The sequence below is a fragment of the Natator depressus genome, chromosome 15 (assembly GCF_965152275.1).
Source record: "Natator depressus isolate rNatDep1 chromosome 15, rNatDep2.hap1, whole genome shotgun sequence".
NCBI lineage: Eukaryota > Metazoa > Chordata > Testudines > Cheloniidae > Natator > Natator depressus.
Genome location: NC_134248.1, coordinates 14414920 through 14703277, shown reverse-complemented (window position 1 = coordinate 14703277; position 288358 = coordinate 14414920). Strand labels below are relative to the sequence as shown.

The 288358-nt window shown below is 42.5% G+C and overlaps 4 protein-coding genes across 9 annotated transcripts; 3 read left to right on the top strand and 1 right to left on the bottom strand.

Moving 5' to 3' along the window:
- Nucleotides 1–97522: 97522 nt before the first annotated feature.
- PI4KA (phosphatidylinositol 4-kinase alpha) lies at nucleotides 97523–193414 on the bottom strand. 3 transcript variants are annotated; one of them, XM_074973112.1, is made up of 55 exons: nucleotides 193192–193414; nucleotides 184512–184628; nucleotides 182393–182486; nucleotides 180629–180717; nucleotides 180011–180083; nucleotides 179349–179608; nucleotides 178556–178622; nucleotides 176294–176442; nucleotides 175524–175589; nucleotides 173220–173316; nucleotides 172618–172809; nucleotides 171300–171400; nucleotides 170011–170140; nucleotides 168232–168364; nucleotides 166496–166591; nucleotides 165510–165693; nucleotides 164862–164965; nucleotides 161901–162069; nucleotides 156469–156519; nucleotides 140898–141006; nucleotides 140067–140203; nucleotides 139027–139160; nucleotides 136630–136712; nucleotides 134813–134883; nucleotides 134573–134697; nucleotides 133733–133814; nucleotides 132800–132883; nucleotides 132343–132432; nucleotides 130983–131102; nucleotides 128857–128949; nucleotides 128233–128389; nucleotides 127796–127923; nucleotides 126577–126735; nucleotides 126164–126315; nucleotides 124133–124240; nucleotides 123251–123378; nucleotides 123046–123165; nucleotides 122317–122396; nucleotides 121963–122156; nucleotides 121139–121229; nucleotides 120276–120443; nucleotides 119649–119702; nucleotides 118554–118674; nucleotides 118138–118267; nucleotides 109568–109638; nucleotides 108698–108770; nucleotides 108250–108320; nucleotides 107500–107609; nucleotides 106712–106816; nucleotides 106158–106283; nucleotides 105740–105860; nucleotides 104428–104587; nucleotides 101793–101882; nucleotides 100330–100413; nucleotides 97523–98181 (listed from the first exon to the last, which is right to left on the bottom strand). In XM_074973112.1, exons 1-55 carry the CDS (start codon nucleotides 193330–193332, stop codon nucleotides 98130–98132), a joined length of 6294 nt encoding a protein of 2097 aa, XP_074829213.1. In that variant the 5' UTR covers nucleotides 193333–193414; the 3' UTR covers nucleotides 97523–98129. The 3 variants fall into 3 exon arrangements, with proteins under 3 accessions (XP_074829213.1, XP_074829214.1, XP_074829216.1); XM_074973113.1 differs by having other exon boundaries at nucleotides 168232–168361; XM_074973115.1 differs by lacking the exon at nucleotides 193192–193414 and adding an exon at nucleotides 184762–184883.
- SERPIND1 (serpin family D member 1) lies at nucleotides 142030–153922 on the top strand. Its single transcript, XM_074972496.1, has 5 exons — nucleotides 142030–142125; nucleotides 144996–145864; nucleotides 148920–149193; nucleotides 151074–151218; nucleotides 152046–153922. The coding sequence occupies exons 2-5, from the start codon at nucleotides 145012–145014 to the stop codon at nucleotides 152235–152237; spliced, it is 1464 nt and encodes a 487-aa protein (XP_074828597.1). The 5' UTR covers nucleotides 142030–142125; nucleotides 144996–145011; the 3' UTR covers nucleotides 152238–153922.
- Nucleotides 193415–193653: 239 nt separating the features above from the next.
- Nucleotides 193654–217125, top strand: SNAP29 (synaptosome associated protein 29). Of its 3 annotated transcripts, none has more exons than XM_074973192.1 (7): nucleotides 193654–193787; nucleotides 195001–195394; nucleotides 199665–199861; nucleotides 201863–201948; nucleotides 205801–205905; nucleotides 207858–208043; nucleotides 216961–217125. In XM_074973192.1, exons 2-6 carry the CDS (start codon nucleotides 195140–195142, stop codon nucleotides 208013–208015), a joined length of 801 nt encoding a protein of 266 aa, XP_074829293.1. In that variant the 5' UTR covers nucleotides 193654–193787; nucleotides 195001–195139; the 3' UTR covers nucleotides 208016–208043; nucleotides 216961–217125. The 3 variants fall into 3 exon arrangements, with proteins under 3 accessions (XP_074829293.1, XP_074829295.1, XP_074829294.1); XM_074973194.1 differs by lacking the exon at nucleotides 216961–217125 and adding an exon at nucleotides 209038–212254; XM_074973193.1 differs by lacking the exon at nucleotides 193654–193787 and adding an exon at nucleotides 194085–194219.
- An 11012-nt stretch (nucleotides 217126–228137) lies between these two features.
- On the top strand, nucleotides 228138–286330 carry LOC141999497 (clathrin heavy chain 2). 2 transcript variants are annotated; one of them, XM_074973006.1, is made up of 33 exons: nucleotides 228138–228359; nucleotides 244281–244488; nucleotides 249630–249898; nucleotides 250290–250451; nucleotides 251880–251993; nucleotides 254449–254622; nucleotides 256061–256258; nucleotides 256730–256930; nucleotides 257069–257221; nucleotides 257972–258094; nucleotides 258912–259049; nucleotides 259419–259583; nucleotides 260602–260782; nucleotides 261226–261389; nucleotides 262919–263044; nucleotides 263534–263676; nucleotides 265411–265645; nucleotides 267689–267811; nucleotides 269093–269238; nucleotides 269757–269940; nucleotides 270462–270654; nucleotides 271259–271416; nucleotides 271585–271749; nucleotides 272299–272406; nucleotides 272812–272979; nucleotides 273067–273216; nucleotides 273664–273795; nucleotides 274249–274359; nucleotides 275172–275342; nucleotides 279955–280176; nucleotides 281734–281754; nucleotides 283803–283878; nucleotides 285502–286330. In XM_074973006.1, the coding sequence occupies exons 1-33, from the start codon at nucleotides 228318–228320 to the stop codon at nucleotides 285615–285617; spliced, it is 5040 nt and encodes a 1679-aa protein (XP_074829107.1). In that variant the 5' UTR covers nucleotides 228138–228317; the 3' UTR covers nucleotides 285618–286330. The 2 variants fall into 2 exon arrangements, with proteins under 2 accessions (XP_074829107.1, XP_074829108.1); XM_074973007.1 differs by lacking the exon at nucleotides 281734–281754 and having other exon boundaries at nucleotides 228140–228359.
- Nucleotides 286331–288358: the final 2028 nt, after the last annotated feature.

The following is a 288358-nucleotide window of genomic DNA, read 5'->3' as shown; positions in this document are numbered from 1 at the left end:
CCTGGAAAACAGGATTTATATAGGAAAAATTGCTTGCAAGTCTACTGATGGTGCCTCTTCCAAACTTCATGTACATGTTATTTATATATACACAAAGTGGGTGTTCTGGATGCACCAGAGGGTCAGAGCCCCCTCTGCCACTAACATTTGAAATATGTACTGTAAATCATTGGGAAGTCTAATATTTGACCCCAGCATAATAGCCCCATATTTTACCCCAATATAAGGAGTATTAATGATTTCTATACAGTTATAATACAAGCAAACAAATATACAATTTTCCTGTTTTATGTACACTATCAAGAATTCATGTACAAAAAACTAATTTAAAAGAACAAATTATTTTCTAGAATGACTTATTTACACTGAATATTCCACACCCATTCACGAGACAAGAAGCTTCATGAATGTGTAAATGTAATGTTCATTGCACCTTGCAGAGTTCGTTGAATATATTTTAACATTTCCCCATATGCCTCTGGAAGTGTCTGAATTTATGCCACAATTGAACTGGGCACCAAATTCTTCTCAGAAACCCTGGCTCAGGAGAGCAAGGCATGCTTACAGAAATTAATCTGAACAATCAGCTGACAGTTCAGCTAGAGAACCTGGCATCAAGTGCTACTTTTTCTTGTTCCGGGAAGGACGAGTTTAAAAAAAAAAAAAAAAAAAAAAGTCCACTCCAGAAAATCCCTAAAATCCCAGCCCTTGACGTCCTCTTCTAGATGGAATGTGCTAGTTAATGGGTCCTGCTCAATATCATCACAACACAGGTAGTAAGGTTAAGTGTGTTTACCCATTTTACTGATGTGGGAAAATCTGATGGTCAGGGCTACAGGGTATAACTGTCAGAGCTGGGATTAGACCTCAGATGTTCCTGGTTTGTAGTATAGAGCTGGGCAATTCTCTTCTTCACACACACACACACACACACACACCCCCGCCGCCCAGTGAATAGTGTGTGGTTTTTAAAAAAAAAAAAAAAAATTGGGAATGAATTCAATTTGGGTGAAATGTGGCAAATAGTTTCAGCCAATAAAACCTCTGAAAACAAATTTTGAAAATGTCAAAACAAATAATTTTAAAAGTGTCAATTTGAACCATGCTGATAAACAAAATTTTTGAAAGTTATCAGCATGGTTCAAATTGACACTTTTGAAATTATTTGTTTTGACATTTTCAAAATTTTTGTTTTCAGAGGTTTTATTAGCTGAAACTATTTGCTAGATTTGGCCCAAATTAACTTTTTTCCCATTTTTGTTTCTGCAAGAAAACCCCCAAAATTTAGTTTCAGTTGGAAACTAACTCCATTTTGGGGGACTTTTCAGTTCGGCCACCAAACTGAAAAAAATCAGTTATTCATTCAGCTACAGTTCCTAGCCGTCACAATGTTTGTACAGATACACACATTGACGTGAGTGATGTGCTACTGTATGCACCAGGCTCTGTATGTGTGTCAATATATGCATGGGTTTGCACACACCATTTCATGGCTATATGTCAGTATATCCATGCACGCTGCTGCACTGTGGTAAACACAGCATATTTCCTGTGTATCGGTACATCTGCAGATCAGGGTGTCGGGGCACAGTCACTACTTGTGCAATGCTGTGATGAGCTAGTGAGCCATATGAAAATGCACCCATTTGACATTACATTGAGTGATGCAGCTGAATCACCTGTGCTGTCTCTAAGCCCTGGTCTACACTAGGACTTTAGGTCGAATTTAGTAGCATTAAATCGATGTAAACCTGCACCCGTCCACACGATGAAGCCCTTTATTTCGACTTAAAGGGCTCTTAAAATCGATTTCCTTACTCCACCCCTGACAAGTGGATTAGCGCTTAAATCGGCCTTGCCAGATCGAATTTGGGGTACTGTGGACACAATTCGACAGTATTGGCCTCCGGGAGCTATCCCAGAGTGCTCCATTTTGACCGCTCTGGACAGCACTCTCAACTCAGATGCACTGGCCAGGTAGACAGGAAAAGAACCGCGAACTTCTGAATCTCATTTCCTGTTTGGCCAGCGTGGCAAGCTGCAGGTGACCATGCAGAGCTCATCAGCAGAGGTGACCATGATGGAGTCTCAGAATCGCAAAAGAGCTCCAGCATGGACCAAACGGGAGGTACGGGATCTGATCGCTGTATGGGGAGAGGAATCCGTGCTATCAGAACTCCGTTCCAGTTTTCGAAATGCCAAAACCTTTGTCAAGATCTCCCAGGGCATGAAGGACAGAGGCCATAACAGGGACCCGAAGCAGTGCCGCGTGAAACTGAAGGAGCTGAGGCAAGCCTACCAGAAAACCAGAGAGGCGAACGGCCGCTCCAGGTCAGAGCCCCAAACATGCCGCTTCTATGATGAGCTGCATGCCATTTTAGGGGGTTCAGCCACCACTACCCCAGCCGTGTTGTTTGACTCCTTCAATGGAGATGGAGGCAATACGGAAGCAGGTTTTGGGGACGAAGAAGATGATGATGATGACGAGGTTGTAGATAGCTCACAGCAAGCAAGCGGAGAAACCGGTTTTCCCGACAGCCAGGAACTGTTTCTCACCCTGGACCTGGAGCCAGTACCCCCTGAACCCACCCAAGGCTGCCTCCTGGACCCAGCAGGCGGAGAAGGGACCTCCGGTGAGTGTACCTTTTAAAATACTATACATGGTTTAAAAGCAAGCATGTGAAAGGATTACTCTGCCCTGGCATTCGCGGCTCTCCTGGATATACTCCCAAAGCCTTTGCAAAAGGTTTCTGGGGAGGGCAGACTTATTGCGTCCTTCATGGTAGGACACTTTACCACTCCAGGCCAGTAACACGTACTCGGGAATCATTGTACAACAAAGCATTGCAGTGTATGTTTGCTGGCATTCAAGCAACATCCGTTCGTGTGTTATCCTCAGGAGAGTGAGATATAATCCATGGTCACCTGGTTGAAATAGGGTGCTTTTCTTCAGGGGACACTCAGAGGAGCCCATTCCTGCTGGGCTGTTTGCCTGCGGCTGAACAGAAATGTTCCCCGCTGTTAGCCACAGGGAGGGGGGAGGGTTGAGGGGGTAGCCACGCGGTGGGGGGAGGCAAAATGCGACCTTGTAACGAAAGCACATGTGCTATGTATGTAATGTTAACAGCAAGGTTTACCCTGAAAGAGTGTAGCCAGTGTTTTATAAAATGTCTTTTTAAATACCGCTGTCCCTTTTCTTTTCTCCACCAGCTGCATGTGTTTCAATGATCACAGGATCTTCTCCTTCCCAGAGGCTAGTGAAGATTAGAAAGAAAAAAAAACGCACTCGAGATGAAATGTTCTCCGAGCTCATGCTGTCCTCCCACACTGACAGAGCACAGACGAATGCGTGGAGGCAAATAATGTCAGACTGCAGGAAAGCACAAAATGACCAGGAGGAGAGGTGGCGGGCTGAAGAGAGTAAGTGGCGGGCTGAAGAGAGGGCTGAAGCTCGAATGTGGCGGCAGCGTGATGAGAGGAGGCAGGATTCAATGCTGAGGCTGCTGGAGGACCAAACCAGTATGCTCCAGTGTATGGTTGAGCTGCAGCAAAGGCAGCTGGAGCACAGACTGCCACTACAGCCCCTGTGTAACCAACCGCCCTCCTCCCCAAGTTCCATAGCCTCCACACCCAGACGCCCAAGAACGCGGTGGGGGGGCCACCGGCCAACCAGCCACTCCACCACAGAGGATTGCCCCAAAAAAAGAAGGCTGTCATTCAATAAATTTTAAAGTTGTAAACTTTTAAAGTGCTGTGTGGCATTTTCCTTCCCTCCTCCACCACCCCTCCTGGGCTACCTTGGTAGTCATCCCCCTATTTGTGTGATGAATGAATAAAGAATGCATGAATGTGAAGCAACAATGACTTTATTGCCTCTGCAAGAGGTGATCAAAGGGAGGAGGGGAGGGTGGTTAGCTTACAAGGAAGTAGAGTGAACCAAGGGGCGGGGGGTTTCATCAAGGAGAAACAAACAGAACTTTCACACCGTAGCCTGGCCAGTCATGAAACTGGTTTTCAAAGCCTCTCTGATGCGTACCGCACCCTCCTGTGCTCTTCTAACCGCCCTGGTGTCTGGCTGCGCGTAACCAGCAGCCAGGCGATTTGCCTCAACCTCCCACCCCGCCATAAACGTCTCCCCCTTACTCTCACAGATATTGTGGAGCACACAGCAAGCAGTAATAACAGTGGGAATATTGGTTTCGCTGAGGTCTAAGCGAGTCAGTAAACTGCGCCAGCGTGCCTTTAAACGTCCAAATGCACATTCTACCACCATTCTGCACTTGCTCAGCCTGTAGTTGAACAGCTCCTGACTGCTGTCCAGGCTGCCTGTGTACGGCTTCATGAGCCATGGCATTAAGGGGTAGGCTGGGTCCCCAAGGATACATATAGGCATTTCAACATCACCAACAGTTATTTTCTGGTCTGGGAATAAAGTCCCTTCTTGAAGCTTTTGAAACAGACCAGAGTTCCTGAAGATGCGAGCGTCATGTACCTTTCCCGGCCATCCCACGTTGATGTTGGTGAAACGTCCCTTGTGATCCACCAGAGCTTGCAGCACTATTGAAAAGTACCCCTTGCGGTTTATGTACTCGCCGGCTTGGTGCTTCGGTGCCAAGATAGGGATATGGGTTCCATCTATGGCCCCACCACAGTTAGGGAATCCCATTGCAGCAAAGCCATCCACTATGACCTGCACATTTCCCAGGGTCACTACCCTTGATATCAGCAGATCTTTGATTGCGTGGGCTACTTGCATCACAGCAGCCCCCACAGTAGATTTGCCCACTCCAAATTGATTCCCAACTGACCGGTAGCTGTCTGGCGTTGCAAGCTTCCACAGGGCTATCGCCACTCGCTTCTCAACTGTGAGGGCTGCTCTCATCTTGGTATTCATGCGCTTCAGGGCAGGGGAAAGCAAGTCACAAAGTTCCATGAAAGTGCCCTTACGCATGCGAAAGTTTCGCAGCCACTGGGAATCGTCCCAGACCTGCAACGCTATGCGGTCCCACCAGTCTGTACTTGTTTCCCGAGCCCAGAATCGGCGTTCCACAGCATGAACCTGCCCCATTAGCACCATTATGCATGCATTGGCAGGGCCCATGCTTTCAGAGAAATCTGTCTCCATATCCTGATCACTCACGTGACCGCGCTGACGTCGCCTCCTCGCCCGGTAGCGCTTTGCCAGGTTCTGGTGCTGCATATACTGCTGGATAATGCGTGTGGTGTTTAATGTGCTCCTAATTGCCAAAGTGAGCTGAGCGGACTCCATGCTTGCCTTGGTATGGCGTCCGCACAGAAAAAAGGCGCGGAATGATTGTCTGCTGTTGCTCTGACGGAGGGAGGGGCGACTGACGACACGGCTTACAGGGTTGGCTTCAGGGGGCTAAAATCCACAAAGGGGGTGGCTTTACATCAAGGAGTAGTTCAGGCAGGACTTCACGGAGGGTTCCAATAAGAAATGGTGCACCTAAGTTATTGTTCTTATTGGAACAAGGAGGTTAGCCTGGCCTCTGATTGATACATGGCTAGATCTACCTCGCTGCACCTTCTCTGTGCGTGACTGCAGTGTGACCTAGAGGAATGAGTCCCCTAGACAGGGGAGAAGGCAAATGAGTACAAAACAAATCTGGTCTATTTCTTGTTTTGATCCACTCCATCTATCTTTTACATCTTTGGCTGGCAGCAGACGGTGCAGAAGGACTGCATGCCATCCACATCTCATGGCTGCTCGGCAGAAGACGGTGCAATAGGACTGTAGCAATCCATATTGCCTGCCTGCTCACCATAAGACGGTTCAATAGGACTGACTGCCGGACTAAAAAAAATGACCTGGTCAAGTCACTAAAAATTTAGTCCCTGCGCCCATGTCTGCCCAGGCGCTCCTGATCGACCTCACACAGGCGACCAGGAACACCTCGGACATGACGAGGACGGCTACCAGTCATACTGTACCGTCTGCTGCCAGAAGGCAATGGGTTGCTGCTACTGTGTAGCAATGCCGTACCGCGTCTGCCAGCACCCAGGAGACATACGGTGACGGTTACCTGAGCGGGCTCCATGCTTGCGGTGGTATGGTGTCCGCACAGGTAACTCAGGAAAAAAGGCGCGAAACGATTGTCTGCCCTTGCCTTCACGGAGGGAGGGAGGGAATGGGGGCCGGACAATATGTACCCAGAACCACCCGCGACAATGTTTTAGCCCAATCAGAGTGCTCCATTGTGACTGCTCTGGACAGCACTCTCAACTCAGATGCACGATTGTTTGCCGTTGCTCTGACGCAGGGAGGGGCGACTGAGGACACGGCTTACAGGGTTGACTTCACGGAGGGTTCCAATAAGAAATGGTGCACCTAAGTTATTGTTCTTATTGGAACAAGGAGGTTAGCCTGGCCTCTGATTGATACATGGCTAGATCTACCTCGCTGCACCTTCTCTGTGAGTGACTGCAGTGTGACCTAGAGGAATGAGTCCCCTAGACAGGGGAGGAGGCAAATGAGTACAAAACAAATCTGGTCTATTTCTTGTTTTGATCCACTCCATCTATCTTTTACATCTTTGGCTGGCAGCAGATGGTGCAGAAGGACATATTGCCTGCCTGCTCACCATAAGACGGTTCAATAGGACTGACTGCCGGACTAAAGAGAATGACCTGGTCAAGTCACTAAAAATTTAGTCCCTGCGCCCATGTCTGCCCAGGCGCTCCTGATCGACCTCACACAGGCGACCAGGAGTACCTCGGACATGACAAGGATGGCTACCAGTCATATTGTACCGTCTGCTGCCACAAGGCAATGGGTTGCTGCTACTGTGTAGCAATGCCATGCCACGTCTGCCAGCACCCAGGAGACATACAGTGACGGTTACCTGAGCGGGCTCCATGCTTGCGGTGGTATGGCATCCGCACAGGTAACTCAGGAAAAAAGGCGCGAAACAATTGTCTGCCCTTGCTTTCACGGAGGGAGGGAGGGAAGGGGGGACTGACGATATGTACCCAGAACCACCCGCGACAATGTTTCAGCCCCATCAGGCATTGGGATCTCAACCCAGAATTCCAATGGGCAGCGGAGACTGCGGGAACTGTGGGATAGCTACCCACAGTGCAACGCTCCGGAAGTCGACTCTAGCCTCGGTACTGTGGAAGCACTCCGCCGAGTTAATGCACTTAATGCACTTCTGTGGGGGGACACACACTCGAATATATAAAACCGATTTCTAAAAAACCGACTTCTATAAATTCGACCTTATTCCGTAGTGTAGACATACCCTCAGGAACTAGCCCTTGCACTCTCCTTCTCCGCACAAAGCAAAATATGGAGTAACAAAATTCAGTGCTGACATCACCACATCCAATATATTAATTGTTATCACTTGACCCTCTGGCCCAGACTTGTTCAAGGCAGCTTTATTTTTTTATTACCATCTCAATGCACTGTGTGACAGAACTTGAGTGTATCCTAATTTAATTTTAATTAGTGCCGACTTTTGCTTTCCTCACTAATGAAACAATGCTCATTATGAAGTGTAATTGAAGACCCCTAGAGGGAGGGGCGCCTTGAGACCTCATTGTGTTGGTACCCGGCATCCTGCCCAATAAAATTCCCCTCTGAACGAAAGCAGTTTTATCATTAATTCATACTGCAGGGGAGCTAGCTAGTTGCCAGCTACTGAGCTCATACTGCTCCTAGGAAAAGCCTGAAGCTTTTTCTCCTCAGAAACAACTCCAATTTCTAATGACTAAAATATATTAAGTCCTTCTCTCTCCTTGTTTAAGAGCATCTTTGAACATGGCCTGTTCTGAAAATACATCCATTCATTAAAAGCAAACAACATTTATGAACATTTTTACTCTTAAATTGAGATTGAGTAAAACAAATATTGAGCGTTTGTTTGTTTTTAAATATTTATTGAGCGTTTGTTTTTTTTTTGTTGCTGTTTACAGCTGTTCCCAGATGAACTGAGAAGATCTGTGGAGAAGGCAAACTTACAACAGACACGTGAACCAGTGGTCAGTCAGGCCAGGTATTCAACAGGCCATCTTTGTAGGCAAATATTCAGTGAGACTTTTCAAAGCTGCGTCGGAGATCTGGATGTCCAAATCCTCCAACCAGTTTGGAAAATCAACACCATACCTGACATGTCTAGGCATAGTAATTGCAGGCACAAGTTTAGCACCAGGATTGCATGTGCTCTTTTATAGGCAGATCTTCAGCTTTAAAAAAAAAAAATTAATTAAAATAAAAACTGGTCCTGGAGATGGTTTCTCTAGGATGACTCCTTGGTGGCCTGTGTGAGATGAGTTGCAGGTATCAGTCCAGTTTCTGACAAGTGTTCATCTCACAGGTACAGCCTCACAACTGGCATCGTTAGCAGTTGTTGCAGTGAATTGAGAGGCAGAGTGGTCATGGAAGCCACTAGAAGCACTGCCATCAGCTCAGGGAAAAGTGTGCAATAGTAAAATTGCAGTTTGTACAGTACAGCTATAGCAATATGTAAGTGTGGAATACTTGCTAATACCACAGTTTTAAGAAACTGCTATGATATAGTAACTCATTTTTAGTATAATGACATTTATGATTATTAGATTAAAAAATGGATCAAATTCTGCTGTCCTTGGAGAGGACATCGGCAAAATTGCCATTGAAATGACTTTTGTCTGAATAATGTCTGAGTCAGGACTGGAGGTTTTGACCCATAGATTTTTAAATACAGTACATAATTTTGCATTTGTTATCCTTTAGTAAACTTATACGTTTACATTAACTTGTGTGACCAGGACCCCCAGTGCCAACTTGCAGAAGGCACAGGGGATGCATAAGGTTTCACATGGTCAGATATATGCATAACAGTTCACCAAAGGGTGACATGTGAGGTCTCTACTGAGAGCCAGTGGCCCACTGGTGGTCATAATCACTGCAAAATTTGTGTACATATAATATTTAAGGAGTTATGTATCTAAACTAAAAATTATCTGAAGATGTTGGAGTTAAGGCAGGTCACCAGGAAGTGACAAGCCTCAAATGTTCCTTTCAGGCAGGAGGTAACAAACACCTATCTCCCTGTCTGGTCGTTTGTGTATCGTATGCCTCACACTGTATCACTATTTGCATATGGAGTCCAGGGCAGAATAAATGATTGTGAAATCTGCTAAAGATGAAATAAACAAGGTACACCCCTACTACTTGAATAAAGACAAAGGATTTTTATGGTATACATGGTATATTTTGGGTGCAAGGAAACATCCAGGATCCTTCACTGAGGAGGCAAATGGACAGCATGCTTGTCTTGGGAAAGCAGGGTCAACAGCCAATGTGGCTGTAAAGCGCTGCAAGGATTTTGAGCGATCATTACTTGACAAAACTTGAGAGTATCTTGTTAATAAAGTCTAGGCTCTAGAACGTGTTATGATTTTTATTTTATGTGTAACCATTTGTTTCTAATACTTCTCCTTGCTACTACTGGAATCTCTGTTCTATTAAAGGTTTCAGAGTAACAGCCGTGTTAGTCTGTATTCGCAAAAAGAAAAGGAGTACTTGTGGCACCTTAGAGACTAACCAATTTATTTGAGCATAAGCTTTCGTGAGCTACAGCTCACTTCATCGGATGCATACTGTGGAAAGTGTAGAAGATCTTTTTATACACACAAAGCATGAAAAAATACCTCCCCACACCCCACTCTCCTGCTGGTAATAGCTTATGTAAAGTGATCACTCTCCTTACAATGTGTATGATAATCAAGTTGGGCCATTTCCAGCACAAATCCTAGTTTTCTCTCCCTCCCCCTCCCCCCCACAAACCCACTCTCCTGTTGGTAATAGCTTATCTATTAGCTTATCTATCTAAACCCCTCCAACGCATTATTAAGGATCTACAGCCTATCCTGAAGGATGACCCAACACTCTCACAAATCTTGGGAGACAGGCCAGTCCTTGCCTACAGACAGCCCCCCAACCTGAAGCAAATACTCACCAGCAACCACATATCACAAGCCACACAACAGAACCACTAACCCAGGAACCTATCCTTGCAACAAAGCCCGTTGCCAACTGTGCCCACGTACCTATTCAGGGGACACCATCACAGGGCCTAATAACATCAGCCACACTATCAGAGGCTTCTTCACCTGCACATCCACCAATGTGATATATGCCATCATGTGCCAGCAATGCCCCTCTGCCATGTACATTGGTCAAACTGGACAGTCTCTACGTAAAAGAATAAATGGACACAAATCAGATGTCAAGAATTATAACATTCATAAACCAGTCGGAGAACACTTCAACCTCTCTGGTCACGCGATTACAGACATGAAAGTTGTGATATTACAACAAAAAAACTTCAAATCCAGACTCCAGCGAGAGACTGCTGAATTGGAATTCATTTGCAAATTGGATACAATTAACTTAGGCTTGAATAGAGACTGGGAGTGGCTAAGTCATTATGCAAGGTAACCTATTTCCCCTTGTTTTTTCCTCCCCCCCCCCCCCCCGACGTTCTTGTTAAACCCTGGATTTGTGCTGGAAATGGCCCACCTTGATTATCATACACATTGTAAGGAGAGTGGTCACTTTAGATAAGCTATTACCAACAGGAGAGTGGGTTTGTGAGTGCGGGGGGGGGGGGGGGAGAGAAAACCTGGATTTGTGCTGGAAATGGCCAACTTGATTATCATACACATTGTAAGGAGAGTGATCACTTTAGATAAGCTATTACCAACAGGAGAGTGGGGTGGGGGGAGGTATTTTTTCATGCTTTGTGTGTATAAAAAGATCATCTACACTTTCCACAGTATGCATCCAATGAAGTGAGCTGTAGCTCACGAAAGCTTATGCGCAAATAAATTGGTTAGTCTCTAAGGTGCCACAAGTACTCCTTTTCTTTTTGCGAATACAGACTAACACGGCTGTTACTCTGAAACCTGTCAAATTTAATTAATGCATTTTGTTTAATGAGCATCATCAGCATGGAACCATGTCCTCTAGAATGGTGGCCAAGCATGAAGGGGCATACGAATGTTAAGCATATCTGGCATGTAAATACCTTGCAATACGGGCTACAAAAGTCCCATGCAAACACCTGTTCTCACTTTCTGGTGATATTGTAAATAAGAAGTGGGCAGCATTATCGCCCGTAAATGTAAACAAACTTGTTTGTGTTAACAATTGGCTGAACAAGAAATAGGAGTGAGTGGACTTGTAGGCCGTAAAGTTTTATATTGTTTTGTTTTTGAGAACGGTTATGTAACAAAAAAAATTTCTAAATTGCACTTTCATGATAAAGAGATCACACTACCGTACTGGTATTAGGTGAACTGAAAAATTGAAAATTGTTTATCATTTTTATACTGCAAATATTTATAATCAAGTAAACAAAGTGAGCACTGTACACTGTATTCTGGGTTGTAACTGAAATTAATATATATGAAAATGTAGACAAAAATCCAAAAATATTTAATAAATTTCAATTCCTATTCTATTGTTTGAGTATGATTAAAACTGCGATTAATCACAATGTTTTGAGTTAATTGTGTGAGTTAACTGCGATTAATGGACAGCCCTAATGCTATCCTATAAAGTGACAGCAGGGCCTGCCAGGCCTGGAGGGGAGTTCTTGTGTTGTCCATGACCAGAATGCCTGCTGATGCACTGACTCTGGCTCTCACGTTGGCCCATCTTGTGTTACCTGCTCTGGCTCGTGCCAACAAATTCACTAAAAATCATAATGGTCCTTATCTCCAGAATTATTTAAAGAGATTTCCCAAGGACCAGCAGTAGCATGGCCGATGCCTTCCTGAGTGTGGGCCATGCTGGTGTTTTGTGGCTGGGAACAGCTTCACCCCATGTGCCCAAAATAAATATCAGAGGAGTAAATGCCCCAGCCCAGGTTTTTTCCCCTTGTGATTTTGGTGCTTGTGAACATAAGCAACTACGTGATCAAATCCTGATGCCATTGATTATAGACCAAAGATCCAGAAGTTCTTCATACTTGTCATTCTAAGGGAAGTTTAAACAGAAATTACTTGCTTTTAATTTAAAATTAATTCTCCGCAGCTCCTAGCAATGTGTGGGAAACCATCTGCATTGAGGCTAGAGGAAAGCATGTTTTAAAGGCACAAGTTTAATAAGACTAATAAAGTGACTTGTACCATTCTTCCCTCTCTGTCTAGTTCATAGAATATCAGGGTTGGAAGGGACCTCAGGAGGTCATCTAGTCCAATCCCCAACTAAATCATCCCAGCCAGGGCTTTGTCAAGCCTGATCTTAAAAACCTCAAAGGAAGGAGATTCCACCACCTCCCTAGGTAACGCATTCCAGTGTTTCACCACCCTCCTAGTGAAAAAGTTTTTTCCTAATATCCAACCTAAACCTCCCCCACTGCAACTTGAGACCATTACTCCTTGTTCTGTCATCTGCTACCACTGAGAACAGTCTAGATCCATCCTCTTTGGAACCCCCTTTCAGGTAGTTGAAAGCAGCTATCAAATCCCCCCTCATTCTTCTCTTCTGTAGACTAAACAATCCCAGTTCCTTCAGCCTCTCCTCATAAGTCATGTGTTCCAGTCCCCTCATCATTTTTGTTGCCCTCCGCTGGACTCTTTCCAATCTTTCCACATCCTTCTTGTAGTGTGGCGCCCAAAACTGGACACAGTACTCCAGATGAGGCCTCACCAATGTCGAATAGAGGGGAAAAATCATGTCCCTCGATCTGCTGGCGATGCCCCTACTTATACATCCCAAAATGCCATTGGCCTTCTTGGCAACAAGGACACACTGTTGACTCATATCCAGCTTCTCGTCCACTATAACCCCTAGGTCCTTTTCTGCAGAACTGCTGCCAAGCCATTCGGTCCCTAGTCTGTAGTGGTGCATGGGATTCTTCCGTCCTAAGTGCAGGACTCTGCACTTGTCCTTGCTGAACCTCATCAGATTTCTTTTGGCCCAATCCAATAATTTGTCTAGGGCCCTCTGTATCCTATCCCTACCCTCCAGCATATCTACCTCTCCTCCCAGTTTAGTGTCATCTGCGAACTTGCTGAGGATGCAATCCACACCATCCTCCAGATCATTTATGAAGATATTGAACAAAACCGGCCCGAGGACCAACCCTTGGGGCACTCCACTTGATACCGGCTGCCAACTAGACATGGAGCCATTGAGCACTACCCGTTGAGCCCGACAATCTAGCCAACTTTCTATCCACCTTATAGTCCTGAGGCTTGCGAGGCTGAGTTGACCCTCAAGCTAAGCTTTCACCTTTGGTGCAGAGATGCACCATAAGGCTAGCTCTGCTAAGATTATAATGTGTGTTTTAGTCATATCATTGCTCATGGTAATACAAAGTACATGATACAAAACCTAGATTGGTGGATAAAAGCAAGATAGCTAGGGCCATGTATAGCCCTCAACCTTCTCACCAAGCTCCCCTTGCCCTCATTCTGCTACAGAACAAGAGTTGTATGTGACCCTTCGTGAGTAAAAATACTCTGTTGTTGGAGTCCCGCTCTTCCTACATGTGTCCAGGAAATGCTGATGAGACCTAAATCTGCAGCTTTAGAGAAAATGTATTCTAAATGGTGCCAAGAGATGCCACCTCAGGCTGTTTCTGTGCATACCTGTGGTACAGAGTGAGCTTTTCTAGTGTGGTACAATACAGCTAACTGGTGGAATGCTGAGAGTGATGTAGTCTTGGCTAATTGGAGCACTCCTGGGAGGATGTGAATTGTGCAGTTTCCATAATGAGTAGAGAGAAAAGAAAGTTTACAGCTCCTAATGTAATAATGTCAGGACAAGATTAATAGCAGAACTGCTGTGTCTGTCTATTAAATGCTTCATAATGAAAGGCACTGAGTTTCATTAATGATATTTTGCTGCTGATTGGTGCTGAGAGAGTCAGTAGGGCATAACTCCCTCCCTGAGCCTCTTCAAACTTTTTCCATCTCCAAAGCCCAAACATATAACATACATATGAACACACACATTGTAAGGTGCAATTCAGTTATGTTCAGCTCCTGAACCAGTGTGGAAATGAAATCATAGGAACCTGTGGCTAGTCCATGGATATCTCCCTCTTCCCTTTCTGGTTTATAGCAAGTCAGTTCAGAGAAGTTAACAGAGAATCGGTGAGACTTGGGCCTATGCAGACATGCTGGATTTGATAAATATGCTAATTTTTTCATGTCTAGAGACCTGGGAACAGAATCTGGACCTATTTGCAATGAAAATAAGTTTGGTCTCAGTCCACTCCTAGTGAATGTGTCTGTCCACATAATTTAAACAATTCAGCCCTTGCGGCAGTTGTTGTACAGGAATGGACTAGCAGGCAGTACTGCAGCTGTGAATTGAGGACTGTCCCATATAGATTGACCAGACGTCCCGATAATTAGTTGTTTGTCCCGCGTCCCGCCCGATGTACAGTCAGGACACCGTTTGTCCCGATATTTTGCTTTAGCGGCACTCCGGCGTTTTTTTGTTTGGTTTGGGTTTTTTTGCTTGGGGCAGCAAAAAAATCTAGAGCTGGCCCCAGTGGGTGGGGTGAGCCTGTGGCTGCCCCCCATGTGTCCTGATATTTTGTTCTTGTCATCTGGTCACCCTTCTCCCATATGCAGGACTGTGTTGGGAAAACTTGACTGTAACTAGTGTTATAGGACCGAAACCTGAAGCTGATGGTTTTGCCACCAATTTCAATGGCATCAGGATTTGATCCCAAAGTTAACTGCAATTAATGGACAGCCCTAATGCTATCCTATAAAGTGACAGCAGGGCCTGCCAGGCCTGGAGGGGAGTTCTTGTGTTGTCCATGACCAGAATGTAATAGCCTGCTGATGCACCGACTCTGGCTCTCACATTGGCCCATCTTGTGTTAACTGCTCTGGCTCACTGACAGCCAGTGAGAAGAGCCAGGAGGAAAATTAGTACACCAGATTGGGACTCAGAAGGTCTCCGTTCAGTTCCCAATTCTGCCACAGACTTCCTGTGTGACCCTGAACATGTCACTTAGGTTCTCATTTCCTCAGCTTTAGAATGAGGAATAGAATAAGCTCTTCCCACATAGGCTGGGTTTTTTTGCTAAGGTACTCACAGCATCTAGCAAAATGAGATCCTGATCTCAGCTGCAGCCTAGCAGAGCTATAGTAATACACAAACAACAAAGGATGCAGAACACGGGCTTGTGGTGCCAGTGACACCCTTGTTTTGAATTTGGGCAGCCTGTATCATACCCTGCATTTACAGGAGCATGGTACATGCAGGCTAGTTGACACTCCCTTGTTTGGGTTGTGGATCAGGGTTTACTTCAGTAACTGACCAGTTTCTGAACCATTTCTTCCTCACTAGTGGGGGATTAGGTGCTAAAGTTTAACCTGGCACATTCTGTGGATAACTGGAGGAGATGCTATCCTCTATGGAATAACTAAATCATGCCCTGTCAGAGGATGAACACAGTTCCCTGAAAAAACTCCATTATAGTTCTTGTTCTCTCTCTGTGGGCTGAGCTGCTAGTGGCCATTACGACCATAGTGGCTCTAGTTGCTTCTGCAAAATTTAAGATTTCGTTTCTTTAAATTAACTTTCTAGCGCTAATGGCTATGGAGAAAACTAACCTAGTGCGAACTAGATACCAAGTCTGCAGACAGATACACACACCTCTGCAATTCCTCCCATTCATTTCAAAGGGATGTTAACTAGATAGCCAGTTCATGTCATGAATGTTAACAATTTCACTGCCAAACATTTTAGTGGAAACATCCAGCTATTCTGGGATTGTGGGCAGAGCCTGAGTAGAATACCACACTGTTTGTACCGGTATTCTATGAAATATAGCATAGAATAAGTAGTCTACCTTGGAGCAGCCATCTTTAGCACATATGCTCTGTAGCAAGACAGCACATAAAATGAAGAGTTTGCCGCTGGCCCACAGCTGATGCATTCTTAGGTATATGGGTGCCTTTAAGTTCCAGACCTGACACCATTTTCTATGGGCCACACTCTCTTCCCCAAAGTTTGGGAGGTATCTGGATCTGAGGTTTTGGCTTAGCCCCACCTCTGATATGGATATACGGTGACACACACAGACAATGGGCTATATCTTGCTACACAGAGTTTTCTAAGGTCTCACTGCTCTTCTTCTAAATGAAACATGAACTATGCATATGTGCACTAGCAAAAGGGCACGTTCCACTGTGCCCAGAGTGAGCCATTATGATATTAGGCTGAGGTTACAGGCACTATGGAGCAGCCAACTGATGTGTGAATCCATTATGGTTGTTACCAATTCAAGTGAACTACTTTTTAGCACTGTCACAATGGACCAAGCGAAGAATTCAGCTCTGGTAAACTGCCTGCATGTGATTCTCTCTGCATCTGGAGCAACAGAATAATAACCCACACAGATAAATAGCAGGCTAATCTGCTTTAGGTATTACTACATTTTCCATGTTGAGCTATCAAAGACAGGTAGAGTGCAAGGGGGCTGGGAGGGCTCTCTCTAATCTTCTGAGCACGGTGCTCATTTCTAGCACTGAGCCACAACTAGGGTCATTGTACAAGTTGGTGCTATAAATTGAAATTGTTTCAACTGAACTCTCTGCACCACAGCCACCAACTTCTGCTGGCGTCAGTGGGTGCTTGACCCCCCCCACCCTACCCCCATCCCAACCCCTTCCCCAAATCCCCACCCCAGCCCCACCTCTTCCCCGCCTCCTCCCCTAAGCACGCCGCATTCCCACTCCTTCCCCGTCCCTCCTGGAGCCTGTTATGCCGCAAAACAGCTGTTTTGCGTCGGCAAGCACTGGGAGGAGAAGCGGGGACACAGCGCGCTCAGGGGAGAAGACGGAGGTGAGGTGGGGCGGGCGGGAGGGGAGCATGGCTGCCAGTGGGTGCAGAGCATCCACCAATTTTTCCCCGTGGGTGCTCCAGCCATGTCTCCAGCCCCGGAGCACCCACGGAGTTGGCGCCTATGCTTGGCACCTATTTTCTCCCCTCCAGATGCTGTTCTAGAAGTCAAGCTGGCTTACGCAGCATCAGCTATTTGGTATGTAGTAGCTATAAGCTGCATCTCATTTTTCCCTCTGCGCACTGCACCTTTCAATTTCTGAAAATACTAACTTTTGGCAACACCACAAGCCATTTTGTTCTCAAAGTTACTGCCCTTAAGAGTAGGTACTGTACCTTTAAGAGCAGAGGACATGATAGGGAGAAAGAGTTGGAAGCAGCCCCAAAGTCAGCTTCACCAGATACACAGCTAGTGCACATGGCTCTCCTTTATCAGAATTATATAACTCTGTTTTTTAGGACAAAGTCTTACTTCTAAGAGTCCAGACTGTGCTTCCTTTTTAGGAATACGTAAGACAACACATGGTACCAGAGTAAGGTAGAAGTGAGGACTGGGAAAAGAGGACGGTAGCAAAGGAATCTAGCACAGTGGTCCTCAAACTGTTGGTCGGGACCCCAAAGAGGGTCGTGGTCCTGTTTTAATGGGGTCGCCAGGGCTGAAGCCAAAGTCTGAGCCCCACTGCCCAGGGCTTAAGCCCTTGAACTTTGGCTTTGTGGTGGGGCTTGGGCTCTCCTGCCCGGGATTGTGTAGTAATTTTTGTTGTCAAAAGGGGGTCGCAGGACAATGAAGTTTGAGAAACACTGACTAGCAGATGGAGCAACTAAAAGCCCCCAAGGAGCTGAAAATCTCTGATGACACACCAGACTCCTGGAAGACATTCAAACAGAGTGTGTATGTGTATGTATATATATATATATATATATATATTCTGCTATCTTCTTAAACATTACAGGACTTGAGGCAGTTGACATCTATAATAGCATGCAACTAAGTCAGGCAGAGAGAGCAAGTTATGACACAATTTTGCAGAAATTTGAAGAGTAATGCATACTTTAAAAGAGTGAAACATTGGGAAGGTACAAGTTTCACCTTAGAATACAACAGGAAGGAGAGTTCTTTGAAGAATTCCTAATAGAACTGAAGCTAATGAGCCAAACCTTCAACTATGGACAGTTAACAGATTCAGTTATATGGGATCAAATTGGAGTTGGAATCAAAGATCCAGTAGTTTTTCACGCAGCTTTGGAAGATATGGAATTTGCTTTGGATAAAGCAATAAGACTGTGGCAGGCTGCAGAAATCACTCTTAACAAAATAAAAAGAATAGAACGAAAACAGGACACTGCCACTCTGGATAGAGGGCCAAGAGAGAAAAAAAACTGGTAAGCAGCCAGTAAGTAATATAGAACAAAAATCACAGAGAAGCATGGGGGAAAAAAAAACAAAAACAAAGCACAAGATTTTGCAAGGGCCAGCTTCAAGGACTTCACAAGATGCGGACATGAACCCTGACCTCAGCAATTCCTAGCTTTTGGTAAGTGCTGCAACATTTGTAAGAAATACAGCCATTTGGCCAAAGGCTGCAACTGGGATCAACAACTGCAGAAGAGGAAGCAAAGCCTGCATGCTGATTCAGTAATCCAGGAAGAGAGCACAGACAGCAGCACAGAAGAGGAGTTCTCTTTGGGAGCTGTAGCTCAAGGGGAAGGAACTGATGAATGGACAATTTCTTTAGAGACTAATGGAACTCTTAGAACGTACAAACTGGACATTGGTGCTCAGGGAAATGTTGTTTCAGATATTAGAATTGAAAGGCTGATGCAAAAAAAATAGGGAACACGGTGAGCAAACAGGTTAAATTGAAAGCTTATAAGGAACTCATTCCTACCAGAGGTAGATGTGTCTTAGAAATGAAGGTAAAAGATCAAATAGATAAACAGTTAGAAGGAATGAAGCACCTATATTGGTCTTAAAAATATGCCACGCCCTTGGGCTGATACAAAGAGTGCTCAAGTAGAGGAGGTAACAGACGCATTGTCCAGAGCATTTGATAAAACTGTAGTAGAAATAGAGTGCATGTCAGACTGATGATAAAAAAAAAAAAAAAAAGAACTGTCCAGCCTCAGAAAGGAAGTGGAATGAATTTGCTGAGGCGACAGCTAATGATGAGACTTTACCAAGAGTAATTAAGGCTATTGCCACAGGACATTACATACCAAGTCCATATTTCCATTTCAAAGCAGAACTGTCTGTCATTGATGGGATATTGTTTAGAGGAAACAGAATAGAAGTGCCTCAGATGTTACAAGTGGACATGCTTACAAGAATACATGAAGAACAGCTGGGCATGGAGAAATGTAAATAGAGTCAGAGATACAGTTCTGGCCACAATGAACAAAGAGAGAGAAAACTGATAAAATGTGTGAAACCTGTCAAAAATACCAAAAAATTGAGAAAAGAGCCTATGCTGATAAACAGTGAACTATTAAGGGCATGATCTAAAGTTGGTATGGATTTATTTATATATGCAGGTAAAGACTATGTTTTGATTTTGGATTATGATTCTCTCAATCCAGAGGTTGTTTTATTAGAAAAATACTACATCCAAACATGTAACAATGCACATGGAAATCCATATTTTCCAACCATGGAATCCCTGAAATTATCATGGTCTGGTAACTGTCTGTAGTTTGATGGACATGATTTTTAAAAAAATTGTTAGAGAATGTGAAGTTAAACATGTGTCCTCAATCCAACGGTTTTGTAGAGAATAATGTAAAAATTGTTCAACAACTTTTGAAAAAAGCCAGTGACTCAGGTACAGATATATATTTTGCTATACTGAATTATAGGGCATGCTATACTGAATCATGGACTGTCACCTACAGAGATATTGTTTAGCAGGAAGTTGAGAACAAAGCACACTAACTTAATAGTGACCTTAAAAAAAGAACAGGAGTACTTGTGGCACCTTAGAGACTAACAAATTTATTAGAACATAAGCTTTTGTGGGCTACAGCCCACTTCATCGGATGCAGAGAATGGAACATATAGTAAGAAGATAGATATAGACACACACACACACACACAGAAGGTGGAAGTTGCCATACAAACTGTAAGAGACTAATTAATTAAGATGAGCTATATCAGCAGGAGAAAAAAACTTGTAGTGATAATCAAGATGGCCCATTTGACCTTAGTGGCACTACAGACTTAGATGTGTATAAATGACATGACAGGTGTAAACACTAAAGTGCATTATGGCAGAGGGCCCAGTGTGTTAGAGCCTTTGTGGATTCATGATGGTACTTGCTGGGCTCAGAGGGCAGTAGTGACTCATGAGGTCGCTGCACAATCTCATGAAGTACGGACTCCTGCAGGACATGTGTTTTGAAGGAGCAGGAGACATCTGCAGCATCTTCTTGAAGAAGAGAGGGATAAGGAGGCAGATACTTCCCTGGCAGCTACAGGATAAAGCACTAAGGAAACCACTGAGGATCCTTCAGATCAGCAAGTGGAGCACTCTCCCGGTTCAGCGAGTGCAAGGACTGAAGGGATGCCTCGTAGATCTAACAGACCACACAGAGCCCCTGAAAGGCTAATTGAACATTGCTAACAAAGTTGGTTATGTTACAGTGTTTGTAGAGAAACAGTTGGTATGTAAGGTAAATTATTTAGAACTGATTTGCTGGAAAGGGGAGATATTAGGAGTAGGTAAAGTCTCAAAGCTTCATAACCACCAGCTAAATGACTCCTTTCCCTCTTTAAATGGGCTCATTCTCTAGAGCTGCTATTCCTGTAGTGTCTTCCCAGGGCTGCTCTTGCAAAACAGCGGGGTAGCCGTGTTAATGCCACCGGACTCCTTGTTGTTCTTGCAAAACAAGCACCCTGATGACTACCTAAAAGGGGATCATCTGTATCTCCACAAGAATTATCAGAAAGAAAAAAATCCGTGACCAGGATGCGTCATACATGGATGAGTGACAAAGTCAGAAAAATGCTGGAGGAGGAGATGAATTGAAACCTGCTTGCCCTGTGTGGCGCCGTGTTCACAGAGGTGTCTGGTCTCCTGCACGCACACAGCAACGTAGTACCTGAGGGTTAACGTGGCCTTGGGAAACCCAAGTCAATTTGTCCACCACTGATTGGAGAGCTACTAGAAGGATGCTTAGACAGGATCATTTGAGGCGTATCTGTGGATGAGGAGAGCAATCCATCATTCTCTCTCCCCCTCATCTCTCTGCTCCTCCTTTTCTCTTCTGCCTTCATGCACACATCTATCTGGTAGTGGGGGTGGCAAGCTCCACAGTTATGGCAATTTAAACTGCAAGTGGGCTGGCACACAACTGTCCAATGAGCGTAAATTCCAAGAATAAAATCAAATTATTTTAAGAAAGCAAACAGTCCATAGCAAAGTAAGCAGAAAGCTCTGCCACTGACATATCATTATAAGACTGTGATGCAAACCAAAGTGCCTGCATACAGCTTACATCAACAGGGACATTTAATAGCATATTCTGTGCATAGAAAGCTTTTAAGGCAGCAGCTGACAGCAGCTGGGAGAGACTGAACTGTCAGCTCCAGAGTAATAAATGTGAGCACTCAAAAAAACAAACTCCAAGTACAAAATCTTTATTCTCTTTTCTCATCATCTTTTCCCCCCACCCCCTTCCTCCTGCTTCTTAGGATCCCAGGCAAAAAACTAAATGGCCATTCTGCGTCCTGATCAACATGATGTCCAAGAGTTTAACGAGGTTAAAACTTGACACACCACATCATAGGAAAAGTGTATGCTCATGTGCATTGCCCTAAGGTGCTCTCCAGCAGTGCACACCCTCCAAGTAGCAGGCAGGAAGTAGCTATTGGGTACAAGAGAGGAGGTGGGGGCCACAGAGAAAGTGATCTGTCCTGTATGTGTGCTATATAAAAAAGTACATTGTGCAGCAGTGCTAGGAGAGTATCTGACAGCAGCAACAAAAGCTTTAACTCATATATTTGAAAGTAGGACCCATTTGCAGAAACTGCATTAGGGAAATCACGTGACCTGCCCACCATCACCCCAGAGTTGTGTGGCAGGTCTGGGAACAGGATCTCCTGAGTCCCCATCCTTACGCCATAAAAGCATCCTTTCTCTAAAACTTAGAAACACTGATTGAATTTAAACATGCCAGTGTAGGGCTGAAAGGCTAGAGCAAAAGGGATTTTCCCAAAGACCTCCAAACAAGTTCACAAACAAAATGTAACATACCCCTCAGAATACAGCAGTTTGCTAAGCCCCTTAAGAGTCTGATATGCCTGCCTTTGGCTGCTCATCTGCCAACCACAGCCAACTCTTGAGCAGAGTTTCTGTGCTCTCCCCTTCCCTGTGCTGCAGAGGTTCAAGGCGCCAACACTGCTCCAAAGGGGTCTCTGTCAGGATCTCGGGTGGCAAGACTACAGAATGCACACTTGACTGCACAGGCAAGGGCAGCTGTTTCTAGCTCTCTTCTTCAGGGACTGCTGGAAGTGTTCAGGTGGTGGATGACAAGCACCCCGCCCCAGTCCCAAACAGCTGATAGATGACCGAGTGCTGGGGGAGGGACGAGAGCAGCTGTTTAGAGCCAGGTGCCCAAATGACACTTGCATATCTCCAAGGGCTCACCATTTCACTGAGCATTATTAGCCTTTTTCAATAACAGATGTAAGTTCATTTTACAGGGTACTTTCCCTTTGCATTCTCAAGGTATGCTCCCTGTAACATGACTCTCTCCTTATCAGGAGTCCATCATTCCTAGGATTCATAGGTTTGTTTTGTGGCAGGAATCCATGGTTGTATTCTACACATTTTCCACATTCTTTTGAGACAATTGAAACCCCAAAGCCTTCCCCCTTTCCTGACACACCTTTCTGCTTTGATGCACAGCACTAGTCAGAGTGGTTAAGCACTGGAATAAATTGCCTAGGGAGGTTGGAGAATCTCCATCATTCGGGATTTTTAAGAGCAGTTTGGACAAACACCTGTCAGGGATGGTCTAAAAGAGAATACTTAGTCCTGCCTTGAGTGCAGGGGACTGGACTAGATGACCTCTCGAGGTCCATTCCAGTTCTATGAATCCCTCTGAAGGCTACTGGGCAGCTGGTTTCTCTAGGATTTTATTCCCATAGCAGCATTGCTCGCAGGCTTTATGCTATTTCCCCAATGCCCTTTCTTTTTTGTGTTACCCCCCCCCCCATTGTTGTTTTAGAGCAAAAGAGGACTATCTGATAGGCCCTCACTAGCCCAGTCCCTATTCCAAATGCCTCCACCTCATCTCCCCTCTCCTTTCTAAACAGTTCTGCTCCTTTTGTAACTTGAATGTTTTTAATCTAGCCTCACATGTCGTATCCTGTATGTTGAATATTTTTGATTGCCCTTTTGTGCAGTATACCAGCTAGGGATGTGCTATTAATTCTCATGTAATGGCATGTCGGTAGTCTCCATATTGTCATCTGTGCCCCCTTTTGCCTTTTTGATCACTGCTGTCACTACACATTGTAAAGATGAATAAAGTCAGTTTTTACAGCATCACTTGTACTGGCTTTTGCACAAGCACAGGCCTAGTGACAGCTGTCGAGATGCTGTAAAGCCAGAGGTGCTGCACTGATAGGCTCTTGTACCTTTCACATAGCACTCCTTATTTCTTGAGATCAAAATGGCTGCCCACTGTTAACTTTCTTTATATTTAGATATGGGCCCAAGCCAGAAGTTCAGAGCCAAAGTTTCTCAAAGACTCGGGGTACGCAGGCTTTGGTTCTGGCTCATCCCTACTTTCTATGAACAACAAGGGAATGGCCCAAAAGATTTAAGCCTCCTCTTTCTATGAAATCATGATCATGCTGGCAGTGGAGAGACAGCTGTTCATAACTGCTAAACTGACTTAATATGCCTTTTAAAGCAAGGAATAAAGAGAGAAACATACCCAGACTTTTAAAGACACACATCCCACAAACACATGTACAATGTGCCCAATACACCAACTTAACACAATACAGTGGAGTCGGGATTCTAAAGTCAGCGCGTAAGGCGAAAATTGAGTATAGTCAAAAAGAGAGAGAGAGCCGGAAGAATGAAAGAATAAAAAAGGGAGAAGGACGACTTCAACGTCATTATGCGCAAACCGGAGTGCCGCAGGGTGGCCAGGAGCATTGTCTACGATCAGCAACACTTTAAAGTCAAGTCATTTCTCTCCGAGGTACCGCTTGACCTCCAGAATGAAACACTTGGGGAACCAAACCAGAAATAATGCAGCCGTCACCCAAGACTTTTTATTGGATTGCCAGAACACAGGCAGGAGATCTTTGTTCTTGCCTTTTAGGGCACGGGGATTTGCAGCCCTGTAGAGCAAGCCCGGCTTTATTAAATGCCCAGCCTCACTGCCACAAAACAACATAGTCACATGGTCTTTAGCTGCTTTGAAGCCAGGGGCTTGTCTTTCTGATTTCGAAGTGTAAGTGCAGTTGGGCATTTTTTTCCAGAAGAGCCCAGTCTCGTCAGCAATAAAAACTTGTTCCGGAAGATAGCCCTTTTCTTCTACGATTTTCTTTAATTGTTCGGGGCAGGCTTTTGCTGCCTCTTCATTGGCAGATGCAGCTTCACCAGTAGTCTGCACGTTTTTGAGGTTGAAACGGTTCTAAACCTGTTAAGCCAACCTTGGCTGGCTTTGAATTCCTTCTCATCAGAAGGCTGTTCCTCTTCGGCGGGAGGTTTGAACAGCGCGTAGCGGCTAAGAGCCTTTTCTCGCAATGTGTTCCCATTGATAGGCACACGTTTACAGTTCATGTCTTCCAGCCATAAGTTTAATGCCTTTTCAGTCTTCACTAAAGTCTTATCACGCACCTGGCTCGTCACCTTAGCAGTTATTGGAGCACTTGACGGCTTGACGAATTTCTTTCTCTCGAATCTTGATGGCACAGATGCTCGATTCGTTGCAGCCATATTTATGTGCCACGCTGGAGACCGACATACCGTCTCTCAGTAAGTCCAACACAGCCAGTTTTTCCTCCAGCGTTGGAACAGATTGCTGTTTCTTTGGTTGAGCACCAGATGAAGTAGTTGGCTTGCGTTTAGGGGCCATGTTGTAAGAAAAATACGTATCTTTAAACACTAGAATCACACTCAGCGCAGTGAGATGCTCACTGGATCGGCAGGCAGCGGTCGATCCAGCAGGGGTCGATTTATCGCATCTAGACACGATAAATTGACCACCAAGTGCTCTCCCGTTGACTCCTGTACAGTACTCCACCGCCGCAAGTTATTGTTATTTTTCTTTTTTTTGGCCGAGCGCGTACAGTTGCATTCGCATAAGTTAAATGCACGTATGATGAGACTTCACTGTATGCAGACACCCAGCACAGAGTTACATTCAGTGCACACACACATTTACTCTAACCTTGGCCCACTTTCAAACTGAAGGAAGATTTAAAGTTTCTAATTTTTTCCTTCCCTTGATGAAGGATTTTTCACTTCCTCAACCCCCCTGGGAGGCGCAGTCGCAGCAGCAGCAGCAGCCGTGCATTGTAAATCTTTGAAACTAATAATTATTAAACCCATAAATCTATTTAATGCACAGAACCCCAAACACGCTGAGTGGATAATGTGCTTAAAAAAAAAAAAAGATGATGTTATCAAACTGCTGAAGTGCAGAGCACACCCGCTGCATAGCGCTGGTGGGGAAAGCGGGCAGCACATTCTCTTGCCCCTCCTGCTAGAAGCCTGGCTGCAACGGGCGCTGTGAATCAACTCCACACACCACAGAGATGGGGTGAATATGCAGGAATGAGAGGGCAGTGGTACCGCCAGCAGCTCAAAGCAGGGGTCTGTCTTTTACTGTAGATGGATGAACTCAAACAGTTGGAATGTTAACAATTGCAACACCACGCACGCAGCCTTGCCAAAGCAACTCCTCTATGACCTGCAAGAAGCTCCTGCACTGTAGAAGCTGGGCTTGTACATAACTGTCTTAAGGATCTTCAGAAAAAGGACCTGCAACACCTGCTGCTATTCCAGTCCTGAGGAGTTGCTTTGGAGAGAACCTTAGCAACACTTAGTATGCTAGTCCTGATCCCCAATTCCAGCTCTGCCAATGAACCTTGTTTGACCTGCAATTCCATTCTGGGGCTCCTAAATAGCTCTAGCAACGCACTTCGATCCTTGCTAGCCATGAGCTCGTTATTACAGTTCTAGGCTCTTCCAATGCACCTTACTCTTGCTGTTCCTGTCCTGGACTTTTCCTAAGCAGAGGCTTCCAATCACGACAAACTATATTCTGTTTTTTATGACGTGGACAAGCATTCACCAGGGAGAAACTGGGCTGAAACCACCACACTCGTTTCACTTATGATTTAATCCAGATTTGAACCAGGGACTCCAAGGGTGAGTGGCAAGTGCATTCACCCAGTGGCACCTCTCACCCATGAGCATGCTTTTTCCCCCTCTTTCCCAGGAGAGGAAGCCCATGAAAATACATCCGAGTTCATTTCCCAAATCTCTGCTGCCTCTTGTCAGCTTTCTGACTGAGGAACTGCTGCAGACTGTCAGGAAATCAATACGTAACAAAAGGACAGTGCCAGTTTTCTTAGCATGAAGCTAGAATTATATTTCAGTAAGGAGGCTGATTTGCTAGAGATTTTGTGTGTGTGTGTGTGTGTGTGTGTGTGTGTGTCTTTCTCTCTATATATCTCAGGAGAGTTGAGTAACTTTTTATTTGAATTCAGATAACTCCTTGGGCCATGATGCCAGTAACTTGACTGGGAATTGCATATGTCCAGTGGTGGGAGAACTGGACCCCTTGATTTCTCTTACTGGCCACAGCTCTTATGACTCTTCTCCTCCTCCTCTGTCCTAAGTTCCAGCGAGTCACTCCACAGAGAGGGAAGGAGGATAGTTTTGTGGTTAAGGCACTGGATTGGGACTCATGGGACCAGGGTTTGAGTCCTGGCTCTGTTATAGGCTGCCTACATGACCTCTGTGTTTTAAATCTGGACCAGTGGATTTAGGTGCTCATCTCATGATAAGTGAGACAGACACATAAGGGTCTCTCACAGAAGAGCAATCTCCTCTCAGCCACACAGTACCCAATGCACTCTCCTCCCTGAATCTGTGAGTTGTTAAGCATTCTGCATGCCCACACAAAAGTGACAGAAAGACGAGGGCGCTGCCTCCTGGCAAAGGAATGGAATAAGTGCTGAATTTGGGGTTATGACCACCGGTTGCAGGATATAATTGCAGGGTCTGGCCCCACAGCACTCTTTTCCTGCAGATTAACAACTACAACGCTTCATGCCAGCAGAGAGTTTCCATGCTGGGCACAGCCCAACATTCTGGCTTCCTGCAGAGACAACAGAGGAAGAGGACAGGCATCATTCAGCAGCCGCAAGAGAATTAAAATCCCACTCAGCATTGACTTGAAGCAAAGCGAAAGGGTAATGAGCCTTTGCAGGTTGCATCTTCCATTACGTTTCTCTCTCCTATGGCCTGTCGCTCCCGCGAGCCCACTGATTTTGCACATTAATACCTACAGTAGCCTTTTGCAGGAGGATGTGGTGGGAGCATTTGCAACTCATTTGTCTTAGCTAACACTTATCTGGCCTCGCTTAGGGAGGTCCACCTTTAAGCAAAGGAGTTTCCCTTATGGAGCCTGATGTGAAGCAGCAGTTTTAGATTGAAAGAGGAGCTATTCACTTGGAGGGCAGCACTTCTGTAGACCTCTTTTTCCACACGCCCCCCTCCGCTCCCCCGCCCCCATACAAAGGAAAAACAGCCCAGACCACCTGCCCGTTCCAATGGGAGCTTTGCCATTGACGTCAATGGGAGCAGGGTGGGGCTGCATGACCCAAGCTTGGAGAAGGGGAGGGAAATGGAGAATGGGAGAGCTTGCACTGCCAGTTGGAGCGTTTTCCCTGTGCCTGGGTCCGTACTCAAGCTAACCTATGCCCCCATGTCTGCACTGCTATTTTTAGCGGCGTTAACAAAAGTAAAGCTAGCGTGGGTATGTCTAGCTGTGCTGCAATCACACCTCAGACTGCAACAGACACATACCCACTGTCACCTTTCTATCACACCTTTGTGGTGCCGTGTATGTCAAGACTAGCCTGAACACACCCACATCAGGTTATATTGGGTTTTTGAAGCTGGGAGTCAAGTACGGTGGCACAGGGCATTCCCTCTCAACTGTGCGTTTCAAATCAGGTAGGGAAAGTTTCCTGCTGCTTACTCCTCTCCTGGCATCATAGAAATGTAGGGCTGGAAGGGATCTTGAGAGGGCATCTAGTCCAGGCCCCTCTGCTGAGGCATAACCAAGTATTCCTAGACCATCCCTGACAGATGTTTGTCTAACCTGTTCTTAAAAACCTCTAAATGACAGATTTCACAAACTCCCTTGGTAGCCTATTCCAATGCTTAACTATCCCAATAATTAGTTTTTCCTAATATCTAAACTAAATATCCCTTGCTGCAGATTAAGCCAATTACATCTGGTCCTACCTCCAGTGGACTTGGAGAACAATTGATCACTGCCCTTTTAACAACAGCAGTCTTCAAATATGTTAAAGGCTATAATAAGCTCCCCCCTCAGTCTTCTTTTCTCAAAACGAAACATTCCCAGTTTTTTAAACCTTTCCTCATAGGTCAGGTTTTCTAAAGCTTTTATTATTTTTGTTGCTTTCCTCTGTCCACATCTTTCTTAGAGTATGGCACCCAGACCTGAACAGAGTATTCTAGCTGAGGCCTCACCAGTGCCAAGCAGAATGGAACAATTACCTCCTGTATCTCACACAGAACTCTCCTAGTAATACACTCCAGAATTATATTAGCCTTTTTTGCAACTGCATCACATTGTTGACTCATGTGTAATTTGTGATCCAGTATAAGACTCAGATCCTTTTCAGCAGTACATTTGATTTATCTTTCCCAAGTATAGTACTTGGCACTTGTCTTTATTGAATTTAAACATGTTGATTTCTCCAATTTGTCAAGGTCATTTTTAATTATAACCTTATCCTCCAAAAGTGCTTGCAACTCCTCCCAGTTTGGCATCATCTGCAAATTTTATAAGCATACTCTCCACTTCATTATCCAAATCATTAATGAAAATATTAACTAGTACCAAACCAAGGACAGACCCCCAGCAAGACCAATAGATACATTCCCCCCAGTTTGATAGTGAACCATTGATAATTACTCTTACAGTCTTTCCAACCAGTTTTGTACCTCCCTTACAGTAATCTCCCTAGATTGCTTATGAGAATGTCATGTGGGACTGTATCGAAAGCCTCAGTAAAATCAAGAGATATCACATCATCTGCTTCCCTGGTAACCCTGTCCAAGAAGGCTATTGGGTTGGTTATTTGTCCTTGACTAATCCTTGTTGGCTACTTTGGATAACCCAATAATCCTGTAGGTGCTTACAAATTGATTGTTTAATCATCTGTTCAAGTATCTTTCCAGGTATCAAAGTTAGGCTTACTGGTCTCTAATTCCCCGGGGTCCTCTTTGATCCCCCTTTTAAAGACTTGTACTATGTTTGTCGGTCTCCGGCCCTCTGGGACGTCCCCCATGACTTGTCAAAGATAACCGCTAATTTTTCCAAGACTGTTTCAGGTAGTTACTTAAGTACCCTAGGGTGCAAACTGAATACATCTAATTTATTTAAATATTTCTAACTTGTTCTTTCCTTGCTTTGGCTTGCGTTCATTTTCCTTTTTTGTTCATATTACTTGTGTTAAGTATCTGGTCACAATTTTCCTTTTTAGTGAAGACTGAAGCAAAGCAGGCATTAAACACCTCAGCCTTCTTGATCCTGTCTATTATAGTTCTCCTTCCCCATTAAGTAGAGAGCCTCCACTTCATTTTTCTCTTACACCTAATGTATTTCTAGAACCTTTTCTTATTACCCTTTATGTCCCTTGCTAGGTGTAACTCATTTTGTGCCTTTAGTCTTTCTGATTTTGTCTCTACATGCTTTGCTATTCTTCTGCAGTCCTCCTTAGCAATTGGTCCAGATTTCCACTTTTTGTGGAATTCGTTTTTGATTTTCAGGTCACTAAAGAGCTCCTGATGGAACCATATTGGCTTTTACTACTTTTCCCTATCTTTCCTTCATATCAGGATAGTTTGCTGTTGCACCTTTAATATAGTCTCCTTGAGAAACTGCCAGCTCTCCTGAACTCCTTTATCCTTTGCATTTTCTTCCCATGGGACCTTAAAGTGTGTTAAAGTCTGCTTTTTTGAAGTCCATTGTCCTTATTCTGCTGGTCTCATTTCTTCCTTTCCTTAGAATCATTAAATCTATCATTTCATCATCACTGTCACCCAAATTGCCTCTCACCTTCAGATTCACAAACTTGTCCTGCATGTTAGTCAGAATCAAGTCTAAAATGGTTGTCTCCATGGTCACTTCCTCCACTTTCTGAAACAAAAAGTCGTCCCCAATACATTGTACAAACTTGTTGGACATTTTGTGTTTTGCCATATTACCTTTCCAAAAGATGTCTGGGTAGCGGTCCCCCATTACCACCAGATCTTGTGTTTTAGATACCTCTGTTATTTGTTCTAGAAAGCCTCATCCACCTCTTTGTCCTAATTTTGTGATATATAGTAGACCCCAACCATAACATCATCTCTGTTTAGCCCTTTTATCTACACCCCGAGACTTTCAACTGCTCTGCCTCTCACCTCCTTCTGAACCATAGTAGGCATGTATATACTCAACGTATAAAGCAACCTCTTCTCTCTTCTTCTCCTGCCTCTCCTTCCTGAACAAGCTATACCTCTCTCTACCAATATTCTAGTCATGAGATTTATACTGTGACGCCAATTAAGTCATAATTTACTTATGGACTAATACTTCCAGTTCTTCCTGCTTATTCCCCACACTCCTTGCATTTGTGTATAGACATTTAAGGCCTGATCTACACCTGAAACTTAGATCGACCTAGCTACGTTGCTCAGGAGCGTGAAAAATTCACACCACTGAGAGACATAGTTAAGCCCAACTAAGCCAGCACAGACACCTCATTACTGCCTCTTGGAGAAGTGGTTTTACTATAGGGATGAAAAAACCACTTCTGTCACTGTAACAAGTGTCTGCACGGTGGCACTACTGCGGCACAGCTGCACCTCTGCAGCTGTGCTATTGTAGCATCTGTACCATAGACATACCCTAAGATGTTGAGCAGATTCCCCCACTGTTTTCCCTCTTGCTGCCCTTATCATCCTACTGTAATTTTCCATTTGGAGATGAAAATGACCATCTCCAGGGCAACCGACTGGGTTACCAAAGAGAGAGGATTGCAATTCCAGCACAGGAACAGATACATTCAGTTCTGGATGCAGAGCCAGACTTAGCATCTAGAGCCCATCTCTTGTCTTTGGGAATGAAAAGACAGAGGAAATAACAGAGGAAAGAGATGTCAATAATATAAGCACGACTGGCTCCTGCTAGAAAGTTTCACAAAAGGCTTCGGCAGATCTTGAAGTAGACTGCACCAGAGTATCCCATTCAAATTTGGGAAATGAAAACTCAAAAGTTTGGGGAAATGTTTTAAACTTTAGTTTTAAAAAAAATGCTCAAGTCTGTCTGTCCCCCTCCCCCTTCCTCTCTCCTTCCCTCCTCACTGCAACAGAATACGACCCAATTAAGTTAAAAAGTTTCATATATTTTTTACTACTCACACTGAAGAAGTTCTAGGTGGCTCTGAACCAACTTTACTGACACTCCCATCTTTAATGGAAACATGCTGACTGCAACTGGCTCCACTTTGAACTGGCAGATCAAATGCTTTGAGTGACAGGTTGAGAAAATGTAACTGAATCATCTCCATATTTTGTTGGAGGATGTTTTTTTTCCCTGAGAAAATATGAAAGTGAAATGTGGTGGACAGGTCCAAGGAGACTGAATTTAATCTTCTTTTGAAGTTGTTGGTAGATGGCAAGAATAAATGTGAAATGGATTTTTGGACAGCTCTCCTTTCATTCTGCCAAGCTCATGGAATTTGCTGAAACAAGACCGCCAGCTGTTTTGCTTGTATTATTTTTGCAGAAGGATCCAATACATTCCTTTCCCCTCTAAAAGCTATGGACTCCATTCCACACTAAAGGATGGGCCTGAACCAAAACTCCAGATCTAAATATGCCTGCACTTTGGATATGTTGAAAATCTGAGTTCAAATTTTGCAGATGGCCCTGGCCTTTATAAATGAACCAAACCAAAACTGATTCAGACACTGCAATCTTTAGGATGTTCCAAATTCAGGTTCTGGTCAGATTAGTAGCTTAAACCCATCTATATGAAGAGCCTCATGTCTAATGATGGGCAAGGTAAGAAAGATGTCTGATTATAAGAAAACATCTTTGCCCAAAATTGAAATAAAAACTTTTTGGAGTTTCAAAAGAGTCTAGACAACTCTTCCCTTCCCACTTATTTTTCATTTTTGTGCCCATCTATATTTCCTGGTTCAGGTCAAGACTGGATGAGAAAGCAAGTTAGGCCTAATGGTACTTTCTGCCCACTCTTGCAGACCCAAGGGTGCTGGATATGTACCTGAACCTGGATTCTTGTGCTAATTTAAAATCAAGCATTTGAACCTTTGACGGTCACCCATCTCTACTTGTATCCTGCCATGGGTGATAGATAGGGTGGGCAAAGAAGAATAAAATGCAGGGGATGGGAAAATACAAGAGAAAAAGGGACCTGGACAGAAAGGAAGCAGAGAAAAGATTAGAAGACAGGACACACAGTCTGGTTACCATTCTCACATTGCTGGAGAGAGAGAATCACTGAACAGGCTCTATGCTGTATATAACTTCAAGTGCAGAGTTTGGAGACAGTGATGTAAAAAAACACATGAGAAAATGATAATCATGTTCCTGGTGCACAAGTCTTTTAATTTGAAATGAAATTTAACTTGTACTCAAGATCTGGGCACAACTATCAACACAAGAGGTGATACTCAGAGATTAAACAGTTGGTAGAGTAAGTTCAGAGAATTTCAAAAGACGATCCATCCTGTAAGCCCACAGATCATATAAGGTACTTGGACAAGCAAGTCAGTAAAGGTCACCAGTTTGATCAAAAGTGCTGCACTTCACATCTTTAATGCAGGGGTCAAGGTTAGCCTGGTGAGTAAGACACAGCATTGGAACCCAGGTAATCTGGGTTTAGTTTCCATCTCTGCCACAACCTTCCTGTGTGACCTTGAGCAAGTCACTTAATCTCTGTTTCTCTATCAGTTACATGGGCATAATACTTCCCTGCCTGACAAGGGGGTGTTGAGAAGCTTAATTCATTAACACTTTGGAAAGTGCATTGAGATCCTCAGACAAAAGGCTGCCATAGAAATGCAAAGTAAGCACTTTTACTTGATGCCTTGCTATGCTGCCACTGAGTGGCAACATGGTACAAGCAGCAACTGAGTAAATATGGCTGAGTAACATTTTCAGACACTTTGTGAGACCTGTGGTCTGCTTGCAGGCATCTGATTGCTTGAAAGCACCTTGAATTTGAGTTAATGCTGCTCTTCAGGAAATCCCTTTCTCCACCTGCGGCTGCTGCACATTCCAGTGAGCGCACAGAGCCAGGAATGCAAGAGAACCACTGTTATTTACTATTCATACATAAGTCATTGTTATTACCTCAGATTCTGTCCCCTCCGTGCAGCCTAGTCAGTAAAACTTCCCCTGCTGTGTCACATATGCATTAAATATCCATCCCTGTGATCCACGCATGATTGATCTCCCCATACCGCATTACAGTCATGATTAACCTTCTCCTGCTACGTCACATATTCAATACACCCCCTTTACTTCCTTCACTCAGACAAAATGAATCTCCTTAGTATTGTCAATAATAATTTTCTTTATATCCTGCATAACAACATGAGGCAACCTGACAGAGCACTCAGGCAATAATTCAATCTTAGCTTCCCACCGACGTTCATTAAACTGAATATAACTTTGCTGGAGCTGCCACTAAATTATACTCTCATATCCTTGTGGGGATTGTATATTATTCCCCAGGGAATGGTTGCAATGCCACTGAAGATGAAATAATTTGTTTTTAAAACCCAAGGATTGTATCCTATAGCGCATTATTCCTTCATCTCACTACTCATTTTGCGTATTAGTAATTAGCAGAAGTTCCCCTCCCCCGACCATATAGTTTTGTGGCTGATAACACTGTTCTGTGGGAGATAAGGTGCAATACATTTTTAGACCAGGAGGAAGCTGGCTGACAGCCTGTAACTGAAGTGAACAAGGTGAGGTCTTCATTAGAGGCAGGCAAGCCCAGGAAATTCAGGTTTGGGTGTTAACCACAAAGCTCAACAAGGGGCGGGGGGGGAGGGGGGATCAAACCTCCACATTTCTTCGCTGTGCTCTGGGACAAGTCTCCCCATTCCTGCCTCTTGAGAACAGGACTCTTTGGGGCCAGCAAACCAGCTGGATGGTGTGTTTGTGTTGTATGATCCCCATGCAAATGCCATAGCATTTGCCATAGTTCCTGTCAACCTGAGCTCCGAATGTCTGGTTTTGGAATAGGCTCGGATTTTACCCAGCCCTAGTTATAACACGAGACTCCTCAGAGTCTCCGGGCAGGTTTCTGGATGTGACTTTGGCAGCTTTTAGGCAGGACTGCTACATGAGAAATAAGAGTTTGCCACACTTTGTGGAATCTGGGAAGAATATTAGAGACCTGTAGAATCGATCTTTAAAGCGACCAAATGAATCAAAATAAGATCAATATAGGGTCTGATCCTGCCTGGAGCTGACCCTATATTGATTCATTTGGTCGCTTTAAAGATGGCCTGTAGGGGAGTGACCCCCCTATATATAGCTCAGCTCTGCCCCACTATACATTGACAGTTCCCCAAACTATGCACTTTCAGCAAGATGGCTGCCACCCAGCGGGCAGCCGAGAAGAATCATCCCTAAGAACAGTGTCAGACCCAGTTCACAGAAAGCTTCCCACCTCCCAGGCTTTGGGAAACCTCCCCTGAGCAGAAAGAGGATGCTCAGGAAAAAAAAATTCTGTTCTAGCCTGTGAAGTCCATGTCTGCCTCTGCTAGGGGCTGAGCAGCAGCCAGCCAGCCAGGCTCCTGCCTCCTCTGGTTTTCATGGGCTGTTTGTTCCTGTGATGCTTGAGGACTGATCCCAACCCCCTCCCCTCCCCATCATTCTCCTGCTCTTTACACACTGCCCGTTGTTAAACTTTATCCTGCTGGATACCATGTGTTTGATATTAATTACAAGTCCGAGCCCCATGAAAGTGATTGAAATTTAATGAGATGCAGGGATGGAACCACTGAGCCAATGGCATTCATTAAGGGTTGCCATGGAGACCTGTTTGCCAGGCTTGACCCACATTAAGTGCCACTGGTCACCTCCCAAATAAATAAGCAGAGCCAAATCCTGAAAGAGGCTGAACACCAGAAACTCTCCTTGGCTTCACTGGGCATGGCTGATGCTCAGCAGTGTTCCGGTTTCAGCCTGTGGGCCTTTCAAGGCATTGGGATCTAACAGGAAGCAGGACAAGCTTGAAATGGCTCCTAAAGCTAGGGAGAGATGCACCTTCTGAAAGGCAGCCAGCAAAATCCTCTCCCTTCCCTTAAATCCCTTTGGGGTGAGGGTGGTGGCCCCATGCTGTGGAAGATCACCTTCTCCCGCGCTCTCATTCAGAGCACATTTGGTGCCCTGTTTCTGGAATGCTGCCTGTCTTCTGGGCTAGTCCAGCTGGGACTGTGGGGCCAGAGGAGAACAGGGATGGGGGAAGGGGTTTATAGCCTAGCACAGACCAAGCTGAGCAGTGTGCACAGAGACAGGAAGCTGCAGTCAGACCCCAGGGTGGCCTTGTGGTTAAGGCATCGGTTGGAGGCCTGGGCCCAGTGCCTGGCTCTGCACAGACTCTGGGTGACCCTAGTTTCTCTGTGCCTCGGTTCCTCATATGTAAAATGGGATGTTAATATTCCTTTCCCCCACCCTCGCCTATTGAGATGGGCAGGGACTCTCTTCCACTATGCCTTTGTCCAGTGCCTAGCACAGCGGGACCCCAATCTCAGTTTGATCTATGTGCTCTCTTAATATAAATAATAAGACTAGGACGAGTCATGGGAGGCTGTCCCCAGAGCTAGGAGCCAGCTCTTCCTACCAGGGCAATCCTGTCCACATGTTTCCAGACATCAACAGTCTGTAAGGGTGTCCTGTACAGGACACCTCCCAATATTAACTTGCCTGAGGTCATTCTGCAAGTCAGTGGCAAAGCTGTGATAGAACCCAGAACTCCTCCTGGCTTAGTCAAACCATCAGGCCACATTCTTCAAATATACCAAAAAAAACCAAAACAAAAAAAACCCACCTTTATGTTCCTAATGTTGGAAAAAATCTTCCAAGAAAATGAAGTTTTAAGACTGATTTTTAGGACAATAATGAAAAGAGAATGGTTGGGAGGAGCAGGGAGGGGAGAAATCATAATTTATAAGACAAGCTAACCCAAGGCTACACGAATTATCACCATGAAACACAACTCAAAAAATGGAGAGCGACATCAGCAAATGTATCTATGTTCATCCGGTTCCTCTAACCTATCCGCAGCCCTGGAGAAAGATCCCCATTGCCACAAATGGATGAAGTCTTATCCTTAAAGCCTACTAGCGTTCAGATAATTTGATGACATGAAAACTCAGAGCACATAGAAAAAAAATGGGGGGGGGGGAATGTCAACTGGATAAAGGTGTGATCTCTGTGAAAAGGGCCATGTTAGAGCTGGGTGAGCCATTTACATGGCCAAAATAAATACGATCCACTTAGGGCTACATTGTCTCACCCTCTGAAGTCCATGTATGGGTGTTTAAACCTTAGAAAAGGGACCACGTTATTAGTACTTGCATTTTATTTAATTTGGCCAACTGCAAGTCCAGCCTTGATCAACATGCTCCATTTTTGCAAAGATCACATCTTTATGTTGTTGATTTCCCGGCACCCTCCATTTCCAATATTTTTGTACTTCTCAAATGCTTTTTGATCAGATATTGCTCCTCTTTGTTTTCTTTAGAAAGAGAAAGTGTTGAGAAGGAAAAGAGAATCTGAACCTGCTGCCTCCTACACCAAAATCAGCAAACCTTATCCTTCTGGCCCAGGCTGTCTAGGGTCTTTGGTTAAAATGAAAGCGCAAGAATTTCCTATGTGTTTAATTAGACCCTGCAGGGAGCCTGGTACAGCCCAGCAAATATAATAGCAACGTATTGAAACTGGCAAAGGAAAACTAAACATTTTGTGGAAGGGCCCAGAGTTCAAACCGTCTTCTGTATGGATGCACAATTTCATGGAAATCAGCCCTCAGCAAGCAAGGTCTTGTTCCCACAGACAGCCTGAAACCAAAGCCTTGGATCCAGCCACCCCCCAAACTTTGAGGGAGTTCAGGTCTAGGTCTAATAGTTCTACATAACTAGCATACTGAAGTGTGTAATAACAATTGTGTGTAATAATAATAATAGGAGTAATGTGGAGTTCTTCCCTCTTCAAAGCACTTTACAAATACCATGAGCAGAGTATCTGAGCTCCTTTCTTGCTGTTAGGACAGCCTTGATATTACTGGTGGGGAAACTGAGTCAGAGGGGACAGATTCCATCCCCTGCATTTGCTTTTATATGCCATTCTGGCAGATACAGAAGCCAATAATGCACTGCAATTGGCTGGGAAAGTATAGCACAGCTCCACTTCCTTCAGCACAATCCCTTGGATAGGCCCCAGATGGCCTAGCGATGCATGTGGGTGAGTGCAACACCAATGAGGACACGCTCACTCTGGTACGGCTGTGCAGTGCGGCTGCTCACACCCAGGCTAAGCTAACCCCAGCGCTTAGCCCCAGACTGAGTCAATCATCCAGACTCACTCTGCAATGAAGACATGCCCTAGAAGTAAGGTAATCTGTGCAGGGACTGTGTGTAAAATGACACACAAACATGCAGACCTTTGCCCAGGTCAGGTGACCAGATAGCAAGTGTGAAAAATCAGGACACTTTTTTTGGGGTGGGGGGAGGGAGGATATAGTTGCATGTATAAGACAAAGCCCCTAATATCAAGATGCCTGGTCACCCTAGGGCCCAGGGAGCAAGCTGTCCACAAAGTTCTGCAGAGGTGAGTCACTTCCTCTGCAGGCGGTAGGTTAAGCATGGGCCTATGAGCAGCATGAGCCAAAATCTGGGTCCTAGTCAGTAACACTTAAGTGCCTTAGCTGCGCTCCAGCCATTGAAACAAAGCGAAGCACAGTTAAACGCACACTCTGTTCATAGCAAACTGGCTCTTCCTTGGGATTCATTCATTTATACACTTGGCCATGTTTTACGGAAGAGCAGATCTCCCTCTTTCTCCATTTACTCCATCATCACCTTTTCAGCATGCTGGAATTCTAACCTTTGAGTTAGTTAGTTTCCTCACCATACACCATAGTATCCAGTGTAAAAAGTTGCCCAGCACTTCTGTAGATGTTTCGTTTGGCCTGAGCTCCGCTGCTGATGGAGGGCAAAATTCTGATCCAAGCGACACTGATGCAGCCTCATTGAAGTCAAAGGGAGCTTTGCGGCTAGTAAAGTAGGGATTTAATCTCAGTAAAGTGCTTTGAGCTCTCTGGATGAGAAGTCCTGCAGAAGCCCCAGCTATTTTAATTACTGTGATTAGCACTGAGAGCCCGCAGACTGTGAGAAGGATTTGAACTAGATATCTGAGCCCATCATACAACCCTCTACCCCCATCTCCTCCAGTGCAGGTACATTTGGACATGCTAAATTCAGCATGGCAAGGGAAAACGCTCTCTTTTCCCATGGGCGCATGAGTGCCTGAAAGCCAAAAGTATCCCAAATCTCTGTGGGTGAATGTGCCAGTTGGCTTTTAACCGCAGTAACAGGTTCTTGCGGTCTCCGCTATATCAGGCATTGACCTAGGAGGAGGAAGCAGAGACAAAGACACTGAAAAAGTCTGAGGGAGAAAAGCAGCATACAATGAGCCACCTCAGGCTGCTGAACAGCCCTTTGGGGGCCATCTGGTCCCAAGAGCAGCCCCAGCCACCACTCCCGTTTCTGGCAGAGGGGCTGGCCTCATCCCCTGGCTGCTGGGAAGGGGAGAGTGCCATCTGGGCCTGTGGATCAGAGAGGAGATACACCAAATAGGGCAGGCAGATGAGAGAGAGAGAAAGATGGGCAGGCAGAGAAAAAACAAACACCCTCCCCAGTAAATCTGGAGGGCTCCTCCTTCCCAGTTCCCCTGGCCTAGCCTCCAGAGGCATTCCCCTTCACCACATCTCAGCTGTGTTAGTTTACAGCTCCCCCCAGCACTTCCCTGCTGCAGCTGCCTGCAGAGGGGCAGGAATTCAGCTCAAGCTAACTAGAACAGAAGCACCAAGAAGAAAAACCCAGCCGCAGAGCCCCCTCCCCCCCAATTCATCACTGTCAGGCTGTAGTAATTAAGTATTTGCATCCCTGATTCCATGCACACAGCCATTCCCCACCCCCTCCCCTCTGTGAATTAACAGCCCACCTTTATTTACATTTCAACATGCCTGCCAGATACTTGTTTGTGAGTAGAGGCCGCAGAGGAAGGGGTGATGGTTTCTACTCCTGGTATGCTATAGAAAGTTCTCCCCCAAGGCTGCCAGCAGTGTTTTCTCCCCCCACAGCCTCCCTTCCCTGCCCCCTGCAGTGTAGCTGGGTGTTGTTATTGTGGGTTAGTTCTGTTTGTTTGCATTATTAACACTTTCATCTCCTTCCTCTGCGAGCTCTAGTGGAGGCGTCTCCATTTAGTATGCAGGCCGGGTTGGCCAGTTGCCATAGCAATGCATTGGAGTCTTCATAATGCCACATGAAGCAAGATCAAGACGACTGGATTGTAATAAAGCAAAAAAAATGCATCCCTCCCAGCCCACCCCCCACCCCTACTTCCCAAGAGCGTAGCTTTCGATGGACTTGTATTAAAGATGGAGCACAACCTCAGCCCGACAGGCTGCCACAAACACTAACTACCCAGAAAACAATCATTATTCATTCCCAAGCAGGGCAGTGTGTACACACGCTGCCTCTGCACCCAAACCACTAGGCGGATGTTTATACCTAGTGTGCAATTCCTCTCTGTCCATAATACTTACCCAGCGCCCATTTATAGACACGGCTTGCCCCTCCTCCCCCACCCATTTATATATTGGGCTCCCTCCCTACCTGTATGCCCCTTCCCCAAAACACCTGTTGCACAATCCCCACTTCCCCTACACCAAGTACCAGGTGCACATTTATATACGTTGCTTCCCTCAACCCCAAAGGAGCAAGTGACTAAACAGAAATTTCAGAGGCTGGCAAGAGTTCTCATTAGCTGAAGGCTGGACCCTTCTCCTCCCTTTATTTCCCAATGGCCATCTACTTTGTTGCATTGTCTGAGGCCAAGGATGAAAATGGCATAGAGAGTACACTTATAAAGTTTGCGGACAATACCAACCTGGCAGGGGTTGCATGTGCTTTGGAAGATGGAATTAAAATTCAGAATGATCGGGACAAACTGGAGAAATGGTCGGAAGTAAACAGGATGAAATTCAATAAAGACAAATGCAAAGTACTCCACTTAGGAAGGAACAATCCGTTGCACGAATACAAAATGGGAATTGACTGCCTAGGAAGGAGTACTGTTGCAAAAAAAGTAAACATCATTCTGGGATGTATTAGCAGGAGAGTTGTAAGCAGGACACAAGAAGTAATTCTTCCACTCTACTCCATGCTGATTAGGCCTCAACCGGAGTATTGTGTTCAGTTCTGGGCACCACGTTTCAGGAAAGGATGTGGACAAATTGGAGAAAGTCCAGAGAAGAGCAACAAAAATGATTAATGGTCTAGAAAACATCTTATGAGGCAAGATTGAACAAACCCAGTTTTTTCAATCTGGAGAAGAGAAGACTGAGAGGGGACATGATAACAGCTTTTAAATACATAAGAGGTTGTTACAATGAGGAGGGAGAAAAATTATTCTCCTTAATCTCTGAGGATAGGACAAGAAGCAATGGGCTTAAACTGCAGCAAGGGTGGTTTAGGCTGGACATTAGGAAAACATTCTTAACTGTCAGGGTGGTTAAGCACTGGAACACATTGCCCAGGGAGGTTGTGGAATCTCCATCATTGGAGATTTTTAAGAGCAGGTTAGACAAACACCTGTCAGGGATGGTCTAGACCTAAGTTACCTGTTAGCTGTGCAGGTGCTCAGGGAACCTGCCCCGGGGACCTGCCATGGCCAGGTGAGGGGTGCCCCTCTCCTGCCTCAACATACCCTGGTCCGGACCCAGCCGTGGCCTGGAACCAACAGCAGCGAGGCCCAGACCCAGCCATGGCGCCCCTCCCCCAGCCCAAACCTAGCCCTGGCCCGGACCTGCCAGGGGAGGGGCATCTATCCTGTAGCCCCAGCCCTGGAGTTACCATGGCTGGGAGAGGTCCCTCTCCCCCCGAGCCCAGGTGCTCCTGCCCCCACCCCAGAGCCCACACTCCCAGTACCCAACTCTCTGCTCCAGCCCTGAGCCCCTCATCCCCGACCCTACCCCAGAGCCCACACCCCCAGCCGGAGCCCTCAACCCCCTGCACCCCAACACTCTGCCCCAGTCCTGAGCCCCCTCCCACACTCCAAACTCCTCGGCCCCACCCTCACCACATGAATTTTGTTATGTGCACCAATATGAAGGTGATTTTTCACCTCCATATTGGTGCACATAACAAAATTCATTCCGCACATGGGTGGGAAAAAATTAGAGAGAACACTGGTCTAGATAATACTTCATCCTGCCATGAGTGGAGAGGACTGGACTAGACGAGCTCTCAAGGTCCCTTCCAGTCCTACGATTCTATGGCCCACAAGTGTAAACCAAAGAAACCACCATGCCTGGTGAGGGGACAGAGATGAATGAACCTCTACCACAAAGGAGCTGCGTGGCTGAGCAGCCCGGCCACCAAGCACCACACCATCCTAGAGGATTTCACTTCCAAAGCAGGGACCAGAAGCGCATGGGCTGAGGGGACAACCAGGCTGATATTAGACCAATCCACCTGCAGACTAAGCGTAAGGGTCCCGTTGGTGCAATAATGAGAATGTCAGCAATGCAGTCTGTGCACATGCCAAGATATATTTGGCGAACAGGCGAGACTCGTTTGCTGTGAGCTGACAGGTGGTGAAAGCTAAGGGTGGGCAGAAACCCTAGCCAGCCCATGCTGTATGGATGACACTGCTTCTATTCTATTGTTCATCTTTAGTTAGGGGTGCAAAGTTGGGACTCAGGAGTGCCAAAGAAAGATTAGGAAGAACTCCACTGTAATATCCTAACAAGGTCTGAGACACTCTTAATGTGCGTCATAGGAGAGGGTCACCTCTTTACCTCCCGCCCCCCACTAACTCCTCCAGAGACAGGAGTGGCTTTCGTCCCCTGAGCTAAGAGCAGCCAGCTGTTACTACTACAAACCTTCTGTTCTTGCAGGGGAAAAAATTTAGCAAGCATAAGGTGTGATGTGAATATTTCCTAAAAAGCTCTTTACTGAGATACAAGTTCTTCCCCTTTTTTGCTCCCCTCCTCCCCATTGCACCAGATCTCAATGAGAGATGCACATGCATTGGTACTCACTGACATTTCTGGAGGTTGCAATCATGTTGTGCTTTCCTGCCAGAAGAATACCCTTCAGATAAACTGAGCACTAGGATTGTAAGAGCCCCTTTATTCATTTTAAAATTATATTCCCAGGCATAAAAGTACTTTGTTAAACTGGAGCAAAGGCTGCAAATATCAGTGATTCACTGAAGAGGAAATAAACCTGAACTGAGATTTGTAGTTTTTTCAATATAAAGCAAAATTTCAAAAATAAAAAAGCCCAAACATTAGAGTGTATGGAAATATGCAGTTACCATCTCCTAATAACCTTAACTCTGCCTATCCCCCATTGACAGTACACCCTAGGTACTTGTCACACCTTCCTTGTCATCTGATGAATGATTTTTGATAACAGAAGTTTAAGAAGTCCACAGCCTACAGCTTCAGATATGTTCAATCCCTCTAGTTTCTCAGGGCCCAGTTCTCCGCTCACTCATATCATTGTAAATCAGGAGCAACTCTGCTGTCAGTGAAGTTACACCAGCGAGAGGAGAATCAAGCCAAAACTGCTTTGAGAACAGGACCTGACTGCTTTGCCAGGAGGTGGCTCCCAGCCCTGCTCCATCTAGGAGAATTTTCATCTATTTCTTCTCTTCCTTCCTCCCCAGTTTTCTCCAGGTTTAGACATGTACATTTTCCTGCAAAAATGTTAAAGGAGCAAATAATTGTTTTATTCACATTGTCTAATCAGTCTGCACAAATGAATAGATGGAGGGGAGAGCCCCAATGGCTGGCATGTTGCTAAAGGGGAGATTTAAATTTATCAGAAGCTCCTTACTCAGTTGTAAGCCCTGCTCAGCATATTAAACTGGTGTCTTACTACATCTTCCAGTGCAAGAAATATTCATTTCCCACATCATAAAGACCCATCCATGAATAATAATATTAATAATTAAGCACCTGACTCGAGGGCTATACTTTGAGCATCATAACACTCTAATCACTTGCTTATCCCAGGATAGTTACACTCCTCCAGCTTATTTCTATGCTGTGCCTTACTGGTTAACTATTTAAGGGAAACAGTTTATTTATCGTATCCTGTCAGGAATCCTAAAGGGACCAAGGTTTTGAGACTCCAATCTGACCATTCTCAAACAGGTGGAGAGAGTACTCCAGACTCGAAGTGCCCCCTTTAAAACATAATACGCTACTTGTGCATCCTTGAGAAAGCAGGAGAAAGGAATCCACTCACTGTTTTGTTGGTAGGGGAGCACAAAACCAGTACTTTGCACTCCCTGCCTGGGGTTTGGTGGCAGCATTGTATTCTTACAGATTGTGGTGGCAAGGTTCTGCTGACATCAGTCAAGCTTTCTGGCAAGGCAGGGCAGTGTATATGTGGAAGTTACTCATGTTGTGACTAAACAGAAAGAGCCACGTTAATTTCAGTCTACATTCAAAACAGGAGGCTGGGTTGCTAAGGCAGGGGGGAAATGGGCAAAGGAAAAACCCACACCAGACAATCTCTGCCACGTGGAAATAGAAATAGGTAAGATCACCATCCCCACCTGCCACTGCTCACAGGATCACCTGAAAGGAACATTTGTAAAGAGATTGTGTCCAAATGTTACACCACTTCCTTTCCTAAAAGTTATGGCCCCAGTGCGGCCACCCTTCCTGCACCAGCTGTTCCATAGATTTTAGTTAGACTGGTATGGCTCCATACGAATAAGGGTGGCAAAATCCAGCCCTGCTATGCATAACTGTTGCATATGTTCCTCTAATACAGAATTATTTATCAGCCATTCTGCAGCAAGGACTGCAACAGCATTAAAATCCTAGCTACTCAGGAATCCAACCTCCCTATGCCCCACAACCTCCCTGAGAATTGCAGCCCTACACACACAAACACACACCCCTGCTAGGTAAGCTTTGGCTGTTTCTAGATTTCCTACTGTGTGTTGTTCCACAGAGACTCTCTTAAAATGTATCAGGCAGCACATATAAATGAGCCTTGGGAAAAAGAGCTCCATTGAAAGCAGGCAGATGAAAAAGAAGTCAGGAAAGCCACGAATAATAGGAAAGCCACAACACAGAGGACAGAGCAAAATGAGTAAAATCTGGTGTTTCAAGAGCAGACTTTATCTAAAATTTAGTGTCAGCAAAGAGGATTTAAGAAAACAACATAAAAGTAGCAGGACAGAGGAGGCCTAGGTGATGGGGAAAAAGGCGGGTGGATCTGGAAAGATCTGCACTGTTTCTTCGAAGAAGGAAAGTTTCTGCCTTAGCTGCACCCCTCGGAGGAACTGTATTTGTAATTGTTCCATGAGTGCATCCCAAAAGTAACACAGACACTGGCTTACATGGAGGAACTCAATCTGAATATTGGTGGTAAGGGCCTGCTTGGTTTGTCTGTCTAAACATTATATCAAAGGAGCTTTTTCTTGCTGATGATGGCAACCTCACCCCCCACCCCGAAACTTGAACTAGTGGCGGAGGAAGGGACACCTACCCCAAGACAGACTCTAACCCTATGCTCTTACCGCTTGCTGCACTTCAGCAAAAGTTCATCTGTTTAATACAAATGGTGACAAACAGCCCGGTCTTGCAAGCCTTACTGACATAAATAAGCTCCTGTAAGGACTGCTAACCTGGGTAAGAGCTTGCAGGACTGGACACCAGTCCTGGATGGTGTGTTTGGAATAATTATACTTTGAAGTCTGGCAATGGTGTAGGAAAATACCCTGCTTTTTATTAAGAGCTGAATTGAACTAAGTAAGCAGGAGAGACAGTTTCTGTTCAGATCAGTTGGACAAAAACTCTTCCCACCAGACTTCAACAAGATTATCAATAGACAAGTATTATTACATCATGAGCATTTGCTCTGATTAGATTTCAGTGCCTTGAGGGACCAACACACGCATAGTAACATCTCAGGCTGTATTAACCCTGTTTGTAGATGTCACACATACATTAGATTTTTAAGGAAAGAAACTTACATACAATGCCCCAGTAAAACATGAGTTACGCTGCATCAAATAGGAACCCTACAAATGTTTGAATGTTAACTCTAAGTGCTTGTCTATACTAGAAACTTGTATTGTTTTAATTATACCAATATACAACCCTCCCCAAGTGTGGACAGACATCAGTTTAAAGGAGCATTATATAGGTACAGCTATTCCTGTACAGGAAGAGGAGAACTATACTGTTATTAGTCACCTTTATGCCAATATAACTGTGTCCACACTAAGGACTTGTGTCCATAGGCGCTGACTCCGTGGGTGTCCAGGGCTGGAGCATCCATGGAAAAAAATTAGCAGGTGCTTAGCACCCACTGGCAGCTAGCTTCCCCCTCCCCCCTAGTACCTCCCACCCACCAGCGACCCTGCCAATCAACTCCTCCTCCTCCCTCCAAGCACCTCCTGCCCACCGCAATCAGCTGTTCTGCAGCATGCAGGAGGTGCTGAGAGGGAGGAGGAAGAGTGGGGACGGGGCATGCTCAGGGGAGGGGGCGGAACTGGGCGGGAAGAGGTGGGGACTTGGGAGAAGAGGTGGGGTGGGGCAGGGCCTGGGTCGGAGCGGTGGCGGGAAGAGGCGGGATGGGGTGGGGAGCTTGGGGGAAGGACCTGGGGCGGAGCAGGGGTTGAGCTCCCCCCGGACCCAGAGGAAGCCGGCGCCTACACTTGTGTGAATAAGTTGAATAAGCCACCCCTCTGAGTGATGTAAGTTACACCGACCTAACCTCCAGTGTGGACAGCACTATGTCAGCAGGAGAGCTTCTCTCCCACTGACATAGCTACCACCTCTCAGGGAGGCAGTTTTATTTTGCCGATGGGAAAGCTCTCTCCCGTCAGCAATGAGCATCTTCACCAGATGCTAGTGTTTTTAGTGTAGACCAGCCCTACGGCTTTTACAAGTGTTAAAAAAGAGAAAACAACAACCCTCAAAACAACAACAGCCCCACCCCTAACTGACACTTTATACCACTTTAAGGTGTATGTAAGTATAAACCAGACCTAAGTCAAATTATTTAAAAAAATAAATACCCACTGACAATCACCATTTTAACAGCTCATGTGTTCATTACTCAAGCTTATCTGATGCATGGTTTATGCAAACATATTTTAGCATCTGGAATAATTGCAATCTCTTTGTTATGACTATTGAAATTCATTATCCATGCTGTGTGACTGGTCACCTAAATCACAGTGTACTGTTACTGCTCCCTGACTGGATGACACTCAAAACCAAAACCAGCCTTCAAAACGGCTGCTAAACCCTTCTACCGTGAACACTTTTACAGACACTCACGTAAACGTGGGTCAGCAGCACTCGCTCTTTCCCCCCTGGCCCACAATAGCTGTGAACAGAACTGTGCATGTAGCAGTATTTGGGGAAAGCAAATGGGGATCTGATATACCAGGGTGATGAGTGAAGTATAAATACCTTAATTTTAACATTAGATTATACAGACAATGAAGAGGCTGTATGTGCCGCTGAACATCCATTTGTCAGTATTTGCCCATCTCTATCTGGGATATGGTGGGCCCCTGATCTCTAATGATCTCAGGCTTCTTGTGGCTTTCAGGCCAGACACAAAGAGGATGGCACCTTTATAAACTGATCATCATACAAGCAAGTCTGTCATATTCCATCCAGGAGAAGGCAGACCTGAACATACACATGAGGCCAATGCATTATAGCTTGGATAGCCCAGGGACTAGAAACCTAGAGTGATACTGGAGAGGTATATCCACTGCTTTACTTACAGTCATCTCACAGTGACCCTGGACACACACCCTGCTCATCTGTGTGGCTTTCACCTTATATAAGAGTGAAAGCTCTTTGGGGTAGGGACCACCTCTTTGCCATGTGCGCGTAGTGTCTACAGTGGGGCAGGAGTCTCCAGGTGCTACAGCAATACCTATAATGAGTCTGGAGCAAAGTAACGGCACACAAATCCATCTACTTCTACAGAAGATTTATCAGCCTCCCTAACACACTGCAACGCCCATCTTTTTTGTGGGCATTTGGACCAGAGGTAAATTGATGGGTTGAGGGCTTAAAGGACTAATGGGTTTGGAACTGGCGCTGTGCCATTATTATGGGATAGTCGAGGAAGAAAATGACTTGAACTGTAATTTAAATGTTCGTATTGAATGCCGTGGTTTAAAGAATGTGATGTGTGATGCCACAAGTAGGCACTAGAAATTTTAACAGGAATAAGCACAAGCAGCTGGGGCATAGCTCATTGATACATATCTCTGGACTTCCAAACTGTGTCAGTCTTATTCTTTTAACTTTATTCTCATTTTAATGTCTTTTAGAACTACAACAGCCTATCATTCAACACAGGCAAAGCTACCTCATTCTGTTCCCTCCAGGGTTGGTCCGACTTTCAAATGGGACTCAAAATGCATTTTTGTGGAACTCCATATTTATTATCTGCAAGTAACTTGAGGTCAAGTTGTGCTCAGTTCGAATATAAAGAGATGTTTTTTTCAGTCAGTGAGGCAAACTCAATCCTGGGCTCCAAGAGTTATGCTAGGTTCTTTCCTTGTTATGGATCCTCTCCAGCAATAAAGATTCTACAGACCAAGTTACGTCACTAATGCCATTTCAATGAGAACACGCAGGTCTAACTGAATGGAACTTGGTAAACCAATAAAAAAAATAAGGGGTCTCTTGTGCCAGGAACTACAACCACCATGTCATTACAAAAAGGCAGTCCCTGCCCTGAAGAGTTTACAATCTCAGTTAATGACAAGATACAACAGGTGGATGGAACAAAGGAGGAGGAAAGAGAGAAGACAGCGTACGGAATAATAAGCAGCAACCTCAGTTTCCAATACCCCATCTGAATGCAGACGGGGAGTAGAAGAGACCATTTCCACACAGCCCCTTTTCACAGTAGAACCTACTCTTTATTTGTATTTATGGTACAGTAATACTAAAAGGCTCCAGCTAAGACAAGGGCAAGACTATGTTAGATACTGTACAAACATATCATGCCGTTCCTGCGCCAGAGAGCTTGCAATCTAAACAGACAAGACAGGGAGGGAAAATGGGAACAAGAGAGTTGAAGTAACTTGCACAAGGTCACGCAATGGGTCAGTGGCAGAACTGAGAACAGAACCCAAGCCTTGAGTCCCAGCCCAGTGCTCTACCCACTAGACTATGCGGCCTCTCAATCACTCTTTAACTCCTATTTGCCCCAGGAGGTATCCCAGATTTAGTGACTATCCCTCACCACTCTCTGTCCTGTATTTCCTTGTGTAATCCTATACTGTCTCAGAGTATGTCTTTAGTATATGGGAAGGGAGTAGTTATTTGCTTCCTGCGATGCAGTGTTAGACAAACAATTAACACTACCCTGAATCACTTTTTGATACCTGGTTATCTCTGTAAGCAGCAAGTTCCACGGAAGAGCCTGAAGCTGATGTGACCCTAAAATCCAAAGAGCAAGACACCACGAGGCTCAAAGAGAGCATGTGTCCTGGAAGGGTCAGATAAATAGTGCCCAGTAGCCAGTCAAATAGACTCCAGCATCTACATTATTTATGGAGATCATTAGTAAGTCAGTGGCTGTTAGGCATTTCCCCATCAGGCTTTCCCAGTTCTATGTATACTGCATATGATCTCAAATAGGCACTGGAGTGGTGGGGCTGAGGATTGGGAAGACGCATTGTAGTCGGGGGAGGGGAAGGGGAGGAGAGACACCGTGCATGCAGGAAACGTGAAAAAGCACCTGCCCACAGATGTGCTTGATTATAGCCAGTGTCAAGAGTCCCTCATTGTCATGATCTCTAAATTCTTCTGTGCATTAAGCCCTAATGAATTTAGGTCCCTGCTATCTCTTGTGCCTTTATACTCTGCTGCAGGGGAGCTGATCTGAGAGCGATCCCTAGATTTGCACAGTGCCTGAGAAAGCAGAGTAGCACTGTACCATACTCTGACCTGACAGGGCAACAAAGCCAGCTTCCATCTGACCACAGGGGGCAAGAGTTCCAGAGCGGGGGGCCCTCCCCACTCTGCAGATGGAGAAACCAGAGGGGCCAGGAGAGGTTCCGTGATTTACTCAAAGCAGCACAGCCAGCCAGGATTAGAAGTAGGGAGTTTGCTGGCTCCCAGCAGTCCTGCACTCAGCCCCCAGACCACACTGCCCCACCCCCACAACCCTCCCAACTGTGATGCCAGCATCAAAGCCGTCGTTCGGGCAAGGAGAGAGTTAAAGGTGGGAGGATTTGGATCTAAGATGCTTTCGCACTTGGCTCCCCAGAGGTAGCGACACAGAGACCCCTAGCTGCTGCTTTCCAGAGCTAATCTGTGCCTGGCATGTCTGCGCTTTAAGTGACAGCAAATGCACAGCGACATGGTCCCTGTAAAGTAACTGCGAGGACTGGAGCGGCTGCCCCAATGCACTGCAACTTTTGCAACAAGGCAGGGGAGAGCCCTGAAAACAAGGGAGTTTAGCAGAGACACCTGGGCCTGCCTAGAGCCTCTCAAGGAGAGCTGCCCAATGCCTTGTCCATAACCGCTCCTGGCATACTGCTGTTTAAAGGCAGGCAGGCAGCCAGCCAGGCAGCCTGGGGCTGGGAGTACATTGCTACATGGCAGCAGTGCCGGTGCTACCCCATGGGGGACCCTAAGTCGGGGTACTGCCTTTGAAATGAAAAAACCAACACAGCCACCCTCCCCACACAAGCCCGCCACAACCCCAACCCCCACCCCCAACCACAAGGCAACTCTGCAATCCCTCCCTTCGACAGCCACTTATACTATCTAGAGAGATAACACATATAGGTAAGATTGATACCATTGCAGGCCCCCTCATGCGAGTGACTCAAGCCCTCTCTCACATGCACATGTGTGTGGTGCGCTTGCATGTTGGTGGGCAGACAACTGCTGTATTTTCAACTGTTTTGATCGGTTATCACTTAAACTGCGGAAGTGGGAACACTGCAGTCTTTTTAGCTGGACACAAACGTTTAACATTAGATATCCCAGTGCGTTGTGACAATAATGCAAATCTTGAGTGAAAAAACCCACCGCAGATTAAGTTACTTCTCCGGCAACTCCATACAAAAATCAGCCTAGCCGTTCAAACACCGGCCAGGTGGTAACCCTCGCCCTAAGCAGGAATATTTTTGTGTCCGCACCCCTTCCCCCATACATACTAATAATTGAGCTTCTCCAGGCCCTAAATCATTGCTTCTCCGCTTCTGCCTAGTGCCGGCTCTGCATGGCAGGCAGCTTCCCTAAAGTGGCTGGATTTGCAGGAATTTCCCACCCTCAGCGTGGTCCAGCTTGACTCTTTCCAGCCCCTGTCTGCCCCAGCCTGGCACTTCACGGGTTAAGAGGAGACAAAGCTATGAGAGACTCCCCAGTGGCTGCGGTGCACTCACGTGGGGCCGAGAGCCCCATGTTGTTGCCTGTTCTCTGACCCCAGGCATGTAAACACAGCCGCATTCTCGCAAGGCGCTGAATGCCCCTGATTATGGAGCAGTTCTGGGCCCGCTGCCAGCCGGGAAGACCCTGGCGAACGCTTCCCTTGGCAGGCTGCCCAGCCCTGCACCGACATGCAGGCAGGCAGGCAGGCTGCAAGACAGAAGCACCCGCAACCCCGCGTGGGGTTTTCCCCCCCAGCTCCCTTTCCAGTTCCTGCTAGCAGCAGGAGCAGAAACAGATGCACGAGCAGCCCTGGCTTTTGCACCATGACAAAGGAGAGCAGAAGGCAGAGCTGCACGGAAAAGCACAGAGCCCCTGGCCTAGAGTGTCATACCCACTAGGTCATTCCAGCAATGCTGGAACAATTTTTATACTGCGGGTGCTGAGAGCCACTGAACCAAATTGTAAACCCTGTACATAATGGAATCCACTTCAAGTTCCAACGCCAATGCATTCCTGTGTGATCCCGAGGCATCGCTGAGAAAGCTGCTGCTGCTCCTGGGCAAAATAAATTTAAGAACAAAATTTACTTTAAGGAATAACCATCAAAATCAGCAACCTGCCATACACATTTGCAAAAGGCTGGTTCTGTCCTGCCCTTCAGGACTATTTTGTCTTTTTAGCAGTTGTGAATTTAAGGAAAGTAGTATCCTTCAAATAGCCCCCTCGTGTTTATAAACAGGTTAGGCAGTGAGCGCCACTGGGACATTCCCTCACGTGTCGCAAACCAATATAACCCGCATTACACGTTGCAGAATGCAGCACTGCACAGCTGTAGCAGGAGGGCTTGAATCTGCTCCCAGTGAAGTCAACTGGCGCTTTCTCAGGGACCTCGGTGGAAATGAGATCAAGTATATCCATGTATGTTTTATGCGCAGTATACTGCTCCATGCTACAGCACATCAATATTGTATAACCAGCACCGTACACATCATACAGTCTTTTCACAACATTCTGCAGAATGCATCACACTCCTGGTATACACAACAGTATAGACTAACTGCAATGCATTCTCATAGCAGTAATATATTGCACTGGGCTACAGCATCTCAATATAATCTGCATCTCATAGGCCATGATTGAGATTTTCAAACCAGGGTAGGAGATTTAAACACTTCTTCCATATCTCAGCGCCATATTGCAGAATTCAGCCTCCTGCTATACAAATCCACCTACTGTAATTACAAATAGATTCTTTGCAATATCATGCTCTATATATAACAAAAAAGAACAAGGTCAAATACTCCCCTCAGTCACAATAGTGGAAATCTAGAGTAACTCAACTGAAATCAGTTGGATTACTTCAGCTTTACAATGGTGTAACAACTGACCAGTCAGGCCCATAATCTGTGTACTGGTGCTGTCTCCATGCAGCGTCCTGCAGCATATTGCAATCTGCTCATCTACAGATCAGTATAATCTACACTATGCTGTGCTGTGTTACAGCACATTAATATAACTATCCAGACTAAAGTATGGTGACAGTAGTTAGTAATTATGTAGCAGACTCTATGCACCGTGCTATAAAGCAATATAAAATGCATCTGTATGGTATCTGTAGATTCTCTCCACAGTATACTGCAGGAGCTAGCAATGATCTACGGTCGCTGTACAAATCAGTATAATCACTAGTTTCAACACATTTCCTTGCAATATACTCCCTGCTCTGTGTTGCTGCAAGCAATAACAGCACCCACCTCCAAATACACAATGGGCCTGATTCTACCATCACCTTCACAGGTGAGAGACTCACTGGGAGAGATTGTCCTCTCACTTGCACCAGTTTTACATCAGAGCAACTCCACAGGCACCACTGGGGCAAATTCTGGATTTACACCAGTGTCAGAGAGAGCAAAATCACACCCACTGACATCAGTGGAAGTTGAATTAACAGAACAGAAGTTGGTCACCCCCCATTCTGTCTGTCTGTCTCTCTGTGTCATGATATGAATTTTCTGCAGCATAGTCTGCTGGGGTTTCCAAAAAATTTTTCAAAGGTACATAGACCTTGTCGACACAGGAAAGGTTTTCCAGAATAATTTTAGGGATTTTTTCTTTGTTTTGATAAACTACCCTGTGTACACCCACAAAAGTTCTTTTCTCAAATTATCTGGCGTCTTATCCTGCACGAATCAATCTGCTTTGGAGGTGAAATAATTCTGTTCTGGAAAGAGTTTTTTCAGTGTAAGGTTTGTGTGGACACTTTTGGATTAGCTATTCTACTCTGGCAGTCCTCCCACTGCTGCCCCACACTACGTTGCTTCACATTGGGGTTGGCTTATCTGTTTACCTATGTTGCCTTCTAGTGCTCTAAGCTCATCTTGACCGGATGTCACCTCCTCATTTAAATGCTGGCATGCAGCCAGGTGTGTCATTTGAAATTCCAGCTGGTGGCGAATTCACACCCATTATAACAGCTACGCCCTGTCCTTCCATGAGGACTCATCATGAGGTCCCCCGCTTCATGCCTCTCCCCAGAGGGGAAAATGTGCAAGTCTATTTAAAAAAACAGTCGATACACACATCTGGCAGAACAAATGAAGAAGGGGGTACTTCCAGCACAAAGACCAGTGCTGCTTCAAAGCAAAAGAGCGGCACAGAACTATGAGAAAGCAAGGGACAAGAACAGGACCTCTGCTAATGCTCCCACTACATGCCCATATTACAAAGAGCAGGAGTGGATTTTTGCAAGGGAGGACACCACCAAACCGGAGCACGAGGTTCTGGCCAGTTTGGACCTGACTGTGGAAGGCAACCCAGCGACCACAGACTGCCCAACCAGGAGCGGGTTCCCTCAGACTACCAATATTCCTTCAGCACAGCCAACCCTGAGCCGGAGATTCAGGCACTAGAAATGCCCTCCGAAACCCAGGCAGAGAGCCACTCTGAAGCTGTGCTCTTAGGAAGCATCCTGGCCCAGCTTTTTAAAGCTATGTAGGCGCTGCAGAGCTCAGCGTCGCAATGCCTCACTGATTTAGGAGTCTAAAGCTCGTTTTCAAAAGGGATTTAGGCACTTAGGGGAATGAGATTTAGACTCCTAAATCAGTTAGGCATTGCAACACTGAGCTCAGCAACGTCTAAGTAGCTTTAAAAAGCTGGGCCAACGTGCTCGTAGAAAAATGACTTACCGGTCGGCGCACCCCCAGGTGGCTGAGCATGGCATTGCAGGTCCTTCCACCTTAGGGGCTTCCTTCTGACAGCAGTTCAGGCCCTGTGGTGGTCTGGTTTTTCCATGGGCTTGAGGTCACTTACAATCTCCCCGCTTCCAGGGTATCAACATCCCACATAAAGCAGCATCCAACCCATACTGCTCATGCATTCCACATCTTCCACCCCTCCTGGACTCCTCAGCAAGCCTCACTCTTCTTTCAGAGTAGCAGGTTCCCAGGTTTCTTCCCAGCGTCCCCAACAGGGCTCAATCCCAAACGAAACCAAAATACAGCTGAAGCCACTTCTGCCCATCTGGGCTTGAGTTTGTAGTCCCTCTGGGTTTTCCCAAAGCTCCCAGAACACCAACCCACAGGGCTACCTCCCTGGGGCCTTGCTCCGGTTTCAGGGCCGACCACAGGGCTGGCCCCACTCTGTGGTTCTTTTCGCAGGGAAAGGGCATTTTAGACCCCTTGTTTTCTCCTAGGTCTCCACCCTGCTGGTCTCCACTCCTTGCTCTATAGAGCAGCCCCACCCGACAGCAGGGTCTGATAAGGAGTTGAGTCTGACACCTCTCCAGGTACAAACAACATGGGCTAATTGAGCTCACAGGCTCCCATTAACTCCTTGTCAACCAATGTGAGGTTTATAGACCCCATCACAGTGCAGTATTACACACCACTGTATAGAGAATTATACAACTTTGTTCTAGGTGCCATCAGGACATCGCCATGAAGCCTCTCTCCACCTGCATGGTCCCCCACATCCTTAGGGTGCTCAAAATGGCACCCAGGCCAGAGACTTTAAACTCTGAAGGGTTTAATTCCCAGAAGTATCCAAGCTCCCTTCTAGTTCCCCAAATGTCAGGCCCTTCCCATTCACCCCCCAGGACAAGGAAAACAGTTTCCAAATCCGCCCCCTACACATTTTTGTGAGCCCATCACCCTAAACACATGAGCACACTGCACTTTAGGCATCTTCTGCCACAGTTCCAGAGGTTTCAGTTTGTGCTGTTATGCTGAATCAATGAAGGTTTTTATTATGGAAAACTCCGCTGAAAAACATCTCTGAGGTTCAGCTGCCCCCTTCCACCACCAATTCCTAACACAACAACACATTTCATTAATTTTCTTGGTTCTGATAAGTTCATTTTCCATCACTACACCCTGACTTTAGAGGAGAACAATGTACCCCTGGCCTGACCTTGTTTCCCTGACCAGTTAGGACACCCTGCAGAGACACCCTCTCTAGCTGTTCATATTGACCGGAAAGCCTCTCCACCTCCACCCCCCAAGCCATTGGAGAGGATCCATCCCTTGGTGCAATACACAGCAAGCACCTATCACACAAGGCAGACATGGTTCACAAGCATCCAGCATTGTCGTACAGCTCTTCCACATTCTCAGCGCACGCTCTGCTGTCATTCTGCAGCTACTCAGGGTATAGTTAAACAGCTCCTTTCTCCAGTCCAAGTGTCCAGTAAAAGGCTTCACAAGCAAGTGAAGCAGAGAGTAATCTAGGTCTCCCAGAATGATAGGAGGAATCACACCACCATTAATGTCCATAGTGTCCTGGGAGCAAAACTTCCCTTTTGTCATCGCAGTAAACAGGGCTGAGTTTCTAAAGAACCTGGTAGCATGGACCTTTCCAGACCACCCCCCTCTAATATACATGAACACACTGTGGTAACTGACCAGACCATGCAACACCATGGAGAAATACCCCTTTCTGTTGATGAATGATGCGGCCTGGGGCAAAGAATAGATATTTGGCCCACTCCCGGCCACAGGACAGTTCTCAAACTCCAACTGTGCAAATCCATCAATAACTGCATGCAGGCTGCCAAGCTTTATGACCTGTACAGCAGCACCATCTCAATAGCCGCGCATATCTCCACGAGAAAAGCCCTGCCAGCTGACCTACCAACACCAAATTGGCTAGCTACTGTCTCGTAGCCATCGGGGATGGCAAGCTTCTCGAAGGTGATAGCCCCACACACCTCCCTGCGGAGGGGACCTCTGCTGTTGGTGTTCCACCGCTGCAGCTCCAAGGTGAGCGCTGCACAGATTGCTAGGAAAGTAGCGGTCATTATCTTGAAGTTTTCCTCTCGCTGCTGGTCACCCCAGGTCTGCGTCACAACCTTTCCCACCAGTAACTACTAGTTGGCCGAGCCCAGAAGTGGCACTCCGTTGAGTGAAGCTGCTCCAGGAAAATGTCCTGCAGAAGTAACTGCTCGATTTCATCATTCATTTCCACAGAATTGCCATGTCTGTCTCCCAACCCATCCAAAGCTGCATGACCATCAGTACACAGTGCATCATCCTGTTCCTATTGTATGAATGACCGTCAGAATCATGGTGCTCAGAAGTCTTCTCTCCATGTTGCCTGACAGAAATTCAAATTCGTCTCTCACTAGCAAAAAAACCCAAAACCAATAGATAAATTATGGGATGATAGGAAAGGAATAATGAGAGTTTGTTTAGTTTGACCCCAAAGCCCAGAATTCCAGTAGGTTCCAGTAAGCATCCCACAATGCACAACGAGAAAAAAAAAATCTGAGAATGCATAGAGCCTAACATAGGAATATTGGACTATGGAATATCTGCTCGGCATGCTGTGCCATTATTTTCAAAAAGTGCAGAGCTGTGTGGACACAATGATTCACAAGGGAAGTAGCTCAAGCAGGTATAAGCAGAGCTGTGTGGATGCACACTTTCCCTATAGTTAATCTGCTTTAGTTATAGTGGAAAAAGTACATTCCAAAAAAATCTTTCCTGTGTAGACAAGGACTTGGGCTCACTGTTCAGTGGACAAAATAGAAGAAACAAATGTGAATCAAAGACACAGAAAAGAAATGCTATACACGTTTGAATAAAGATGTTAAGAACATAAGAATGACCATGCTCGCTCAGGCCCGTGGTCCATCTATCCCAGTAGCCTTTCTTCAGACAGTGACTGATGCCAGATGCCTCAGAGGGAATGAGCAGAACATGTCAATTATTGAGAGATCTGTCCCCCGTCGTCAAGTCCCAGCTTCTGGCAGTCAGAGGCTTAGGGACATCTAGAGCAGGGGGTTGCATCCCTGAACATCTTGGCTAAGTTTTTCATTAGGTGGGGTTTTGATTGCACCCAAGTAGGCCAACGACATGTGCCCAAACAGACCATATTCTAAAGCTAGCTTTTAAGTCATGGTTCAAATGACACGCGCTACCAGAACTTGGTGCTAAAATCACCTTGAATGTCTCACACTTGGACAAAGGTTATCCTTTGTGTATTAGTCTAGCCAAAATGACCCTGCTTTCCGGTATTTTTTAAATGAACTGTAAGATGTTAGATGGATTAATTTTACAGAGGTAGGTGGGCAAAACTAAGACAATGGTCTGTTTCCATCCTAGAACATGACTAGATTAAAAGTTTATAAATCACTGGAACGTTTCCTCTATTGGAATGAGCAGACAGTGCCATTTTGTAAAGGAAAAGCGGCTGGGCTCAGCAACTCTGACATAGTTTCTGTACGCATCATGTAGAATGCTGGCTAGCATGTGTATGCACCGCTGCCCTCCCTGTTTTAGATGGAAGGACAGATCTGATCAAATGCATGTGATTATAATGCCCTCTTGTGCCACACAGACCACACAAGATACAAGTTCTAATACTACTGGGCCAAATTCATTCCCAGTGTAACTCCATTCACTCCAGCTGAGTCATATCAAGGGTGAATTACCCCATTTGAGTTGAAGGAGATCCTCATTTAGCACCAGTGAAGCCGGAGCTTTGGGAGCAGAAAAGCCTGCATTCCATCAGCAATGCCACATGTGTGTGATTTAGCTGGCGGGCATGTTTTTCTTTGTAGCTGCACACTCATTAGACTCCAATTCTGGGAGAAGTAAATCACTGAGGCGCTTATACATTTATTAGGAAGCATGAAAAATTAACTGTAAACTCAGACAAGAGTTCAGAAAAATCACTGCCATTTAAAATACAATTAACAACCTCCTCCTCCCCTCCCCCAAATTTAACAAAATTGAACAGTCCAGTCAGTGTATAGTAAGAATAACTCTGTTAATAGCAGGTTTCAGAGTAGCAGCCGTGTTAGTCTGTATTCGCAAAAAGAAAAGGAGTACTTGTGGCACCTTAGAGACTAACAAATAAATTTGTTAGTCTCTAAGGTGCCACAAGTACTCCTTTTCTTTCTGTTAATAGCAAAAACAACAAGGAGTCCGGCACCTTAAAGACTAACAGATTTATTTGGGCATAAGCTTTCGTGGGTAAAGCCCCCCCTTCTTCAGATGCATCATCTGTTAATAGCAGCACCTTCTGTTCTAAATCGCTGTGGGTTAGGAGCTAGCCCCTGCTGATTTCAATGGGGTTGCACCACGTAAGTGAGAGCACACTCTGACCCACTGAGTCAGTCATGGGCTGGAATGACATAAATGTCAATCATTAGCACAAGACCTGGTACCATCGGAGACATTTTCTCTGAGGTTCCAAGAGCAGATCTGATGATGCCCACAAGCTATGGGGTATTTGTGTTTCCCTTTCTCTGTGTTAAAATTCCTCTAGTATAGGTGTGAGAAACACCACAGCAGCCAAACTGTGGAATAACCTGCCCACAGGGGAAGTTCCTTCCTAACCCTGTCAGTTAGAGGTTAGTTTATGCCCTGAAGCATGAGGGGTTATAGCCTTTGTGGTTTCTTTTTTAGCCTTTTCAGTGCAACTGTGGATGTTCTCATTATCCATATTAAGATATACACTTATGGGAGTTAGGCACCAAATTGACGTTCACTGGGAGTTAGGAGCCTCGCCGCCTACTGTGTCTTTGAAAATTCCACACCTCACCCTAGTTCTTTTTTTAATCCTACTAAGCTCCTGGCCTCAGTGAGAACTTGTGTCAGTGAGTTCCACAGGCTAATTAAGCAGAATTAAACAAACAATTTCCTTTAACCAGCTTACACATGCTCCCTTTCAATTTCATTGAATGTTCCCTTCCTCTTATGTTAAGAATAAGAAGAGTGCCTGGTTGACCTTCTCCATATTGTTCATTACTTTCTATACCTCTAGCATGTCCTTTTATTATTATTCTCCTCTCTAAACTAAACACGTACAGTCTTTTTACTCTATCTTCACATGGAAGCCCTCCTGTATGTCTAATAATTTTTATCACCTGTCTCTGAATCCCTTCTATTTTTGCAGTATCTTTCTCAAGACAGGATGATCCAAAATGAACACACTACTCGAGGTGAGGGCATATCATTCATCCATTCGTACAGTATCATCACATTATGTAAAGAAATGTATAGATTTTGACCCAAAGCAGTGCTGCCTGCCCAGGACTGCTGATAGGGACTCAATCAATAGAGGGTGGACTTCCCCATTCAGCTCAGTAGGATGTTAATACTGCACCTTAATGATGACAACATGAATGTCAGCCTTTTGAACTTGTTCTCATAGTGATCATTTGTAAAAGCATCAAGTTATTTTGCTATCATGGGCAGAGCTGAAGTACCACCACTTTTGTTTTTCCAGGCTGAGCCCTGACTTCAGTTACATCAGGGATTAATTTGGCCCATGACCCTGGAGAAATTCTATTTCACTTCCACTAGCCTGTGACGCAGAGGGACATTGGTGCTAACTGGCAGAGGGTTCACTGTTCTTTACAAGCAACTCCTGTCTCAGACTTGACAAACTCACTACGCCTAATACACCACTTTCAAGGTATTTATCCCTAAAGTATAGCATGTGAGGTCTCTACTGAAAGCTTGTAACTTATTGATACCCATAATCATTGACAGATGTATGTATGGATAATATTTAAGGAATAATGTAACTATATTGAAAGTTATGCCCTTATGGTCTTGGAGTAAAGAGAGTCACCATGGAATAATGTGTTTTGGTGATGGCCCATTCAAGCTGAAGGGAGTTGTCATCCTGCCCTGGCTAGCCAATTATGTAATCTATTGCTCAACTGTCTACCATTGGACCAACCCGGAAAAAATCAATGGAAAACCATCACAGACAAACTATAAACATCAAAAGCACATAGTAGTAGAAAGGACAACACGACAGTGAGGGGTGCATCCTGTCTGTGAATAAAGACAAAACACTGATTCAGTATAGCACAGGGTGGAGAAAGACACTCTGGATCCATTCACTGAGGAGGTACCTTTATCAGCAGGGGTGCTTCATGGAAGACTGTGTCCAGGCTCCTTGGGACCAGCAAATGCTGCAAAAGACTGAATTTTGGAGTGAGAATCTACTCTATTAGATAGGATGGGCAACTATTAATAAGTGTAGGCCCTAGTTCGCATTTTATGAGTTTGTTTTATAGGTAACCATGTGTTTCCATCACACACACATTTGTTTCTGTTTGCATCTCTGTTCTTTCTTAAATAAATTTCCTTTTGTTTTACTATCATGGAACTCAAGTGCTGTGTGAGATACAGGAGCAGTACTCTAGGGTAAAACTGGTAAACTGGGTTACGTTGTTCCTTTGGGAGCGAAGGATCTGGGATTTCTGTGGTATCCAGTGATCAGGGACTGGGTACCACAGGGGGACACTTTAAAGAGATTCAGGGACTGAGGTGCATCCATCGTCAACCTGCAAGGCAAAGGCATGGCTGGAGTAGCCTAGAGGAGAGTGCTTCAGTGGCTTACAGGCTGTGTTATGTTAGGGAGCTAACACCCAGCTGGCACAGGCAAGACTCCTTCACACTGGAGGCAGGTCGCAGCAAGGTGACACACAACTCTGGGTGCCCCAAGAAGCACCATATAGCCCCATGTTCTATGAATACATCTGACTTTTTTTTTTCTTTTTTTTCTGGACAGGATTGTTTGAACATGTAAAGATGAAAGCCTCAATAATACGTAATTAGACATACTTTTTAAAAATTAAAAAATGTAACATTTAAACTCCTTACCGCCTATAATTATATGATAAAACAGAGCGCAAATAACAATTACATTTAATGTCCTCAATAAATTCAACCTCTTTGCTTTTGCTGAGCTGTGTAAGGGCCTGCCCTTTCAGGCCCTGATTCAGCAAAGTACTTAGCATACGTGTAATTTTAGACATGTGAGTAGAGATGGTTGAAAAATACCAGTTGTTTTTTGAAAGAAATTTTGAATGTTTTTGTTTTTTGTTTTTGGGGTTTTTTTCATAAATTTTCTCTGAAAATATTTTGATTTTTGAACAAAAATAAACAAAAATAAAACTGAAAAAAACCTGTTTTTTCAAAAATTGAAAATTCTACCCCCAAATCATTTTTGTTTTCCTTTTCTCATTAAAAAAACCAGAAAAGTTCAACCAAATTCAAATTCAGTACAGAAGTAATTATTTCAATTAAAAAAATATTGTAACCATCTCTTCATGGCTTAATCTACAGCAAGAGAGATTTAGGTTAGATATGAGGGAAATCTTTCCAACACTAAGGATAGTTAAGATCTGGACTAGTCTTCCAAGGGAGGTTGTGGAATTCCCATCACTTGAGGTTTTTAAGAAGAGATTGGACAAACATCTATCAGAGATGGTCTAGGGGTATACCTGGTCCTGCCTCAGTACAGGGCGCGGACTTGATGGCCTCCCAAGGTCCCTTCTAGACCAACATTTCCATGATTCTATGTGAGTTCTTCCATTGAATCCAATAGGAAAACCCACATGTTTAAAAAGTTACAGACATGTTTAAATACTTTGCTGAATTGGGGGCTAAATCGGTAGCTAAGTCCCTGATATTGTATGTGTTGGCAGTCTCAGCTGAAACATGCCACGGGTACCTGATTAATGGTAACTATGCAGACCTGGCCCCAGCTACTGCCCACCTCCAATTCCTTTGTGCTTGACCTCACCCACATTGCAGCTTGGGGGTTTGCACCGTGCAGTGGTGAGTCCTGCAAGCTACTATTGCATGTTAGATGTCATGCAGATGAATAGGCGACAAGGCAGGGGCAGCACACCAAGCCCCAGCACAACTCTGAATAATTTACATGTGCCTGGAATGATGGGCAAAACAGCCCTTGCCTAATAGTTAAGTAATATCTTAAAGAGGAGATAATAATGATGAGAAGTGCAAGAGGAAACAGACAGCATGACCTGCCTCCCCTGCCATCAGCATTGGGATTCTCTCTCCATTAGGGGCACAGAAAACAATGTGCCCTGCATTTATCTAGTGATCACACTGTAGTCATTTAAGCCAGGTTTACTATAGATTTCTCTGCCACCCCCTGTCCCAGGATTCACAGCTACAGAGCTGTTTGGATTCGGTGCAACCCCAAGCAGCAAAATAGGTTTAAATGACTCCCTCCCTAAAACAAGGGCAGGAATACAGAAAATTTATACAAAATTAATCCAGGCTGGTGACAACCTGAAGATGGCGAGGGAGTGGAGAAGGGGAGACGTTTATTCATTTTCATGACAATAGCCATGGAGAAAGAGACGCTATCCTGGCTCTCCCTGGGGACTTGAATTGAATTCCCAGGGCTGCCAATCAGATCAGGATTTTAACAGCATTTATTCATCAGGGAGACAGTCTGGAGCCAGCATGTCAGCATCTGGATGCTGGCCTGAGTTTGCACCAACAGAGCAGCCAGGAGTCACAAATTTGCCCATTTTGCCAGCTCCCATACAATGTGGGATCTTGCATGCGCGCACACATACATACAGACAAAAGAAAAGGAGTACTTGTGGCACCTTAGAGACTAACCAGTTTATTTGAGCATGAGCTTTCGTGAGCTACAGCTCACTTCATCGGATGCATAGCATATGTTTCCGATCTCAGTTACGCCAGTGTAAATCCAGAGTAACTACATGAAGTCAGTGTACACCCATGGCTTTTGGGTATATGGATCCAGAGTACTGTTGTAGGCCTATCTCTCACAAGGCAGGACTTAGATTCTACCTCACTATAGGTGCAGTTTGATCAAGTTCATCAGAAGCGGATCCCACTGTAACTCTTGTAGGTACTGTTCTGTGGGAAGGAAATCCCAGTGTAAACACAGGAATAGGCTCAAGACTATTCTATCATCAGATTCCAGAGACAACCTGATCCTAAAGGGTCCGATTTCTGAAGTTCAACCCATTGACACAGACCATTAAACTGAGGTTCATGTGATTTTGAGCCATTGCTACCAAAGTAAATTCTAATTACAGGCTGCAGATAAATGGATCCAACCAGAGCGTACAGACTCACAGAGACAACCTGTGCCTGCCGATAGAGTGTGAGTGTGTGTGTGTGTGTGTGTGTGTGTGTGTGTCTGGTGGCAGTGTGGGGGTGAGGTTCGGGGGGGGGGCAGAGTGAAGGCAGCCAGCTTCAGCAGTGTTACTGAGCATGCTCAGTACAAGCAGCAAATCTGGGGCAGAGGACATGACTCCCTCATGCCCCCCCAATATGTTGCTTCTGCAGACTCATAGGGCCAAATCCTGCTCTCAGATACATGTGCGGCTCCCATTGACTTCAATGGGAGTTCCATGTACACACCTAGGAGCAAAATTTAGCCCACAGATATTAGAGGTGGCAAAATCCATCATCTCCAATAGGCTAGAGGGCCCTTCCCCTAAATAAACTAACTCCAGGATATTTATCACTATGAACAAAGTTTAAGTAGCTTCTACAGAAGCCTATGGGACCACAATCTGCCATGACAGTCTTTCCCTCACTGGCAGCTAGATTTTTCCCTGACTGCAGTTTCATTGTTTCCATTGTTATTAAGCGCTCACCCTGAGAGAGCCTGGTAGAAAGGATGCCAACCAGCCCGGTGTTTTTTCCTGGAATGTTTATGACAGTAGCAATTTTAGATGTTGGGTGTATGCAGGATGGAGCATGGCCAAGGAACTGGAATGAATTATTCAGATTTATACTATGGGGACCTTGCCAGTGGTGTCAGCAGCCAGGAACAGAAGATTCCTGATTTCACTGGCAGCTATAGATCCTGTGGGAAAGGGGAAATTCAGACCACAGACTCTGGCATTAGCTTCAGATTATAAAACATTTATTCTGATAGAATGAAGCAAAATCCCAGGAGACAAATGTCAGTCTAGAACTAAAAAAATCTGTATTCTTGAGCTCCAGAATACAGTGATCTACATGGGCATGCATGGGTCTGCAAAGGGATTTCTGGTATCTGATGTCCTATTCCAGGATATTTTCACTGAACAAGGGAATGTCACGCAGCAAAGAAGGGTTTAGCTCATGTGAGTCTGCTCATGGGTAGTTAGGAAGAGTCCATCTGCATGGGTCCAACTGCAGAGGCAGGGCAATAGAATTAGCAATGTCACAGAATGATGAATTTTAACCCTCTTCTTTTAGTACACTAGTCATTTTCTTGTATTAAGCTGGAATGATTTTGATGCCATGTACAAACAGGTACATGGTATCCACTGGAAGTTCCTGAGCCTTGCTTTCAAAAAAGATTGCTCTACACAGAAAGTAAAATAAGGTTCCTGAGAAAAGCATCCTGGGTAAGGATATACCAACAATTGTCAGAAAGGCAGAGCATACTTTAGGAGAACCAACAGTCTGATCCAACCTGAGAATTCTGTATTGTCATTTTTCGCCCATTTAAGGTCCTATTTTCACTTCAGTTTCCATAGCAACCTCTTGTCCTAAATCTGCAGCACTTACAGCCTTTTAGTGTCATGGGTTCTTTCTTTACAGCTCTAATTACACCCTCATCCACAAGGGGAAATGGCTGGGATGCCATTCCCACCACAGAAACATGCAGGAAGTGCTGCTCTGTAGACAGAGGGGATATAAAACCAAATCATAAACCTTCAGACTTCATCCTTTTTCGACAATTCCCCTATGTCACAGCTGCATGTTTAATGGTTGGGTTTTTGAACATGGGCCATGGCAGACGTGTGCATGTAGCTTTAAGAGGGGAAAAAAGTTTAGGGTTTGGGTTAAGTTTTTTCTCTCTCTGTCTTTTTACGGTCTATTCCAAATACAGAAGACTAAAGAAACTGGAAAAGTACTTAAAATGAACGACTCTGATGCCAAGTGGATATTTGATCCATACTAGTGCTGTCGAGGCATGATGTCCTGCGTGCCCTAGAAAGCACAGCTCTGGGGATGAAACTCATACACTCTGTATTCACTGAACCCACCCTACAGGTCTGTGTACATTTTCTTTTCAGCATTGGAAGGGTTAAGGTTCCCACCTATGCATTTCATTTAAATTCAATAAGACTCTTTCAGTTTGTTAATATGAAACACATAGGGACCTTTGTCTTCCTACCCGCCTGTAAAATGCTTGTTGCGCTTTGCAGATTATTAATAATAATATATTTCTGGCACTGTCATGCCTTGCTATAGTTCTTCAAAGCAATGACATTAAAAACATTGTGGCAAACAGCCCTGTGGCAAAGAGGCAAAGGAACAGTGATTGAACAACAACTTCATAAACGTTTTATAGAACCATTTGCTGAAACGTCTGAGGAAGTGTGTCAGGGTTAGTGCAGATAATTAGAAGCCAGCACTCCTGGGGTCTATTTCTGGCCCTGCTACTGACTTGCTGTGTGAACTTGGGCAAGTTGCTTAAAAATTAAATTTAAAAAAATGAAAATGGAGATCAATAAAATAAAATTGGACTGTGCCCTTCTTTGCTTTCTTTATGATGGATAAAGAAGATTGAAAGTTTTGCTGAAATTTTCCTTTTTTTTTTTATTAAACTGCTTGTCTGGAGACAAAAATTGTTCTTGTAACTATAGAGAAATAGTTAAAGCGGTACAACGTCCCTAGTATTCATGCAGTTTTATTAGTAAAAAGGTGCTTTAAACTGGTATAGCTATTCCCTTAGGGGAAGGGGAGTAAGTTATACTAGGAAAAGTACCTTAATACTGGTATAACTGCATCCACATTAGGGGCTGTATGGGGTTAACTATATTGGTACAGAGTCACACCCCTAAACTGACAGTTATACCAGTACAAAAAACTGGGTGTAGATCAGGTCTTAGAAGTATCAGGACTATCAAGTCTTGTCTTTCTGGTTTTTGCTGAAGGACTCCCTGAAGAACCAGAAATTTGGAGTGGGAACTTTCTCGACCCAGAAGGGTGAGGCTGTTGAATCTTTCCTCTCAAGCCTTCGCCAGGAGTTTAATACTCAGGTGTTAACAAAATCAAAGCTTTTTAAGTGCCTGACTAAAAAGTTCCTGCATTCGGGGCCTGATTCTTCTCATTTACTTCAGCATAAGTGAGTAGCAGCATCGTGGAAGGCAACAGAGTTACAATGTGAAACTGGTGTGAGTGAATGGACGATTTTTGGATCTACTCTTCTGGTTTTAGAATCACATTTTCCAGGTTTACCATGTTATTTTTCCCCTTCCCTCTGTTGCTAGGTGAAACATCCACACAAGCAGCAACTGGGAGGACTGACTAAAGCCTTGATCCTGCAAAGGCTTATGTACCTGAGTACCTTAACTCCTATGAGATTCCCATTAGGTTCAATGGGACTACCTACCCACATAAGTCTTTTCATAGCTGAGCTCCTGCTGACCGATTATACAGGGAAAACACTGAAACTGACTACACAAAGCATTGTCACATGCTGAAAGTACACTGAAGAAGAAGAAGATGATAGGGGAAATATATTTTTTTCCTCTTTAGTATGAGTGTTCTTAGGTAAAAATTTTACAGACAAAAGGATGATAAAGTTGATGGTTCACGTTAACTTAAAAAAAAAATTATCCCCCTTCTTATGCAAAGTCATCTTGGTATATCCTGATTCTGTGAAGTAATCTCCAGAGCATAAATTACTGTGCAGACATAGAATTTGTTTCAAGATCTTTCGGCCAGGTCCATGTTACTTATCCTGCACAAAGGGTACCTAGTAAAATTAGAATGGGAGGCCCACAAACCCAGAGCTTGTCCAGTCGATACCTTATCTAGCAGCAGTTTGAACCAGGTGGGCAAAAGTTTAGTCTGGCATAAGTCTGGGAGATGCCTTGACCCTTGGCTGAAGAAATGGCATTTTGCCTTCTAAATCTTTTTATACTTAGGAGCTGCTCCAACTATTAGAGTGTCTGGTTAATCCTGTGATCTGGCTCTGTGGGGCCTTACAAGAAGGGTCTGGAAAGAAAAGAAGAACCAGGGCCCATATAAGTCTGGGGTAATATTGCATTGCACTTGCAGTGCTGCTCCACAGCTCAGCAGTGACCAGGAAGAGCCCTCACCCACCAAATGCACATAATACAGAATTTTAATTAAAATGATTAAGAGAAACAATAAGCAAATGGGAAAAAAAGCTAATGCATTGGTAGAAAATGCCTTATGGGTGCAGGAATTACTGTCAGTGAGCCTAAAAAGATCAAAGTTATGAGATTTCCTGAAGGTTTTGACCAAGATTTCCAAAAATGATTAGTGATTTTGGGTGCCTCAATATTTAGATGTCCATCTTAGTCTTTGACAACCAGCCCCCAAATCCAAATTAATGTTAATATTGTGGCACTAGTAATGAAGAAGGTAACTTTTATTTAGATTATAAAATCTTTGGGGCAGGGACTGCCTTTTCATTCTATGTGTATACAGTGTCTAGCACAATGGGGCCCCAATCCCCAGTTGGTGCTTCTAGGCGCTAACTAATTGTGCTACAAATAGGAAACAACAATGGCAACAACTTAAAAATTATAACATCCTAGCCCCACACTTGATCCTCAGAGCAAATCTGGCAAAGGCATCACCATGAATATTCACTTGGATTTTAGGAGACATTCTGTTATGAACTGGGTGAAACCTTGTTATAGGTTGAATTAAAGCTTCATTGAGATTGAGTATGAATGCACCCTTCAATTAATGTAACTCTCAGGATGAGTTAATGAGAACATCCCTCCCCCCCACTGAAGACAAAAGAGGATTGTGAACCCGCCCAGGAGTTTGGACTGCATGGGCAAAGGGCTTTTGCTGAGTATTGTTTGGGGGGTGGGGTAGGGTGTAAGCAGAACACACAGAAATGGAGAACACGCAGAAACAGAGAACAGACAAGGGCAGATAGAGCAGCAGAGGCAAAAAATAAATTAAATAAATAAAAGGGCAAGAAATCCCAGACTAGCCTGTGAGCACTGTGTTACCCTGGAAAAAACTAGGGAGAGAGCTTTTGGGTCTGGCATGGCGTTGGCTAAAGAGACTTGGGGCTACAAGCCAAGAAACTGCTCCTCTTGGTTTTTGGTTCCTTCTGCATTTGAGAAGCAAAACTTTGTACATTCCCTGTAAATAAACAAGATAGCATCAAAGAAAATACCAGGCTCCATCAATTTCTAGTTCCAACTGGAACAACATTTTGACTCCAAAATTTGACTAGCTGCTTGGGTCAAAAAGTGGCAACAATTCTCTTTGGCCTTGCTTGTGGCCCTTGCAAGTTCACTTTCTGCAAACATTCAAATGATTGAGGTCTACTAGTATGATCTGTTGTGGAAAGCACATCTCAAAGCCATCTGCATGAGTATTCAAAGAAACGAAATACTACATTAACACACCAGAATGGTCTTTGTGTGCTCATCCTGTCAGTGAACACCACCACCATCATATGACTTGCCTAGCCAATCATAACCAATCAACACAGCTTGAATAGCAATTATTGGCTATAAGGAATTTCTCACAATCAATCCAGAATGTTAAAAAATATTGCATGGAAACCAGCTACTTTTGAATAATGAATAGAGTCAAGGAGAACACAATCAGCTCCCAGATAGTTTCCTGCTCATGGAGTTATCACTTGTCACGAGCTGTCCGGTAAATTAGCTCTTGTGAATTTTTCCACTTGACTCTATAACATTGCTAGAACCGCTGCCCAATGCTTTCCATCACCAATGGGCTGCCATGATTTACAGTCATTTTTCTGACCATAACTGGGCTTTCGCGTCCAACAGAAGAATGGAGCCATAGCTCTTTGTCCTCGAGACCCGTGTACATCTGGCTGCTGGTCTCTACTGACCTTACCCTCATCAACCTGTCACCCACCCCAAGTGCCTGCAAATGTTTCCCAGCTGCATGAGAGAGTGCAGTTATGACTTTCAGTTTTGCTGCTAATGTCCCTTGGAAGGTTTCCCTTGAAGGAAAATAGTTCAGACCTGCTCCACCTAAATGCTCGTGTGAAGGATGGGGCATAATTTATGTCCCTCTTTCACAGCCCTGCCCTTCCACATGAAATGAGAGGAACTCCCACATATGATGAGCAGGATGTGGGATCCAAATCACTGTTTGGGCATGGACAGTTTCTACAAAGTGAAAATATTTCCAGTGTACACCTTGGGACGATGAGATGAGCGATCCCCAAACTGCTTGTTTCCATATGCACTGGAGTGCATGCCAAGGTACAAGCATCCCATACTGTAAACTGCACTTCAATATCATCAGACCAGGGACATGATGTTGGCTTGCAATCATTCTGGAGTAATGCAGCAATGAATTAATTATCTTGATAGTGAGGAAATCGAGAGTGCCACAGCCAATAATAGCTGGGAGATGGTACTTCACAAACAATCAAACTATTATAGAGCATGGATATTAGTCCCATCACCTCTAATATCACTGTAGAAATTTATCCATCCAATATAAACCTAATTTTAAAGTCACTGACACAGACTCTCAGGGCATGCCTACACTAGAAACGCTACAGCGGGACAGCTGCAGCTTTGCCACTGTACAGCTGTAGTGTAGACATTTACTGCAGCAATGGAAGGGTTTGCTATGGTAAATCCACCTCTCCAAGAGGCGGTATCTAGGTCGACAGAAGAAATCTTCTGTTTGCCTAGTGATGTCTACACTGGGGCTTAGGTTGGCTTAATTACATTGCATAGAGTGTGAAATTTTTCACAGTCCTGAGCGATGTAGTTAAGCCGACCTAACTTTGTAGTGTAGACCAGCCCTCAGTTAAACTAGGTCACATGCAGAGCTAGGAACAGAACCCAAAACTTGGGATTTGCAGCATGATGTTCCAAGCACAACACCATATTCCGCCCATTGGGTGAACCTCTGGGTCCAGAGAGAAACGTGCATTACAAAGAGGTGCAAACAGATACTTTATTGGGAATTTATTGGACACTGAACCACCCAGGATTGTCCTCTAGCAGAAATTGGATCCCCTGCTGGCTGGGCCACTGGTCAGATCCTGTAAGGATTTGTTGTTCCAAAACAGTTTGATCAGTTCCCATGAAACTTGTACCACACTAGGGACTAAGAGAAAAATGCAGGGAGGGGAAATGAAAGGAAGGAATGAGAAGGCAAAACAGACAAGGGATGAGAAAGCAACAGGATGGAGGAGATGGAATGGCAAGTAGGTGTCCTCCCTTGTTCCTCATTGCCAAGGGCAACCCTCTTACCATCCTCAGGGGCTGGTGAGCAGCCTGTTCCTCACCATGCCAGTGATGGCAGATTAATTCCAGAATCCTGGAGAGAGATGCTCTTCTCTGCACCACTGGGAGCCTTGGGCCTCATGTGGCTTCACCTCCCATTCATTTCCCACATCCACAAAGCCCCGATAATCCCATCTATTTACCCCCACTCACAAAGACATTGCTTCTCTTGACCAGCGCTGAACTTGCTTTAGAGCTTTGTTTGCTACATCAGCAAACACAAACCTTCAAAGAAACAGCCAGCAAATAAGTGCCTTCAGGGTTGGGGGAATGGTTTATGCCCAGTGCAAATCTAAACCAGAGAGAAGTCCCCATATAACAGCATCCCATATAACTGAGTCCTGTGCATGAGAATTCTCTACAGAACCAGAATTAAAGAACCAAGGAAAAGAAGCAGGGGTTAAAAAAAAAAAAAAAAGCAGGGGCAGGAGTGCCCTGACTTTTCAAACACAACAAAAGCCATTGATATTCAAGGTCCGTTGAAGAAGCCCAGAGCTCACAAAGATATTCTTAATGCAGCCTTCACAACCCCAAAAAGAGTTCACTGCACACTAACACTGCTCTCTACCTGAGGGAGCAAGATAGAATAGATCTAATGGACAATTCAAAAGCCATAATCCAATAATCCACAGTTAAATCAAAACACCTCTTTGTCCCTAACAATATACAGTGTTAATGTATATAATAATGTATATGCGGTATCCTGGGGAGGCAGAAAGAGTATTTTTAAAAAAAAATCTTTCCAGCTGACCATCTCGGTATTTGTAAAACACCCATCCCTGCGGTCACTTCACAACCACACAAGAGATTTCTGATCTGACGCCTTATCTTTCGGCTGCCTCCATGCTCCAGTGTGTGGATCCAGTTACACAAGGTGAGAACAATGTTCTAGGACTAAAGAGGGAGACAAAAAAGTTTGTTCAAAGGTAACTGAGTGCTCCCCTCCCTGTTGGCCTGACTGCTGAAGGCATCCTGCATGGATGACTTTGAAGTGCTAGAATACTTTAGTTTAGTCTTTAGGTCAGGATTAGGATTGCAGGCAGAACTAAAACTCACAGGCCATTAGAGAAGCAAAAGTATTTAATAGAGAAGTGCTGGGCTGATGATAGCTGCACCCCATCCTCTTTATCCACACAGTGTACTATGTCATCCTAATGACATCAGTCCCAGGAGTACTTCCTCAAGACGGTATCTGAGCTAGCAATTAGAGATGAACCCCACCAGAACTCCAGATCTGACTCTGCACACACAGCCTCTGGGAAAGCTCTGATCCAAATCCGAACTTGAAAGTTTAGTCCTTCTGTAATGGGACAAACTGGATCCCTGCATCTGAACACCCCTGTATTCAGGGAAAATGCAGCCCCTACTTTTGTGGTTTGGGCCCTAGAAATGTCACAGGCTCAGCTTGTGCCAACAACAATTTCTAGCCCAGTGCATCTATGTTCATAATATGTGCAAAACGAAGGCACTTGCACATTGTGCGGGGATGGTTAAGGAAGCCCAGGGAAAATCTGGCTTTTAGCGACCTTTGGTTGGGGGAGTTTGGTTCTGTGCACTCACTGCAATATAAAGAGGAGGAATGGCTGCTGTGGAAACAGTCAAAGAGGTAACATAATGCCCAACCCCCCATGTAGAATAAAGCCAGATGGGATCAATGACTCCTTTAAATTCCCTGCCTTATGCAACATGAAATGTCTTTCTGTTGATGCAAAACACCAAGCAACTTGCTCTAGTTATTCAAGAAAATCCATATCCTTGATATGTAACATAGATAGATAGATATACACATTGTGACAGGGTTGGGCCAGATGGCTATAGGAGAGTAATAGAAGGCAGATATATTAGCCCCAGGTTAAGTAGGTCCCTTTTCCCTGGGTAAGGTAACAGGGAAGGTTCCAAAACAATCAGGAACCTTCTGGAGACAATTAAGACAGGCTGATTAGAACACCTGCAGCCAATCAAGAAGCTGCTAGAATCAATTAAGGCAGGCTAATCTGGGTTTTAAAAAAGGAGCTCACTTCAGTTTGTGGTGTGCGTGTGAGGAGCTGGGAGCAAGAGGCACTAGGAGCTGAGAGTGAGAACGTGGATTGTTGGAGGACTGAGGTGTACAAGCATTATCAGACACCAGGAGGAAGGTCCTATGGTGAGGATAAAGAAGGTGTTGGGAGGAGGCCATGGGGGAAGTAGCCCAGGGAGTTGTAGCTGTTGCACAGCTGTTCCAGGAGGCACTCTAGACAGCTGTATTCCACAGGCCCTGGGCTGGAAGCCGGAGTAGAGGGCAGGCCCGGGTTCCCCCCAAATCCTCCCAACTCCTGGTCAGACACAGGAGAAGTCGACTTGGACTGTGAATTCAGAAAAACGGCCAAGCTGAGGGCTGCCGTGAATCTCCAAGGTGAGCAAATCCGCCAATAAGCACAAGACCCACCACGGTAGCGCAGGAACTTTGTCACAACACGTACAGCTGAGCAGCATACATGTGCACAATGTTTACCTTGATTGTAAAGCATGCTTCCAAAATGGGGAAACAGCACAAATAGGAAGGAAATTATGAATTGCTGTACATGATTTTTTACATTGTGTTATCAGTCATTTATGTAGCAAGAGTCTCACAGGAGTTAGTTCATGATAAATTCATGAGCTGGGTGCTTTTGATCGCAAACAACTCCTCTAGTGTCTTGCTGCTTCCAGTTCACTATTCAGCTTCCAGAGCGGATTTTCTACCCCGCACGGTAAACTGATGCTGTAGATAATAATGACTATTCAGCATCAGCTGCCCTTTCTGACATGCCACATTCAGGAAGTGAATTGAAATCTGGAAAAAAAAAATCAGAATTTGGGAAGATTAAAAAGGGATCCTCTGTTGATAGGAATTATGGAACTGGGATTTAAAACTTCCTCTGTTGTGTGGAAGGGGGCTTCTCAGCCAGTTGACTCCAAACCAAGAGGTTCCGCGGTAGAAACATGCAACTGAATTGTCCCAGTGTTACAAATAGCTCAGTGAAAGCATTGTGCTTACTGCTTGCTTGGGTAAGATGGTGGTTTAGATTCAAATCCTAGAGGCTGTGAACTTTAGAGAAGACGGAATGGGAGGAAGAAAACAGAGCACGTGGCTTTAAGTGGTATAATGGGTTAGTGGAAGGTTTAAGTCACAAATGACATAAGTTGAGCAAGCTTTATGTAACTTCCTTGTGGCTGTTTGTCACACCAGAGCTTCAGGGAGGCGTACAGCCCATATCCAGGAGAAACTTAAGGCTGGAATATTAGGGGATGTAGCCAGGACTGAGTCATGTGCAGAACTAGCATGGGGACAACAGGGATGCTGCGGGCGAGGTATAAGATACAGCCACGGACCTGCTCCATGGCTGGAACTGCTGGGAAGCTGCAGATCGGAATGGATGTGCTTTGACAAAGCTGGACATGTGGGCCCAAGACTAAACAAAAAGGGGTGCTGCATCTCTGTACTGAGGTGTCGCAGGGGAGCAGTGGTGAGGGGCAAGCTGGAGACAGTTCTTGCTGCATGCCCTGCCTGACCCTTGCCCATGGCATTTAGCCCCCTTATGTTTAAATAAAGGACTACTCCCCTCTCCCTGCCCCACCCATCCAAGCTGTGTCCAAGGCTCACTCCTTCCTTCCCTATATCTCTATGACCCCGCCTTTCCCTTCTATCCCCGCAGCTAAAACTCTTGTCCCAGACCCTCATTATGTCCTCTGATTACCACAACTTACTGCTCTTCAGCCTCCCAACACCCACATCTCCCTTTTGTGGTCTATACAAAACTCTGCTGCCAAGATAACACAACACAAACACACACTTTGAATGGCTCCATACTGGCACCTCCTCCCCCACTGCACCAAGTTCCTGTCACTATCTTCTACATAACTGCACTCTGTTCATCCAGTCTTGCCTCCTTCTCCTCTGTCGCTGACCTCAGTCTCAGCTGTCTGTCAGCTCTTCTCACGTGTATCTCTCTTGCCACAGTGCCCGCATGCCCTTCCCATCCTCATCTGCAAGGCTGCTGCTCTCTCCACATTCAAGTCCCACCTCCCAAAGACCAACTGCTGTGCAATATCTATGGGAAACCAGGTGGCCGACAATAGCAAGTGCAAGGGGCGATTGTGATTAGAGACACACTGTTGAAACACAACATAACCATTGTGACCGCACTACCAGCTCCTGTGATTTTTATCATGAGCCTTGCAATATTTAGGGGTTTTCATAGAGCCCCATCTTCTGGAGGCATGGGATTAAGTGAAAATTTCAGCTTTCTTTAAAAACAAATTTTTAAAAAATCAAGAAATGAAGTTTCTATCCCCCATGTTTGGGGAGAAAAGCGTGTAAATGTGGCCTGAGCGCAACCTAAAGGGCTCAGAGACAAAACAGCCGCTAAAAAGAACCCAAAATTTGTTATTGATTTTTTAAAAAAGCTGCGTTTTAAATCAATCTCATGATTTTTGAATACGTGGTGTTGGTAACACTGTTGTGGTGACCTAACCCGATTGCCTCCTCAACCTCTCTGGGTCTGTGTTGTACCATTTCCCCCTACCCACCGTCTCTCTGTCTTTAGTCTGCTTGCTCCTGAGGGTAGCAACATACCCAGTGCCTTGTGGCCACTACTGGAAACGAACAACAACCATGAGAGGAAGATGAGATCAGCTCTAATGCCAGGGACTGGCTGCGTATGAATCATTGTTGCATGGGCGGCAGAGCCCCGGCTGTCAGCCTGGGCTGGCTACTGCCATAGACAGAGACCCCCCCGCAAGGAACGGGCTCGCAGCTGGTGCAGCACCCTACTGGCCATCAGGTAATGAGGGAGAGGAGATGGGGCTGTAGCAGCACCGGGGGGGGGGGGGTAAGAGGGGGTCCTGCACTTCCCCTTTCACTCCCGACAGGACCTCAGACCTGGGGAAAGGGAGGGAAAACAACCCTCCCTCAGCGATGTGGAATCTTCAGGCATTTCCAGAAATGGGCTTGGGGGAGGGGAAGAACGTGCCCGCTCCTCAGGAAGGAGGGAGACGTGGGAGGAGGTAAAGGAGACTCACCAGCCGGGAGGGAAGGGGGGCGCAGCAAGCGCTACAAAATGGCCACCTCAGGAGTGCAGCTGCTTGGCTCTGCCATATTTAAAGAAGCAGCCCCAGAAAGGCATGCTGGGAAAAAATGAAGGTTCTATAAGAGGGCAACCCTATGGTGGCGGTCATAGAGGAAGAGGCTCTTTCTGGGGATTGTAGACCAATGTAATATCCCAAGGTGGGCAGTTTCCCAAGCTGATTCCCCCACCTCTCATTTCAAATAGGTGGCAGGGGAGGAAAGGAAGGTCTTGCAGCTAACGCATGGGACTGAGCCAGGAGATCTGAGCCTGGCTCTGCTGCGTGACACGTAAACCTCCGTGTCTGCTTCCCCAGCCATGGGCTGTGATCATGATCGTTCCTGGCCTCACAGAGATGCAGAGAGATTTAAATAACTAGGGTCAGATTTTCATGTGCTCAGCCCTTACATTGGAGACCGGCACTGAGTGCCTGGGGTTCTTTTGAAAATCTAACCCTTAGAGTTTGTAAAGTGCTTTGCAATCCTTGGCTTCTCCAGCTGCTATAGAATGGCAGAATAACCTCAATTTCCTGTGCACATCTCTAAGCAACAGGACTATGTTATATAGGGGTGTGTAAGTAGACTGTATACGGGGAGACATCCAATGTGACTCCTTACTCTGGGTCCCCCTGTGCTCCTTGTCTGCCTACTAGACTACAAACTCTGCAGCACAGGGGCTGCCTTGATCCTTGCACAGCACCTAGCACTTAGAAAATAAGCAGAGGAGTGAGTGTTAAAGAGAGCATAGCGTGTTTGCCATGCACACTTACATGCCCTACCCCCACTGCAGTCATCAAGGAACTCCCTGCTGGAACTGCTTAATGCAGGTTAATGTGGCTTTTGGTTGGAGAATGCAGGGATCTCTGCAGCGCTGTCAGTATACCTCCTGCCAAGAAGGGAGAGGAGATAAAAGGCAAACTAAGGTGCAGGAAATGGAATGAGAAATTAAGTTCTGCTTCATCTAGAGTGACCAGATGTCCCGATTTTATAGGGACAGTCCAGATATTTGGGACCTTTTCTTACATAGATGCCTATTACCCCCCACCCTCTGTCCCGATTTTTTACACTTGCTATCTGGTCACCCTAGTTTCATCCCTCCCCCTGTCTGGGAAGCAAAATAAAAATAAACCACAGGGCAACAAGGACACTCCCTGTACTACAAACTCTCAGCAAATTAGGCTCCTTAGGCCCATGCCCCTCTCAATCCCTCCCCTTAGCCCTGGTAAGCAGGGAACAAGATGTCCTGAACCATCCCATGGAGGCTGAATGCTGTAGGAGGGAGTAACAAAGCCTGGGAAGGCTCCTCCAGTGCACAGAGGATGTAGTCACAGGTGATAATGAAGAGAGGAAGTGTTTCCTGTCAATTATACCAAGAGAGGCCTTTCATAGGGTCTCTTCAGATTCACTTCACTGCTGTGCTAGGGTGTCTCTGGAGCTTACAAACAGCAGCGTGGTCTGAAAGACTAAGCACCAGGCTGAGAATCAAGAGGCTGTCAGCTTGAATATGACATCTACCACTAACTTGCTGTCTGACCTTGGATGAAAACGTAATCACTCAGCATCAGTTTTGCCCATCTGCAAAATGGATATAATAATGCTTACTCATCCACATCTCAGAGTGTTTGGGTTAACTCATTAGAGCAATAAGTATATTATTATTCTCTATGGAAGCGGCAAATGACAAACCATTATGTGATCAGAAGGGTGAGATGAGCATGACCTCAGAGACACAGAAATATAGATTTCTATGCAGCTTTGCAAGATAAAGGCAAGAGTAAATATCCCAACTCACTGGGGCAAGTTCATCAGTGTTCACCAGAAGTAAAGATTTCTAGGGAGAAAACATCAGGCTTACCTCCAGGATTTGTTACACACATGCAAAGTTCACAAACCAGCCATGAGTCAGGACGAGAAACAGAAGGTCATGCAGAAATTTTGTACTATTTTTACAAAATGCATTAAATTTTGCAACATGCTTAATTGTCAAAGCAGAATTTTGACTGAGGGGAAAGAATTTCAATTAGCTGCAAAAACTGCAGACATATGTGCACTCATGTTCAGTTTTGCATAGTTCTAATTCCTGTGGACCTGTAAAGACGCTTTTAAAATTCCTACACCCATTTGAACTTGTTCCAGTACCTGACATCTTACAGTTAAGTGTCCAACTCAGTGGTTCTCAATTTATTCACCATTGTGGGCCATATATGCAGCTCTCTATGTGTTACATGGGCCACACAATATATATAATACCTGTATGGCCCTGAGGCTGTCACTTGGGCCACAGCTGTGTGTTGATTGGGCTGCAAGCACGCTGTGGGTTGAGAACCACTGGTTTAACTCTATTGTCTTTGTAAGCTTCTTGGGACAGGGAATGCCTTCCAAATGCTTGCACAGTCCGTAACACACTGTCAGAATTTTTATAAAGGAACTCAAACCAACTTCCACTGAAGTCAGTGGAATAAGTGACTCCCATTAACTTAAATGGGAGTTAGATCAGGCTCTCAATTCTCAACTCCGTCTCTCCCTCCCTATCCTTATCATGGCTACAAGTTCTATACGGAGAGGAAAAAGGGCATGTGACTCATATACACCTAAAGCCAGAGAAGGGAGGAGATGAAGCTGTCTGCATTCATCCATCCAGGATCCCATTGTAATGGACATGCCTTAACCCCACAAAAGCTGTGACCTTTGGTTAAATACGGGTGGTTGCTTCCAGAGATATTTCAGTTCAGGTGTATCTTCTGTTGAACCAAGGAGTCTGGGAAAACTGAATCTTTCTGGAGGGCATATTTCCGTGATGGTCCTCTCTTGCTCCAGCAGACATAGAAAAGCATCTGATTATCTCTTGTCAGGGCACAGTTTAGCAGCCTGGAATCTTTCACACTCAGATTCAGATTTTTAGTAACCATCTGGCCTGCTTGTAGAATTAGGGCTGCCAAGTTCCACTTCCATTTATAGAACACCTCATTGTGGACCCAGGTCTGAGGAGTTGAGAGCTGTCAACTCATCTTCCATTGACCCTCAGCCCAATTCAGCAGCTTGCAGGATAAAGCCCTGTGTACCTAAGTAGTGCTGCTTTTAAGGATGGAAGATTCATTCCCCTCCTGAGCCTCCAACCCATTCCCAGGCATAACAGAGGAGCAGCCTTCACTGATGGCTTCATGTAGATCCTGTGTTATTTCTCATTGGATTTGTATTTTGTAAATACATTTGCTGCGTCAAGGCTATCAGATTTATTAACTCCACAGTCTAGTGCTTTCCCAGAGTCAGGAATGCCAGGTGACCAGCAGACTTGCTGAAACAATAAACCAGTCACATTAATACAGTTATCCTATGCTAATTTATTTCCACAACACTTGTGTAGGAGCTTTTACAAAAAAACACCGATGAGGTTCATCACTCTTGAAAGTTTAACACTGCAAAAGTCCCGGATGCCAATGTTTTGTTTTAGTATTTAAGTGTTTTAAAACTAAACAGTGGAGTATTTACCTTGGATCATCACTGAGTTTTGACATCTTGAGTGGAATATATTTTCATGGGACTTGACTTAAGTGTTTAAAATAAGGCTAGAGTTTATTTGGAAACTGAAAAGCTATATTTACCACACACATCACCCCCCCCCCCAAAAAAAAAAAAAAAAAAAACCCCAACCAGCAGCCTTCCTGCCCTAGTCAGGGGTTGGATTATTTCACTGAAGGTCTGTATGGGGCTATGCCTCCAAACCACTTGGAAAGTGTAGGTAGTGCAGGAATGCTGATGCCCTCTCATTAAGTATTTTTGCCCGGAAAGTGCATTACACCCAAGCCCCATGATCTGCACTGGATACAATTGATATCTTTCTCCCTGCATGATACCATGATAGTTGTGATTATTCGAGTGACTTGAACTAACAGTCTCTTGATTTAAATAGGGAGGGGAGGTTCCAGGGTGTTCTTTCCCTTTGGTTTGCCAGAGTCTGAATTCAGTGACTGACCTTTAGGGCATGTTGTAAGACTTGCCTGTTATTCTGGGATTTTGCTACAGGAATGAGTTACTGGGAGGTGGGATGAAGTTTTTTCTGGATTTGGGAAATTTTTTAGGTGATATGTCTTTTGTAAAGATTTTCATGATTGCTTGTGGTCTTCATTTTTGCAATTTGCCAGCCCTAGAGAATTCAGGGGGGCATTTGGACCAATGTGTGGAAGGAAATACCAAGAAGTAATGTTAGTAGATTTTTTACCTGTGCGAACCTTGCCCCAAATCAGGTGACATGTGAAATGAGTGTCATGGTCATAGGACGATAGGAATTGCAATAGTGGATCAGATCCAAGATCCATCAATGTCTTGTCTCAGGCCATGGTCAGAAACCATGCAGGAGGCAGTTATGCAATAATTCCTAACCTAACCCCCTTTCGATAGAGACTGTCTTATGCCATGTAGCTTGAGGCTTTATATCCCTTCCAAAACTCTTGGTTTTTCAAAAATATTTCCTGTTGTAGTTGGATAGTCTCGTTATCTATAACAATATCTAATCCTTCTTTTGAATCCTGCTCAGCTCTTGGCCTCAATCATATCCTGTGAGAATGAGTTCCACAGGTGAATTGTGCATTGTATGAAAAGAATTTATCTGTTTAGAATTTGCCACCTTTCAGTGGCCCATTTTTCTTTAATTATGAGATGGGGGAATAGTAGTTCCTGATCTATGTTTTCTAGACCATTCATTATTTTGTATCCTTTTATGACGGTCCCTCTTCTTATTAGTCTCCACTTTAAGGTAAATGGTCCCAATCATTTCAGTCCCTCTACATGTGAATTTTTTTTTCCATGTTCCTATCATTCTTGTTCCTGGTCTCTATCAGTTTCAGGCCATACAGCTCCTAGCAGTAAGGCAGTGACTGCAATTATAGTGCATTATGCATCCCCTGATGAAAGACTGAGCCATCTGGACTCTTCCCAAACCAGCACCAGAGATGTTTATCATACAAAGCCTGTGCAAAGTTTCCTATTATCTCAGAAGCCACTTCCTGTGTTATATGCTCTCTCACTGAGAATCCCTGCTCTCCCTCTCTCTCCCTTAGAGCTACAAGCTATAATTGGTACAGTTATGAAATCCTTGAGCAGAGAGGGTGGGGGTACAACACGATGAGGGCCAAACCCAAGGCACTGCCCCTGCAATACCTCTGGAACAGAGGGGAAGGGAGCCAAATAAAGAAGCCACAAGCACCCTCAAGGGCTCTGCTCAGCTTTGTTTGCTCCAGAATTAATAGGCCATGGAGGTCTCTGTGAATGTTAAGTGTAGCTCCTCCTGCTCCTCCTCTCTTGCCCTTCCCTGTCTCAATCACAACACAGAGCAGGAGGGAGAAAGGGAAAGACATCTCTCCGGTTCACAGACGGCTAAGCCAGCTTTACCCAATGTCTGGAAGCAGACAGGCCCCTCCACTGGCACTGTGGACTGTACACTTCAATGATGCTGTCTTGCGTTAAGCTCAGACTCACAGCTACCACAAACTTATTGGCAATCCCTGATAGAAAAACAACGTTGTTGCAAAGCCAGCAGCCGTTGCAAACATGGATTTCAGTCACATGGTGACTGACTTTTAGTAAGAGGCCTGGTTTAGTATTTCTAGGGCTTCTTTGAACAGACTGTCCCTTACCCAGAGAGTCCTGGAGGTAGCCCCAACAGTGCTGCCTAGTAGGGTGAAATGTCATTTCAGCAAGCCCAGTTGGAGCTGTTCCACCAGTTGTCACGTCATGTCATGAATCTGACTACTTTCTGCTTGGTTGGGGATGGAACCATGCATGAGAACTGACACATCAGCACACTAGTGCCTTCAGCCACTTCACTCTCTGCCTTAGGTAGTTCTAAGCCCCCGACAGTTGTGGTAGGAAACTAAACTAGGCAAACCCATTTGGGCTGCTAGAGATCCAAACAATGAGCCATTACCCTGTTCACTGCCATCCTTTTACTCTGCCAGTGTCATGACAACGCATACCAGTATATGGTACCTATGTGCACCAAGCAAGCCTCTAGCAGACACGAGAAAGATACAGACTCCGGAAAGCTGCCCTAAGGTAGTTGTGGTCTGATTATCACTGTAATCTTATGGCTACTCTGGAACATCCCTCCAAGCCATCTGTACCTAACCATAACTTGAGCCACATGTGGAATAGGAACCTGGCACTCAAGGATCCACAACAGTAGTAAATCTGCCATTGAGACAAAGAGGGCACTGTTTCCTTCAGTTAAATCAGGATTTGGCATAGTATCCGCCTAACCATCTATGTGCCTCTTTCATTTCTGTGAATGTAGTGTCATAGAGCTTCCATCTTCAAGAGGAGGGTTCCCTGCTGGTGGCAAGTGCTCCAGAGAGGCTGTTTGAGAATAAAACACCACCCCTTTGCAATAGCGTACTGCCTTTCGTCCAGGGAACGGAGACCAGGCTGGAAGACAAGAGAGATGGATTCTGTTGCCAGCTCTGGCACTGACTTGCTGTGTGACCTAGGGCCAGTTTCTGAAACCCTCTGTGTCCAGTTTCCCAGCTGTAAAATGGGGATAAAGTTACTAACCTACCCTTGTTCACAAAGCACTTTATTAGGGACAAAAAACACCATGTCAGTGCTAAGTGTTAATTACTGTTATTTCATATGGGAGAACTGGACATACAGTAACACCCACAATGCCCTGTAAGATGCTGGTGGGGACAGATTATCACCCTCCTTTTACAGACAGGGAAACAAAGAGACTTGCCCACAGTACCTTAGCAAATCCATGGCAGAGCCGGGTCAGAACCCACTTCTCCTGAATCCGAGTGCCCTGCTGCAGCCTCTAGCCCACAGCCACCTATTCCAGCAGGGGCTCTGAAGCAGCAGGGGACGTCTGCACTTCACTGAAGGCTCAGCAGAAGGCTGAGGGCCTCTTTGAAAAGAGTCCTTAACTAGTGATCAACTAAGGTGGGTTACCTGCGCTGGTCCCTGGGACACAGGTGGAATGGGGTATTGCTGGAGGGGATGCACTAGGCTAGAGTGGGTTCTTAGTTGGAGAAACACTGGAATCACGTATGAGGAGAAGCCCCTGCATACGTTATTCCTCTTCACTTGATCTTTCTCCTTCCCTATCTACCTTCCATTCCTCTTTCCGGCCAGCATTCCTGCATGCCTGTTCGTTGGCTGTGCGCCTGCTGAATTATTTACCAGCCTTGTTGAATTGAGAAGTGGCAAAGGCAGGCGTGTGAATCCCACCTGAGACTGTGCCAGCACGAAGGAGCAGAGAGGGGGTGGGTGAGGGAAGGGTTTGCTACACAGGGCTTAATTAAATGCACAAACCCCTTCCAGGCAAAGCCTTGTGGAGGGATCGCTCCTCTGTCACCATGGAATCGGGGCAGAGGCAAGCCAAGTGCTCAGCTGAAGTGTCAGCTGAGCATCAGAGCACTCGCTCTCTGCTGCTGTTATTCTGAGCCCAGCGCAGGCCCCACAGCTGGGAGATGCCTTCATCTCTCACAAGTGTCAGGTCGACAAACTGGGGCATGGCAGGGCTGTCACACTGCAACTTCCCTCCGCTTTGTCAGCTCCTCGCCCGTTCCTAGTTTTCAGTTGTTGTTTTGCTGTGCGGGGTTAATGAGGATGTTGTACATTTTTAGAGATTGAATTGGCCTCATGTTAATTGTTGCATCTCCCAGTGTGCCTCAGTTAGCACGAGCGTGTAAAAGGACAGGGGCTCCAATGTCACCCAGCAAGAGGGGGTGCAGAGAGTACTTGCTAAAAGGAAATCTTTATCCACACGCTCATTGAGCAAGAACTTTGGAAATATTCATAACCATTAGAAGTTCAAACACTGACCATAGTAATAAACTTAAGCCCTTACATGTCACCTTCCATCCATGCTCTTTACAAAAGGGGGTAACTATCACTATCCCCAATATTACAGATGGGGAAACTGAGGTACGGAGCAGCAATGTGATTTGCCCAAGTTCACACAGTTACGTGAGTCAGGAAGAGGACCCTTTGTCTCCTGACTCCCCCTCTGGTGTCTAACTCACAAGAGCACCCTGTTGATTGGCTATCTTTCCAAGCCAAAATTTATGACAGCAGTATCCGAGCATCACCGTCACAGTTGAGTATATTAATGTAGCTGGTTTAAAGGCCACAGATCTACCTAAGATTCTGCCACCAGGTCACCCTCATCGGGCATCCTGCACATTGTGAAAATGGGCACACAATTCACAAGAGTCATAAAAACTAGATGGCTTTGTGACGGGTTAGATTCAGATTTTAGATAAACAGGGCACATTTTGGGCCACTTTCTGAACTTGCGTCCCTTTTTCCTGCTGTGAACGATATGGCACACACAGGTAGTAAATCGTGCATTATTTATTTTTTGCACAGCACTGTAACTGTCCACAAGACTTTACAACAGGTGGGACACCCTATGCAACAAAAACAAAACCTCACCCACATCTCTGCTCCCAAGAACTTACATTCAAAAGTCACAGACAAGTACAGAACAGATAGCAACTAGAGAGCTGTGTGGGGACTTGGGGAAGGAACAGCCCTTCCTGTTCTTGTGGGCTCTGATTCAATGTCCCCTGAAACTCCTATTGACTTTAGTGGGCACTGAATCAAGGCTGAGAGCAAGAGATTACACTGAAAGCACAGAGCACTTTGCCACTCATCAGCAGGCTGGCTCGTTAGCTATAGGGGATTGCTGAAACGAACTGGTTCTGTCGTCTGCTGCTGTTAGCCCTCTGCCTCATGCTGAGGTAGACGCATGGGTAGCAAGATGTGGGGGAAGCTCAGAATGCAGTCATTTTGGAAATGCCTATATCAAACAGCATACATGAAGCTGGCTCCTTATTATGTTGGTTTGGGGAGGAGGGCTGTTGTTGGGGACACAGTGGGAGAAAAGGGAGCGCAAGACTATCTTGGGGAATCCTTATCAGTACAGCCCTGCCAGGAAGCCAAGCCAGCAGCTAGTGTTTGCAAATCTCTTGGAAGCTGGAATCCGCCCTGCAAACACTAAGGATGGTCATGGCTCACTTTCCTAACAGTCCTCTTAGCATGTCACATGTTTCTATCAAGAGAATCCTAGAAGTTATGCTGGAAGAGGAAGTGAAATAACAGAGACGTGAGCTGTATGTACAGAGTGGCTGTGAGAACAGGCCACGCTCCAGGAATGAGAAAGGGCAAACAGTACAACAGCTAAAAACATTTACCCAGCTAGAAAAGAGGAAGACAGAGCAACAAGCAGCAGCCAGCTACCAAATGGGCATTTTTGGGTTGCAACTGCTTGCCTTTGCCAAATTTAAAGGGCCAGAACCCAGAAAGGCATGCTGGGGGGAAAAATTCCTACAGTGGGGAGAGCTGGTAGGAACCAGATAGTTACAAAGCACAGTGCTCCTGGGGAAGGTGCTGCTCCTGCATTGTATGAACCACCTTTGTGCCACAGTGGTGTGGTCAGTTAGAGATGGTGCTCTCAGCTATGGTTGGTTGACAAAGAGGGGCTGGCTGATTTCTTAGTGGATCACAGAACTAGTTCATCAAGTGTGGCAGCAGTAACGAAGACTGGATGCTTCACAGGAAGACGACCTCTCATAATGCACTTGGCAAAGCTGCATGGATGCAATGTTCTTCCTTCCTATCCCTTGCTACTTGCTATTCCATGTTTACTGTAAAGACCAGAGAAGGCTGCTAGGTTCAGCAGATAATCTTGTCAGTATAAATTCTAAACCAGCCTCAATATATGGCACATCATCCAGCTACAAGCCTCTCTGCACTGACTCTAAAGCCTTCTAATGTATGAGCTTGGGTTGCTGGCAAGGATCCTCGAGAACGAGGTGGCTTTGCTCTCATGGCAGGAGCATCTTTCTCAGGAACGGGAGCATGGCTATCTGCCAGCAGGAAGCTAGATCTCTCCATGGATAGGACGTCCCTCAATCTTACAGACCCATTTGGGTGCTCGAGATACATGAGAGTTTTCTGAGACTGCAGCTCTTACTCTAGAAGGCTGCAAAGAGCCAGGGCCGACTTTAGAATGGGTGCATCATCGGTGGAGTCAGACCTGCTCACTGCCTGTCTGAGGTTGCTCCCAGTGTTTTCCTGAGGACAGGAGGTAGTGAATTTGATCTCTGGTCAGTGAGGGGAGGGTCTGTCCAGTTTCACTTCCCTCTAAAGTATCCCTGTAAGGCAATTTGATGATGTACATCCATACTCAATTAGACAACCCATTCATATAGGGTGGATACCTCTTTATCTTCTTACAGATTCTGCAGAATATGTTTGACACTCTGCTGGCCTCTTCTTCTAATTGGTAAGGGCCCCATTCTGTGACCTATATTTGTGTGCTTTGCTGTCTAGTAGTCTAATTGAAATTAATGGAACTATTCACAGAAGAAACTACTACTCAGTGTGAGCAGAGGGGCAGAATAGGCCCTAAGTCCGTTACTTTTTCTTTCCAAAGGGAACAAAACTCCCCCTTAATCTGAGGAGCTGTGGCAAAGAGAAGATATTCGTAGAAGGAGTGTTAGAAAATTGATTAACAGTAAAATGGGGCCCAAAACTGCACATTTGGATCAGGGGGTTGGGTTCAAGACTAGGGTCACCTTTTGTTAATAGGAGAGTCACATGGCACCTCATTGCTGCATTTCACAGTAGGGTTGTACAAACCCTTTCCTGGTTTTTTGCTCCTGGCTTCATATTCCCTGAATCTCAACATGAGATTTTGTTTCAACCGCATGCAGGCCCTGCAAGCAAACCACAGCCACAATCAGCCTTGTTTCAAGTCCAGTGTTCACATGGCTTCCACCCCAAATCATAAATCCCACCCTGTCACCTGGAATTTAGCCCAAACATGGCCAAACCTCAGCCTGCGTTCATGGGAAACTTGACCTAGGTTCACTGAAAGGTTTGTAAATCCAGCCGCCGTTCTGGGTTTGTAACAAAACCCCAAACTAGGCAAAACCTTGTTGGTTTTAGGGTGCTTTACAAAGCTTTAATATGGATCTAGTTAATAGGCCCATGGTGTCACCTAGTGGTGACAGACCGCACTGGCTTGTGTAAGCACACATGCCACATGTATGCTGCCCCCTACACACCCTGCATAAATCGTGACTGGGCTATAATTGCACTTTTAGTCAATAAATCTCTCCAGCGGTGCATGAATTATTCGAGAGATGGCACAGCTTTCCAGTCCCCGTGAAAATCATTCAGTGCTCACTAATAAAGTCAGGGCAGACTCTGCTTTCCCTGTCATTTTCATGAAATTAGCATACACGGTCTCCTGGGGAAAGAGCTAACTACAGTAGCTTTGAAGGAAAGCAGCCGGCATCAAACTCAATCTGAAATCCGTTTTAAAGGGTCAACATCAGCTTTAAAGTCACAACTTGTCTGAACGTTTGTATTTACTTCTATTGTTACAAGTGACACCTAAAAGCCCTATAACAGAGATATTAGAGGAAAAATGGATCTTTCTGTTTGCACTCTGTACTTCGATGACTTCCGCGGTGCAGTCAAACAGATACGCCAATTTTCAAAGGTAGTTGCTGATTTTTGGAGGACTTTGGACCTGATTTGAATAAGCACTGAAAGTCACAGTTCCAATTTACTTCAACTTTGTTGAATTTACTTCAGCTCTTCTGAAAATCAAGGTGCCCCAGGTTGGGCATTTCTGAAAACATTGGCCTTAGTCACTTTCCCCTGTGGTTGGTATGGGTCTCCCACACAGCAACAGGGGAAAGAAAAATGCAGTGAAAGACAGAAAAACATGATTGGAAAACCACCACATTGCCAGAGGGGCTGGGAACCAGGGGGAGAACCTGCAAGGTCAGCTTGGTATTTGAATCTGACTAGGATTTCAGGGTCCTGGTGTCCCTTTAAGGTGTCATCATGGAGCTATCTTAGGTGTTTCTTTTCTGATTCTAACAAATTTATTTGGGCATAAGCTTTCGTGGGCTATAACCCACTTCATCAGATGCATGGAGTGAAAAATTCAGTAGGCAGGTATAAATATACAGCCCATGAAAAGATGGGAGTTGCCTTATCAAGTGGGTAGGAGAGCACTTCAATCTCTCTGGACACTCAATAACAGACTTAAGGGTGCCCATTCTTCAACAAAACACCTTCAGAAACAGACTTCAATGAGAAACTGCAGAACTGGAATTAATTTGCGAACTTGATCCCATTAAATTAGGCCTGAATAAAGACTGGGGGTGACTGGGTCACTACAAAAAGTAATTTTCCCTCTGTTGATATTCACCTCTTCTTGTCAACTGTTGGGAATGGGCCACATGCACCCTAACTGAATTGGCCTCGTTAGCACTGACCCCCCACTTGGCAAGGCAACTCCCATCCTTTCATGGGCTGTATATTTATACCTGCCTACTGAATTTTTCACTCCATGTATCTGATGAAGTGGGTTATAGCTCACGAAAGCTTATGCCCAAATAAATTTGTTAGTCTCCAAGGTGCCACAAGGACTCCTCGTTGTTTTTGCTGATACAGACTAACACAGCTAACCCTCTGAAACTTTTCTGATTCAGTCTTCCCATCTGGGGCTTAACCTTCCCTTCTAATCCAGTCTGATTCTCTTCACAGTCATATCTGCCTGCCAAGGGGCAGACTACCCTTTGCATGCTCCCACACACTTTCTGCAATGAACCTCTCTCCCTGTAGCTCTTAGCTGTCTAGCTAGACACAACTGGCAGGTTACGATAGTACTTGCCTCCCCTTTATCAATCATTGTCACAGTGTAGGTGTAGGGCTTGATGATGAAAACAGAGACAGGCCGAAGGCACAAAATTCTGATTTAGATTCAAACTTGCCCAAAGGTTTTGGGGGTGGGCATGCAGGGGTGGGAATAGGGTCTGCCTAACCCCAAGGTTGTTGTTGGGGCCCATCCCTAGATGAAGGTATTAAGCATGATAATAGCACTGATCAGGTGTCATGTTCATGTCAGGCAATTCCAAACATCTGATCTCAACCATATTATATAAAATTGGAGAGGAGAGACTTAACCCCTTCATGCCTGGATTTGAAGTAGTTCTGTGCCTTTAATATACTCTTTATAACATGGGGAAATCTCCCTGCATTGAGTCTGAGAGCTCTTCAGAGCTGGGTTCATTCAAAGGGTTTCCATCTCTCCTGTGACCCATAGAGTTGTTTTCTCCCCCATCCTATAGCCTTTGCTCTATTTACGACAGGGTGTTCTGGATTTCATAAGCCGGTCTCATCCCTTCCACAGCAGGGTCACCACACAGGGTATAGCATTGAGAAGATGCCCTCTCAGTTGATAATGGTAGCAGTATTACAGGGAGCAGGATTAAAGAAAGCAAATGCCACCTTACATTTATAGAGCACATTTCATCCCAAGGCACTTACAAAATACATATGTATAGTACCATTGAAATCCAGCCACCTTTGTGGTGGACGGCAATTGCTAGATAGACAACCAGCACCCAGCACAAGTGAGGGGGAGATTTTGGCCACAATATCCAAGACATTGGCCACTGTCGAAAGACAGGATGCTGGGCTAGATGGACCTTTGGTCTGACCCAGTATGGCCATTCTTATATTCTTAAATTCAACCCCTGCTCTTTGTAAATGTGCTTTAGACTCTTTATTATTCACACAGGGCATACAGGACCCATGTTTTTAAAGGTCTCCTCTGAGAAAACACAAGAGTCAGCTGCATGGATTTAGCTTGGAAGGTCAACAAGCCCATCTGACCATGCCAGGATGGGACCTCTGTGATGTGAGAGTGTCCAGTGATGCCAAACCTGGGGGACAGCTTAGGGGTCTAAGCACCACCAGCTTGATGCCCTGTCTGGCAGGTGTGTCGCGCTGAAGGGTGCAGGCTCCCCCACTGGTCCCAGTAAAGCCAGAGATTCTGTTCCCCCCTTAACAGCCTTCCTTCACATCCATTATAGTTTGTTGTGGAGTGTCCTCTACTGGCAGCTTTGTGTCGCTGCTATGAGGTTACAATCAACAAGGCTGAGGAAATTGGCTAGATCCATATAAAGCCAGGCAGCAGTTAACGGACAAGCAATGCTTTCAAAGGTCGGCCCTGTGCTAGTAGTCTGTGCTGCTAGGTAGGAGACCCAAATTCAATTCTCCAAACCCTTGTAGCTCTGGGGAGCTTAGTCACCTGTTGCGGGATGATTGGTCTCCGTCTCCTCTCTTCAAATCCCTGGAGGAACAGTAGCCTGATGTATGGCCTACTAAGCCTCTCCCAGTTCCTCTCACTTCTCCTGTTGGAATTCTAGACAGAAGGGTCATCCCTGCGCAAAGGCACTTCCATAATGGCTGCAGGAGCCAGGTTTACCCTTATTTGCAGCCAGGCTGGGAATCCTGCCAGGCTGAGTCACAGGTGGTACAGTGGGAGCCTTCTTCAAGCAGCAGATCAAATGAGCAATTTGATCTGACTGTCACCTCCACTCCCCCGGCAACTCCTCAGCACGTTTGTTTCCTCGTGCCCCTTTTTGGCCTGGTAGGAGATGGGCATCCAGTTGCTATTTCCCTGAGGCCGCTGCACTTCCTCTCATGTGGGGTTTGTTTTCTTCCCTCTCCTGACTTTGTGCTGTGGAGGAGCCATAAACAGTAACCCCTATTCCTCAGAGGGGAGTGGACATTCATCCTGTCCCTGCACACTGGGCAGAGAGTCAGGAATCCCTTGCAGAGTACTCAGACAGCTGGACACAGTTTCCACCTGTGTGGTGGTATATCAGAAAACACAGGAACCTTCCATAGTCTTTCAACCACTAACCTGCCATCAGACAGGCAAGCATTATCCTCATTTAACACATAGGCAAAACGAGGCCAAATGGTTAAGTGACTTGCCTGAGAGATTGGCACAGAAAGCCAGTGTTAATTAAAACTAGGATCAGAACTCAGGAGTTCAGGACTCCTGAAGCCTCTGCTCAGAGCACAAGCTGTTCTTGTAAATTTGTTACTTAATTAAAATAATAAAAATACTTCTAAGAGAACACCCATAAATACCATCATGTATTTAGATTACTGGTTAATTTAAACCTGGCTGCCATGCATGCACAGCGCAGCCATGGGCTGGAAACAGCTTTATAATGTGTGTAGGATTCACTTTCACTTGGGCATTGTGGAGCAGTTGGATTTTTGTTCAGAATAGTACCACCGCCTAATTCCTATTCATGACTCATCACCTGGAAACACAGAGGCTCTGAAGATGCCTGATTTGAAAGTTGTTAATGAAATACCATCCAACTGAGCCCTGGCTAGAGAAAGCGGGCTACTCCGTAGCAAAGCGCTGGAACTCCCATTTCATACCTGTCCTTGCTTGTCTGTCAAGTCGAAGGCATGAGATTTTGCTTTGGAGTCTTCTCAGCCCATTGCTCCTTCCCTGCTGCCTTGCCATGCATTTGTCTTGGGAGCTGCCTGCCGCGTTGCCAATTCTTGCAATTTTATAACAAGTCGGTTGTTTTTCTTAAAGCCTCAGCTTCTGGAATCTGGGGACTGTATGAGAACCTCCGCTTTCATTTAAAAAAAAAAAAAACACAACCAAAAAAACTCCACGTTTCTAACCCACCAAAATGTGGAGTAAGTATGACCTAAAGGCTCAGAATGCAGATAAAGTGAATAAAAAGAACCCAAATGTATTCTTTATTTTTAAAAAAATCTCATACATTTTAAAGCCATCTCATGATTTTGGGGCCTGACTCACAATTTTTGAAAGCTTGAAGTTGGCAGTACTGGAACTGCAGCTCTAAAATGGGGGAGAGATTCAAATGAATGGAATGTAGGATGCTTTTTGGATATCCTTCAAGGAGCGTGTTTCCTGGATGGACCTAGCCTGTCTGGCAGCATGAAAGAGGTTTACCGCACCACGGGCATGAGGATTCAGATAAAAAGCACATTGGGATGGCTCTGACAGTATTGGAATGACAAAGGTGATAGGCCCCTGACCAAAGTGCAGTAGCTGCTATAGGGCATTGTTCACAACAGTCACCACAGGACTACAAGTTATAGCGATGCAAAGCTCTTCACCTCACCATGAAAATGCAGCATTCAGGGGAAAGTGACTGGAGCCACTAGAATGGAGTGCCAGTACAGCAAGCAAAATAGTGCTGGGGTGGGGCCCTTTGACACCTTGGAAACACAGGTTGTCTGCTATACACAGACATTAAAGATCTTAGGGCCCTTTGAACAACTGGGGTTTGCCCCAGGGCCTTTGGCCATGAGCTTCCCCTCCACACTCTTTTGTACTGGTCCGTTACCACTCTACTCTAGCAGTGGTGTTATGCGCACTCAGTTTGAGGCTAGCTTGGAATGAAATGCAGTGTGGGGCAGATTCTGAGCTCCAGCATACCAGTGTATGTACAGATATGTGGAGATAGTGCAGCCTGAGATCAGAATCTGGGGCTGCATCTTTTCCTTTACAGGTCAAACCTCATCATTATGAATGATTCCAAGCTCAGCCTGCAGTTAGGAGCATCCTTTTATTACACTTGTTTTGACCCACTTTGACAATGGTGATTTTATAAGGGGGTGTGTGTGGGTGTGTTGGGGAGGGGGGGAGTAAAAATGCGTGTGTAAATCTGTGGTGAAACACCTTCCCCACACACACAGCAGCACCAATTTACTAGGGATATAATCCAAACCACGCTGCCAGCAACACAGCCAGAATTTCCTCTGAACACTTTATGAAGTGGAATCCAGCTCCTCAGCTTCTTCGATGATCCATGGATCCTTATTCTCCTAGCAGATCAACCTCAGCTGGCTCCAGGCATTTTCTGGACAAGCTGCAGCATGTGCTGATTATCCGCAGGGGGTACTCCGACACCGCATACCAGCCACAACATTACACAGCCAGATTGCTCTGTTTTAGTCTCTCTCTCTCTCTCTCACACACACGCATTTGAAGAGTGCCCATCAAGTTACCAGCAGCATGAAACCCTGGGTCCAGCAGATGCAAATGAGTGGCTATAAATTTTGTTCCTTTCTCCTGCACTGCAAACACAGACTGAACTGCAGCTGACTCTGACCCTGAAACTCAGGTCTCACTGGGACCTAGAATTCCTGAGGGTGGGGGAGGGGCATCTTTGCCTGGATGGAACAGATATATAATTTTAATACCTCTATCCCAACACAACTGAAGCACTAGAACATAGGCACTTTTGAAAATTTTACCCACAAATTCAACTAAGTCTCTTTTTCAAAACTGATTTAGGCACTTAGGAGACGAAGTCACTGGGGCTTCACCACCTTAGTCCCTTTTGAAAACAGGATTTAAGCACTTTTCAGAATTTTACCCACATAGTCCCTTAGGCTGCTACATCCTGCTGGGGCAGGTAGATGCACTCAGAAACTATCCCACCTGACTACTGATTCAATGCCTCGAAAGTGTCTGGAATATTCTTAGGCATCTCCCCATTTTCCTCTCCTTCTCTCCTCAACCTAGCAGAATCTGAAAGTGAAGGTACAGAATGTGACAGAGTTAGAAAGATTTGGCACTAGTGTGCTGATTTGCATGTTCAAATGCAAACTAGTTAATCCTCTCCACTTCTTGGAGGGGATTCAGTTTGGAGCAATTCTCTCCATTTCACATCTCATTGCTGTCAGTTTAAGCCAGAGAAATGACCAAAGACACTGCTATGGGCAGTCACCCTTTCAGAGGGATGCACACTTGACTTATGAAAATGAGATCTGCAGCTGGAATGCACTGGGGCTTGGAAAATGGGGGTGGGGAGAAAAGAAAAAACACTCCTGCAACTTCCTATTAAAGAAGAGGAGTTCATTGTGTTCACCAGATTTCATGCCAGCAAATAAAACTACATCGGAGTGACCCTAAACACAGGTCCTTTTCTGTTTTAAATATAGTGCAAATATGAGTGAACTGAATGAAGACAACAGATGTCCTTGAGAATGCATTGTGTTCCAACAGATTTTATTTTTCTGTCTGCATTTGACCAAAAAACAACACAAAAGGAGCCTGCCAGATTTCAAGGCAGACTGATCAATCATTTACTTGCTAGTGTTACCAAAACTGGTAAAATTAATTGCTCATTTTCCTTCTGAGCAGCACCACTGAATGCTCTACTTGCATTCTCACATCTTTGGGTTCAACTACGTGATTGGAAGTGACCTTTTAAGCTAATCCACCTTCTACATGGCAGGACTGTATTCATTATTCCTGACTGAATTCCCAGCAGTTGTTTGTTGTGTCTAGCTTTAAATCTCTCTAATAATAATTCCACTAGTTTAGGATAGCTTCTTCTATTGTCTAATTGTCTTCAGTCAGGGCTTTTTCTTCTTCATTAGCCTAAACTTTCCTTGCTTTCTTTTAAAACAGTTGCTTCTCCCTCTTTGTATCCTTGCTTGAGGCATTTTTATTTAGGCTTTCAGTTTACACAGTGCATTTCTTAATCATCCAAGGTGCAGGAGAGGAACATGCACACACATAAGCAATAAAAATAAAACCAAAATTAACTCTCGCAGAACTCCCTGATCCCCTAAAAAAAGGAAATCCAAGTCTTTCCCTTGTCAATCCAGCTCCTCAGAAAAAGCCTGAGCAAACAGATTTTGCTGCAAAGGTCAATCAACTCCTACTCAACCATGGGAAACAAACTGTAGAGGCTAGGGATGTCAGTGGGAATGCCCTGCCTCAGCTCCAGGGTATGCTAATCTAAGGCCTGTCACAGCCCAACTGAATTTACTGTTGAGCTAAGCCAGGTAGAAGTGTGTGTTTTAAAATATCCATCCCACGAAGCCCTTTGCAGATTCAAGCCAGTACCTTAAATTGCAGTGTATATAGCACAGGCTTAGTGTTCTCTCCACAACAGACACCACGAAGTAGCCTCATTTTGCATGAACTACAGCTTCCACATGGTCTTCAACAGCAGCTCCACAGGGAGCGTGTTGCAGTAATTCCCACTAGGTAGCGAACGCACAGGACACTGGGTCAAAGTCTTCATTTCCAACAGCAGCAGCAAGCGTCCTAGCCAAGTGGAGATGGAGGCAAATGATAAAGTCTGGACAACAATTGCTATCTGGGGTATCCTGAAGAACCAGGATCCCCAAAGTGAGTGAGTGTGAATGCTGCCAAAAGATCAGATACCTCCTCCTTTCTGCCTAGCTGGAAAGACCGTAGCGTCTGCCTTGGCTCCCATCCAAGCTTTGATTCTGGCCAGGCACCAGGAAAGCCAAGCAACCACCCCAGGCGGATCAGAGCAATGGTGATGGGACAGCTGGCATGTCAACAGAGCTTTACTCAACACCAGCTAAATTAGTACTGCCCATGTCACACCCAAGTCCAACATCTGACTGAAGGAGATCTTAGGACCCTTAGTAGCAGGGGAGGGTTGTGGGGGGCGGGGGTGGTCAAGGGGCCTGGGCCCTGCTGCCAGGGACAGGGACAGAGACAGAGCAAGCCAGGGCCCCCCTCCACCTCCAGCATGCTTGGCCCCTGTCCCCAGCAGCCAAGCCCAGACAGGGAGCGAGTCCTGTCCGACTGCCAGGGACAGCAGCCAAACAAGCAGGGGAAATGCACAGGGAAAGGACTGAGCCCCCCTTCCTCCGACCCCACAGGTAATGTGGGGCGGGGAGAGCAGGGAGGGTTGGATAGGGGGTGGGGGGGCCCTAGAGGGGGTGGTCAGGGGGTGAGGAGCAGGGGAGATTGGATAGGGGACGGGGATCCCGGGGGGATGGCCAGGGGGCAGAGAGCAGGGGTGTTTGGATAGGATGCAGGCATCCCAGGGGGCAGTCAGAAGTGGGGAGCAGGGAGGATTGGATGGGGGTGGGAGTTCCGTGGGGCTGGAATGGAGGCAGGGCCATGCCACACCTCGCTGTTTTGGGAGGCATAGCCTCCCCCAGCCTTTCCTACCTGGCCCTCCATATAATTTCTGTACCTGATGTGGCCCTCGGGCCAAAAAGTTTGCCCACCCCTGCCCTAATACGTCTCCTTTGTGTGAGACCCACTGGTGGTTGTATGTCACCATAGAGTGTAACCACTTCCCTTGGATCCTTCCTGACATAGCAGAAAGTGAAGACTCCCCAAGGGAAAGTAAGCCAAAATGCTTGAAAGAGACAATGCCTCAAAAAGATAGTTTAGAAAAAGTATAAAGATGAACAGCACTTGAATAAAGTACCCCTGCAAACTCTGAGGAGAGATGTATGGGGAAGTGAGTGCAAATCCTAAAATATGATGGCCAAATTCTGAGCCCTACTCCAGTGGTGCAAAGTGGCCATAAAAAAAGCAAATCTGGTCCCCTGAAGACTCATGGGTTACTGTGGCATCATCTATACCATTCACAGTGAAGCGAGCAGCAGGTTGCTTCTATCCCACAGCAACCTCTGGCTGCCGGAATGAGGCTGTGGGTAGTAACACATAAATGAGAGCAGCATTCAATTTGAACCAGGGTCTGGATCAGGAGAGCGTACAGGTGGCTGAAAGCCAATTGTGGCCTTCTGGATGAGATGTGCTTGGCAGGACTAGAGGATCCGGCTCAGTATCTTCAGTGAAGTAGGATGACAGGTAAATAAGTATCTCTTCTCGATAAGTATCATCTGTGCAGGTTTCTCACTGCTGCAAAGCTGGTCGTTCAAGGAATCTCAGACAAAAAAGGAAAATAAAACCACAGCTAGGGGAAAGAACAAGACCCATGCCAAAATGTGAACATGCTTTTTTGTTTTTAAACAAGGGAAAGATAAGAGGTCCACAAAACCCCATGGGTAAAAACATGGCTGCAGCCACGAGACACAATAGATGTAGCATGGTTTCAGCTTTCACCTGTTGGCCCCTGCATACTCTTTCTGCCAGACTAGCGATGACCTGCACCCTACCTCGAGGTTTTAATTGAGTTACATGTAGCTGGGCTCCTGTGTACCCTAGTTGTCTGTTGGGTCACTGGGTATATTACCACAAACCCTGGTAATGCCAACACCCTGGTAAGGAGGCCGATTGATCTTCTGACACCCTGCAGAGCAGTGTCCTTGATCACCCAATCATTCACCTAGGGAACGGAGGATCACAAGCACTGCTAGTTTCTGAGGGTAGGTCTTAACTACCACTCAGACCTGACTTGGAAGCAGGAAGGGACGCAGGTTGATCAGCTACTCAAGGCAGGACTGACTCTGAGCAAGCTGAGATGGGAGCTGTTTTGCTGAACTCAAACGGGAGGTAAAGAAAGGACCTACTGGAAGTTTCCAAGGTCACAGTTAAGTTCCGTGGTGGCCATAGGGGGAAAAAGTGGTGATTGGCGAACGTAGATACTGTCAGAATGAGGACTTGCTGCTGCAGCTGCACAGTCTCCGGGCAGTTCATGAGAGCCACTTGATTGACCACTCCACTTGACTGGTTGAGGAAGTCAGCAAACCTGTTCTTAGGTCCAACAGCAACAACTGATCTCTGGCAGCTCAATGCTTTTTCCCACAGCTACAATCTCGCCAGTGCCTGCCTGTTCCTAATCTTGCTTCAGGACTGATCCAGCCTTGTTCACAGCCATGCTACCGTCCTGTCCCTCCCGCTCCACTCCTGACTCCGGTTGTGACCTTTGGCTCTGACTTTTGGTACCGGACTCTGGCTCTGACCTTCAGCATTGTTCCTGGCCTGACTGCCTCTTCTCTATTAAGCCTGACCACCCACATCCTGGATGGATCATTTGATGATTACCTGTTCTGTTCATTCCCTCTGAAGCACCTGGCATTGGCCACTGTCGGAAGACAGGATACTGGGCTAGATGGACCTTTGGTCTGACCCATTATGGCCATTCTTGTGTCCTGGTTCATGACACATACTACTGCTGCCCTCGGGGACCAAAAATCCTTAAGCATGTCAGGAGCTCTGCTTATGTCAATCTACAGAGTTGAATCCAGGTGCAAGAAACCTGCACAGAAAATACCTTTACAGAAATAATAATCTACCATTTAAAAGTGAATATGCCCAAGGCTGAAGAAGGGTTGAGACTCCTCTTATAGATAGGTGGGGGAAAACCCACAATGAACATGAACACTAGTCACTGCGTAAACTTGCAAAATGATGTGCTGGACCAAACCCAAGCAGCTTACAACCCTTGGGTGAAAGAAGAGTATATTTCAAAGGATTTGTAATACAGGCACAATAAAGTCTAAGATCTTTATTACATTTTATAGATTAAATATATCTTCAGTAGAGTTTTGGTTTTTTTTACACACACAAAAGGGAAAAAAAATACATTCTTCATGTACATATGAAATACTGACCATGTAGCAGGGACCATAGACAGTGCAAAGTCTTAACACAGATGCAGAGACATCACCACCTTGGACGATTATCATTACTTTTCTACAGTATAATTAGAGCAAATCAACACTTCTTCATCGCTCCAACTTCCAACCCTTCACTTTTAGGGGATTCTACTGGATGGTGTGTTAAGGGTTTTTAAACTCACTATAAAATCCTTGCATTGCACAAAAACTCCTGTACGTCCCAGCTTTACCTCTGAGAATTTACACATTCATAACCAGAGGAGGATGTTCATTTATGATTGCAGCCAACTCCAAGAAAACCACAGAAAAAAAATATACATCCCAGTGGAGAGAGGAACTAATTGGATTTGTTGATTGTTGCAGGGTCCAGTAAAATGTGTACATGCACACGAGAGACTGGAGACAGTGAAGCGTGATTGAACAGTTCCTATTACTAGTCTGGAGAAAAGGCATTGGGATGTGACGAGTATCATTTTCCCCAGACTAATCTTCCTTGTCTCTCAGTATGGGATATCATTCTGGTAGTACTGGATCATGTCATATGTCCTACTCCTACAAAACAATAGAAGAATCATGGGTGAATGAGGGGCTATAGAAATGCATCAGCAGATCAACTGCAAAAATGAAATCTCAAAGAAATGAAGATGCACAGATGATAACCTGTAATCAAACTTAAACCTCCACTTTGAAGGCACTGTGAAAGCAGCGTCATGATGAGTAACGCATCAGTCTGCTCCAGTTTAAACTAGCAGAGCTCATTTGGCCCTGACGCCAGTCAGCTGAGAGTACATAGAGAAATCATTCAATAATTTCATGATTAAATCAGCAGGTCCTTTGTTAAAAAATAAATTCATACTACTTCCCTCTCCAGTTCTTAATCCTGAGCTGAATTCCATTAAGTGGAAACTATGCTACAGTACTATATTACAGTTGGGCACGTTAGTGACTATAAGGCTAACCTGAGAGATGCTTTGTCACTGACACTAGGACTGGTGCAGCAACATGAAAAGAGAGACTGACTTATAACTTAGTAAGAGTTACATCCTCACTAACTGGACTGGCTAAGCATGGCTCTGACTAACCTTCCACTATTGCTAGGCTAAAGAGAATAACTTCTTTGCACTTTATTAAGGCAAGAAAAAGGGGGCAAAGTCTGCAGTTGTTTTACTATTTTATGCAATAGCAGGAAACAAACTTTCAGTGCTTAGACTTGCAAGAGGCACCTTAGGCAGATTAGATCGAATCAACTCTTCTGTTTAGGGGACAGAAATACATAATTCACTTAAGTAGTATTCAGAGTACTGCACAAGGGCAGGGTCACATAAAAATCCAAGTAACCTAAAATAGAACAGGAACAACAATGGAAATAGAAGTAACCGGAGTGGCAGTAGTGGAAATATTAACAAGCAAACCTAAATATTACTTTTATGTCTGTGACACACATGAAACTGACATGATCTTGTATCTTATGCCATCGTAGAAGGAGCTGAGGCGGCCAAGGGTGAGTAAATGACAATGTCAGCTTTTACAATAGGAGCTAAACCTAATATTTAAAATATATGTTTTGCATTTAATTTCATTTTCTGTTCAAATCTTTCATAGGACACTGTAAAACTATTTATGTATCAGGAGGCATGAACACAGTTACCACTGGGTAATTAGCTAACAAGGTTTTTTTGGGCTTATTGTGAAGCCAATGCGGTGCTTTATTCTATTCAGTACACTAAATACCACATCCCAAGAGAACAAAGCCCACCCAGACTGGCTTGGGCGAGCCAAGCTGCCAAACTGCTGTCTTTGCTCCCCAAGGTGCTGTTCTCTTTCTGAACCATTGTGCATTATGCAATGTCATGTCAAGTAGTCGGATGACTAATGCATCAATGTGATACACAGGTATGAAGAGAAGTTTGATTGGAAAGAGAGGAACGGTCGTCACAGAGAAGGGTAGGTTATACTTTTCTCCACAAATAATAATTTAGCACTTATTTAGTGCTTTACATCTTCAAACTGCTGTGCCGACAGCAGGTTCTACTCTCCCTCTTCTGCAGAGATTAAGTGACTGGGCAACGCAACACAGCAAATCGGTTGCAAAAATTATTTTAAATCCCAGCATTCTTGTCCCTAAGCCTCATGCTCAGTCCAGTAGGCTGTACATGCAGCTTCCTCTGCATATATATTCCCAGCTTTCTAAAAGGCAACGAGCACGAAGGTCACAATCTCTCTTCATTCAGAAAAGTAGGCAAGAGATCCCTGTTGCCAGCCAATACCATTCTTTGGCAACGTTATCCCTACATAAATCAGAAAGGATTCCCAACCCTCAAACAGCATAGCACAATTAGCTAGGTGCAATATTAGGGGTGGGGTGCTGGGCTGCTTTGGGAAGCCATCAGGCATAAGTCACTGCGGGAGGCAAAATGCTGAACTTGATTAGGCCGTTATCTACGATGGCACGGAAAATCCCATGTTCTTTAGAACAGGCAACGGAAACCGCTGCCTCAGCTTAGCAATACTCTACTCCCACAAAAGGGAATATATGGTAAGGTATAGTATGGTCACAAGCTAGGGCCGCTATCTTGCATTACCGTGACGTCAACAACTACCGAGCTTTATGCCACCTATGGCACAAGATCTTTAACCCCCTCAAAAGGCTAACCAAGTCTAGGGAAGAGACCGGGAGAAGACAGACAGAAGATGCCAGACCTGTTACTGAGGAAGCAGCTCTGAATGATCTTAATGATGAAGTTTGCTGCCTCCCGCTCCGTCATGTTGGGGCTGAACCTATGCCTGTATGGGGGGGGGAAAAAGCACACACATTAGCTGTGCTCCTCTGGTTCTTACAGTGGAAAAAAACGAAGAGTTGCATAATATTTCTGTACAGCTTTTCTCCTGTAGTAATTATTAGCACCCAGTGTATTCCACAGACAGTGACACTTGAAGAATCACCTGAGTATTGGTACTCACAAGAGAAGAGATCAATACTGTAAAACTGTGGCTGGATTTCCAGCAAGAACTCTAGGAAGAGGAGAGACCTAATCAAACACCCTTTCTCTTGCAGCTCCTGCCCTTCAAATATCTATACTTTGGAGATAGTGTAAGTTGGGGCTTAGACGGTCTCCTCCCCACCACACGGAATGAATGAATGACTGTAGGAAATGGTGACTACAGAGCTAACGCAAGAGTCAGAAGGTTGTGGGTTTGATTTAAGTGCCACACCAGGAGCTGGACGTACACCAAACTACTGATGTTGCAATGCAGTATTAGGGGAGTGCTGTACTGTAAGAACGACCAAGGAACGATCCTTGGTACTAATCCTCGGGTTGGCTCTCACTTTGGCTGGTAACCTTCCCACTTTGCAATTAGGATGCAGGTTAAATCATTCAGTGCCTGTCCTGGTGAATGTTAAAGATCTCAATGGCATTTGAGAAGAGTGCAGAGGATCATCTTAGATCCTGGACAACATCCCTCTTCTTCAAACAGGTTCTCTCCTCTATGGTTATGCGTTTGTCAATGCTGAGCAGTGGAGGAGTTGACTTTCTAATTTCCCCAGGAGTGCTCAACCCCGGCTCCACCCCAGGCCCCGCCACCACTCCACACCTTCCCCCAGGGACCCACCCCTGCCTCTTTCTGCCCCCTCCCCCGAGCACATCCATTCTTGCTCCACCTATTCCTGCCCCTGCTCCTTCCCCAACCCCCCTGGCCTCCTGCACACAGCTGATCACCAGTGGGCAGGAGGTGCTGGGGGGAGGGGAGTAGCTGATCGCTGGGGCCTGCCAGTGGGCAGGAAGCACTGCGGTGAGGGTGGGGGAGGAGCTGATTGGCAGGGCCACCGATGGGTGCTGAGCTCACACTATTTTTTTCCCCGTGGGTGCTCCAGCCCGGAGCACCCACAGAGTCGGAACCTATGCTGAGCAGTTAAAAACTACTCTATTTACCTGCACAGTCACAGCACTAGTTGAATTTAACTCAGTTTGCGCACAGTGCTTTGAAATCCCTATTGTATGAGAGACGCTATAAAACAATCAAATTCTCCTTCAAAACATTTATTAGGCCATATTTGGCTAGGGTCAAACTACACCTGCTGCTACGTTAAGACAAACAGTAGAGGCAATGCTCCTATGGTGAAAAAATAAGGAAAAGGGTTAACAGATATCTGCATGACTTACTTCAATAACTTGATTGTCTGCCCTCGGAAACAGGGGAGCCCTGTATCCAACATCAAGGTAACCAGAGAGACTACAGCATCCATGTAGGGTCTAGAGAGAGAGAGAAAGAGAGATGGCAAAAGGCAATTAGAGTTCTCAAACTTTTCCTGCCTTTGCTGGGTACAGAGCATAAACTGAGGAATTCAGCTGGGGACTGGATCACACCTTTTATTGTAATTTAATCTACACAGTTTAATCCTCTTATGTTTGCTGATGGAGCTGTACTGCTGTTCACAGTCTGTCGCCCTAATTAAATTACTGCGACAAAGGCAATTTCGCTCCCCTGTGTTTGGCAGCCAGATAAGCAGAATGGTGTGAGATGGATAACAACCTTGGGGAGAATGGTACTAAACAGTATTTGGGCAAAGTAACATTCTTTTGGCAATAGTAAAAATGTAATCAGCTGGATCCAACAGCATGCTGCTCTTAAGCAAACAGCATGGGAAATCCATTAGCGCGGTACTATTTCCTAATGTCTCCATGTAGCCCTCTACGACTATACCATTACTTACCCCCCACCATTAGGTTTGCCAATTTTGGTTGGAGGTATTCCTGGAGGTTTCATCATATGACATAATCTTTAATTAAAGATGAAGCTTTAATTCCTGGAGACTCCAGGACAATCCTGGGGGGTTGGCAACCCTACCCACCATCCACGATGTGAATACTCCCAACATTCAGATGATATTTTTGCCTCCATTTCAGTGCCTTCCCAGGCCTGCCAAAATTAACACACTGAACTCTGCTGACATGACGAGTGCTCCCAGACAGACACAGGTTGGGCTACTAACTGAGGAAGCTTTGATTTTTTTAAGTTAGCATCAATAATACTTAGCACTTATAGAGTACATCTTCACTGCATAGTTAACTTAGGCTATTTTACTTGGGTGTTGCCCCTAACCCGCCTCCTGTCCACACATGAAACACTCTCACCCAAGTGGGGTGGTGCTTTCAAACCAGGCTACCTGGCTAACCTGGGACGACAGACTAATCCTCGGGTTGGCTTTCACTTTGGCTGGTAACCTTCCCACTTTGCAATTAGGACGCAGGTTAAATCACTCAAGTGCTGTTGATCCTCCAGTGCCTTCCCTCAATTCCCCCAATGTGCCTAGAAGGCAGGCAAGTTTGTCACAATTAAATGAATAAGAATTGGCTCCACTTAGTGCAGCACAGAAAACAACAGCATATGCCATCAGAAGTCCTAGCGACACCCATGAGTGAGTGCAGCAGCTCAGGCTTGGGGTAGGCTAGCCAGGTGCCAATCACCTGAGAAAACTCTGCATTGAAGACATATCCACAGAGGGCTTCCCACTGAAGCATCTCAAACACGTTCTGCTAAAGGTGGGAAATATCAGCCACATTTTAGACAGAAAAAATCTGACAGAGAGAGAGATTAAAGGGTAAATCTTCATCAGAGTGGCCTCAACCTGTCTGAAAATATACCTTTAATGATTTACCCAAAAGATACACAGTGAGGGCTGGTCTATACTAAAGCTGTAAGTCGACCTAAGTTATGCTACTTCAGTTACCTACGTTACATAACTCAAGTCGACGTAACTTAGGAGACGCTCTCCCGCCGACTTCACCTCCCCGGAAGGCGAGTACAGACATCGATGGGAGAGTGCTCTGTCATTGATTTAGCTTGTCTTCACCAGACCCACTAAATCGACACCACTGCATCGATCGCAACAGTGCCGATTTAGCTGTAAGTATAGACAAGCTCTGAGACAGTGGCAGAAGGGGGAACAGAATATAGTTCTCTTAACCGCCAGTGCCTAATGCCCTATTCAGTAAGCAAGACTGCCTCCCTAGTCCAAGTTAGATGGTGCTGGACTCGTGCTAGCACCAAAGTAAAGATTTAAGAAATCTTCATTGTGACTGGCTGGCTGCAAGTTGGATTGCTGGGCTCAAACTGCTTACGTGGTTTACAATGGAAGTTCTGGCCCCATCTGATAAGCATCATATCAGCTGGAGCTCAATGTGGTTGTCCTATTAGTGCTGATGGCAGAGGTTCTAGAGGAATTCAAAAGTTTTCTCCATACCCCAGATTATTAACACCATACACACGAAGTACAGCGAAGCAAGGAAAGGGCTAAACTTAAAGATCAACATGGAAGGAATTCCCCCATGTGACGTACAAGTATGAAATGAACAAGAATCAGAATATGAAGTCAATGCAAACTTTGTAAGAAGCCACCTTGCCTCACACTCTGGCATTGTTAGAGAAGAGGAATGCATGTTGGGATAGGCTCAGGCCCATGATAGAGTACTCTTCCCTTCCCAGATTTTAGATCATATGCATTGTCTGCTGAATACAGGCTGATGCCTTTTGGTAAGGGCAGAGTTTTCACAGTTCTTCATAGTTCAAAGCAAGGTCTCAGATTCTAGAGTCATGTTTATTATCTAAGGGAAGTTCTCACTATTTTGGGGAGCAATGATTTCATTTGCACAGGACACGGCCTTCAGATAAGCATGAGATTCAAATGCACTAAGTAGTAAAGAAAGCTAATTGCTGATTATCCACTAAATATCAGTTATTAGATGTGGAAGCACCCCTGGCTGTGAACAAACGAGGAGAGATGCAAAGCCTTCTCACCTGACTGCTAGGTACCCCCTGACACACATCTCCATGAACCACTTGAAAGGGGTGGCCTCCATTTTTCCTCCCATTATCATCACCATCTCATCGGTCAGCTTGATGTCTGGTTCCCAGCCCAGATTTCCACCAGGTGAGCTTTCAAACATGAAACCAAAATCTGCACACACACACACAAACATATAATAAACCAGTGAATGTACTGTACTGGTTAATAGGGCACTGATTGCTGTAGAAACTAAATGCTCAATTACATCCAAAGAGAGACCAGGAATCCATGTGGAGACTTGAGAGTAAATGGAGTCAGCCTATCGTGGCTCACCCCCTAAAGAAGGGCCAGCTGTCTTCTGTTCAGCCTGGAGTTTCTCTGTGGTTTCAAGCCTTATGTGACAATAGCCTAGCTAGTGGTGACAGATCGTGTCCCTTTCATTACCCATATTTGACCAGAGACTGTGACCTCTCCCATGCAGACCTCAGACCACTTCCATCCCTCCAGGCTAGACTATGTAATGCACACCTCTAAGGGCTACCTTCAAGACCCCCCAGAATCTCTAATTAGTGCAAAATTCCCCTCAGTATCCCACCTCTCCCGGAAATACTCTTTGTCCTTCCTGGTACTGTCCCCAAAGTATGGCACAAAAATCCATGGTTTCTCTGCCCATGAGGATACCAGTCATAGAGCTGTTCCAATCTGGCTCCCCTACCAGTGCGGGTAACAGCTGAAAGGGATAACAGAGGTGGGCCCAAGACCTCACATTATGACTACATATTGTATGCACTCCTATTGCCCTCCTCTGAAGTGTGTTTGCAGATGAACTTGGAGTGCACGAATACAAAAGTAAAGATGAAACTTAATGTGAGGTGTTTCACAACTCACTACATAAGTAAGCTTCTCACTGACGCATTAGTGGATTTCCATAAACGCAAATTCTGTGCAGAGGTTACATAGCCCTGGTTACGTAAACTTACCAGCTAAAGCACAAAATCTAAAATGCACCCATACAGTGATGAAAGAAATCAAATGATACTTCACTAGCATATCTAAAATTAAAAAAACAAACAAGTACTTGCTTAAGGCAGGTAGAAATTTGCAAGTCTGGATTACAAAGCAGCACACTATCACACATACTGTACGGAAATGCACACTTCTTTCACACATCAGGAAATCTTCCCATCCTTTTGGAAATCTTGAAATCACTGAACAGAGAATTACTTCAGAGGAGGAGAACTGGCTTTTTAATTTTTTTAAACAATATCTTGCAGCAGAATGAAACGGCAGAGACATACAGAAGGCCAAGGGGACACAACTGACCAATATGAATGATGTGCCCCTTTTTGTCCAGCATGATGTTGCCATTGTGTCTGTCTTTAATCTGGAGCAGAAACAGCAGGAGGCTATAGGCAGCCATACTGCGGATGAAATTATATCGAGCCTGCATAAATGAGAAATTAGAGCAAATTCAGAAGAGGAGGGCTAGTGTGCTACACCATCCCAAGAGCAGATATAATCTGATAAAGAATTTCTTCCATTCATGTTTACACTATTTTAAATGAATGACATTCTCCAGTCCTGCAACAGCTTCTGTGCATAGCCTGCTCACAGGATTATCTGCATCTGACACCAGGTACCGTATTATGGTAATAATTATACAATACAGTGTCATGGTATTTCTTATAGCCAGAATGCTTCTCAAGTCAATATTTTGCTGTTTGACCAGTTGGTATGTTACCTTTTGGAAAGCAAGGGTTGACTCGTCTCCATATTGCCTTGTAAAGTAATCATACATTCCGAAGTCTGTCTGCCTGCCCAGCTGGTCACGGGAGGTGCAGTCAGGAATGCATTCAATAACACCACACTGAAGGGGAAGACAGACAAGACTGCAAAGCACGTTCCCAACATACATTTTTCATAGCTGATGGCAGCTATACAGATCTCATGGGACATATGGGTAAAAATGTCTAGAACACTGAATATACATTTCCCATTTATTCATTAAAAAGAATGTCCCAAACTTTCCACCTTTCCTATAACTAACTGAAGAGGAGATTCATGACTGCTTCCCAGAGGTACTTCTCTCTGGCGCTTTCTGCTGCTCAGACAACATATTCTCAAGGGAGAGGGGGTAGGAGTGTCACAGGTGGCAAGTGCCCAGTCAGAAGCTTAGGGGAAGGTGATCTGGGGATAAAAATTCCCTGCTCTAGAGGAATATGGGCTGACAGAGAGATGCCCCTTTCAACAGTGCTTAATTCTGTTCACAGTCTGAATAGTTTATCATCCACTTACCCCTGGGGCTGTGGCCACCACTCTATAGGGGAACACAAACAGGTCCAGGCCTACCAGCTGAAATATATTCTTGAAGAGATCAATGATTTGTAAAGCTAACATGTCCTGTTTAACAACAAAAGGGGGCATAAGTATTAGAGAGGTCATGCAACAAGATCCAACTGGTTATGAAAGTGGTCTGAAGAACAACAGAGCAAACAAACACCCCACAGAAAGTTAGCAGATGTGTACGTAGTGTTGCACTCACTATATCTATAGAGGAAAAACAGATGGAAAATGTAGTTTGGGTGGGCAGGAAGTCAATGTACACAGATGTCATTCAGATAAGGTGTTAACACTGAAGACTTATCTGCTTGCCTCTGACGGATATGAAAATCCTTGGCATTCCTTGAGGAGAGGAGTAGGAGTAACTCCAACATCGTAGCCAATATTCCCCTTCTCAGTTAAAAAGAAACCGGTTTGAATCCATAACACACATCACTTTGGAAGCCACTGCTGAACTACCATTAGCTACACTTTTTTTTAAAATAAAGTTTGCTGTTTGGAGCGTGAGGCTTTAACAGGTATTTTTGGCACTGAGTAAAGCTGTGTCTTGAACGTATGAGATTTTCTTTCCACCACTTTTCCAGGAGTGGGTAATGTAGTTCTCCCCTTTCACTATGTCTCTGTAATAAGCTAAACATTGTCCCGAGGAGCTCCAGAGAGAAGGGTACTCCAGTGTGATTTTTACTCCCCTTTAAAACACAACCGCTGTCAATCAATTTTCAATTACTATAGAAGCTTTTTACCTGTCTGCAGTCATCGCCCACTTTAAAGATAGCTGCTTGCCAACAGATTTTCTTACGGTCAACCCCTTCTTCTCCACTTTCGTCTATGGAGTCAGAGCGACAACGCAGACCTGCAAATAGAGCAAAAAGCAAAACTTGAACATGGAGCTTAATTAGCAGCCTTGAATCACAATAAATGACAGTACTGGAAACTTAACCCTTCACTTGTCTACAGGAGATTTTCTGCATTGCAGGGTGAATTGCACTGAGTAACACTGAATTCCTGAAGACATTATGTTTCCTGCAGTTCAGGTGGCATTTATACATACAAATTAGATTCCAAAATAGCCCTCATGGTCTGCCGGAAAAGTACATGTACAAATCAAGCCCAGGAGCTAAAAATCCTTCTGAAACTTATGATTTAAAAAAAGCATTGCACAGCCATGTTAACCTGAGTTTCCTTGTTTTCTAAACTACCCAAATATACCTAATTTACATGCTGGATTTAAAGTCATTGGCAAAATTTCTTTAGTACAGAAATATCTGCTCTGTTTTTACAAGATCTGATTTGCCTCTTAAAACTCAAACAACAAGCTTATTTCCCCCCCCACACAATTTACAGAATTCAATTTCTGGGTTCAATTATCATGCCTTACATTAAAATTTGAACCCAGTTTTACTGGAATGATACCATCCACCAAAAGCATGAAACTGCAATGAGTCACTGACTGTTAATTAGTAGTATAAATGATTAAGAACTATATTACTGACCTTCTTTTTCAAGTTCACTGACTCCACACCATTTAACCTTGAACTTGGCCAAGTATGGTGCTTTTGCAGCACTGAAAGTACAAACACACACATAAGGAAGTTGAGTTTGATGTTTCCAACCAACAAAACGTCCTAGAAAAGACCTAAATATTGTAACTAAGATTATCTGAGGTACAAAACAACATGTTGCCGCCTCTGCACAGGAAAGAGACAAGATAGACGAGGCAATATCTTTTATTGGACCAACTTCTGTTGGTGGTAGGTGCAAGCACGAGCTACACCTGTGACACACTGCTTCCTTTCCCAGACCAGAGGAAGAGCTCCATGTAGCATGAAAGCTTGTACCTTCCACTAGCAAAAAAGTTGGTCCAATAAAAGATATTACCTCACGTACCTCGTCTCTTTCATATCTTGGGACCAACAAGGCTACAACAACACTGCAAATTACCTCTGCATAGGAGTTCCAGACTTGTAGTCAATATCCAAAACAATCGCTTCAGGATTGCTGGGCAAGTAACAGCCTACAACAAAAGGGGAGAAGAGAACTTGATAGACATGAAGTGAATTCACCAGCTAGCGTGACAGAGTGAAGTTCTAGAAGTTTGATAATACATTGATTCATGTAATTTTAAAATCTATATTGAAGTTAGAAATGGATACATTACGGTCTACCACCATAAGATAGTCTATAGGCTGTAGCCTGTAGTCTGTAAAGGACACAGGATACCTTTTAGATTGGTCATTAATTGCCAGAGAAAACAGATTACAGAAAGGCACAGATAAAACTTATCCCTCAAAAATCCTGAATAAGTTTTAAAGGTCAGATTCAGAGGGGGAAAAAAAAGGGTCTTGGAGCAGTAGAGACTTTCAAAATATGGGATAGGGACAGAGGACACGGAGATGGAAGGGCAGTTAGATGGTTGTGTCTCATCCCTGAAAAATTATTTCTTCACATGCATAGCCTGCCCGCCCATCATCTACCAAAAACATGTGACACAAAGCAAAAGGTTTTCTTAACCTTGCTCTTCAATTGTACTGCTCCCTTCATGCTCTTTGGGGCAGGGATCTTCATATCTGGATTGTGACATGCCATGCACACTGTTGGTACTATACAAATATTTGTGCTACCATGTTCATGCTTAGCTTGACAAGGAACAACAACAGAACAAGTCACTTCTTAGCCCCAGGCAGCAAAAATATTAAAAAAGAGGCAGAGAAGAGCCCATTTGTTATGAAATTCCCATGAATCACTCCTACAAAATACAGTATTCATGCTAAATGCAAAAGGAACGTACAATATGATTAGACCACTTCTTACCAGGCTGTACTTTCACCTCAGACAGAGCGCTCAAACAAGCTTTCTTTCTTTCATCTCCTTTAGGGAATGGCCTGGGAAGAAAGACAATTTATTTTACTTACTGAAGTCTGCCGTTATTCTAGGAAGAAACGTTTTGTTTGTTTAAATGTGAAACAAACAAACAATCTCTTACTACACTGCTGCAGCTTTATACACATTAATTCAGTATCGAGTCTGAACCTTTTTAAAGCCTTTTCCTTTTTAAAAACTCTTTTCTTACCTCTGTGCAGAACAGTGGATAGGAAAGGTAGTCACATACTGTATAGTAGCTGGCAACAAGCCTTAGTAGTCTATTTCCCTTCTCTCCCCAGTTGAAAGGCCACCTGGACTATAATTTTATTTTCTAAGTTTGTGTGGGCGGGCGAAGCTAGCACCCTAGCAATCTGATGGCAAATGCACTGCATGTTTGCCAAGCATAAGATATAAAACAGATCCTTAAATGGCTGAGCTACATGCCCACAACACATGATCACAGGAGGAACAGCTTCTTATATGCGCAGGCTCCAAGTCCTTTCAGAACTGCCCAGGAAATCCTTGGATTCAAAGCCCTCTCAAAGGCCTGCAGCCCTTCTCAGTGCTCGTAGTTTATACAGTACCAAACTGTGTGCAATTATAAATGGCCTTTCCCTGGCAGTCATAGAAAAGCTCTATAGAACAACTTAACGTGATTAATGTGAAGCTGCCCAGACAAAACAGGAAATCTGCCTGTATGCCAAATAATACATACACTCTAAACCAAGATTCTTGAATTCTCAATCCAGGCTCCCATTCAGCACAAGGGAAAGCAAGTACTTTGCAACACTTAACAGCGACTCTGGTTGATCAAACAATGAATTTATAAGCTTCAGAGTTCTGTTCAGCCACGGATGATCACAGCTGTGATTTGAGGCAAGAAGAGTAATAAGGCTTAACATGGGGAAAACTGGAGGAGATGCACAATCTCTGATAAGACTGCTGATTTCACCCTCCCCATGAAAAACATTTCATCCCCTTCTGCAGAACCTTGGCTCAGACAGTGTTGCACATCTAAGATGACAAAACATTTCTGAACATCCCAGGAGTTTCCACAATCCATCCACATAAGCCATAGGGTAAACTTTTAAGTATTGCAACTGGGGAAAGGTGAAGGATGTGAAAATATTACATATGTCCTACCGTGCAGGAATTGTGGTTGTATGGGGAAAGAGGGGGAGGGAAAGTTTTGGGTTAGAGGTATTATAGATTATAGAGGTTATAGGTATTATATAATGGTAAAGATTAAATTCTGGCATTTTTTTTAAAAAACATGGTCAAAGTTCAATTTTTTTTTTCAGAGCAAGATAAGGAGAATGATTCTTTATAGAAACAACTCCTGTAAGTAGATAAATTACTATGATTATTCATAGGAATTCCACATAGCAAATGGCTAAACAGTTTGAGTTACAACATATAGTACAAAAGGTGATATGACCTTAAAATTGTCTCCTGTTTTAACAGCAAAATGCCAAAAACATAGAAAAGGTTGGTACCAACAGAACTGAAGCCAAGGTTTTGGAATATTCCATTGTTCACTGTAATTATTTTTTGCTTAATGTGTGAAATCTCAATCTGAACAGCAGGAGACTGAAAACTTTGATTAATGAAAGATTTTTTTTCTTGGTTTGGATGTTACATAGAGGATTAAGATAAATAGCAGAAGTTCTGATGTTTCTTTCCTTGCTCAAGGAACTAATGAAGACCTGGTCTATACACAGTTTTTGTAGCAATTTAAGTATTTTGGTTGTGCCGGTGGTGGGGGGCTGGAATGATTTTATACTGATAGATATAGGTGAAGCATCCCCTAGCGTGGATGTGATTACTGTATATGGATATAAAAAAAAGTTTCTTACCTGTAAAGTAAATGTTGTTCTTAGAGCTGTGTTATGCAGATGTATGTTCCTCTGAAGGTATATGTGCACCCGATGCACAAGAGTAAATCGAATGCAGAAGTGATTGCCACCTAGAAACACGGTCCTCATAGACAGTAAAGATAATGAGGCTGTCACCATAAGTCCAAAGGAGGATCCTATCTGTTTGGAGAGGACTAGTCTGAGATCCCATATAGGTCCAGGATCAGACACAGGAGGGTAAGTGTTGAGTAAACCTTTCAAGTATCAGGAAACCAGAGGGTGAGAGAAAATGGAAAACCCTGGTGGATGTAATGTAGATATGGAAGCCAGGAGAACTCTCACAGAACTAATCGAAAGGCCTGATGATATCAGGTGCAACAGATAGTCCAGCATGTCTAACCTCTGGGTGATGGAGCAGTAAGTGTTGAGATTGTGCCCAAATTAAAAATCTCTTCCTCTTTGCTGTGTATGTGGCTGTAGTGGAATATTTTCTGCTGTTCACCAAGATGGTCTGAATGTCTTGGAAGCATGATTTCTCATTAGAATTTAACCAGAGATCATCCATGTTGTGAAGTGGAGAGACTGGAGGTTGGGATGAAGAGACCTGTCCTGGTTCTGAGAGAGGAGATCCTCGACTAGAGGAAAAATTATCAGTGACCAGATGGAGAGGTGATGTAGATCCAGGGCCATGCCAGTGGCAGGAGGATTAATGTTGATTTGTCTCTTTTCAGCTTCCTGAGTATCCCTGGAAAGAGAGGAACCAGGAGGAAAGCATATTGAAATTGACTGGACCGAGGGAGAAGGAAAGCATCTGTGATGGAGCCCAGGCTGTGGCCCGCCGTGGGGCAAAATCTCCTCCATCTGTTGTTCAGGTTGGTGGCGAACAAGTCTATTACTGCGTACTCACGGGGAGAAAATCTAGAGGAGAATGTCCTTTCTGACTGACCACTTGTGTTGGGCTATGAAATCCCTGATGAGGGAATCCCCAGTTGTTTCTCTCACTCCTAGAAGGAGAACAGCTTCAGGGAGACGCAGTTTCTTATACACAGGTTCCATAGGAGGATGGCATCCTGGCATAGCTGAGATGATCTTGCACCTTTCTGCTTGTTCAGATAAAACATGGCGGTGTTGTGCACAAAAAACTTCGATCACCTGGGTCTTGATGGTGGACAAACATCTCACAGGCTTGATGAACAGCTCTGAGTTCCAGTACATTTAAATGGAAAGAAACTTCCTGGGGTGACCAAAGAGCTTGTGCCTGAAGCTGACTGAGATGGGTCTCCCAGTCTTTGGTAGATCCATTCATTACCAGAGTCATAATTGGTTCTGGGGACAGAGATGAAACTCCTTTGCATACATTCTGTGGATCTAACCACCAATTCAGAGTCTGAAGCACTTGAGCAGGTACACAAATCCACGTGTTCAGAGGGTGACTAGAAGGACGATACACTGAATGGAGCCAGGACTGCAGACAGCGAAGGTGAAGTCTGACATGTGAAGTTTCCTCAGTACATGATGTCATGTGGCCCAGGAGCTGTAGGCAGGCACATGCGGATGATGTTGGGGCTTTCAAGAAAGGCTACAGAGCGAAACCTTTCCCCTAAGAAGGTTAGCCAGGGGGTTCATGGCATCAAGGTCTGCACCCATGAAGGTTATACACTGTGTTGATTGTAATTGTAATTTGTCTTTTTTTTTTCTTTTCAGGCCCAGATGAAAGAACACCTGTCTGATGACAGGGATGCTGTTTTGGACCTGGTCACTAAACGTTCCACAAACTAGCCAATCATCCAGGTAAGGAAATTTCTGAATGGTTAAACAGCACTGGTAAGCCGCTACCACCACTGTTGCACAAGAGTCTCTCAGGGTGCGCACAGCATGGTCCGTTTTGTTGGGAGATGGTTTAAGATCCTTTGAGGAGTAAATCTTCTGTTGCATTTTGCAACTCCTTTGGAATGCCAGAAGACTGCAGCCAGGAAGAGCGCCTAATGGAAATCACAGTGGCCACTGACCATGAATTCGTATCAGCAACGTCAACAGCTGCTTGAAGGAATGTTCAGACCGTGAAGTGGCCTCAAACTAAAGCCTCAAACTGCCCCTTATAGTCCTCTGGCAACTTGTCAGCAAACTTAGAAATTGCTGTATTTAGATAATGTATTTAGATAAAAGCCTGATAGTTAGCCACCTGTTTTTGGAAGAGCAATGATGGAATAGGCCTTTCGACCCTATAAATCCAGTCTCTTGAATTCCTGGTCTTCGGGAGTGACTTTAGGATGGGACTGATGAGACTACTCATTAGCAGCCATGACCACAAGGAACTGGGAACTGGGTCGGTTAAAAAAAATAATCAAAATCTTGTTGAGGGATTTGATATCATCTGTCCACTCCCTTGGCCACAGATGGTATACAGCAGGCCTTCTCAACATGTTTCTTTCTGAGGCCCCCCCTCCCCAATATGACATAAAAACTCCAGGGCCCAGCACAGGGGGAGGGGGTGCTCAGGGCTTCAGTGGGACACCAGGGCTTCTCCCCCCTCCGGGATGCCAGGGCTCTGAGCTTTCTGCCCTGGGCCCCAGCCAGTCTAATGCTGGCCCTGCTTTGTGGACCCCCTGTTGAGAATGGCTGGTGTAGAGGTTAGGGTCTGTCACAAGGGTTTTCATTGGCTCCAGCAAGGCTTCATTGATGGGCAAGGCAACCCTTCCCGGGGCAGGAGTCTGTAAAATACCACAGAGTGCGCGAGGGTTTTCCTTACACAAGTACCACCTGCACTACTACGGAAGTAACTACCCTCCTCCCGAGTCCTGGAAGATCTTACAGTCCTCTGGCAGGGAGCCGCTGACTCTGAAATAGCTTCTTCATCTGGAGAGGATGATGAAATATGGAGGGAGAACATCCAGAGGTTCCTCTATTATTTCTCCTTCCTCTATAGGGTCTAGTACAGTGGGCAGAGGGATGGTAGCAATATTCTGGGGAGAGGTTTCCTGCACGGGGGAAGTCTCCTCCTCCCCCAGTGCGGAGTCCAAAGAATAAGTGTAGATTTCTTCAGAATAGGGAGGAGCGGTCCCCATTGGGGTTCGAAGTGGTCTGGGTATGGGTGGCACCTGGGGATCCAACAAAACGTAGGGTTGAGGTGCCTGGAATGCCAACAAAATGATCGGGGCTGGTATAATCGGTCGAAGAGACTGTGCTGTCTTCGGAGGAGTCAGGTGTTCTGAATGAACCACTGTACTGATGATGCTAAGTGCACTGGCAGTGCTGAGGGTGTCAGCAATACTGATAGGTTTCAGAGTAGAAGCCGCGTTATACTGATGAAACCAAGTGGACCACCAGTGCCTAAGATACCTTAAGCGGAGCAGATTGTAGTAAAGGAGGGTCCAGTAGGGGGAGACAGAGAACATCCCTTGCCGACAAGGCGGCCAGCGGACCAGGGGATACCGAACCAAGTAAGTGTTTGTCCGGCAGTGCTGAGATAGACAGGATACGTTGGAATTTTGAAAAGGAACACAGTAAGGGTGAAGAAACCAGTCTTAACAGCCCCAGAGGGGCAAGAGTCAATGGTGCCACCTCAGACAGAGCCGGTGGTTGTCTAGATTTGTGGTGGCTTGAACCAGTACCAGAGGACTTACTGGAAGTCTTTTCAGGAGAAGACCTAGATTTTGAGCGCTTATAAGAGGCTAATGGTGAGGGCAAAGGGTGACGTTTCTAACCAGACTTGCACGTCAAATCATGGGCAGCTGGAAGGACGCTCCCCATGGACTCTGAATCTGCTACTTGGCAGTCGGGGCTTGGTTCTGACGCTGGGTGCATCACCTCCTTCATAAAGTGAACTTTGAGGTAGAAAGCCCTCTTTTTCTTTTTTTTTTGTGCTGGTGGGGAAGGAGGTACAAATGGGGCATTCGTCTCTCACAAGGCCCTCACCAAGGCAAATCAGGCCACTCTTGTGCCTATCCATAACGGGGAAAACAGCCCTGCACATTGCACGCTGCTTGAAACCTGGGGATATTTTTGTAATAAAGTCCATTAGGTACCTATACCAAACACTATAACTGAACTACTGAATGCATCCGATGAAGTGAGCTGTAGCTCACGAAAGCTTATGCTCAAATAAATTTGTTAGTCTCTAAGGTGCCACAAGTATTCCTTTTCTGCGGATTTGCGGATACAGACTAACATGGCTGCTACTCTGAAATATGTACACTATAGGAATTTTGAAACACTTGCTAACTGAAGCAAATGTTATAGGGAGCCCCAACTCTCACAACAGATGGTGAAAAGGAACTGAGAGGGAGGAAGTGAATACACCCCTTTTATGTCCTCCTCCGAGAGGATGAGGAAAGCAGGGGCTTATGCACCACCTGCTGGCAAAAGTCTCTGACTCAAGTGCACTGGGCGTAGATACACCCACAGTGGAAGGCATGTGTGTGCAATCACTTGAAGGAGAAAAAAGGTCTTTTATTGGCATCGCTTACTCTATAAATGTACTAGAATAAGATATATCCAGCATAAGGACCTTCTTACCAGAATAACTGCATCTGCACTCGGGGATTGTAGTGCTTTATCTATATTGCTGTCTAAACCAAGATAGTTAAAGTGATACAAAACCTGTGTGTTGACAGGTTGTAAGCTATGTAAATAGCAAAATAGCATCAAAGGCCTGAATTAAACAAGTTCAGGCTTGTCTATTCAGGGAAATTTACCAGTATAATTATACCCCTTATAGTTCAACCACTATAACTCCCCTTATGGGCATTTATTCCAGAATAAGAGCACCTTTTTCTGGTTTAGTTTAGACCACTTTCAAAGTGACACACAGGCAAAATGTCTGTGTAATTACATTCCTAATTTGTTCACACAGTTACCACAACTGGAGGTGAAAACTGGATAATTGAAAACAATTATAAACTAGCATGGAAATTTCCCAATTTTTGCACATGCAGTCATAGCAAATGTCTGTGGACATTAGGCATGAAATTGCACACTTAAAATGATGTAGAAGTCAAGCACCTGAAAGGCATTCTTTATGGTATTCAGCTAGGTGGTACAGTGGGTTACTGCACAAGCTTTTCATTTCTGGAGACCAGAGTATAGCACTTAGGACATTCAAATCATTCGAGGTCACATCTTCATTCACATTTGTGCCCTTTACAACCCCCCTCCCCCCACGTGATCCATAACATTATCTGAACTCTTTGCTTAAGAGGTGCCTGGAATGGAGTAGAAGATGGAAGTGCCTGCAAAATGCCTACCTGGTTAAAGCCAGTGCTATTAAGCTATTTACTCATAACTTTAAAACAATAAAAATGAGTGGGACATTCACTCAGGCACCAAAGCTTTCAGGAGCTAAGACAGAAATGGCCCCTTTAAGCCATCCCAATGTATCCAACCTTTCAACACACACAAAAAAGTCTAATGTCTGGTGACTCCTGCGACAGCTGTACCACTTGGCCTGAACTTCCTGTATTAACAAATGTTAATGTTGATTAACAATTAGCAACGTTTTAAAAAAGTAAAACCAATTCATTTACAGGGAAGATACTCTGCATTACTTTTGCTATTTTCTATGTCAGAGAATGTTTTAAAATGTTTAACAAAAGCGCACGCTTAGGTTACGAGCTTGCGTGCTAAGCCACTGCCATCCTCTGGCAAACTTTAAAAAAAAGTTACGTTAGGTACTTTCGCTGCACTTCCTTCCTATTGTTACTATTGGTTTCCAGAACCTCTGAACAGAAGCTTCACGTTCATTAAGTGATAACAAAATCCAGTGTGAGACATCACAATCTATCTCCATTAAAGCTGGTCTGCTGCTCCAGAAACAACGAATTATAACAGCACTTTATGAGTAAGACAGAACACGGCTACGTATTCAGGATAAAGCTTCTATTTACAGTACACACAGAAATGCCTTTGTGAAAACAGACATTTTCATGGAGATTGTAGTAAAATATAACGTGTATCATTTGCTGGAGCACATCTGTGGTTCTTTAAATCCAAAACAAAATGTTTCCAGCAAGTTGTAATTTGCAGAAAATAATGGAAAACCCTGACATACCTACATACTTCAGTGCTGCTTTTCCTGCGTGAAGCGACTTTCCTGCTAACTTTCCAGAAGAATGCCTCTAACCTCTCCAAATGCCCATTTTAATGAGGCAGGTGACACTAACTAGGCCTGTGGGACTGGTTCTACTGGTGCAAAAGCATCGGTTGTTTTACCATTTTCATTCCTGCCTAGCTGCACTTTCCTATGCAATGTCATTCCACCAACACTGAACTCCCAGTGCTTGCTTGCAAAACAAAGATAAATCAGATTAATTTAAAACCAAAGTTCAATCTATCACCATTTCTTTATGGCCCAAACTGCAATGCATATTTCAGATGGTGGGGTCGGTAAAACTCTCACTGCTCACTTATAGTTTACCCAGGTCTGACTAGATACTAATCTATAGAAATATAAAGCAAAACAAGCTTTTGTATCTCACTAGCACAGATCCATAATCTGTTGGGAAAATGTATTTAGCTTTTGATACACCAGTATTTTTTTTTTTTTAATCTTTCTGGGAATTCATGGTCTCAGATCCCATGCAAAGCAAAACTTCCTATTCAGGACAACAGTTATTTGCAGAATAGGGAGCTATACAACAGCTCATTCTCCCGAACTCCCACACTTACTTGATGATGGCTGAAACATTGGTGATTTTATTAAAGAAATCAAATTCCCGTTGGTAGAACTCCTTGGCTGGCCCAGATAATGAACTGGTCATCTCTTCTACTAGCTGCTCCAGCAGTTCCCCGATGTCAGCTGCATATATAATCAAAAGAAGCAAGCCTGAATAAAATCTTAGGCACCTACCCAGAAAGACACAACTTATAAAAGGGAAAAAGAGAGATTTTCCTTTGAATCACAAACAAAAGCATGCATGGACCTACTTCATGGAATTCCACAAGGAAAAACCCCTCAACAAAATGGGTCTTATCTGCACAAATAGAAGGTTCATAACTCCCGAGGAAAAAAAGATGAGGGGATTCAATCTGTGAAATAAGGAATAGGAGAGATTAGGCTAATGGGCCAAGCATGCAGTACTCACGATCTTTCTGGTGTCCCTCTTCATCCAGGAAGATATTCGTTTTCATGTTCCAGATAAACTGGTGAGCCAAAAGCTGGGATTTGGCAGCCGCCCACAGGATGTATTCCCTGACATAGCCCATCTGTAACAGTACAAATTCACCATCACCCAGAAGACTAGTGCCACAACTTAATCCCATCAGCACCAGTGGCTAACCTTCACATCTGAATATATTTAAAGACTGGAAAGAGAAGACAATGGCGATGTCTTTGAGTGCTTTTCTAGGAACATGAAAGGTGGCACCATGATCTCGCGGACAGGGCACTGCACTAGGAGTCAGGAGGCCTAGATTCTACTCTTGGCTCTGTCACTGACCTGTTTTTTTGGAAGAGTCACTTCAGTCTCTGTGCCTGTTTCCCTTCCTCCGTTCAGGAGAGGGGTTAACTCAGTCCCTTCTAAAGTGCTTTCTGTGGCTTGAGTCTTATGACTTCAGTGGGCAAGACTTCCTGATACGATGCATTAATGCAAAGCACAGCACAATCAATGACAATAGGACATCTGGACCCACTGGCACTAAACTTGGAGAACAACTACACATGGTCACCGAAACTACTGGTTTAAGGACATTGCATGGACCAAACTATGAACAGTTTGTGGGTGGATGGGAATGCTTGCCTTCCTGGGTCTACCATGGAGCTCCGACATGAACAGGATACGACCTGGTATCGATATAGTGCATCTGTGTACATATCACTTTGCAACGGAACAGAAGACTGCATTTTTTAAACCTCTAGCTCCTCTCTGTTGTTCGTAATAGCTATTGCCAACTACATGCAGGGGTACAGAAAGCTTGCTCATGCAGACTCCACAGATTCTATGATGGGTTAGCGATACAAAAGAGCCTCACATCTATTGAGGGCTACTTATAAGTTTAATATACATAAGTTATAAGTTTAATATACATAATAATTATAAGTTTAATATACATGAGCTAAGCAGATTAAACAGGTGCCTCTGAAACAAACACACCTGTCTCTTAATTCAGAGCTAATAAAACATCTTTTGAAAACATTCCGAACAAAATGTCTGGACCATGCAGTATTTATACGCTCTCACCTTATCGTAGCGAAGGGCTTGCACAATCTGTGGAATGTAGAATAAAATGGCATCCTAGAAAAAAGAGAAATCAGTTAGTTTTTTGCCAGCGTCAAAGAAAAAGTGTTTTTTTAAAAATGCATTGGCATCAGGAATTTCATTCTTCATTCAACTGAAAGTGCATGCCCATTTCCATCTGCCCACACAGCTCCGGCAGAAATGCTATTAACAGGGCTGATGAACACTCAGTATTTTACAGACCCTTGTAACTACTCTGACAAGTATTCAAAAACCCCAGCTTTACACAGTTCCAGAAACACCTTTCACTGAAAGAAAGCAGTTTTACTCATAGGAGCAGTTTGAGACACACAGAGTCTTTAAAGAAACAGACCAAGTACTCCAGCACAGAACAATGACTGACAGCAAACACATTGCAAAACAACTGAACCAAGATTATATAGGACAATCAATGCTGATTTCCAAATGCAGCTTCATCTACTTTATCTTCCCAATATAATGAGTCAATTTAACAAATTTCTTTTATTTCTTCACACAAATGAAATTAAGACATGTGGGCATAAAAACCCAAAGTCCTAACTGAGCATGAGTGTGTTCTCTCCAGATCTCTCCTGGAACATAGTCTCTTACCGGAGGGAAGGACCGCAGGACTTTAACTCCATACTGAGCTGTTAGAGGATGAGGTGGGTACATGCTTGAAAAATAGGAAAGGCCAGTAGGTGGATCTGTTGGTGCCCAGCACAGAACATGGCTGAGCTCAGGTGCATCTGCATCAATTGTGTGCCATGTAACCAGGTACTGTAAGCAGAACAAGGAGCAGTATGAATTTACATAGGTATCATTGATACATTGATACACAGGCCCAAAATAATTTCTGGTGCAACGCACACTAGGGATAAATTTGGCTCGCAGTGTATAATTATAAACCCATAACCTAGCCTGCTACAATAGAGAAAAAAAGTGATGCATGAATCTACTTGTGCAAATTAAATGTTCTACATCTTTAGATGCTGTATTAAACAGTATAAGGCATTTAATTTTCAGGCACAAACATGGTACCATTTAACCACTAACTGGTCTCAGGCTGAAAATCACTAGGTGCAGTAATTTACACGACCTGAACTCCAGTTCAATATAACAAAAGCACCGATACAGCTGTCTAATCAAATCTCCACCGCCGCACTGTAGCTGGTCCATTGGCTATATCACTTATGAATGAATTTTAGTGTATTGTGGGGAGTTTCATACACATTGGGGAACATACTTTGTAACAAGATCTGAGCACAACTCAGCACCCACATAACCTTGTTTCTGTAACCCTCATCTGCACATCCTATTTCCCTACCTATGGCTGCAGCTCTCACTTCCTGAATCATATTCACAATTACAATGTGAGTTTTTCAGAGTAAGGACTGTGCGTTTCTGTATGTCTGTGCAGATCTTAGCAGAATTTGGGCACTGTTGTAATATAAATTACTCTTAAAATTAATTACCTTTATTGCTTCAGGTACATCACTAACAGCTCCTGGGTCCAGCCGAACCAGGCGGGTCACTTCTGTTCCAATAGCTTCAGTGTTTTTAAATCTAAGTGTAACCAGGAATGTGTATGTGTTAGTAGATCAAAGTGAGCTTCAATTCTCACTTCTATTTATGTGAAGAGAACAGTTAGAAACAGGAACACACATGCTTTAACAGAAATACCCCACATAAAATCCATGTACAATAAGAGACAAACATGCTGGCAAAACTTACAAGTTGGTCGGAAACATCTAACCTCATTCTGCTAGTGCTTCTCTTCACACCACTAGTTGGCTCAGCCAGTTACAAACTTCCTGGATGAAGAATTCTCTGTGGAACTATGGAAGCCTGTCTCCACAGCTTTGCTTATATTGCAAGAGGCAAAGTACTTCCTTTTCCTTCAGGGGCTAAGCAAGCTACTTCTGTTGTCTTACTTGTTTTAAGGCTCAAACCAATTTAAGGCTAGAACACTCTTTTCAAAGAGGTTTCTAATACAGTTTTAACTCTATGCCCACTGGCCAGTGAAACAGTTTGAAGTTGGTTTAGTTGGAATGGTCTTCAAACATTACATCTGGGCTTTATGGTAAAAGAATTGAACTCAGGCTCCATTAAAGCCTCCTAATTACTACTGAAATGGGTTACAATCTTCAGTAGATTAATTCTTATTGTTTAATGGTCTCAGCCAGCAGTGTAGGGATGCAAGAGGGGTAAGGAGATGGTAAATGTGAATGCTTGCCTTGAGTATTTACTATGCAGCAGAGGGAATTATATTGGTTCTTTGTTTTGAGTTGCATCTCACCTGGTAGGCAGTTGCACAGCAAGATGAGGGGAAATGTTCCAAGCCAAATTCACATTATCCTTCCACTGTTTCTCAGTTAGAGTGATGTACTTAGATCTCCAATTTGCCACGGTGTTCTCTGCAGTTTGATCCAACTCCAGTTCAGGGGAGGAGAGCGGGTTGTACCAGGTGATCAAACGCTCAATCTCAGTAGCCTGAGGACAACACGAAAACAAATTGCTTTCTGGACGTAGATAAAACATTCCAGGTTTTTCTCAAATGCTAGTCTAGTCTAGTCTATTTGTACTGCAACAACTACAAAATGTTAGAAATCCACTTCACATCCATGCTCTTGTGAAACAAAGGATGACCTACCAGCAACGAGAGCAGCAGTGTCCTCCGTTTCATGTAGTACTTGTGTAGCTGGGTACCTCTGTTAGTCTTCTTAGACATCCCTTGAGAAGAAGGAGAAAATGCAATCAGTTGCTTTTCTACAAATACATTAAATGCAGCTTTCAAATTGTCCCCTTACTGGCAGTCTCAGCAGACAGGAGGAGGACTGAAATGGCATGGAATGCTCCTAAGACGAGACTGAGTACACTGGCAGGGTGATGGGAGGAAGCAGTCCTTGTTCTATGAATATGCCAAGTACTTAAGTCTACAGGACTATCAATCTGGCACCTTCACCAGCATTACATTCACTTTAATAACTTATAAAAATAATTACCTGCAGCCTGCAACTGTACAAACGTACATTCAGGCACCTCACAAGCTCATGTCCACTTTGCTGTCCAAGAGCTCTGGCACACGGATGAAGAATAAGCAATTTCCTCTCAGGAATTTAAGCTACCATAGCCCCTGGTCTTACATTATCTGCATTATACAACTAAATGGTCTGGAGGAAAAAAAATTTGCTAGTTTCAAAACCTTGCTCTTTTCTCTGAGTGAGGCACATCTTTCCTCAGCCTTTTGCAATAACAGTCAAGTGTAACATCAGTAAAACCTGAGCCAAAATGTTAACGGCAAATATTGGCCTTAAATGACATTGAATGGAAGTGTATTTTATCGTCAGACAAGTAGCTAGTGACAATTAAAGAAAGAGACCTGATTTTTTGGAGATAGTTGACATGCCACTGGACAATGGGTAAGTATTTATCCATCCCTGTGTGGCCTGCTGCCGAGATCCAATGGTGATATCCAGGTTACTCCGGGTGTCTTGATTATCTAAAATAAAACAAAATGTTTAGAGGCAGAACCAAATAATCAAAGAAACAAAAAGGGTTTTTGAGACTGCACATAAGGAACTCACCAGGAGGCACCAGCTGGCTGGCTGTTAAATACTTCTTATCGGAGAACATGGCAGTCCAAAACTTGATCAATATGCTGATATCCTCACGTAGCCTCTTCTCCCCTTGTGTGGGGAATTTTGGGGGATAACTTAAAAATATATATGTAAATAATTATAATGCAAGATACTAAAAGAAGCTTTATGTTTTTATTTCAGACCAGGGGCAATGAGTGAGCACAATATAAGTCTCATTGTGTTTTATCCTTACACCTTGAATCTATTGCACTGGGATGTGCAGCCTTCCTATCAACTTCTGAAGAGTGAAAAAGCAGCCTCTTGGTGTCTATGAATAATGTAGAATTAAAAACTTTGATATACTTCTCGACATCCTAACACTGTCACATGCTGCTATCACTTATATTACTTTAGATTGCACCCAGGCCAGATACTAAAAGGGAACATTTGCCCACATATTGTGTAGGGGTACATTTTCAAATCGGAGTATAAATTTCAGCCACACACTCTCAATGGCTTTCACAGGAATTTCATGTCTAAAATCCTTTGAAACACTTAAAAAAATTTATCCCAGTAGGGTCTGTAATCTTCATAACCAAATAGATTAAAAGAAATTTGGATTTTCCCTAGTAACAAGGTACAAAGCACATCAAACCATTAATTCCTTTTTGACTTCTTGAGTATATATAATGAACAGCATAGAAGCACAGGTGAAATGGAAAGTGGCTTTTTTATATTAATAGATAAACAGAGAAAAGAATTAAGTCAAATATCAGAATAAAAACAGCTCCTATTGTGAAGTATTCTTGGCGGTTTAAAAAAAAAAAAAGATCCAAAAAACCCCTCACACTTTTCTTGAGGAATTGGTGAAAAGAAAATAAATAGTACCTGAAGTAATCAAAGGCAGTAGAATAAATCTTCTCTCTCAAGACATTGCGAATGGTTGCATTTGGAACGACATCAGCATGCAGCAGAAACAACCCGAGTGTCAACAACCTAAAGTTCAATATATACAGAGCATGTGAAGAGAACCCTTGCACTCTAAATTGCTAAGAACATAAGAACGGCCATACTGGGTCAGACCAAAGGTCCATCTAGCCCAGTATCCTGTCTTCCAACAGTGGCCAATGCCAGGTGCCCCACAGGGAATGAACAGAACAGGCAAGCACAAAGTGATCCATTCCTTATTGCCCATTCCCAGCTTCTGGCAAACAGAGGCTAGGGACACCATCCCTGGCCATCCTGGCTAATAGCCATTGATGGACCTATCCTCCATGAACTTATCTAGTTCTTTTTTAACTCTCTTGTAGTCTTGGCCTTCACAACATCCTCTGGCAAGGAGTTCCACAGGGTGACTGTGCGTTGTGTGAAAAAATACTTCCTTTTGTTTGTTTTAAATATGCTGCCTATTAATTTCATTTGGTGACCCCTAGTTCTTGTGTTATGAGGAGGAGTAAAAAACAGTTCCTTATTTACTTTCTCCACACCAATCATGATTTTATAGACCTCTCTCATATCTCCCCTTAATCATCTCCTTGCCAAGCTGAAAAGTCCCAGTCTTATTAATCTCTCTTCATATGGCAGCCATTCCATACCCCTATTATTTTTGTTGCCCTTTTCTGAACCTTTTTCAATTCCAATATATCTTTTTTGAGATGGGGCAACCATAGGGTGACCAGATAGCAACTGTGAAGAAACAGGACGGGGGTAGAGGGTAATAGGCGCCTATATAAGAAAAAGTCCCCAAAAAACAGGACTGTCCCTTTAAAAATGGGACATCTGGTCACCCTAGGCAACCACATCTGCATGTTGTATTCAAGATGTGGGCGTCTCATGGATTGATATAGAGGCAATATGATATTTTCGGTCTTATTATTTATCCCTTTCTTAATGATTCCCAACATTCTGTTCGCTTTTTTAACTGCCGCTGTACATGGAGTGGATGTCGGACCATACTAATAACCATGGCTCTGCCCAAGCCAAACACGAACAGATTTTTTTAAGCAAAAGATGGACTATGTCAGGACACAAAGTAAAATAAAACTACATATCATGGGCTGAACAGAAATCTGGTGTATGTGCGTGCAACTCAATTCTCTTCAGAGTTGAGTTGCTTCTACCAGGTCTAGGGATAGTTAGAGCCAAATTCAGACATTACATATTTATCTGTAGAGTACTTCAGAGCAATGCAAATTTGAACTAAAAGAGGGGAAAAAATCCTTATTTTTAAAAAAGCAGAAAACAAAATCCTGAAACATTTTTACTCTGTAATGTTTGCCTAGTATCGCACTTCCTGGCCAAGGCATGTGACATACATATTACATAAAGGCTGCCAATTTGTTTTGCTGGAATGAAGGCAGCACTAGTCAAAGATAGTGCTTTATTACGTTATCGTTCTATTCTCTCATAATTGGAATGTGGTAGTAGGTTTTCATATTTCACTGGCATTGATGCAGGATGAATTATCTAAAGAGATGGGGGCCAGATCTCTCTCATTCAGACGCTCTGGGCAAACTGCATTTCCTTCACCATCAACCTGAAACTACGGCTGGAAAACAATGGGACATGAAAGTCTTCAAGCTAGTAATCCAGAAAAATGGATACAATGGTTCTACTAGATGATCTCTGGGGTGATGTATGAATTACACCAGAGACTGATGCAAAACTGGTATTTGTGGTAAAAAAAAAAAACTTTCAGAAGTGCCTAGAATGACTTAAGACGCTAAGTCACATTGACTTTTAATGGATTTAGCCTCCTACGTGCTTGAGTCACTTTTGAAAATGGGACTTAGATTACTATGTCATTCTTGGCACTTCTGAAAGTTCTATCCTTTGAGATGAAGAACAATTCCTATACTCAGCACTTAGCTCTTTGTCCTCCTACCCCACGCTCCTTCTAAGAGAACAAATATCACTCACTTGAAACGGGGTCCAATAGCTGCCACGTGTCGGTTCAAACTGCTCTTTGCCCCTCCAATATTCAGAGACAGGGATCGCTGCAGCAGGCTGGAGAAGATCTCGACCTGATCAGAACTACAGTACTTGGCTATTTCAAATCTCTGCACCAGAAACTGAGGAAACAAAAAAAAAAAACAAAGGAAAATGTAGCTCAACAAAACCAGAACCTTGCATTTCTCCCATTCTTATGCACCTCTGCAAACATGAAAACATCACCCTACACTAAGCACAAAAGTACTACAACCATGAACAGTGCTAGTTGTCCAAAAACAGAAGTCCAAAGGCACAGAGCAGCTCAGTCTTGGCGCCTGTTGCCTGCATCCTCCCATCCCATCATTATCTTAAGTGTAACAATGCGGAAAGGGGGTACTTGCATCTATCCAGATGTAATGTGGTGTGACCTCTGGAGGGCAAGGCCTTGGCTGACTCTCTTCTGAAGCAGCTAATGGATCTGCTTCTTTCTGCTCAGCGGAAAACAGGCCAAATTTCTGCTCCACTGTCATTTGCCAGGCTCCTGCCATTTCTCGCATGAACTGTGAAAATAAAGATTAGTGTTTGTTGCTCCAAGTGCGTTAACTTGTTTGCAGGACCTAACCTCCTCCTTTATATTAGCATGGAGCACACTAGTTCTGAATACCCCACAATATCTGAAACTTTGAAACTCATTAGAAAGGTCTGGGGCTAATCATCACCGTGACTAAGCCTACTTCTCCGTTTCAGCATAACTCCCTGCACATATTGGGAACTTCTCCTTAAATTACCTGAGAGAAAGTGCTGGTTTTCCGTCATTGTAGCCATTTCGACATGCAGTGGTTTCAGCCACTATACCGCAGCAGTTACCACATCATTACTGCTAGATTTACTCACATTTCAGGAAGTACAGCTGTTTAGCCCATTACAGGACAATAATAGTTCTAACACACATAGCTCGTCATTCAGGGTATTAATGCCAGAAACTAAATGGCATTGCTAGCCAAATTCCTTTCACTCCTCAGAAGAGGTGTTCTGGCAAAGCAGGAAAAAGAAAAATTCAGGCCTGGTATGTACAAAAGTTGTACCAGTTTGTACAACCGTTTTGCACTGATTTAGCAGACACTTTTATTTCAGTTTAAACCAGATTTACTTAAGCTAAACTGAAATCAGATACTTTCAAACCAAAATAAGAGTGTTCATAGTGGGGTTTGCAACAGTTTAATTACATTGGTTTAAAAACCTAATTAAATTAAACTGGTGCGACTTCTGTGTGCAGATATGACGTGAGCCTGAAGGTATATATCTCGAGTCCATAATTAATGCTATATAAGGGAAAATTGCCAGCACATAATGTATTCTGAAAGTGATAAAGCTTCTCAACTGAACTGGCTGAAAGTACAGCAGGCGATGTGTAAATAAAATCCACGTCCAGCAATACAGCCAGAGAGTGAGATTATCCACATGATAACATCAACTCATTAGCACACTGGGAAATCTTGACTCAAGAGATCAACAGTTGTTTTTAACATGCCTATTTTGCATGGATTTATTCTAAATGAGATTTCACTCCTCTCTTTTTTTCTTGAAGAAAAACCTGAAACATTGACTGAAGCTCCCTACCGGTACTTCTATTCCATTCTTAGCAGCAAGTAGCCACTCCCAGCAAGCAATTGCTGTTTCCATGCCATGTTCAGTGAACATTCGCAGGGGGCCCCAGCACAAGTGATGCAGGAGCTGAGGGTCACAGTCTGAAAAAACAAACAAACAAACAAACAAACAAACAAACATTCATACAGATTTCTTTAACAGAGAAAATAGGAAAAAGTTTTCAAGTCAGCAGGAAATTGGTCTGCACAATTTGTGACAATCAACTCCAAACAAATAACGTCTAGCTGTGACTTCAAGAGGTTTTCCCTGAATTAAGTTTACTGGATATAACACCATTCTGCTTCAGTTTATACTCACTGGATTTGTGTATAAAGCATCTATAATTGTAATTTAGTGCTAAGAGCATCAGCACTCAGAAGTACAAAACAAAGTTCCATTTGTTTTATTACCTTTGCTACTTATTAGCATTGCAGTCAACATAAACATGGCCTGGGTGTAGACTTGAGGCTGGCCTGGTTCTAGTGCATCATTTAGTTGCTTGATCATCAGTTTATTCAGGTCAGATACCCGACCTGTAGCATTTGAGAAATGAATCATTCCAGCCACCTGTAAAACATATTTCTTTGGTCAGTGGCGATGAGAAAAATCTCTACATGGCTGACTTTTTTTTTTTTTTTTTTTTTTAAACTGTTTGGCACATGCTGGAGTCTGGGAGTATTCACAACTCAGCATGGAGATCCAATGCAGGCCTCGTGATGGTTTCTTGATACTACATTTTGCTAACATTACTGAGTAAACACAAAGAAGAACAAGGGTTTTATTTGCAACTGAAACATCAAAAAATCTTTACAAGACCAGAAGCGAAATGATCTCCTCAATGAACTGGGTGTATTACACCCTAAAACTAGAAAAGATAATGTTCATTACAGTCCTTGTTTAGATGTACAGGATGATGCCTCTTTGCTATTATAGCTGCATTCTACTTAATCCTCCATTTGAAAGCAAGTACAAGTGAGAAAAGCAACATGGCCAACTGGGGAACTCCATGAGTTCAGGAAAAATTCTATAGTTACCTCTCCTGCGTAGCGATTGCGCAAGTTAAGAGAAGACATAAAGTTGGAGTAATCTTTCTTCACACAGGCTGGTCTTTCAGTTAGCTGGGTTGCCTATAAACAACAGTTGTAATGGTTATCAATTGTTAATATACAAATATTGTGTTATCCATATACACTGTCTGGACTTTTAAACAGATCATCCATTCAGTATCAAAAACTGAGAACACTAACAGCTGGATTACCACCATGGCTACCAGAACAGTATCAAAGAGCATACAGGTTGATCTCCCTAATACTGCGTCATGCTGGTGTTAATGAGGAAATAAAGGAATCGGTTGTGACAAAGCTCCTTCCCCAACACCTGCAGCCACGCAGGGCTTCGCTGGATCAGGAGTTCAGGTATAGGTAGTGCCCTACCAAATTCAGAGCTATGAAAATGCGTCATGGAACGTGAAATCTGGTCTCCCGCCACATGAAATCTGGACTTTTGTATGCTTTTACCCTGTACTATACAGATTTCATACCATGCCACCCTTACTTCTGCGCTGCTACCTTCAGAACTGTGTGGCCGGAGAGTGGTGGCTGCTGACTGAGGGCCCAGCTCTGCATGCAGCAGCTCTACCTTCAGAGCTGGGCTCCCGGCCAGCAGCCGCCGCTCTCCAGCTGCCCTGCTCTGAAGGCAGTGCTACCACCAACAGCAGTGTAGAAATAAGGGTAGCAATACCGTGCCCCCCCAACCTTGTGACACCCCCCCAACTCCTTTTGGGGTCAGGACCCCTACAATTACAACACTGTGAAATTTCAGATTTAAATAGCTAAAATCATGACATTTACGATTTTTAAAATCCTATGACCGTGAAATTGACCAAAATGGACCTGAATTTGGCAGGGCCCTAGGTATAGGGAAGAGCAGCCTCCATGAGGCTGTGACTCCTATTCTAATGAATAGCGTCAAAGAGGGGGAAAGGGGCAAGGAGCATGCAGAACCATGGCTGAGCCCTCCTCATGTGCCAGCTTGCAGAGCTGTCTAGGTGCAAAGGAAGGAGCATTCTGCCTCTGACAATAGACTTTCATGCACTCACCATCCCCCTACCCCTTTGCATAACATAAGGGCTCCTGAGAAATATGACTCTGAGTCACTACTCTGTTTGGGATCTCCTGGGGTAGCACATCTATGCCCCAAACTCAGGACAAGTCTTGATACAGCCAAAATTTCAGCACTACTTGTATTGCAATTTCAAAACAAATAAGCAAAAATACAATTACTTCTCTATATTCCCCTTCTCAAAAGGGCCAAAATTCCTATGGATTACAAATCAGTGTGGATTAGCTAGGTGCAATCAGGCAAGAATCATCTAATTTCTATTTTAAAATCACCACCCTGATATTGAGTCTCAACAGAAAATCCACATGGCTCAGCAAGAACACTGAAAATCCAGCATTCAGCTAATAACAGTCTTCTGCAGTCCTGCCTAGGGCTTGCTCAGTTCACTGGCAGATAGATAAACTTGTCACAACTATTTGTACTACATACTTCGGATGTCATGCTTGTGTAATAACCATGGTTTTGCTTACAGCAGCGAACCGAGGTCCAAAGTAATAAAACAAGAGATGAGGAAAAGACAGTCTGCCTTTCTGATTAACAATGAAAGGGTTTTATTTTCATTTTGATGTGCAGGGCCTTAGTCACTCAGATGATCATTAAAGGAAGACTTTCATCTATTGATTTGAGAAAGTATATTGTCAGAGTGTAAACATCTAATGCAGCTTAACAGTACACATGAAGTAGTGTAATGTAACAAAGTCCACATACGTACATGCACACGGGCCTTTTCAGACTCTACAAATAGTTATATAAATGGAAATGCGCTATCACTTAAAAATGACATATGTAATACTAAACCCTTGCTAAAAGTACATCAAAGACTTTAATATACAGTTTTGTGCTTAAAGACACAAGATTTACAGTTTAACTTGTAGTATCTCTTACCTCCCAACCATTCAAAGGAGGAAGAACGTGCTTAAAAGACACATTCCTCTTCATTTCAAAACAAGGGATGCTCCAGAATGGACACCTGGTATGTTATTTATGATATGCATGACTTACAGCATATAGGATTACTTTGTTGATGCCCGATACTCACCCCCAGGGTGGTGTTTTGTCTGTTGTAGCCTGCAAAGTGGAGAATGCTTTCTGTAGCCATAGCCAGCCCGGTGTGCTGAGACAAGCCTGACACCCAATTCTGATGTTTGTTTAGGTACTCCTAAGAGACAAGGAATCAGATTCTTTCAAAGAGCACTGTAATTTTCAAGAGCAGCTAGCTCATTTCAAGTATTACACACATTAAACTACCAAAAGATTTATTATACACACATCTGACAATCTATTTAATTAGGTTGAGTCCTTGTTTTCCTTTCTAAATATTGCTCCCTCAGCACTAGGAAAGCAGGACTTTTGTTCCTAAGAGTTCCTAAGACGTTAGGCCCTTTTGAAACTCTCATCCTAGAAGCCTAAAATAAAAAGGGATTTTTCTCTCTTTTGTACAGAGGATGAAGCAAACCTAATAGAAATCTAAAGTTTGAAGCAAAGATCGTGATTTTGAAAACCAAGCACAAATGTTCTGCAAAAAGAGGCATTTTAGACTCCATGTAAGATGAAGTGAGATGGAAACACTAACAGTCTTGTTCTGCTAGAATGAAGATTGAAAAACTAGTGTCCACTCTTCTTTTACAGGCGGGAATACAAATGTAACACATAGATCTGAAGTACTATAGACTATTCTTGAGCCTCTCCAGAAAGTGCTGAGGGAGGAAGAGAGGTAACAGAAAGCAGGTTACTCTAGAAACTCTAACCTGCACTAAAGATTAACCCCCACCTCCCAGGACAGGGTTAACAGACATGTTATCCTGCTCCCATGCTACCATGACTCAGCAAAAGGTATTAGCAGCAGGATAAAGTCCTTACTTGCTAAGTCACAAAATTCAGTAGTTTACCATGGTCTTTTAAGTTAGCAAAGGTTCTACTGTATTTGAAAGAGAATTAAAAGTCTGAGAAAACCTCTCTCTAATAGCAAAGCAGCAAAGATGTTGCATTCTGATCACCTGCTGAGAATTTAAAAATGTATGAATTTTTATGCACATTAATCAGAATGTATCACTCGCATAACACTGAATCAGAGAGTAATTAAACCTCCGCAACAGTCTGCATTCTTAACATAGAATCAAAGCGGAACAGAATGGCTGAAGTACTGAACATTAATTTGAACAACTTAGCAAAGATATTGTTTGAAGACTACTTCAAAAACAAAATTAAATTGCTACTGATTTTAGTGATGCTTCCATTATTGTGGGGGGAAGGGAAAAATAAGGAATCAGAATAGCCAAAAAGTTACAAAATAAGTATAAATGCATTTAGTCGAATGATATACTGTGATTTCAAGGTAGGTGAACTTTGTACATTTCTGAGGATCACAAATTATTTCTTCACAAATTCAAGTTAATTACCTGAAGGTGGGACTTTGTGACAGAAGGAGCCCATTTCATTGCTTCTTGAAGAATCATCCCACACCGGGCAGCAAAGTCCTTCACTATACTCTAGGAAAAGTGCATTGATACACCAGTCAGCCAGCCAATAATCCACAAACAGCATTGTGCTTAGCGGCATAGTAAGCAACATTAAGGGCACCAGCCAGAGACAGCTCAAGAGACTTTTAATGGCATTAGGATATTGCAGCCTATTTACAAAAAAGTGTGTTCTGGGAGGCAGAGAACTGTTATGCTTTAGTAAGGTGCAATTCTGAAACAGGGAAATTCAGAATGAACTTCAAAATGTCTGGTAGCTAAATTACAGCTCATGAGCCTTACCTTAGAAGGCACCTTCAAAACAACACTGTTCAGAGTAGCTGACTGAGACAAGTCAATTAAACTACTTTTGACCACCTCATCAAGAGACACCACTTACCTCTCTTGATTCATATGTATCAGGGACAGTAATTCTATACGGGGTGTCTGGAATGTCATAGTATGGTTGGTCCTTGTGAATATCCTAAAATAAAGTATGTTAAAGTCTCAAAAAGAAGCAATTCACCCATGTCTGATTGACTTGTTCATTACAGGCTAAACTTTTTGCTTTGTTAAGTCAGTTTGCTAATGACACTATCCATCCCACAAAGCAGACTCTTGCATTTTGGTTTTGTTTTCAACATGACCATAACTATAAACTATCTTATGGTTTAAAACGAAACATGAGAAAATAAATAAAATAGTACTTCTATAGCACTTTTCTTTCTTCAAAACACTTTACATACAATAATGCATTAATCCTAAATTAAAATAATCAAACTGCACACTTCTTACCTCGCATAGGGATTCTGAGTTTTAACTGATTAATGATGTTTGTAACATAATTTATGATCTTTGGATTTAAGGTGATTTCAGAAATGTAAGTTACTATGAAAGGTTTCAGAGTAACAGCCGTGTTAGTCTGTATTTGCAAAAAGAAAAGGAGTACTTGTGGCACCTTAGAGACTAACCAATTTATTTGAGCATAAGCTCAAATAAATTGGTTAGTCTCTAAGGTGCCACAAATACTCCTTTTCTTTTTACTATGAAAGGTGTCTTTTCTTGGATATTATCAAGCAACTTAAAACTCCAAATAAGCAGATCTTCAGGCAAAATCGTTATCAATGTGAAATGAATAATTTAACTCAAAGAAAAAAAGGCGGGGGGGTAACACTACACCACTTAGCCACTTCATTGCTGAATGATGCATAAGGTATGTTTTGCAAACATGCACCTTCAGTTGTATCTGGTATCTCTGTTCCACTGTTATGAAAACTTTGGTCAATATACATGCACTTTCTATCAGCAATAAAAGGGTTAATAAAGTACTCACCGCACTGAGAGAGAGTGACAGCGTCTGGAGGATATCTAACATGGTCTTGAGCACAGTTCCACTCCACAGTAAATGAGGGAACCTAAAATAAAACAAGTTCACACTGAATAGACAGGTGAAAAAAATTATGCGTTCACCAAAAGGCGCAGAAGATACACACAGAGCAATGTCTCTATGTGTAAACCTATACCAAACATAAGGCATTAAGTTGATCATGGCTCACAACAGATTGGAGTTGTCAAAAGCTCTCTTTGAAGTCAGACTCAGAGGGGAGATTTCCAAGGGCACAGAGGCAATCGGGTACACAACTCCCATTGAAAAATCAAGGCAATAACGTCAGGCTACATGACTTCAGCTCCGTATCACCCATGTGTGCCAAGGAGGAAAGGAAAGGGAACTAAAGAGCAGATTACCATTTTAACCTACATTTTGTTTTGTTCTTGATTTTCAGTATTTTCTGTCCACACACATACTAAATGCACTACACATTACTGGCCAGCAGAGGGCACTGAAAGCTTAGTTGAATTACACACAGCATGATAAAGCAGAATATAGTTTTGCATTTATTTAACATTCTGCGATGTGGATCATCTTGTGTGGATACTAGGAAGAGGACTGCAATAGTAACTAAGCAAGGATTTCAGAACCAGGATAACATTTTAGTAGCCCTCTAGGCCTTTTTTAATCATCAGAAATTTTCATTGCTATGTACAAAATGACTGTTTGACAGAACTGGCAGTCACGAAATCTAAATGAATGCCCTATACAAATGCATTCTTCTTCTTGATAACCAAGTAGGCAGTGTGAAAAAGGTAATATAGCAGGGATGTCTATACTCACTTATCTACAAGACCAGATAAGTATTTGTCTGCAACCCTCCTGATCCTCTTGTGAATGTGGTTAAAATTCACTAGGAGAAAGTGAGCATGTCGCTCCAGCTCCTCTTCATTCTCTTTAGTTTTAGCCTAGATATTCCAAAGAGAGGCATGACACTTTTGTGTTTTAAAAAAGACTTTCACAAAATAAACACACACACACACACACACTTTACACTGCAGTTCTCCTTCCCACTTAGCTTACTTTATCAGCCATCATTGTAAGGAAAGCTTCAAACACCTTATCTGCAACAGCTATCACACACTGCATCATCCCTGGAGAAGAATCAAGAAAAATTTTGTGCTCTGTTATAAGAATTAAATTTTCCTTGGATACTGCACCATTAACAGTTAAACATGTTTATTTGTACTCAGCCAACACTGAATCAAGCTGCTTTACAGTTCTAAATAATGTTCATTCCAGCAAGAGCAAGTTTTTTTTTTAAAGTTGAAAATAAGCCACCACCAGTTGAAAACAGCATTTAGCAGTATCCTCCTCCTCTTATATGCCATAGCTCTGCAAAATAGTCACTTTGTTTATCAATAGAATATCTCAAATTAAAACATGAATAGTTTAGCTATTTGGTAAGAGTGGTTTCTACAGGTTATACTGTAGTTTAATAGGGGGCATTTATACTCAAGGGACTCTTCCTACATATTTACTACCTTACACTTGCTGCAGTTCTATATAATCCAGATGAAATGACAAGAGATAAACATGTACATTTCTCAGTGGCGGCTGGGGAGGAAGTGTAATTGCAACCACGTTTGCATACTAAGTTAGAGCTATTAATAACCCAACAACAAAGAGTGTTGATGGGACCAACTATCAACTTCAGGAGTTTCAGAAAAAAGCACTTGGGCAGGAGTTGCTACAAAACCTCACTCTGAATACAAATCTTTGGCAATGGTTTTGATTCAATGGACTACCCAAAATATGTTGAGAAGCAGAAAGTAGTTCCATAAATTGCAATCAAACCTCTTTATGCATATAATGACAAGTGACCATAATGCTGTTTCATCAGTGAAATTTTAATGGAGAAGACTGTCCTGTCTGATTTAGTCCTCTTCCCCTCACGGTTTTCAGCTAGTATCAGCTGATGGATATTTATTTGCTTAAAGTTTACGCTGACACAATTTATAGGAAATTTGACTGAAACACTGAGTATACCTACTCCATACGGCTATTTTTACTAGGACTATGTCATTGGGTATGCACACACTGCACTGACTCAAGTCAAAACTTTTAATAATGACCAGACTACTCTAAACATAAAGGTGACTTGCAATTCTCTAAGGCTATGTCTATACTGGCAACTGAATGACAAAATGTGTGTCTTTTGTCGGTGTTAACACCACCCTGCCAACAACACAAACGCGGCTCATTGGGGGGGGGGGGGGGGGGGCATTTTTTTGTCGGCAGGAGACCCGACAAACAGCAGCTGTGCTGCACAACTTTTAGCGGCTCGGCTGTAGAGACACAGCTGTAGTGACACAGCCATATCGCTAAAAGCTGTGTAGTGTAGACATAGCCTAACACGCCTCCTGAAACAGGCGCACACTGTGCAACAACCCTACCCTGGAGCAAAGCAGCTAGACCACTTTTTTTCCATTTCACATCTGGCCTTATTACAGGTTAAGAGACAGGAGGCTAGCGCAACAGAAAGTATGTAACAGAGTGTTTTGCCCCCAAAGGGAGTAAGCGTTAGTAAGAAATGAGAGCACAAGCAGATATTGCCTACAGGTTATGTTGTAAGAGAAATAAGCAGTTAGCAGTCAGCTGTGATCTAAAGAGTTCATTTGCAATGGCTTTCTGGCCACCAAGCCAAAATGTACGGTCCACTTCTGATAAAGTCAAAGACTATCTCTGACATGCACAATTCAAAATACTTCATACTTTAAAGCATATCCATGTAATGCAGGTTCACTTAAAATTGACCCAATTCCATTAATTTTGTTCTAAAAGATAGTAGCCAGACAAATTTTACTTTCTCAGGTAGCATATAGCTGAGGTAATCTTACCAGATTTGTCTTTTTGAATAGCTTTATCCTCAAAATAGCAAAACATCACTTGGAAGCGGTCTTGGTCTGTTGAACGCAATACCCTAGGAGGATAATAATTTAACACAATCAGACAAAACTAAACATGGAAACCATGCCTCATCCCTATAGTGCAGCGATTCTCAAACTTTAAAAAGAAAAGGAGTACTTGTGGCACCTTAGAGACTGACAAATTTATTTGAGCATAAGCTTTCGTGAGCTACAGCTCACTTCATCGGATGCATTCAGTGGAAAATACAGTGGTGAGATTTATATACATAGAGAACATGAAACAATGGGTGTTACCATACACACTGTAACGAGAGTGATCACTTAAGGTGAGCTATTACCAGCAGGAGAGCCGGGGGGGGGGGGGGGGGTTTAGAGACAACGGGACACCTTTTGTAGTGATAATCAAGGTGGGCCATTTCCAGAAGTTGACAACTTGATTATCACTACAAAAGGTCTCACCCCCCACCACCCAACCCCCGCTCTCCTGCTGGTAATGGCTCACCTTAAGTGATCACTCTCATTACAGTGTGTATGGTAACACCCATTGTTTCATGTTCTCTATGTATATAAATCTCCCCACTGTATTTTCCACTGAATGCATCCGATGAAGTGAGCTGCAGCTCACGAAAGCTTATGCTCAAATAAATTTGTCAGTCTCTAAGGTGCCACAAGTACTCCTTTTCTTTTTGCGAATACAGACTAACATGGCTGCTACTCTGAAACCTCTCAAACTTTAGCAACCCAAGGACCCTCATTTTGATTTAAAATTTTTCAGGGACCCCCACGCCTCTCCACTCCCCTGCTCCCTTCCCCGAGTCCCCACCCCACCCTTTCTCCGAGGCCCCGTCCCCTCTCTGTCCATTCCCCCGCCTTTCACTGCTCGCTCTCCCCCACCCTCACTCACTTTCACCAGGCTTGGGCAGGGAGTTTGGGTGCGGGAGGGGGTGCAGCCTCTGGAGGGATTTTGGGTGCAGGCTCTGGGCTGGGGCAGGGGGTTGGGGTGTGGGAGGGGGTTCAGGGTTCAGACTCTGGGAGGGAAAGAGTTTGGGTGCACATCCCTCTGGCAACAGCTTCTAGGCAGGGGAGCCAGGGGGTCTCCACGCTGCCCCTGCCTGCAGACACCGCCCCCACAGCTCCCACTGGATGCAGTTCCTGGTCAATGGGAGCTGTAGAGTTAGCACTCAGGGTAGGGGCAGCACACAGAGACCCCCGCCCCCACCCATGGCCACAGGGATATGTCAGCCGCTTCCAGGAGCCAGGGCAGGTAGGAAGTCTGCCTTAGCCCCGCTGAGCTGCTGGACTTTTAGCGTTCAGGAAGCGCTGGGAGGGAGCGGGAGGAATTGATCAGCGGGGCCCGCGGACACCCTGGAATACCCTTGGGGACCCCAGTTTGAGAAACACTGCTATAGTACATACCCACACATCAAGAAACTAAATTACAATAAGATTTAACACCTGAGCCTTTGGGTCTATTTTCAATTAACAAGGGTTTGGGGGAAGCATTTTTTGCTACTAGGCAAACAATTCACATTGCTGTTGGAAGTGGGAAAACTTGCACAAAGTTCACCAATTTGGTGAGTTGTTTCTGGTGTATTTCTACAAACAAACAAACAGAGACCCCACTCTTCTTTACATGCTGCATTTGCTCAATATGGCAATGCCTACCAGTATTTAAAAAACTGCACTTACAGTATGTCTGAAAGACTTTTGTGAATAAAAATATTTGTCCTTATTGTTTAATGCCAAACAGGCATACAGCTTAGCGGTTGTTCCCACCTTCTCCAGTAAGAGCCCTCTTTAGCTCTCACCCACAGTCATTCTTTGATAGCAGTCATTAGGAATTTTGTATCCATTTAATGTACTGACTTGCCAGTGTCCATTCCTGTGTATTTTTATTTGCAATGCCGAAATGCACCAGTCAAGAGCAACAATTGTATATCGGATCTACTGATTCCGTAACCATGATAACTTTGAAGCGTCATGGATGACAGTCTGTGCTATGCCTCCAAGAGGTTCAGTACAGGACTCGCAGTCCAGGGGAGACAGAGCTGAGGATGTTTTAAATTCGCAAGAGGTTCCTCAGAAGGCAGCGTTATAGCTGCCTTCCATTGTTCCTGCACCAGGGGTTTTGGGGTTTTGGGTCGCTTTATGTCACTGCAGCCCTTTTGCCTGCCCTAAAAGGGCCTGGGCAGAGATGAAGATTTCACTCCCGGGGTGAAATCCTGGCCCCACTGAAGTCAATGACAAAACTCCCATTGACTCAAACAGAATCAGAATTTCACCCTGTGTCCCCAAGTTTGGCCGAAGGGTTCATGAAATGCCAGAAACCAAAGATTAGAAAACCAACCTGTAGTAATAAAAATATACCTCATATACTCTAGACGGTAAACAGACAGTAGATAGGTAGACATAGCGAAGTCCAGCTTATTGATCAGAGCAGACACTTCTGGAGGAGGATCCAAGAGATTTATGATGGTGCTCCGTAACTCATTCAGTTCAGCCTAAAGGTAAGCAACTTCAGAATAAGGAGCGAGCAAATGTGGTGGCACTCTCTTTATTTGCATTCTGAAAAGGTTTAATTTAGGTTACACTACTGATTATACCATGCCTTTAAAAACAAAAAGCCTTCACGCTCATTTGCATCCAGGTAAAGAAGAGATAAAAAAGGCACATAGCACTTATTGGTGGCACACAGTGAAGTACTGGAATAGTGCATAAGATGCATTCGTGTGGCAGCAGGAAACATCAATGCTCTTACTCAGAAGAAGTCAAGTTCAAGAGCTCAACACAGTTCATTAAAAGTGAGGGACAAACCGTCTGCTGGAGTAACGAATGAAGTTATACCAGCAAAGAATTTGACTCTGTTTTACACTTGTCATTCATCCTTGACTTTTTTATCTTGCATTGTAAACAATAACTCACATATTTCTGTTACAGTCTATCATGCAAACATAGGGAGAAAAAAGTGGACAAGTACCAAGCCATAGGCAATGGCAAGAGATGAAGGCTCAGCTAGGAGCCACTTTAATAGAGAGAACGACAGAATGTCATTTTACTCCAAAACCAAATTCATCCCATCACTGTTCTGCAGATTTCATCTGCCAGACACAAAAGGAGAAAACACAAAAACATCATTAGGTTTCCCTTCCCACAAAGACCTGATTTAGCCAACAGAGGATTGCTGCCGCTAACAAAAACACACTTGTACTACTTAATACTCTTGCTTTTTGTTCTGTTAAGTCATGCACAGCTTACAGGATGCAGCAGTGCATTTGGAAAGCTGCTGTTATTTAATGAAGGGAGTCAGGTGAAAACATTATATTGCTGTCCTAAGCAGCATCTGCTGGTTACTATCCAATATATTATTTAAAGTCTGAAGGGGCATAATGGAAGAAACAGTTTCTTACAGAAGTCACTGTGTCATTTTTCATGGCAGAGTTGTACTGAAGGACAGATCGAAGAGGTTCTTTGCTGGGAAATGTGAGCAGTGGAGACTTAGTGGCTATCTCACATACCCCTTCATACCACTCTTCTGGCCAAAGACCTGTAGTAGAAATTTGGAGGCGCAGAGAGGGGAGAGAAAGACAAACCATGTCTAGGAGAAACATCCTAATATACTCCCATTATATTGGGTCAACTGATGAGGCTACTATAGAAACCTAAAATTAGTGCACTGATTTTTCTACTGATCCTCAGTTGGTTATCGCCAACAGATATTAAGAGATTCAATCCATGAAAATAAGTATCACCAAGTTTTGTGCTACCTCTTTAAACCATCTTTTCACACATTCAGGTATATACATTCAAACTAATGGCCCACTTTCCAAACATGTAATAAACCTGTTCAGATGGCTGCAGGTGAAACCTCTCAACGTATAAGCAGTTTCTACTTTGCCTGTGTGTCATCCCTGACCCTCCCATGCTAGATCAGAGCCATCACACACTTATATTTTCATGCACAGTCCAGCTAGCCCGTGCCACTTGTGAACTGAGGATGTAAACAATAATAAATTGTACGCTTCTGTAGTCTAGTCCACGGCAAAGTAGGGCACTTTGGACACAATGCAATCTGTCATCAGAGGAGTGCCTGGTAAGACACCTGCCTTGTGGTCCGTTCCCAGTTACCCCTAGTCCTTCTAGATCTCTATAGTCTGTGCTAAACAGCTGATTTGCACTTACACACGATATAAACCTAGGTCTACCATCAATGCATCTTTTCCCACTGGACAGTATACTACCTGATCCCTCCACAGCAAATCCCATAAGCACCGAATACAGCCAAAAATCACGGAAGAGCTTCTGTAACCTGGGTTTGGCCTCCTTGATGGGTGGTAAACGTCTGGTGAGCTAATGTGAAAAGGAAAAAATAATTAGGGGATTTCAATAATTTAATCACTTGTTAAGAGTCAGTCAATACAGCCTCATATTCTGATGTTGTTCTAGCATTTCAGAATTTAGTTTCTCCATCTGTTTCAATATATCAATAATAATGTAGTTACTGTTAAAATGACTGATATTGGAAGAATAACCATTTGATTGTGTTACACTGCCTTGGCAATACTAATTTTCAAAGCTGATTTAACAGCATCTCACTTTCTGCTACAGATAAAATACTGTAGAGCTATAGACTCACTATAACAGAAAAGATCATTTAGAGTTGCAGAACGTGTGGCCTAAGGATTAAATGCAGATTCTGATCACCACCTCCTGCAACTTGTAAGGTGCGGACAATGCTGTTCAACTTACTTTATTGCTGATGAACTCCAACAAGCAGCAATTTCTAGTCCTCTATCAAAGTATTACTATAATTGTTTATTATTTGTTTTGTAGTAGTACCTAGAGAACCCAATCAGGGATCAAGCACTACACACATCCACACACACTCCCACAGTCCCAAAAAGATGGTCCCTGCCTCAAGGAACTTACAATCTAAGAAGAGACAAGACAACAGGTAGACACAACTAATAGATGGAGAGAGAAGAAAGTCACTGTGAAACAATTATGACCAGTGTAATAAACAGCAGTCACTTTCGAGTGACTGACATTGAAACCTTAATAATGTTATTTTAACTTTGTTTTGTATGTGTCATATGTATATATACAGTGCACAGCTACAGAAAGAGAGCTAGCTACATCATCCAAAAGTATACACATTCTTACACACAATTTTTGAAGAAAATCTTTCACATCCTGCAAGCCCACAGACAGAGCAAAAGCAAGTAAGCACTCCACAAAACCATAAAAACCTCAACAAAAGATCCATGGAAGAAGCAACAAATCACTTGGCAGAGACTACTAAGCAAGTAAAGGGGTTTTGGCTGACAAGGCAAATTTAGCAGTGTTTGATTTAGAGCCTGTTTACTTTGGGAGCCATACAATTTACTAGCATCAAAGTTCAGATTTAAACCCAGCAATTCGCCTTATTCTAGCTATTCAACGTATCCCTCTCTTCACAGTGGCTTGGAGGTAAGGAACATTACTATCGTTTGAACTGGATTTAAAATCTTAAAGAAAAATATATTCCAATAGCGGGGGAAATGCTTTGCCCACAATAAAATGAGGGTAAACAATACATTAGTCTATGGAAAAGGTGAGAATATAAAACTAGGAACCACAGACAGCATTGTCTTTTGTTAGTGATTATTGCACAGAAGTGGTTTTCCAGAGAAGTACCTTAACCTCTAACAGTATGGAACAAAAAATGTAGCCATCAGTCACTTTAAAAATAATAATAATAATAAAAAGAGTGAGCTATTAAGACTACAGTACTTCACTCACTCTATAGCACAGGTTTTAGTACTGTTCTGTTACAAGTCCTTCAGGATTAAACAATGTTCGGTTTCAATCTAGAATATTCATCTCAAATGGTTATAAGGTTCCCAATGTGACAATAATTCATTTTCATTCTTTATGTACATCAACAGACGGGAAAAGGAGAGACTGATATTACCTGGATGCTACAAAAATGTTTAAATAGTTCTCTTTCCACCTCCCTCTTAGTTCTCTATTTCATTGTTTAAGAACAGCTTTACATTCTCTTCTTTCAAAACCTCTTCCAAGGGTTTTTCCCCCCACTCTTTGTTTTGTTTTTTAACATTTTGTCTGTTTTAAATAAGGGTCTTTGATATAATTGCGTTCAATGGTACTATCCTACATTGCAAGTTCTAAACATTTACCTTTAACAAAATAAATCCTATCTGGAACAAGAAAAATAATTAATTCTAACAAAATCTGAGTTAATTTGTGTAGCCATGGGATACTGGTTTAGAAATCCTGAGTTTGACTTTCAAACTGCTTTCACCCCTTTCTGTCATAGAATAGCATATTATCAAATCCTTGCATTCCATCCTTAGTTGATATCACAGCAGTGAATTACAGCTTTTGCATGTATTTTAGGTCACTAACCAAGACAATCAATATGATCATGTGCTTAAATATCTAGGGACTGTTTCTGGGAGCTGTGGGTACCCGGCATCTTGGCAAGCCAGGTTTCTAGTCTCTTCACACAATATGTATATAAGCGCAGCTCTTGATTTTAAAGCCATAAGGCCAAATTCTACCCTCTGAGACATTCATGCTACTCAGTGGGATCAACAAGAGTTGCGTGCATGTAACTGAGGAACAATCTTCCATAAGAAAAACAGATTCCACCAAAGCACCTTCCCTGAGGAAATAACCGAGGCTACTTTCATTTTAATTTGATCCTAAACCCTTTCTTCTAAGAAAATCATTGGCATTTCTAATAATTACAAAAGCTATTGCTGCTCTAGTTTTAATTATATAGTGATCCCACCTTTGGAAAAGGAGTATCATACATTGTATAATCCTACACATAAATCAAATAAATAATAATAGGTACAATGCCCAGAAAACCAAAAATTAAAACCAAACAATTCCCTCAAAAATCTAGGCAAAAAAAGGGTAAATGATGAAGCTGACTGGAACAGAAAAGCCAGTACAATTACGGAACCGTGCACCTAAATATGGCCCTGCTCTGGCAAAGTCACATGCATGTCCCAATGACACTAATCTCAGTAAATAAAGTTAAACAAATGCGTATGTTTGAGGGACTGTGCTATGTCCATAGATCTCCTTTATTCCATCCTCATTCAATTCCATCCTTTCAAAGAAACTGCCCATAAAAATCCCATTTGGTTTATGTCTAAAGTATGTTTTACAAATATAAAACATTTGTCATGTTTTCTTTGCATCTCTCTGATGTGCTCTAAACTAATGATTTCCTACTAAATTCAAACATTTGGAAGCTATTGTCTATCAGACTTCAGCTTTTTAAATTTTTTTAAGTACACATACTCTTACAGCTTAAAGCTTTATAATATACAAGAGACCTGGGCATTTTAGTAGAGACCTGGGCTAACTGTGTGTAAAACAAGCTGGAAAGCAATGACACTTTCTCCATAGACAGAAATCAACTGCTGTTTAATGAACTTGAAGGTCTCAGACCAGGACAGGTCCAGGCTTGAGATATTACATGAGCAAGAATTAATTATACTAGGCACCACTAAAATGGAAAGGCTATCACATACTGTAGCGGAGTGGCTGCCCCACTCCTGGGAAACAGGGGTAAAAGCAGCCAAGCTAGGCTGATTGGGGAAGCAGCCACAGCTGTGGCCAGCTCAGTTGGGGCCCAGCTGACCCTTATAAGAGGGCTGAGGGCCAGGAGCTGAAGGAGTCTCACTCTAGCCAGGGAGTGGGAAGGACCTGGGAGCAAGGTACCAGAAGTGGAGCAGTGCTGGGGAAAGGCAAAGGGAGCTCCAGCCCGGTAAACCCCCAGGCTGCAGGCCTTGTTGTAGGCCTATTAAAGGTACTGGGGCTGCAGAGATACAGACCAGGGATAGGAAAAGGCAGCAGGTCCTACCCCCTTGTCAATGATAAGTGCCCATGACAGACTACAGTCTGCCCCAGAGAGCGGGGGCTAGATGATGACTGGCAGTAGCCACTGAGGCAAGGTGGGTTTAGAGGGTTGGGGGTTCTTCTGGGAGGGGAGACCCAGAGCAAAGGGGTACTACTGGGGCAGAACCCCGAGACAACAACAGGCACCGGGGTCCGGGAGGGACACGGGGCCAGCAGCAGGCGAGACATCGGCCAGGAGGAGGCGCGCTGTATGCTGGAGAGCTAATTCTCAAGATGACCAGCAGGAGGCGCCACAGCGGTGAGTCTCAACTTTGCTACACACACCAAAAAAATCTTTGCAGGAGCCAGCCAACTATCCAATGTAGGACTCAACATTAATTTAAACAACCTACTGAAGAAAAGGGTAACCTCTTAAAGCTCAGATACTATACAGTTTCTCACTATGATATATTGTCTTCCAGCTTCTGACCTGTCACAATGAAGCTCCTGTTTCGTTTGTTTGTTCTCTCTCTCATCATAACATCTGCGTTTTGTGGGATCAAAGACTTTAATAAGCACTTTGGAACTATAAATCCCCGTGAAAATGAAACCCACGATATGCCTAATTTTCCACCAGAGTTCCATAAGGAAAACACTATAACCAATGACTTGATTGCTGAGGAAGAAGAGGAGGAAGACTATCTAGATTGGGAAAAGATATTTGGTGATTATGATTATGGTGACATAATTGATGCTTCTCCGTATCCGTATCCAGTTTCTGAAATTCAGCAAGGAAATATTCTTGAGCTATTCCACGGTAAAACCAGAATCCAGCGTCTTAATATCCTCAATGCAAACTTTGGCTTCAACCTTTATCGGAGTCTGAAGGACAGAGCCAATTCTTCAGATAACATTCTGATGGCTCCTGTTGGTATTTCCACTGCAATGGCTATGATTTCATTAGGGCTGAAGGGACAAACACACCAGGAGGTACTGTCTGTTCTAGGCTTCAGAGATTTCATTAACGCGAGCTCCAAGTATGAGATTATGACAATTCACAACCTCTTTCGTAAACTAACTCACCGGCTCTTCAGACGCAATTTTGGTTACACACTGCGGTCAGTCAATGATCTTTATATTCGGAAGCAATTTTCCATTATGGACGATTTCAGAAACAACACGAAAAATTACTACTTTGCTGAGGCCCAATCATCTGACTTCTCAGACCCTGCTTTCATCACTAAAACCAATGAGCGCATCCTGAAACGGACCAAAGGGTTAATAAAAGAAGCTCTGGTGAACATCAACCCGACAACGATGATGATGATTCTCAACTGTATTTACTTTAAAGGTAAAAAAATTATTTCAGTTTTCAGCAATGGGTTAATTTCATTTATGTTTTGCAGCACACCAATCTGAGGAGCCAAGAATGAATCAAAAACCTAGACTACAGCTTAGGCCACAATAATTGTTTTTATTTCATAGTCCTACTGGGTATTAAGAATTTGTATGAATTAATTAATTACCACTACTACAATGGACCATGACCTCACTGTGTCAGGCACTCTACAGACACAGAACAAAAAGACGGTCCCTGCCCCAAGGAGCTTACAATCCAAATATAATACAAGGAGGCAATATATGGTTTGTATCCATCACCTCAGGAAAAACAGTCATAGCTGAGGGACTCTATGCAAAACTATTCTCGCAGGAAGAATCACTGCAGTGTGTGTTTTAACGGTCATATTCAGTCCTACTGTAAGCAGGTGCAACTCCACTGACTTCAAGGGAGATACAAGTGGGTTGAATTCAGTCCCACACAGTTATAAAGAATTTTAAAGTATTCAGAATCCAGAGAATCAGCCAGGGTCAAAGACTCTGAGCTTAATGTATGCAGAGTGTGATCTGTACCCAAGGTCTACTCAAGGGCCTGACAAAAGTTACAAGCTTAACAAAAGTGGTCTTCTAATAAAAGGTAGAGCAGAACAGCATTCATTATGGTTGGGATACTTTGGGTGAACTGGGGGGTAGGGGTTTTGTAAGGTGGTCTCTTGTACGGTTTTTAATTATGGGTAGAGCTGGCAGTGCTGCCTGGAGTTAAACTGCCAGAAACCTCACATTAGAAATGGTTTTCAGTTTCTTAACTTTCAGCCCAAACAAAGAAAGTTGGGCAACTTTTCAATGTTGGGTATCTGATGCAGGCTACTTTGGGGGAAGGGAATTTCAGCAAAAATGGTTCAGCTGTCTCAGGAAGAAAATTAAGAGGAAATATGATGGTTTTGGCCATGTTAAAAATACTGGGACTGGTGCAGGGGAGGGGCAGAGAGGGAAGAGACTAGCATGAAGAACCTGGGGGGAGAGACTGGGAAGGGGTGGGGGGAATGGAGGAAGAGACTGGGGCAAACGGCCAGTGGGGAAAGACAGGAATGGGGCAAGGAGTCAGTGGGGACAGGCAGGACTCATCACACCCACCCTACCCTCTTTACAGTGGGCGCCTCTATAGCGGCAAACTGACTAAGTTGCTACACAGCTGGTTTTTAAACCCTTTGAAAGGTGTAACAAGTCTGGGGCTTCTTTCTTAAGCCCCATCCTGAAGTTCATGCATTCACACCCCGGCCCTTCAGTGAATCCACCACCCTGTATTAGGTCAGCAAGCTATCATGCCTTTCCTAGAATGAGTCCTAGCATTAGCACACTGCTTCCCTTTGACATCCCCCTGTCCTTTAAAAAATAATCTTGTCCTCCCAAAAGGGGAGTGAGTTTGTTTTTTTTCAATTTTAAATCTAACTACTACTTGGCCCAATACTTCCCGTTTCTTCACCTTTGAGACCCATCCACCTGAAGGGCTTTTAAAAATAAAACTGAACTGTAATGTGGCTTCTCTCATACAATTTTTGTTGTCTTAAAATAGTCCAAAATGTTAGACATTCTACAACTCTAGTACAAACCCATAGATGGGGAGGAGCTACAGAAAAGTTTTAGTATAAATATTAGAACACAAAACTTAACTAATGACGCCTGTTGCACAATGCATTATTACTCTGCTGATAAAAATTACGCAAACAGCCCCAGGTTCTCTCTGGCAACATGATTACACACTTTGGGATGAAAGGTGAGGCATCTGATCCCCTCCACATTACTAGCCATCCAAAAGCAATCACAATGGCAGACTTATCCAAGCCTTTCTAGGTGAAGATCAAAGGTGACAGTCAGACTTCCTTTATCAAATGGGATGCATGTTATAGAAAATGTGTTTAGTGGGTGGAATTTCAGCAGCGAAATTAAGGTACCAACTTCCTAACACTGCACACCATTACAAGGTTATTAAAGGTTCTACAGTATTAGCTCCTCCATGCACTTACTGTTGTGCTCTACACTTATTTGCTCACTTACATCTAATGCCCCTGATTTTAAAAGGAGATACCAATAGCCAAAATAAATGTAATATATAAAATTCTAACTGTGCCTGTCCATCTACAAAGAAACAAGACGAACTCCTTCCAGAGCCGCCATTATGAATACAACATTACATTAAAAAGGCAGATCGTCAACTATATTCTTTTAATATCATACCTTCACTGACTATTCATGCACACTTGGGACCCTCAGAGTGTCTTCACCAACCCTGATCCAAATCCCCTGGAACTCGATAGGAAGACTTCCTCTGACTTTAACGGGAGTTGGATCAGGTCCTTCGGGTCTGATCCTGCCAGGTGCTGAACTTCCTCAGCTTCACTGGAGTCAAGAGTGAGCAGCACCTCACAGAACTGGGTAGTCTAACCCCAGTGACGGTCCGGGCAGTAGCATATTTGTTTAAAAGTTCTCAGTTTAATGAAGTCAAAACTTTGATATGCAAAATGTAAATGTTTTGTTTCACATGGAAATTAAAATTTAGCTGTATTTAGTTATGTTGATGAGACAGTATATTATAAGATGAATTCTAATTTTGAGCAGAATTACACTGATCTGCAAACATCAGCATCAGATCTTTTAAAGCTCAATCTGCTTTTAAAGCTCGTAATCAGAGAATTAAATTTTCTCCCCAATATCTTTGACATGATTTCCACTTTATATTTTAGAGTGATTTTTTTGAGACCAGCATGTGCATTTGAACTTCTTTAAATGTGTACAGCGAAGTCAGACAAACATCTAATCGGGCATCTACACACACTTGCAAATCATGTGCTTACATTTTTCCATGTTCATTTTTTAAAAACTTTAACTTCTAAGTTGCCACAACAAATTCCCTCTTATTCCACCCACAACTTAAAATGATCAGCCAGGCTACATTTTGCAATGATATCTGCAAATAAGCCTTCATCACTAAAATTATATTTTAACATCTTTCATTTACAAACTACAATTATATATAGAAATAAGGATGAGGTTTTCTGCTATATTAACAGGAACTTGGGAAAACAAGTTTCCAGTGGAAATGACAAACAAACGAACCTTCCGACTGAATGAGAGAGAAACAATAAAGGTTCCTATGATGCAGACCAAAGGAAACTTCCTGGCTGCTGCAGACCATGAGCTAGACTGTGGTGTGCTCCAGCTGCCATATGTGGGGAACATCAGCATGCTGATTGTGCTTCCAAACAAACTATCTGGCATGAAAGCACTGGAGAAGCAACTGACCCCTCAGGTGGTGGAGAGATGGCAAAAGAGCATGACAAACAGGTAAAATAGGTCTTGTCAAACAAGCTTGATATAGTTTCTTGACGTTTAAATTGATAAAAGTAAACAGTGACATAATAGACTTTTGGAAGATATTTAACTTAGTACTGAACTACATTCTGATTTTAAAAACTTAGCATTATACAAAAATCAGTGTTGTCTATATTAAATAGATAGATCTCAAAGAATAATTGTAAAGGAGAAAAATCATCCAGTGGGAGAATTCCCAGTGGGATCCAATAAGGATCTGTTCTTGACCCAAAGCTATTCAATCTCTTTATCAATGATCCAGATGAAAACAAAAATAGTAGGTGGTAGAGATTACAAACGACATAAGAATTGGTGTGGGATAAATAATACCGACAAGAGTATTCTACAGAATAATCTGGATCACATGCTAAGCTGGGTTCACTTGAACAATATGCATTTTAATATAGTTAAATGCAAGGTTATACATCTAGCAACCAACAATGTAGGTCATAGTTATAGGAAGGGGGACGACGACTGTATTTTAGAAAGCAATGACCTAGAAAAGGACTTCGGAGTCATGACAGATAACCAAATGAACAAACTCATAATGCTTTGTGGTGGGTAAGAAAGCAAGTGTGATACCTCGATGCATAAGCAGGGGGATGTAGAGTAGAGCTTGTACAGTGTGTTACCACTATATAAAGCATTAGGGAGACCATTACTGGAACAGCGTGTCCATTTTTGATGTTGACACTTCATAAAGATGTTGACAAAATGGAAAGGGTTCAGAAGGGACACAAGAATGACCTGCCCTACATTCAGAGACTAAAGAAACTCAATCTATTTAGCTTAAAGAGAAGGTTAAGAAGTGATCTCACTGCAGTCTATAGCTACCTACATGGAGAGATTTCTGATCGCAGAGGGCTCTTCAATCTAGTGGACAAAGGCATAAATGAGATCCAATGGTGGAGAGCTGAAACTGGACAAGTTCAGAATAGAAAAGAGGGGCACATTTTTTTTCCACAGTGAGGGTAATTAACCATTAGAACAACCTACCTAGAGATGCGGTGGATTCTACATCACTTGAAGTCTTTAAAGCAAGACTGGATGTCTTTCTAGAAGATACAGTCGAGCTCAGGGGTTATCAAACTTCATTGCACCATGGCCCTCTTCTGACAACAAAAATTACTACAACCTCAAGAAGAGGGACTGAAGCCTGAGCCTGTCAGAGCCTCACCGCTTCAAGCAAGGGGGGCAAAGTCCAAGCCCCGCTGCCCTCAGGCTTTGGCTTCGGCCCTGGGCCCCAGCAAGTCAAAGCCACTCCCCCGACTTTGGGGTCCTGATCCACAGTTTGAGAACCACTAATCTAGCTCAGCCAGAAGTTATGGACTTGATGCAGGAATAACTTGGCAAAACTCTATGTTCTGTGTTATGTGGGAGGTCAGACTAGATGATCATAATGGTTCCTTCTGGCCTTATAATCTATGAACAAACAATGAACTCTCTCTCTCTCTTTTTTTTAAATTACCTCTGTTGTATGTACTTGGTAAAACTCTAACCTATTGTGCCAGGGAGTTCCATAACAGATAGATGCATATGCTTATAATACCTATGTCATCTCAACATGAACTATGTACTGTAGAAATACAACTGATAAGTCTTTTAAGCATTATAAGCATGTAATACATTAATAGGGTTTTGGGTTTGTTTTTTTTTTTTTGACCTTAGATTTAGAAAAACTGCTTAGACAGACAATGCCCTACCTTCTAGTAAGTTAAGCCTGGGAGAACATAGAGCAGGACTCCTGTATATGTCAGTGTCATGCCTGCTTGATAAGAATGGAACTGATATGCATAGTTAAGGGATGTGATGTATATTTCTCTAAGACCTTTAATATTTCTGTTTCTAACTAGAACAAGAGAGGTAGTTCTACCTAAATTTAAGCTGGAGAAGAGCTATGACCTGACGGATTATCTGAAATCCATGGGAATAGAAACACTGTTTGACAACAATGGCGACTATTCTGGAATATCAGATGAGAAAGTCATCATTGATATGGTAATTTTTTCCCCTTCTACACTCATTCTTCTACTTATTATTTCCTGTCATCTGAAGGGTGGCAACAAAGGACAATAATTCACAGCTTAGCTAAGCAAATAACACAATATACCTGCCTCTCCTGGAACACAGGGAGTCTGTTTTTTTCCATACATAGTGGTAGACCAGTGGCTCTCAATCTTTCCAGACTATTGTACCCCTTTCAGGAGTCTGATTTGTCTTGCGTACCCCCAAGTTTCAGCTCACTTAAACTACGTGCTTACAAAAATACAAGTACCACAGCACACTATTACTGAAAAAATGCTTACGTTCTCATTTTTACCATATAATTATAAAATCAATTGGAATATAAATATTGTACTTACATTTCAGTGTATAGTATATAGTGCAGTATAAACAAGTCATTGTCTGTGCAAAATTTTAGTTTGTACTGACTTCGATAGCGCTTTTTACGCAGGCTGCAGTAAACTAGACAAATATCTAGATGAGTTGATGTACCCCCTGGAAAACCTGTGTGTACCCCCAGGGGTAAACGTACCCTTGGTTGAGAACCACTGGTGGTAGACAATACATTTCTGGGAGGGGTCAGGTCATAATCAGTCAGGAAAGGGATTCGCCAAAGCCAGAGGCCTGATGCCATATAGGAGCTACCAGTGAAAACACAAGAAAGCCACGTGCAGGATACAAAAGATGTGATGTTGTAATTAAAGTTCCCCATGCTTTCAGCAAATTAATTCTAGTGCAATTCACCTAAGACAAAATACTAAGACTTCAAAGTCTAACCAAAGGGATTCTGCATTTTCTGTCCCTTTTTTTCTTTTTTACAGTTCAATCACCAAGGCACAATTACTGTGAACGAGGAAGGCACAGAGGCTGCAGCTGTGACCACAGTAGGGTTCATGCCCCTTTCCACTCAGATTCGCTTTGTTGTTGACCGCCCCTTTCTGTTTCTCATCTACGAGCATCGTACCAGCTGCCTACTATTCCTGGGCAGAGTCGCCAACCCCAGCAAGTTTTAAAAAACAGAGGAGTGCTCTCATATCCAGGTTGTAGGATTACATTTTAGTATAGCAATTTTTGAAAGGAAGATTTTACTTATCACATTAGTCAGAGGTTACTGTCATTACACGACTCACCATTTATCAGTGGAAAATGCAATATATGAGAGACCATTCATGTGGATATATATCAGTGTATATATATATATATGAATGGACTCACAGCAGTAGATGATTTGACTGCAATTTATAAAGATTAATGCCAGGCACTGATATATCTGTATTAAAAATCTCATTAAATGACTTACATGGTGTTGTATTCAATCTATTGAACTTAACCAGCAAATAAAACATTAGACCAGGATTTTTAAAAGTGGATGTCTAAAGTTAATTTCTTAAATCTGTATTTAGACACCTACAAACAGGCAGACCTCAGGAAGCGCTGAACACGTTGCAGTTCTGAGGTTATCTTTCCAGGTACCTAAATATAGAATTAGGGACCTAACTTTAGGTGCCCATTTTTGAAAATCTTGCCCTCAGAGCCTGATTCTGCCCTCTGATCAACCTCATAGGCCAAATTCATCCTAGGGGAAACTGGCACAATTCATAGATCCCAGGGAAGTCTCAGCCAAATCCAGCAGCAATCTAAATAGAGGTATAAATCATGAAGTAGAGAAACTTGTACTGATTTCACATTCAACAGGTTTATAAAACATGAAATTTACAAACCAGAGGCAGAAAAGAGGGATTGTAGGAAAAACCACTTAGGAAAAGTAAGATACCATTAGGTCTGGTTTTGATTTCATACCAGTTCTACGTTGGCATAACACCAATGATTTCAACAGTTACTCCTGATTTCCAGTAGTGTGAAATCAGAGTCAGTCCAAATGGGTAATTTATACCACTGTAAACTGTCACCAAATTTAGCTATCAGGTATAGACCCACATCTGTGGGGAGCATAAGATCCATAACACAGCTTATATACAAAAAGGCATTTTATATAAATGAAGTAGACAGGTAAATGCTCTCCCCCACACCATATCCTCAAATACCCAAAGCTACATTTTCTGTCACATTTTCTCCATTTCTTTACAGAAAAACATTTATATCAACAAAGCATTTAGGCAGAAAATAGGGGCACTAAAGCTCACCTCAGGCTCAATCTAATGAAATTTAGTGGGGAAAAACTTGATAAAAAATAATAAACTACTGGTAACTTTTTCAGACTTTATAGTAGGAACAGAAACACTGTCTTATTATTCTCATCATCCACGTAGATGCAACATACTTCCATTCTAAAATGCTACCATTTGACAGAAGGAACAAATTTACACTTTTTCTACCAATCGTCAAATAAGTACTAACACCACATGTATTCACATTTCAAAACTTCCCTTTTCAAGAATTCATATTGTAGTCTCACAAGTTTACTGTATTATTGGGAATATCTAATATTAGACAAAATCTAAATGTTTTCAATATTAAACTTTCCTTTGCATATTTTCTCTGGTAGCATAAGAAAAAACAAACAAACAATAGTACTTTGATGGATTTACAAGTCTTTAATGAAGTCTTTAAAATGCAATTTGTAGTTGATCCTGTTTTGCTTTTATACAGCATGTGTCATTTTGAATTTTGTGCCCAACCATAAATGAAGCTGTTTAAACATTCAAGTAAATGAAAAATACCTATTGTATAGGAAATAGCATGGTGAAGAGCTGATATCAAAAAACTTATTCAACTCAATAAAGCCTTTCCCTTTTCAATATTCCTACTTCATATACAGTCCTTGTTCAAAACTTTTTTGCGCACACGTACTTTTTCAGTGTTAAAAAGCTTTGCCAAAGAAAACATTAAAGAATAAATGCAAGTATGGGAAGGTTATCTTATTCTTCACAACACACAAAGAAAATAATCAAATCAAGAAGCTGAAAGAAACCTTTGGCAATCAAGAATGAGTTTATCAAAGCCTACATTAGCTGGAAACAAAGTTCTAAAAATTATTTTTGAGGCCAAGACCAATTCCTGTAACCAGGGAAAGAGGACAAACAGAAAAGCAAATGTAGCTGCAGCTCAGAACTCATGATCTTTATGCATTGTGCAAGACAATCAAATATTTGCTTCTGCACCCATAATGTAACCATTAACTCTTGCTACAGCTTCTGACACTGTTTATTTTACTCCATGTAAAGGTCACATTGGTTAAGAAAAATGCAGTATACATCAAGTATTCAAATCAAATGCATTTTGTCAACCAACATGTGAAACAGAAAACAGCCCCTTGCAGTATGTCACAAATGAAAGAGATCATTTTTAAAGGCCTGATCTTACTCCCTTTGAAGTCAATGCCAAAATTCCCATTGATTTCAACAGGAGATGGAGCAGGACCTGAAAGGGCAAAGCAACACACCAGTCACCACTGGACTACAGGCCTCAATTAGGACTACAATTAGTCCATTTAAAAGTTGCTATTTTTGAGCAAGCTACCTTTTGTAGCAATAGCTTCTATATTAGTAGGGGCCCAAGATATTTATGTAAATGTTCCAGTAACCTCTGGATCTAGCCTTTATAATCATGGATGAATTCAGTGGGAGCTGATGTTGGGTGCTCAGCACTTTTGAAAGTCAGGCAGGTGCTGAAAGACAGATTTAGAAGCCTAATTTTACGTTCTTATTTTTTTGAGATCTGAGCCAAGAAGTTTGTAAAGCCGGGTAGGGTTGCCAGACGCCTGGTCGAAAAGGGACCGTGTCGGCTCCGCAGCTCCCGTTTGCCAGGAACCACGACGGTGGGAGCTGAGGGGCAGTGCCTGCGGGCACGAAGGCAGTGCGTGGAGTCTCTCTGACTGCCCATGTGCTTAGCGGCTGCAGGGACCTCATGGCTGTTTCCTTTGAGCCATGGTAAACGCCACCAGGACCCCACACCCTGAACCCCTCCTGCACCCGAACCCCCGGCCCCAGCCTAGAGTCCCCTCCGGCACACAAACTCCCTCCCGGAGCCTGAAACCACCCGCCCCCCAACCCCAGAGCCCACACCCCCAACCGGAGCCCTCACCCACCCTGCACCCCAACCCCCTGTCCCAGCCCAGTGAAAATGAGTGAGGATGGGAGAGAGTGAGCGACGGAGAGAGCAGGGGGTGGGGCCTCAGAGAGGGGGTGGGCAGGGGAAGGGCCTCATGGAACGACGGGTGGGGCAAGGGTTTTCGGTTTTGTGTGATTAGAAAGTTGGCAACTCTAAAGCCAGGACAATAACAAAATGTGTCCTAATGTGTTAGAGCTGCAACAACTAGTCGTGGCAGCATCGGTCTCCAAATATTTGACACGATCTCCTTTTTTCTCACTAGCTGTATAAAATAATCTTTCTGAACCCAGAGAATTCAACAACAGGAGAGGGGAAGGCAGTCACAGTCATTTCTGGTACTCCCATGAATCTGGCCATTAGCATATTAAGGCTCAGATTTCAAAACGGCCTAACTGAGTTAGGCACGCAACTCCTCCCACTGCTTTTCAATCCCAGCCTAGACTATTAAATTTGCAGCTGCTCACCTAGAAACGCCATGAATCAATTCAGTCTTTGGCTGGACTACTTGTTGGACTAGGTTTAGAAGTTGTTCTGGCTCGGAAAATCCTCTCAGTCTAAGAGGGCAAACTGTAGATACACACACACACTCCTATTTTGCGCTACTTTTGTTTAGAATGGTCTTCAAACCTCAGCACACGTGAACATTTCACAAAATGCGTATATCACGAAAGCTAATTAATATCCACGAAAGATATGGAGTCTTTCCTGTCTCCTTTATTATAATTAATCTGCTTTACAGACTCTCTGTTATGCTGCCTTCTGAAATTTATTTTTAACTTTTTTTTTTTTTTTAAACTTTTGTTTTTCAGTCCTCTCCCCAGGCGCTGTTGTTTTCCAGTTACATATCTCTTAATACATTGGCTGCCAAATATTAGTCAGTATAATATCCCCTCTGGTATTATATGGATCACGAATCTCTTGAACTCATGACTAACAATAGACACTCTCGCTGAATAACAAAAGATTAGCTGCTTTAAGAGAGATGTCATCATCAAACAAATGCCCATTTGTTTTTAAACTTCTAGCAAGTAAGAAGTTATAACATGTATTTGTCTTTCATGGCTACTTATCAGTCCCATCTGCTGCCCCTCCCCTCCCCGCCCCCGCACAGATACTTGAGCTTTTGGGGAAATCATCATTCAGCTCACAAATGCCCCGTCTATCAACACTCACCACAGCAATAACAGGAATAAGCACTCCCAGGTTCCCTGCACTACTGGAGGCCTGAAAAAGAAGAGAGGTTTTAAAAGATGTGAAAATGTCAAAGAAACACACAGCAATCTGAAGTAATATTTACTACAAAGCTCACTTCCAATGGCTCATGTTCTTTAGCTACTTGTACATATGCATAAATACGGATACATCGCAGACCACAGCCCTGAGCCTACAAAACCACTGTGTCACCCAGCCTGAGCACCACTGAAACCAGTGGGCTATGCATAAGCACAGGGCTCAAGTCTACATGAATCCCTAATGGGGTTCCAAACAGGGAAAAAGTCTGCCCACATGGATCCAGCAGCAGGATCAGGATCTAGAACTTGACAATATGCACACTTTCCCCCCTCAGGGTGTTACTGTTGGAAAGAAAAACACTATTTTTAATCAAATGGATGAGCTGAGGGGCCTTCTTCCACAGACACAGCTCTGTCATAACTGCAAATCAAACATCACACTTTCAGTTCGGGGGAGAAAAACATATCAGTTGTCATCTGTATTCCGAAACATCCAGAAACTGAAAAGTCTCCTATTACTCTACATGCCCAAAGCTAGCTGTCAAATATTTGCAGAAATCAGATTTTACTTTTGAACTAAAGCCAAGATTATGAATCTGTAAAGGATAAGGAATTTAAGGGACTCACTCCAACAGAAAACACTGTCCATCCAACTTAATCCTAACAAGTTAATTTCCTTTTCTAACAAAAAACAAATTTTGCCTGGCTGCAAAATCTGCTGACAACTAATTAAGCAAAAAGAATCAATACAAAGTGGTTTAACAGTCAGGTAAACAGATCTGGAATAATAAAAAGCCTGTTAAGAAGCACAGGAGACTTAACAAATAATAGAACATTAAAGTCCTGTCAATGCTATCAAAAAAGTGAGAATTCTGCTTTTAAAACCTAAATATAGAAATGGTTCAGCAACACAGTTTGGACCCCAGCATAGACAGGGCCTAATTTAGTATAAATTATTTTTAAAAACATTCAAGGGTAAGAAGAAACAGTCTTAAGAATGATTTTCAGAATCATATTGAGCAAATTATTCCCTGAACACTGGGGTCAAGATTGTACTAGAACCCAAACCATTTAATACTTTTAAAATAAAGGAACATTGTTTTCTAGCACAGATGAAGCTTAAAGTGGATTTGCCAGGGTGTGAATTCAGCTGAGATATTAGTTACTGAGAGGTGGAACATGGGAGAGACACAAAAATTGCTGGGTTATCACGTAGATGAGGATGATGAAATCCAGTACAAAGGTGTTGTTTTAGAACAGTTATATTTATAAGCATCACAGTCACTTATCTGTGAGACCAGAATCTAAAAAACCTGGACACAGGCAGGATTTTTCATGATGGCATTCATTGGGTTTGCTGAAATAACAAACAAACTGTGAATTCATCTGGTTTCCCACACAGGAGCTGAGTTGGCACCCCAGATTAGAAACTCTTATCCTTATGAAACAAGTAACCCAGCAGCTTTACTGAGTTGGTCAGTGACATAAAAGGCATTTACTGGTTACAGATGCAGTTTATCTTCAAAGCAAACAGAGATTCTATTCATTTCAAAGAGATTTGCCAAGAGAGTTCACCAATCCCATAAATGGATAAGAAAGGAACTTTGCGCTATTAAAATTTGAAGTGTGTGTGTGGGAGGTGGGCGGGTGTTGTGTTGAGGATGTTAAAAAGAGAAAAACAACTCTTACTGAATTGCTAGCACAGCTTTAGCTATAATTTTAGCCACAAACATGGCACTAATATAGACATACACGGTATGGAAAGAAATTCAACTTTTCACAGTAATTTTTTCTTTTTTTTTAATTACAAAGTCACTCCACATCAACATCTGGGAGGTTTGAGTGTCTGGAATAGCCATATAAAATCACAAATGGTGAAGTGTTAGTTCATCCCCGACAAGCAAAACGTTCAATTAACTTCACTCTTCATTCTTGAGCAGTGAATGTGATGGTCTATAATCAAAAGTAGGATTTCTCCCTCCTTCCCCCCTGCCTCCAAAATGAAGGTGTTGCAATTCAGTTCACAGCCAAACCAAATTCACAACTTGTAACATATTTTTATATCCTCCCACCCATTTGAAGAGAAACACTGTTCTCATTTATTGTTCCTCATTTTCACACTTAGAGGTATAAGTTAACATGGTCTCCCTCGATATCTTTGTAACTAGCACCTAGCTGTCATGTCAATAAAACTATTCATATGTCACTAAATGCCTAATCCTGAGTGGTGTCAGTTTGATTTTAGTGGGACTTTCTGGAGCACAGCACTTTAGGAACAGGCAATAAGTGATGTAAATTGTATTCACCTCACCTTTGGAAATCTATCCTGTAAATACTAGGTGAGATTGTAAAACAATCAGGAAAGAAATCTTATGGTAGAGTATTCAACCAAAATTGAAATGTACATATGTATGTTTAAAAACATCTATTTTAAGGTTTTTTGGAACTACTCCTAAATTAAAATATTGCAGCTATTTAATAAGAGTCAGCTGCTGGACAGACTTATAGTCTACAACCCTTTCATGTCATAACACAAATCTAATACATTATAGGCCCAGTCTTGCATTCCACCAGAACACACTGAAGTGAATGGGAGTTTCTAGACCCTTTGCATGTATTTCTTTAAGGATTAGTTTACATTATACAGGCAGCTGATCATAAAGATCTGGAAGCAGTCTGCTTGCAGCAGTTTACTTAAGATGTGATCTTAAACCAATTCAGTCAGATCAGTGCAAAAGTCTGTGTACACATTTTAGTTTCAATTTAATCCAGGTTTATTTTGATTTAGCTGCTCCTGAGGGCATTCTGCACCAAAAAAAATTAAAATTCTGCACCAAAAAATATAAATTCTGTGCACAATATTTTAAAATTTTGCAAGTTTTATTTGTCAAATAAATGTGGAGGCTCCAGCATGGCATTGGCGACCATGGACCACCGGCTGCCCAGAGGTTGGAGATCACTGTGCAGCTCCCCAATGGGACACTGATTCAGTGGTGAGGCTGCACCCAATCCTGATATAGCACAAGGACCAGGCCAGACTCAGAAACACCTCAGGGCCGTGCCCCTCTGTGCCAGGTGCACCAAGCATGGGCAGGCAGGCTCAGCAAGGCAGGATCCGAGTGCGGAGGGGCTTAGTGTGGGGCTATCTGGGTGCAGGATGCTCAGTGGGAGATCTGGGTACAGGGGCAGGATCTGGATGCACAGGGGCTTGTTGGAGGGTTCTGGGTGCAACGGTAATGGGACTCTGCAGAGGGATCCAAGTGAAGGTGGTCAGGGCTCTGCAGGGAGGATCTGGGTATCAGGAGGAATAGAGCTCAGCAGGGGGGTCTGGGTGTGGAAGGCGCAGTGGGGGGATCCAGAAGCAGAGGGAGTGGGGACCCAGGTGCAGCTGGTTGGGACTCGGTGGGGTGGGGATCCAGGTGCAGGTGGCTCGTCAGGGTGCTAAGGTGCCGGGGGAGTAGGGCTCTTTGGGGGAGTTCTGGAGTGTGTGTGGGAGGGGCAGGGGGTGAGGCTTGGCAGGAGGGTCTCGGTATGACGGGGTCTGGATGCACAGGGGTTGGGCGGATGGGGGAGCAGCTCCCTATACAGGGATCCCTCCCCCTGCAGCTGAAGAGCGATGGGTGCAGGAAGCGGGGGGTGAGGGGAAAAGGATTTTGCAGAGCTTCCTGAATTTGGGGGAGAAATGTTGGGCTGGTTTTGACCCGGCCCCGGATGCTGTGCAGGGGAAGAGGAAGTCCTGTCCTCTTCAGCCCAGCTGGGACTAGCAGCTGAGCCTGGCGCAGGGTAAGAGCCATCAGCCAGGTTTTCCACAGTCCTGTCCCCTGCCGCATAGTGATTTACCTCTCTGCCGGCTGCCCTGGGCACCCAAAACATACTGCTGGGGAGGATCGCATGGCTGCTCTTGTGGCTTCCCTTTGCTTCCCCAACAGAAAGTCATTTTTCTGTGAGGAAGCAAAGAAATTGGCGGAGGACATAAATTCTGCGCATGCGCAGTGGTGCAGAATTCCCCCAGGAGTAACTTAGATTAAATGACTCAGGATCAAGTTTAAGCTATGCCTAAACAATCTGCTCTTAAACCAAAATAAAAAAGAGTGCCCACACAGGGGTCCGCACCAATTTAACTTAACCAGTTTGAGGATAACGGATAGTTTGTGCGTCGTCAAGATCTTAAAATACAACAGAGCACTTACTTGGAAGCTGGAGATCCAGATTATAACATCAGCATTAAGCTCTCATTTTAATTTATCAGCAATACAAGTAATGGCCCCTGGAAAACAGGTCACTGAACTTTTTCACATTCCTTCCCAACACCAAAGAAAACCAGCACTCCCACTCTGCTTTTCTGTTAGAGATCACTGACACCACCAGTCAATTAACATTTCTGATTTCCCAACAACGTCCAGCACTTCTTTTCCTGTGTCACCTTGCACTCTCAGAATGTAAATCAGCTGTACTGATTTGCTACCTCTCCCTCCCCCTTCCCCCCCCCCCGCAGCCCCACACACAGTAGGTAACATACTAGTGAAATTCCCGTAACATTAGCGAGAATACAATGATCACAAGGATTTGTAGATATGGACAGATATCTTGTTAAATGTAATCTCCAGTTGTAAGAATTTGTACTGCTCAGTTTTGCTTTGCAGTTCTTACACTTGCAATTCATATGAGATTGCACTTCTAATCAGCAAAGCATTATGGTTTCTCTCTCATTCATGTGAGAACGTCCGGCAGTTTCTCTTTTACAACCAATTCCAATTAATGCTTATTCAGTCAGGGTAATCTGCACTGATCTCACTACCTCTGTAGTTCACACCAGACTGTTCCATTTTATGGAGTCTATTGTAAATTTAGTTATGTAGGCCTCCATCAACTCTAATATTGGAAAATCCACATATGTGTAATCACAATAGTAGTTATTCAGGACAAATTAACATCTGGGGTAGCTGAGATTAGAACTGCAAGTTTATAACACTTCACTATTTCTTAAGAAGTGGTAATAGCAGGAGCCTAGAAGTCAGGACTTCCTGTTTCTGTTTCCAGCTCTGTCACCAGTCTGCTTTGTGCCTTGGACAATTCACTTAATATCTACCATGTCTCAATTAACCTATCTGAAAAATGGGTACACCACTACTAATTACCTAAGCTTACAGATATTATGTGAGGCTTAATTGATATGTAAAAAGTTATGTAGGCTCTATATTATTAATAGGCACCATAACACACACACGTTTCTCATTTGTTTCAGTAGTTACATGTGCAATTTTTAAGTGTATACACTTGGTTCAGAGGAGATCAGAATAATACGTTTACATTAGCCATATCAGTGCAAAGAGGTACTGAATTAAAACCCACACATTTTATATCATTCCTTACCTTTAGTGCTGGGCCCTTTTCACTTGCTCTCTCACTGGCTCTCTTTCCTTCCAGTCCAAGCTGTACAAACAGTTCCAGCAAATTCATTAGTAATTCATCCACAAGGTGTTCTCCCTGAATGTTAGCAGCTATGTTAGCCAAGGCATTAATGACAGCTAAGGAACAGTGTCTGACAAGAAAGAAAGAGAGAAATTAGAAACAACCAACTCTTTGATGAAAAGGTTTGTATTTATTTTATAACGGTTTCTCACTAACACTGTTCAACAGCAAATCTGCATAATACTGACAGTGGCAGGCACATTTTGTACATCAAGGATTTAGTGAGAATGGATGGCATGCTGGGTTAATGCATTAGCGTTCCAATTCAAAAAGCCAATTAAATATTGCTTGAATCATAATTAAAATGCATTTAGTGGTCTCAACAACAGAGAGCAGATGGAAGCAGCACCAAAGGACAGAGAGGAATGGAATAAACTAATTTCCACCCTGTGCGCCAACATTGGTGTGTAAAGAATGAAATGTAATGTAATTGGTGGTCTCAATTTCGTCTCTAGAGAATGTTTTGTCTGTGCTGCCACCATCATCAATTCACCAGGACTGACCATTTTTGGTATGGAAAACCTAAACCTAAACCAGCAGAAACATATTGTATTTCTGGATTGGAAAAGTTGTAGGGTGGCAGAGAAATTCAAATTAACAGCTGCAATTAATTACTGGCGTGCACTGGGCAGGACAGTGAAGTGAAAGCCTGTATAATGAGAGTGTACCAGTAAGCTCGTTTGTAGTTATTGTCAATCCTTCACCCTCATTAGAACTGAATTCAAGCATTTTTTAAAGGTTAAAATTATAATGCAACATAACTCTGATACAAACGACCATTTCACATTCCTGAATACTTAAAAGAAATAATTAACTCATCATATGACATGATGAATACAGCAGGAATTCTGTGCTATGCAGTTTTATACTTCAATACCTTACTCAAATAGAGCCTGATTCAACTCCCAGTGAAGTCACTGGAATATTTTCTATTAGTTGTAATAGGAATTGGATGGAGTGCCTAGTTATGAAGCATTCTTCGATAAATTATTCTTAAGGAATTCAATACTTCTTAAGAGTACTGGGCCCAATCCAAAACCTAATGAAGTCAATGAAAATTTTTGACTTCACTGGGCTGTGGATCAGGCCTATTAAGAGGATAGCTTGCAACTACAGCTAATGCATTAGAAGTTTTTGACACCAACTAGAATTTACCAATCAATCAATCTTTTAGAGAGACAAGGGGGAGGGGTAATATCTTTTACAAGCTTTCAAGCTTAGAGAGAGCTCTTCTTCAGTCTGGGATATTTACTCAGAGTGTCACCGCTAAATACAAGATGGTACAGATTGTTTAGCACAAGCAGTTAACATATATTTCAAGGAACTATTCGAGGTGAAGTGGCCCCTTCACACCTGTTCAGTTACAGGGAAGAAAGGAAGGAGAAGTGGGGAGGAAGCCACTGTGGGAGATTTGTTAGTGGATTACAGATTCTTGTAATAAACGATAAAGTCAGTGTCTCTATTCAGTCCTTGAATTTTAGTGTCTAAAAAAGTGTTATGAAGTTAAGCTCCCAGGCTCATCTTTTGAAAGTGTTCGACAGGTTTTCTTTGAGGATGAGACTGATAGGTCAAATACAGAGTGATCACTTTGTGAAAAGTGTTCCCCCCACAGGCGATATGATATTTTGTCTTACCAATTTCCTGCGTGAGTTCATTCGAGAGCATAGTGACTGTCTGGTTTCACTCACATAGTTGCAATTGGGGCATTTAGCACACAGGAAAGGTATACCACATGTTGTGGTATGCATGTTTAGGACCCAGGGACCTTGAAAGGTGCGTTGTTTGGGGGTGTTGATCATTGTAGCAGTGGAGACATATCTGCAGGTTTTGCATCTATTTTTCTGGCAGGGTCTGGGGTTGTTTGTCCTGGTCTGTGCGGGGCTTACTTCTGACGATGAGCGTGGAGAGGTTGGAGCATTGTTTGAAGGCCAGAAGAGGGGATTCAGAAAAGATTTCTTTCAGGATGGGGTCCCCATGAAGTATGGGATGGCAGGTGACAACTAGGAATGTGCAGTGGGGGGTGGGGGCGTTATTTCTGTATTGAAGGAGATTTTCTCAGGGTATCTCGGTGGCTGTTCCATGATGTGATCTATTTCTCTGGTGGAGTGTCCTTGTTTGGTGAAGGCAGTTTTCAGTGTGTTAAGGTGTATATCCTGACCTTTTCCTTAGAATGGTCCTTTGATATATGTGGTAACTACTCATGCTAAACAATTTGTTCCATCTTGGATGTGACACTCTGATTAAATTTCCCACATCTGAAGAAGAGCTCTGTGTAAACATAAAAGCTTGTCTCTCTAACCAACAGAAGTTGGTCCAATCAAAGATATTACCTTACTCACCTTGTCTCTCTAATGTCCTGGGATTGATATGGCTACAAATCTTTTGTGACAGAAGTTGGTACTGCCTGATGCTAACACAGTTTCTGAAAGAGATCTAGGAGTCTCCATTATTATTCAGTGCCAACTTCTAGCACCTTTTGGCTAAGGCATCATTGCATCACTGTGAAGAAATAATTGCCAACAGCTCATCAAGAGAAAAATAAAATCACAAGCACATTGTTCATTCTTAAATCCAACTAATGGAAGTGAGACATACACACCAGTCGTTTTTAAATATTAAAAAGTGTTACTTTAAACAATACAGGAATAGGAGACTATATGAGATCTGCATATATTCAAAACACCCACCCTCTCAGAAATGGACAATTAATATTAACAAACCTCAGGAATACAACAAAGAAAGATCGAAAGAAATAAAGCTGTATGTCTGTTGGAAAAAAGTGAAAGTGCATAACCATGCTTAAAGGAAGATGTTTGATTTAAATAGTCATGAATTCTAAGGAGGCACTTATATCTATGTTACCTGTATCCATGATCCTTGTGATCTTTAGTGGCAGAGTAAACAACTGAGCTTGCCTTTACACTGATTTGCTGGAATAGATTCCATACCTCCTGGTAAATATATTGCTGTAAGAAAACAAACTAAGTGGAGTACACTGAATACAATACCTCTTAAAGGAATAAACCTGTAAAAATAAATTCTATCCAACTAAATAAAAATCTTATATAGAATGCCTGGGTATCTTTAAAAATCTGGACCTAAGTGACTTAGGAACATAAATCCCATTTTCAAAAAGGATTTAGGTTCCTCAGGCCTAAATAGGACCTGGGTGTCCTAAGTCACTTAGGAGCTTTTGTAAGCGTTACCGTCAGATTTTCTCCTCTACATTAATTCTTTTAGTATATATCTGTGGGAACTAAGGTTTGCTGGAGAGGCGTGGCTTTGCTAGTTACTAGTGACATTGTACAAAAAGGTACATGCAAACAAATGATTGTATAAGTGTGTGTATGCTATGAAGACAGGATAAATGCTGAAATGCTGCATTTAAGGAAACATTTTTCGGGCTTAAACAAAGTTGACAGCAATACTTTAACTGAAGGAAATAGACAACTGTAATTTAGGGGTCTCTCTAGTCTGGTTTGTTCTCTTGGCCAGCTCTTCTCTCCTTACGTTTCCAGTGATAACTAAGCAGCCCAGCTGGTCAATGATGAGTACGTCAAGTGGAGATGGTGGCTGGCAGAACTTCTGCTGCAGGATCTGCAGGATAGGTTCCATCACTTTGGGAGTGTCCCTAAGTGCCACTGCAATGTGCCCCAGAGCTCGAATTGTGTGGTCAGGAATCAAATGGGCTTCCCTAACAAAAAATAAACAAGCCACATTCATATAAACATCCAGAAACAATTACACATCTAACTCTACAAGTTGAACTACAATCTGCCTGAGAAACAACTTACACTGATGCATCCAGTAAACTGTAATAACACTTAATTTCATTTTAACCCCTTAATGCTGTTTTTCCCTTCTATTATAATCAAAAGCATACTTAGTACAGGAACTAAAAGCAATTGCTTTTATAGTACCAACACTGATCTGTTAACCAATCATTATAGTAGAATAAGTAGAAAAAGATAAAAGGCTTGTCTGGAATGACTTTCCATTTTTATTTTTATTTTTTTAAAACAGTCCCAGTACAGTGGGGTAAACGTAGTGGGAGTTTCCGTTGGAGATGCCTTGTCAACTATCTTAGCTCTGCCTTGGCAAACCAACCTCTCAATAGGAGAGAGGCAATTCAGACTCCACAAGCAGTAATCAATTGTGCCAAACATTAAGTGATGGGCTTGTACAGCCCACTGAAGACTTAGCAGAGGACACCTCATTTCACTTAGTACTTCAAATAGACTTTAATACTCACTGCAGACAGGAAAGCAGTGTTTTTATCCAGTAAAGTATGTAGGCCCATCAATACTGAAATAAAGGCCCAATCCCACAAAGAAATCTGCATGATCTGATGCATATTCCCACATGTATTCTTACTGATGTCAGCAGCGTTTCACACAGGAGAAAGGCTCCTCATGCTTGAATGTCTTAACAGGAGTGGGTCTTAAGTTAAATTGACTGAAGACAGAAAAGGATTAATATTATGCCTAACAACTTACTTGTCACTCTCCTGTGAGATGTACAGACGGTTAGACAAACTGGCTAGGAAAGCCTCAACAATCACCGGGTCTATAGTCAGGCCAGCTTTCAAGCACCTACAGAACATTAAACACAAAACTTGCCAGGACAGCCAAACAGCAAGAGTTATATTTTCACACCTCACTATGGGAGAGAAAGGATCCAATACCAAAACCACTACACATAAAATTGATACAGTCGGAATTGTGTTCAGTCAGAAAATGATTCTCATGAAAAAAAATATATATTCACATTAGCACATATTTGGCATCCCCTAAAATATTCATGAGACCCTGGCATTCAGAAGATGCTGTTCAATTATTTCACATTTATTTCACGAGTTCAGCATTCTTTACATGTTCATGCTTATTTACATATGAAATATAAGCAGGGTGGACAAACATTGATGATTTTTTAAAAAACGAAATATTGATTTGTTATTTAAATTAAATACATTTTTCTTTTAAAAATAAACCTATTTAAAATTAAAATTGAAATTATGACAAGCTATATGAAGGCCTAAATTTAATATAATTTATTAAAATCATTTAAATAAAAAAAAATATTTAACCAGTAAGTTTGCTGCCAAAGTTTTAAACAAAGACAAACGACTGAACTGGTGGCTAAGCACCTGGAACCACAGTTGGCTGAAATGCTAAAGAAGTTTTTGACAGCGGTAGCCTCTTTGGCAGGTACGAAGAAAATATTTTCCATTTATTCAGCTAGTGCAGTTCAATGACTAGTTCATTCAAAGTTAAGAAACCAACTGGAATTTGAATAGACATTGTGTGCCAAAGTAAGCGTAAATGTTAATGTTATATTTAGTTAAAATACGTTGATCTGCAATGGTTACCAACCAATGAGAATCAATTTTTTTGTAAAAGGAAAAGAACAAAAGTACAAATGCAAAACAAAATTAAAATCCGTTATTTAAATCAAGCTTTCCTACTTGCCAGTTTAAATCATAATTAAAATACAAGCAACAATGAACACTTCTCGGACACTCCTGTAGTTCGTAGCTGATTCTCTGCCCTCCAGTGTTTGTATCTGCAGAGCTGGAATTACCTCAACCCTCTTTCTTCCAAATGGAGGCAAAAGGACTGAGAAAGGCTGTATGGAGTGTACCTTCCATGGTATTTTAAATATCCTTGACAGGTTGGCCCAGCTCACCATCCTCCCAAGCACCAGATGGTGGATGGGGAGGGAGGTAAACAAGGTCTTTTATAAGCACCCAACAGGGCTCAGGAGAAGTATCTTTTAGGAAGCGAATGGGATTAGGCGGTCCTGCTCCTGCTGGAGCCTTCCTCTCTCCATCCATCCAATCAGCAGCTACTCCAGACTGCAGGGGCAGATGGTCTAGTGTAATGGTTTAGAAAAATGGGAAGGGGGTGACTTTCCATTGCCCGAGGTTACGAGCGTTTACCAGTGCATCTGCTCCAGAAGAGCTTACTGTGCAAACCTCCGGAAGCAACAGAAGGCTACTGAGCACTCTGGAGGTCACCAGGTGGAGTTAAGGGTACGTAAAGCAAGTGGCCCAGTGGCTAGACAAATACTTTCCAGCTGTACAAAAGGTAGCAGGGGCCATCTAAAACACTCTGCGTTACACAGCTTCTCCATTTAATGGATCGTCATGTTTGTCCACTTCAGTGAGATCAGCGCCTGTCTCCTTAAACTGCATTTTTGATAGTCCTTCAGTGTTTCTAAGTACAATTCTTACCTGCAGATGTTGTCTATGGCAATGTCTCGAAGCTGTTCATACATGGATGGTTGACTTTTCTTGCCGGGCATTACATTTAGAGTGGACTCTGAATGCTCATTTGTTACGCTGATTTTGATGTCATTGCCACCTACTAAGAACAGAGATGGAGCGTAAGAGACAGTGTCTTTTGCTATATCTTTCCTTGAATTGTGTATACATAGGTAGAGAAATACCTGGCAAGTGAATGCAAAACAGACTAGGACACAGGAGAGAGGGAGAGGGAGAGAGACAGGTGCTCTGAAGAACTTTGGTACCATGTGAAGCTTGGCTACCAATGTGAGCTATAAATTTATTTCATTACTCAATTCGTTTTCAGAAACCTCCACCCTTCTCACTTTGCATAGTTTTGAATATTGCTTTGGTATTAGCTAAAATCATTTAATTGGCAGTCTCAAAGCAGAATACTCAAACTTAACATTAGGATTTTTCAAATCAAATCTGCTGGATGTGACTAATCAGTAAACAATTTATTAAACGGATTTTTACATTGCCTTACTTTTAATATTTGCATCTACCTTAGTATCGCTAACACTCTGAAATACCTTAAGCCAGATTCATTCCTGGTGCACCTCTGAAGTAAACAGAGCTACAGGAGGGATTCATTTCCCTTAGTGTGTTTTAAAGCATGGTTAGAACATAAAAGAACTATCGGGTAAAAATGAAGTCTCCTACTTGACATACCTGCTCCCTGTTCACCTTCAAGTCCAAGCTACCTATTTTTCTTGACAAAACAAGTTTTCACTCCTTTGAACACTGCATAGACAATAAGGCTGTGGAAAAGCAAGCTATTCTGCTTTGGGCATCACCAACAAAATTGCCATCTAAATTTTAGCTGCCGACTCTTTACTAGTTGTGTCACTGTAAGAGGCAGAAGGAACACAGATTCACATTCAGACCCAGGGATATTCTGCAGGACTAGCAGTTAGGAAAAAAAAAATCAACATTCAATTTGAAATTGAAAACTTCAATATAGAAATCCTGGAGAACAAATAAAAATGGAACTCCATGTTGTCAGTGAGTTACTTTTCTGAAAGTAATCACAGCAATATCCAATATGTTAAAAAAAAAACCCACAAATTTATGATTAAATTTTTGGTTGTAAGGGAACTTATGAGTCATAACACTGGCTCATTCGTCTATATGCCAAATGGTCTAAGTGTGCCTTTAAACATACAAGCATGCAGCAATGAGCATACACTTCTGCTTTCCATCTAAACTGTGATTTGTGGTTCTCATCCTCCCAACCCATCCCTACCTTATTGGTCTGTTTCATCTACCTAACACAGACTGAAAGCAGCCCAAGACAGCTTGCTGGCAACTCATGCTGCACACAAATTGCATATAAGTAGTGGTGGGATTTCAACCCTCCTTTTGCTGGGGGACACTAACCATTTAAGAGAATGAAAGTTACTGAAATTATAAAATATGACAGTATTAGGCAAAACTGACTTTGAAGGGTTGAGAGAGTAGGATGCTATGGACTTGGTTATTTCGGTATGGTTATTGCTAGCACCAAGACATCAGGGTGTATATTTGCATGAATTTTTTTTTGCATTCCCTCTCTTCCTCCAAATAAAACAAACAAACTCAAACCACAAATAAATAACTTGGTAGAAAATGAAAAAACCTTTAAGAAGTAAGTTGCAATAATAAAAGGAAATTTAAGAGCAAATTAGTGTTGTTTGTGGTCCACCACATGACTGGACCATAGCTGGAGCTAATATTGCTTTCATTTACCTGTGTGATATTGGCTGTGGTACTTGTAAAGTTTTACCAGCACTGGGGAAGGAATAACGAGGAAGTCCCTCAAAGATGGAGTCACAGAATGAACCACAACAGGGAACCTCTCACACAAACGACCTAGACCCTAGAAGGAAATAATTGACACATTACAACTTCTAACTTTCCTGCTGCATAAGCAGACCTATTTTTATTTCAACTGTGCGCTCATGGCTTTAAAAAAAATAAATCATTGCTGAGGGATTTGTACTCCAGTGAAAGAATGTTTCAGACCTCTGATCTAAAGGATCACACTGACAGCATGACAAGTAAGCAATTTCTTGCCCTTTTCTTTCCAAGGGTTTTGCAGAAGATAGCATTTAGTATACCTAATGAACAGGCTTCCCTGGAAGTGAAGTTATGGGATAAGCACATTTTAAAGAGCCCTGAGGAGTAACATGTCTTTACTATTCCGGTCTTGATTACAGAATGACAACTGTGGACTGATTTTGCAAAGTGGATAAGTGTCCAACTAGAATGACGCTGATAACACCATGTTCCTTTTTCCTTTTTAAAAATGAATTTTCTACTCCAAGATAACACCACACTGATAATCCTAAAGGATCATGTACATTTATTGACAGATCATGTGCAGCCTGGGCAAGTTTCTGCACATTAACCTGCCAATATGAATCAACCCTGACCTGAAAAGAGATAACCACAGCAATGAGAAGGAAGGTCAGTCTCCACGACTTTTTCCACATTGCCATCTACACAGACTGCCAACAAAGAGGTTAATTAGTTCCAAATGTGGTAGGGTCTTTGTGAATGGGGCACCTTACCTTTTAGGCTGGTTTGCATCCTATTTAATTAATTTCACACAGGCTACTGAAACATCATCAGACGGCCTCAGGTTTTGATCACTACCAACCTGTGTTGGATTTCAATTGGTGAACAAGAGATGAAAGGTTTCATATCTGGACTAATCCCAGGAGCCAACCAGTCCCACTACTTTTTTTTAAATTGGTCAGGTAAAACAAGTAGGAACCCAGGGTTGACGGAAATAAATGGCTGGTACAATAACCTGTTGATTGCATCCCACAAAGAAAATCTGAGACAAGTAGATTCTGGGAAGCACCACCTCACTGTGGTTTCAAGCCCCTAAAATGCAGATGCAGAGGACAGAGGCAAGAGTAATATAACCAGAAGATGAGAAAACTGCTAAATTAGTCTGTAAACCCACAAGCAATTTTACTAAGTGACTTGCTGAAATCAAAATACTCCTTTTCAATCCTTTAAAGACAGACCTGCAAGCAGCAGATCAGCAGCGGCAAGTGAGCAATGATGACTTTGCTGGAGGTCTTGGACTGCAGCTTCTCCGACAGTTTGATGCACAGGTTTTCTGCACCTTTGTTCCAAAAGAAAGAAATCAATAATAGATCTGGAGAATGTATGTGAATTTATTAGCCTACCTAGTACAATGTGCTTACTGAAGACCATCAGACAGGTAGAGAATTTGCTGGATTCACCTACTTCAGAGTATAGAGACGTCGAATGGTTTAAGTTTTACAGAATGTTATCCATGGTGTTTTGATTTGGTTGATTTGGCTTGAAGGGTTTATTTGAACTTTGTTGGTAACATTTTGGTAAAAAGTCTGGGAATCTTATTAATATCTGCAATAAACAGTTCTTTCAAATATTCTGAACTGAGATAGCTACAGGTGTCAAAGACAGCTGTGGGTTTGTTTGTTTTATTTGACAGCCATCTACAACTATTTTAAAATATTTAAACAAATGTTTAATAGATTAGTGGGTAGAAGTTTAAATTTAAAGAAAGGAGGAAAACACTGGTAAATATCAGGAAAAGCTTCCTGACAATGATATCTACGAAAAAGTGGAAGCATCTTTTTGAGACTGTCATGGTCTGGATGAACTAATGGGCCTTTTCTACATGATTTCTATCAGTAATTTTGCAAGATTTTTAGAAGATCTTGCATGTCCCTGCCTATAGTTCTGATACTGTAAAGTTATATTTAAAGGCAATATATGCAGTATGTGTCAGATTTAATGCAAATATCACTTCTAGAGGAATCAAACATAGTATGAGCCTAAGTCAAGAAAAATCCCTATTCAGGAAAGCACTTTCTTAGTTTAAAGCACGTGATTAGGTGCTTTTCTGAATCAGGTCTATATTGAAGAGATATTCAGAATGACTTATAGCAACTACTGTTAACAGATTCTGCATTATGGAGATGTCAAAGCCTCTCTGTAGGCAAGGATGAATTCAAATTTGCACTTCATGGTGCAACAACATAGTGCATTCTCCCCAAACTTACAGAACTTATTCTCTGAATTCAGAAAGGATTTTCTGAGAACTTTAAGTCAGTTAACCAGTTTATGAGTTACAAGCATTTTAAAATGACCCGTGCATTTTTCTGACAAGGTTGACTTTCTTTGGCTTTCTCTAGCAAAAAAATTCCTGAAGTTTATAATTAAATGTATTTTATGACAAGCGTCATGTAATAGAAATGACCCTCCATCAACTACTGACAATGGAGAATGAGTTGTACAAAACACTTCTGCAAGACAAAAGATTCTGAAGAGACAGAAGTATGTATTTTTCACCTTGCTCATCTTTCACAGCCCACACCATGAGATCTACACAGGCTGCATTAGCCTGGCAACGCAATTTCAGAGGGCTCAGTTCATTGTGTAGCCGATCTACATCATGCAGGATTTTCTGAAGCTCTGACTGGCTGCTGTTGAACTGTTCCAGCACAAAATCATGGATTTCCTTAACAAATGAGTTTGAAAGATCTGCAGGAATAAGAGGGAAAATATATTCTAGCAGAAAGAAAGTAGCTGTGCCCCAGATAGCATATACATAAGATCAATCCATTTTTATATTAAATATAAAACATTATTCATAAAAAGATTTCTTTCCAAATGAGAAGTTGAATAATTTCATAGCAAAGACCACTGGGAAATTAACAAGTTGGATGCTGATTGTCCCTCCCTCGGGCAGAGGACAACAGACTAAATAATTAAATTTTATAGGGCAACTTTCATACCGAAGTGCTTCACAAACTGTATAGCATACATTCAGCATCCATGAAACACTGCACCCTTCCCAGCCACTTGGAACACACCAAACAATGCACACAGTGCTTTATATTCTCCCCCATCATATTACTTAGTAGAAAGTTATATTAATATAAGTACTGTACCTTTCATGTAGTATAACGTGTCTCTTAACATTTTAAACTGGGCAAGGTAAAGAGGGTCACTGAATGTTTTATAATAGAGATCTGCATTAGGACTTATCTGTAAAGGTAAAGAACAGCTATACGTTTCAAAAGGAAACAAAACAACGTTTTCTTATGAAATAGTAAACTGAAGAACAAATAAAACCACTTATTCAGATCAGGTAACTGTCATTTTCTATACTAGAGATGTAATTGTGATAACTGGTACTGTTTACATTATAATCGCACACCATATGGAAAGGGTTTTGGGGTGGTTGTTGTTTTGTCTTCACAGTTAATCAAGATGCAAACTATACCTGTTCAATGCATTAAATAGTACTTAGCTATCCCCTTTATTTAAATACCACATACTGTAACAAAATTCTGTCTAATGAGAGAATCCAAAATCATTTTTAATTGGAAAAGCAGGAACAGAGACTATAGCTGTTTCCATCAAAACTTACATTTTGCACTAGCAAGAAAGGCTGTAGACAAGAGCCTAGTTCTTTTCCACAGATGAAAATATATGAGTTGGCTATAGTTCTGACCATACTTAGTTCAGAACAGCTCTATGTCTAAAATTTCTGAGACCCACGAGAGGTGATGTTGATAGAGGATGCTGTGCAATTGTAAACAGCGTGAGCAATCATTTGGCCCCATAAGGACTTATATTCCATGCAAAATATGTTCACTGAAAGTAGGTCAGAAGCAGCTAAACTTTAAGGAGGACATCTTGAAAATACAACAGTATCAAGAACTTCCAAGCTGAAAACAGTGAAGAGCAAATGAATGGCAACACATTTTTGTTTTGTTCAGGAAGCGAGAATGAAATACATGGGAATTAAATTAAAGGTCTTTACCTAAGTTATACCTTTTTAAAAAAAAAATCTTTTGGTTTACTCTATTTAGGAAGTATTAACAGGCTTACACATCCTTGCCATGTAAATATCGGAAACAAAGCAATAATTACAATGGTGAGGGTTGTTTTTTTTTTAAGTGACATTATAAAGTATTATAATCATCTGCTCTCTCTATTTAACAGGGTATTACATATTACAGGATGAGCATGATTACAACAACTCTGACATGTAATTTCTAATGATTTTATTAAACTTGAGCGAAATATCTGATTATGCATATTTAAATGTCTACCAAATGTTAATATTCAAAAAAAATGGACAGGTGTGCTGGAGTTTTTCTTCTTTTTTTTTTTTATTGCAGATGAACATACTTTGTGTGGGTACTGAATAAATAGTATCCAAATATCTAAGTATCTATTTGTCCTCAGTCTGTTTTGCTGGGTACATAATTGTTGCACTAATTATTCCATTAGTGCCATCTCCCATATTTGTTAACCATTCTTCTATAGGTGGACTACTTTTCTTTTTCCAATGAGAAGCTCTGAGTAGCCTAGCAGCTACTAGCAGATGGGAGATTAATAATTTTTTTTCTTTTGTGTGACCACTTCCACTGGGAAGCCCCAGGAGGATTACCAAGGGATCATTTGGTAATATATATCCAACAATTTGTGATATTTGGTTACAAAATGCATCTCAATACTCTCTAATGACTGGACATAAGCATAAAATCTCTTTCCAAACAATTTTAATAACTAGTTGGAAATTCTCCATGCTCAAGTGCTTAGGATACCAATGCTAGAGGGGAATGTGCGTTTAAAAACAAGTATTTCCACAGATTTCTCATAAATTAATGGAAATTAGTTTCATCCTGAATGATCAAACATCAGTGACTCACAATGTGTATGACATTAGTGACTGTTGCTATAACAACAACAGTCCTCCAGGGCAGATTGGATTTTCCTCCAGGGCAGACTGGAAGAGGCCCTGGAGTTTTTTCGCCTTCCTCTGTAGCATGGGGCACGGGTCACTTGCTGGAGGATTCTCTGCTCCTTGAAGTCTTTAAACCACGATTTGAGAACTTCAATCGCTCAGACATAGGTGAGAGGTTTTTGCAGGAGTGGGTGGGTGAGACTCTGTGGCCTGCGTTGTGCAGCAGGTCAGACTAGATGATCATAATGGTCCCTTCTGACCTTAATATCTATGAATCTATGAAATATTTCTACTGGTCTTAGGCTTTGAAAAAACAAATTCTTATTAATCAAAAGCATAAACCAAATATTAGTTGAGTGTCCCTTATCACCTCCCCGATTTTTATTCATTTTATTTTTAGTCATCTCTTACCTTTAATTTCACAATAGTTAGGACTTTAAAAAGAATCCCAGGTGGTTTTTAAAACATTTCAAATGTAAATTAAATTAAGACGTACCTCTGCAACTTCATCTACAACTGCATCTAAGTTTTTGAGAACAGAATCCCCAACAATCTGTTTCACCTACACAGAAAATAGAAGTCAGGTGTTATCATTGGCATTATCTTGGTAGAGCGTTTGTTTTACAATCACAATTTAGGCTGGCCAAAGAAAGCACTCAATCATTTGAATATTAAACATCAGACTAAATTAAGGCAATGAAAAGTTATATAGTAATTCCTATTATCATCATTTGTATTACCATGGTGCAAAAAGGCCCTAAGAAATAACACAGAATGTGCCTAGGAGAGGCACCAGGCTCTGCCATCAGATGCAGTCCCAATAAACCATCCCCATTAGAAAATGGCACGGTTCTCAAGTTACATCGATTAATTTGCCTGTCAGGTGCAAACTAGATGGCTTTGCCAATGCAAACGTTTCAATACTAACTTTATTACTTTAAATTACTAACATTTCATGAGCAATATTAATCACCAGTATTAACCATTAAGGCCTGATGTTAATAATAGCATAGAAAAAATATCCTTCCATTTATATGTTAAGGTAAACACAGCATGCACACAACCTATATATATATATACACACACACACACACACACACACATATACACACACCTTATATTGCCTAATTACACAAGGCATCTCCTCTTACACACCTGAAAGGGGCTCACCCTGCAGCTTACACAAAATACCCTCAACTGCTGTGTCTAACATGAGCATACAAAACCCAGACCTTAATGTCATCTTTAAAGCAGCTCATACTGTACCATGAGCAGCAGCTGGCGGAGCATTTCCAGTGGAATATCAAATTCCTTGTTACTAATACCATTAAAGAGAGGAGAAACTGAGAAGCTAGAGCTGATTGTAGAGAAGTAATAATCAGGGTCCAATGCACTCCCATCAGGTAGGTAGGACCCTGCAGACAAGAACAGATGAGAACACTATAACATTAGGTAATTCAAAATGTTTATTGTGTTCTTTGTTAAATATGAAGGAAGACTCTGGGGCAAACTATGAAAAGAGAAGATATTTTGATCTTAACTTTCAATACGGTAACGGTCTATCCCTGATAAACCATGAAGGGCTTAATCCAGTTCCCACAGAAGCTGAATCAATCTATAATCTAATGTAAACTAGAACTACAGATTCAGCCATTTAATACATACAAGGTTAGAGAAGAAATTCTGTTAAAAATATTTGCATTCATTTTGTAAATAGCATTTGGTAAGACTTTTGCTCAACTTCTGCAATATGTTTACCTCAAAAAACCCTGTGTGCACATGATTTTGCATGGAAATGTAAAAATACTGGTTAACAAATCTTGCAAAACTACACAAGTTTAAAGTCATACTACACCTTCCATCTTAAATAGAAACCAAGATACTGTTACAATTTGAAGGTACAAGAGACATTAATATATAGTTTTATTACTAGAGTACACTGTTCATCAAGAAGCCAGGTTTGAACTTTTGGCACTCCATTCCCTTTCTGGCATCACAATCTTGCTTTTTGTAACCCCTCATCTGTGTGAGTTAATGCAGTGTTTTTCTTGTGATTAACAGACTCTCAAAATGTACCGATGAACTTTAAAAAAAAAAAAAAAAAGTATTTTTTGTCCAACTCCTGTGTCTTGGATAGAATAAAAACAACAAAGGCCATCAATTCTCTTGCACCAGAAAGTAAGACTACCACAAACCCGGGTCAGTAAAAACATAATATACAGGTGTGTAATTGTCCAGGTGCATTATGGGGAATAATGCAAGGTTTATCTGCCTTTGAAGCATTTGATAGAAGCTAGTGCGGAAAGTAAAATACCTAAGTAGAGGCACTATTGACCAGTTCCAGTATTATAGTTCCTATGGTTCAGAAAGAGCGCCCCTAAGAAGTTCCAGATACATATGGCCTAATCCATAGTATACACCATTCATCTACATTTTTCATTAATGGCAGAAGAATTCTCTAACTCTCCCTTTCCTATTATTTTTTTAATCCAAACGAGAATGCCTGAGCTGAAGAGGGGTAGGTGGGTATGACGGGTTGTACAGGCTGACCTAAGACAGGAAGGAATTAAATGAACTGCCCCGTGACCAGGTAATTAGGCCAGCCTTCCTCTGAAACCCCTGTCCAAACTATTGATCCTGAAGGGAGGGTCCTCCAGAAATTATTAATAGGAAGGACAGATAAGAAATAAAAGGGAGGAGACAAACCTAAGCCACAGTTGCCCAGGAGAGGGAGAACACCATTCAGTCAAAGGCTGGGAAGAGCCCAAGCAATAAGGCCCCCAAAAGGGCTAAACAAAGCCAAAAGACAATGAAAGATCCAATAAGTACAGAGCTCACTCTCCTCCCATTTCATCAAGGGTACCAATTTATTTTTTCAGCCCAGCAAGTGGCCCACTGAAAGGTGACAGGCTCATCTCATTCGCAGCTGGAATTCTACCACTTGATTTTAGAATCCATAGCAATGAGTACATACATAGTCAGTATAGCCTTTTAAGATCTCCCTTTTGTGAGTTTTACCTTTGACTTTTCCATGACAAAGTAAGACTTCCTATAACCTACACATACCAAATTTACTTCAAGTAAGGTACGTTATGCAACCTGCCATCAAACAGGATTCAAGATTCCAATCCTCAGTCTGCCATTTTAGCTGTACAATATAAAACATTTGTTATGTAAAGTTATGCTGCCTAATCTTCTAAACTATGTTTTGCCCCAGTGCGATTAAGCTCTCTAGGACTAAGCATAGACTACTTAACAGTCAGAAAATAATGTCTCTCTTGGAAGCTAGACAAAAAAACATTGTTGTTGGAAACCACTGTTGCTGAAAATAAAGATTATCCAACAACTTGTTAATGCAAAAATGTATCAGAACTCTACCACTTACATGCCAAAGAATTACTACCAGCAACCTTGAAGGCAAAGAGAATGCATGGAGGTTTGGGTTCCCTAGCCTTCCTATTGGTAAAGAGTGACAAAAAACACACTGCTCCTTGGCAAAATAGTAAAGATTGGAAGTTTCAGCTTTACCTTCAAAGTAATGAATGGCAGATCCTCCAGGGGAGCTGGGAGGGGGAATTCCACGTTCAGGACTGACCTGAAACACAAGGCAATAGTTGTATTTTATCATTAAAGGCTGGTGAAACCTTGAGAACTTTAAGATGATGTGGACTCAAATATATTTTCTCTTTTAAAAAATGCATATCATCATTAATATATCCAGAAAGGTGCTGATGAGTCCCCAATGCCTACTGGGGTCAATGGGAGTTTTGAGTGTTCAGTAACTCTCAGAATCAGGCTTGAGTCAGGCCACAACTTCAAACAAAGGGGCACGGATGAAGAAGGGAATGAGTGTCCTGGTTAATGGAATGCAGGAGTCATCAGGATTCCTGGGGTCTATGCCCAACTCTGTTAAGGCTTCATTCTGTGATTCTGCGCAGGTCATCTGAAGTCTGATTTTCCCAAGGGGGTGCACACTTAGAGGGCATTGTTGGTGCTCATCACCTCTGAAAACCCAAACTGTTAACTTCTCTAACTTTCCCATCTGCTAAACAGGTATGCCTTATTATACCTGCTACATAGGGATAGCGTGAGGCTTAATGATTGCAAGTTCTTTGAGATCTTCCAAGTGAAAACTATTAATATGGAGGTAACTAGCTTAACTGTCATCAATTATTCTGTGGTTCAGGGAGAAAGCTTTGAATCTGTTCAAGTATAACATTGAATGACTGTCAGTGGACATAAGTTTGAGCATCTCTTAATTCCACCGAAGAACAGAAAAGGGCTTAAGTGCTGTCTTCATTGTAAAGGTGGCCACACAAACCTGTGAGATGCTGGACACACTGCTGGTCTTTCTCTTTAAGGATCCTTCTTGACAGACAGTGAGAAGAGAGCTGGGAAGAATTGATCTAAAATCATTAAAAGAACGTCTGCGAATTCCTTCAAGTTCTTCTGGGACTTTCTGGGAATGTGGAGGAGCTTTAGGGAAAAGCTTTGAGAGGAGAGACTCTTCTGAATTGCTGTAGCGACCAAATGCTCGTGAAATTCCAATCAGACACGGCACTGCATATTTGCACAAGTATTCTGGAAAACAAAATTAGGCCATATATCTTTCTTAGTGCAGTATGCTACTAGCAGTTTATGACTTCCTGTTGCCAGCTTTGCTACAAGCTCACTAAAAGCATTACACCACAATATACATCACAAAGCCAGACTTGCATTATTAGGGGAAGAATAGCTAATTTATGTCATATATGTAAGTATGTTTTTCCAGCTTAGCTCAAAATTTACCAGTCAGCATACAAACAAAAGTCAGAATACTCTCACCAATTATGGACATTCTGTCATCAATTACAGACCCGATGGTGAATGCTAGTTATATAATACACTTTTTAAACAGAATTGTGGCAAAGGTTAGAGAGTAAGTGAAGTTCAGATGAAGCTACAATAAAGATGAAACACCAATTTAAAGAACTGTCCTAATACCTTTCTCCTGGTTTTGTGGGGACTGGCACATTCCCAGCAGGAACTGCATCACTTGCAGAATTGCCTCTAAAACCTAAAACAACCAAGACAGACATACAAAAACATTCTTCAGTGAACACTTTAAAGCTAGCACATGCCAGATCATTACATTACGTCAAATGAAACTTGCGAATATTAATTTTGAACTTCACATATTTTAAATTGAATGGGTTTTTGATACTGTATGAAACAAAGATATATTTCTCTCTAATTCATTTAACTGAAGAAGCCTCCTTAGCTAAAGTAATATCCTAAATAAACTCATTAAGTATTAGCATTTTGAGAAAGCAATATCTCCAACTCTGGTATCAAACACATTAATTTTAAGTCACTTGGCTTTGTTATGGGCAATGTTTTTGGGCTCAAACCTCAGAAGACACGTGTGAGTAACTTTTGAGCACAACAGGACTATTCACAGAAGTAAAGTTATTCAACTGCAGTGTTTATGTGATTGCATCCTTTGTGAAGAAAAGCTGCCATGGTATTCTTTATTTTAAACCCTTTTTTCACCTTTTTGAGATAGTTATTTAAACAGCAGAGATCTAAGAGTGCACATCAAAATATTTCAGTTAACTCTACCTGTTCTCTAAGAGTGGCATCCCTATAGGCAACATCTGACAACAAAGTCACCAAGCAGAAGCTGAAGTTTTCTGCAACTGGAAGCATGCCTACAGAAGTGGGGAGGGAAAGGGTGGAGAGAGGAGAGACAACATTACAATAGTACTTGGGTCAGCCATTTGAAAATAAGAAGTAATATTTTATTATTGTCACAAGAAATCATAAGGCATCCTTTCAGCAATGCCCCATGGCACAGCTAAATCAAGCAAGTCAGCGGCTGAGTAACTGACATATACACAAAGATTTAAATCATACCCTTGAGCCAGTAATTAGCGAAAAACAAGAGAAATATGTTGCTTTAGAGGGAATAATACATGTTTCTTGTTTCATATATAAGTCATGGCAGAAGACAAAGACTGAAAATAAAGTAGTCATTTGGCATTAACATTCACACAATGAACAAATTCAAGTATTGAAAAAAAGCGAGAAAGAAAGCAAGAAAGGCATACTGATTCCAAGTCTGAGAACTAACGAAAGATGCAATAAAGAAAAACAAGCAAGCGCAACAGAAGCGGACAGATTTGCTAATATGGAATAGTCATTGTTGCAACAACCTATAAAGCTAGTGTAGCTGTTTCAGAAAAAACAGCGTCTTCCCAACATGCAGGAGAAACCCTATTGTTTAATAATCATAAGGCTGAAGGATCAGGCCCTAGGAGAAGACTGACATATGCTGCAAGGCAGGATATGTTGACAAGTAACAACTTAACTGCCACATTGTACCCTGACAGGTTATCCACTGGTGCCAATAATAGACTGGAGAGCAGACAAGACAATAGCATCATTTGAATCTCTTGGACAAAAAAAGCCAACGGAGTTTGAGTAAATGCGCCTTTCAGGTGGCAAAGATTTTAATAAAGGACTCCGACCAATCCTTGCTGAAACTAAGCTTGAATCTGAAAAGAACCTGCGTAACTCATTCTAAGAGGATTTAAACAGAGAAAGCTGGACATTCTCAGCAGGAGAGGAAAGTACAAAAACCAGCTGACGTCAGAAAGTTGCAAACTATGAAGTTCAGAGTTGTTCCCTGGTAGGAAAGTGAGATTCGAGAGGAGAGCCAAATGCCCTAAGAAAAACATATCAGACAGGTGGGGTTAGTCTGTCTTCCTGAAGAAGGGAAAAACAGGAGTTTCCAGTCTCTATAGCCGTGCTGTGAAAAGGGAAAATCCTAAATATGTCAAGCATAATTTAATAAAAACAAACAAATAAACAAACAACAGTATGCACTCTAATTTGGAGCTTTTCAGGATTTCAAAATACTTTTACAAACATTAGCAAACTAAACCTTACATACCCCTACATGGTAGAGAAGTACTCTCTCTACTATTTTAAAGATAGGTACATTAAGACTCCAAGAAGTTTAGTGTTTTACCCAAGATTGAACAACAAACCAGTGGCAAAGCTGGGAATAGCCCCCAAGAATCTTGACCGTCACTCTCCACTCTAGTCATTATACTGTCTCCTAACAACTTAGCCCTGAAGATGTGACTGACTGGTATTGAATTATTTGGAAAGCAGTTAAGCTGACATCAGGAAAGGTGTGAGCTATTCAACTTCCTTTCTGGCCTCTCAAGAAGAATCAATTTTACTGCTGTATCTTTCCAATACAGGCAGTTATGTCAACAGCTAAAAACACAAGGGGGCTAATCACATCCTTTTGTACTCAGCCCAGAACTTAATTCTATTTCCCAAGCACATACTCTGAAGAGTAAAACTTAAAACCACCTCTGCCTTTTCGTGCAGTGCTTTCTTCTATCCACTGTACTTTGGGAAGACCCCTCAGAAGCCGGAGAAGATAAGGGACCACACTATCTTTGTGCTGAAAGAGAAAACATTTGTTTGAAATGAAGGATAAAAATTGAGTAACAGTTTCAATATACATGAGTCATGCAGAGGAAGGGTATAGTGACTATATATAGAACTCAAGTCATCTAATGATTACTTACAGGCTCCCTAAATATCGCATAACTGATTTAATACAGATAAGGTAAATCATGTAACTAGTTCAATGCTATAAATAAAATTGTTCCATCCTACCAATTGCTAAATGAGACAGGACACTGTTGGTCTATCATGCAATTTGGGGATGATTATATGTCTTGATATTTTGTCTCTAGTATGTTGATTTGAGTCTAACAAGAAGCAGAAAATCATTTTGCTAGATTGCTAAAACAGAGTGTAAGCTTTCGTGAGCTACAGCTCACTTCATCGGATGCAGTGAGCTGTAGCTCACGAAAGCTTATGCTCAAATAAATTGGTTAGTCTCTAAGGTGCCACAAGTACTCACACGGCTGTTACTCTGAAACCTAAAACAGAGTGGAAATTCCCAAATTCTAATGCCAGCCATGCCTCTGTCACACTCCATAGCCTTGAGCAAATCACTTAACCTCTCAGTACAGGCGCTCAGTTTCCTAATGTATAAATTGGGGACAGTGCTAACTTCCCTCACAGGGGTGGATTAACTCTTGTTCAATGCTTTGAATACATAAAGCATCATATAAATGCCAAGTTCCATTACAAGTGATGTGGTTTGCCCAGTTCTTGGTAATGAGTTCACATCACAAAATTAAAACAGCAAAGCTGTTAATATTGCATTCATCTAGATCAGGGGTGGGCAAACCTTTTGGCCTGAGGGCCACACTGGGGTTCTGAAACTGTCTGGAGGGCCAGGTAGGGAAGGCTGTGCCTCCCCAAACAGCCTGGCCCTCTACCCCTATCTGCCCCCTCCCACTTACCACCCCCCGACTGCCCCCCTCAGAACCCCTAACCACCCAAACCCCTCCCCACTCCTTGTCCCCTGACCGCCCCCTCCCAGGACTCCTTGTCCCCTCCCGCAAATGCCCCCCTGGAACCCCACTCCTTATCCAACCCCCCCTGCTCCCTGTCCCCTGACTGCCCAGACCCCTATCCACACTCCCGCCCCCTGACAGGCCCCCCAGGACTCCCATACCTACCCAACCGCCCCCTGTCCCCTGACTGTCCCCCAGGACCTCCTGCCCCTTATCCAACCACCCCATTCCCCACCCTCTTACCATGCCACTCAGAGCACCAGGACCGGTAGCCGTGCTCCCCAGCCAGAGCCAGCCATGCTGCCGCGCAGTCAAGAGCACCGGAGCAGGCCAGCAGCTCTCGCAACTGCGCTGCCCGGCAGGAGCTCGCAGTCCCGCCACCCAGAGCGCTGGCGTCACGGCAACCTGAGGCTGTGGGGGAGGGGGCACAGCAGGGGAGGGGCCAGGAGCTTAAGGGCCGGGCAGGACAGTCCCTGATCTAGATCAACTGGGAGGCTGAAACAGAAGTGTCTTGTGGCCTGATCCAAAACCCACTGAAGCCAATTAAAAGATTCACATTGAGTTCAATGGATTTGGATCAGGCACTTACAGCATCACATCTCCCTCCTTCTAGAGATGATACCACCTTTAGGGCATACTGAAGCCTTCGCATCAGCTCATGGAAACATCATGGCTGCCTGTCCCAGAGAGGCCAGATGTTTAAGATGAATGTTCATGAAGAACATAAACAGCATTATGTGTATAGGTTTTCATCCTAATCCCTCCCATGCATAAAAAGGAAATTATGGGCCTGATTGTCAGATGTAGGTATATGTTTAAACATAATGTGTGTGAAAATTTAAGCAAGCAATTGCACATTACAGTTTTGTGCAAACCCTTCTAAATGTCAGGTCCCGTAGGCCTAGATAGAGGCTACATTCACTTTCATACTTTGCCATGTCTTATTTCAAGCAAGAAACATCTATACTTAACATTTCATTCACCAACCAACACCATTTAAAGATTTATTCAAAAGTACTTCAGCTGAAGAAAATTAAAATGAGGGAAAGTTGTACCTGAAGGTCAGACTCAATGAGAAAAATTCCCAAAGCAATCACAGCATCTCTGCGGCGCTCATCTAGCTGGAAAATCCCATGGAAATCCACAGGGCACATACATAGCAGCTTCTGCACCTGCAGAAAGAAAAAAAAATGGAATGTTAGAACACCGCATTGAGGAACACATAATGCACACATTAAAACTATGATTGCCAATACCCACAAGCGATCCTATGGCTGTGTCTACACTATGAACTAGCTCACGTACACAGTCTCGCACTAGTTCCATGAGAAAGCATAGCTGCAGTAGTATGGGCAGCAACAGCAAAGGCCTGGCTGAGCTGTGCAAAGTACAAACCCCCTGAAACTGCCTCCATTGCCACTGCCCATGGGGCTACCGCTGTTTATATGTTGGCTAGCTCTCACTGAATTACTTTGAGTATGTGTACACAAGCACAGGAATGACACCTCTCATCTGTAATGCAGACCTAGCCTAAGAAAACCAAATTAAAAGCCCTGGCTTTTCATTCTTAGAAATCAGAGATGGAAGAGACCTAAAAGGTCATTGTGCCATTCCCCTGCCAAAGCAGGATTCTTCCATACAGTACATTCTCTAGTCTTTTAAACATACCGGGCCATGGGGCTTCCACAATTTCCTCTGGGTAGCCCCCAGTGCCATCGCTAATGTTTTTCAGGGCAGAACACTGAGTTTACTGCATCATGTCAATTCAAAGAGTCAATTCCACACCAAATGTCCTTTATTATTCAGCCTTTTAATGAAAATAACCAGGTTCCAGTGGAAGGGAAGAATGATGTTTAGTAAGAAAGGAAAGAATGGATGTCAACTGTCCACTTTTATACTTAGCGTAAATTAACAATTTTCTTCTACAATTGTATAGTCTTTAGGTCTCCAAGAAGTCTTTCTGGAAATCTTGAAACTTTGCATAGACATCATATAGTATATGACAGGGCCCAATCCTGCATTCCTTGTGCACTGAAAACTCCCTTCCACTGAATTCACTTGGTTTCTGGATGTGCTATAAATGCACAATAGGGCTATATATCACTATATTTGCTCATCTCCCTTGAATACAGAAACCTTTTCTTAACCATGGGTGTAAGTAGATGTTGTCATTGCGACAGAGATGCTTTCTCCATACACAGTATTGCTAAAGGAAGCAGTATTGCCTAGCTGGGTGGGACGGATTGTTCAAATCCTTGTAACCATGTAACAGAATAAGTTGCTAGACCTAAGTATTATTCTACCATTACCTTGCATACTATAGTATCTGCTTCCATATCTACTAAATATGCAATCACAGAATATATCAAATCTCGCAGATGTCTGCTTTATGTACTGAAAGGAGACATTATTTAAAAGGAGAAACAGGTAAAGACAAGTCATCAAAATGGCCTGACTTTCAAAGGTGTTGAGCATCCACAGATCCCACTGATGCTACTGAAAAGGGGTGCTCAGTACCTTTGTCTGTCAGGTCACTTCTTATTTAAGTGCCTAACTTTAGGCAGTCAGGTTGAAAAAATGTTGACCAAGTCTTTTAATATCCGAAAAGGAGTATTTTCTATTGTAAGATCAGAAAGGAAAAAAAAGTTATTTTTATTATGAACTATTATATAAGAGTACTCAATATGTCTTACTGGATAAGTGTCATTTCATTTGCAATTCAGATTTTCAAAGCACTATATTTCATGGTTCTCTCATCCAAACTTCTCTAACACTGAACAGGTTCACAAACAATATGCATTAATTTATAATACAGAAACATAAAAGCAGCATCCCCCAAGGATCTTGTGCTGTTCAACATATTGATAAAAAAATCTGAAAAAGGGGGTGAACAGTGAGGTGGCAAATTTGCAGACAAGCTAAAATTACTCAAGATTGCAGTCCGCTTTGGATTTAGCTAAGACTTACAAAGGGATCTCACAAAACTGGATGACTGGGTGACAAAATAGCAAATGAAATTCAGTGTTGATAAGTGCAAAGTAATGCACACTGGAAAACATAATCCCAACTATACATGTAAAATGATGGGGTCTAAATTAGCTGTTATCAATCCAGAAAGATCTTGGAGTCATCGTCGATAGTTGTCTGGTAACATCTGCTCAATGTGCAGTGACCACCAAAAACGCTTTCTCCACACCACTCAGGTGTTATGGTTAAGGTTGAGCATTGCTTACTGTTAAAATATTTTATCATATCCACACAAATGACATTGTTTTGACTGATGTCATTAAAAGAACACCATAGGTTATTATGTGAAATTAAAAAAATCCAGTTTGTTATTTTTATGCTCTTTGTTTACTTTTTGCATTTCCCACAATTTAAGGACAACAGAAAATAAATCAGTTTCACTCTTCTTCCCTCCCCCCACTGAATTTCACTTTCAGGTTCTTTAGTTGTTATAGTTCTGGTCTCAAGCACTTCGGGAAAATATTTATTTTTATTTTGGGTCAAAATTGAAGGTGACATTGTCAGGTAAGCACCATTTGTGTGTTTGGTGCTGTAAAGAAAACAGGGGGGGGGGGCGCTTGAAATTTACTCCACTGGGCTTACAGTCTAAGAGTGTCCCTGCCAACAGTTAATACCAGGCATATTGCTTCATATTCTGAGTAGTTTACGTAAATGAGAAGTAAGCATTCACATTAGTAAACTCTGTGCCTGGTAGTTTCAGTGTGTTTGGTCCTCTGCACAGAACTATATTGCACGCTGGGGCTTCCGATTTATCATAAGACTTCATAGTCATTGATGGGGTCATAGTTTCCAAATACGCATGTCAGAGGTGAAAGGCTATATAGAAAGTAGGCATAAATCCTAGAATCCTATTTTCGACGTCTCTGACTCAAGGAACATTTCCAACACACCTCCGAACAACATACTAACGCACAGAGACCTTCCTACCAACACTACAAAAAGAAGGATTCTGGGTGGACTCCTCCTGAAGGTCGAAACAACAGACTGGATTTCTACATACAGTGCTTCCGCCGACGTGCATGGGCTGAAATTGTGGAAAAGCAGCATCACTTGCCCCATAACCTCAGCTGTGCAGAACACAACGCCATCCACAGCCTCAGAAACAACTCTGACATCATAATCAAAAAGGCTGACAAAGGAGGTGCTGTCGTCATCATGAATAGGTGAGAATATGAACAAGAGGCTGCCAGGCAGCTCTCCAACACCACTTTCTACAAGCCATTACCCTCTGATCCCACTGAGGGTTACCAAAAGAAACTACATCATCTGCTCAAGAAACTCCCGGAAAAAGCACAAGAACAAATCCGCACGGACACACCCCTAGAATCCCGACCTGGGGTATTCTGTCTGCTACCCAAGATCCATAAACCTGGAAATCCTGGACGCCCCATCATCTCAGGCATTGGCACCCTGACAGCAGGATTGTCTGGCTAGGTAGACTCCCTCCTCAGGCCCTACGCTACCAGCACTCTCAGCTATCTTCGAGACACCACTGACTTCCTGAGGAAACTACAATCCGTCAGTGATCTTCCTGAAAACACCATCCTGGCCACTATGGATGTAGAAGCCCTATACACCAACATTCCACACAAAGATGGACTATAAGCCGTCAGGAACAGTATCCCCGATAATGTCACGGCAAACCTGGCGGCTGAACTTTGTCACTTTGTCCTCACCCAAAACTATTTCACATTTGGCGACAACGTATACCTTCAAATCAGCGGCACTGCTATGGGTACCCACATGGCCCCACAGTATGCCAACATTTTTATGGCTGACTTAGAACAACGATTCCTCAGCTCTCGTCCCCTAATGCCCCTACTCTACTCGCGCTACATTGATGACATCTTCATCATCTGGACCCATGGAAAAGAAACCCTTGAGGAATTCCACCATGATTTCAACAATTTCTATCCCACCATCAACCTCAGCCTGGTCCAGTCCACACAAGAGATCCACTTCCTGGACACTACGGTGCTAATAAGCGATGGTCACATAACACGGAAACCTACTGACGGCTATGCCTACCTACATGCCTTCAGCTTTCATCCAGACCACACCACACGATCCATTGTCTACAGCCAAGCTCTACGATACAACCGCATTTGCTCCAACCCCTCAGACAGAGACAAACACCTACAAGATCTCTATCAAGCGTTCTTACAACTACAATGCCCACCTGCTGAAGTGAAGAAACAGACTGACAGAGCCAGAAGAGTACCCAGAAGTCACCTACTACAGGACAGGTCCAACAAAGAAAATAACAGAATGCCACTAGCCATCACCTTCAGCCCCCAACTAAAACCTCTCCAACGCATCATCAAGGATCTACAACCTATCCCGAAAAATGACCCATCACTCTCACAGATCTTGGGAGACAGGCCAGTCCTTGCTTACAGACAGCCCCCCAACCTGAAGCAAATACTCACCAGCAACCACACACCACACAACAAAAACACTAACCCAGGAACCTATCCTTGCAACAAAGCCCGTTGCCAACTGTGTCCACATATCTATTCAGGGGACAACATCATAGGGCCTAATCACATCAGCCACACTATCAGAGGCTCGTTCACCTGCACATCTACCAATGTGATATATGCCATCATGTGCGAGCAATGCCCCTCTGCCATGTACAATGGCCAAACCAGACAGTCTCTACGTAAAAGAATAAATAGACACAAATCAGACGTCAAGAATTATAACATTCAAAAACCAGTCAGAGAACACTTCAATCTCTTTGGTCACTCAATTACAGACCTCAAAGTGGCAATTCTTCAACAACAAAACTTCAAAAACAGACTCCAACGAGAGACTGCTGAATTGGAATTAATTTGCAAACTGGACACAATTAACTTAGGCTTGAATAAAGACTGGGAGTGAATGTGTCATTACACAAAGTAAAACTATTTCCCCATGTTTATTTCCCCCCACCCCACTGTTCCTCACGCGTTCTTGTCAACTGCTGGTAATGGCCCACCTTGATTATCACTACAAAAGGTTCCGCGCGCGCTCCCCCCCCAGTGTGTATGGTAACACCCATTGTTTCATGTTCTCTGTGTATATAAAATCTCCCCACTGTATTTTCCACTGCATGCATCCAATGAAGTGAGCTGTAGCTCACGAAAGCTTATTCTCTAATAAATTTATTAGTCTCCAAGGTGCCACAAGTACTCCTTTTCTTTTTGCGGATACAGACTAACACAGCTGCTACTCTGAAGCCAGGCATAAATGTAAAATTTTGTTATATTAACGAAGTGCCTGCATTTTAAATTGTTTTTTTTTGAAAGAAGTTATGCATTGTATCTTATGACTGCCACCTGTTGTTCATTGTAACATACAAACGGCCATACTGGGTCAGGCTAATGATCCATCTAGCCCAGTATCCGGTCTTCCGACCGTGGCGAATGCCACATTCTTCAGAGGGAATGAACAGAACATGGCAATTCTCCAGTGATCCATCCCCTGTCATCCACAAACTGATCTAATTCTGGGAACCTTAACCATCACAATACTGCCAGTGATCCTACAAACACAGCCTTTTCTCCTAATTACATTATTTGTAGCGTACTCACAGTTAATCTTCTGCATCACATAAAATTGTTCAAATAGTAAAAAAATAAATTTAGTTATTTTCTTTTATTTTTAATAATCTCGGTAGTTTTTAACAACACAACAAATGTATTCACCAATAAATAATCTGACAGTATCCCTTAAAATCAAATAATAACCCTAGCTCAGGTTCCCATAAAATACTTTATATACCGGTGAATCTGTAATGAGAGGACTTTATTTTTAGTGGATTACCACATCAGAGATAGACGTCTTGGTGGTCCATCAAACAAAATTAATTCTAAAAATGTACAAGAATTGGCTAGGGACAAGTCAGATACTGTTTACATTAATGCAGAATTTTCATTTTGGAAAATTCAACTACCCATTAATTTATTTTAGTTTAGCTTTATGTGCAGTAATAATCTAGTAAATTATAACTTCTCATTTTATCATTGTTATGTACTACAAAAGAAAAAGAGCTCTGACGAGCTAACTGTTCTTTGTGAGCATTAAACACCTGCGTTAAGGACCTATTCCAGGCCTAACATTCACATATGTAGGCTTTGCTCTCATAGGCTTGCTTTCACTAGACGTTTTTAAACTGACTGCTAATTAACTCAAGGTAAGAAGCCTAACACAGACATACCCAGAGGCCTAAAGGCCTAGACCAAACTGATGATCTGCAGGTACCATGTCCTACCCAGCACCCTTGGGAGACGTCCTATGTGTAGTCCAACTATGCTAAAACCTGCTGTAACAGCACACTTGCCATCAACCTAGCCTTACACATTCCTACCTCCATTACATACCAGTACCATGCATTAAACAAAGAGTAAAAAGAAAAGGAGTACTTGTGGCACCTTAGAGGCTAACAAATTTATTTGCATCCAATGAAGTGAGCTGTAGCTCACGAAAGGGTTATGCTCAAATAAATTTGTTAGTCTCTAAGGTGCCACAAGACCCCCTTTTCTTTTTGCGGATACAGATTCATAGATACTAAGGTCAGAAGCGACCATTATGATCATCTAGTCCGAACACCTGCTCAACGCAGGCCACAGAATCTCACCCACCCACTCCTGCGAAAAACCTCTCACCTATGTCTGAGCTACTGAAGTCCTCAAATTGTGGTTTAAAGACTTCAAGGAGCAGAGAATCCTCCAGCAAGTGACCCGTGCCCCATGCTACAGAGGAAGGCGAAAAACCTCCAGGGCCTCTTTCAGTCTCCTCTGGAGGAAAATTCCTTCCCAACCCCAAATATGGCGATCAGCTAAACCCTGAGCATATGGGCAAGATTCACCAGCCAGATACCCAGGAAAGAATTTTCTGTAGTAACTCAGATCCCACCCCATCTAACATCCCATCACAGGCCATTAGGCCTATTTACCATGAATATTTAAAGATCAATTAATTACCAAAATCATGTTATCCCATCATACCATCTCCTCCATAAACTTATCGAGTTTAATCTTGAAGCCAGACAGATCTTTTGCCCCCACTGCTTGCCTTGGAAGGCTATTCCAAAACTTCACTCTTCTGATGGTTAGAAACCTTCATCTAATTTCAAGTCTAAACTTCCCAATGATCAGTTTATATCCATTTGTTCTTGTGTCCACATTGGTACTGAGCTTAAATAATTTCTCTTCCTCTCCGGTATTTATCCCTCGGATATATTTATAGAGAGCAATCATATCTCCCCTCAACCTTCTTTTAGTTAGGCTAAACAAGCCAAGCTCCGTGAGTCTCCTTTCATAAGACAAGTTTTCCATTCCTCGGATCATCCTAGTAGCCCTTCTTTGTACCTGTTCCAGTATGAATTCATCCTTCTTAAACATGGGAGATCAGAACTGCACACAGTATTCCAGATGAGGTCTCACCAGTGCCTTGTATAACAGTACTAAAACCTCCTTATCTCTATTGGAAATACCTCGCCTGATGCATCCCAAGACCGCATTAGCTTTTTTCACGGCCACATCACATTGGAGGCTCATAGTCATCCTATGATCAACCAATACTCCAAGGTCCTTCTCCTCCTCCATTACTTCTAATTGATGCGTCCCCAGTTTATGACTCAAATTCTTGTTATTAATCCATAAATGCATAACCTTACACTTCTCACTATTAAATTGCATCCTATTACTATTACTCCAGTTTACAAGGTCATCCAGATCCTCCTGTATGATATCCCGGTCCTTCTCTAAATTGGCAATAACTCCCAGCTTTGTATCGTCCGCAAACTTTATTAGCACACTCCCACTTTTTGTGCTGAGGTCAGTAATAAAAAGATTAAATAAGATTGGTCCCAAAACTGATCCTTGAGAAACTCCACTGGTAACCTCCTTCCAGCCTGACAGTTCACCTTTCAATATGACCCGTTGTAGTTTCTCCCCTTTAACCAATTCCTTATCCACCTTTCAATTTCCATATTGATCCCAATCTTTTCCAATTTAACTAATAATTCCCCATATGGCACGGTATCAAACGCCTTACTGAAATCTAGGTAAATTAGATCCACTGCGTTTCCTAACATGGCTGCTACTCTGAAACCTAAACAAAGAGCGTTGCTTTAACTTGACATGACACAGGGGAAAAGAACTTGATTCTTATACATACCATAAAAACAGACCTGATTATTGGTATACTAATTCCCCCTAAAAAACTAGGTTCCTTAGGTACCTGGTGAAAACTTTCTCTCAGCAGGTTGTTAGGACAAGTGTTCTTCAAAAACAAAACCACCGGGATATTTTTAAAATCTTCTTGAACATTCATCAACGTTCATAACCTGAAACCAATGTCAGTCAAGCTCTTAGCTTGGTTTCCCTACAGGTGAGCCACACAAACATCACCCATAGATCCAGCGTCCACACACATAAACCTTGACACTCCGCCTTCGCGACACACGGGCTCCACCCCCAAGCATGACACACCCGCTGCCTCACACGACGCACGTCCCCCACACGTAGGGCACCCCCAGGCATGAAACACCTACCACCGGGCGCGCACCGCGCTCCACGCAGGACACGGGCCCCCCACAAGGGGCACACGCTACCCCACAGACATGACGTACATCTCGCATACGGGACACGCCCTGGCGCCCCACCGGCAGGACACCTGCCGCCCCAAGGGGGATGGGAGGCGCAAAGGCGACCCCGTTACCTTCTCCAGGGGAGCGGGTCTCTGCACGGCCAGCGAGCGGGACAGCGACAGCACCGTGTTGAAGTAAAAGCCCCGCGAGGAGCCGGAGCCGCTTCCCCGCCCGGCAGACGCGGCAGGAGCCGCCACCGCCGGAGCCGACATGTTGCGGGCGCGCCGCAGGGCAGGGCAGGGCGGAGCGCACCCGACGATGTTATCCTCTCCCTCGCTCCCTCACCGCTCCTCTCGCGAGCATCCCCCACTCCCCGCGGGAGCGCCGGGCTCCAATCAGGTAACACATATGGCGGCGCCTACGTTGACTTCACTTCCGGGCTGGATACCCATCCTCTCCCGGCAATGGATTATCCCAACTCTCAAACCATACCCCCCACTCGAGTGCTGGAAATGGATTATCCTAGTCCCGGCCTGAAGGTTCCATAGCCGCGCGCTTCCCCGTCACACACACACACCCCTCAACAGCGAGTCACGATAGTTTCTCCCAGCCGCTTCCCCTGCGCAGGGGGCAGCGATGGTTTAAGCCAGTAGTCACGGGGCGGAGGAGCCCGGCGGGTGTTGGCACCGCTCAGGCGGGCGTCGGGGTCGCTGGCGGGCGGCAGCTGGTGAGTGGGGGCTGGCGCGCGTGGCGCGGCTCCGGCCCCGCAGCGCGGGAGCGAGGCCAGGAGGCCCCGGGGCCCCTCGGGGGAGCGGCTCGCTGGCCTTTGCGAGGGGCGGTGTCCCGGCTCCCCGCAGCGACAGGAGTGGGGGCGTCTCGGAGACGGAAGGGGCGTGGGGCTCCCCCGATGGGAGACGGGGGGACCCCGCCGCGTCTGTCCGGGGCTCAGGCCCCCCCGCTCAGGCCCGGTCCCGAGCAGCGCGGGGCGAGGATACACCCACACCCCGGGGGCGGCCCGGGCCTGCGGAGTGTGTCCCCCTGCGGCGTCATGCCTGAGAGCGGCCCGCGGCGCGGCAGGGCGGGGGATCTGGGCCGCGACCGGGAAGCTGCCGAGGAGGAGGCTCTCCCATCTGCCGTGCGGCAGGCCCGGGAGGAGAAGGCAAGGGCTAGAGAGCAGGAGGCTCCATATGGGCGGCGGGGGCTTTAGCTGTCTCGTGGTGTCCATTAAAACGAGGGGTGAATGCCCGTGCAACTGCAGTAGCTTTGTGCCTGGAATTACTTGAATGATTGTCCAAGGGGAATGCTGACTCCTTTCCCCGCCCTCCCCCTCCTCGCAACGGAGAATTAAATCTACAGTGATTTGTCTAGTCTATTCCCTACCGGTTCCTATACTGCCTCCTCACCATAGTATCCGAGCACCCTGTAGTAATGTATTGAGCAACGTGACTAATATCTGTCATGTGTGGCTCATTCTTTCTCTCATCCTCTTTCCCAGGGGAAAATTAAACGTGCAGTGTATTGTTTTGTTTGATAAATGATACGTACGCTGTGCTGTGAGTAAGTATTAGCAAAAGCAATGTTAAATAAGTACCTGTGACGCTTGAAACAGAAGGTAGTGGGATCTATGATGGCTTGTAGATCCTGTGGGAGTCTGTTCCACAGTCTTGAACTAGCCCTTGAGAATTTGCAGTTGCCTGCACAGATGAGTTTTACCGTGCAATGGAGAGATCCATTGTGTCCCAGAAGCAGAGTTTGTTATATGGGGGGAAAGAACTGAAATACCAAGATGCAATTTCCCACCCAGATATAAAAATGTATTTGCTCCTCTCTCCCTTATGTATCTTCTGTGGTTCATATCACAGCTTATATTTTTATACCTTAGTGAACAATTTTTCTTAACTCAGTGTTCTAAAGATAAATAAAAACTGTTTCCTTTACAGGTAAAGATTTTTCATTCTGTTGAGGCTCAATCCCTCTGAACAATTGCTGTAGGCCCTGGGAATGCCCGTGTGACTCCAACCTCACTTTTCTCTAGTTTCACTCACACTATAGCAAAGGGAGAAAAAACACACTGGCATTATGTCATCTTACACAAAAAACTATAATCCCTTTGATGATGATGATGATGATGATGAAGGTTTGAAGCCAGTCAAGTGGAACAATGGAAATGATATCTTTGATGACCCTACTGACAGGCAACATAGGGAGGCTACAAATAAACAGAGGTATCTTCAGCAGGAAGTTCTGAGGCGGGCTCAGGCCACAGAGGACAGCACTAATAGATCTCTTTCCCTCATTTATGAATCTGAGCAAATTGGAGTAGCCACATCAGAGGTAAGTTCTTAATGACAGTAATATTGGTTTTTTTTCCAAGATATAATCAAAACTTTACGTAAGTGCCTTTTTGGTTTATTTAGTCACATTATTAAACTGACTCAGCAATGTTAACACTAAACATAAAGAGATCGGTAAGGCCCAGATCTTGTAAACATTTAAGCCCGTGTGTAACTTTCCTCAGTAGAGTAGCATGAGGCTAAATGAGTGCATGATCAGGAGACAAGTTTGATTGTGATAATATTTTCATGCTGAGTGCCTTCAGTTTTTAACTAACCATATAAAAAAGGTCCATATTGGCCTACTGGTCTTATTAAATGTCTGAGTTGTCTACACAAACTTCAAAAACAGGAAAAACCAGGAAAAAAATCTAGTTCAATACCTTAAAAAGCCTTAACTAAAAGTGCCTGCTGATATTTTGCATGCTGTCATGGTGAACTGCTTTATAAACTGTATTTCAGGGGATTTAAAGTGAAAACTTTTAGAGGTCTTTTATCAAACACTCCTATTAGTTTATCTTGGTAGTCTGTAGAAACTGTTCATTGTTGCAGGGGCTGGGAGGTGATACTGGCAATGAAGCTGTTAGTTAATTTTTGTTTGTTTTTAAATCCAAGTAGCAGCTTCCTTGGCTGCTTTAAAGTCTTGGGGAGAGCGTATCTGAGTTCTCACCATAAACCTTTCCTTTATAGGGTCTGATTAAGACTCTGATAACATTAGTCTGATGTGTAACTGTATTTTGATAAAAATGCCAATTAAAAATTAGCAAAGCCTGTGTAGGTATTCTGTTACCACAATTGTTTAATGAAAATGATTGTTCTAACTGTGTAAAGTCTGATAGACCTTCTTTTTCCTGTTAAATTGTGGCCTGCAATTAATATAGCACACTATCCAATGTGTTTAGGCACATCTCTGTTAATCATTTCCCTTAGTCTGATGGGGATGTTTCAGAACAGGTGATGATGAGACCTATTACAAATGTATCTAGAGTCACTAATTTGGTCTTCTGGGCTGCATCATCTGTTGAGGGAGGATGTTTGTTCAAATGGTAGTAATTGGTTTGCGTGTATAATTCTGAGGGAATGCTTAGACACAAGTCATATAATTGTCTATAATAACTTTCATGAGTAACTTGATTTAGATAGTAAACTCTTCAATATACGCACTTTGAGAGGTGGTAATAAATGTTCTCTAATAGTGGAAGGAAAAATCCAACCCTTATCACAAAACAGTTTGGTCTGTTACTGAAAATCCGAAAGAAATTTGCAGTGTAGGCTTGATTTAGTGTTAATGGTAGAGTCTGAATGGCACAGAACTGGTTGCTTGAGTGGGGAAACATAAAGTAAAAAGAGAGACTGCAAGACTGCTTATCTAAAATTCAGTAAATCTAGGAAAGAATATGGACAGCAGTTCTATTTTTCATTAATGCAACTGCAAGCAGATGGATTCTGGCTGTGTATCTTTGATATTTCAATGTCTTAAACTGCATACCTGTGTGCTTTAGAATTTTAAAACTATAGGCTGTAGGAATCAGTTAATGCAGAAAAGACTCTTATAAGAAAATAGCACTAACATTTTTCTGTCAGTGGATGCTTTCTGAATGACCTAGTGCAGACTATTCGTGTGAGAATGATACCCTTTGTTAGTGAAAATGTGGAACTGAAATAATTCTAACAGCATTACTTGCCTCACTTGTGTAGATTCTGCATTGGTAATCTCTTTTCATCTCTATACTTCCATGGTAAAATGTAACATACCTTAGCAAGGGCAGATAAAGGTGTTAAGACCTGATAAAAATGGTGACTAACAAGTTTCTAGATCTTGTTCACAATAGGTGGCAGGAAGTTGGCATTTCTTATTAAGAACTGTAGAGCTAATGAAGGCTACAGTTGCTTTGAGCTGGAGTTGGCAGTTATTGATTTTAGTGCCACAGGGCTAGACGCCTTAGAAATACCTCAGGGAGAAAGAGGCGCTTTTTTGTTCAAGCTTGCCTGTTGCCCTCTTTGCATTTTTTGCTTTCTCTTTTATTGGTTCTCCTTCTCTTCCTGGAAGCTTTTAATCATCCTTTTTCACAATTGCCACCACCCTGAAATGTAATTGTCAAGTTCTTGTCACTTTTGTTCGCATGCATCTACTGCTGAAAACAAAATTAAATTAATAAGGAATCTTGTTTCCTATTCCTTAGTACAAGCTCAGTAGAAAAGTGGAAAGTGAAACTAATTCTGCTTCTCCATTTTCATGAAGCAGTAAGAAGCAGTCCCTTTGGGTGGAGGGCCAGAGAGCTTAGCAAGATGCTGGTTTGATTACTGCTTACAACTGCAGGATAAAGATTTACAAACATTTGTATTAACAGGTAGAGTGGTTCAAATCTGAACCATCTCTGTTTGTCACTTTCATCTTCCACATTAGAAATAGCTGCATGCATAATTAAATGTGGTATGAGGCAGCATGGTCTAGTGGATATAACACTAAGCTGGTACCTAGGAGAGCTCTGTTCTGTTCTTGGCTCTGCCGGTGATCTGCTGTGTGACCTTGCCCAAGTCACTTCTTTTTGTGCCTCTGTTTTCCATCTACCCTTCGTCTGTCTCTTTTAGACTGTAATCTCTTCAGGGACTTCAAACAGTGCCTTGTGCAGTGGGCCTCAAGGTCAGCTGAGGCCTCTAGGCACTAGCATAAAAAATAATAAATAACAATTACATAAAGGAAAGTTAGAGCCTGGAGAACAATGGGTTTAAAATGTAAGAAAACTTACCCTATATTTATCCTTGATTCTTGTGAAAATCTCCCATTGACATTAATGAAAATTCTGCAGGTAGAATGAGAATAAAATAGCTTCTTAAATCTACATGTTTCAGAGTAACGACTGTTAGTCTGTATCTGCAAAAAGAAAAGGAGTACTTGTGGCACCTTAGAGACTAACAAATGTATTTGAGCATAAGCTTTCATGAGCTACAGCTCACTTCATCGGATGCATGTAGTGGAAAATACAGTGGGGAGGTTTTATATACACAGAGAACATGAAACAATGGGTGTTACCATACACACTGTAACAAGAGTAATCGGGTAAGGTGAGCTATTACCAGCGGGGGGCAGAGGGGACCTTTTGTAGTGATGATCAAGGTGGGCCATTTCCAGCAGTTGACAAGAGCATGTGAGGAACAGTGGCGGGGGAAATAAACATGGGGAAATAGACGTCAAGAATTATCACATTCAAAAACCAGCCGGAGAACACTTCAGTCTCTTTGGTCACTCAATTACAGACCTAAAAGTGGCAATTCTTCAACAAAAAAGCTTGAATAGAGACTGGGAGTGGATGTGTCATTACACAAAGTAAAACTATTTCCCCATGTTTATTTCCTCCCACCCCACTGTTCCTCACACGCTCTTGTCAACTGCTGGAAATGGCCCACCTTGATTATCACTAAAAAAGATCCATCTGTCCCCCTTCGTTCCCCCGCTCTCCTGCTGGTAATAGCTCACCTTACCTGATCACTCTTGTTACAGTGTGTATGGTAACACCATTGTTTCATGTTCTCTGTGTATATAAAATCTCCTCACTGTGTTTTCTACTGCATGCATCTGATGAAGTGAGCTGTAGCTCACGAAAGCTTATGCTCAAATAAATTTGTTAGTCTCTAAGGTGCCACAAGTACTCCTTTTCTTTTTGCGAATACAGACTAAGGTGGTTGCTACTCAGCTACTTCTGTAGCTCACGAAAGTTTATGCTCAAATAAACTTGTTAAATCTACATGTATTTCACAAATCTGTGGTATATAGTAGTAGTCAAAAAGGGGTGTTTAAGAGTTATTGATGGGCCAGGAAATTGAAATTTTATATAAAATTTCCACATATATAATATAAATTAGAGGAAAAAAGATAAGGTTACAAAATATTGGAAGTAGCATGTCATGGAGAGGGGTGAATATAACTTGTCCAGTAATCTAGACATATGTAAGCAAGGAGGGCTTAACTCAAATTTCAGGAAGGATTCAGTATTCTGGCTTCCTGTTTCCATCTAACTGGATCTCCTGAGTAAGAGCAATATCTTAAAGCTGTGACATTTCAAATGCATGTACGATAAACAAAGAGGATCTTCCTTATGCTAAGGAGTCGTATAGCAATTCTATATAACTATCCATAAAACACAGCCCACTACAGACTGAAAAGGGGAAATGCAGCTTTTGAAATCTTATTCCTAAATGTTAAAACCATTGACATCACAATCTATCCCTTGACTTGACTAACTTCCATTTTTGTGTTAATTTCCCTTTAGGAACTTGTACGTCAGGGTGAGGCACTAAAGCGCACTGAACGAATGGTGGATAAAATGGACCAGGATTTAAAGATTAGTCAAAGACACATAAACAGCATTAAGAGTGTCTTCGGTGGTTTTGTAAACTACTTCAAATCGAAACCTCCAGAGACCAAGCCTGAGCAGAATGGAGCCCCTGAGTACCAAGGAAACAGCAGGTGAGTAGAAAGAGAATTTTAAGAGTGGTAGTGGTCAGTTGGAGTTGGCAGCAGAGGTGACGCATAGGTGGGGCATGTCAGGTTTTATTAATCCTTTTTCACAATTGCCATTGCCATAGATTGGCTTGCAGAGGAGGGAGAAAGGGCTCTATTGTCCCACTGCACCTGCCCCCAAGCACGCTTTGCCCCTGTCCCCGGCAGCCCCATATGTAACATGCGGGAGGAGTCCACTGGGCAAAGGAGACACGTGGGGTGGTCATGTGTCCTCCTCTTTCAATTGTGCCCCCCCCCACCGCTCCCCCAGTATGGGGAGGCACGAGTCATCTATGGTTGGCAGGGAGACCTGCCTCTTAGCAGAGAAGTCTTGCAAACTGATCCCATGCACTGCAGGATGTAGACAAAAAGAACACTACTCCATCATGCCACCCCTATGGCTGGAATAGCTTTCTTGAGATGGTCTGCAAGGCCACTATCCCCTTCTCTATTCCGATCCCTTCTTAAAATCTTCTACTTACACAATTTAGAAGTATCCAACACATTTTAGTTTAAATAACATAACCTCCATTCTCCTTTATTCCATGCTGTGTACTAGCCTGAGTAATGGTCATCTTACTGACTTCTACTCTGTTGTGCTGTGTCTGATATTGAACCCCAGTTCTGCTCTTGAGTCTGCATAGCCACTAGAGTCAGCACAGACCAGACTGCAGCATTGAGGCTTTAGTTTGTAAGCTCCTCAGGTCAAGGACCAAGTATTTCATCTGTATTGTGATCCCCTAGCACATATTTCAGTACTCTATACTAATAAATATAAGCCTCTGGAATTTTGATCAAACCAGCATGCGTTTCTGCCCACTCAACATGAAAAGTCTTTTGATACTTAAATGGTCAATCAGTCAAATATTGCAAAAAATATTTGCAAAATAACTAGTTGGTTATATGTTAAAGGCAGCTAAATCTTTAATTTTCTAACTTGATTTCAAAATTTGAAAGAATATTTTTAAGCCTTAGTCGTGGAAATTATATTGCTGTGAGTTTGTACTGGTACGTGCAGCTATATTTCATGGGGTAATAAGGACGTTGAATATTCAAAGCATTTGAAGACAAAAGCGCTGAATGTGAGCTAAGTGTTTTTCGTGATCTCTAGAGAAAATCAGTATCACAGGATGGTAAGAAACTATATTAAATATGACTGGTCTAAAATTGAATAACTTTTATTCTGAAATGTTCCAATTTTTCAGTGACTTGTAATGGGAAAGCAGGTTCTTTCAATTGTATGTTGTAAACTTGCAAGATGGGGACTATTTTTTCTTCTCTGATGCTTTTGCTAAAATTTTTTTTCTTGTTTTGGTACTTGTGGTAAGAATAATTTCATATTATCTAGATAGTTTAATGAGAACTGTGTAGAGGTTTGTAGCTGTACAGCCTTGTAAATTTGTGTACCAGCTTTTTAAAAAAAAAAAAAAATTAGGAAATCCAGAGCTGGACCCCTACCATAATCAAGCATACTGAAAAACTCCCTCCTATTTATCCTGTGGTCTTATACTCTTTCTCTTTCCAATTTACTAACAACTCTGAATAAAAACAAACAAAAGTTAAGCAAACTGACTTCTTAGAGCAGAACCATGTGACATTCACCTTCAGTGCAGCAATGTGTGAATAACACAGCAACGTTGTATGTGTATTGTTGTTTCAGGGGAGAGGGCAGGTTACTGTACGGTATTTGGCTATATGTCTTGGCGAGTGCCTCTACTGGTAAAGACTGGGGGCTTGATTCTGTTCCCACAGAAGTTTATAAGACTTTTGCTGTTGACTTCAGTGGGAGCATGATTGAGCCCTGTAAGATTAAAAATGAATGTCAAGAGAAGGGGAACTGGTTCTAAGTAAGAAGCAATTCGCTATCCTTAAAGGAATTTGGGGCCTAATCCTATTCAGTCATTACAGAATTCAACCAATGGGCACCAAGAATATTTCCTCTATTTTTTTTTTTTCCTCTCTCACCAGATTAAAAGAAGCCATGGTCTTTAGTAAAGAACAGGAATCAAAGTACCAGGAGAGTCATCCAAATTTAAGGAAGCTGCGTAATTCTGGTTTGTTAATTTATTTGATGTTGCCTGTCACTTTGGGTGTACTTTACATAGCTTAGAGCTGTGTCTGTTTAGCCTTCCTGGAAAGAGTATCATCACATATAGACACTAACAATAAAGAGGCTTGCAAGATTCAGCACCTTTCCTTCCTCGTGCAGATGCAACCTAAGCAGTGTACAAGAACCTACCTAATGTTTTCAAGTATAGCGATAGCCTGTGTATGTCAAATGATTAAAAATGGTTCAGAAGGAGCACTTTTGAACCATGTGTTTCTACTGCTTTCAAACATGGCTGACTCCCTTATCAATATAGATGTAGCTAACCCTGGTCCAGGAGACACGTGTCTTATTCATACAAAATAGCATGTAGGCTTTTGTTCTTTCCCTAGCTTTTGTATTAAACAAACTTCAGCTAATGTTGGTTGGTGCTGAATGGCCGTAGCCTGCTTTAAATAAGGGCCCATTTTATAACTAGTCTTCATTTATATTTGTGAGGGTTAGAAAATACTGTTGTCTTTGAAATAGATCTATAAATAAAGCAACACTGTACCTTACTGATCTAATGCATGCTGAAAATGTAACAATTGAGTATAATTGTGTGAGCTTGGTGTTTGGCACTTAAATGGTTAATTTCACCACTTCGCATTTACCCTGTTATATAGGGTGCAGAAATGATACTTCTGGCTCTGTATTGTTTGTCTGCCAACAGATTAGAGAGCTTCACTCTGAAGATAGCAAACCATTAATTTACAACAAGAAGGCTAGAAGCTTTTCAATTAATTAAAAAGAAACACAAAACTTGGAATTTCTTGTGTTAAAAGGTCTAAATAGATCTCCACTGGCAACATATGGAAGCTGACCACTAGGAGGCACAAGAGCTTCTTTATGACTTGCCCGTAAGGGGCACTGTTCGGCTTTCGTGGCTTTGGCCCAGTTTTTTTCCCAGCTAAGTAGCAGAACTACAGAAAGCAACACACATGACTTTAAAAAAGGAGGACTTGTGGCACCTTAGAGACTAACCAATTTATTTGAGCATAAGCTTTCGTGACCTACAGCTCACTTCATCGGATGCATGCAGTAGAAAAGAGTGGGGAAATTTTAAATACACAGAGAACATGAAACAATGGGTGTTACCATACACACTGTAACGAGAGTGATCAGGTAAGGCATCTGATGAAGTGAGCTGTAGCTCACGAAAGCTTATGCTCAGATAAATTTGTTAGTCTCTAAGGTGCCACAAGTACTCCTTTTCTTTTTGCGAATACAGACTAACACGGCTGCTACTCTGAAACCAGGTAAGGTGAGCTATTACTGGCGGGGGTGGGGGGGAGCGGCCTTTTGTAGTGATAATCAAGCTGGGCCATTTCCAGCAGTTGACAAGAACGTGTGAGGAACGGGGGGGGCTGGGGAGAGGCGGGGGGGAAGGGGAATAAACATGGGGAAATAGTTTTACTTTGTGTAATGACACATCCACTCCCAGTCTTTATTCAAGCCTAAGTTAATTGTGTCCAGTTTGCAAATTAATTCCAATTCAGCAGTCTCTCGTTGGCGTCTGTTTTTGAAGTTTTTTTGTTGAAGAATTGCCACTTTGAGGTCTGTAATTGAGTGACCAAAGAGATTGAAGTGTTCTCCGACTGGTTTTTGAATGTTATAATTCTTGACGTCTGATTTGTGTCCATTTATTCTTTTACGTAGAGACTGTCCAGTTTGACCAATGTACATGGCAGAGGGGCATTACTGGCACATGATGGCATATATCACATTGGTAGATGTGCAGGTGAACGAGCCTCTGATAGCATGGCTGATGTGATTAGGCCCTATGATGGTGTCCCCTGAATAGATATGTGGACTACAATCCACCGGTGATCTTCCTGAAAACACCATCTTAGCCACTATGGATGTAGAAGCCCTCTACACCAACATTCCACACAAAGATGGACTACAAGCCGTCAGGAACAGTATCCCCGATAATGTCACGGCAAACCTGGCGGCTGAACTTTGTCACTTTGTCCTCACCCAAAACTATTTCACATTTGGCAACAATGTATACCTTCAAATCAGCAGCACTGCTGTGGGTACCCACATGGCCCCACAGTATGCCAACATTTTTATGGCTGACTTAGAACAGCGCTTCCTCAGCTCTCGTCCCCTAATGCCCCTACTCTACTTGCGCTACATTGATGACATCTTCATCATCTGGACCCATGGAAAAGAAGCCCTTGAGGAATTCCACCAGGATTTCAACAATTTCCATCCCAACACCAACCTCAGCCTGGACCAGTCCACACAAGAGATCCACTTCCTGGACACTACGGTGCTAATAAGCGATGGTCACATAAACACCACCCTATATCGGAAACCTACTGACCGCTGTTCCTACCTGCATGCCTTCAGCTTTCATCCAGACCACACCACACGGTCCATTGTCTACAGCCAAGCTCTACGATACAACCGCATTTGCTCCAACCCCTCAGACAGAGACAAACACCTACAAGATCTCTATCAAGCGTTCTTACAACTACAATGCCCACCTGCTGAAGTGAAGAAACAGACTGACAGAGCCAGAAGAGTAACCAGAAGTTACCTACTACAGGACAGGCCCAACAAAGAAAATAACAGAACGCCACTAGCCGTCACCGTCAGCCCCCAACTAAAACCTCTCCATCGCATCATCAAGGATCTACAACCTATCCTGAAGGACGACCCATCACTCTCCCAGATTTTGGGAGACAGGCCAGTCCTTGCTTACAGACAGCCCCCCAACCTGAAGCAAATACTCACCAACAACCACACAACAAAAACACTAACCCAGGAACCTGTCCTTGCAACAAAGCCCATTGCCAACTGTGTCCACATGTCTGTTCAGAGGACACCATCATAGGGCCTAATCACATCAGCCATGCTATCAGAGGCTCGTTCACCTGCACATCTACCAATGTGATATATGCCATCATGTGCCAGTAATGCCCCTCTGCCATGTACATTGGTCAAACTGGACAGTCTCTACGTAAAAGAATAAATGGACACAAATCAGACGTCAAGAATTATAACATTCAAAAACCAGTCGGAGAACACTTCAATCTCTTTGGTCACTCAATTACAGACCTCAAAGTGGCAATTCTTCAACAAAAAAACTTCAAAAACAGACACCAACGAGAGACTGCTGAATTGGAATTAATTTGCAAACTGGACACAATTAACTTAGGCTTGAATAAAGACTGGGAGTGGATGTGTTATTACACAAAGTAAAACTATTTCTCCATGTTTATTTCCCCCCACCCCACTGTTCCTCACAGGGTCTTGTCAACTGCTGGAAATGGCCCACCTTGATTATCACTACAAAAGGCGTTTTTTTGGTTTGGTTTGGTTTGCCCTCCCCTCCCCCCGCTGGTAATAGCTCACCTTACCTGATCACTCTTACAATGTGTATGAACACCCATTGTTTCATGTTCTCTGTATATATAAAATCTCCCCACTGTGTTTTCTACTGCATGCATCCGATGAAGTGAGCTGTAGCTCACGAAAGCTTATGCTCAAATAAATTTGTTAGTCTCTAAGGTGCCACAAGTACTCCTTTTCTTTTTGCAGATACAGACTAAGGTGGCTGCTACTCTGAAACCTGACACATGACTTTAATTACTGCTTTAATTTACAACCAGGAAATCCACTTGCAAACATGGATTTCTGCATATCATAAAGCCAGACCTATTGATAGTGATGTTGGATTGAATCTATTCGGTCTCACTGACAGAGTCAGATGACAGAAAGCCAGCTGTCAGTCAGCTAGAGCAATTCTTAATAGTTCTGAATCGTTTGTTTGTTTATGAGGACTAAAAATGTCTTATGTTGTTAACAGATTACGATTTCAGTGGAACCAATTCAGAATCTTCTGTCCAACCCGATGTTTATCCAAAGAATCAACATCTCCGAGCTTACCACCAGAAAATTGACAGCAACTTGGGTGAGTTAGAAATTGAAGCTATGTGACTTAACATGATTTCCATATCTTGCTATTTATAGCCTGAGAGAATTCAGAGCAGTCTGTTCCCAACTAGCTGTGTCCTTAAAACTTTGCGTTTAGTTCATACACAGACCTTTGATTATAAAAGCTCCTCTGTGTATGCAGTTTCTGTTTCAAAAGCTTCCGCCTGGTAGATCTGCTACATGCTTTAGGCCAGTCTTCATGATTAAGTCCCATCATGTTTCACATATACTATGAATTTAGTAGTCCACTTCTTGTCCAAAATGGATTTTGACCAGATGGCGGACTGTTGTAGGACAGAAGACACAGTTTAGTAATAGATCTGAGTTAAAAATGCTTTTAATGTAAAACCAGCTATAGATTGAAACTGGCTAAGATTATTGCAATAATATAAATCTGTATGGAAACTAACATCTGCAATGGGGTATCCCTGCTGGGTCTCAGTATTTTCTTTTCTCTGTGCTCCTATGGCTTTTGTTTCAATATTGGACTCCACTGAGACGAAAACAATTATTCAAAGATGTTTTGGTTACTGAACTGCTGAACAATTTATTTTTTAAAGAAAACCACACCACAGTTATTCCAAAACTTTTTAACCTGATACCAATTGCCACTTTGCGTAATTTAAATATCTTGCCTTTGACTACATCAAAATAATATCTGCTGCATGTTTAACCAGTCGCTGTGCAGACATTCCTATGCAACATCTCTTCAAATGGATGGAACAGGGTCAAGCAGGATCATCCAGCTATGCTGAAAAAGCACATTAGCTGGGTATTACTGATGATAATACCAGTAAGGAAATACCCATTTTAGCATTTAAATATCAAAAATATGAATACCATAGTCTCCTGTAATGTAGAAAGTACCATTTATTTTGCATAGTATGTTTGGTTTATGTGAATGTCAGTAGTGCATCAGTTTGGATTCTGAAGCCTTCGTAAACAAATGCTTAAAACTTTATTTTAATGAGCTTAAAGTTCTGAAGAAAATGGAAAAAATTGGAAGGAATGAAATCCTTAAGGTGTGGATTTTTTCCTCTTTCTGCATATGTTAGTACTTCTGAAGAAAGTACAATCATAATCTGTTTTATTCTGTATAAAATGCCTCTGTATGCCTCTTGTCTGCTCTGTCTGACCTGGAAAGAGCGATATGGAAGAAAACAAATACGTGAAGAATCAGGATGCTGAGCCATAAGCGTTACGATAGATATAACAACTGTTCTACTCCCACTCCATTCTGAACTTGTTAGTTTCCAAAACATTGATGCCAGCCAATTGTGCAGTAAACTTCTTTTCTGCAGCTAACTACTTCAAAGAACACGTTCTAGGATATAGGAACAAGTAAACCTGTTCATCCACATTAAACAAACTTGTACTTTATGGAAGGAAATGCTCTAAAAATCTGTGTACAGAAAGGGGGTGCATTGCAAGGATTGGAGCTTTATAGAATTAACCATTTTTACGCCTGTGTATTTTGATCTTTCTTGGTAATAAATATCAGTTTAAAGAACAAACTGTGTTGAGAGACTGCTCATGTTAGGGTGTCAAATGTACAGAGGCAAGAAAAAATATATATCCATCCTTAAAGTAAAGGGAGAAAGTTAACGTCTAAATATATTTTAGACCCGACAAATACGTTAGTTTATAAAGATCAAATTTAGTTTTCACCATTTATTGTGTCTTTTAGTTTACAATCTACTCACTTTGAGCAACGAAAACTGATTAGTCACTTTTCTGGTACTAATGCACTGCCAGTGTTATAACATTTGTATTGCAAATATTGTAGGGGGATAGTTAAGCAGCTTTCACTGACACTTGGTTTAATTTAAGGTTTTGGGGGAATTTTGACAGCACCCATTTAAATGGCACCCTATATCTTGTAATTCCTGCTGTTTTGAACCTTCATACTCCCTCTCTCTCCATTGGCAGATGACATGTCTTCTGGGCTTGGCCGTCTGAAAAACCTGGCTCTGGGTCTGCAGACAGAAATTGATGAGCAGGATGACATTCTTGACCGGCTAACCGGAAAAGTAGACAAACTGGATGTCAATATTACAAGCACTGAAAGAAAAGTCCGACAACTGTAAAGACTTCTCAGAAATTCTTTCCTTCAGTGTAAGATCTTCCTGGATGTTTATCTTGCTGGGGGTTTCCTTTGTTTTTTTGTTGTAAATCTTGGACAATATCCATTTCTTACTTTGTCAGTGGCTTAGCTTCATAAAAATTGCAGAATCTTAAGTGCAGCATAGGATCTTAAAACACTTCTTAATATATACATATGTGTACATTGGACAGCACATCTTTCTGCATCTGGTTGCAATCCTTCACTCTGGATTCCTGCTCATTTATATTATGTGCCATGTGCATATAGGAATTTTCAGTCTACATGTTTCAATGCCCTTATCCTTAGAACTGTGGCAAAGAAAATAACTAAATTTTGCACCAGTTTTGCAAGGAATTGTTTAAGAATTTAAAAATAGCTATATGTAAACATACAGATTACCAGCTGCAAAAATAATTCTGAATGCTATCCCCTAGCATTTCTGTGTTCGCTCCTAGGGAATCTCAGAGGTTTCCAAACAACTGGAATAGCTGTCAAATGTGACATGCAATGATGCTGGTACTAAAACTGTGTTGGTCCCCTTCTGCCTAGGGGGGAAGAGATGCTGCACGCTCAAAAATCCTCCACTGATGGTAGTGGTTGTCCTTTATGTGCTGCTTTTTGCCAGCCAACTGAGTAGGTGGCTATTTGAACAGCAGCATCTCTCCTAAAAATGGAGATTTGGACTAGTATTTCAATTTTTAAAAATTTTAATTTTTTCAAATAGGAAAGGTGGAGTGGGGGAGTTCATGCCATAGTCTTATGTGATAACTATTTCTTCCACCCACAACACCATTGTTGAGAAATTAAACTTGCACCTATACCTACATGCTCTCCAGCTTTCTGGCTTTGCAGTTTTTAGTTCCTACAGATGACAAATGTTTTAATTATTTCCAGTTTTCAAAATCCAAACTGGAATCCACCTACTAGTTTTTTGTTGTTGTTTTTTTTTTCCCCCTTATGTCTTTGTAAATAACACTGTTAAACAAAACTTATTTTATTCTACAGCTGTGGGAAGGTAACAACCAAACGATCATCATCTATCTGCCTGGTTGGTGACGTCTCTAAAACGAGCCGATAATAACAATTCAGATCTTACTGGACAAGTGTCCATATCGCAAAATTCACCACCACATTTGACAGTAAGAACCTAGTTGGCAGTTCCAGCAGAGAGGCCAGCAAATTAAAACCCTGGTCACTGCAGCTGGTCCCTCCAGATTGTCCTGGCACATCGATGAGCACTGTGGAGAAGCTTGCATTGCATACAGCTGCCTATGCTGCATGGTGTGCTGATAAATGGAAAACTTTGGTGTCTAGGTCTGTTGATTCAGCACCTTTCATAATCGCTAAATTCACACATTTTTCCCTTTTTTAAAAAAAGGCTTGTTCAAACACTTAAAAATCCCATCTTCTGACTTGGTGTGAACATACTCCCTCTGGCGCATAAAGGAGTTAGAACAAGAGGGTTGAAAATTCTCTATACAGTCTGTGTAGGAAAGTAAAGCATTAAATCATCTGAACTTCCTTGCTGTTGGGGCAGTGTTACTGGAAAATAACTCCTCTAGTGCTCCTGGCAATTACATTTCTCTGATGTGAAACCATTTGAAAACTAGTGTATGCTGCATGCTGCCCTGCTGGTGTCACAAATATCACTTTGCAAAGAAAGGGGCTGCCACCAGCAGGAAACACACAGGTGCCAATTATGAGAGTATTCTGCCATAGATCTTCATTACCTTTTAATTTTCTTGTTATCTCCCACCTGAAAGTTTGAAAAAGCCTGTTACTACCTACACATCTTCTGCCCTTGTGTATACATACCATTACTAGCGCTTTTTCCCCATTGCCAGGGTATTCATGAGTGATTAGCTGTCTCATTTTAATGTTAAGGCATTTATTTAGAAAGTAACATATCTTGAACTTGTAAAAAGCTGAAAGCATGTGAGGGGAAGGAAGATTGAAACGTTTGTCCTACCTACCTTTGATGGCTTATTTAAGTACTCGTCAGAAAAAATAGCGGTTGGAGGGGGGAAGTGCTTTGTTTTCTTGCTATAGGAACTTCCAGAACACAGTGCTGATGACAGAGGCATCTTTCTTTTCTGGGTCCAAGCTGTATGTCTGTATTCTATCCCAAGTTTAAAAATCGTGGAAAATTCCACTACCAGTTAGTAACACGATTAACTTATTTGAAATCTGCCTTCATGTGTATATGCTTACCCCACAACTAGACTTTTCCTAAAGTAAGACCTTGGTAATCAGTGTGCAGGCTGAATAGTTTTCTCCATTGAGTTGTAGCTAATGGAGAAGAAATGTAGCTAGAAGATCCAGCTATGTGGTCATGTATGTTGAAAAACAAGAGGAAGATGAGACTTGGATATGAACAGTGATGGCAATAGATTTGTTAGTTTAACAGGGATGCCTTTCTGACATAATTTAGTTTAAGAAGAAATAGAAGAATTTATTTCACAAAACAGACCAGACTTTTTTTAATAATGTAGTTTTATCAGCCTTACTAAAAGCTGCTTGTGTCCTTAGGGGAGATCTTTGCTATAAGAAATCTACTTTGGCTTTTAAAACATTTTGATCATTACACATTTCAAATCAGAACTCAGAATTACGTGGGACTTCTACAAAGGCCTAATTTCTCATCTCTTTACTCAACCCCGTTCACCCTTGCCAGTCGGTGACATCTGCTATTTCCTCATTGTTTACGGGCTTCCTGCTCTTCTAACTTCTGTAGTCCTGTTTTAAAGGATTGCTTTCCACATTCGGGCTCTTTTGTGGGGATGACAGTTGTGTTTAAGCATAAACTAAAATCTGCTGCAAGCCGAACTCCTTTCCTAGCTTTCATAGAAAATGCTTTACACTGTCTGCTGCTAAAAAACATAAAATGTTCACAATGGGAAGAGAGCAATGCTGTGTTTTGTAATACAGTGATGAAACTCTTGCTGACTAAAAACTATTTTGCAAAAAGAGGAAATAACTGAAAAGCTGACTTTTTTTTCTTTCCTAGAAATTTCTGCCTTCCCATGCTGCTGAAGGCTTAATTTTTGTAACTAGTCTTTTAGATCCTGTCTAAAATACCATTTCATCTTTCTGTCAGGTACCATTGAGAAACTTATCCTCTCGTGTTGGCTTAAACTTTTTAAAAATGATTCTGCAAGCTTACCCTCGAGTGCCAGTTCAACCAACTATTCTGCTTAAGTGTGCCTGTTAGCAGGGTAGCTCCCTTTCTTTACAGCAGAACATCACTGGTGATACTGTAGACTAGGCAACGTTTAATGGCTTGAGTGGCAGTTAGTGTTAAATATCTAAATAAGGTTGCAAAAACTTCTATGCAGGCATCTTTATAAAGTAAGACAGGCTCCCTCATAGGAAGATTTATTTCTTTAAATGAGGTTAGGGGTATTACAATTCAGAATTTTTTTCTTTCTGACCACAGATTTGACAATAAAGAACCCTCTTTTAAAAAATTAAATCTGGCTATTGGTTTGTAATAAATTGTACCTATAAAACTGTTCTTGAGCATTGAACCAAAACTGCACTAAATAACCTAGGGCAGCCAAGATGTAGGCTCTAAGGCCCAGTTCTTGCACTGGGAACTGCACGGGCTGAGTCTGACTGAAATCACTGGGGCTCTGCCTGGGCACAGGGCTCTGCATGGTACTCCATGCAGGATCGTGGCCTACGACTTTGTGTGTGCATACAGAATGTCTAGAAGAAACTCTTTGGCTGTATTGAGGCTACTGTATTTAGATTGTATGCAAACAGTACTCTGAAAATTTAGCTTGTTTGTCTAAAATTTGTTTTTTACATGATTGAAATGTAAAATATTTTGCTGTCTAATAGCTTTTGTGAATGTTCACCTTATGTAAAACTAAGAAATAGAAAATACTTTTTCCAGCCGTTCAGCCTTCAGAACAAACTGACTTTTGTCGTTCCTTTTACATGGATACCTCCATAGGAAAGAGAATGGTTTTGGCTTTGAAATTTGTGTGACATCAGCATTATAGGTAGTGATGATTTGACTACAGAACTGGCTTTTTTTTTTTAAATAGTAACATACACCACACAGATTTAATACTTTTTTTTTATACAAGCAAAATTGAAGTCTGTCTGTCTTTAATGAAGGATTAAACTGGATTATAATTCAGCAAATTTAAGATGTCAAATGGAATCTATATTGAATGGTGAGATGCTCAATAAAGGTGCTTATTGTACATGAAGACTTGTTGCATTTTATTTCCAGGGTGAAAGTATCGTTACCAGATCCTGGAAACCATCAAAGTATAATGATTGGATTTTTTCCAGTAAAAGTATATTCTTTAACTGAGGATATTTCCATTATAAATAACATCCTGTCCACTCCCAAAAGTTGCTATAGTGTGGTGTCATTCTTAGGAGCTACAACTCTGGAAGGAGATGCTTTAGCAAATCATGTAACTTCACCAGTCATTTGCTGCTGAACGACAACCCTTAATACTATATAGGAAAACTAGGATTTCCAATGCATGGGCCTATTGGGATTGCTGTGACTGGTAGCAGATGTTTTTGAGAGTGGGGTGAAAGAGTTGAATTTCTGCCTGATCCTGTGGTGGTCACTTTAGACCCTGAATCTTGGGGTTTGGCATGCCCTCAATTAACATGCATAGCTTTAATTGTTGGTAATAAAATGTAGACTTTATTTCAAAACATCAAAATCCTGCCACAGTATTTGACTCTAGCAGTGAATATCACAGGTTGGCTACATTCTGTGTAAGGGACAACGCTTAGGGAATAAGGCAATCAAATTATGCAGTGTGCTGCAAGCTTTAAACCAGCAGGAATGTAGTTTAGGGCATGGTCCCCAGTCGGGTCATACCAGTATTTTCCAAGGTGCCCGTAACCATGGTGGTGATAGTACTTGTGTTTGGGGAGAGTAATGTGGTGTTTGGAAATCTCTGTATGATAGGGATTTAAATACCTCAGTGCCAGTTAGTGCCACAGGAAAGAGCCTTTGAAGGTCTTATTGCAAGAAATTCTCAGTAGAAATGAGCTAGTTCTTAGAGGAATCAGAATGGTGCTTAGAATTGAAGTATCTACTGCAATTCTAGCTGCTACTTGTGTCCCTCAGCATGGATCTCCTACAAGTAGGAGGTGAGAGCCCCTCTCCTCCCACCTAGTAAATGGGGCAGACAAATCCTAAGGAGTACAGCAGAGATGTTGGAGAGAAGTTAGAAGCACTGTGTACTCTAGTCTCTTCTGGGTCTCAGCTCAATGTACTTATGTGCAAACTTAATTCTAGCAATTGTGGAAGAAATCTATCTGGCTTCATGTGAAGATACGAGGGTATTTTCTTTATGGCTAGCCAGGTATTTTCTCCCTTTTATGCTCTCTTAAAGGGTTTCCTTGACCACAACTGAATCCTTGGCTTTTTTGGAAGTGGGAAAGGGAGGTGAAGGAGAGATGTTCATGCAGTTATGTAGGCAAAAAAATGGAATGATACCCTAACCTCCGCTGTCTGTCTCTTTTTCCTCCCCGCCGCTCCTTCTTTCTCGTCATCCTCTACAACCTTCCACCACACAAACCTCCAGGAAGGAGGGAATTCTCCCATTTTTCATTTCCTTCAGTGTGCCTTTTCCCCAAGGGAACAAAAGATTTATAGAATCCTGGGGCTGAAAGAAAGGTACAGTTGGCCCCAAAATAAGATGGCTCCCAAACTATTACTAGGAAGCTGTCTAGATGTCTCACTAGGGGCAGGGGTTGTCTAAATACAATAACTTGGTAGCTCTGCACCAGCTATAAAGAGCCTAGCTGGAAAACAATCAGGCTGTGACTACACCATAGACCGAGTGGACGTCCCTAGCAAACAGATTCCCATTGCTGTGCATTGATGTCTTGTGGGAGAACTGACCTCATTGACATCCTAATTCTGTTTTTCTTGGTTTGTATTGCTTTTTTAATTTAGTTTATTTGTAAATATGATTTTCCTGTTTATGGAAAATCAGTTCTATCCAAAGATGAGCCCAGCACTCTATATAAGCAGGTTACATTCTGCCTCCAACAGTGTTTGGTTGATCTTGTCAGTGCGCCTGACATCCTTCTGTTTTTCACAGCAATTGGGGCAACAGAGATGTGATATGTGCTACTGAGACTGTCATAAATATAAAGGGAAGGGTAATCACCTTTAAAATCCCTCCTGGCCAGAGGAAAAATCCTTTCATCTGTAAAGGGTTAAGAAGCTAAAGGTAACCTCGCTAGCGCCTGACCAAAATGACCAATGAGGAGACAAGATACTTTCAAAAGCTGGGAGGAGGGAGAAAAACAAAGGGTCTGTGTCTGTCTGTGTGATGCTTTTGCCGGGGACAGAACAGGAATGGAGTCTTAGAATTTAGTAAGTAATCTAGCTAGATATGCGTTAGATTATGATTTCTTTAAATGGCTGAGAAAATAGCTGTGCTGAATAGAATGAATATTCCTGTCTGTGTGTCTTTTTTGTAACTTAAGGTTTTGCCTAGAGGGATTCTCTATGTTTTGAATCTAATTACCCTGTAAGGTATTTACCATCCTGATTTTACAGAGGTGATTCTTTTTACTGTTTCTTCTATTAAAATGTTTCTTTTCAAGAATTGAATGCTTTTTTCATTGTTCTAAGATCCAAGGGTTTGGGTCTGTGGTCACCTATGCAAATTGGTGAGGATTTTTACCAAACCTTCCCCAGGAAGTGGGGTGCAAGGGTTGGGAGGATTTTTGGGGGAAAGACGTTTCCAAACGACGCTTTCCTAATAAAAATAAACCCAGATAAATGTTTGGTGGTGGCAGTGGAAGTCCAAGGGCAAAGGGTAAAATAGTTTGTACCTTGGGGAAGTTTTAACCTAAGCTGGTAAAAGTAAGCTTAGGAGGTTTTCATGCAGGTCCCCACATCTGTACCCTAGAGTTTAGAGTGGGGAAGGAACCTTGACAGAGACACTTTGGGTTTCTTTTTCCTTAATTGTGGCAAGGAAGGGATTTGGAGAGGGGTTGGAATTTATAAATAACGTAACCAAAATGTCCATTGTCCCTAGAATGTGCTGGACATTGCCCTTAAGAGTTTATAATCTAAATAAACAACATGCATGCACGCAGCAGTGGGTGAAAGAGAGGATGTTTGTTTTGAAACTCTCATTTAAAAATGTTTCATTTGCCTTTATTTATATAAAGCTGTACCCAGACTTGTTATCAGATGTGTTTAAGTAAAACAGAGAAGGATTAATGTTTATGTATTTTGTTTTTGTTTCACCAATACCAATCTATTTACTCATTGGTTTTAATCCCTTCCTATGGTCATTTTAATTCTGTATTCTCCTCCTCTAACTTAATCCTGTCCCTATACCCCACTTTCCCTTCCCCGTGTCTCGGCACTGGGACCCTTAACTTTCCCCCCAGCTTCCTCCCTATTCCTCCATTCCAGTATTTATCTCCTTCCCTTCATTGGACCTACCCACCTTACCCCAGTGGAAAAGAAAGGGGTTCTGCTGATTGTTGATAAGTAGACCTCTCTTCCCTTTGCCCCTCCCTTGAGTCCAAATTCTTCTCAGTCCAGGTAGTGGGCTGGAATTCAGGAGACATGGGGTTCAGATCCTGGTTCTGTCAGTTTCTTTGTGTAACCTTGGATAAATCCTGTGCCTTAATTCCCTTTCTGTAAAATGGGGATTGTAATATTCCCCTATTTCACAGGAGTAGTGTCAGGTTAAATTAACCTATGATCAGGAGGTGCTTAGATGCTATTGTGATGGGGGCCATAGTTAGCTAGCTAGAAAGCTGTCCATGCTAGATGCTGATCTGTTATTGGTTGGATTGATCCCTTCTCGATGAGCCCTGTGCTGTTTTAGCTCATTGAACAGTTGGTGGTTGGGTTGTGGGGGGGAAAAGTCTGGGGGGGAAAAGTTCTTCAGCCACAATCGCTGCCGAGCTGTTCTTTTGAGGCAGACCAATACTGTAGTGGTGCTTTCATCACAAGCTGAAAGCAAAGGAGATGAAGGTGATTCACAGATGCTGAGAAACTCTGGCTACACTGGCTTTCCTAGCATTTCTAGGTTAGCATTTCTGGAGAGGCATTTCCTTTCAACAATCTCCATAAGCTAAATAAACTATTTAAAAAAAAATGTTTGTTTTACTGATCTGCATCTAGACTGTACATTTCCCACTCCAGCTAGTGTGCTCCAGTGCTGGGTTTACGTTGGCAAGCTCTCAGGAGCCTGAAGGTTTCACGTGTGTCCAAGGGAGGTGAGCATAACCCCTCCCCATATGTAGCACATGGTTTCAGCTGAAACCTTAGGCTTCTACCAGGCAATAACAAAGCCCACTCTGGTTAAGATGGAATGATGCTCTGTTCTGGACTGTGCCCTTTTAACAGAGATGAAGGAGGCAGCAACCTATCACCCTAATTCAGCAAGGCATATGCCTAACTTTCACCATGTGGATAGTACAATACAAGTCAATGGGGTTATTCGCATCCTTAGTCAGACACATGGTTACATACTTGCTGAGTCACTCAGGACCTGTGTGTGTTGGTATCTTGGAGCATCTTCAGTAATTTCTAAGGAAACTTGTTTCTCCCCCAGGCTTGGTGGGTGTCGGTACTGTGGAGACAGTTCTTGTGAGAACATATTTTTGTTGTTTTTTGACCTTTTGTGGTTCTCTTTCATATAATGGAATTTGAACAGTTCAAAGATTTGGACTGAAACTTGAGAAGCTTTGTGAAATTGTTGAGTACTTTTGTTGGGGCTGTATATAAAATGAGATGTCTTAGCAGAGAAAAGAGATTCATTCTTGAGATATATTCTTACCCTCTTTCTGTGATGATTTTTAAACTATTCAGTTAGCCATTGGCCATGTACTATCATAGCCCTACCTGACTTTGTTTTATTCTGAATTTCATCAACTGCTTTCCCATTTTGATATCTCTTTCTGCAGTATATCATGACTGGAGTGTTGTCAAATAATGAAGGAGCTGGGAGAGAACAGCCAAGAGGGATAACTTGAAAATTTGCTGACAAGAAGCAATTAAAGGCAATGTTGGGATATAGTGAAAGATGGAAAATGTTGAAACTCGCCAGAAGTATCAAAATAAATATCAGCTACCGTCGTGTCTCTGAAGTGAATTTCTCTGGTGCTTTGCACAGCTATCATCAAAATAAAACAGATGGACTGTGAAATGTGTGAGCAGACTGACAAATTGGAGTCTGATCTTCAGGAACGTGTCCATATTGATGTTCAAAATATCTTTTCCCTAAAATAAGGAGATTAAAAGCATCTATGCACTCTCATATTTTTATAATACAGAGCAGGAAAGTTAGCCTCAATGTAGGGCAAATATAACTGAAAACAGTTTTGCTTGTAATATGTGATCATGAGTAGATATGAGCAGACAGTGACAGCTGAGACAAGCACTTTAGTACATACTAGCTTATTTCTTCCTAACACAGTAAGTGAAAGGATAACATTCCCATGAGACTAACCAAGTAGCCCACGCTAGTCAACTGAGGGCCCCACTGGCAATTTGCCAGGTTCATGAGGGCCCAGCAAGTTGTACAAAATGGATCATATTGCATCTGCCTCATTTTTAAGATTACGATGTTGGTCAGGATGGAACAGAGCATTCTGGGATCTGTAGCCTTGACTGACTGTCCTCATTTGTAATACAAGGATAAATTCAGGCTCTGTTTTAAGTCTGTGAGCTGTATTTTGCCATCCCTGTTTTAATCCAAGGGTAGAATGGGTTTAAAAGTGCAATAAACTTCCCCTCCCCAATTCCCAGGAACTTACCTCTGTTCTTTCTCTTTGTGAATGAGTATGGTCAATCACAGCCCAGGCTTTGCTCACTTCACTACCTAATCAAGGCTTACCAGTATGTAGTAACTAGAAGTAGCAGTCAAACTGTCAGGAGCCACATCTTAAGCAGGGCCATTCATGTTCAGGGTTGCTAGAAGAAGATCTGGATGTTATTGAGGTATCTTTGGGAGGACCCATGAAAATAATTTATTCTAAAAATAACTATCCGTGTCAAAATTAATTTCCTCCTTTCACACACCCCTTCTCCTCTTCAAAGGCAACCAAATGTCAGTTTAAGAACGGAGGCTCCCTAGTAGAATAGGAAGAATTGTTTACTACTAACAGTTAAATTTCAGCCTTCATAAAATGAAAATAAGCAGAGCCTGACACAAAACGGAGCAGATTCATTTCTGACACTGGCTACACAATTTCACTTGATGCAGTTGTGTTTTTTTTTCATATGCTCACATTAGGATATTGTTGAATCAGAGAGTGATGTGTGGAAGGTCATAACAGAACAGATGGAATTCTGAAAGGTCAAAGTCGGACTCAAGAACATTTTCTCCCCGCTTTCCTTTTGCTCTTGAGTGCGGCACGGCTCAGTGCTGACAGATGGTGGCTCAACTGCAAGCCGCCTCACCAGAGGACCTACGTAAAATCTTTAGGGCTGTCGATTAATCGCAGTTAATTCATACGATTAACTCAAAAATTAATCGTGGTTAAAAAAAATTAATTGCAATTAATCGCAGTTTTAATTGCACTGTTAACAATAGAATTCTAATGGAAATGTATTAAATATTTTTGGATGTTTTTCTACATTTTCAAATATATTGATTTCAATTACAACACAGAATACAAAGTGTCCAGTGCTCACTTTTTTATATTATTTTCAATTACTAATATTTGCACTCTAAAAATGATAAACAAAAGAAATAGTATTTCTCATTTCACCTCTTACAAGTACTGTAGTGTAATATCTTTAGCGTGAAAGTGCAACTTACAAATGTACATTTTTTGCTGTTGTTGTTACATAACTGCACTTGAAAACAAAACAATGTAAAACTTTAAGAGCAGGGTGGCCAGCCTGTGGATCCGGAGCCACATGCAGCTCTTCAGAGGTTAATATGCGGCTCCTTGCATAGGTGCCAACTCCAGGGCTGGAGCTAGAGGTGCCAACTTTCCAATGTGCCAGCGGGTGCTCACTGCTCAACCCCTGGCTCTGCCTCAGGCCCCACCTCCACTCCACTCCTTCCCCTGAGTCTGCTGCACCCTTGCTCCACTTCCTCCCCCTGGCCCGAGCCTCCTGTGCACCACAAAACAGCTGATTTCGGTGGGTTGGAGGCGCAGGGATGGAGGGTTAGGGGCTGATCGGCGGTGCTGATGGTGGGTGGGAAACACTGGGTAGGGAGAGCTGATGCGGGGCTGCTGACGTGTTACTGTGTCTCTTTGGCAATGCACATTGTTAAATTCTGGCTCCTTCTCAGGCTCAGGTTGGCCACCCCTGCTTTAGAGCCTACAAGTCCACTCAGTCCTACTTCTCATTCAGCCAATCACGAAGACTAACAAGCTTGTTTGTATTTACGGGACATAATGCTGTCTGCTTATTATTTGCAATGTCACCTGAAAGTGAGAACGGGCATTCGCATGGCACTTTTGTAGCTGGCATTGCAAGGTATTTACATGCCAGATACGCTAAACATTCGTATGCACCTTAATGCTTTGGCCACCATTCCAGAGGACATGCTTCCATGCTGATGACGCTTGTTAAAAAAAAAAATCAGTTAATTACATTTGTGAACTCTTTGGGGGAAAATTGTATGTCTCATGCTCTGCTTTACCTGAATTCTACGATATAGTTCATATTCTAGCAGTCTCAGATGATGACCCAGCACATGTTGTTTGTTTTAAGAACACTTTCACTGCAGATCTGACAAAACGCAAAGAAGGTACCAATGTGAGATTTCTAAAGATAGCGACGGCACTAGACCCAAGGTTTAAGAATCGGAAGTGCCTTCCTAAATCCGAGAGGGACGAGGTGTGGAGCATGCTTTCAGAAGTCTTAAAAAAGCAGCACTTTGGTACAGAAACTACAGAACCCAAACCACCAAAAGAGAAAATAAGCCTTCCGCTGGGTGGTATCCGACTCAGATGATGAAAATGAACATGCGTCGGTCTGCACTGCTTTGGATCGTTATCGAGCAGAACTCATCATCAGAATGGACGCATGTCCTCTGGAATGGCGTTTGAAGCATGAAGGGACATATGAATCTTTAGTGCATTTGGCACATAAATATCTTGTGACGCTGGCTACAACAATGCCATGTGAATGCCTGTTCTCACTTTCAGGTGACGTAAACAAGAAGCAGACAGCATTATTTCCTGCAAATGTAAACAAACTTGTTTGAGTGATTGGCTTAACAAGAAGTATGACTGAGTGGACTTGTAGGCTCTAAAGTTTTACATTTTAATTTTTGAATGTAGGTTTTTTTAACAAAATTCTACATTTGTAAATTCATCTTTCATGATAAAGAGATTGCACTATAGTACTTGTATTAAGTGAACTGATAAATACTATTTCTTTTGTTTTATATAGGGCAAATATTTGTAATCAAAATAAATTTAAACTGAGCACTGTACACTTTGTATTCTGTGTTGTAATTGATATCAATGTATTTGAAAATGTAGAAAACATCCAAAAATATTTAAATAAATGGTATTCTATTATTAACACTGCAATTCATTGCAAGTAATGTTTTTTAATCGCTTGACAGCCCTAAAAATCTTTTGAAACAAATAGTTCTCAGATCCATCTTCCATGAGGGAGAGTGGAAATAAGCCTGAAACCCTGGCCATGTAGCCACCTACCTGGACATCTTGAGTGGGAGAGTTGGAAAAGTAAGGGTAAGCTAGCTCAGGCAACAGCCAAACCACATCCTTAAAGGTGATCTACAAAGCAAAAATGAAGACTGAGGTAAGTACAGATTTCTGTACTGCTCCATTCACCAGGCTTTGGAGGGTGTTCATCAAATAAATGTTTTAACTAGCCCTTTAAAAATGTTTTCCCCTTTCTGAAATTAGCATTGCACATCCTCGCTTGCTGAAGCGCTGCCTATTCTGAAACATCCCAAATAACGAGGTTTGCAATAAGACTTCTTGCATGTCTGATGTCACAAAACGATACCTTCTGTGATTTCTTCAAAAAGCAGGAATTGCCAAAAACTCTTGTAGAAGGGAAAAATATTTTTAAAGAGACTTCTGTAGCAAATTGCCTCAATATCTTGGTTAGGCTGTGTCTGCACTAAATATTTTTTTTCCTTTTTGTGCTACTTCTATCAGCAATATTAATACTGAAAACACTAGTATCGATGGGGCAGAGACATTTTAATCACGGTCATCTATATGTGCTCAAAGCAGCTCTAGATGCACAGTAGCTAAACCGCTTATGCTTTGTCCATTGTATCTCTATCCCTGGTGTGAGAATCAGTAGGGCATTTTTTAAAAGAGTGTATAGGCCAGGCCTGTGTGGGGATGTTTGTCACACATCTGTGCTTAACTTGATTTTATTCTTGCTTAGCAGTTTGGCTTGAAACTTCTTCAAAATCAAAACTCAGTAACAGTTTCCTAGCTGCTGAGCCTCCTTGAGAATAATCTCTGTGAGAGACACTAGTCCTGAGAATCCCAGCTCGGAGCTAAATTATAGAAAAGAGATTCCGTACTATAGCTAGACCATGTGTTTCATTAAGATGCATGGTATGGAGGAGGTATAGTGAGAAGTGACACTGAATGCTATTCCACAAATGATGTTGGAGAAAGGGAAAAGAAATGTGGACTCCGCTTATGGTGAGGTCTTGTTTCTTCCCATTAGCTTGGAGGGTTCCATCCTGTTTGGAGACATGGCAAAATGTAGAAGTCACCCAGGTTCTTTTAACCATCACAATTTTCTATGCATCTTATAATGGAAGATAGAAGATGTACTTGTGACCTTCCACGGTGCAATCCAGAACAGTGAGGTGCTGTCGCCACCTGCCCTGAAACGTGGGGTGCCTTACGATGCCTTGCTGTTTGCAGCTCTCCCCTGAATTGCTCACAAACAGCCTGCTGGCATGTAATTCACTCCCCAAGTGTCTGTGTGCAGCTACAGCCTTGGTCCAGAACCTCTGATTCCAAAATCCTGTCAGCAAACACCAGCCACACCCAGGCTCCCACAAGCCAAACTCCTAATATATATTGTTTCACAAATCACCTATTTATCTATGGTAGAAAACAGCGACTCCTTCGATGCATACTTCCCCTTTTTTTCCTGAGCTGTATTTAACTCCTCAGCTTTTTGCTGGCTCTTCACCTAGTCTGTTGTAAGTGTAGCTAGCATTCTGTTGTTCTAGATCTAGAAGAATTAGCTAGAGCTGCATGCTTGAGATATATTAGCTACTTCATATTTTTTTCATTAGTTATTTGTTCAAAAGGCAGGTTTAACATCTATCCTTCTGAGGGATGGGTTGCCGCAGCAAATACTCTGGAGGAATCCAGTTTCTAAAAGGATTGACGTAGGGAGTGGCCATGACCCATCTGTTGTGATTTTGAACACAGACGCTGACTCCCATGCATGTCCTTCACTCTGTTTTGCATCACTGTTCAGTCGACCTCTGTTTTATAAGGTCAGGACACAGAAGCTGCAATTGCAGCAGCCTAATACACAGCCACGCAAGTAATTCAGGATCTGTGCTGCAAGCCCTCGAGAATGTAAGTAGTTTAGTGTCTAGTGACAAATTACCAAACTATAGTGCAAATACTACAGAGGGCCTGCATGTCAGTGCATTGTACAAAGCAGGATGAAGATGTGTTCATTAAGTGGTAACGCTTCTGGGAGAAAAGTCAGGGATATTGCTTGCAAGTCATGAGTGAATTACATACCATCATGGAGCCAGCTCTGTGGGGGATGCTTACATAGCTGCTGCCTGCATTGTGACCGGCTCTAGAGATATTGCTATTTGCTTAGACTTTAAATGCCATCAAAGTTTGTCAAATATGACAGGGATAGTTATGAACATTTTTGAGCCGGAGCTTTGCCTGACTGAGTAAGGACTGCACCTGAAAAAATGTAATGGTATCAATTCATAAAGTGAGCTATACCAATATTATGCTTGGAATTAAACTTAAAAAAAAGAGAGTGAGCACACTAGCATATGTTTGTAATTTATTTATTTAAACATATGTGTGTGTGTGTGTGTGTGTGTATATGTCTGACACAGAGAGGGAGAGAATGCATGTTTGCTTTTATCCTATCAGAGTATCTTTAATTTCCAAATTGTTTTTAGAGCATTAAACTAACAGTTAGTTGTCAGGATTCTGCACAATGCTTTCTAGAAACCTCAGAAGAGAGCCTCACAGGCTCCTGAAATGCCTTACAGGTCTCCAGAGCCATGGCTTGAGTATTACTGCCTTCAATGGTAAGACAAAATTATAACACTTCAATAATAGTAACAAATAATAGCAGAGGTGGAGAGAAGTAGAAGCAAGGGAGAAAAATAAGTTTCCAGTGGAGGTTTGCAATTAATTGGAGAGCCACTAAGGGAAAAAATGGGCACAAAGTTTCTGGATAGCAGGAGATATACAGAGAAGAAAGTTCTTGAACCAGTAGTAATGAGTTTCTGGAGAAGGAGAGAGAAGAGTAGGGTGACCAGATATCCCGATTTTATAAGGACAGTCCCGATTTTGGGAGCTTTTTCTTATATAGGCACCTGTTACCCCTCACCCCCGTCCCGATTTTTCACACTTGCCCTCTGGACACCCTAGAGAAGAGGCCAGTGCTAGACTAGTGGAAGAAAAGGGGAGGGCTCCCAAGTCTCCAGGACATAGGCTGGAAATAAGTCTTTTCAGAGAGGGAGGTGATTTTAAGAACAAGAAAGGCAATTTTGAACTGGATCCTGACATGAATGGTGGACCTCCTTAAGTGGGACAGGGTGTCATGTTTCTTGCATGTGTTAGAACAGGGACTTTGGAACTATTATAATGTTATTGATCCTTGCTGTATCATAACATGTCAGTACCATGAAGCACTGGCACACTTTACTTTCCTGAGATTTTGACATTTCTGTTCTGTTCAGTAGAAGGCACTGGCAATCATACACACTACCCAGGACATTTCTGAGTGCTATATTTATCATCAAACTAGCAAAGGGGACTAGAGATCTCCATATTAAACAGTTTCTAGCTACAAAGCGACCCTGAAGTGTTGTGGTGAAGTGGGGACTCAAGAAGGAGCACTTTAAAGGGGCATATGAATCTTCTGAAGAGAGACTTGGCTGATTTTTTGGGAAGAAGGGTGAGGTGTTTTTTAGTGCTATTAGTTTCTCCATTTAAATAAAAGCTTTTCCAAGGAATAAATGCTGTTCTTCTAAGGGCTGTGAAAGATTGGCACCCTACAGGCCAAAGAACAAGTAGCATTCAGAGGAGAGCAGATGCCCCAAATTGGAGGGGGAAGCAGTTTGGTGAATGATAGGCAAGACCACCCCATTGCATTGTGGTAAATGGAAAGTCTCCCACAAACTTCAATAGACTTTGGATCATGCCAATAATGCTTTTCTCCTAAAGGATCCCAAATTACATACACACAAGAATCGCTGTCCCCATCTCTGAAATGCCACCATCTCTGGAGTGGAAGGGCACTCGGCAGACCACCAACGCAATAGCATAATGCACAGGGATTGGGAGGACAGGAAATTCTAGCCAGAGACACCAGGGTAAATCCTTACCCTTATAAAAAGTAGCATAGGATCTATAATGTCCACACAGAGCAGACCAGACCTCAATTCTCAAAGTCTCATCTGAAATGCCCATATACAGTAGGCTGTGTGGAACTCAATGTATCTACCTGAGAAAAGTCCAGGAAGTTGAAAAATTTAGAAAACAAATCACAAAATGTCAAGGTTATTTTTTGTTAAAATTTCAGAATCTTTCAGACAGTTCTACCTGGAAGGAAGAAGAGCTGGGTCAATTCTGTCAAGAATCAAACCCCTGTAGCTAGAGCATCTATGTATTTAAAAATCAGATGCTTAGACTATTAAGTCCCCCCAACAAAGCAGCAGCCCAGAAGGAGGGGTAATAGACTTACAGAGAGATGTGCAACAGAGCACACATGAAGAAAGGTGGTTTTTCTCTTGATTAGTAAACACTGAGCACGATGTTTTAGGTGGTGTCCATTTAACAAGAAAAAGAATGCAATGCTGGAATCGGGAGGACTTGGCTAATTGGTAGCGTCCATCGGTATTGGGCATTAGGTAATTCCTGGATTTGGGAACCTGGATTGGAGAGCAGAAAGAGACTAAAAGAGCCCACTTATTTTAAGTCTTTGTCATTAAAAGTGTAAATATTTGCTTATTTGTAATCTTTGCTCATAAAGTTATTTCTGCCTGTAAAGCTTGAGATTCTGTGTTCTTCCAATACTTTGAGCTTCCCCAAATTTTTGAGCCCCTGATTTACATTCCCTATATCAGTCCTCAGGAGTCATAGCACCATAATCAGCATTGGGTATAGTATGCAGTTTTAAAAGTAGACTCTAGAAGAAGTTACATTACTGCATATTTTGGACTTGCTTGCATTTTGGAGAGTATTTATAAAGCTCCCAAAGACAAATTTGATCAAGTTTGTCTTTGTTACTAGTTTCTTTAAAATGTAATATTTAAAATGAGTCAAGTCCCTACCCGATTTGTAAAATGGCTGATGTTGCAAGCCTATGATTCCAACCCTTTCAAATATTGTTCTCTGTAAATGATAAATCATAGGCCCCTTGATTCCATTCAGTTTGACTGTGCAATCAGGGAGTCCAAAAGAAATTAAACTTGCTGATCATGCAGCAGCCATGACTGTGCCACTTTAGTGAACTAAAGAATTCCTATTAAAAAATAATAATCACTTTTTACCTGAGCTGGCTAGCTTCAAATTTAGGGGACAGGAGTGGGCACCCTCCAAAATTGCCAAGTACGGAACAGAGGTGGGAGCACCAGCCCTTAGATTTTGGCAATCACCATCAACAGTTTGAATGTGCGGGAGGTGGTCAGACAGATACAACTAGGAATATGTAATGCATGTGAATCAATAGACTATGTCCTGCAAGTGGATTTGTCTACACACAGTTTTTGGACCTATTTAACTGTATCAGTTTAGAACCCTTAAGCTAGGGGTGGCCAATCTGTGGCTCCGGAGCCACATGCGGCTCTTCAGAAGTTAATATGCGGCTCCTTGTATAGGCACCGACTCTGGGGCTGGAGCTACAGGCACCAACTTTCCAATGTACCGGGGGGTGCTCACTGCTCAACCCCTGGCTCTGCCACAGGCCCTGCCCCCGCTCCATTCCTTCCTGCCCCCTCCCCTGAGCCTGCCATGCCCTTGCTCCTCCCCCTCCCCCCCAGAGCCTCCTGCATGCCACAAAACAGCTGATTGGGAGGTGCGAGGAGGGAGGGGGAGGCGTTGATCGGCAGGGCTGCCGGTGGGTGGGAGGCGCTGGGAGAAGGAGTGGGGGAAGCTAATGGGAGGCTGCTGACATATTACTGTGGCTCTTTGGCAATGTACATTGGTAAATGCTGGCTCCTTCTCAGGCTCAGGTTGATCACCCCTGCCTTAAGCGATCAGCTTTCATCCCAAAGCATAAAAATTGATTACTGCAGTTGAGCATGAATACTACAGCGATCAATGTTATTATTCACCTCTCTACCAGCTGATGATAATCCACCAACTGAGGGAGAGAGGGAAAGAGAAAGAAAATGCTTATGCACCCAGTGCTTCACATAAATAATAATTGGTCATAAAACTATTGAGCCACATTTTTAATGCAGCATCATTATTTGACATAGCAATGCAATCCCCGCCAGAGCCCCGCCGCCACTACCCCAGGGCCCAGGCAGCAGGGCTCAGGCCAGGATTTAAAGGCCCCGGGGGGGGGGGGGGGAGTAGCAGCAGCTGGAGCTCCGGGGCTCTTTAAATCCCCGCTGCAGCCCTGCCGCCGCTATCCCAGAGCTTTTAATTGCCCTCTCGGAAAGCTGGTCCTGGTATGGTGCACCGGCTCTTACCGGTACGCCGTACCTGGACGTACTGGCTTACTTTCACCTCTGGATAGCATGCTACCAATGTAATTACCCTGCCCTAAGGTAGGTTGGGGGCACCATGGATTCCAACTATGACTCGACCTCTACTTTTAATAGCCAAAGCCACTACTAGCTGAGCAAAATAACCCAGCTCTGTTAGCTAACGCTGTACCAAGGTCATGAAACATTGTCTGTGGCCTAGCCACCACAAAAAGGGAACAACGTGCCATACTGAATGGGATACACCCAGTTTTGGGCATGATTTTCACAGACACTAAGTGCTATTAGTGCTCATTGACTTCAATCAGAGTTGGGGGTCAGTATCTTTGAAAAACAAGCTGTTTGCTTGAAATCTGAAAAAAATAGGGGCTGGTGGAAATTAACAGTTTGCTGGCAGGGATTTTTGTTTTGGCGTTTGTACTGCACAGGATGTAGATATTATGAGAAAGATTTATGGGGTAGCAGAGGGAATTCTGCTTGTGAACAATTTGATCACCCACTCTGTAGAATTTGATCAGGATGGGGGCGTGTTTTGCCAACCCCAAGCTTTTCCTTTCTTTTTGGCAGTGGGGGTGTGTGTGAAATTAACTGCCTAAGTAAGAAATCACAAGGGAAACCCTCTTGCTGCTACTGACGGATCAGCTGTGACAATAAGGGAGATTTAAAGAGAAAGGGGCCAGTAAGATTTTAAAGGTCTCCATGAAATACACAGGGATGGGATGGGACAGGTGCAGCTTCTGAAAACTGCCTTACAATAAAGGCTAATGCAACCTGTGCCCTACCATAGAGGTCATCAATATTCATGGAAAAGAAGGGAGCCTCTCTGCCCCCCAAACGAGGGAGCCTTGGCAGCTCTGCTGGAGTGAGAGCCCTGCCCTGGGCACCATCCCTGAGGCTGGTTCCACTGTAGGGATCCTGGACCAGCTAGGCGGAGGATGGCGGGGGCGGGGGGTCAAGTCACGTGACACCTTGTGGCAGGACAGGACCCAGGCTCTTGCGGAAGGATACCTAGGGGTTCTCAAGTGACTTTGCCTCTCTTCTGGGTCGTGCATTTCTTTATGGGACGAAGCCCCTCCACAGTCCCGTTATGAACGCGGTGATGCCGTCTCCCCCCTCCAGTGGGAATGGGAGATGGAGTGACAAAGGTGGCAGAGATGTGAGGCTAGCGAAGGGACTATTTTTTTAGAGACCCCGGCAGGCTGAGGAGCGGAGGGATCCCGAACAGGGTGAGTGGGCCCGAGGTCTGAGTCAGAAAAGGAGCTGAGGGGGCTGGAGACGGGATCCTTGAGCGCCGCTCTGCGCCTGCGCCACCTCTTCCCTGCCTGTGTGCGTGTGGGGTGTAGCAGCGCCTGCCCCTCTGCCTGCCGCGGCCGGTCCTGCGCCTCTGCCCTGGGCGCCCTCCACGGGCTGCGCGCAGCCATGGCCCAGATCCTGCCCATTCGCTTCCAGGAGCACTTCCAGGTGAGCGGCGGGGCCTGCCGGGCTCGGGCGGGGAGCGCCGAGCTTCCCCTGCCCGGCGCCGGGGGTGGGGGCTGCGGGCCGGAGAGGTGGGGCGGCGGCGGCCGAGGCGGCTCTCAGGGGTCAGGGCTGTGGGGGGGCTGTATGGAGGAGAAAATCAGTTGGGGGGGGGGGAATGGGGAGCGGAGACACCCCCCCACCCCCGTGGAGGGGCCAGTGTGGGGGGGAGGGAGGAAATGGGGAGCGGAGAGCTCCCCTGATGGAGGGGCTAGTGTGGGGTGGGGGGAAGGGAGGCAATTGGGAGCAGCGACACCCTCTTCTTCCCCCGTGGAGGGCCCAGTGTAGCGGGGGGGGAGGGAATGGGGAGAAGCGACCCCCCCCCCCGTGGAGGGGCCAGTAGCTGTTGGGGGCGGGGGGGGGTGGCCTCTCTGCAATTCCTTCAGGCTCCCCCTCTGCGGGAGGGACCATGTGGATGATACACACAGAATGCGCCTGCCTCTTGGCTTGACTTTCCCACGTCGTTGCCCAAATATCCCTGCTTGAGACCCGTGCAGGGGAGGGCTTGGGTTGAAGCTGGTTTATGGGGAGTGGGAGTCAAGTCAGCTTCAGGTGCGGGTTCTGGGACTGGCCCCCTCATTCATTCCCCTTTCGCTCTCTTTTTGTTGCAGCCTGTGCTATTTGTGCAGAGTCACTCGCTGCTTGAGTGACTCTCTTTTTAGGGCTGAAGGGGGAGGTCTCAGAGCTGCTTGTCGGCTTTACTCCAGCAATGGAGAGTATGAGGAACAGGGATTGGCATTATTTGTCTCTGGAGCTGTGGGCAAGAGCTTTAGTTTAGGTGGGCTCCCTAATTTTGCCCCTCTGTTTCACAAATGACCATCTATCTCCAGTTTGCAGGGATTCCTGGGGGATCTTGCAGCCTGTGCTGCAAATTGGGAGGGATTTCTGTAAAATAAGGAGGGGAAAAAATAAAATCTGGATTTGGAAGCTGCCCACCTTCCTACAAAGTAACATTCAGACCCTCCCTATAAATGATCTGTAGCTATTTTCTTTTTCCTGCTTAAGGAATAATGGCAGCATTGGAAAATATCCATGAATATAACAGAGCAGACATGCTTGAACGATGGGAATAAGCTACAGCAGTGATGTATAGATTAACATTTTTCTATGAATTGGTGATTGGGGAGGATGGTGTTTGTAAACTAAAAGTCAGGGGGAAAATAGCTGCTTCTGAACAGGCAGTTCAAGGCAGGAATTCACTAAACGAATGAGAACAGGAAATGGACTTGGCAAGTGCTCTTGTCTTTGCACTGTCGCTGTCAAATTAGCATCCATTTCAAAATGTCAGTTGTCTGTCACAGTGCAGGTTTATTTACTTGTTCTCTACAGCATCTTTCAACTTTATTACATGACCCTCCCCCTGTCTACTTGTGTTTAAACTTGCATTTTTTTGTTTTCCCCCTACTGAGGTCTAGAAACTCTTTATTTACTCTTAATATTGTCATCTTTTGAGATTGTTTATTGTTAAAACAGGAAGGATGGGTCAGAAACTGACAAACTTCCTTCAGACTCTATCCCTTTTTTCCCTTGCTTAACATTAAGGGAGCAAATCCTTTCCATCCCAACCAGCTCCTCATGGTTTGTGTTCATGAACACTTGAACATAATACTGAGGCAGGAAGTGCGAACGGGCTGGTATGGACAAATTATGATTAAACACAACTTTCCCTAAATTAGGAACACATACAAGTGTGCCTCTATATGCAGCTTCTTGTCTGCTGTTACTTAACTAGTTGAGCAAGCTAAACTAGAAGGTGCTCCTGAATGGCTTACTTCTTTAATTCAGGTGGAAAGTGTTTAAAATTTGTGTGCAAGCACACTTATCTCAAATTACCTCTCCTTCCTGAATGACTCTGGCTCCCTTTCTGTTATTGCCAGCCCTTTTTAGATAACCAATCATTGCTGTGGGGACAGGATTGAGTGAGAACAATATTAAACTGTTTCTGAATAATCAACCATTTCAACTTTGAAGTACATTGTAGATGTAACTTCATATATGGTTTATAAAGGGGAAAGGGTTGTTAGAGGCATTAATTTGAAAGTCAGAGTTTACTGAGTAGCTTTTTAAATATTTGAAGTAAAATTGGCTATTGATAAAAGAAGCCTCTGCTCCTATTTTGTTAACTTCACTCAAAACTGGATTAAAATCCTTTTGCCAAGTTGGATCCTGAACTTACATAAATTTACAAATTCTGGCAAAAGAAGTGAGCTGGCTAGTCAATTCACTAACTTTCTCCCTAATACCAAAACAAAATGTGTGAAAGACTTGTGGCAGTGGATATTGTGACATGGTGTAAAATACTGTTTTTGATAGCTGCTTGAATTTTTGTAAATGTATAGGGCTGTTGTATAGTACTAAACTTTCTTCCAGTCTACCATTAAAAAAAAAAGTATCTGTAATTATACATTTTACTTTGCATTATTGCTAGATGTTTCTGACTTCTTACACTTGGCCATTTAAATGATTAATAAAAAGAACAGAAGTACTTGTGGCACCTTGGAGACTAACAAATTTATTTGAGCACAAGCTTTTGTGGGCTACAGCCCACTTCGTTGGATATAGCTGTAGCCCACGAAAGCTTGTGCTCAAATAAATTTTAGTCTCTAAGGTGCCACAAGTACTTCTGTTTTTTGTGGATACAGACTAACACAGCTGCTACTCTGAAACATTAAATGATTGATGTAACACACTTCAGGCATGAGTAATTCTAAAAGATGACTAAACCATACTTAATGTTAGCAAAACGTAGCTTTAACTTGCCTCAGTGCACTTCTAGTATGGGGTTAGTCTAGATAACTGTAATCCTGCTTAAAGGAAACATTATTCTTGAACAGTGATAAAATATAGGTGAAAAGATGTATCTCTAGAGAAACTTTGAAATATTACAAGCTTTAAGAGATTAGCTAGTTTACACAATCCAAGTTAATGAAAACATTGTAAAGGGAACTGTATGCAGCTAGAAATGGATAAATAGGAAAAATGAAGGAAATGGGCCAAGTCAAAAATAGTTCAATAATATGTCTTCTGCTTTTGAATAAATGCCGCAGCAGATTCAAGTGGCTATGATGTAGCCATGGTGGCCTGTTGAATGGAGTTCCATATCAAACAGTATCTTCCTTCAAGAATTGGTTGGGGGAGGCTTCTTAAATTCCTCAAAATAACATCTTCCAACCTCATTTGTGATCTGCCTCCTGAACTGCTTTCTTCAATCTTAGGTCTATTAAACTTTCTATAAAAGCATATCTACCACCTTCTGCACATTAGACATGATCTCACCGTTGTGGTTGTCTTATTCTCAACTGGTGTAAAACCGATTTGTTGGATTATCAAAATATCTTCTCACTAGTTTGATTTCATCACAAATCAGTTTTCTCTAACTCTTGACACTGAGAACTGTTTAATTTCCTCTCCTGAGCTGTTAAATTGCCATGTTTCTGCTCCATGTAAGTTGTCATCACTATTGTATTGAACACTTGTATCTTAGTTGTCACATAGCTATCCTACTGCCCAAACAGGCCTCTGAAGATGCTGAAATGCCATTGATACAATCTGCTGTGTGACATATTTTGTTGACAGCAGGAGGTTCTTTATCCCATTACCCAGATGCATCATATACATATAATACACCTAAAGCAATCTAATGGAGGATTCTAGTGATCATTCAGGCAGTGGTTAATATTGTTCGACACCCTACATTGGTCTAAAACACCATGTGAATGCTGAACTACAAACAATGCAAACTAAATGTGAAAAAATCTATAGTTCACAAGTGTGGCTCCTACAATGTAGTATAAACTGACACGGTCTCATGAGGGAGTGAATGCAATGAAGAAAACCAATATTTAGTGAATTAATGGTATGATCAGTGCTATTAAAAAAAAGACACGAGCTCTGTTTCAGGGATTTAACTGTCTGAACAAATTAACTGATCATCCTGTAAACTTGTTTTGGATTTAAAGCCATTTTAGTGGATAGTGAAAACTGGCAAAGGTTGTCACATAACAAATCGCAAAATCAGGAGCACTTCAGAGTTTGCTCCCCAGGATCATTTGGTTTAGCTCTCTGTTACTCTGCAGCAGAATACTGTGCTCTGTTCTGGCTTCATTATCACATGTCAAGTTGTTTGGCACACTACTGTTAACCATGTGCATTGTAACTGGGATGAGCCAACCCACACCAGTACATGATTCCCTGTGTTAAGCAACATCACTCTTCCACACATCTGTTCTGAGGCTGCTACAGCCAGAATGGTTGACAAGATCAGGCCCCAAGCCTACCACTAGACACAGACCTCTTCAGTCACCCAAGAGCACTCTTGTCATATGAGGCACCAGTCATGGGCACACTTGCCCTACCCAGCTTTCTTTGCAACATAGCTGTGTCATGAAGAATTGTTTGCAGCTGGTGTCAGACCTCTTATAGCTGACCCAACCGTGCGTGTACCCATCTTTGATTTGCCATGCTACTCATGGACACTTCAGTTTTGAAGGGGACAAGGTCAATGTGCAGGAAGCCTTCATACCTGAGGCCAGTGAGAGGATCCTACATGCAAGTGTGGTCAAAGATATACTATCTCGCATTGCTAACAATTGACCTCTGAGCAGATTTGATGGTGGTCTGAGAGCTCTGTGTTTAGGTGGTGATGCTGCCACAAATTGGTTTGGCAAGCTCCGTGTCTGGTGAGGAAGGAGTGGATAGTAGCTTAACTTAAACTAAGATCTGTTAACCTATTGGCTAGTAAAAAATCCTTTTTCTACTAGAGAACTGAACCTAATCTTATACATGAGCTTTGTTGGACTCTTATGCTGGAGGATCTTGACACATACCATTATAAGATTCTGAAGTTCCCCTGTTCTCATTATAAAGCAATAGTACACCACCAACATGCCTGCACACTTTTCTGAACAAGTAGGCTGAAAATTACAATTGTCTGACCAGAGTCTCTCTCTGCAGGAATTACTGTCAGTTGTGCAACAGGCCTGTGACTCAAGATGAACAGTAATGGCACTAGACTGAGCAAGGCTTTCATGAATCTACTGTAGCTAAATATTTGACCTCTGAGGAAAGTATTAATAGAATATTTGCAAATTGTACATCCATGTTTCTTGGAAACATGACAAATTAACTAAATGTTACTGTATCGTAAATGTAGTTCTGACTTTCATACTTCTGATCTTAAGCACTTTAGGCTGTCCAAGAGGTCATGATTGCTGAGTGAATTGTTCTGTAGTGGATAGAAAAGTGTGTGAAGCATAATAAAGAGAGCACCTCTTTCTACTTAACAGGTAAACAGATTCAGTTTTCTGACAGAGCATTGGGTTTCGGTTTCAGTTCAGTCTCCTCTCCTATGCAATTGTCACTTAACACTGAGCAATAACAAATGTATAGAGATTGGATGCCTAGTCAGAAATCAAGAGGCAGCATTCTTATCTATTTTGGTGGTGGTTCATAGGGCTGTTGCCTTAAGCTGTCAGAGCACAGCATGATGGAGTCTGACAGTTCTGCATAACTTCCTTTTCTGAGGCAGGAGGGTGGGTATGGACTTAAGCGTCTATAGTAATTAGTCTCATGTTGTATGCAAACAGTACTAAAAACTTACACTTCTGTACAACTGCTACACACTGTATTTGGTGGGAGCTAGCTCTACTGTCCAAATATTTAAGGGTTTTAGAATCTTGAATCACCATACTATAAGTTATGCCTACAGAGGAAGTACTTTACCATATCTAAAGGCTATAATTGAAATGCTTGTAGGCTCTTAGTTTAGAATCACCCCCACTGTTTCCTGACCCTCCAGTAGCCCATTTGGCAATAACCCAATAAAAACTTTATGGCTGTAGACATTCAGATTTAGCTGACTATTACTGGTAGTTTCTGGGGGCAAGTATTAGTCCTACCATTAATTTAGATTTAAACATCCTCTGGGGAAATAAACTGTCCAGATTAGGATCAGCCAACAGAATAGGAAGTAGTTTGAAGTGCAGAAAAGTTACTGGACACTAACTGCTTTGGTTCTATGGCATACAACAGCTTTATGATGGAATGGAATGAAATTAAATTAACAAAAATGGGTTTGTCAGTGATAGGGGCTGAAAGCGGTATTCAAAAAACCTTTACAAAAGAGTGCGCATATACTGTGCCTTCACTCAACTCTAACAACCTGCACCCTCTCACATTAAAGTGTAGTGCAAAAGGTGTGGAAGTAAAACTGGGATTGGGAATGACCCACAAGAGTTTTTTCTAAATAGTTCATGGCACATGCCTAGACCTTAAAGTAACCCACAGGTTCTCAGACTTTCCTTTTGGGACCTAACAGTTGCATTTTGTCTCTAGGTAACAGACTAATCCAGGGGTGGGCAAACTTTTTGGCCTGAGGGCCACATTGGGTTTCAGAAATTGTATGGAGGGCTGGTTAGGGAAGGCTGTGCCCATGCTCCCTGACTGCCCCTAGAACCTCTGACCGCCCCAACCCCATCCACACCCCTAACCACCACCCCAAACTCCCCTGCCCTTTATCCAACCCCCTCTGCTCCCTTACCGCTCAGCACAGAGCACTGATGGCTGGCAGCACTATAGCCGTGCTGCCCAGAGCATTGCGCCGGTGTAGTGTAGTAAATTGCTCTCCGTAACTGCTACCAGTAGCACATTCCTACATGCAGCAGTTTAATATGCTACACTGGCAGCATGGTGTGCTGAGGCCGCAGGGGAGGGGACAGCGGGGGAGGGGCTGGGGGCTAGCCTCCTGTGCCAGGAGCTCAGGGGCTGGGCAGGAGGGTGGTCCGGGGGCCTTAGTTTGCCCATCTCTAGACTAATCTGATCTACATTGCCAATAAGGGACCTCAATCCACATGATCAAACCCAGTGACTATTAAAAGTAAAGTTTGGCAGAGCACATAGTGACCTAGGACTGAAATAACAGGGGTTCTGCAAGTCAGATGCAATATTAACTAGGTATTGGGTAAACTTTAGAAGTCTTTGACACCATGCTGAGATTATTTAAACAGATAAGGGTGGAAAAAGCATAGTCAAGCACTCCAGTGTAACCTTGTAGCTTTTAGGAACTAATTCTTATTTTTGTCTACAGTGAAGGTAGCTCATGCTGGCTAGTTTAGCTCAAATATTTTACATACATGAAACTAAGCAAGAATAGACACAACAGATCTGGTCTAAGACAGTTTTTTTTCCCTGTTGCTACACTTCATAGCTAAATATTATGTAGGACCTTTATTTCTATCATGCTGTGTCATGAAGTTAGGCTATGACAAATATTTTTTGATTTGCTACTAAACTGTGTGCATCCTGTCTAGCATAATAGAGGGGAAGTAATATTGAATAAAGGTACTTGGATCATACAAAAACAACTTCCAGGGCTGGCACTGTAAGAAGCAGGAAAAAGCTGAATTAATATGACTTAGCAGGTGAGTTCATCAAACCTGACACTCCTCACTACACAAAATAAACTACATAATTTCTCAAATTATTCACAGTATACAATGAAACTCTAGGCATTCTAGGACAGAATAGCTGTCTGCAGGAACTTAGTGCAGGGTATAGACTGAAGCCAGAATTTGACTCTGAAACCCCAGGTAACTTGGTTCACAATTGGCAAGAAGGACTGTTAAGAGCCTAGTCTAGGGTCTGGATTACTTTATACCATTTATGAAGTCTGCCAAGTGGTGCCTTTTGTTGCCTTTTAGCCATGTCAGTTCTGTGGTTAAAAAATGCATGGTGCCTTGGGTGGTAGCATATAGATGGCATGTGACTTGTCCTCCCGCAATGACAATCCTATTTACAAAACATGGTACATGTTAGAGAAGGTTTACCAGCTAGAGTAGTTCAAATAGCTTTTTTTCCCCTGAAAGTGAACTTTGTAACTTAGATGCACAAACTGCCACTATTTGACTGGTATATATTAATGTACTCTTCTACAAAATAGGAAGCTGTGTTCCTTACATGTAGCAGCTAAACGTGTTCTGATGGTCATTACCTCACTGACTTCACCTTAAACTGAAAATGCTATGATCAACTTGAGGTATACTGTAAAAAATATTCTGTATCTATTTTGGGGATGGAAGGCTTACATTTAAAAAGCTCTAGAATGTAACTGACTCAAACATGGGCTGATCTCCAGGCTTGCTGCATGTTGACTGTATATCCTGTCTTAAGCTTCTGAATTTTGCCCTTCTAAAAGAAAGCTATGGAGAAGAACCCTAGTATTATCTAGAATAGTAATTCTGTCCTGCAAAAAACATGCTCTGTTATCAGAAGAACAGTTCTAATCTAATGACTTCAGTATGTCTGAAATGTACATCTGAGTTTTACCAGCAAACAAAGATTTGCTTGTAGATAAAAACGATATTTAGAATTAGATTTGGGTGTCCCATGGAAGAACTGTGTTCTGCTGAATAAAGCTTATCCTTGCTTCTTACCACATTATAAGTCAAGTGGGATGTTTTGCCACAAGTGAAGTAAAGTAGTGAACTTGGTACCATCAGGTAGAAGTTCCTGCATCAATTTATAACTGCTCATCTTGCAGAAGAGGTTTAGGATTGAATATATAGTGGGTTGGAGCCGTAGCAGAATGATGTACGCTGGCTTGCATTGGGTCTGTTGGCACTAGATAAAGGCTGCTCAAATATTCACAAACCTATTGTAAAAAAAAGTCCTTTGCCTTCAGCAAAATAGCCTCAAGTTAGGAGTTTCCCCAACTTGAATAGATGTGGAAGTCCTCTAATTTCAGAATTGAGAAGATTATACCAATCATAACTTTAGCATATTTGTCTTCAACAAATTTGTTTAGAGGTCATTGTCATCACTCCAAAAACAAAACTTCACATAGAAGTTTCACTGCTAATTTTCTACCAGAATAATCTGTAAAAGGATGAGTGCAACTTCAGGAAATAGCACACAAGTGTAACTTTTTGTGGAGAGTTGACAGCTACTTCAGTGTAGCATAATTCTGTACTCAAACTAGCAATTAGTAATGCTAACGTGTCCACTTTCTGTTCAGAGGTGCATGCTCCAAAACGGGTATTACTGATGTACTTTAACACATCCAAACATAATCTGTTTATTCAGTGGGCTTTGGTGCTCACTGAGGGCTAATCCTAATTTTAAAATAGGATATGTCGAGACTTCCTATACATAACAACATATTAAAATTCTAATATTATACCTCAAATCTCTGGCCATTCCCATTTGGGTCAATTATGTGCAATTGCAGTCTTGATTTGCTGATACTTGCTGCTAGGCTACGAGACCAATGTATTCCTCCATCTGTCAGGAGCCAAATGAGCCTACTGTGCTATCTGGCTTATTTAATGTAGTAAAGTAATTGCTTTATCTTGGCACTCCAGATTTACTTCAGATGGCAGGTAAAAATGAACTGCAAAAGCTAAACTCTTCTGTACAAATCCAAAAAAGAATTGCTTATTAAATACAACTGGTACAGTATTCACCACTGGAGGCACTTGCTGCCACTATCACCACAAGATTTTAGAAAACTGAACTGCAAATTTGAGATTATTCTGACAAATAGTATAAACAAAGGAGTTAAATGGTTTCTATGTGGGGACAGTTCAGCAGTTTAACAATACTGGTATACCGGTGTGGAAACACTTATTCCAGTACAATTTTTGAATGTAGTTTAAACCCAAACCCTTTTTTTTTTTTTTTTTTTTTTTGGACTGAAATAAGGGCCTCTACAGAGATTATCCCAATTTATATTGTCTTAAATTAACACCACCTTAGGTTAGACCCTCTCCTCCCCTTCTCCCCCCCCCCCCCCCCAAAAAAAAGACCAGACTTGAGAATAGAAATGTAGAACAGAATGGTAGTTTTGCTATCTCTCTGAACTGTAGGTTCTTGCTGGCTTCTCTACCAGACTTATCAGGCTCTGAAGGAGGCAACATTAAAATGCTAGTGTTCTAAATATAACTATTTATATTCTGCATATTGCATACAAATTTTAACGGTTCAGTTGGCCTTGTGGACCACACAAAGGGTCAGTTATGACAGGTAGCTTTTGGTGAGTTACTTTGAGATAGTGGTTCTTCCCATGGGAGAACAATATGATAAAACGTGTTCGGCGTGGGAAGCTAGTAAAGAGTCCTAACAAAATATTGTCTGCTCTAAACTTTTTGGAGTTCTACTGTAACTAAGAGCCAATACAGAGTTATGACCACCTCAGGAATGGAGGTTTAACTCTGAACAAAATGTTCTGGCTGTTCTTTCAAAAGTTTACAACTGAAAATTGACATAGTAACATTTCAAAGCTTTATTATACAGAAGAAAAATGCTGCTTTTAACCATTTTAATTTAAATGAAACAAGCACAAAGTTTCCTTACCTTGTCTAATTTTTTAAGCTTTCCCTTTTTTAGTAGTTTAACACAGTATTGTGTGTGCTTTTTTTTGTCTCTGCTGTCTGATTGCATATTTCCAGTTCCAGATGAAGGGTGTGGTTGACCCGTCAGTTTGTAACAGAGGTTCTACTGTGGTACTGCAGGTGTTGGAAAGATGCAGCTACCCCATCAGCCTAACATACCATACTGGATGGAGTAAATGGCTGTAGAAGTACCAAGGTCATACGCTAGAAAAGACTTTGAAAGCTGTCTAGCATACCTAAAGAAACAGCTTTCCACTCTACCTTGGATAATGGAAGATTACTTCTACAGTTCTTCCTCTGAGTGGGTTGGGGACATGAGGATTATGTTCCTAAATGTAATTCTTGGCAAAGAACGGTTTAGACTCCCATATATTTTTATCTTGCTTCAGCTGCCCAAGGAAGGGCATTCAAATGAGAACCTTGAAACAGTTCTGGCTCAGACAACTTTGTATTTATGTTGTGCTTGAAGTGATAGGCTGATCATCAGGGTCGCTACAAGGCTCTTTAGCATTAAGGTTTGCCAAAGTTTTGATTTGCTAGGGATTTTAACTTCTTTGATCAATATGGAGGGGGGAGGGTGAAAAAAACTTCAGAAAACTGTTTCTAGAGTTGGGTGCAGAATAACTTGACTTTATAGCTCAACTCTTCAGGTCACTGACTAAATGCTTTATAGAATGGGAAAGCTGAGTTGGACAATACCAAGCAACCTAATAGCAGAGAGTGAGCACCAATTAATCTGACGATGAAACTTGACACCTACACATGGAACAGGGGAGAACGTGCCTCTGAGTATTGCTTTTCATTTGAAACTGGGGGGGGGGGGATTTGGATGGCAGAAAGCTGACTTGAAAAAGTCAGCGAAGTCTTCAGGAGTCTTTATCCTGTATCTGAAACTATACTAAGTGACTGAGAAGCTATATAAATGACGACATCACTGAAGTCTAAATCAGGGAGGAGGGTGACATGCTAAAGGGAAGAGTAATAAGTCAGGAGGGACTCTTACCATCATTTAGAGTATAAGTGGGGTGAATAGAAGTAGAGCAAAAAAGAAAATCAAATGCTAATTGAATACTCTCTCAAAAAGATTCTTAATGAGCCTAAAATGAAAACTGGCCTGCTAAAATATCCTGGGTAAAGAAGGGATAGATCTAGCAGTAGTTCACTGCTGTCTCCTACTGTAAAGAGGATGCAGGTCCCAAGAGGTTGTTGCTTATTGCTAGGCAGTAAATATATATTGTAAAGAGTAGATAAGGGCCTCCCAGCTTCTTTTGAGAAGAGTAGAAATTGATATTTCTAAATTCTAAAACCTCAATTGGATTCCTAAGGACTAAAATTAATATCAATAACTTAGACTCAAACTATGTTGAAAATTAAGGAAGATATACCATAATGACTCAGCATTGCAGGTTCCATGGGAGTCTGCAGGATAATGTAATCGTATCTAGAGGGTAAAATATCTTGAAAGAGTGGGGAAGGGGCTAATTGAACTCCAACACTGACAAAAACTTCTCAAAGCTCACTTGCTGGTGTATGTGGCTTAAGGGAGGGCTATTGGGGAACAAAAGAGGTACAGGGGTATGCAGTGTGGGAGGGAATACATAATTGGTGGTATGATTACTGAGTAACAGTTAAATCAGCATTTAGAGTGCTGCATTTTGCCAACACCATGGGAATGGTTCTTTACTGACTCAGAGGTACATACAACATATTTAAGCTTGCATAATTCTAGATACTAAAAATGACTCTTGAAGCATATATTGTTAATGGGAGGCATCTCATGAAGAATATGCTGAAAGTGGTGGGGGGAGGAGGGCATCAGTGTGTAAATCATTGTGAAGAATGGTGTCAAAGTGAATAGTAATTTCACAAGATACAAAGCAAATATAGAGGATGGGAAGAAGGGGAGTATAGGGGAACATGAAGTTCAGTGCTGGTTTACTGCTACAGTGAACACTTATAGAAATTATAACAAATGAAGTCCAAGCAAAACAGCTCTGCTCTGCCCTCCCATTCTTTTTAAAGCTGGCACCTGACTTGGCCTGAACCCTTATGGCTAAATATGGAGGGTTGAGGTAAAATGCCCAAGAGAAAAAACACTATTACTTCCAAATAAGCAAATGTGTGTTAGAGATTCTGTGTGCACAAATAGTCAGTTTCATAATCTATATGATGGCTAAACTACAAATTAAGGAAGTGCTTAACTGGATATTTATGTAGAATGACAAATGATTCCTTCTGTCCCACTCCCTGTACACTAGGGGAGCACAGTTCCAAGTCAGAGCATGTGACTTGGAGCAGAACTCCTGAGTTCTAATCCCTGCCCTTGTGGCCTTGGGCAAGCTGTGTAACTTCACTTATTAAAGGGTGATAATACTTCACAAGGCTGTTGTAAGAAGTGGTGTTGGAAGCACATGGAGTGTAAAGTATTATGTGAATTGCAACTATAGCATTAACTATTTCAATTTTATTAATCTCTACTAGAGGTAGTAAATGGCCTTAGCATATTACACTGGGGGCTGATTGCCATTTACAGTCTTATACTTGGCAAAGTATACTGACTACATACAAAATTAGTCTTATCAAAACTCATAATTCAGAATCCTGAAATCTGACTTTAATGCATGCATAAATTTTATGCTAACTACTTTTACAGCTCTTAATTTCCAAAACTCCATAGTGAAGAGGCTCCCAGAGCTTAAACTCTGCATGAACACCTTTTTGGAATGAATGACCCATGATGCATATGTTAGTTACCTGGACATATTTAGATATTATGCTTTCATGTATAGAATGTGGGGATGGGGTCCTCCCTTAAATTGCTGCTAGTGCCAGTCTGTCTCAATGACTTCCCAGATGGCTTTACACCTGTTTGCTTTCTGCTTTACGGCTTCAGTCTTCTGAAGCAAACATGGGTCTGTCAGGACTAGCCCAGAATTACAGTAGTGCGCTTCAGCATTGCATTAGTAACAATTTAATAGGGAGTACAGAAGTGATCCCTGAGGCATCTTTAGAGATCACAGCTAAAAGGACTGGACCAACAACAAATGTAATGTTACCAATTACATAACTAATGTATGGCTTAGTGAGTGTCTCTTCAGTTCAAAACCTATGTGATCTGTTCATTGCCTTAGTGACTTTAGTCTCCCCTTTAAAAGCACTGCTGGAATGGATTGTAATAATGTCAGTTGTGGTATCCATGATGCTTTGGCTTCAGGGCAGTTTTTATTTACTTCTAGTACAATCAGAATGGGGTGTTAGTGTCAATCTCATTCAGTCAGAAAGGGAATCGTATTAGTTTTAGTTGAAGCTTTTAAGGGATTAGCAATAAGATTCAAAAACTCCATAAGCAAAGCTATTAGTTGAGACAAAATGAGACTTGCAGTTTGCTACATTTGGCTCTCTCTAAATTTGACTAGTCACATATTAATTAAAATTAGAACTTGCTTAAGGCTACCTCTCCCCAAAAGATGGGCTCTGAAGTAGAAAACAGTAGAAAGAATCAAATTATAAACTAAACCTAAAGGGCTAAAATCTACAGGAGATGCCCCAAGTTTATAGTAACTTAAGTCATTAGAAGGAGAATCATAAAAGGAGTATTAGATATAGTATTGAAATGGCTCCTTTTTTACTGTGACTGATTGAACCTTAATTATAGGTGGTGCTTTCTGCTGTGCTAGAACAACCACTGAAATTGGAATTTCTTTAACCAAGCCATCACTAGTTCTTGGCTCCCAGCCTCTAGGTTCAACTTTTTAAGCAGATGATAGGTTAACCTATCTATCTAGAGATGTGCTTTACTTGAGCAATAGGAGACTAAATAGCATGGAGATGAATTTGTATGTAGTAATCAAGTAACTGACCAGAATGACTCCAGTTATTGCTTTTCTGGATTTGGTTCATCCCCCCAGTGGAGGTTTTTATGGATGTTCTCAAACTGAACCAGAGCTGGGCATAACTGAATTTCAGTGACACAAGCAGTTGTCACCTGTGTTTGGCAGCTTCACTTCAGAGCCTGACTATAAGCTTTTTAGTGCTGATACTTGCCTAAAAATTTAATGGGGGGGCTGGAGAGGGAGGGAGTGAGCAGCTGTTCCTTTCTTCAGATCTGGACTGGGATTTTCCTCAAGCGCACATGCCTTGCCTTAAACACACAGTCCATTGATTGACACTGACTCAGTCTTGCCCAGTGCAGATACAGTGCAGTTCCAAGTGCATTATTCAGTCTAGGTTTGAATAGAAGTGCAGAAGCTTCTGATTCCCTTAGATTATTCAGGAATGGAGATCACTCAAATTCCCCCCCCCCCCCCCCCCCAATTTCAGTTGAAACTTCCCTTTGGCTTAATCCTGTTGTACTACCTTGTATCTTTACCATTCTAAACTTCCACTTTGAATATTCAGTAATTCTATTCTGTCCTTCGCTTATTTATAAAAGTCTCTCTCCAATTCCTAATTTGTTGCTCTTCTCAGCACCTTCATATTTGTCATTCTGGTACCTAGGAGCCTAGTACCAAAAATAGTATTCCAGAAAGACTCTAAAACTACATGACATAGCTTTCTGCTAGTAGACACTTTAGTCTCCATACTAATGTTACTTCCTGGATACTTGCCAGTCCCCAAAATCTAGTCCAGGATAGATCTTCTATACACAAGATTATTGCACTACTAGGTCTGTTATCAAGCTGCTAGTAGAAGCTCTCCATTAAATAGGCATTAAGGTAGGATATCACCTATAGCTGGGGTTAAGCATCTTAACTAGCATTTTATCCCAGTTTCTAAATCCTGAACTAAGACCATGCAATTTGACACAGTCTAGCTACTTCTGTTCTTTTGTTGGAGTTGCCCTGTTTTGGATTTGTGGTGTTCTTCCTCTGTTACTATTAGAGAATGAGACCAGGTAGGTGGAGAGAGATTTTTATTGGACCAGCTTCTGTTGGTGGAATTACAAGCTTTTGAGCTAAACTGACCTCTTCAGGTCTAGGGAAGGAAGCAGAGTGTCCGAGTATTGTATTGGAGTATGTCAGACATGGTACACTGACAGTTACCTATTGCACAATCATAGTCCAATTAAAAATGCTGATTGCTTACTACCAAACATCTGGTACCTTGGTTCATATTGTCCAATAGAACTGTTCATAAAAGTCGCTCTTGTAGAAAATTCCAACGCTTCAATCTTTTTATCCCAAATTGGGATGGAAAAAATCAAAATAGGAAAAACAGTGAAACCAATTTAGATGACTGACTTATTTAAAAAAAAAAAAAAAAAATCTATTTGAAGTGGTGGTCAGTCTTTTTTTTTTTCCTGTGGAAGGCCAACAAAACCACACTTCCTAATGGGGATTCTCTTCAACCTGTCAGTATTCTATTTGTTTAATTTGTGCTTGCATTCAGATTCTTTGAGTAAGGAGAAATGCCTCCCTTCCAAATAAGCTTATACAAGCCATCAACTTATTAAACAGTACTTTTCTTTCTCTTTTTTATTTAGCTCCAAAACCTGGGAATTAACCCAGCAAACATTGGATTTAGCACCCTGACAATGGAATCTGATAAATTCATCTGCATCAGAGAGAAAGTAGGGGAACAAGCACAGGTAGTGATAATCGACATGAGTGATCCAACTACACCCATCAGACGTCCAATTTCTGCAGAAAGTGCCATCATGAATCCCGCTTCTAAAGTCATTGCTCTAAAAGGTGAGTCGATGTTTTTAGTAATATCTACAATGCAACCAAACATAGAGCAACATTCAGCCAAAAGGCAGCTCTGAGTCTGTAGTGCAACTTAGTTTTATGCAGGACTTGAGTTTCTCATAAGTTTGACTGTATGGTCTTGGTTATAGTATCTACTTTGTCTTGGATTTAAGCGGTTGAGCTTAGCATGTGAATACAGAGGTAGTAAGCCAAAACCCCTGTAGAAATGCATGACTGCATTCCATCCTGAAACTGGGAGGGAATTGGCTATGGAGAGTCCATAAACTTTGGACTCTCCTATTTAAACAAATTTGCTGAAGAGGTCTTTGAAAAGACCTCTAAGTGCCAAGACCAGCGTGCTGAGTGAGCTTTGCAGAACATGTATAGAGAACACATCAGACTACTGTTGCACGGTAACAAATGCAAGAATGAAGGCCACTGTACTGCTTCTTAAAATGTATTCTAAGTCTAAATATGTATTAATGTCCTTAACCTTAAAATATAATACTTAAAATGTGTCTGGAAAGATCCTAATGTTGAAATCACATAAGGACGGCCAGTAGCTTATTGTAAGCTGAAATAATTGTCTAAATAAACATTTTATACTTAAGTTAGCCGAGGTCACAAGACTCAAAATGGAGATTGTCTCTGGTGCTAAAACTTGTGAATGCAGAATATATAATAAACTTGGGAAAGGGGTTTTTGCAATAAGTTTAAGCTAGTTAAGTTGCTTCATGAGCTACCTGAACGCCATGGAATAAAGGCTTCCCAGCCTTTCAGAAAAGCAGAGTAACTTGCAAGCTAGCTGGTGTTTAATCTTGAAATAAATGCTTCACTCTATTACTGACTATGTACTTTTCTTCCTGCATTCTTGTCTTAAACAGATGGTGAGTTTAACTTGTCCTGACATTTCACGTTTTAGTGGTACAAAATGGTCTAATCTCATAAAAAGTACTAAAATATTTACAAATAGCCATTTGATATCTTATTTACTTTACAGCTAATTGGGAATTTGAATCCTCAACTTGGTAACTGCAGCGGGAAGAGAACCTTCTCCCTTTATTGATGTGCTATTGACCATTTGGTTGTTTTGACTATTGACTGTACCAACTAAAGACAATATGTATGTAATTGTAGTACAGTTGGTAGACAAAACTGAGTCGCAATACTTTTATGAGAGACCTTTGCTAGCATGACGTCTTGTGTGCCAGTCATTTCTGCCTAAGTGTGCTATAGTCTGAAGTCATGGTGATATTATCTAGGGGTCCAAGAAATCTGTCTAAAATCTAGTTTTCAAAACTGGAATAGAAAACCTCAAACATATCAGCCTAGATTTGAGGTCAAGGCTGTTAAAGCAAATAGTCAATGTTTTGACTCAAACTCAAATTGTATTTCAGCTGTTGCATGCATTTCCTTCAGACTACTACTGTGAACCACCTCCATGTATGAAAGGTGGGCAGAGGTGCTGAACAATACACTTAATCTTTTTATTGGTATTACCTTGAGGTTCAATACCACCTTGATTGGCCTCCACTCTCCTTAATTGTAGTCTTGGACCCCTGTAAAGCAACCTGTTGGCAAGGAAAGTGCATCCTGTGTACTAGTAAAACTTCATCCAGTACTTAAATGGAAAACTTCGCCTGCCCTGAACTGAAACTAACCTACTAACTATAAAATGAGTTTAGTGTCATCCAGCTTCTAACAATCTAGCTTTATTTTTTACCAACATTAGACTTAGTCAAAAGCAATATTGTCCTGCTGCTACAGTGTGAATGAGCTAATGTAGTCTTGCCAGAGATGTCATTGGACAATGTGTGGTGCCAGTGTACTAAATAAAAATGTTTTATCAAGGTCCCACAAACCTGTGGGGTGACACAAGCGATACAGTATCTCCAGAATGGATGTGGGTGAAGGGGGAGAAGAAAAATTGGTGTTTAAAGACCAGGGATACTGTCACTAGCTTAGCTATCATTGGACAATGGTACATAAATTATGGAACTACAACCATGTGAATCTTTCATAAAAATCCAGTTTCTCAAAAATGTAGACTAGGTCAGACTTTCTCTAGCATTTAATACTTGGCTGCCTGGCTAAAGAGTGGAGCATGCCAAACTTTCCCTGCTGATGGATTGTGAAGACAGCAGTCTAAGCTGTTACATACTGTGCCTTTTTTATAAAAGTATGCACCATGACTGAGTTGCTCACTAATTCTCAAGTTATGAGCAACAGAATGTACAATCTCAATCTCCAAGGGGAAATGAAATATTTCTAAAATTAGCAACTATTATGGGGTGTGGTATAAATGCATAAAAATTGCATTTCTGGATTGCATGTAACATTCCCCTAGTGTTCTGACACTTTTTTGTCCTTGTATCCATGTATTTCTTTCTCTTGCTATGTTCTGTACCAAAAAAGCACCAACAAGTGGGGAATGCCATGTTTTCAGACCGCATTTCCATACATTGATCATGGGAATGTAAAAATGCAATTTCATGCTCTAGTCTTACGAAAATTTACATTCTTCCACCTCTAGTAGAAAAAACTTTTCCTATAAGTAGACTAATGAAATTCAGACTTGCATTGAAAGTGCAACTGAAGTTTTTAAAAACAAAACACTTGAGTTTTGGCTTAATCCTTCGAGGATACTATCCATTGTAAGTCTTTAGACAAGTAAGATAATGGGATATTGGGGGTAGAAGAGCAAAAACCTTGTGGTGACACTTGCCTCTACCCTAACTCCTCGTAGCAGGACATTAACCATTCCAATAAATGTTACTTGGATAATAGATGAAAACTATAACACCATACTACAACCTGCCCCTTAATGCAGTGCTGGGTATAAGAGAAGAAGGCTCTCTTAAACAAGTCTGTTACCTGGTGATTAGGGTCTGTGGGGAAAAAAACTGTACTGTAGGTCTGACAATTTCCTTTTAAGAAATACCATGTTTGCCACTGCTCATCTTGTTCACTAGATCGAGGGATCAATTAGCTGAGTATTCTGCATTTCTAAAACAAGTACTTCAGATATTTGAGCATAGTAGTTGGAATTGCTTCTAGAATTAGACATTAAATATGCACTCTAGGCATGGCTGATCCAGATCCTCCATCCTGAATTAGTGATGCCAGGATGACTTGAGCTGGAAACTTAAGCCCAGAAGACAGTCTTGGTGTCCTTCCTTTATATATATGATACATAAAGACTCCATGAGCAAAATCAGCTTGCCTTAATCCTGCTAATATCGTCAGTTGAGGATATAGCAATTTATAAATATCTGTAGCCCTCCTAAATGTGAAACTAAAGCTTACAGAGGGGGCTGGTGAGAGTAGGATGCTTTCATAGTCACTTAGCAGCTTCTTCCAGAGGAGATAATGTAGCAGTGTTCTGCTTCTTGAAGTCTCTGTACTCATATGGCTTCTGATATCTTGATGTCATGTGTAGGGCTTTTAGTATGTGGCTATGCAGAAGACTTTGAAACAAATCTTCAACCTTTGTAGTAAAAAGGCAAGTCTTTCTGGGTAATGCCTTGTTTGACAATATTCTTTCAAATACTTTCCCTTCTAGATGGTTAGGGGTGCTTTGTCAATTATAAGCTGCCATTTGGGAAATGTGTATTTTGAGTATCAGCTTCATTAAAGGGAAGTCCACTTTACCCTTTTTGGGAAAAATAACTCCACCAGTTATTAAACTATAACTGCTAGTCCCTGGGTAGTCCTATCTGGTATTCTGTTCCCAAGAGACCCACACTCATGCAATAGTCATGGCTCCAGGCTCTAGTTTACTCTTTCCCACCCCACATTAAAGGAAAATCTCTACTTAAATTACTGTTTAATTGCTGCCCACTATCATAGTTAAATATTACTAACCCTCTTATTGGAATGGGAATCAACTTACAGTGGTTAGATATGGTTATGGAGCTAAAAGTCAGGCTAGGGCTTTAGGAATTAAAACAAATGTGAAATTTCACATTTGACTTCTCTTGGATGAAAGGAATGAAGTTAAAACCAAGCTTACAGGGGCTTCTGCATGGAAGGTAACAAGGCATTTTCCTAAAAATCTAAGCCCCTCCCATCTATTTAGCATGGTAGATTCATCCCTGGAAATCTTGTCCCCTAAACTGGCAAATTTTTTTTTTTTGTTCTTGGTAGAAGCTAATATATTTGCCCTCCAAACTGCTAATTGCAGCCCATCCAACTATTGTGCTCTTTTGTAAATAGGTGTTTTTGGAGCAGAGCTGGGTCTGTAAAAGTGACTACAGAACCTGTACCTTTTCCTGTTAAGTGGGAATATATACAACACTAGTGTCTGCCCATAAGTTGGAGAAACTGGGTATCTTTAATTAGTCCACTTAAATGGTACACGGAGAGCCTGCCTAGGTTGTCTTAAAGTAAAAGTCCTTTGAAGCAGATGTTAGGTTCTAACACTACTATAAACTTTGGACTTTCCAAATGTGAGCTGATAAATACCAAAATAAGCAGAGGCATGCTAATTGGAATGCTGTACATAATTTCACTAGACATTATGAACTATGACCTATATCTTTGATCTCTAACTTTAGTATTGAACCACTTATCAAGATAGTCCACATAATATGCCAGTGCTTACTGACTATTCTACCACACCCCTTTGTGTGTGCATATTTCCTTTTGAGTGCAACTTCATATCTGTGTAGCTGTAGGCACTTCACTATAGTTTAATCTTGAGGCAGTTACTTGTGACTTGGAGTAAAGTGTTACCTGGTCAGTCCAGTCTTACCTCAAAGTCAGGACTTGTCTGTGTCCATTGACTCCCTTCTCTAGGACCCAATAAAGAGGAAACTTACACTTTTTTTGCATGCATTTAAATATAAAACACATTGCCATAAAGTGTTCATTGCCTGTGCAGAAATTAATGTTAAATCTGTGTAGTGCAGCATCTGTCACAAGGTCATTGAAATGGCTTATGCTGTAGCTGAAGTCATTCTGTTGGGGCAAAACTATGGCAACTTAACTATCTTTACTCTACTCATCTTTATTGGAATGTTTAAACTGGAAAACTAGCTTATTGTAGCTCAACTTTCTAAGCATACCTCCCAGTACATGCAAATTATAGGGCTGAGTATAATTTAATGTACAGAGGTCTGATTCTTTTGTATCTCCCACACCAGCGGGGAAGACGCTTCAGATCTTTAACATTGAGATGAAAAGTAAAATGAAAGCCCATACTATGGCAGAGGAAGTGATCTTTTGGAAGTGGATATCGGTAAACACAGTTGCCTTGGTGACAGAGACGGCAGTCTTTCATTGGAGCATGGAGGGAGAATCTCAGCCCCAAAAAATGTTTGACAGGCATGCTAGTCTTGCAGGCTGCCAAATCATCAACTACAGGACAGATGAACACCAAAAATGGCTACTCCTAATAGGAATTTCAGCCCAGGTAAGGGACTCTTCAGAATAGTATACAGAAAGTGCATTATGAATGCAGGTATAAATCAGAGGACCATGCAGGAAAATAGGACCAAATTGGAAAAAGCACTTGTTTGCGTCTCATACTGACTGTAGTTTCTTATGTTTAAACAACTTTTTTTTCAAGAGTGTTCTGCAGTAGGTGGGAGACCTTTCCTTAAATGTTTTCCAGCCTTTCAGAAGGATATACAACACAGTAAAAAAATGTTTTTTGCTTCTGTTGTGCTGAAAGTATTTAGTGGTTCAATTCCTATGCTCTTGATGCATGGGCAACTCTTAAATACTTGGAGATGTCAGCTTAAATTTTTTTCCCTTTTTTCTCTTCCCCTCTTTCTCCCCCCCCCCCCCCCCAAATCCATTAGCAAAATCGTGTGGTTGGTGCAATGCAATTGTACTCAGTTGATAGGAAGGTTTCCCAACCTATAGAGGGTCATGCAGCAGCCTTTGCAGAATTCAAAATAGAAGGAAACTCCAAACCTTCCACGCTCTTCTGTTTTGCTGTGCGGAGCCCAGCAGGAGGCAAGGTAAAATCTCTCAACCATACTGACTACTTTCAAGCTAATGTAAATGATCAGTAACCTTATGTCTTAGTTACTACTGGAAGCTTTTCAAATTAAGACCAGTTGTTAAATACTTCTAATTGTGTTAATTTAATGCAATTGACTTCACTAGGGCTGCACTGATGAAATTAAACAAAGTTGACCCCTTGTTTTTTGAGGAATGGTGGCTGTTTACTTCACAGTAAAACAAAGCCTTGACTGAACAGTCTTCCACTTTTCTAAGGAACTTCATAAAATTAATGTAAATATTGAAGGCAGTGAAATACCTGAATCTAAAGGTGCCTTTACTCTCAATCTGAATAAAGCTGTCACATCTTGTAGCATAAAGAAAAGGAGTACTTGTGGCACCTTAGAGACTAACCAATTTATTTGAGCATAAGCTTTCGTGAGATACAGCTCACTTCATCAGATGCATACTGTGGAAAGTGTAGAAGATCTTTTTATAAACGCACAAAGCATGAAAAAATACCTCCTCCCACCCCACTCTCCTGCTGGTAATAGCTTATCTAAAGTGATCACTCTCCTTACAATGTGTATGATAACCAAGTTGGGCCATTTCCAGCACAAATCCAGGTTTTCTCACCGCCTCCCCCCCCACACACTCACTCTCTTGCTGGTTCTTGTAGCATGGTTCTCAGCTGAACAAGCTCACTCTGCCTCTTGTAGGCCTTAAATTGATGGCAATTATAATTATTCCACAAGGCTGCTAAAGCCTAACTGAGTCTCAGATATTATGATTCTGAAGAAATTGGATCCTTGTGCCTTAAATTAAAAGTTGATGGAGTTCTGATCAAACTTTCCAAAATCACAGAATACAATAGATGTGCCACACTTGCTAAACTCTCCTGTAGTGTGGAGAACAACTACTTAGTTTTAATGGGTTGAGTAACATTTCATTAGCTTCTTACAAGATGCAACATCCCTGGAAAAACCAAAAAAATTGCTTTTGGACTGAAATCTTGACAGCCTGTTCATGGCAAACCTTTTGTTCCTGTATTGAACTGTTCAAGATGGAGTACAACTGAAACTGCCTAATCCAAGAGATGGCAGCAATGGTGTCTTAGAACAAGGCTGGTCCACTTTTAATGTGTCTGGGCAGTGCTTTGACTAATGATTTGGAAAATGAGAAATGGTTTTGTCAAAAGCACAGAGCTTCTCACCCTCTTCTAAAAGTTATTAAACCAAGCATTTTGGACAACTTTAGAGTTCTAGAATCATGAATATTGGCTGAAAATCTTCATGGGTAAATTGCACAAAAGGTATTGAAACAGTTAATTGCCTGGTCTGTAGCTTGTTTGGGAAGCTATAGTTGGATAGAAACTACAACTTGTTTCGTAGCAGGATTTTTGCTTACAAACTTTGTCTTGGTGACATGCAATTCCTTCTTCCCAGCTGCATGTAATTGAAGTAGGTCAACCTGCTGCTGGAAACCAGCCCTTTGTAAAGAAAGCTGTTGATGTGTTTTTCCCTCCTGAGGCTCAGACAGACTTCCCTGTGGCAATGCAGGTAAGGTATACAAGAGGGCACATGAAACCCATGTCAAGCTTCTCCCGAACTGGCCAACATAGGCATGTATATAGCATTTCACATATGTGTGGTGGAGGATATGTTGTTGTAATATGTATATGGCACATCTCTGAATAGAATCCTAGAGTAAATGACCTCTGTTCTTGATCCCAAGAAGGTGCATTCACTTCAGGCCATGTTTTCAGTGGGGATATCCACTTTTTTTATGCAGAGTTGCACATGGAGAGCTGACTGAAAAATACCAGCACTTTTCATGGGGAATTAAAAGTTTGGGAATTTTAGGAGACTGTTTTGGCTTTCAGATGCCCAAAAACAAGAACTTGGACCAAACAAGAACAGACTTTGACCAAACACTCTTGATTGAAATTTTAGCCAAAAAAAAAATTTGTGTAGGAAAAACCTGATTCTCCATTTTATGAGCTAGCTGGGAGTCCTTTAGGAATCAAACTTCACTTAACTGAGTTAAACAGTATCAGTCAGAGCCTTCCCTGTAAAGTGACTTCACCATTGCTTCATAGATGTCACTGTTAAATCAGCCATGGATTTATTCTTCTGTAACACAACCAATGCTGGAAGCCTAGCTCTCACTAAAGGTAGAGATCTGAAGTGCAGCCTGAGGAAGACCACTCGACATAAGTCCTACTTCTCAAATGTAGTACTCCAAAACTGCTTCTAATCCACTTCTGTAAAAATTGAACTTGCAATAAAAAGCACCTCACTGGATACAGAAACCTCAAGTTGCCATTACACATGTGCGTTCTATTTCAGAAATTCTCCTACCTATCCAAATACAAACTTTAAAGTCTACTGAAATGAGCTGTAGTTTTGTGACTTAGGGATAAAGCTGGGAATAAGAACTGCAGAATTTCTCCTTGGTCAAGTCATGCTTACTCATCTAAGATGGGGAGACAAGTACTGTTCCTGCACCTGCATATCTGTTGGGATTGCTTAGTAACTCATGAACTCCTGTCAACCCAAAGGACTCTGTTAAGCTATGTATGTTGAACATACATGTGACAAGCCTAGTGCTATATTACTCCAAAAATTCACTTTGAGGAATAATCTCAAAACTAAATTGTTTATACTGATGGGGAATCTAACTCTTAGCAGAATAGTCAACTTTAACAGCTTGACATTGGATTTCATTTTTTAGGTTAGGTATAATGGTGTGTCAGACTTTACAGTAACTACTTTCAGTGACAGCCTGAGAAAATTGCTCTCTGTACTACAGTAACATCTAGGGATCAAAATCCTAGGTCAGGGCCCCATTGTGTTAGGTGCTAGCTTCTGCTCAAAGAGCTTGCAATCCAAGCATATGACAAGAGATTATGAACTGTATGGTAAACAATGATCATAGCAGAGATTTTTAAGTTAATGAAGATCTTGGCTGCTTAGTGTGTCTTGACAGGGCAAATACGTACATCTGCACTTAGATTTGATAGGCACATGATGGTGCAAGAAAACAATGAATAAGCCATTGCGTTTGACTCCTAGATTTTTCTAGATGGTGTCATTCAATATCTCCACTCTTTACTGGATGTAATTCCCACTTCCTTTGTTCAGATCTCATGATTTGAGAACTAGCATAAGGAGTCAAATTTATCTCTTGACCAGATTTGTCTCTGAATTTTTGTAGTTTTCCACTATAAGTTGCAAAAGTGCTAAAATAACATCTTTGGCTGTCATAGATGTGAAATTGCCAGCCAGCATAGTACAACTTTTTAGCGGAAGATGCTTGTTTAATTTTAGGTGACTAGCTATAGTGAGCAAATTTGGCACTATGATCTTGGGTAACAATAGACAGCTGCCTCTTAACCTAACAGTATCAGTGGATTAAAAAATTTCACAAGCAGTTATATACTGGTGGCTTTACTTCCATTTGAGGCTTTCAGTCATAAAGCCATCTCTCAACACCACTGCTTAACATGTCGTCTCCATTGAATTAATGTCAAAGTGAGACTTGCATAATTTTACAACTACATTGAAATTTTTAGGTTAGCTGACCGACTTCTTTTCTAGGAAGGCCAGCCAGATTTGAATAGAGAACAGTGGGATTGTAGTACTAGTGTTAACACTAACAAACTCTTAATGCAGATATTAAAGCTTGCATAATTAACATTCTTGCTTAGCCATGCAACATCCTAGCTTAGCCACACCTGGGATATCTTAACTTCTGTCTTGGAGACAGATGTCTTGTCTTCTACCTGCCACTAGTATGGAATTGCAGTTCTGTAAGTGACCAGCAGGATTGTTACACTCCTTCCTTGCAAGCTGAGAGCTTACAGCTGCATCTTCACCTTTTTGCCAACCAAACAATATAGTGAGAATATTTTCCTTCTACACAGCACTGCCTTAGGTTTCTTGTAGCTTGTATTTTGACAGCTCACTGAAACTGTATATTCAAATGTTCCCAATTGTCTTTCCCTTTTGGCAGATTGGAACCAAGCATGGCGTTATCTACCTGATCACAAAGTATGGATACATTCACATGTATGACTTGGAATCTGGAGTGTGTATTTACATGAACCGTATTAGTGCTGACACAATCTTTGTAACTGCTCCTCATGAACCTTCCTCTGGCATTATTGGTGTGAATAAAAAAGGACAGGTAAATTGGGTCCTGTTGGCTCTTGAGCCTCTTAACTGAGCATAGGAATACTCTAGTGACTTCTGCACAGGACAACTAAAGGCATAGTCAATACCATTTATCTAATCAAGAGTACCACACACTTGTTTAGATTATGATAATAATAATATACCAAGGATTCATTAAGATATCAGACCTCTGATTTACACTGTCACAACTGTACAGGAAAGTGTTTTGTAGTGTAAGGAGGAGCACAGGAGAACAATCTTCAAACTCAGTCAAACATTCTGTTCCCACAGTTCCTTACTGAACTTGAGAGAACTGCTCTCCCAGTTTTGAGCAAGATTGTTTGTTTGTTTTTAAAAGGCAACTATATAGTGCATATGGCAGGCAGCTCAAGCTTGTTATGGTTTGTTCATTGTTTAGTGAATACAATAACAGGCTTCCCTGTATCTGGCCACTTATTTCTTGTGTGGTTTGACAATCCCTTCTCCACCTTCCTCTCCTTTTTAGTCTGATGGGAAATGGCAAGGAAACTTGCTGTGACTTCAGTTGACTCTATTTAGACCACGTATAATGCATGTGTAGAAAATTGTTACCACAATCCAAGACACTCAGCATGCCAACTTGCAACACTAGCATGTACTTGGAATAGAAAAGTTCCTTTTAATGTGCAAAAGGTGTGCCACTGAATAGCTGCTTAGAGAACATGCCTCTCCAGACTTACGATGTAAAACGTTCCTTAATTAAATCTCAAAGGAAATCTAGCACCTGAAACTGTTCTAACACTTATTTGCCATGATAGTGTTGCTGATTGATGTATTCATTGCTGGCATACCTTCATATATCCAGTAAAGTGAGCCAATGGGCACTCCACAAACTTCAGATTAGCATTACATACTGCAGTGTGTAATAGTAGAGGCCTCAGCCCAATTGTGAAGGGCACTGTACAAACATAACAGAATGCCCTTTCCTCAAAGATTATCTAGCCTTAAAGCCTACAAAACTTTAGAGTAGTAAGGAGAAACAGTGTGGTGAAATTGCCCTCCGTTATAGGTTTTGTCTTTTAGACTGTGGGTAGACCAGCGGTTCTCTGACTTTTGTACTGGTGACCCGTTTCACATAGCAAGCCTCTGAGTGCAATTTACCCCCCTCTTATAAATTAAACTCTCTTAAAATATATGTAAGACTGTTATAGATGCTGGAGGCAAAGCAGGGTTTGGGGTGGAGGCTGACCGCTCAGAACCCCCCACCATGTAATAACTCACAACCCCCTGAGGGGTCCCAAACCCCAGTTTGAGAACTCCTGGGGTAGACTGACAAGCTGAGTTCTGAGATACAAAACAAAGCTATAGTTCTCTATTGATGAGCTGCTTGGACTCTTAATTCCTTTGCTCTATTACTTTGAGCTGCTATTTTCAGCAGGATGCTCCTGTTAAGGCTTTTTTGTCCTTTCCAGGTGCTTTCAGTTTGTGTTGAAGAAGATAACATCGTGAACTATGCTACAAATGTTCTCCAGAATCCAGACCTGGGTCTGCGTATGGCTATCCGCAGTAACCTGGCTGGGGCAGAGGAACTGTTTGCCAGAAAGTTCAATACACTCTTTGCACAAGGAAGCTATGCAGAAGCTGCTAAAGTGGCAGCATCTGCACCAAAGGTGAGTGCTTTCAAAGATGAAGACTAAGGATTAAAGGTGATTATTCTAACATCCTAAATACACAACTAACTCTGCCACTTGGCAGTTACTGCACTTTCAGTCAAATGTGTCTTCATCTTTGAGTTACAGATAAATTTGGGTTAACTTAATGTACAAAGAGTAAATTGATACCAATATGTTTCTAGTTGAAGAATCCTAGCTTGTTGTGGACCCTACAGAAGACAAGTAGCTTTTCACTAACAGCTCCGTTCTAGGTTGGGCATAGTATATAGAGAAGAGCATAATCAAAAGCCTCTTGTTGTTGGATCAAAGAACTGATGGCAAATTTAAAAATACCCAAGACGTCAGCATGTTTTGGGTTGGTTACTACACAAATACTTCAGGTACAGAAAAAGGCAAGGGTTATTCAGATGGATGTAACTGAAACCCTTTTTAAATCATGGCTCTCTTCCCCTTCCCGGTATCTTTCAGGGCATCCTGCGTACCAGTGATACTATCAGGAAGTTCCAGAGTGTACCAGCCCAGCCTGGGCAGGCCTCTCCTTTGCTGCAGTATTTTGGTATCTTGCTTGATCAAGGGCAGCTTAACAAATTTGAATCTTTAGAACTCTGCCGTCCAGTCCTGCAACAAGGGCGCAAGCAGCTCCTGGAGAAATGGCTGAAGGAAGATAAGGTAGGCAAATGTTTTGGTTTAAACTTTGCTGCAGTATGTGTCTTGAGCCAGTAGACTGTTACATGTTTATGTACTTGGTTCATCTTCACTATCTATCTCTCTTTCTGCCTAATCATCAAATGCTACTTCTGCTTTCAGCTGGAGTGCTCTGAGGAGCTAGGAGACCTGGTGAAGACAGCTGATCCAACCCTTGCACTCAGTGTTTACCTTCGTGCTAATGTGCCAAACAAAGTCATTCAGTGCTTTGCAGAAACTGGTCAATTCCAGAAAATAGTGCTCTATGCCAAAAAGGTAAATGTTTTTGTTACAGGAGTAAGATTGTGTAATACCTCTACTGCTAGACTCCTAGTACATATCTGTGTGCAGTACTCTAACCTCTACGTACTCTGGGTATCTTCCATGAGATAAGACAAGGACTTAAACATTTCAGAGTCTGTAAAGCTGATAATCAGTTGAGAGCTGCCTTGCTCAATTTTCATGTTGACACTCATTTCTAAATGAATCCTGATGCAGTTCTGTCATGTTGCAGGAGTAAGCATCAGCTTAGCCCATGAAGAATCTGAACTCCAAAACTCTCTCTATTTTGGAACACTGGAGAACATGGCCTTAGAAACCAGCTATATAATGGAGACTGAACTGGGAAGATAATATCTGCAGTTTCGTTTGTGATCACAAATACAGTAACTTGCTTGTCCTTTGTCTCCCCACCTTAAACTTTGGACAGCAGTTGGTCTAAAGCATTCCCCACAGACTAGTCTTCAAGTGTAGACTGAGCATCTCTTCCCCAGCTGGAAACATAACCATGTAGACTAGCGCAAGCTTTTAAAATCTGTCTTAGTTATTAGTGTATGTGGAAACTTTAAACACTCTTTTCACGCTTGAGATGTGATAGTCTTGTGTGACTAGGTTGCATTGTGCAGGGAATAAACATGTCTGCAACAGGTGTCATTGAACTACAGTATGAATTGTGAGCAGAATCTTGTAAATTCCTAAGCATTTCCAAGGAGCTGTGACTACTAAAATTGTGTGTAATTGTTCTAGGTTGGCTACACACCAGACTGGATCTTCTTGTTGAGAAGTGTGATGAGAGTCAGCCCAGAACAGGGACTGCAGTTCTCTCAGATGCTGGTGCAGGATGAGGAGCCCCTGGCTAATATTAACCAGGTAAAAATGTGAAGCTGGTAATGACTTAGTTTAATGGACATGTAGTGGTGTGTTTGTAAAATAAAGTCTAATCCAGTGAACTTTGCTATACTCCTAGGATCTGAATTAGCTTGATTTGGGCTGGCCTATGGGCATACAGTGTCTCTAGTAACACTAACTTCAGAAATGGCTGTAGATTGAGTTCTGTGGATCTTCTTGGCTTTCGCAAGGAGAACAGCATGTCTCACATAGCAAGTTTGCTATGCTGATTGATGGGGACTGCCAAGCTTCAGTCAGGAAGGCTGCTGCTGTTTCCCTTCTCCTGCCAATTAGGGCTAAGACTTCCATTCAATGGGCAAACTAGTCCCCAAAGACTGATCTAGATTATAACTTTTGAGGTCTTTATTGTAAAAACAAATAGTCTCAGTGTCCAGTGCCCATTTCCCTAAAGAAAAAGTGTAACTCTTATGAAGTAGAATATTATAACTTGTAAGTAAATCTGTCAAAGTTGCTCCACTTACTGGTTATTAAATACTTGTTTGATACATCAGCCAAAATGACCTGTCATCAAATTCGGACACGAAAAGTACAGGTCTGAATTCTCCCTGGTATAGAGTGAATAAACATTTTAAGGTAAGTCAGTTTGTGAGAACACTCTCTCTCTCAAAAGGTAAAATGTAAAGTAGAAACACTACTGCTGCAGAAGTACAATGCTGGAAGCTAAGTAAACAAGTTGATTACATAGAGGTGCTGCATATGTCATGATGGCTCCTTTTTGAGGATCAGCTGCAAGGCTCCTGACTTTTTTTTTAATTTTTTTGATTACTGTCTACTTCAGATTGTAGATGTATTCATGGAGAACAGTCTCATTCAGCAGTGCACTTCCTTTTTGTTGGATGCTTTGAAGAATAATCGCCCTGCTGAAGGACACCTTCAGACACGTCTGCTGGAAATGAATCTGATTCATGCACCACAGGTAAGATTCCTCAACCTAGTCGTCTTAAAGTCTCATTCACCATTTCCTTCACCCTTTTCTTGAAAAACAAGCATATTTTTAGAACTCCAGGCAGTCTTTTAAATGCCTGTAGCTGGAGATTGCTACCATCAAAAGCATTGAGACACAGCGTTACTATGGAGATACCTATTGTAAGGGTGTCCTAGAGTGGTTTTTTAAAATAAACATCTGTAGAAGTGCAGTGCAATTGACTGACTTTAATTGTTACTCAGTGTGGTCTGTTCCCAGTAACTCTCCTTTTTATGTAGTTTTCCTTGCATCATGATATTCCTTGACTGTGGATGGAAACTGGAGGCTTAAAGTTCAAGAAAAAATTGTGTCCCCTCTTAGGTTGCTGATGCCATCCTTGGAAACCAGATGTTTACACACTATGATCGTGCTCACATTGCCCAGTTATGTGAAAAGGCAGGCTTGCTACAGAGAGCATTGGAGCACTACACTGATCTCTACGATATAAAGCGTGCTGTAGTTCACACTCACCTCTTGAACCCTGAGGTAAGACTGGCTTCAGCTGAATTTTACTTTGTGTGTTAAATGTAACTACATTTCTCGTGCTGTCACTTGACTATCCATAAACTAATCCCCTTTTCAGAGGGAAAGCTTAAAGTAATACATAGCTTTGCAAGCACACGTAACGAAATCCCCTAGACCAGTGTTTCTCAACCAGGGGTATGTGTATCCCTGGAGATATTTGGAGGTCCTCCACAGGGCACAGCAACTTATCTAGATATTTGCCTAGTTTTACAACAGGCTACACAAAAAGCAATAGCAGTCAGTACAAACTAAAACTTCATACAGACAATGGCTTGTTTATACTGCTCTATATACAATACACTGAAATTAAGTACAATATTTACATACCAATTTTTATTATAATATGGTAAAGAGAAAGTAAGCAATTTTTCGGTAATAGGGTGCTGTAACACTTCTGTATCTTGCCTTTTTTTTGTAAGCAAATAGCTTTTAAGTGAAGTGAAACTTAGTGTACAAGACAAATCAGACTCCTGAAAGGGGTACAGTCTGGAAAGGTCTAGGGCAGTGACTCTCAACCAGCTCAAATGAGCACCTTCAGTGACTGGCCAGTAGGTATTCAGCCATGCATCTGTAATTAACTTCAGGAAAACCTTAATCATTCAAACTCAGTCTGTATTGCCAGTGGCAATTCTAAACCTGAAATTGGTTTCTTGGCAGCTCAAACACCTACCTGGTGAAACTAATTCTTGCCCACAACAAACATCATGTGGGTGTTCAAAACAATAAAAGTATTTGACTTGATGAACTATTGAGGTAATGTGTTAGAGTCCTTGCTATCAATTTTTAGGCAGGTTAAACAGATACCAGCACTATTGTCATGCCCAAATTCTTCCAAGTACACTCTCCTTCCTGTTGCACATCTAGGACATGCACACATGTTTCCACCTGCCAACAGTGCAGAATGTAACTTCCACTTCCCTGCTGAACTTCAGTGAGGTATGTATACAACTACTAAAACCATTTTAACTTCTGTTCTTAGTGGCTTGTAAACTTCTTTGGCTCCCTGTCAGTTGAGGACTCTGTGGAATGTCTCCGTGCGATGCTATCAGCCAACATCCGACAAAATCTACAGCTCTGTGTGCAAGTAGCTTCTAAATACCATGAGCAGCTTGGCACCCAGTCTCTCGTGGAGCTCTTTGAATCTTTCAAAAGTTATGAAGGTGAGGTGCCCTTATGCTCCGAGGGAGGTACTTGCTTTCAATCTGTTTTGAGATGGAAGAAGAGTTGAGTGGGGTACTAGCTCTGAACTAGTACGCAGCCTTTCAGTTGGAACCAAGCATGAGATTTACTGTAGTCTGGTGCTTGCAGCTATTTTGCAGAAGATACCTAGTTAGTGTGTGTGATCTCCTGGAGATCACACACACTATCTGGGTTGAGGAGGGCAACCATATGCATAATAGACAGTCTGAGTGTTCCTTTTGGCAGCTTTGCTTGGAGACTATTGTGGGACTGTTTAAATTCACCTATCCTGTCTCACCACTTATTAGTGGCTTTGTTCCTTATTCATAATAAATTATCAAAGCATGTAACTCCTCACCTAGGTGATGAGTCGAACTCTAAATGTTCATGGCTATAAGTAGGTAATCTCTCTGCTTCTTTCTAGGATTGTTTTATTTCCTGGGTTCTATTGTGAACTTCAGCCAGGATCCAGATGTCCACTTCAAATATATCCAGGCAGCCTGCAAGACGGGACAAATTAAAGAGGTGGAAAGGATCTGCCGTGAAAGTAACTGCTATAACCCTGAACGAGTGAAGAATTTTCTCAAGGTGACTTTCCTGACTGGAGGCTAGAATAGTAGTGCATAGAGGGACCAAAATATTAGCTAAAAGTACAGGTATTGGTCTTAAGGAGTCATACAGTGCTTGCATCTCTTGTATTTGCGCTTAATTCTGTATCAGTCTTGGCTCTCATAGTTCCCTTTCACAAGGAGTACCGAACTCTTAGTTGTGCAAATTCTACACAGCAGTGAGAGGCTAGATGTCTAGCCAGTATCATTACAAGTTAGAGCTCAGCTATCTCTGGTAACTTGTATTACTGTAGGCTTAGGCACTAGATGCTGTAAAAACTAATTTCATTTCTTTTAGATGAAATATGAAGCCCAAAAGGTGGTCCTGGGCTAATTGTACAGATAAGGCCGTATTAGTTCAGACAAAGTAGCTGCATATTATCTTGGGCTGTATACTGATACCAGTGTGACCAAATTTTGGTCTGCCATAAAAACTAATAAAACAGTTCGTAAATATTTAGCCTTTATATTGGTTGCTGAATGTGTACTAGCCAGATTATAGACTGTTCTAAGGTACCCCTCAGTCTTTTCTCAAGACTAAGCGTGCCCCGATGTATGTTAACCTTTCCTGAAGTCTAGATTTTTCTAGAGCTCCTGACTAGATTTGTTGCTCACCTCTGGACTGTCTCCGATTTTGTCCACCTTTTCCTAAAGTTCAGTGCCCAAAACTGGATACTCTACACCAGCCCAGACTTCACCAGTGCCAAATACAGCAGAACAACTATCTCCATGTCTTGCATGCCACTCTGCTGTCATTACACCCAAGAATGGCATTGGTTTTTTTGCAACTGCATCACAGTTAGCTCATATTCAATTTGTGATCCACTATAACCCACAGATCCTTTTTAGCAGAACTCAAGGAAGTTTCTGTGTTATGATTACCTCAGTTTCAGGGGAAAGCTACTTCCAGCTCTGGGTGTGGGGAAGCAAGCATTCTTTCCAGTGACTCACCTTATTAGTAGAATGGCCAGTAAAAGCAGCCTGCTTTTACAAGAATGGAAAGAAGTGTGAAGTTTTATGCAGCTTAGCCCAGGTGCATGGCCTTCCTTGCTTGAATGTTGGCTTCTAGATTCTTAACCTTGGTTTAAGTGACTTTTTGGGTGTCCAACTTGAGACTCCTTTTTAAGGGGCCTGACTCTCAAAGTGCTGAGCATCCACTCTCCGCCAAGACCTTTAAAGGTGGTAGATACCTATGTGCATCCAGGATTTGCTAGTCACTACTTTAAAAAACAAAAATAAAAAAGCCCTTGCCCTTTAAAGTAAAAATACACCTGATTTGGCTGGCTGTTTGTGATGGAATACAATGGGCTCTCGAATATTGGTATCAAAGGATGAAACTGCAATCGATTTAGAGTCAGCATTTTTCTGAATGGTAGCCTTTTGCTGGTCTGAAATTAGGAGAACAGTTAAGGCTCTCTGCTGATGTCTCTGCATAATTTGTAAAGGTGGTGACTTTTTTTTTTCCTTCCTTTTCCAACTCCTTTCTATTTCCCTTCCCCAAACATTCAGGAGGCCAAGCTCACAGACCAGCTTCCTCTGATCATTGTTTGTGACAGATTTGACTTTGTTCATGACCTGGTTCTCTACTTATACCGCAACAACCTGCAGAAGTACATAGAGATCTACGTTCAGAAGGTAAAAAAAATACAATCTCTTCTAAGGAATAAACTGAGAAAGGGACCAGTATATACAGTGGGAGCTTTGGTTTACCTAAGGTTCTGTAGTTCAGAAGTGGTTCAGCCCCATAAGACTTAAACCTTGTTTACTGGATAATAGAGCAGAATGAAACACCAAGATTTCAATAAAGTGTCGCTTAATTCATCCCCCAGCACCCCCACCACCTTGTCACTAAAGTATGTTTTTTGATTAGATTTTTGGGGGGGGGGGCGGGGGAGAAGGGGTCAGTCTCATAACTTATGACTCTTCTTTTGGTGGTTTTTGTAGAATATTGCTAGTTAACAGCAATTTAGTGATTAACTTGTACTTGCTAAGTCTCACTTAAGAACACTTCAGATAACTAATTGAGGTGGTCCTGTTTCCTACATTTCTAAAGATTAAATTTTTTTAAAAATTCTCCAGTTATGGCACAGCCCAAAAAACCATTCTTATGGGGGTTTATTCTAGGTGAATCCAAGTCGTATACCAGCAGTGATTGGAGGGCTGCTTGATGTGGATTGTTCTGAAGATGTTATTAAGAACTTGATCATGGTGGTTAGAGGCCAGTTCTCAACTGATGAGCTGGTGGCTGAAGTGGAAAAAAGAAATAGGTAAGAATAGAATATAAAAGTACTCAGGGTAAACAGTCATTCCATTTGGCTCCAGTAAAAGGCTTTTCCCCTTGGTATATAGGAGTTGCATCCATTGCTCTAAGTCAATCCCATTTGGAAAGATCAAAGTAAAAATGATTTAAAGCAATTAATTTGGTGCTCGCTAATGTGAGGCAGTTCTCTTGAGTAAGCAAAAGAATTCTGTATGTGGAGTTTCAAGAACATGAGTATCTCATTGATGATTCAGATCATGTATGGCAGGCTTCAATTCTGAGAATAGAGTTTTGGTCCCATTCATGAATATGGGAACTTGGAAAATCACCCCAGCCTTGTGTAATGGGAGAAGAAACAGCCCTGTGTCTAGACTTGTTTTGACACAGTTGACTAGAACAAACCAGTAGCTATTGTATGAAAGTATACAGGTAGATTGGGGGGGTGGGGCTGTGTGTGTACATATATGAAATACACAATGACTGTGACTAGGTTAGTAGAACAGGAATGGAGAAGGGGCAACATTTTGCAAATGTTGGGGCAATGTGGTTCCTGTCCTGCGTCCCAAATTCGGGGAAGAAAAGAGATAACAAAAAGGGGAGGTCTACAAAGCCATCGCAGAGCATTGTCTGTCAGCTGAAGGACTTGTTTTTGCTGCAGTTTTTCTGCAAGTAGTGGGACCAGGAAACTAATACCATATAGGGTGTACTAGCTATAAAAATATTTTGAGCCCAGTGGACACTTAATCACAAGCAAGAATTTGCTAAATCATCTCGTTCTGAAAACTTCCACAAACTTTCTACAATGCTCGAAGTATGTAATCCATGAAGTATCCTGTCACTATATCATTTAAACGTAAAGCCTAAATCACTCTCCTCTCCTACTAAACCTTGCCATTCTTAACACTTCCAAAATTCATTTTGTTCCTGTCTTGCCCTACTGAAAATATCTGTGGTCTGGGTAATTCTGTCCTTTACCTAAGCAGAAGGTTATAGTAGTCATTAACCCAAAAGTCAGTTGCTAAAACTCTTTTCCTACTGCTTTTAAGGGTGGGGTTTTTCTTCCCCTGCCACCAAGTTTCTGCTCTAATTCCCCTCTTTTTTTAAACTTTGAGTTTAAACTGCTGCTTCCTGACTTATCAATGCTTTTCAGACTCTGCCCTCTCCCAGTACAGCTGCTATAACATCACACTTTGCTTGGAGCAGTTTCCCAGTTGATGTATAGCATGTTCCACATGCCCTACTCTCAACTTGTTAAATGAGCACAATATTTTTAAAGTGAAGCCTCCTTTAAGGGACTTGCTGTGCACAGATCACCTGTACACTGACACTGCTTTCATGAGTTTAAATTTTACTCTAAACAAGCATTCTTGAGTAACTTATAGCTCCAGAAGCATTCTTTATTTGAGCCATGACTAGGTTTCTCCTAGTCTTTATAGAAAGGACAGAGGGGAGATATTTTTTTTTCCTTTAAAAGGATCAGAGAAACTCCAAATTGTCTGTCTGCATGCCCCTCAATAATAAGCTTAGGGGTATTTTAAATCTTAAATGGGGTTATTTTGTAGATCATTCAAGGTAAGAATGATTTGATCCAGAAGACTGATTTTACTAGGACCACAGCCTTTCTGGGGAACAGCCTTGACCTTAAAGTTTGCTGGCACTCCTCTCAAGTTAAGGAATAGAATTGAGCACTTTAATAGCACATTTGGTCTGCAAACTTAACAAACTTTATTTTCCCCAAAAGGCTTAAGTTGCTGCTGCCATGGCTGGAATCTAGAATTCATGAAGGCTGTGAAGAACCTGCCACCCACAATGCTCTGGCTAAAATCTACATTGACAGTAACAATAATCCTGAGCGGTTTCTCCGGGAGAACCCATACTATGACAGCTGTGTTGTAGGCAAATACTGTGAAAAACGGGACCCTCATTTGGCCTGTGTTGCTTATGAGAGAGGGCAATGTGACCTTGAACTCATCAAGGTTAGCAAAACTTGCTTTTGTATTTACAAATATCTGCTGTAGTCTAATGTTTGAGTGGTGGTGGGTTTTCAGATGTCAATATTGGTCTAACCAATGTTCTGATTAGATTTTAAGCGTGAGCCTTTCTAACACCGACAAAGTCCTACATGCCTTAATTTAGCCAAATCTTGCTAGCTTCAATGGGATTATATTTATGTACATTAAGTTTTTTAAGCTGATGTGGGATTTATGTTTAAATAGCCCTGAATAAAAGCTATTACAGTAGTCTTAGAGTCCATAATAGAAAGAAGGTACCAGGTGCAATTGGAAAAAAGCCTCTGAACACATTTGATTCTAGTATTAGTAGCCTTGGATAGGTTGTCTTGGTTTCCAGAATCCCAAATGGGAATGGACTCCCTCTACCATGTATCCCTTGCCAGCTCTTCCCATTGCTTCTGCCAACTGGTCAACATAAGCCTCAACAAACTCAACTTCATAAACAGTTGATCACTTGTTCCAGTGCACAAGCCAAGACTATGGTGGAAACTGCTGAGTAGTATCAACATATGGAGCACCCTATAGTCCACACTTCCACAACCACTCCCAGCCTGGAATCGCTGCCTGCTGGAACATGGTGTGGTTCCTTAAGGGATTACCCTTCTGATCAGTGTTACACTGCACTAATTTAATGATTCAGCATGAAAAGCTTGGCTGTGTCCACTGCAGCAGTTGAGTCTAGTCTTTCCATGCTGTCTTATAGAAGTGTGAAAGGGAGAATATAGCCACAAAAGTGGTGGTCTTAATAGATTGAATCAAGAGTAGCTTACAGTAAAGTTTTTTAAGTTAGGAACAGTTTTCCAGGTTCCGCTCTTGGAAGTGGACAGACAGATTGCCTGTTCAATGCTCCCTTCTTGGGGAGTGAGTTCTGTGGTACTTGCTTTCTCCTAACCAAGGTGCTCCACAAAGGGCTTTGTCTTCCAACACCCAAATTTTCTACTACAGAAACTGATATTCCTCCCCTCCCCCCAAGAATTGAAGGCTCTCCTCTTGGCATAGGCCCTTTCCTAGGGTGAACTGGGAATCTTAACTTTGGCCGCCTGTTACCTGTGCAGATCACTGCTATAAGAACTGCAACCTTTAACTTCTGTGCGCATATCTTCTTGACAGGAGGGGAGGTTGCCAGGCTGTATCTGCATTTACATGATATGAGACCAGCTCTGGTCAGACTTCAGACACGGAACCATTTTAATTATAACAGGTGGTGTTATAGTCACTCCATAAAGTCAGGCAGTGCTAACCTTGGTACCCAGCTTAGTCTTAAGCAGTAATGGAAGGAAGAATTGGACTGTAGGCTCCTATTAAAATGGTTTGAAAAACAAAACCTACCTTGCTGTCCATTGAAGCTGGCACTGATAAAATGTAACCAAGTTGCAGTTTGAGTCTTGTGACTCAGTGTAATTAGAATCAGTCAAATACAAAGCCATTGTGAGAATTTACTTTCTCTGCTGTATCATTGATAAGCTGCTGCACAAAATGTTTCCATTAGACAAAACTGTAGCCCACAAACAGTTAGAAGCTTATAGTTGTGGAAACATTGTGTGAAATGAAACATTCTGGTGCTGTTTTCTTGACGCTCCTCTTAAGACCTTGACAATGAAGCTGAGTGAAGGATTCAGATAAAATAAAACTGACCTGAACTTCCTTCCCTCCAAAATGAATCCCCTTCTAGGTCTGAAATTTGTCAAAGCCTGTGTAGTTCATGGCTTCAGAGAGCCATAGAAATATTACCATGAGAAGTTGTCATAACACTTCTATTGGACAAAAGCAAGAAAAGCTCAAACTTTGCAAGAGATCCTGTCTGCCGAGAGCCTTTTAGATCAGAGGCTAGGAAAGAATCCAAACTTGAGTCTGTGTGGCACTTAGTGATGGCCAACAACTAGTTGTATTTGGAAGCTATTGTCTGAGCATGGCTCATTAATTTCAAAAGCCAAACTTGTGTTTGGGTGGGATCTCATTGTAAGTGTTCCCTTAACTATACGTGTGTTGATGGTTTTCTCTCTTCAGGTTTGCAATGAGAACTCCTTGTTCAAGAGTGAGGCTCGCTATTTGGTACGCAGAAAGGATCCAGAACTTTGGGCAAATGTCCTTGAGGAAAATAGTCCATTCAGACGACAGCTCATCGATCAGGTACAGTGAAGTAACTGGCTATACAATTAGAAATGAAAGCTGTTATCCAGTATCTTCTGACTTCAGAATGACTCCAGAATCCCTTGCGCACGCCCTCCCAATACTTGTGCCCCACCCTATTAGCCTCTCTGTTTCAGTGTCTACTTATTTTTCTATACCAGGGTGGGCAATAATTTTCACTGGGGGGGGGGGGGCACTCCATGAATTTTGGTAAGTTGTCATGGGTTGTGAATTTCTACTATAATTAATGGAGGGGGTGCAGGGAGTTTGGGGGTAGGGGATTGGGGTGCAGAGTCTGGGACAGAGTTTGGGTGCGGGAGGGGGTACTGACCTGGGGCAGGGGATTGTAGTGTGGGAGAGGGTGAGAAGAGCAGGCTCTGGCCAGGAGGCACTTACCACACGTGACTCCTGACCAGCAGGGCGCTCAGGCAGGGTACTTGCCGTGGCCCCACATCGCTCCCAGAAGCAGCTGGCTGCTGGCATTGTGGCACATCTCTGCATGACCCTTTGTGGGGAGGGGGTAGCAGGTATCCAGGTGCTGCCCATGCCTGCAAGCACCACCCCTGCAGTGAGACCGGTGCTAGGGACAGGGGCAGCACATGAAGCTGCTTTCTCTTCCCCCCCCCCCCCCCTTCTTCCCCAGCCAGGGGTGCACAGAGACATGCCATCCAGGAGCAGCGTGGGGCCACGGCAGGCAGGTAGCCTGCCCAAGTGCCTTGCTGTGCCGCAGGACTTTGGCTGCCTCCTTGCTATCTCTGGGCTGCTAAAAGAGCCTGGTGGACCAGACAGAAATTTTAAGCAGGCTGGATTCAGGCCATATTTTGGCCACCCCGTTCTAGACAGTGTCCAGATCATTTCATCACAGACAGGGTCCAGTATAACTAGCACTTGTCTGGTCTCTCTAATGCAGTACTAGCTGTAAAAGTAGTTGTATCTATCCCTTAATCTTAATCTTGAATCTTATCTGGGAGACTGCTCATACTGTAAGGCTAGTGTGGTGGTATGCTTTATTAAATGGTTGTGAAATGCCCAATATCTCACAATAATACTGGTGAATCAATATTTCAACGCCATCTACTTGACAGAATAAAAGGCATCTTTGGTAGCCAGAATCTTCTGACAGTTGCAGTGTTGGTTTAGATTGATGTTTCAGAACCTTGTGAGGTTCCTGACTTAATGTGTATCCTACCTCAGTGAGCTGATAACCTTGTTTTATGAATCTCTAAATTAAGACTAAGAAAAGCCCTTTCAACTACTCCTTCCAAATATCTTCAAAATTAGGTTGTCCAGACAGCCTTATCTGAAACACAAGATCCTGAAGAGGTTTCTGTTACTGTGAAAGCTTTCATGACTGCTGATCTGCCAAATGAACTAATTGAGCTTCTTGAGAAGATAGTCTTGGACAACTCTGTGTTCAGCGAGCATAGGTAGGTGGAAGATTGAAGTGTTTTTGTGACACTTGTTTAGGTTGTCCCCTAAACTTCTGAAACAGCTGACTGCTCTGCACTCTATACAGTCTTTAAATGGATATCCTCTTTTTGGGTGTGCAAAATTTGATCTTGCAGCATTAGGTGATGTGTCCTGCTAGAGAAGGTGAGCAGTCACTGAAGTGATAAAATGCTTGAATACAACTGAAGTAGTGCAGCCAGTGTACTAATACACTATCAGTTCACACGTAATAAAAGAGTTAGCATTCCTTTGTAACAAGTAACTAAATCTTATTGTACTTCTCCCCATTTTGTCTATAAAAACAGGCTAGTCAGTTTTCTATTGCAGGAGAAACAGTAGATGGCTTCAGACAATCTACTAGACTTCTGTAGAACTCATTTTAAAACCTTAATTTTGGACTTTACTGCCTGATGGTGGCATTTTTAGGTCAAATAGTAGGTAGCACCTAATGCCTCCTTTTTATAGATCATTTTTGTCCTGCTTATCCCATTTACAGGAACCTGCAGAATCTTCTGATTCTGACTGCCATTAAAGCTGATCGCACTCGTGTAATGGAGTATATCAATCGTCTGGATAACTATGATGCCCCAGATATTGCAAACATAGCCATCAGTAATGAGCTATATGAAGAAGCCTTTGCTATCTTCAGGAAATTTGATGTTAATACTTCTGCAATACAGGTGAGGTGCAGTCATGGCTACCAGCTCATGCTTCCTACTATGGGTGTAAAGTTCATAGAACAGGTGGAAAAAACAGGTAAACCTTTCTAGAAAAGTCTAAACTGTACATGTAGATAAAACTACAGTCCAACCTACCACCAATGCAATATATTGTAAATATTCTGTGGGGAAAAAGCTGCTCTTTGAGCACTTGAAAGTTGCAGATGGGGTGGGGGAGACAAATCCTGAATCTGAATATAGGGAACATAACTGTTCAGCATCAAATTAAGTAATTCAGACACCAGTCTCTTCAGAGTTTACATGAGTAAATTTACTCCAGTGTTGTCTCTGCCCCAAGGACATTCTCACCCTGAAACACAACCACTTATATAGATGAGTTTTTGAAAGGGCTGCTTTAAATCCAGAATATGTGGTTGTTGCTCATCCTCAGATGTGGGGACGAACTCTAGGCATTTGAAGACTGAAGAACTGGATGGTCACACTTAATACTTGGCAACTGTTCTTATCTCTTAATATCACAGGTGCTGATAGAGCACATTGGCAACCTGGACCGTGCCTATGAATTTGCAGAAAGATGTAATGAACCAGCTGTATGGAGCCAACTGGCCAGAGCACAGCTCCAGAAGGACTTGGTGAAGGAAGCCATTGACTCCTATATCAAGGCTGATGATCCCTCTGCTTACATGGAAGTTGTTCAAGCAGCTAGTAGAAACAGTAAGCTAAGGCCTCATCAGTTCTGTAATTAGGCAGGCTTGTTAATGAGAATATGGTTTACCAAGTATAACAACAGAAATTCTTGGGGAAATTTTTTTAAAGGATTAGCAGTGGGTAGGAGGACTGAGCCAGATTAACAAAGGAGTTCATATATATATATATATATATATATATATATATATATATATATATATATATATATCAATCAGTATTTTTATATTTATTAACTTTGAAGTCTTCAGATCCAGTGTTTCAGCATTGGATCCATTTGTAAGTGCTTTCACTGACTTACATTCTCAAATCTCTACATAAAATGAGAACCATAAATACTAATGGCACACAACTCATTCTTGAGTAATCCTGATCCAAAGAGATGTATGAATGTTAAGAGTTGATTGGCTCAGGGAATGGTACCTAGTGTAGTTTTTGTTTGGATGTGGGATCAGCTAGTCCCAGCTGGGCAGTATGGCTCTTCAGTGTCAGTTTCTGCAGAGTAGCTCATTTCTTAACTGACTGTTCTCTTGAACATAGTTTAGACAATGGGAAATACTTCAGAATGAAAGGAGTGGAATAGGAAACTTTTTTTTTTTCTCCTCTATTTAAGATAACTGGGAGGATCTGGTTAAATTCTTGCAAATGGCCAGAAAAAAGGCCAGAGAGTCCTACGTAGAGACTGAACTGATCTTTGCTTTGGCAAAAACCAACCGCCTCTCAGAGCTGGAAGAGTTTGTCAGTGGCCCTAACAATGCCCACATTCAGCAGGTATGTCTTATGTTCCTAATAAAATAGGAAGGCCTTGACAAATAGCTTTGTCAGGTCAGAAATTTCCAGATGCACACTCAAAGAAAACAGGACAGGCTTTCAAAGTTTGCTCATTCCCCTTTCCTGCCCCCATCAGTCCAACTCGGTTTATTCTGGCTTTCTCTCTAGGTTGGAGATCGCTGCTATGAGGAGGGAATGTATGATGCAGCAAAGTTGCTCTACAACAATGTATCTAACTTTGCACGCCTGGCATCTACCTTGGTGCATCTTGGAGAGTACCAGGCAGCAGTAGACAGTGGCCGCAAAGCGAACAGCACCAGGACCTGGAAAGAGGTAGTTCATCTTGCCAAAGCTATGTGCTCCTCTTCCCAGAGGGGTGTCATTTATATTCACTTGAAATGGCATCTTATTTCTAAACAAATCTGTGGACTACTAGCCTTCAGAGCACTTGCTGGTCATGTAATGCTGGTTTGCCATGCTTCCAGCTACTAGATCACATCAAGATACTCAAATACGCTTTCTCAATATTACTCTTCCATGTGAGCAACTTCTTAGTTGATATGTTACGCAATCACAAATAGGAGATGAGGCTTCGCAAGAGCAATATGTACAAGATATGGTCCACACTTTGCCAGTCAAAGCCTCAATGGCCATTTTAGAACCTTTGTTTTAAATGGGATAATTCTTACTCCTAATGGCGCATGATTTTTAATCAGTACTGCTTCCAGTCTCTACTTTGAAGCACCTTGATTATTTGTCCTACATCTGATAGTGTCCTTTGATCTAATGTATAGAAGGAACCCTTTTTAGTCTTGCAGTTATCTGATTCATTTTGGGTAATGTGGTGTCTAACATCAGTATGACTAAAATCTTTTGTTACAGGTGTGCTTTGCATGTGTGGATGGAAAGGAGTTCCGCCTAGCACAGATATGCGGCTTGCACATAGTAATCCATGCAGATGAGCTTGAAGAGCTGATTAGCTATTACCAGGTTAGATTGTTTTAATGATCTAAGGGAATAATTGCTCCTGATTTTGCAGGATTTGTTAATATAGCGTTCCTTAAAATCAGAGATGGCAGCAACTACACTACCCTCAACAGTGCCATGGTAACAATTGTCATTCCCAGTACTTAAACAAATCTTTGAGGATTTGTTTAACCACTAGTGAAACAAGCTCATTTTAAACAGGGAGCTGGGTTTAAACTGGAGAGCATCTTCACTGTGCAATGGAGTAAGTAAAAAGGTCAGTACTTCTCAAACTTCAACCTTGTAAGCCCTGTCTCAAACTTAAAACTTCAAATCACTGTTCCTGCTATGTTGTCCCCTACTGTGCTGCTAAGGGATCTTTGAAAAGGGATGATGTTCAACCAATAACCTTGGTCATCTTCATCTTAGGATCGCGGCTATTTTGAAGAACTGATTGCCCTCTTGGAAGCAGCTTTGGGCCTGGAGCGTGCTCACATGGGAATGTTCACAGAACTCGCCATCTTGTACTCCAAATTCAAACCACAGAAGATGAGGGAACATCTGGAGCTCTTCTGGTCCAGAGTCAACATTCCAAAGGTAGGTATCTTGCTGCATTAAACTGTTATGCACCTAGGCAAGTGTTAAGCAACATGCAACTCCTAATTATCCTTTTCCTATCCCTAGGTGCTCAGAGCAGCAGAACAAGCTCACCTCTGGGGAGAACTGGTCTTCCTTTATGACAAGTATGAAGAGTATGACAATGCAATAATTACAATGATGAACCATCCCACTGATGCCTGGAAAGAAGGGCAGTTCAAAGACATAATTGCTAAGGTAAATAGCTGATCTAATTACTGGACTTTTTGTGAAAATTGTTACGACAAAGCAAAAAATTGAAGTGATAAGAGCTTTAATCTTACAGCTAGAAGGTTCAAGTATCTGTTCAACAAACTCCTGAAATAAGCAGGAAGCTGCTGAACTCTCTTCTTCTGGGCTTCCTGTGCCTAGCTCCCTCCCCCTCCCCTTCCCCCTCTCGTTGGGATCTGAATCTTGTACAGATTCTTGGAATCAGGCAGAGCAGGAAGCTGACCAGTACTAGCCATCTAAGTGAGAAGTTTGCTTTCATATTGTAGTTGTGTACATGGCCAGCACTCGAACAGAAATCTGACATTTAGACTTTGCAGAGTTGACACTTATCTGATATTTCACTTTCCCTGCAATGTAGTTAAACTTTCAGATGCAGAGGCAGCCTTTGATCAAATCAGTGTTTTCCCTATCCAGGTGGCGAATGTGGAGCTGTATTACAAAGCCCTGCAGTTCTATTTGGACTACAAACCTCTGTTGATCAATGATCTTCTGCTCGTATTATCTCCACGGCTGGATCATACCAGGACAGTCAGCTTTTTCTCAAAGGTGAGCTATAGTCGTCATAAATGGATCAGGTATAGAAACTAAACTCTGTGTTCCTCAGGATTTCTTAGTGCATTCTTGTCCTTGCCCTCAGATGAAGACTTTGGGGTCTAGAAGATGTATCCGCCTCTTGCAGTAGCAAGCATGCTGCTACTGCTCATCAAATCACTTGGAATAGGGCTGTTCCACAGTCTATGTAGGCCACATGGTTATGGGAAATGGGTCCAAATATCTTCTGTAAATTTAAATCCTGACTGTCTAGCTCTTCTATGCCAGCAATTAAAGGATAAAATTGGCGTAATATCTGAGCCACTGGCAGCTATACTAGACTTTTTTGGGGGGCTGGCTTAAAACCAGTCTAGTGCTAAACTGGAGAGCCTGCCTCTCTAGAGTATTTCATTTCCTTCAAAGCAGTACTCTTAATCTAGCATGTTCTTACTGCTGTTCTGTTTCCAGGTTAATCAGCTGCCTCTAGTGAAGCCTTACCTGCGTTCAGTCCAGAACCACAACAACAAAGGAGTCAATGAGGCTCTAAACAATCTCCTGACGGAGGAGGAGGATTATCAGGTGAGTCTCCCATACAGTTGAGTTACAGCAGGTCTACAAAACCTTGGTGTGCAAATTTACTCTCCCTTCTCTTTACATGCCTGCTCTTTGTTAATCAGCCACATTTCGTACATTGTAAGAATTATTCACCTTGGTCTCAAACTGACTTGATAGAAAGGTATTGGCTGGAATGTAAAGGGGATGGGGTAAGTCCACCTCTTCTGGAGGAATAGCAGCCATGGCCAAATATTTCAAGGGTCGGGATGAGGTAAATGCTCTCTACATGTGATAAGTAGAAATACCCTACAACACTTCTCACATAAATAGCAGATTCCTTCTAAAGTTACTTCTCTCTAGACAGCATTAGAATAGAGTTGTTACATCTTGGCACACTATGTGTGCTGCTGTATGGAGGTCTAGTTAAAAAGAACACCTTGTGTGTATGACAGGTTGCAGGCTTCTGTGTTAAGTGGACTAGGGAGACAGACCAGTTACTTAAGTCTGCATAACTTGTCCGCTGCTAATGGGACACTTAGCACTTGTATCAATGTTTCTGTACTTCAGTAATCCCTTTAGGCAAAACCAGCATCATGGCTTTGTTTAAGCCTGGGGGACTGACTCCTTTGGAGCAAACGCCTCTCTTTAGAAATTTTCTAATCTGAACAGCTAGAATGCAGTCATGTCCATACTGCAGTAACCTAGAACTAGCAGCCCCCAAAACCGAAGTTAATTCATGCTAGCCATACTTCTCTAGTTTTTTTGTTTGTTTGTTTCTCCAGTGGTGGTCAAACTTACTTGCTGTTCTGATAGCTAATAGAATTTTTCTCTAATAGGGGTTGAGAGCATCTATTGATGCATATGATAACTTTGATAACATCACACTAGCTCAGCGCTTGGAGAAACATGAGTTGATTGAATTTAGGCGTATCGCAGCCTACTTGTACAAGGGTAATAATCGTTGGAAACAGAGTGTGGAGCTCTGCAAGAAGGATCGTCTCTACAAGGTCAGTTAACATTGAACATTTCCCTTTTTTAATGGTATGGAAGAGGTTATTCTAAAAGGCATCTCCAAACTAAGCAGCAGTGAGCTTTCTGCACTGTCACTGTAGCATGGATTGCACCTGCCTTCACAAAATTGGTACAAATTCTGGATTAGAACTAATCTAAGAGGCCATGTCAATAAAACTAAATTCCTTTTCACACACTGACTTCTTTTTTCCATAGGTGGTTATCTTGTAACAAACTAGTGCTGATTAGGATGCTCACTTGACAGGAGTACACTTTCTGTGTTTACCAAAAAAATCTTGTAAAATTGTACTTCAGATGGGGAGCCCTGTGCAGTGGAATCAGTGTGCAATTACTGAGGCTCCTGCCTCCATTAAAACTTAAGTGCAAAACAGTACGTGATGTGGATAGTTATATATTCAGTGGAGGTACAGCACAAGCACTGTATGTACCTGAAGCAAAAAACACTAGTTCGTCTCATCTGCACAAGTCTGAACACACCTTTTGTCTTCTGAGACTTGAACCCAAGATGGAACTAATGGCTCTGCCTTTGCCAACCTCTTTGGGGCAGGACATAGTAGAGAAGCACTTGAAGGCCCTGTAAACCTACCAACCGTAATGATAGGTTAGCCTAAGCCACTTCTGATTTTTGTGTTGAAGACTCTCTAATAGTGACTTTGCATATTGGCATCATCCCTATTTTAAAATGTCAGCACAAAGACTGGTTTCAGAGTAACAGCCGTGTTAGTCTGTATTCGTAAAAAGGAGTACTTGTGGCACCTTAGAGACTAACCAGTTTATTTGAGCATGAGCTTTCGTGAGCTACAGCTCACTTCATCGGATGCATAGCATATCGTGGAAACTGCAGAAGACATTATATACACACAGAGACCATGAAACACAACTTCCTCCCACCCCACTCTCCTGCTGGTAACAGCTTATCTAAAGTGATCTTCAAGGAGGGCCATACAAAGACTGCACTCAGATGCCAGAAACTAAGGCTTACTGCTTTTTTAAAACACCTTACTCGCACCCATACACAATCTCTTGGATAGAGACCTCTGTGACTGGTTCAATCACAGAAACCCCCTTGGAACTGTCACTTGATGTGATGAGACTACCTCTGAGCCAGTTTTCTCTGCCAGTTTGGGCCTCCAGAACCATGCCTTGTTGAGCCAGACATACCAGTCTGCTCCAACACAGACCCAGGGTCTGAACCACATGCCCCAAAGCTGCAGACTTAACTGAAAACAGCTGAAGTGCTCCTGTCTCCAGCACCCAGACACCCAGCTCCCAGTGGGATCCAAACCCCAAATGTATTTCTCTGTATAAAGCTTATACAGGGTAAACTCATAAATTGTCGATCCTCTAACACAGATACAGAGATACACAGCTGTTTGCTCCCCCAGGTATTAATTACCTACTCTGGGTTAGTTAATAAGCAAAAGTGATTTTATTAAATATAAAAAGTAGGATTTAAGTGGTTCCAAGTAACAGAACAAAGTAAGTTTACCAAGCAAAATAAAACACAATAAGAAACTGATTACAGATAAAATCTCACCCTCAGATGTTCAAATAAGCTGCTTTCAGACTAGACTTCTTCCTAGTCCAGGCCCAATCCTTTCCACTGGTAGCTTTTTAGCTCCAGCTCAGGTGGTAACTAGGGGATTTCTCATGACTGGAGCCTCCTTTTTCTGTTCCACTCCCTTTATATAGCTTTGGCACAAGTCGGGAGTTTTGTCTCTGTCCCCACCCCTCCTTCTAAATGGAAAAGCACCAGGTTTAAGATGGATTCCAGTACCAGGTGACATGGTCATGTCTCCACATGTCCTGTGAGACCCCCAAGCCTTCATTCTTCCTGGCCTGACTCTCACAGGAAGGCTTGTAAATGGCTGTTTACTTGCAACCAATTGTACTAGTTGACGGGAGCCTTCAAGATTCCAAACCACCATTAATGGCCCACACTTTGCATAATTACAATAGGACCTCAGTTATATTTCATATTTCTAGTTTCAGATACAAGAATGATACATTTATACAAATAGGATGACCACAGTCAGTAGATTATAAGCTTTTGCCTGAAGCATATTTCAGTTACATTCTATTCACTCATTAGCATATTTTCATAAAATCCTATAGAGTGCAACATCACAACCTCACTTTCACTTCTTGGAGGAAGTGTCTTAATCTCATCTGGCTTGCTTGCTTTAATGCCAGCAACTGGTATTTATTATTATAAATCCCATTAACTGATGAAAGGTCAAGTTGACAAACCAAATCTGATTTTTAAAATGGATACTGATAACTGTCTAGCTAATCTATGGTCTAAGCGTATTCTATGGTCCTATGCCAGGTAGAATGGAGCATCTCCATGACCATCTAATGGTTTTGTATAATCATGGACTACCTGGCATCTTGTACATGAAGCTGTGCTGGCCATTCTTGGGTTCTCCTGTAAATGCTTTAGTTCAGTGGCTCTTAACGAGTCCACCTTTCATGGATGGCTAAAGAATGCTAACCAGCTCAAACTTACTCTTACATTCATAACCTGGATGATGTCCTTCAAAGAAAATGAGCCTGTTTAGCGAGTGATGCCAATGTACATGTGGCTTGTGCAAGAACAGCAGAAAGGCATTCCGATCTCTGGTCTGTTTATAGAGATGCAAGCGGAAAAATTCGACCAGGAACTTAATGGTGAATTTGGCAATTTTAAGGCGAGTATAGGTTGGCTACGGAGATTTCAGAATGCCATTTTGGGAGAAAAACGCTCTGATGCCGATGCTGTGCAATTGTACCTTGCGAAGCTCAGGGAAATTGTACAGGCAGAGGGTTACTCGGAGGAACAAGTTTACAATGCAGACAAAACAGGAATTTATTATAAAATGTAGCCCGATAAAACCCTGGCTGTCGGAACAGGTGAACGTAAGAAGGATATAAACAGGCAAAAGATCACCTTACTTTATTTTGCGTGAATGCAACAGGAAAGCATAAATTAAAACCATTGTGCATTGGAAAGTCTTGCATGCCTCGGTGCTTTCATCATGTAAATGAATTGCCTGACGTTTTCGTACAAGAACTCCAAAAATTCCTGGATGACCAAAAGATTTTTGAACAATGGTTCTTCACCAAATTTGTCCCTTCTGTGCAAAAGCATTTGCAGGAAAAATGCTTAGAAGAAAAGGCCTTTCTTTTGCTCAACTGTCCAGCACATCCTCCGGCTGAAAGACTCGGAACCTGTGATGGTAGAATCTGGGTTGAATACTTACCTAAAAACACTATTTCCAAAATCCAGCCGCTTGATCAAGGTGTTATTGCCATTTTTAAGCAACACTATCGACAGACCTTGGTATGACAAATGACAATGAGTTGTCTCACTTTTTTTCTGAAGTTGACTATAAGACTTTTTTACACATTGGTGGTGGTTCCTGAAATTTATTACACACTGAAACAATAAACTGCTCTTGGATGGTGGGACTGAGTCGTTTGGCCACCTGCTCCTGGAATAAAATGAAGAAAGCAGATCAGTCTGAGGGATTTACAGAAAAGGAAGTTGGAGAACAGACATGGAGTGGATGCAGGAGCTGTGCCAGCAACTGTCCAGGCTCAGGGTAACTGTTCTGTCACAATATAAAGTCCTGGATAAGAGGCTGTGATGAAGCAGAAGAATTTTGTCCCGTTGCTGAAAGACTAATGGATGACCAAATTCTTCAGGCAGTATGACTAAACAGTCCAAAAGCTGAAGAATTGGCCTTCTCTGTGGAAGAAGAGGAGGAAGATGAAGTAGACGTGCCAATGTCAACTGCGACTGTAGCTGGCTTAGACTGCTTTGAGATGGTTCGAGAGGCAAGACGTTGAGCCTATAAAAATTATGCAGCTAGGTAGTCTTTTTTGCAGTCTGCTAAGTGGAAGCAGCACCGCAGCAAGAAACAAAAGCAACTCTGACTTTAAGAACTAGACTAGTTTATTGTAATGTTTACTTTAAATCTCTAATAAAGCAGATTTTTTTTCTCATTGTTTCCTTCAAGTAGGAGTTTATTTTCTAAGGTTTTCTATACTTTAGGGATGTGACATTTACTGGTACAGTAATTTTTAATTTAATTTAATTTCATTTTAACACTGTCCCCACAATAACACAGTACTTGGCATGGATCCCAAATCCCACATTCTAGCGAGGGTCTGGTGTATATATTCCAATCATTTTATAATATGAGAAAATAAGCTATTTTTCAGTAATAGTGTGTGACACTTTTGGTTTTTGATTTTGTAAGCAAGCACTTACCTCACGTCTCACAAAACAGCCTCCTGAAAGGAGTACAGTAGTCTGGAAAGATTGAGCCACTGCTTTAGTTTAACTGACATCAGCCAATGATCAATACTGCAGGCATTGACTACTAGTGCACAGAACCAGTGGCCTGAATTTAAAAATACTCACTTGGAAACCAATTACATTAGCCTTTGGCTGATCTTTAAGGCAGGAGAATGCCAAAGGCTGCAAACTACTTCACTTGGGGAAACGTGTCTGCAGAATTTGCTAAGGGGGGGTGGGGGGGGTGGAGTAGTTTTGAGGTGGCCAGGTGACAACTCTTAAAGTATGTGGCATTTCGCTTGTAGGATGCCATGCAGTATGCTGCAGAATCCAAAGATGTAGAGCTGGCAGAGAAACTGCTCCAGTGGTTCCTGGAGGAAGGCAAACAGGAGTGTTTTGCAGCCTCTCTCTTTGCATGCTATGACTTGCTGCACCCGGATGTGGTCCTTGAGCTGGCATGGAGGCATAACATCATGGACTTTGCAATGCCTTATTTCATCCAGGTGATGAGGGAGTACCTTACCAAAGTGAGTATTGCTTCTGTTGAAAGACTCACTACTTTGTAAAAAGAAAAGGAGTACTTTGTACTAGTTTCTTCCATGTTTTAGCATTGTCCAAACTGAGCTAGGTAAGACCGTGTTCATGGATTGCTGAGATACTGAACTCTGTTCCAGAAAGACCAGTTTGAGGTGGAGGTACATAAACTTCAGCACACCTCAGTGATCATGCTACATAGTACATCATAATGAACCAGTCAGAATTAAACCTGATGCTTTGAGGCTATAACTCTTAATTGATAAGACTAAACTGAACTGTTTCTCTAGCTGCTATCTATTCTTCTAGGAACTGTGAATCGAGACTCCAAGCAAAAAGGGCTAATACTGTGCATGCTGTTTTCTTGAATACAAGGGCAGTCTATTTCTCTGTAGTGTTCCAACCATTTACTTGACTACTTTTGCCTTCCAGCTTTTACATAAAACTAAAGAGTTAGTTTTTTAAAACCTAGGCTCAGGAGCTTTCAAAATGTGATGTCTCTTACCATTCCTCTGCCTTCTACCAACTTAATTTTAGGCTGCCACAGTCGTCTTGCCTGAGACCTAACTAGTTCTCTTCATGGGAATAGTGGGGTAGTACTTGTGAAGCAGCTAGCCTTCTGAAGCCCTCCCACATCAGGAACTATGGGAATACATCTACATAGACTCTATAGTTGTAGACCTATGGGACTACAGAATGTTTCAGGCTAATATATACACAGTGGATTCATATTTAACTTTCATTGCCAATCTTGTAAGCTTTCTGCATTCTGCTGAAATTGTAGCATCAGTGTTACTGAGACATTTCAGTAGTTCGGGTCATGTTTGTGTGACGTCCAGAGGGGAAGGAGCCACTGTCAACATGAATGCAACTTCAGGCTTTATCTCCTTGGGGCAAGAGCCTCAGCTGATGTAAATCATAGCTGCACCACTTCAATAGAGCTGTACGGGGGAGGCGGGGGGATCTTGCCCTTAGTAGTCATAACCATCTGTCTGCAAATATGGAGTTGCTAAATCCCACAGAATGAAACAAAACTGACTTATCACAAATGTAAAGCTAGAAGAAAATAAGTGCTACTTTCCTGTAGATACTGAGGAGATACATGGCTCCACATCAACACAAGGTGGAAGTCACTTTTCTACCTTCTTAACATGGGTAACATTTTGTTTTACAGTGCACAAATGTGCAAATACTGTCATACATGGAAATTCATGATTTAAGTACATGGCAAATACTATGTAATGGTGGAGTTGCTGTGGTTTAAGACATGCCATTTACATGATAAATGCAAGTTATATATGGTAAGTCTGTGTATGCTGTTTAATTACCAAATAACCTGCCAAAATAAGCTGTCTGCAATTGTAAGTAAGATGTAATATCTAATCCATATACGTAACTTGTGCATTGTAAAATAGTGACGAAATGATTTTCTGAGCTCTAAATATCTCTTGCCTTTATTGTCCCAGTGTTTTGATTGTGGCTCTTTTGCTTCAGATTTGTTTTTTTTGAATACTCACTTGATAAGTATTCCCTTCTGAACTTTCTTGCAGGTTGATGGGCTGTTTAATAAGGTGACAGTCTCTGATTTTAAACTGTGTTCATTTGTGTCCCTTAATATATATCCTAGGATTCTTACTGGAACCTAGTTGTAGCTTCTGCCAGCAGAGCAGCATAATCTTTGTCTGTTTCCTATTAACTTCTAATGCTGTAGAAAGACAGCTTCTCACATGCAACTTGGGAATCCAGCCAGACTTAGCTCACTTTCAGCTGGGGAAAACTAATCACTGAAGAACACTGTTAATAAGCATTTGGGCTAATGATGCAAAAAATTTTTTTTTGCCATGAGTCCATCCTTAACTCCTGTCTGATGTACTACATTCTTTTTTTTGTCGTAGATAGCCCATTATCGGAATCCTGTGACCTTCTGGTTTACTATACTGCAAGATCAGTTGTGAAGAGGGAGGAAATATCTAGATAACTGATTCCCAAGTGTTCTGCTTTACTCAGGCTACATGTAAACAAGTCTAGCAGCTTACCATACAAAGTAGTATGATCTCTTTAGAGAAGTGATGGCCCCTGACTTGGCAGGACAAAGCTTCCCAGCAGAGACTCTTGTCTGCATGCTCAGAAGCGGCTTTGGACTGATCTTTTGTATGCAAAATCTTCAGAATTTCAGCACAATAGCTTCAAATAAAACTAAGTCTGTGCCACTTGCATGTAAAAGTGGGGCAGTGGATTTCTCAAATAAGAAATGAGGCTTAAATAGTAACTTTAAACTGCTGGCTGGATTTACAGGTGACCATTATCTACTAAATGCTAGATTCTCCCCCCCCCCCCCCCAAAAAAAAAAAAAGGTGAAATGTGCATGGTGAGTCTGATGTGCAGTGAAACTAATTTAGTTTGTGGAATTAGAAAATGGGCTTCCTTTACTTAAATTTGATAAATTCTGTACTTCCTGTTACAGGCTGAATACTGTTGCTTCCCTCTAGAGGGAGTAGTATCCGCTATTTCTGGACAGATGTTAGTTATGCTGTGGATTGCACTTAAGTTATAAGCACCCATCTTTAACAAAGGTCATATTTTTTTCAGTCCCAAGTTGGCAACTCTGAAGGTGTGATACTTCAGTAAGATTAAATTTGGGGGGGCATGGGTGCTAGCTGACCAGGCCATTCCAGACATGCTTCCCTTGTCAGATTCATCTACATGTGCTATATCAGGTAAAAAGGAGTTCCAGAGCAGAGGACCTGCTACTAGGAACTCCTCTCCTTCCCCCCGCCCAGAATTCATAGCTAGGGATTTTAGTGCTAGTAGTTTTATTGTGGTGGTAAGCAGTGGCTGTCTAAGATATCAAAGACTAAACTAGGTGTGTATAGAGCAAAATAAAGACTTTGTGTTGTAGCTTCAGCCAGTTCCCCCTGTAAGACCACATCAAACTGTCTTCCCATTGAAGTCCTAGGAGATTGCATTGTTATCTAAAAGAAAATAAACTACCTCTAAATTAGTGAGAATATTTTAAAGCAATATATCTATAATATTGGCTCTGTAGCCTATTCACAACTTATTGGCATACCAGATAACTTTGAGGAACAGAGCTTACTATTTGCTGTACTAGATCTATTCACTTTACATAAGATACAGCATTGATTAGTCAAACCATGCTTCATGATGTATGGTTTCCAGAGGCAAACTGTAGGCGTGTGTGTTCAGAATTTCTTATTGAAGATGTGGTTAGTCAGCAGCTGTCTGCCAGACAGTTCTTCCTGCAGACTTGACACTGAATCTCTGAAACGGAAACTGGCAGCTTGTGTTGCAGGACACAACATTATCAATGGATGGAGAGCAAGTGCTACTAAGCATTACACCTGTACTTCAGATAGTGGACTTCGTTGTATTTAGCTAAGCAAATATTGATGCTTATTTCAGAACTAGTCTCCCCTCTTGGGTTTTAGACCCCATGGACAACTTGGAACACACAAGTATGTTCTAATGGCTTCAGAAGAAGACTTGCAAGGGCAACCCTTTAATACTTGAAGCATTTGGTATGAGACCTACCACTAAGAGGTGGCACATAACTTAGGCAAGGCCTTCATACGCCTCTCCTGTTCACTTTATAACATAGGTGGATAAACTTGATGCTTCTGAAAGCCTAAGGAAAGAAGAGGAACAAGTAGCTGAACCCACTCCAATAGTATTTGGTAGGTGAAAGACTTGGTGTCTTATTTTTATTTTATTGCTAGCAAGATATTAAGTTAGGTCTCCTCATGCTGGGCTTTCGTCACTTTCCTGTGGCCTATCTGTAATATAGATATCCTCCCACCTCCAGTCAACTTGAAGCAGTTTGTCTTCTCCCAGCTAGGGAACACTACTTGGAGCCCTTATCCTGGATAACTATCTAGTTGTACTTAATTAATATGCTGGAAAGTTTTTTGTGCAACACTTACAGCTTAAACATTTGAATGAGTAGCAGTACTTTAGCTGAAACAATCCAGCTTGGCTTATTCCACCCTTTACCATACCACTCCTTTAGACAAAGCATAAATCCCAAGTCTTTCAGTGGTGGGGGAAGGGAGAAGGAGCCATTGGGTGAATGCAAATACACACTGCTTTTGGTTTCCCAGAGTCTCTCCTCTGGATTGCCAGAAGAAACCGGTTCTTCCTTGTACTTCCTGTCTGATACCTTTCAAAGAGATTGGAAGTCTGCCTTTCCACTTGACAAATCAAGCAGTGAATGGATTTTTTTTTTTAAATGGCCTGGTCTAGAAAGACCTTACGTTGAGCAGGTAAATGGAAGGTCTCTTTCACAATGGACTCTGCAGAAGGCTGCTTCATAGGCTGTTTTTGTGACAAGGTAGATTCTGCTCACTAGCACTGACTTGAAGCAGCTCCGAGGCAGGGAAAGCTGTGGTCCACTCTCTAATGGAAAGGTTATCACTGCGTTGATTTATCTGCATGAGGCATGTGCGCTATTGGCGTTCATAAGATGCGTTTGCAGTCTGTGGTGGTACACATACACAAGCTGCTGAAAATTCAATAGCTTGAATTGCTTTGGTCAAAATTTTGACCATGCATGAGTCCTAACAATATACATTGTTTTTGTTTCAAGGAATCAATCTGTATTATTGGGAGGCTGTGTAGCTGTTTCAAACTAAATTGATACCCTTTTTTTTCCCCACCCGCACCTCCTACCTCACCTTGCACTGGCATTGGTGGGCAGATAATGCATTTTTCATTACATTGGCAATTTCAAAAACCCAAAATTCTCTTTGGGTCTAACACTTTGACCCAAAACAAGACGCTTTGTTCTGATTTTGAGCATTTTAAACATTTTTATTTTAAAAAACAAATTTTGAAACTCTTTTGGCTTTTCCATTTCTCAACATTTCCTTCTGAAATGTTGAAACAAGACACTCTCTGTGTCTGGTTTTTAAATTCTTGTAGGCTTTTTCTAAATGGACACACATTCATGACATGTTTTGGTGTCATTAAGGTTTTTTTATTTTGGTGGGGTTTGGGGGCTTGAAGTCTTAGTCAGAATTTCACCGAGCTCTAGGTACTGTGAATTGCTCTAAATCTGTCTGGCAAGAAAAGCTAGATGGCCTGTTTTCACATCATTGTGTCCTCTCCTCAGTGGAGGAGGTATAGTTTAGGTTCTCCCATCTTGTTTGTTAGAATACAAATATGCTTGTTAACCAGCTATATAGCCATTCTAAAGTCTGGGCAGTTTAACACCACCTCATCTCATTTTTTTTTTTTTTTTTTTTTTTTATTCCAGGCATTTGCAAAGCTTTGTTTAAACAAACTCCTTCTTCCCTTTCCAGGCCAGCAGCTAATGTTAACAGCAGGCCCCAGCGCAGTACCTCCCCAGGCCAACTTCCCGTATGGATACACAGCTCCAGGATTCACCCAGCCACCTGTTTATGGTTTCAATATGTAACTAGCTCTTTGACGGATCTAGTCTGTTTTTTTTCTCCCTTCCTGTCCAACTTCTTGGAGAAGTTTACAATGGTCCTAAAGGCACAGATGACCCCTCGGTTGGTTGAATACTTGCTGTCCCACTCAGTGAGAAGATTTCCAGAGGATACCTGTTACCATTATTTATTGCTATTGTCCAGTTACATTTCAACCTCCAAAGGCAGCTTTTGTTAATTATGTTGCAAGACTCTTGACTGAAGTCAAGGCACTATTTATCTAAAACTCCGAATACAGCAATAACTACTTGGGGCCAGGGGGAAGAGGGAGCGCATGTTCCTTGCTGCAAACCCATTGCCAGCAGTGGTTGTGCTGGGGAATCACCTGGCACCAAGTCGTTAAAGCTTAAAGTACTGTATCTGAAGCTACTAAGTAGGTAGCATGGATGTTCAGAATTGAGTTCAGCATCTTCTTACTGGTGGACTGTTAAAAGTTTGCTTAAATCTGACTACCCCATTTCGTTTGCAGTGTTGTATGCAAAAAGGAGAATGGGCTATAGAATATTAAAGTACTCTGCAAATTGTTTGGAGGAACATAGGGGAAATTTTTTGCAGAAAGTTCTTGGGGGCAGATTGAGCCTGTTCTGTACCGTCTGGGGTAGGTTTGAGTCTTAATTGCTGAAAGAGAATAAATCTGATCATACCAGAGAGCAAGCAAACTTCCCAGATGCTTTTTTGTTTAACAAGATGGGAGAGCATGTTACTCATTTGACATTAAATGGCACAAAAGGAAATCTCAGCTATATGTATGGCAAGTTGAATGGAGCAGGAATGTGTGTGCGTGGGCTGCCAGAGTACTATGAGCATATGCTAAGGTAACAATGATTCGAAGAGTGCAGTGTCAGAATGGGGGAGGGATATAGTGCTAAAATATTTGAGGTAGTGGAGAGGGATATAATCCTGGTTTTGCACCTTTATTAACTCTGATGCTGGAGTCAAGGTTTTCTGCTCCACCATCTTGGGCTGACTCAAATTCCTGACCCTGGCTGGCAACTAGAAGCAGTGTCGTCTGATCTGATTGGGTTTGGCAAATCTTGGTTTTGCTGTGCTGTAGTATAAATGGCACATCCACCGTTCACCTTTTTCCCTGAGAATGCCAACAGAGCTGTATTCCTTTGCCACTCTTCAAATACGTATATCATTAACGTTTTATGTACTGAAATTAGATAACAATGTATAATTTATGGTTATGAACTTTGTGCTAATCATGAATATTATAAAAGTCCAATTATAAATGTAAAACTGGTGCACGCTCTGGTTGTAGTCTTGATTATTTTTTTGGCAGGGGGAGTTGCATCTACCAACAGTGATGATATCAAAATGTCAACTGTCAAAGCTAGACTAGGCCTTTGATCACTGCCCTCCCCTCTACGTTACCTGCACTGTAGTAGGTCCAGAGCACTTTGGACTAAATACTTACTTGTATTTTCCTCATTCACTCCTCAGAATAGCTACAGGGGGAAAGTAGTGTATCAGGCAGTTCTTCTGCCACTTGCAGAGTGTCTTGCAAGTCCCAGGTGAAACTAACTTTTATGCTATGAACACAGTGCCCTAAACTTTTTATTCCTCTGGGGTCTCCACTATATACATTTTTAGATGCATTTGTTTATCCATTCTCATCTTGGGAACAAACTTAGTCATGGGCTTCATGAAGTGTCCAGTCTAGACTTGCATCCTTTACTTCAGTTGTACTGTAGCCTAGTTTAATACTGGACTGTAGTCTTTTGTGGGGCCTTTCCCAAAAGTGCAGCTATGTAAACTAAGCAGAGCTAAGTAAAGGAGAAACTGAACCCCTGGAAGCTACCAAAAGAACTAGTAAAACATCCTCTGCTGTAAATCGTTCAGTGCATCTTGGAGCACTGCCTCCCCATCACTTCTACACACTCCAGTATTCAAGAACAGAACACAATGCACACAACTGCCTCCTTCAAAACAGGAGCATGTTAGAGTAGGAAAACTCTACACCTGCATGTGAAACTAGCAGCCATATTTGGAAAGGCTGAAAGTAATAGGCTTTAAGCATTCAAACCATCAATAGCCACATTTCTCATCAAGGCCTGTTTAAGATGGCTAATGGTATAGGCAAGCTCAAATTCACAACCTTGCTGATAAGGGTACTGTAGGTGTCTTCCCCCCCCCCCCCCCCATTCTAGCACTCCGGTGTTGCACAACCACTGTTCTAACTGGTATATCCCACTTACAGAAAAATGTATAGGTTAATAAAATATGCCTTCAGTTGCTCATCAGGAACTTGAAGAGGAAACTATTAGAGCAGATAACTTGGAGACACTCTTCAATAAGTCACTATTCTCCTATAAAGAAGTCTTGCCATCAGCTCTTACTGGATCAGTTCTAGGGTGGTGAACAAACCAGATCTCACTTTTCAGTGAAAGCCATCACAAACACTGAATCCTAAAACAGATTTTTATGAAACTCGGATATACCATAATATAAGTGTTTTCTGTCGCTGGTCCGTATGTGACTTGGCTAGCTCAGGAGAGCAATGATACTGACCTCGTCAGGATTACTTGTGTGGAGAAAGGCTTTAGAGTGGGACCCCAGGTTCATATGGTGTATTGATTGTGACAGTTGCTGTTTGTAGGATGTCATGGCTTCTGGCTTTGCTTTAGCAGTGGGAGGAAGGAAAGAAGGCTTGAAAACCAAATAGAGAGAGTTGCTATAATCATACTTTGTTTGGGATAGTTTC

Excerpts from the sequence above, each read along its gene's own strand:
- SERPIND1 (XM_074972496.1), top strand. The coding sequence starts at position 145,012 with ATGAAGCTCCTGTTTCGTTTGTTTGTTCTCTCTCTCATCATAACATCT. Across the intron at positions 145,865-148,919 it reads CAACTGTATTTACTTTAAAG|GAACTTGGGAAAACAAGTTT; the intron begins GTAAAAAAATTA and ends CTATATTAACAG. Across the intron at positions 151,219-152,045 it reads AGAAAGTCATCATTGATATG|TTCAATCACCAAGGCACAAT; the intron begins GTAATTTTTTCC and ends TCTTTTTTACAG.
- PI4KA (XM_074973112.1), bottom strand. The coding sequence starts at position 193,332 with ATGTCGGCTCCGGCGGTGGCGGCTCCTGCCGCGTCTGCCGGGCGGGGA. Across the intron at positions 172,810-173,219 it reads CACGTTATACTACATGAAAG|ATCTTTCAAACTCATTTGTT; the intron begins GTACAGTACTTA and ends TTATTCCTGCAG. Across the intron at positions 134,698-134,812 it reads TTACAATGATGGCTGATAAA|GCTAAAACTAAAGAGAATGA; the intron begins GTAAGCTAAGTG and ends TGGAATATCTAG.
- SNAP29 (XM_074973192.1), top strand. The coding sequence starts at position 195,140 with ATGTCATCTTACACAAAAAACTATAATCCCTTTGATGATGATGATGAT. Across the intron at positions 195,395-199,664 it reads TTGGAGTAGCCACATCAGAG|GAACTTGTACGTCAGGGTGA; the intron begins GTAAGTTCTTAA and ends ATTTCCCTTTAG. Across the intron at positions 205,906-207,857 it reads GAAAATTGACAGCAACTTGG|ATGACATGTCTTCTGGGCTT; the intron begins GTGAGTTAGAAA and ends CTCCATTGGCAG.
- LOC141999497 (XM_074973006.1), top strand. The coding sequence starts at position 228,318 with ATGGCCCAGATCCTGCCCATTCGCTTCCAGGAGCACTTCCAG. Across the intron at positions 263,045-263,533 it reads TAGAGATCTACGTTCAGAAG|GTGAATCCAAGTCGTATACC; the intron begins GTAAAAAAAATA and ends GGTTTATTCTAG. Across the intron at positions 275,343-279,954 it reads AGAAGGATCGTCTCTACAAG|GATGCCATGCAGTATGCTGC; the intron begins GTCAGTTAACAT and ends TTTCGCTTGTAG.